The 288,358-nt window shown below is 43.7% G+C and overlaps 2 protein-coding genes across 2 annotated transcripts; both read left to right on the top strand.

Moving 5' to 3' along the window:
- The first annotated feature begins 100,719 nt into the window (after nt 1–100,719).
- On the top strand, nt 100,720–102,489 carry LOC145349309 (uncharacterized). The gene has a single exon (XM_080197809.1). The coding sequence runs from the start codon at nt 100,720–100,722 to the stop codon at nt 102,487–102,489; it is 1,770 nt and encodes a 589-aa protein (XP_080053935.1).
- A 47,731-nt stretch (nt 102,490–150,220) lies between these two features.
- Nucleotides 150,221–263,223, top strand: LOC145349417 (short transient receptor potential channel 4-like). The gene is made up of 11 exons (XM_080197948.1): nt 150,221–150,448; nt 201,344–201,748; nt 206,743–207,261; nt 220,389–220,725; nt 231,246–231,385; nt 233,538–233,860; nt 240,045–240,240; nt 240,799–241,005; nt 241,128–241,169; nt 256,079–256,168; nt 262,442–263,223. The coding sequence occupies exons 2-11, from the start codon at nt 201,371–201,373 to the stop codon at nt 263,198–263,200; spliced, it is 2,991 nt and encodes a 996-aa protein (XP_080054074.1). The 5' UTR covers nt 150,221–150,448; nt 201,344–201,370; the 3' UTR covers nt 263,201–263,223.
- Nucleotides 263,224–288,358: the final 25,135 nt, after the last annotated feature.

Here is a 288,358-nt window from a genome sequence, read left to right as displayed (position 1 = left end):
GGAGGTTTTGGACAAGATTTAGCTTACTGTTGTCAAACCTGGCACGGAGGGTGGAGTCCCAACAAGAGACTCAGAGGAACCATGATTCTGTGAGGACAGAAAGAACATTCAAATCCGGTGACCCAGTCCACGTGAGAACAGAGAAAACAAGGCCCATATTGTATGAAGTCCAAGTACAGGGCAACATTGTCAGGAAGCACCTGGACCATCTGAGGGGTAGGGAGCCCATGCCTGTACCAGCCTCATTAACAGCTATGGGCATGGTTACAGTCAGCATCGAGCCACAAATGGAGATTGACCTAACACAAGCCCCTCCAGGAGATGAAGAAATGGAAGTTGATATAGAAGCAGAAGAGACCAGTGCCCCTACTGAAGGGATATCTCAAGAGGAGCCAGAGCTGGTGATTTTGCGGCGCTGTTTCCAGAAGTGAAGGTCTCTATCTGTTTCACACCCCCTGATCTGACCCTGCATCCAGCTGACCCCAGGTTGATAGCTTAGCAATGGAGGAGGCCTCCACCCGTCCTTGTGGCAGGGGTGTGGGGGAAGAAATGGACTTGAGGGGGAAGGGATGTTATGATGGCCAAGGGGGATCGTCAATATACTTCCACATGGGCTTTATTGAATATGGCTATTAGGGGAGTGGAGGCTTGGCCAATAAGGAAGTAGCAGCAGAGGGGTTGGGGGGAGGAGTTAAAACAACTGGCTCCACTCAGGCCGGCAGTCGATAGACTTGGAACTTAGCTGCGCTCTGTAGCTGCTGAATGACACTCAGCAATCACTGTATATGAAGGATGATTGGTGATGGAAGACTGGCCTCATTTGATTTTGGGATTGTGGGTCAACCCACAGCACACGGACTGCAGCGATTCAAGAAGGCAGCTCACCACCACCTTCTCAGGGCAACTAGAGATGGGCAATAAAGCTGGCTTAGCCAGTGATGCCCATGTCCCATGAATGAATAATAATAAAAAAAACTTTGCAGCTACCTAAACATTTCAGTTGTATCAGATGAGAACTAATAGAAATCTATTTGAGAAGAAATAAGAAATCAATTACTCTAGCGTTCTCACCTCGCAAAAAATGGTGAAATATTTAACTGCAATCCAGTGGTAAACTGATGAAATCAGTACCTAATGGTACAAATGTTGCAGACAATGGAGGCCAAAGAACTTTCTATGTTTTTTGCACTAAAATATCTAGTAACAAATCTGAATGAATGTTTTTTCAGTTATTTCAGTGTTCCCCTGAGGTTTTGCAGAGTGGGGCTTGATTGGGTTGATTGATAGTAAATCAGATGACTGGGCAGGACTAGGCTCACAGACAGAAACCCAGATCAGTTGCTTTTTGTGAGCTGCAGAAAGAAGAAATAATGCTGAGTCTCGCTGGAGTCTGCCAGAGGCTAGAGCTGGAAATTTACTGCCTCGCCCACACCAAAACTGGGGCGGGAGAGGCTCACATAATAGCATTCTTCATTGACCTCGGACGGGATCTTACAAACCTTGGCCAGGCGAGGTGATGAAATTCCAGCAAAGGTTTAGTTCTCTGAAGTTCTGCTGATAAGGATATATCCTTCTCAGAAAACTGCTGTCTGGGAGTCAAAAGGCTTTCTGTATCTAGTCCAGAAGGGTTAAAATGTTGGAAATGTAACATTTAATATGAGCATATCTATTTTTATGCTGATTTAAGAAAGAGATTTATCCATGGTGTACTGTTTACATTGGAACTATAGAGATTACTAGTTGTTAAGGATTTTACCTTGTCTGTTTAAGTACTTCCAATTGGTAAAAGTTATTATTACCTTTCACTTGTGTTATTAAAAATAAAGTTTGTTTTGATAAAAGCTTCCTAGTGGGTCAATCGAATCATACCTGAAGCGAAACACCTTATGTTCACCCTAATGCCAAAACCAAATCAAGCTGAAGCCTAAATTAATCCCACAACATGCCTTGGAGTTTCTGATCTGGCCTCGAACATTACTTATTTCAGTCTTAAAATAATCCTGTTGTTTGGCATTTAAGAAAGGCATTGAAACACCAATATGAATTCATATTGGAAAAAAATATGCATTGTGTGAATGATGGGATATTTATACTACCTAATTAATCAGGTAAGTTAATCAGGTGAAAAATAAGTTAACATATTCTCAAGACCAGAATTGACAAACCATTTTAGCAGCTGTTATTTTCTATTACCTTTGAAAACAATTAGACTGTATCGTATTGAACTTGAGTGGCTCATGCTGAAGTATTTGCCAATACAAACATAACTAGTTACCTATCAAGCTACGTCTGCCTGGATCTTTCAACTTTTTTTCTGAATCTTGTTGCAATTTGACACTTTGAAAATTGATCTGCTTTGTCAAAACAAAAGATTGATTTGAGCAGCTGTAACTTCAGCAGACTGGTACCGTAGTGAGAATTCAGGCAACGGAGAGGCACAGTGTTGCAATGCTTCCCTGATAGATACCCATGATTCACCAGAAAATGTTAAAGTATATCCAATCAACCTTTCACATTCAAATCAACCTTTTGCAAGTGTGGAGCCTAATTCCTCCAAGTTTGATTGCTGGAGACTTTCAAAAATATGAATGCAATTATTTTTCTTTCTGTCCTTTACCCCCCTCTCTCTGACTCTTAATCCCATCTTCCTTTATCACTTTATTTCACTTTCTGTACATCATCTGGCATTGAATTAAATATTTTACTGTAAACTTCCTGGTTCTGTTGCTGTGCATCTCAATCCTTTAGTCATAAAGAACATCTTCAACTGAATTATAGCTGTGTTGCAGCTGCCAGTGCCACCCTCTCAGGCATGCTTTGACTCTTAAATTACAGACTGTCATTAAAGAATTGGCGGGTGAAAATGGTAAGGACAGGCAACAGAAATCCCATTGACATAACTTCATACAGAGGAGCTAAGGCAGGAAGATTTGAAGTTACTCATAGACTGGAGAAGATTGAGTAAATCTTAATTAAATATGCTTTTATTTTGCACTTATGATGCTGAGAGTTCTGTTTTTAATCAATATATCAGCACAATTGTATTTCTTTACATTGTACAGCATCATAAGGTGTATATCAGGTATGCCAAGTAGAATTAGAGTGAGATTGTTCTGTCTTCCTTTTTGAAATGTTTCCAAATCAGCTCATCATTTTCTGAGCTTTATTTCATTCACATCAGTTCTCCTGTCCCTTTATTTTGACAGGTGCGGTGAGGTAGACAGACACGTAGAGAAACTGGTTAAGTTACAATGTCTGATTTCTCCTCACAAATTAAATAGCAACAATATGCCCTGCATGACAATTGTTACATGAAAGGAATAACTCTGAGTTCACATTGAAAGGTGACCACATCTTTCTAGACTTGCATGTCAGGCAAATCTAAGGATTTAGGCTTGTGATTTCCCAAAGTCTATGACCAGTGAGTCAGGTTTCCTGAAAATGAGTTCAAATTTATTTATTAGTATCACAAGTGGGCTTACATTAACAGTGCAATGAAGTTACTGTGAAAATCTCCAAGTTGCCATACTCCAACTCCTGTTCACTGAGGGAGAACTTAGCACGGCCAATGCACAAATCAGTATGTCTTTCAGACTGTGGGAGGAAACCAGAGCACCCGGAGGAAACCCATGTAGACACGGGGAGAATGTGCAGACTCTGCACAGTCAGCGACCCAAGCCGGGTTTCTGGCACTGGGAGACAGCAGTGCTAACCACTGTGCCACGCTGTACTGACCACATGGCATGAATTCAGAAAATTGGGTGGAATGTTCCCAAAAAATGGCCAAGTGTCATTTTTGGTGAGAAAATTAGTGCAACTCCCATTGGCCCTGGCAGTGCGATGTGGATTGCAATCATTAGGCAATTAGAAAAGTATTTCTTCCGCCTCATGAAAAATGCCTGAGGCATAAAATGTCTGATTCGCCACCACGGATATGATCTGAACACTTCAGCCACACTGCATTTAAACAGATCTGCAGCACTCTGTCTTATTCAAGCCAGGAGGATGGCAGCCAAAAGACAAGCTCCCAGATTTTTGGTGGGTGTGGGGGCCTCACTTGATTACTGGATACTGTAGTGGACAAGCAGGCCATAATCTACCCATGGGTTGGCAGCAGCAGCGCCCCCCCTCCCCACCTCACCCACCCACCCCCTCCCAGCAAGTTCATCAATTCTACTTGGGGCATGGTGGCATCATTGGGCAGTGCCAGCGACCTAATCAAGAGGATGGGGGGACAGGTTCAATGCAGGAAAAGAAGCATGACTTGTAACGATATGCAAGGGTAATGCCCCCATCTCCCTTTGGCAATCGATCCTTCCGTCACCTGCGGGAGTGTCATCTTGAATCCAAATGCAGCTGCCTCAAGGGTTCCCAGTACCCGACCCCCTAACATCATCCTTACATACCCACTCCTGGCACATCTCATCAGATCCATTCCATACTTAAATGTAGAGCCCACAAATGCCAGTTGCCCTCGACGTCTGACCCACTGGTTCACATTATCCCCTTTTATTTCCCTGCAGGAGAAGATTGCCCACAACCGATATGAGCGATATCCAAGTATCCAGTAATCAAGTGGGGGCCCCCTCCAAAAATCTGGGAGGTTGTCTTATGGCTGCCATCCTCCTGGCTTTAATGAGACAGGGTGCTGTAGAGCTGTTTAAATGCAGTGTGGTTGAAGTGTTCAGATCATATCCATGGCAGCAAATCAAACATTTTGTGCCTCAGGCATTTTTCATGAGGGGGAAAACATATTTTTCTAAGTGCCTAATGATTGCAATCCACATTGCACAGCCGGAGCCAATGGGAATTGCATTAATTTTCTCACCAAAAATGACACTTGGCCATTTTTGGGAAGATTCCGATGGAATGTCCGAACTAAGGATCTTGATTTCTTTGAAGGGAGGGCCTGGTAAGGGAGGAGCAGGAGCGGGCCTGCAGAGAGAGTGAGGCTGGCCTGTGACAAGCAAGTGAGGAGCCACTGCACCTTCATCCCGATAAACAGTCTCAAGTAAATTACTTCTTATCCAAACCCTTGACCAGGCCTTGCACAAAACCATGACCGGGGCGTTGCAGGAAATCATCCAATGAGCCTCAGTCATCAGCGAGCAGTACCTACCCCCAACTTCCACTCCTGAGCATCTCAGAGGAGACCTCTGAAGGGGACAGTGAAGGTATGTCACAACCATCACCTGCACCATCCACCATCACAGAGACAAGCATCTCAGTGGGCGATCTTTCTGGGTCACTATGGGGTGAGCATCATACCGCCTCTGATGCACATCAGGTAGAGGCTGGAATATCTCAGGAATTGAACAATTGGGTGTCTGTTGGATCCCAGGACTCAGCTGTGCCCCAGTCAGCTGGTGTGTTTCTGGACGCTTTCATCCCTCAACCGCTGGAGATGCAAAGACAGAGCCAGGAATCCCAGGGGAGGGTGTCAATGGAGGGGACACGGTGGATGTGGTGTTTCTCGATTTTCAGAAGGCGCTTGATAAGGTGCCGCACAAAAGGTTGCTTCAGAAGGTTAGGGGGCATGGAGTTGAGGGTAGGGTGTTAGCGTGGATAGAGGATTGGCTGTCTAATAGGAGGCAGAGAGTTGGTATCAATGGGTGCTATTCGGATTGGCAGTTGGTGACTAATGGAGTGCCCCAGGGATCGGCACTGGGGCCTCAGCTATTTACTGTTTATATAGATGATCTGGAGGAGGGGGCTGAGTGTAGGGTGTCGAAATTTGCTGATGATACAAAAATAAGTGGAAAAACAAATTGTGCGGAGGGTGTGGAAAGTCTGCAGAGGGATCTAGATAGGCTGAGCGAGTGGGCGAGGACCTGGCAGATGGAGTACAATGTTAGCAAATGTGAGGTTATCCACTTTGGCAGGAATAATAGTAGGAGGGACTACTATTTAAAGGGTGAAAAGCTGCAGCATGCTACGGTGCAGAGGGACCTGGGGGTCCTTATGCATGAGTCGCAAAAACCCAGCCTGCAGGTGCAGCAGGTGATCAGGAAGGCAAATGGGATGCTGGCCTTTATAGCGAGGGAGATTGAATATAAAAGCAGGGAGGTCTTGCTGCAACTGTACAGGGCACTGGTGAGGCCGCAGCTGGAGTACTGTGTGCAGTTTTGGTCGCCGCACTTGCGCAAGGATATTTTGGTCTTGGAGGGAATGCAGAGGAGGTTCACTAGGCTGATACCGGAGATGAGGGGGTTGAACTATGAAGGGAGGCTGAATAGACTGGGCTTGTACTTGTTGGAATTTAGAAGGATGAGGGGGGATCTTATAGAGACGTATAAGATAATGAAGGGGATGGATAGGGTAGAGGTAGAGAGATTCTTCCTGCTCAGAAAGGACAGCAGGACTAGAGGGTACAGCCTCAAGATAAGGGGGGGGGGGCAGTTTAGAACAGAGTTGAGGAGGAACTTCTTCACTCAAAGGGTGGTGAATCTCTGGAATTCTCTGCCCGTTGAAGTGGTAGAGGCTACCTTGCTAAATATATTTAAGACACGGGTGGATAGGTTTTTGGTAGGCAAGGGAATTAAGGGTTATGGGGAGAAAGCGGGAAAGTGGAACTGAGCCACTTCAGATCAGCCATGATCTTATTGAATGGCGGGGCAGGCTCGAAGGGCTAGATGGCCTACTCCTGCTCCTATTTCTTATGTTCTTATGTTCTTATGTCAATGACATTCTTGCAAGGCCAAAATGGAGGGGCGTTGGAGTCTTCAGTCACAGGAGATAATGCTGCTATTCTGAGGCACCCAGGCCAAGACTGCAAGGGTGGCAACGGCAATGAAAAATCTGGGGGAAGATGTCTGAGCCATGACTGGAGAACTCGGAAGCATGGCTCAGTCCCTGAGGACTATGGCTGAAGGATTCGACACTGTGGTGCTGACACTGGCAGGCCTCTAGGACTGGCAGCACCAAATGACAATGAGGCTTCTGAAGCTCACTCGAGTTGCCCCTCTGCCCCTTAGAGTAACCCGGGGGCCCACGAAGGGAGGAGCAAGTGCTGCAGCACAGCCTGGGGATTCCACCCAGGAGACACTGGGATTGACCAGCCCTGCTGGCATCAACCCCCACTCCCTGATACCAGCACTTCTCAAGGATGGTGGGCAGAATATATCAACACCAGTGCCACCCAGAATGGCAATACCAGTGCCATCCAACAGAGCGACAGGGGAGGATTCTGGGACAAGTCGGTTCAGTCACCTTGACTGAATAGTGGGTAGTGGAGGAATCCCTCCTGTGATAAACAGGAGGAAGAACAACCAACCGAGGTGGCAGAGGTGGCATTCTGGGTTTGCTTTTTGGGCCCCTCATGGAGCAACTGTCTTGCCTGCCACTGGCTGAATACCAACATGGAATGATGCCCTTACTTGGCACTAATTACCCATTTAACGTCTTCAATTGGGCAGCATGGGGCACTTGTGTGTCTGTGTGTGGAGTTTGCACATTCTTCCCGTGTCTGCATGGGTTTCCTCCGGGTGCTCCAGTTTCCTCCCACAGTCCAAGGATGTGCAGGTTAGGTTGATCGGCCATGCTGAATTTCTCTAAGTGCCTAGATTTGGCGGATTATCTATAGTGGATGCGTTGGGTTCCGTGAGCGGGGTGGGGGTTTGGGCGTGGGTGGGATGCTCTTCAGAGGGTCGGTGCAGGCTTGATGGGCTGAATGGTCTCCTTCTGCACCATAGAAATTCCATAATTCTATGATTCTGTAAATTGGCAGAGGGATGGATAGACCATCCATGAACCTTCCTGTCCCTAACTTAATCAGGCTAGATCATCAGTAAAAATGTAGAAGTTGAAAAAGGAATTTGCTAAAATCACCAATGCTGCTCCAAAGTAATATGACTGATTGGTGCAGGATTGAATTCTGTACCTCTGTTCTTATTAATAATTCTTACTTTCTGGAACAGAATCAACAACCTATTCAATTTATTTTGCTGGAGATTTAAATGTGTATGAAGACATGAATGAATTAGCTTGCTCAAAATATAATAGCAAGCGAGCAAAGAAGAATACATGCATAAAATTAAAAGAGTAACATCTCTTGACTATTCACCCAGTGATGACAATTGGAACTATGTTTGGCAAGTGACAAAGGAAATCAATCTCTTCTTCCTGGATATAACCTCCTCCAAAGCCACGAAATAGATTGTGCTCAGTGAGATTGCTTTACTCCATACTGAGTTCTATTCTCATCACAGTTGTGGCTGGGATGTCAGATCTCTACAGTATGGCGATCAGGGTAAATGCCTAATTTTCATTACTTTTGAAATGAATGTCGATGGGAATTGGATGGTTTCAATAATGGACAGCTAATCCACATTGACAGTTAATGCCTAGGCAATAGATTGAAATTTGGAGTGTGTCCATGAGTAATTTCCAACAGCAATCGTCCTCAATTAGAAATCTTACAATGCTGCTTTGAACAAGCCTGCACCGACCCTCTGAAGAGCATCCCACCCTAACCCTAGCCCTAACCTGAACCCCTAACCCTAAATATTACAATGTTGCTTTGAACTTGGTGTCCCGAACATTTGTGACATTTTCAACTCTTTGTAGCTGAGAATCAACTCAGGTTCGGAATTTGAAATAGTTTGGACTTTCTTAAAACAACCCATGAGGGAACAGGGAAAAGTTGCCCTTCAATAGGCCGTGAATTTCTCATAGATGCCTTTCAGTGTGTAGGATTAAGAAAAGCAGATGGATTCCCTGCCTCAGAACTAGTTCCAACCATGCAAGTATTTTCCACTTGTAAGAGAGAGATCGTAAAGTTACAAAGCCAATGCACAGAGTGGACTGGGCAGACACAAAACCATCTCCTTGCTGGCTCCACATCCAGTGCAGTACTGAGAGCGTGCTGCATTGTCAGAGGTGCCATATTTCAGTTGAGCCATTAAGGTCGCATGTACTCTCTCACATGGATGAAAAAGATCCATTGGCATGATCTTGAAGATGAGCAGAGGAGATATCTTCAGTGTCTTGATGAATATTTGCCCCTCAATCAACACCACAAAAAGAGATGATCTGCTCATTATCACATTGCTGTGTGCACATAGACTGTTGCGTTTTCTACATTATAAAAGTGACTGTGGGGGGGAATCTTACCAAAAAATGGCAGAGTGCAGTTTCTGTCATGAAAGTCAGTCTTTCTTCACAGAGAAACCCATCAATTTTCTCTCCAGATCTTACAACACTGCCTAAAAAAAAACCAAGCGGGTGTATTTCACACCATCATACTGGGGGATGGGTGGGGGATGGGGGGTGGGGGTGGAAGACAGTTGGGGAGGGAGAGGGTAGTGGTGGAACAGGGCCTCAACATGCCATCAAAAACCAGCCGAACTGAGATTGGGAAGCCATCTTAGACAACAGCCCGATCATAACAGGAATGAACCTCCTACATGGAGGTCTCAGGAGCTGCCCTCCCCACCCCCAAACAAAATTGGCACTTCTCTCCCCACCCCCCCCCCCCCCCCCCCCCCCGACTTCCTCCTGGTCACGGCCCTTTACCACCATCCCCCAAATCACCGGCGCCTCCCCCCAGTCATCAACACTTTCCCCCCGCGTTCATCCCAGCTCCCCCCACCCAGATGATTGGCCCCTCCTCCTCGGCCTGGCACTTCCTGTTTGGTATGGGCATGGTGTTAACCTGGCAATATCAGCCTGTGCCAAGGGGTAATGCTGGGAGATATTACCAGAACACTGTCCGGCCATATCCATGCCCTCTGGGTGCTATACTCATCTTTATGGCCCACCCCACTCAGGGAGACCCCCATGACAAGTTCACATTGTTGTAAATGGTGCCAGAGTGACATCACACCGGTGTTCACTGAATATCTGGCGAAGGGGTAAATCCCAGCGAGTGTGTTCACTAATGACACGCTAATATATTAAAATAAGCTTTCTGTAGTCCTGCACGTGTTTCACGCCATTCTGCCGGCAAGAGGCTAGTAAGTTCGGAACTTGGAAACTCACAAATTGTGCTTTCTGGATTTTGTGTGCGTACCCGCAGACAGAGAATGCAGGCTCAAACTCACCTCGTACATTTCAAAATGATTTCATTAGCTGTAAAATATTTTGTGACAAATTGTGGTCATGCAGGACGTTATACAAATGGAAGCCTTCCATTTACACCACTCATAGCACCAGTTTCTCAAAGGATCCTGAAACAGAAATTAGTTCCCACATTTACATATGGATGAGACATTGCATTGGCTGCAGATAGCATCACATGGCTTTTAAATATGCTTGTGTTGTGGGAAATTGTGTCCCAAAATTCTACCCATTTTACATCTGCGTGAGCACAACTACAAGACCATCAAAAACAATCCATTAGAGAGAAAACACTCCTTGTCACAACATTAAAAATGTATAGACACAGAGACGTTTCTGAATTTATTTGATGAGTAAATGACCCACACAGATTCCAGTTTGATTCCTGTCTGCAGTCAGTAGATCTCAGCCCAGGCAGCCAGAGGGAAGTACTTAATGTTTATTCATTAGTGTCACAAGTAGGCTTACATTAACACTGCAATGAGGTTACTATGAGAATCCCTTAGTCGCCACACTCCAGTGCCTGTTCAGGTACATTGAGGGAGAATTTAGCATGACCAATGCACCTAACCAGCACATCTTTGGGACTGCGAGAGGAAACCAATAAGAAGTCTCACAATATCAGGTTAAAGTCCAACAGGTTTATTTGGTAGCAAATGCCACTAACTTTGGGACCACTGCTCCTTCGTCAGGTGAATGGAGATCTGTGACGAAAATTTCACCTAACAAAGGAGCAGTGCTTCTTTAGCCCAGTCCAAGGTCGGCATCTCCACATTAGGACTGTGGGAGGAAACCAGAGCACCTGGAGGAAATCCACACAGCCATGGGGAGAACATGTAGACTCCGCACAGACAGTGACCCAAGCCGGGAATCAAATCCGGGTCCCTGGCACTGTGAGGTAGCAGTGCTAACCATTGTGCCACCAATTTCAGTGACCTAACAATATGGAGAACAAAAATCCAGTGGATACTTGCTCCTGATTGCTGGCCCTTGTGATATGTTGAAGTTTTCTGATTCCACAAACATTGACTGGGTGATTAACGATGAGGTTGAGTGTCTTGGGTTATGGGAAGATATGGAAAAGATGGTCAAATAGGTGGATAAGTGACAGATGGAATTTAACCCTGGAAAGTGTGAGGTGATGCACTTAGGAAGGAGTAATTTGACAAGGAAGTATACTATGAAAGGTCTGACATTGGGAAGTTCTGAAGAACAAAGGGACCTTTGCCTGTCTGTCCATAAATCGCTGAAAGCAGAAAGGCCGTTCAATACGACGGTGAAAAAGGCATATCTCACCTTTATCAATCAGGGTATAGATTACAAAAGCAGAGCAGTCATGATGGAGTTGTATAGAACATTGGTGAGGCCACAGCTGGAGTACTGTGTGCAATTCTGATTGCCACATTATAGGAAGGATGTGAATGCACTGAGGGGGTGCAGAGGAGATTCACCAGGATGCTGCCTGGGATGGATCATTTCAGTTATGAAGGGGGCTTGGTTAGGCTTGGATTGTTTTCTCTGGAGCAGAGAAGACTATGGGGTGACCTGATTGAGGTGTTCAAGGTTATGAGGGGCATGGACAGGATGGATAGGGAGCAGCTGTTCCCCTTGGTTGAAGGATCAGTTACAAGGGAGCACAAGTTAAAAGTGAGGAGTGGCAGGTTTAGGGGAAATTTGAGGAATTTTTTTTTACCCAGAGGGTGGTGACATTCTGGAATGTGCTGCCTTGGAGGGTGATGGAGGCAGGATGCCTCACATCCTTTAAAAAGTATCTGGATGAGTACTTGGCATATCATAACATTCAAGGCTATGGGCCAAGTGCTGACAAGTGAGATTAGGGGGTAAATCAGGGCATTTCATGTGTCGGTGCAGATTCAAGGGGCTGAAAGGCCTTTTCTGCACTGTAGTATTCTGTGACCTGTGATTCTGTTTGATGGGGATACATTGAGCTTGGCAATTCATCTCTCCCTACAGTGAAATAGCCTACTGATAGCTACTGCTGAGACTCACAAATTGAATAAATACTACTTGGGTGAGGTGACAGATTTTGCCCAGCTGTCATTGTGCCATCTCTCAGTGAGGTTTTGATATGAGAAAATCGGAAAGCCTGCTCCTTGGCAATTGGTGCCAGCAAAAAATGATCACCACTTTTTTAAAATAGCTGTGCTTAGTTCGCAGCTACAGAGAATCCACTTGTTAGTCTTAATAAATCTGCCATGTAGGATTAAGACGATGTCAGGCTTCTGAGTAATATATATGTAAATCGATTGGATACTGAAATAGAACATTTTGGAAACGGTTCCGCATTTCATGTACAAATCCAAATCCATAAAGGTAAAATTTAAAATGATCCGAGGCTCTTACTTATCAGTAAGTGCCAGAAATGGATAAAATTGAAGGATCCAGCCAACACATCAACCTCATGAAAACAGAGTATAGAAATGTGAGAAAGGTGTAATTAACTTCCAAACATCTATTTAAAAAATTGGTCTCAACAAGAATACTAGCATCTGGGGAAATATAAATTTAATACACATCACCAGCTATGAGTGCATGTTCAGAGTAGTGGAATTTCAAAAGCAAAAATCTAAGCAAAATAGTATGTATGGTAGCGTGATGATACTATCCCTGGGTTAGTAATCCTAGAAGACCCTAGGGTATGTGGGTTCAAATCCCACTATAGCTGCTGGTGGAATTTAAATTAAATTAATTTTTAAACAAATGTGGAATGAAAGCTGGACCAGAATTCTCCGACTTTGCTTGTGGCTTGAATTATCCAACTCTGCTGCTGAGTGCCAAGTTCTCCGTTCTCGCTGGCACCGTAGTGGTGTGTGAGATCGGAGAACTCCGCTCCTAGTCTCAGTAATGGTGACTGTGAAACCATTATTGTTTTTTTTTAAACCTGTCATGTTCACTAATAGCCATCAGGGATCATGGGTGGCACTGCTACCTCAGAGCATCAGGGACCTGGGTTCAATTCCTGGCTTGGGTCACTGTCTGTGTGGAGTTTGCACATTCTCTTCATGTCTGTGTGGGTTTCCTCCGGGCGCTCCAGTTTCCTCCCATAGATGTGTGGGTTAGGCCATTCTAAATTGCCCCTTAGTGTCAGAGGGACTAGCTAGGGTAAATGCATAGTGTTATGGGGATAGGGCCTGGATGGGATTGTGGTCAGTACAGATTCGATGGGCCCACCAGCCTCCTTCTGCACTGCATGATTCTATGATTCCATGATCTGGTTTGGCCTACTTCAGATTCACAGCAATGTGGATAACACTTAACCAGACTGGCCTAACAAGCCACATCTCTTCCAGGATGTTTAAAGATGGGAAACTGATACTGGTCTTGCCAATAATGCACACATCCCTCGAAAAGACGAAAGAAAGAGGGTAATGGAGGGGAGACATTGTAGATTCAAAGTAATGATACCGAGATTTACATTAATACCAATTTATGATTGGTATTAATTCACTTAAACCCTCTTATTTTGTCTTTCAAGTGTGCTCCATCACATGACGGAATAAAGCACAGTAAAAGGCCTATAGTGTCTGTGCTGATTCTATGCATGAGTAATTCATCTCCCTAGCTTTATCCCAATAGTCCTGCAAATGTTTCCTCTTTCAGTAATGCTTCAGTTCTCTTCTGGAAGCCACAGTTGAATCCAGAACACTCAGTACATTTGAGAAATAGGTTTGCCAACAGGATGCATTTCTGCTCTCCCACCTTCCTCCACTCCATCCAGTCAAACAACCCATCTCCAGGATTCTTACAGTGAATAAACAAAGGAACGGGTGAACAAAAAGCACAGAGGGCTAAATCTTACCAAAAAATGGCAGAGAGTTGATTCTGGTGAGAACACCAACATGTTTCTCTCCAGAAACCGGTCAGTTTTCTCTCCAAATCTTTAAATCTCCAAAAAATATCAAGGGGCTGGATTTCATGCTGTCATACAGGGGGGTGGGGCCCAAAATGGTGGGAAATAACATCAACTCAGAGATCAGAGCGCCATCTTTAAAGGGCACCCCAATCACAAAGTGTACTAACCTCCCCCCCACAGCCCACTGCAGAGGTCACAGTCTCCCCCCACAACACTTATTGGATTGACACTTCTTCAACCCCTCCCCTTCTCGCCTGCCTGATCACAGGTGGCAGGGACAGCTGTACAGAGTTCATATTGGAGGATAGAATTCTCTCCAAGCTTTGCTCAGCTGAACACTGATACTGAAGCCTGGGGTCTCAACACTGAGAAGGAGAATGAGAGAGATACATTAATAACTCTGCAAGGTGCTGAATGAGGTTCCACATACAGTCTCCACAATAGCAGAGAAGATAAAGCTCCAACATTACTCAGTTGGTGTCATAAGTAATTGTGAGAACGTCTGTCAGGGAGGGAGCAGCTGTCTCCATGGACATTCAAGAATGGTTCTCAAATGAGCCTATAAGACCATGGCCACAAGGATTCAGAGATACCTGCTTGCCTGGGTTTGAGGGTCCAGTCCCCCATCTTTGTAGAGTTCATTGTTCTCTTGCTCCTCCTCTTCTTCAATGCTCTCATCATCTGACCTTGGCATCTGCCTGAGCAGAATTGTTCAGAACACCACTGGAGAGTGCTGAAGAGGGTAGCCAAACCTACTTAGGCATATGCAGGACATCTTCAACACAATGATGCTTTTCTTGATGACATATTCATAAAATCATAGAATCCCTACAGTTAGAAAAAGGCCATTCAACTCATCGAGTCTATACCAGCAACAATCCCGCCCAGGCCCAAACCCCTAGTATATTCCCTGAAAACAGTGCATCCACTATTGCTAATCCAGCTAAGCTACACATCAGGGATAATTTAGCACAGCCAATCCACCTAACCTACACATCTTTGCACTCTGGTGGTCATGTGGCTCACACTTGTGCCACATTGGTGGAATTCTTAACAGAAATCCTGAACCAAGTTTGAAAAGCTGGTACAAACCAGTCTTTAATAGTGCTTTGTGGAAGGTTAACTTGCCGCATTACAGAAACATAGGACAGCTCTCAGGGAATCTGGCAGGCACCTGCACAAACCAGATTTTAGCGCTTGCACATTACTGAGTGTTGATGGAATGAAATCCCTTGAAGGTGTTGATAACCTCCTGGCTGATCTGGTGGTACCTCAAGAATATAAACATTGGCACTGTGAACCTGTGGGAAATCCAACAGCCCATAGTCTCACTATTATCATCATAGTGGAATCCGACACAGTCCAAGTGTGACCTGTCTTATATGTTTATGTTGATGGTGAACTGGAAAGAGGAAGGGGCAAAGAAATTGAGGGACTTTCAAAATTATTTCCCAATGTGTTACCACAGGTGCGACAGGGAACAGCTCCTGAAAGAGTTGCAACCACCAGCTGTACAACATTCAAATTAGGAGCAGCAGCAGGCCACTTGGCCCTTCGAGCCTGCTCTGCCAGCCAATATGATCATGACAGATCTCATCGTAACCTCAACCTCTCATTCCTGCCTACATCCATAGCCTTCCACTCCCTTCAGGGACAAGCCTACAACTGAAGAATAACCTCCTTATTTTAGTGTTCAATTCTCCCCTCAATAAACAATAACATTCCATTAGCTTTCCCAATTACTTGCTGTACCAGCAACTTTGTATCATGCATTTGGATACCCAGATCTCTCTGCATTTCAGAGCTCTGCTATCTCTCACCGTTTAAATAATATGCTTCCTTTTTATTTCTTCTGCCAAAATGGGCAATTTCAAACTTTCCACATTATTTTTCATCTGCCAGTTCTTTGTGAACTCAGTTAATCTATCATACCCTTTTGAAGCCTCCTTACGTCATCTTCACATCTTACTTTTCTATCTTTGGATCATCAGCAAATTTAATCATAATTTGACAGCTTGAATTTTTGAGATGACTTCCTTTCAGATAAGTTAAGGAAACTAAGCCTCTCTGTGTAGACTACCTTTCATGGTACTTCTTCCTGCAACCTCAGCACCTATGTTGCATCTCTGTGTTTGTCACTCTGTTTTCTTCTCTGCTGTTCTCCTCTCTGCTTTCCAGACGTGCATTGTGTACCTCTTCTTTATTTACTTCTTGTGCACCCTTCTAGATCCCAAAGACATTGCTGCCTTAGAAGATGAGTGGCTTCTTCACTCAGTATCCAATTAAAGGCATCTCCCCCTCACCATCTCCAACTCTGATGTCATTCATTGGATGCTTCCAAAATCCTGAAACATGTTTTTGATCATAGGAACACTCTGCAATACATTACCAGAGGGAACTGAGAAAGCAGCTGTAATCCCTGAGCCTTTATTCATATAGAAAAATCTGAATGGTAATGTACCATACAGTCCCACCTCTGATTCTCTGGTGAAGTTTGTGAGCCCTGAGACACTCATTCAAATCCTGGAATCATAGAATCCCTGCAGAGCAGAAGGAGGCCATTCAGCCCATCGAGCCTGCACCGACAGCAATCCCACCCAGGCCCTATCCCCATAACCCCATGTATTTACCCTGCTAATCCCGCTGACACTAAGGGGCAATTTAGCACGGCCAGTCTACTTAACTCGCACACCTTTGGACTGTCGGAGGAAACTGGAGCACCCAGAGGAAACTAAGCGGCAATTTAGCATGGTCGATTCACCTAGCCTGCACATCTTTGGACTGTGAGAGGAAACCAGAGCACTGGGAGAAAACCCATGCAGACACAGGAACAATGTACAAATTCCACATAGGCGGTCACTGGAACAGGCCAGAATTAAACCCAGAAACCTGGTGCTGTGAGGCAGCAGCGCTAACCACTGCGTCACTATGCCACCCGTCATGAACAGATGCTAGTGAGGCACATTCAAAGAGATTTCAACCAGGGAATTGCTTTAATTAACAAATCCCTGGTTAAAATCTCTTTAAATGTGCCTCTCTAGCATCTGCTCATGATCAACCTACCTGTGAAATTGATTAACCTACCTTCTGCGTCTGGTTCCGCACAACTTACATCTGTTAAGTCTGGAGGTAGGCTGAGTTTGAGAATATTGGAGTATTTATGTTCCCATTATCCACCACACCCCCACCGTCTTCCCCAACCTCTCCACCCCCCTTCACCCCATACCTCAGCAAGATTGTCAGAGATCCTGAAGTTTCTGGGAGTCTTTTCAGTCTCCCGGTGGGAATCTAGCAGGAAACCAAGCATACCGCCCCCCGCCAGGAAAATGGTGTTTCGAAACATTTGCGCCATTTTCCTGTGGAGTTTCCAGACTAACTGATAAATATTTTGCCACAAATGGATAGTCGACCTGAGTAAGTTCTGGATCGAGTGCACTGCAAGAGATTGTAAGGTTCAGTAACTGATCCTGACAAGACAGATCCTCTTTTTAGTCATGTCTTACATTATTCTGTCTCTGAAGACCAAAGCGCTAAAACGGACAGTACAGACAAATCCATAAAGCATTATCAATGGTCACAGCAGTCTTTCTGTGATGGTGCTTTGCCAAAAGGGTTGCTGCATTGCAACAGGGACATCTGGCAGCCTCCGGGGCTCAGAAACCAAGCTCCAGAACACTGATAGCATTAAGTGCTCACAGCAGCTATTAAACAAAAGGATATTTAGATTACTGTGCTTCCGAAAAGGTGACCAGGAGCAGCTGGAAGAAGGAGAGAGAGAGAGAGAAGGGTCACACCAGATGTCAAGATTTTGTCTTATATGTTCATTTTTGGCTTACATTTGTTCCGTGAATCTCAAAACATCTCCACCGCTGACAGATGAATTCTTGAAGTAGAGACTTGGGTGAATCTTAACTCTTAGCCTGCCAGCAGTTTCAGAGAAACACCTGAATTGGCTAAAGTTGACTTGTTTTCAGTTCACACTGTGATGGTGCATTAAGTTGCAAATGCAGCAAACAGTGAGAAGAATAGCTCTGACAAAGAGTCATCCAGATTCAAAGAGATGAGACTCAATTCTCTCTCTCCACAGATGCTGTCAGACCTGCTAAGATTTTCCAGCATTTTCTGTTATTGTTGGAGCACCAAACTTCAGGAGGACTTACCCAGACGGGCAGGATGGGTAAACACATAATCAATTAAATTCAATGCAGGGAGTGCAAAGTGCAGGACCTTGGAAGTAAGAATAAGAAGAAGCAATGGAGTTAAAATGGTCAAACTTTTAAAGGGGTTTGAGAGGAGAGCGTGGGTATCTGACGAGGAGTTATGAACAAGATCAGGTAAAGTGGGAGTCAGGAAGGGAAGGTAGGTGGTCAGCAATTTGGTGAGGATAGGATCATGAGAGTAGTAGGAGGGTTTCGTGGAAAGAAGAGAGACGTCATGAGGGAAATAGGAGAGAAACTAGAGAAAGGCTTGAGTTTAAGGATAGGATAGCTGGGAAGCATACAGTATGCTTCCACCTCCCCCCCACCAGCCATCGCCAATACCCCTTCCCCCCGCCCCTCCACCACAGAAGACAAATGAACCCCATCTCCACTGGGCCCACCCCTTGGTGTAGGTTGGCACTGTCAGATTGGCACTGCTAGGCTAGTGGGCAGATCATCTGGCATCAGCCTAGGCAATGGTGACAAGCCCACCCCTGTCGCCCCTGTGAAGTCCTCCTTATAGAAGGTTAGTGCTAAAATTGGGAGAGCTATCACACACACACACACACACACACACACACACACACACACACACACACACACACACACACACACACACACACACAAAGCAATAACCTGAGCTAGTCATACTCAGGTACTCATACAGGCACCACAATAACCATTCCGTAGCAATGTACAATCGGGAGGGTACAATGTACAATCTGTGAGGCTTCAGCATCAACTCTAGACCCCATGAAGTCTCATGGCATCAAGTCAAACATGGGCAAGGATATTTCCTGCTGATTACTGGCTCCACCCCACCCCTCCCCACCAGTTGATGGATTGGTACTCCTCTATGTTGAGTACCACTTGGAGGAAGCACTGAGGGCAAGGGTGCAGAATGTACTCTGGGTGGGAGATCTTTTATGTTCATTACTAAGAGTGGACCGGTAGCAACATTACAAACCAAGCTGGCTAATTTCTCAAGGACATAGTTGCTAGACTGGGTCTACAACAGGTGGTGAAGAAACTAACAAGAGGGGAAACATATTTGACTAGATCCCACTAACCTCCTGCCTGCCGCAGATGCATTGTCCATGGCAGCATTGGTGAGAGTAACCATCACACAGTGCTTGTGCATATGCAAGAATCTTCACAATGAGGATACCCCCCATCTTGCTGTGTAGCATTACCACATAGATTTTGAACAGAGCTAACAACTCAAGCCTAGGCAACCATGAGGCTCTGTGGGCCATCAGCAGCAGCAGAATTGTACTTAAGCACAATCTGTACCCACAAGGCCTGGCATATCCCCCATTCTATCATTACCACTAAGCCAGGGGACCAACCCTGGTTCAATGAAAAGCCACAAGCTTTCGGAACAGGCTGTCACTTCGTCAGGTGGCTGGGAGTGCTCAGAACTCCCAACCACCTGACAAAGGGACAGCCTGTCCCGAAAACTTGTGTGGCTTTTGCTACAAATAAACCTGTTTGGGCTTTAAGCTGATGTTGTGGGATTTTTTTCTGTTTTACCTCAGTCCAACACCGGCATCACCACATCAATGAAGAGTGCAGGGGGCCATGCTAGGAGTTGGAATAGGCATATCCAAAAATGTGGTGTCAACCTAGTAAAGCTGCAATATAGGACTACTTGCATGGCCAAACAACAGAAAGAACAAGCCATAGACAGAAATGTACTTCTGGATCCAAGGGATAAGATCTTAGTTTTGAAGAACTATCACATCTAGTCGTGAATGGCGATGGGCAATTAAACAACTCACTGGAGGAGGAGGCTCTACAAATATCCCTATCCTCAATGATGGAGGGGCCCAGCACATCAGTGCAAAAGATAAAGCTGAAGCATTTGCAACAATCTTCAGCCAGAGCAGCTCAGTGGATCAGTGGAAATCAGTGAAGATTTCAGCCTTCTCTGGAGATCCCCAGTAACACAGTGTCTTCAACCAATTTGATTTACTTCACAAGATATCAAGAAATGGCTGAAGACGCTGCAAAGGTTATGGGCCCTGACAACATTCAAGCAATAGTGCTGAAGACTTGTGCTCAAGAACTTGCCCCAAGCCAAGCTGTTCTAGTACAGCATCTACCTGACAATGTAGAAAATTCACCAGGTATGCCCAGCATGCAAATATCCAATCCGACCAATTATCCCTCTGTCAGTCCACTCTCAATCATTAATAACATGACGGAAGGATCATCAACAGTGGTATCACAGTGACGGCATGGTGGCACAATGGTTAGCACTGCTACTTCACAGCATCAGAGACCACAGTTCAGTTCCCAGCTTAGGCTACTGTCTGTGTGGAGTCTGCACGTTCCCCCTGTGTCTGTGTGGGTTTCCTCTGAGTCCTCCGGTTTCATCCCATGGTTCGAAAGACGCATTAGTTAGGTGCATTGGCCATGATAAAATTTTTACATTTTTTGCAAGCTAGGCTGGCAACTACAATTAGAATACTCTTTCATTACATCAGTTTACACGTGGCCTAGACTACAGGAATAGAATAATGCAGATGGAAGCGTGATATTGTGTTAGCAGTCTTGCCTTTGTATAGCACAGCCCACTGAGACAGTCCTGTTTCAAGAAAATGACAGAAGGGATAGGTAATTGCTGAGAATGAGCTGTACCTCTGAAACCCTTGCTACTAACACTTAGAGGCATCTAAACATGGATCAGAAGGAAATGCATGTCTGACTGGATTCTGCTGGAACAATTTCCTGTTGAAACTGAGGGTTGGATTTTTAATTGATAATGCCCTGGGAAGAGGGATGCCTGGTATTGTGTCTTTGTATGCCCTGTTTGTGAATAGAACTCCCACTCACCTGATGAAGGGACAGCGCTCTAAAAGCTAGTGGCTTTTACTACCAAATAGACCTGTTGGATTTTAACCTGGTGTTGTGAAAATTCTCACAGTGTGCAGGAAACCCAGAAGAAAGTAAATCATGCCTGTTAGTAGCAGATGCAATAATTCTTATACTGAACCACTGCTTTATAAAAGCATAAGAGCATAAGAACTCAGAGCAGGAGTAGGCTCCACCATTCAATAAGATTATGGCTGATATTTTCATGGTCTCAGCTAACATACTATAACCCTTAATTCCTTTACTGTTCAAAGATGAATCTATCTTGCCTTAAAAACATACAATGAAGTAGCCTCAACTATTTCACTGGGCGGGGAATTCCACGGATTCACAATCCTTTGTGTGAAGAAGTTCCTCCTCAACTCAATCCTACAGCTGCTTCCCCTCATTTTGAGGCTATACCCCTTAATTCTAGTTTCGCCTACCAGTGGAAATAAATTCCCTGCTTCTATCTTATCTATTCCCTTCATAATCTTATATGTTTCTATAAGATCTCCCCTCATTCTTCTGAATTCCAGTGAGTATAGCCCCAATCTGCTCAGTCCCTCCTCATTAGCCAACCCTCTCAACTCCAGAATCAACCTAGTAAATCTCCTCTGCACCCCCTCCAGTGCCAGTATATCCTTTCTCAAGTAAGGAGACCAAAACTGTACACAGGACTCCAGGTGCGGCGTCACCAGCACCTTATACAGATGCAACATAACCTCGCTGTTTTTCAACTCCATCTTTCTAACAATGAAGGACAAAATTCCATTTGCCTTCTTAATTATCTGCTGCACCTGCAAACCGACGCCTTGAGATTCCTGCACGAGGACACCCAGGTCCCTCTGTACAGCAGCATGCTGCAATTTTTTACCATTTAAATAATAGTCCATTTTGCTGTTATTCCTACCAAAATGGATGACCTCACATTTACCAACATTGTACTCCATCTGCCAGACCCTCACCGACTCACTTAGAATATCTATATCCCTTTGCAGACTTTCAGCATCCTCTGCACACTTTGCTCTGCCACTCGTCTTAGTATCATCTGAGAATGTTGACACATTATACTTGGTCCCCAAATCCAAATGATCTATGTAAATCATAAATAATCATTTCCTGGTTTCCTGACCTATTGGCATGAGTGGGTGTGGTGACATTCCGTTCAAAAGCACAACAGAATAGATTTGTAGAATGGAATTCAGATCTTTAAAGATTGATGCTCAATTTAATGATGCCTCCCAAGGTGTTCTCCTAGAGGCTGTAAGGATCTGGAAAAAAAAAATACACTTCCATTCTGAAGGTAAGATGAATCAAGGAAAGGATAGTGAGAGATTGCCCCTGAGGTTAACAGCTGGAATGTGTTGGTATATTCAACGCAAGTAATAGTTTAAATGACCTGAAATTACAGGAAAGATGAGCACAGTGATATATTCAGCTACCTCATGTTATGTATATCACATCAATCTCCTCACTCTGCCTTCTCAAGCAGCACATCATTCCTCATACCAACTTGTCTTGTAGGTGCACCCATCGCTTTCTGTATATGCACTGTCTCACATCCCCAATCATTCATCGACTGCTGACAGTCACCCTCGTCTCTATTCAACGCCACGTCTCTCCCTCATGGTCAGTCTCAACAAATGCTCTCCATTTATCCTCTTTAAGTATGCCATTAATCTCACTTGTAGTTCTCTGCTTTCCCTATTTGCAGGTGAAGAGGAAAGGAAAGAAAAAAAGAAAATTCTGGAGATATAGACGGGTTTGTAAGATGGGTAGATCCGTGACAGGTGGAATTTATCCCTGAAAAGTGTGAGATAATGCACTTTAGGAGGAATAACAAGACAAGGGAGCAGTGAAAGAATGGCAGCACACTAGGAATCTCAGAGGAACAGAGGGATCTAGGGGTGCTTGTCCACAGATCCCTGAAGGCGGCAGGACAGGTTAATAGGATAGTTAAAAAGGCATAAGGGACACTTTATCAGTAGTGGTATAAATTATAAGATCAGGGAAGTTACGTTGGAGCTCTACAAAGCTTTGGTTAGGCAACGGCTCTGGAGTACTGTGTGCAGTCCCGGTCACCTTACCGTGGGAAGGATGTGATTGCACTGGAGTGGGTGCAGAGGAGATTCAGCAGGATGTTGCCTGGGATGGAGCATTTGATCTACAAAGAAAGGCTGGATAGGATCAGGTTGTCTCCTTCAGAGCAGAGGAGGTTGAGGGCGACCAGATTGAGACATATCAGATAGAGGGGCATGGACAACATGAATAAAAAGCTGCTGTTCCCTGTAATTGAAGGGTCAATAATGAGGGGCAATAATTATAGGGTGAGGGGGAAGTGATTTAGAGGGGATCTGAGGAAAATGTTTGCATCCAGAGGGTGATGGGAGTCTGGGATGCATTGGCTGGGAGGGTAGTAGAAGCGAGAAACCTCAAACTTTCAAAAGCACCTGGATGAGCCCTTGAAATGTCATAACATTCAAGGCTATGGGCTAAGTACTGGTAAGTGGGTTAGTGAAGATTTAGTGTAGTTTCATCAGTGCAGATTTAATGTAGTCACATCAGATGGGGCAGCGAGATGCAGGGGCAGGTCAGTGATCAGCCAGGAGTTTGCTGCGATTGGGGTGGTGCCATGATTGGAGGAGATGAGATTGGGGGGGTGGGGTAGATGGAGTGAGATATCTCCCAGTGCATTAGCTGCATATTTTTGTAGACAGATAGTACACTGGGAGGTCGATGTCTTCTAGTAGTCTAGAATAGACTCTGTTCACTCCCCCTACTGGTGTGAATCACACTTTGCCTTATTTTGCACTAAGCAGCATACAATTGTGTCTGGAGCTTGCACAAAAAATGGGTGTGGTTCTCTCCCATTTTCATGCTTGTTTGGCATTTCAAATTTTTTTTGGTAAGATTGCCCCTTTGTCCACAGAAAGAGGGGCTGTTTGCACACAGTGTGAAATGCACCAACCACACAAATGCATATAGGCCTCCATCCATCACTGAGACTGAGATCCTCTGGATCTGCCATGGGGTAATAGATGTGCCCACTAAATGTCTATTGACTTTTGGTGGGATTGGATGATCCCAACAGAGACCAGAACTAGAACCACGTCCCCCCCCCAACCCCCCAATGATTCCTGCCTTGAACAAGATTCATTGCCTCACTAATCTGAAGCAAAATGTTATCTTCCTCTTTGCGAGCAGGAGAGTATTGCTGTTCCATGAGAAGGATAATGGTGAAAGGGGACATGGAAGTGCAGATATGGCTTCCACTTCTTACTTGTTACCCTCCCACCCTTCCTGAGTCACAATCCCACATGCTCTTTGTGTCCTGGTGGCTGCGTTTTCTTCTGCACAGTTCCAGGTGTTACAGTCTTTAGCAGAGTCCTTATAGTCCAGCTCATTCCAGCAATCAGAGCAAGAATCTAAGCTGCCTACTTATAGCTGTGCTGAAATCTCAGCAGTATAAAATGCAAGTGTAAATATTTGTACTTGCATCGGGGCTACACACATGGATATGTAACATGCTGCTAGGTTGATAAATTTCAGTTTACCTTTGATCCAGATAAATGCTATTTCTTTCCACAACTTTCCTGCATTGTTTTTTCATTTGTGATGACGGTAAATCATGAACTGACACTGAGTAATAGGCAAAATACTGCGGATGCTGGAATCTGAAACAAAAACAAAAATTGCTGGAGAAACTTAGCTAGCCTGACAGCATCTGTGGGGAGAGAATAGAGCCAACGTTTTGTGTCTGATGGAGGGTCATTCAGACTCGAAATGTTGGCTCTATTCTCTCTCCATAGATGCTGTCAGACTGACTGGGTTTCTCCAGCATTTCCTGTTTTCATCTGAGTAATAGGAGCTGTAAAAGGGATACATGATCATTTGAAGAACTGCTTTGTGTTAGTATCATTAAGGGGTAGGGCAAGAGGGAAAGTGGCTGTAAGATGGATGGATGGGGTGTGATCTAAGTGACTCTCACAACAATGAGAGCATCCTGACCATCCTGCATAATAACAAGCACCAGCACTGCAACATTGGATACATCCTGCTCCTCCGCCTTAGAATCATATGCTCTGCTCTTGTTTCTCTTACAGGTCCAAACCACAATGCTGTGTAATATGATGCAGAGTGTTATACACCATGACCATTCTGGAGACCCTGACCGGCGTGCAATGAAGGATGCCTTCAGCTCCATGCAGACACCTAAAGCACATCATGTGCATGCCGATAGCCTACTTACTGAATCATCTGGTTGTCTTGTGACTTTCGCTGCATCGCTTCTGGGCTCATTGTCTGTGTTCCTAACGTGTCATCAGTCACATTTTAAATAGGCATTCTTTAAGTCTGAGCAGCCAGTGTCAAGGTGTGAAAGGATCAGGTGAAGTCTCATATAGATGAGAAAATTTGCAGGAAATTTTCAGAGGCAGGAAATTTATGGAGTCATGATAATGGAAGATGTGAATTATTCTTATTTAGATTGCAATAGTAGTCTAAAGGGCAGAGCGAGGCAAGAATTTCTGAAGAATGTTCAAGAGAATGTTTTTGATTATTTCCATGAAGGGAGCACTGCTGGATCTGGTTCCAGGGATTGAGGTGGGCAACTGAAACAAGGAGCATTTAAATATATTACTATAAGATTTAGGTTAGCCATGGAGAAGGACTTGGAACAATCCAGAGTAAACTATTTAATTGCAGGAGGGCCAACTTCAATAGTTAGAGAACAAGTCTGCACCCTGTAAATTGGGATCAAAGATTGGCTGACTCAAAGTGCAATGCAACATCAGGCTACCTTAAAAGAGGAGATGGTTCAGATTTAGTTGAGGTACAGACCCATGAGAGGCAACAATAGACTGAGCTCCCTGGATGGTGAAAGAGATAAAAATAAATCAGAAAAAGGTTGCGTTGACATCAAGTCGATAATACAAATGAGGATCATACTGAATATTGATAATTCAATTGGAAAAGATAAGTAACAAACAGTACAAGAATAGATTGACAGCTACTGTGAAAGGGAATCCAAAAGTCTTCTACAGACATTTAAAAATAAGAAGATAGTACAATACTACAAAACTAGAAATACAAAAGGTCATGAATGTAGCCCAATCCATCACGTAAACCTGCCTCCCATCCATTGACTCCGTCTACACTTCCCACTGCCTCAGCAAAGCACCCAACATAATTAAGGATCCCACGCACGTCCCCCCCCCCCCGCCAACATTCTCTCTTCCACTTTCTTCCATTGGGAAAAACATACAAAAGTCTAAGGTCACATACCAATCGACTCTTCCTTGCTGCATTAGACTTTTCAATGGACTTACTTTGCATGAAGTTGATCTTTCTCTCCACCCTAGCTATGACTGTAACATTAGATTCTGCACTCTCTCATTTCTTTCTCTACGAATGATATTGTTTGTCTGTATAGCACACAAGAAACAATACTATTCACTATGTGCTAATACATGTGACAAAAATAAATCAAAAGTAAGTGGAGGGGTGAGGCCAATTAGGGAGCAAAAAGGGGATCTAGATGTGGAAACTGAGGGCATTGCTGAGATATAAAATGAGCATTTTGCGTATGTCTTCACCAAGAAGAAGATGCTATTAAAGTCACAATGAAAGGTAATAGTTGAGATACTGGATGGGCTAAAAATTGATTAAGAGGAGGTATTAGAAAGGTTGAATGTACTTTAAGTTAATAAGACGTAAGGGCTGAATGGAATATATCTGAGGATACTGAGGGAAATAAGGAGAAATTCTGGGGGTGCTGGCCATGCTCTCTCAGTCCATCTCTGACGAAAGATCATCCAGTCTCATAGAAACATAGAAAGTAGGCCATTCAGCCCTTTGAGCTGCTCCACCATTCATTTTGATCATGGCTGGCCATCAAATTCAATATCCTGATCCCCCTTCCCCTCTTATCCCTTGATCCCTTTAGCCTTCAGAACATTAACTCTGTTCGCAGATGCTGTCAGACCAGCTGAGATTTTCCAGCATTTCCTGTTTTTGTTCTCCCAATCCTCCCTAGATACAGGGTTGGCACCAGAGGACTGAAAAATTGTAAATAGTGCACCCTTGCTCAGAAAAATGTGATGATGTGGAGATGCCGGCGTTGGACTGGAGTGGACACAGTAAGAAACCTCACAACACCAGGTTAAAGTCCAACAGGTTTATTTGGTAGCACAAGCTTTCAGAGCACTGCTCTTTCATCAGTGGAGTGGAGAAAAACATGGAAGGATAATCCCAACATCTGCAGACCAGTCGGTTTAATCTTGGTCTGGAGAAGCTTTAGAGATACTGTTCTCATTAGCTGAATGGTGAAGAGCCAGAAGACTCCCATTTAAAATGTTTGGAAAAAGAACCAAGGGTGACGTGAGGGAAAGCTTTTTTACTCTGTCTGGTTAGAATCTGGAATGCATTGCCTGAGAATGCAATAGCAACAGATTCAATTGTCTTTCAGATGGGAATTGGATAGGTACCCAAAATAGAAAACATACAGGGTTAAAAGGAATAGATGGAGCAGTGGAACAAGCTGACTTACTTTTGCTGAGCACTAGCATAAACAATTAGGGCTGAATAGCTTCCTCCTGCACGGTAAACATTCTATAATCCTATGATTTTGCAATATAAAGAAGTAGCACCCAGCAGCCACAGGATCAGGATTGTTCTCCTCAAGGCTAGCAAGGAGGAGAAGGATAAAGAACAGGTGAAAGACAATATGTACAAAGCTAATGGGCAACCACAAAGGCTATGGTAGCAATTATTGATTCAAAGTGTGTTCTCTCAAGAACTCAACTTGTTACCCAGCATTAATAGTTGCCACTCATATGGAAGCCACATTAACAACATGCTCTGCCTAGTCATTTCTATCTTTATTATCACCCCAGCTTTTACGTACCACCATGCTAAAGAACATTTTAAGGAACCATCTACATTATGGCAAATTCACACAACATTTCATTTTTTGCACTTACAATGGCCATTGAGAGTGATCAGGAGGATCTGCTCAAAGATGTTCTGTTACAGCCATCTTTTATATGGATCTAATCAGACAAGTATATTCAATTCTGTACAGATCTAATCACATTCCTCAATACGATTGATTTCCTACCTTGTTTACCCAAAAGGTCGTTCCAGAATACAATTACACCCATAATGAAATCACTTATGTGGTTTTAGCTTTCTTCCTAGAGCATTCCGTTCTTTTTATGCCTTCATTTTATTTGAGTCATGCTATCCTTTCTAACACCTGTGGAGTCATGCTAAACCACATTCCCCGAGTTAACCTTTTATTTATATTCTACTTTCTCAGTCCCTCCTTTTGTGCTTTACAAGCATAACTTTGCTTACTTAGTCCCTTAGTCTCTTGTCCTACAAGTACCATTTAATATCATTGCTGACTTTACGAGGTGTCAAACTTTCCATCATACGGTTAAGGTAAAAATTAGCAACAATCTAGTCACTATCATCATTACAACAGTAGGATGTACAAGCAAGGATAATACTGCAGAGGTCTTGGGGACAATCCCTTAAAAAATGTCCCACCAGTGATGTACATCAATGAGGATATTTCGTCAGACAAGCATACAAGTTCTGGCTTGTATATTATTATATCTGATTATGGTTCTGGCTTCGCTTAATTGTTTTCCTCTTTGTTGCTAGGCTTTGTTGATCTTTGCATTGTCCTTGAGAAATGTCTGCAGTATTTCTAGGTAACCCATTGGTGGTAACATTTCGATCTGAACTACTTTTTTTTAAGTTTATTTATTAGTCACAAGTAAGGTTACATTAACACTGCAATGAAGTTACTGTGAAATTTCCCTGGTCGCCACATTCTGGTGCCTGTTCAGGTCAATGCGCCTAATCAGCACATCTTTCACACTGTGGGAGGAAACTGGAGCAGTCGGAGGAAACCCACACTGACACAGGGAATGTGCAAACTCACAAGACAGTGACCAAAGCCACGAATCGAACGCTGGTGCTGTGAGGCAGCAGTGCTAACTCACTGTGCCACCGTGCCAATAGAAATAAACATTCTTCCAACCACCAAGCTCGATTACCAAAGGTGTCAAAAAGAGTGTACATTTTGTCACAGCATTCATCTGTAGGCGGTTCTTGTCATTGTCCATCCATGTATACTTCATGTGAGCTGGTGTTGCAGGCTTCATTTTGTCCAATTTCACGGACAGTGGCCTGGCGGTATATTACTCTCGTCCACAAACAATTTCCTTCAGAGTGATTAAGGCTACATGGTTCATATACAAGAGAACTTACAGGACATAACATAGTTAGGTCATTTCATGCAGTCTTTTCCCATGAGAATATTATTTTTCTCATCAATCCAGTTTCCTTTAAACTCAGGAGTCGAAAAGGTTTCTCCAAACAAGTGAAGTAGAACTACAAATACACACCATTTGTGAGCTTTTGTAACACTCACACCTCGCATATTAAAATTACATCTTGAGGTATCACATCTTGTGTATTTTAAGTCTGGTTCAATTTTCAGTTGAGGATTGATAAAGTTAAAAAAAGCAACCCATCCACGGCCAGTATAGGCATGTCTTTCTAGTGTTGCTCTTAAGAGCTCTTGTACAATTTATTTTCTCCAACAGAATGTGTTACTCTGTTCTCAAGTAGAATTTTCATTACCCTTTTCCTGTACTTCACCTACTCCCTTTATTTGTTTCCACTGCATCTTATCTGAGTACCAATCTGTGAGGTGTAGCATGGTACTTACTTCTGTCAGTTTTGATCCAATCCTATATTCTTCTCCTGTCAATGATCCCACCTTTTGTATTTTGTTTTGTAAGGTTCCCAAAACCATTGCATTAATAGCTGTCCATACTCTTCCCAGAGTGTTTCCTGACTCCCTTTTGTTTCTTATCTTTTCCAGTTTCATTTGGACCTTACTGATGTGACAGCACTTAACTGATGTTAAACAAGCTTGGTCATATTTTACAATGATACAATAATTAAAACATGAGGTGGCACAGTTACAGGAGTAATCTTTGCAAGTGTGATGTTTTGGTTACTTTAAGGGTCTGTTTCCTTGATTGACCAAACATTTGCAAAAAATCTTGGTCCTGTTATTTCAGAATTGTTTTTACAGCCAAATCATTGTCTTTCTATTAAGGTGATCTGTTGGGTCAGGTTGGTTTTTCCTTCTACTCCTTCAGTCTTTTTGCTTGCAACATTGTTGGTAATGTACTGCAACAAACCAATTATAGGCGTTTACAGCATGGGAACAGGCCCTTCGGCCCATCTTGTCCATGCCGCCCTTTTTTATTTAAGCCTCTAAGCTAATCCCAAATGCCCGCATTTGGCCCATATCCCTCTATACCCATCTTACCCATGTAACTATCTAAATGCTTTTGAAAAGACAAAATTGCACCCATCTCCACTACTATCTCTGGCAGCTTGTTCCAGACACTCACCACCCTCTGTGCGAAAAAATTGCTCCTCTGGACATTTTTGTATCTCTCTCCCCTCAGTTTAAACCGATGCCGTTTACTTTTAGACTCCCCTACCTTTGGGAAAAGATGTTGACTATTTAGCTGGTTTGTGCCCCTCATTATTTCATAGACTTCTATAAGATCACCCCTCAGTGTCATACGCTCCAAAGAAAATAGTCCCAGTCCATCCAGCCTCTCCTTATAACTCAAACCATCAAGTCCTCGTAGCATCCTAGTAAATCTTTTCTGCACTCTTTCTAGTTTAATAATATTCTTTCTATAATAGAGTGACCAGAACTGCACACAGTATTCCAAATGTGGCCTTACCAATGTCTTGTACAAGTTCAACAAGACGGCCCAACTCCTGTATTCAGTGTTATGACCGATGAAAGCAAGCATGCCAAATGTCTTCTTCACCACTCTGTCCACCTGTGACTCCACTTTCAAGGAGCTATGAACATGTACCCCTAGATCTCTTTGTTCTGTAACTCTCCCTAATGCCCTATCATTAACTGAGTAAGTCCTGCCTTGGTTCAATCTACCAAAATGCATCACCTCACATTTGTCTAAATTAAACTCCATCTGCCATTCAAGAGCCCACTGGCCCAATTGATCAAGATCCTGTTGCAATCAGAGATAGCCTTCTTCACCATCCATTTCCTCCAGAGGCTTTGTTTATCATCCAATGCGGATGGTGTGCAATTGATTTTGTACCTTAGCTGGTAAGCTATCTACCAAGGCTGCTCTGACAGCCTGAGTGATGTTTCTCAGGATTCCCTTACTTGATTTAAACACATTTATCAAGCACTCCATGTAATCAGCTGGGCTTTCTCCTCTTTCTAATTTAGTATTGTTTATTTAGGTCCTATCAGTTTTAGCAAGGCAGATCTGAGTAACTGCATCCAGCAACCGACCTATTTGATCTTCTATTATTTTAGTTCAACCAGGATCGTCACAGGGCCAGAGAGTGCAGCCTCATAAAGTCTTCTTCTTTCTTCTTCTAGTACTACAACTCCCAAGGGTTGGTTGATGTCAAGCCAATTGGGGTGATAGCATTGTTGTATGGTCTGGAGGTCCTGGACAAAAACTTCTGGTTATTCCCTAATGTTAGGGACTTTCTTGGTCATGGTCATTCGATCTCCGGGTGCCCATGGGGTATGCACATCCATCCATTGGTCTGAAACACCTGCAGCAGGTAATTCTCTTAAGGACACAGCTTTTTCCTCTGTAATCTACTTCTTAAGAATAACTTATCAGAGTCCCTCCACTCTTATCTCAGAGGCTGGCCAGGGAGCGGTGGTGTCAGCTGCTGCTGAGACATTAGGGGTGATGGGGGGCATGGGCCATTCGAGTGAATCCTCAGATGGCTCTTCTTCTGGACCTGCAGGTTCCTTTTCTATTTGTAGGTATGGGGTGCAGTAGGGGCAGAGGGGAGTTTTTAAAAGTCTTACCCTTCTTCTCTCATTCCTACATTTCCATTTTTAGCTTTGCGTATGTATTTTGGAGTCCAGAAATATTTGACTGGACCTGTCTTTTTGAAGTTTCTTTATACCAAACAAAGAAAGTTTCCGATTGCGGCTGTTTGATCCTTCCTCTTCTTTTATACAAAAATCCTCTTAAGTACACTATTTTGTCTAGATCAAAGGATCCCATCAAGGGAAACGGCTACTTAGGATCATCTCTTATTCTCCAATTCCATTGATCTAACCACCTGCAAGTTTCTTTCATGAAATATATCAGGGAGTTTGTTGGGGGAGAATCAAAATATCCTTTGAGGATTTCCCTCCCATCTGCAGCTATTTACGCACTATTTCACATTGCAGTTACTGCTTCCTTATGCTAATACTACTTAGTCTAATTTCCTGTAAATAACTCAAAATTCCCTTACCTGGTCTTCCACCTATACTGGTAATATTGTGTGAGCCACAGCACTCAATATTCGGATGATGTTGATCGAGATCAGCAATTGTCCCGTTTGCCTTTGCCGAATGCAGGAGGATTTTTCACCTCTCCTCTTTTCTCCTGGATTTTCCCTTTACTGGTGAACCGTAGTCATTCGAGTCATGGCACTATTAACTGTTAAAGAACATTTTAAAGAACAACCTAAATCACAGCAAATTCACACAATATTACTTCATTTAGTGCTTACAATGGCCATTAGGAGTAATCAGAAGAATCTGATCAAAGTTGTTCCGTTAAAGCCATCCTTTGTGCAGATCATACGAGTATATTCAATTCTGTACAGATCTAATCACATCAACTGTCTTTTATACAGATCTAATCACACAACTGTATTCAGTCCCATACAGATCTAATCACATTCCTCAATACCATGGACTTCCTATCATGTTTACCCAATAGATCAAAACCAGAATCCTCTTTGCCAGCTGCAGGAGAAATTTTCATCTCTCCATTTCTTTTCTCTGGGATTTTCCCTTTACTGGTGAACCATAGTCACCTGTGTCATGGGACTATGAACTGTTAAAGAAAATTTGAAAGGACAGCCTACATCATGGCAAATCCACACAATATTACTTTATTTTGCACTTACAGTGGCAATTGGGAGTGATCAGAAGGATCTGCTCAAAATTATTCTGTTACAGCCATGTTTTATACAGATCATACAAGAATATTCAAATCTGTACACATCTAAATCACATTCCTCAATACAATGGATTTCCTACCTTGTTTACCCAAAAGGTCTTTCCCAGAATGCAATTACACCCATAATTAAATCACTTCTGTGGTTTTAGTTTTCTTCCTAGAGCATTCCATTCATTGTATTCATTTTATTTGAATCATACTCTCCTCTCTAACTCCTGTCAAATCACGCTAACCCACATTTCCTGAGTTAACCCTTTATTTATATTCTACTTTCTCAACTAGTAAGATTTGTATATCCTTTCTGACAATAAACTGACAATGGAAATTCCAAAGAAACAATCCTGGAGGACCACCTGCATTTGAGCCACAGTCGTTGAGGCCTCTGCGAAGACCACCTGAGTCAGGGGCCACCTGTGAATGGCAGCAGCAAGTGCCCACTAAGACTGGGCCATGCTCTGCAGCCCCTCAGCCATGACCCTCTGTGACTGGGCCACATTGTCAAGGGCTACTACCATTGCCCACTGAGTCTCAGTGCTGTCCCGCTGGGTCTCCAGCAAGTTCTTGAGCCTCTCAGCCATGGGCCTCAGAATCACACCGTGCCACTCATGGTAAAGATCTCCTGCCCCAGGTTTTCCACCGTGGATGCCACCCTTGTAGTGTTGGCCTAGGAACCACACAAGACAAGTAATAGCTGGTCCGCCTGAAAGCTTTGTGACTCTTCCCAACAGCCTCACAGTTGGTCCAGTGTTGGTGTCAGCCCCTCTTGCATTCCCTGGCTCTGTTGCTGCATCTCCAGCAGCTCAGGGAGAAGTGAATGCAGTGTCCAGCATTTGGCCTGGGGCCAACTGAGTCCTCGCCTCCAGTAGGCCCCTGCGTGCCAGAGGCCTTGGATGTTCCCTCCTCCACCCAATGTATATCAGCAGATGTATCGTGTGCACCAGGCAGTGACCCAGGTGCTTCATACTAACTTGACCCACTGACCTGAGAGTTTCTGGGATGGTGAATTGCAAGGTGGAAGCTGGCGCAAAACCAATGTGGGCCTTGGAGGTTCCTTCATGCGTTTCCTTTGAGGAGTCTTTTGAGCAGTGAGTGGCAGGATGGGTGAACAGCGGTGGGGACCGTGATGCCAGATGGCCCAGGTGCATTGGGGCATAGCACGGATTCGTTAAAGGGAAGTCGTGTCTGACGAATTTATTGGAATTCTATGAGGATGTGTCTAGTGCGGTGGATAGAGGGGAACCAGTAGATGTGGTGTTTCTTGATTTTCAGAAGGCGTTTGATAAGGTGCCACACAAAAAGTTGTTACAGAAGGTTAGGGGGCATGGAGTTGGGGGTAGGGTGTTAGCGTGAATAGAGGATTGGCTGTCAAATAGGAGGCAGAGAGTGGGGGTCAATGGGTGCTATTCGGATTGGCGGTTGGTGACTAGTGGAGTGCCCCAGGGATCGGTGCTGGGGTCTCAGCTACTTACCATTTATATAGATGATCTGGAGGAAGAGGCTGAGTGTAGGGTGTCAAAATTTGCTGATGACATGAAGATAAGTGGAAAAACAAATTGTGCAGAGGGTGTAGAAAGTCTGCAGAGGGATTTAGATAGGCTGAGCGAGTGGGCAAGGACCTGGCAGATGGAATACAATGTTGGAAAGTGTGAGGTTATCCACTTCGGCAGGAATAATAGTAGGAGGGACAACTACTTAAAGGGCGAAAAACTGCAGCATGCTACGGTGCAGAGGGACCTGGGAGTCCTTGTGCATGAATCACAAAAACCCAGCCTGCAGGTGCAGCAGGTGGTCAGGAAGGCGAATGGGATGCTGGCCTTCATAGCGAGGGGGATTGAATATAAAAGTAGGGAGGTCTTGCTGCAACTGTACAGGGCACTGGTGAGGCCGCAGCTGGAGTACTGTGTGCAGTTTTGGTCACTGTACTTACGCAAGGATATTTTGGCCTTGGAGGGAGTGCAGATGAGGTTCACTAGGCTGATACCGGAGATGAGGGGGTTGAACTATGAAGAGAGGCTGAATAGACTGGGTCTGTACTTGTTGGAGTTTAGAAGGATGAGGGAAGATCTCATTGAGACATATAAGATGATGAAGGGGATGGATAGGGTAGAGGTAGAGAGATTCTTCCCACTCAGAAAGGACAGTAGGACTAGAGGGCACAGCCTCAAGATAAGGGGGAGCAGTTTAGAACAGAGTTGAGGAGGAACTTCTTCACTCAAAGGGTGGTGAATCTCTGGAATTCTCTGCCCGTTGAAGTGGTGGAGGCTACCTCGCTAAATATATTTAAGACGCAGGTAGATAGGTTTTTGGTAGGCGAGGGGATTAAGGGTTATGGGGAGAAAGCGGGAAAGTGGAACTGATCCACTTCAGATCAGCCATGATCTTATTGAATGACGGGGCAGGCTCGAGGGGCTAGATGGCCTACTCCTGCTCCTATTTCTTATGTTCTTATGTCCCTTCCTGCAACACAGGACACAAGGTTAAGTGCATGGGAGGAAGAGGAATCTGGGCTGCATGCAACTTACTTGACATTACTCCAGAAAGAGGTGGGTTGCCAGGTGCTCACTTCTATGCTCCAGCCCAACCATGCCATCACTTATTGTCCTCATCCCCTCCTCTCCTGCAAGCTCCAGTGCCCGCTCCTCAAAGGGAGTGAGGACTCGAATGTCAGGCCTTCTCTCGGTGGTTATTGGGGCATTCTTCTCCTGTAGGGACAGAAGGAGCCATGAAAAATCTGATGGCATGAATCCTGCAGGGCATCAGGAGTTGGCCCTCAGAACTGCTTCCTGGTTTTCCTGGCCAGTAGCCTGGCACTAATGTATGCGCCCACAGTCTCCCAGGTTGCTTTTCCATTGCTGCCCCTGGGATGATGATCTGCCAAGGGGAAGAGGGTGTGCTGCCTTGCCTCCACTGCCTCCAGCAACCTGGCCTCCAGCAACCTGAAAATCTGGGTGCTGACTTCTTGGAGACTATTTCTTCCTGCACTGTCTGTCTGTCTGTTCACCCTTGGGGTTTTTATGAGGCTGTTCCTTCTTAGGGCAGATCAGCTGCAGGCAGTTTGGGCGTGTCCTTTAGAGCATTCCAGCAAGTTTAATGAAACTTGCCTTGTTACCATGGAGGGGAAGCTAAGACAGCACTTACAGGTGTGCTGATGGGGTGGAATATGTGCCTCTGTGATGACTGGGGACAGGGGAGAGAGAGGATTCATTACAGGCAGCCAGTGGGGCCAGGGGTTGATGAGGGGACTATGTGGGTCCGGTGGGGTATAAAGGGGCCAGTAATGTTGGGGGGGGGGAGGGCTCTGTTGTCTGTGGAGAGAGAGGGGGAGGATGTATCTGGCCTGGGAGGGTTCTGCCAGGAGAGATGCTTTAATTTAAGCTTTTTCTGCACAATTTGTGGCTCCAATCTGAGCTGCTGGCTGTCTGGCGAGTTAAGCCCCACCCATTGCCTCTTGTGGCTAGAAACAGTCTAGCCCAAAATTTCAGAGACAGAATGAGTAAGATTGGGAGTAAAAACTCGCTCCAAAAAAATGGATCAGTAACTCGCCTATTTTCACACTAGCTGGACACTTTGAAAAAAACCTCATACAATTCTGCCCTCAGAAACAATCTCATAAAATTTCACCCATCCACTTCAACCTTTGCACTGAAAAGCTTTGGATCAGCAAAGTCTTCAAAATCATTCAGCAGGCTTCTGGAGGGTAATGTTCCTATACTAACTGGTTTCAGTGACTTAATTGCACTTTTACATTTCAGTTAAGTAATATGATAAATGCTCTGACAGACTGACATGTTCTGATTCCTCCTGACTGATATTATTTTTACGCTAATATTTATTGCGCTCGTGTGTTTAGTATGGATTGCAACCCGTAATGAAATATAGCAAGGATTCACCATACTTCAGCAGCCAACATGGGTTCTTTCATAATGTTGGTTCTTTTTCAATACACACTCATCAATTATGATCAAGACATGTTCTGGATGTTCTGTCCCAGGATTTGAAATGAGAACTGTGTACCCTGTCACAGTGTCCACGGTGCTTAACGTAAATCCCTCTGTTGTGAACAAAAGGCTTGCAAGCCCTCTCACATTTATGTCAGAAATGCGGATCTGTTTATTCTCTGGAATTCCATGCAGACAGCTCTGATAATTCTCAAAAGACTGGCTGAGCACTTTGGCTAAGTAACAGATTCAACTTTGTTTGGAGCACTTGTAAAGTTTATAAAGGTTCCTGCAGCAAATGTATTCTGGAGCTAGCCCAATGTTTCCTTGTTTTGTGTTCTCTTTGTGTTTGTGCAAGTCCCTTTCAGAGTTGTTCTGTTACAGGTTTCCCATCCATCTGCTGACATGGGGCTCCCTGCGGCACATAGGAAATGCATAGGGGCACGTTATATTTATATCAGTGCATTGATCTCAATGAACTTCAAAAGGGCTGAGACAAGTTGGGTGAGTGGGCACATAGGTGGCAGGTGAAGTTCAATGCAGAGGAGTGTGAAGTGATACATCTTGGCGAGAAGAACACAGAGGCTTCCAGGGATTCAGAATTGCAGTTATGAAGATAGATTGGGGAAATTGGGACTGTTTTCCTTGGAGATGAGAGGACTGAGAGGAGATTTGATAGATGTGTTCAAAATCATGAGCTGAGTAAATGGGGAGGAACTGTTCCTACTGTTGTCCAGGGTATTTCCGATATCCTGTGGATTCATTCAACCAGCACTGTGTACAATGGATTTTACTCAAAACACTTCTGCATATATCAGGCAGAAGGACTATGCACATGAACCAATAGTACATAACTAATTTGCAACTTTATTCCAAATAGTAAAAGACTTCAGTTTTACAACTTTAACTATTGTCTCTTTCTCTCTCCAGCTATTGATCATTTAGAAATTTGTCTACCACCCCAGATCCTCGAGATTCCGTACTTTGAACTCTCAAGTCTGTCTGTCTCTCTCTCTCTCTGGTCCGGGGACAAGCTTCTCTTGTCACTATCATGTTCTGACGCACTTCTGGGGAAGCTGGAGAGGTAGTTTCTTTCGAACACTGCTAGCATAGGTTTCTTGTATCTGTCTGGCTACCTTCCACAATCTTCTGAGGATTTGGCCTATCAGTACTGAGGTCGGATTAGTTTCATATCACTGTAGATGGGTTTCAATGCGTGTGAATGAGTTTCAATGTCAGACCCTTTGTGTTTGTGCGCTACTTACCTAGATATCTGGTTTCAGCTTCTGATATGCATCGAATCTTTTGTTTTACTCATACATGTCTGTCCCATGTATATCTTGGTGATTTGTTTTTCAGGAAATGTATAACTGTCCTTTCATACATTTAATGTGTCCTGGTGCATCTTTGGTTTTAACTTGTCTAAGCTTGAATCTTGCAGCGGGTCTGTCTCCAGGCAGACTGCTTCGGACTGAGGCAATCCCAGCATACCTTGCTTTTAGGCCAATTTCTATGTCAGTTTTTATGACACCTTGCTGTGCCTGCACCCCTGACCTGATGTTTGTTTGCATTTGGTTTCTTCACAATGGTTCTATTTTACTCCAAGCGGTCAGAGGCTGCTCCACCACACACGAAAGGATCAAGAACAAGAAGAATAGATTAAGAATAGATTTAAAGTAATTGGCAAAAGAAACAAAACTGATAAGAGAAAAAAGTTTGTAATGCAACTGGTGGTTGAGGTCTGGAATTCACTGCCCCAGAGTGTGATGGAATAAGGTTCAACCAAATCATTCAAAAAGGAATAATGGGATTATTTGAAAAGAGACAATGTGCAGGGTTAAGGGGAAAGCTAATGAGAATGGCACTGAGTGAAATGCTCATTCAGAGAGCCCATGCAGACACAATGGCCTCCGTCTGCACTGTAACAATTCTGTAGATGTGATGGGGTCAGTTTGGCACTCTTCAAACATGGGAACACTTACTGTATGATGTAAACTTCCCAGTGCTTGGCAATTTGATCCTGGCACATATCAAAGTGTTTTGTTTTAAGCTACTATCTTACTTGTTGCCACCTTCAATTTATCCATCCAACCAATCATTTCTTGCAACTTGGGGAGGCATAGTGGTACAATGTTTAGCACTGTTGCCTCACAGCATCAGGGACCTGGGTTCGATTCCTGGCTTGGATCACTGTCTGTGTGGTGTTTGCACATTCTTCCCATGTCTAAGTGGGTTTCCTCCTGCAGACTGAAAGACGTGCGGTTTAGGTACATTAGCCATGCTAAATTCTCTCTCAGTGTACTGGAGTGTGATGACTAGGAGATTTTCATAGAATAGAATCTCGTCAGTGCAGAAAGAGGCCATTTGGTCCAAAGAGTATGCACCAACAACAATCCCACCCAGGCCCTTTCCCCATAACGCAAAATATTTATCCCGCTAATGCCTCTAACTTATGCATCCTGGGGTTCTAAGTGGCAATTTAGCATGGCCAATCAATCTAGCCCACACATCTTTGACTGTGGGAGGAAGCTGGAGCACCTGGAGGAAACCCAAGCAGACACAGGGAGAATGTGCAAGCTTCACACAGACAGTGACCCACGCCTAGAATTGAACCCCAGTCCCTGAAGCTGTGAGGCAGGAGTGCTAACTACTGTGCCACCGTGCCGCCCTCAGTAACACTTCATTGCAGTGTTAATGTAAGCCTACTTATGACACTAATAAATAAATGTTTTAAAACTAGAATTATAGAATCAGATAGTGCAGAAGAGACCCTTCAGCCCATCGAGTCCACACCAGCATGTGAGAAACACCTGAACTCCCATCTGCTCCCATCAACCAGCACTTGGCCGATAGCCTTGAATGTTATGATGTGTCAAGAGCTCATCCAGATACTTTTTAAAGAATGTGAGGCAACCGGCCTCTACCACCCTCCCTGGTAACATCGTAACTTCTAGGGTCTTACAGGTTTTGGTACATTTTCCAGCTGCAGGAGTGTGGTCGATAATGTTTCTTTCATGTCCCTCAGTAAAATGTTCTACTTAAGTGAAATAAAACTTGAAAAGGTATTTTTGGAAACAAACAACCGTACAGCTAATAAAACCAACTGTGGCTTGGGATTCCTCTGTGTGATGCATTTCACCCACAGGCAATGTCAAAATGTGTACATAATTTTACTTATTCAATAAATATGAAGCATGGAGGCAATTTGTAATCATGATGCGAATAGATTTTGCTGTTGTTTCTAAATGGATAACCTCCCTGACTTTTACTCAGGAAGGGGAATATTATTTTGTTTCTTCAGACTTGTCACTTGGATTTATTTGTAAAATGAAAACAAACCCTGAACCCTGTGTTCTTTAACTGTATTACACTTGTCTTCCAAACAGTTAACCTCAGCCATAAAACCCAACATAGTCCAATAAAATTTATTGTTATTGTAGATTTACTTTGATTTTGAGTGTGACATTAAATGTTGAAGTGTGGCACTTTAAATTCAAATACAATGAAATATTAAACGGGGATTCATGCCAGCGGGATTGTCTGGTCTTGCTGCAATAAACAGAGCTTTGACTAAGCGCTAAATTCTCCATCCTCGCTGGTCCTGGCTTGGGTCACTGTCGAAGCAGAGTCTGCACATTTTCTCTGTGTCTGTGTGGGTTTTCTCCAGATGCTCCAGTTTTCTCTCACAATCCGAAAGGTGAACTGGTTAGGTGCATTGGCCATGCTAAACTCTCCTGCAGTGTACCTGGACAGGCGCCAGAGTGTGGTGACTCGGGGATTTTCACAGTAACTTCATTGCAGTGTTAATGTAAGTCTACCTCTGACACTAATAAATAAACATTATTTTACTTTTACTTTTAGTGGCAGTGGGTGTGAACAGCCAGAGAATTACGGCCATTATTGAAACATATTTGTGATCGAACATACTTATACGTCCACTGTCTCTGCTATACTGAGATAAAATAAGTAACAGCGACTTGAAAGGCAGATTGTGTTCTTAGTTCTCCCGTGGTTTGACAGTGGGATATGTAATATGCAAAATACATAAACTGCTGCCTGCCAAATATATTTGTTCTTCCAGTAGCTGCTTATTGCCTTTTCCGCAAGATGTTTAAACTGCAATGTGTATTTTAAGTGGCTTGAAACTGCACATACTCTTGATGTCAAGATCTCATATGCATATCATAGAATTATGAGTGTTTACAGCACAGAAAGTGGCCATTGCCCACCAAGTGCACTCCCTGTGTCTACAAAAGCTTCCTCACAGAAGTGTGCAAAAGTCTCACGTCCTCGCCTTTTCCCTATTGCCCTGCAATTTATTTCCTTGTCAGGTAATTAAAGTTTCATTCCTTGACTGGGAATCAAATCTACACCATAGTGAGATCTGTGCCAAATCCTAACCAATACAGCACCAGGGAAACTGATATACTACAAATCATGATAACAGCAAAATCAGTGTCCTTTGTGGCTGATCTCATTTTAAAAACTGCAATATAAAATGTCATAACAATTGGTAATGACACTGTGCTCTTGATATATTTTATATTTCTGTAGTGTTTTAAAGTTTTTTTTTCTACAGGTAGCCGGAATGTCTGGAGGGAATACAGCTCAGATGTTGGAAAAGCAGAATATTATTAATTTTAATCATGCAGTGTTTATTTAAGATGGAGCTAATGGATTTTTGTTTATAAATGGAAAGGTTCCCTGGGGTTTCTTAATTAAAGAAATGAAATGTGGATTTAGGCATGCTGGATCATATGATGATGTAATTAATAGGAGGAGTTAGCTATGTAGTAGGGGCTGAAACAGTTCACTCCCTGATTAGGACTGTTTAAAGAGAAAAAAAATTACAAACTGTTCTCTGTCTCTCCACAAAGTCTTTCTGACAGTGCCAACACCATACTAAATTATAGCAAATATGCTTGGGTTTTCTGACTGTATTTCAAGTGGTATTTGATTCTAAAAGGACTGTTGCTTACTCGGAGCTGAAATAGCGATAAGTTAGAAATGAGAGTTGCTTTTTTATTATGATAACAAGAGAAGGTCAGAGACTGGGAGTTCTGTGCCAAGCAACTCACCTCCTGGCTTCCTAAAGAATCTACATGGTGCAAGTTAGGAGTGTGATGGAATATCTCCACTTCTCTGGATGTGTACAACTCTAATAACACTCAAGAAACTGGACACCATTCAATACAAAGCAACCCATTCATTAGTTTAAATGTTCACTCCCTCCATCACCAGTGCACAGTGACAGCAGTGTGTATATCTGAACGATGCGCTGTAGCAACTCACCACATCTCCTTCAACAGGACCTTCCAAACCTGCAATCTCTGCCATCCAGAGGGACAAGAGCAAAAGATGCATGGGAATACCACCACCCTGCAAGTTACCCTCAAAGCCATCCACCATCTTGACTTGGAACCATGGGTAGAATTTTCCCATTCTGCCTGCTGTAGGAATTGTAGCAGGTGGGACAGAAAGTTTGGTGGACCATGTAAAGGTCCATTCACCTCGGGCGGACATTGTTGCATACATGGCCAGAAAATCCCATCCTATATTACTGTTCCTTTATTGTCGAATTCCTGGAGCTGTCTATCTCATAATACTGTGGGTGTACCTACACCATATGGAACTGCAGCAATTCATCACCACCACCTTCACAAGGACAATTAGGAAAGGGCAATAAATGCTGGCTGAGACAGTGATGTTCACATCCCATGGAAAATAAATAATAAGAATTGAAGGATACAGTGTATTGATTCATTAAAATGGGGTGAGATTGTTGTTCTTTAAAATTCAGTATATGTTGAGGTGATGAGGTGATGAGCCAGGATAATGGTCCAGTGATGAGGTTAATATAGGATTGACTAAAAAATTTAACCTTAACTCATCAAATTGATTTTAATGTAGTTTGCTGTATGGATGATAGGCCTGCCCTGTGTGGTTGATGCCAGCATTAATAATACACAGTGGGATTCAAACATGCAGATGTTTGCATTATTCCTCTGAAACACACCTCCTGTGTTATTTTAGCAAAGGCACAGTCCTACTTAGGTTAATTAAACTTCATTAACATGTTGTTTACTTTCAAGTATCAGCACATAAAAAAAATCTTTAAACTGCAATATTTCACAATGTAAAATTGCATTAATATACTGAGCACTGGGACAAAAGACACAAAAATAGAATATTGTTTATTGAACAACAGACCCTTCCAGTTTTAAAGAAAATGCAATTGTTTCTTGTCATTACTGTTAGTAGCTTGTAGCACAAAGGCAGATGGTAAATGACTCCAGTAAAATGGTAGAAATTCTTCGCAATCCTGTCAACATCCAAAAAAAAGATTTGACATTAACCTTTGAGGATTTTCACTGCTGTCTTCTTTACAATCTGAACAAATAGATAACTAAATTTTAAGTTCTTAATGGAAAGTATGCATAAAATACAGAAGAATAGTGCAGGCAGTTCATTTTGATTCTTTAGGTTCCTGGAGATTGTGCCTCCAGTGACATGTGACAACAATAAGGGCGGACGTTTCCCATCCTGATCTAAACTGTATAGGGTACTGGTGAGGCTTCAGCTGGAGTACTGTGTGCAGTTTTGGTCGCCACACTTGCGCAAGGATATATTGGCCTTGGAGGGAGTGCAGAGAATGTTCACTAGGCTGATACCAGAGATGAGGGGGTTAGCTTATGAAGAGAGGCTAAATAGACTGGGTCTGTACTCGTTGGAGTTTAGAAGGCTGAGGGGGGATCTAATAGAGACGTATAAGATAATGAAGGGGATAGATAGAGTAGAGGTAGAGAGATTCTCCCCACTTAGAAAGGATAGCAGGACTAGAGGGCACAACCTCAAGATAAGCGGGGGGGAGAGTTTAGATCAGAGTTGAGGACAAACTTCTTCACTCAAAGGGTGGTGAATCTCTGGAATTCTCTGCCCGTTGGAGTGGTGGAGGCTACCTTGCTAAATATATTTAAGTCACAGGTGGATAGGTTTCTGATAGACAGGGGAACTAAGGGTTATGAGGAGAAAGCAGGAAAGTGGAATGATCCACTTCAGATCAGCCACGATCTTATAGAATGGCGGGGCAGGCTCAAAGGGCTAGAGGGCCTACTCCTGCTCCTATTTCTTATGTTCTTATGGTCTTATCCTGTCCGCCACAGAATCATAGCTGCCGGGACATGGACCATGCAAAGGTCCATGGACCTCAGGTAGGATTTTCTGACCTTGAGATGAGCACGGCCAGAAAATCCCACCCCACGGTACAAAACTCTTTTTAAAGAGGTGCTTCATTAGCAATGGGCTAAGAAAGTGGTTAAGTTTTTCAATTGCTGTAAACTAAATCCATGCTCCAGTTCAGCATTTCTCCTAATATTTTCAATCAGACCCAACACAAAGGCGAGATTTTATACATTGATAACATTGTGCTTGGGATGACTTCAGCCAGGCAAATGAGGTTGGCCTACTAGATTACGAGCTCCCTGATTAAGTCCTAATTGATGGTCCAGTGAGCCTATGTTCCATATTTGAAGCAGGTGTGTCAGTCTCTCTGCCTGCTGAAGCAGGAAGCATACAGAGACTAATCTGTTACGCTGTTATAAATAAAGACATTTATTGCAGTGCTTTTCCAGGGGTGGAATTTTACAGCCCTATCACGGAACAGCGGGGCTGTAAAATGCGGCGAGCTGCTCAAAAGCCCATTGACTTTGGCAGGAACGGAAAGTCCCAATGGGGCGGGCTGTAGATTTCTGCCCCATAAATCAGGAGCAATTTTTTTTTACAAGCCATGTAGGATAGACGTCCACTCGATAACTAATAATGAATCCTTTTCTCATTAGATATTGTATATTCCTCATGTTTTTAACTGCCAAAGACACAGCAACATCTGCTGCAGATTTTCAAATGGGGGAAGTGGAATTCAGGTAATGCCCGAACACTTCGGAATTTTGTCAGATTATTCTTTTAAGAAGTTCCCTGCCCAGAAGCCAGCCTGCTTGACAGTCTGGGCTCACTGTTTGGTGGAGAACACTTCAAAAGAGGCTACAGCCCAGGAATTGGTAGATTCCTGCTTCTCGAGATGGAAAGTGGTGGGGAGGGGTGGTAGGTGCAATGTGATTTGGAGGACTAAGCTGACCAATGGTGGAGTGGGGTGGTGTTAGAGAATTATTCATGCCAAAAAGTGGGGGGCAATCAGAGGATCGGGTGACAGTGAAGGGGGTGTTGATAATGGGAGGGTGGGAATTATTGGGTGGCAAGAAGGGGTCAGATTGTAAATGATGTCAGTGATTGGGGTGGAGATATCAGCGATCCTTTTGGGGGGATCATGCTGAGGTGTTCAATCACATGTTGATATGGAGATGCTGGCATTGGACTGGTTAAAGTCCAACAGGCTTATTTGGAATCACAAGCTTTCGGGACACTGCTCCTTCACCAAGTGAGTTACCTGATAAAGGAGCAGCCCTCTGAAAGCTCATGATTCCAAATAAACCTGTTGAACTTCAACCTGGTGTTGTGAGACTTCTTACTTAAATCATATGGTTACTGTTCACTGGTGACTGGTGATCATACTGGATTGGCGATAGTGAGGGAAGTGGAGATTGTTGATGAGGGTCGGATCTTGGGAGGTGCAGATCGTGTGCAAGATGTTGGTGAGTGCTGTGGGCCTGTGATCACAGGAGGGTGGTTGGTGAATGTAGAGAGTGGTCTATTTACAGGAAGGACATTCAATGGTCAAAGGTTTTAGCAGGGAGGGGTGTCCAATGATGAAGGGACATAGATCAGCTTGGGATGATTGGAAGGAATCAGTCCTGCTCTGAGCAGTTCTGCAAAGGTACTTGCCTCTTCTACACTGCCAACCTCACCTCCTTCCAGCTGCTGGGTTCCCTGTGGCCTGGGAAATCAGCATTAGAGTCTGTAGAAATGCGAAGTACGTAGCCTCATCAAACTATTTAAAGAAGCCACCCACCTCCTCAGGGCAACAAAACCAGATATGGGTAGCCTGTGTTCAGAATTGAAATGTTTTAAATTTAACATCCCATCTGACCCATATCTACCCACTTCAGGGGATTAAAATTATCCCTCATACTCTGACAGACTTTTGGCTCCGGCTGCAACTATTCAATGACACTGAAGATTTTATGGGAGCAAGAATGTCAACAGATTGGATATATTATTGCGCTGCAATTAACTGGGCCCCTTCTGTTCTAAGTTACAATGCCCAATTTTGACAAGGCTGGATTGCAAAGGCAAGAGGTCAAATTGTGGTCAATCTCAGTGAAAGACTTGGCTTCTAGTCAAGTGGGGTGCCCTCCAGAGAGGATCTCAGCCCCAGATAGTGAATCTGAGATTACAAGTGGAAACCAGAGAAGATGCAATTGCAGCAAAAGTCTGATCTCTGACCCCGAGCAAGCTTTGTCTCGGGAAAGAGTCTGATGGAGCTATCCAATCCAGGCAAGAAAATAAGCCTGGGGGTTGGGGTAATGGGATCATGTACTCCTGCTCCTCCTGACCAACAGATGGTGCTTCTTCTCCCTGAAGTTATTGATGTCTCTCTTCAGCTGCCAGGTTTCCCAAGGCCTGGGGCACATTGTCGGCCATGGTTAAACCTGCAAAACAAATTAAGTACAAGGCTCCCAAACCCATCGTAGTAATTGATGGCCAATCCATTCCTTGGAGCAGGTTTGCTTGCCCCTTACCCATCTCTGTTAAACCAGAATAGGAAGTGGGTTCAGATTAGAGTCATAGAGTCATAGTGGTTTACAGCACGGAAACAGGCCCTTCGGCCCAACTTGTCCATGCTGCCCTTTTTTTTAAACTCCTAAACCAATCCCAATTGCCCACATTTGTCCCATATCCCTCTATACCATCGTACCCATGTAACTATCTAAATGTTTTTTAAAAGATAAAATCATACCTGCATCTACTACCATCCCTGGCAGCTTGTTCCAGAGACTTCCCACCCTCTGTGTGAAAAAATTGCCCCTCTGGACACTTTTGTATCTCTCCCTTCTCACCTTAAACCTTGTTTTAGACTCCCCTGCTTTTGGGAAAAGATTTTGACTATCTATCTTGTCTATGTCCCTCATTATTTTACAGACCTCGATAAGGTCACCCCTCAGCCTCCTACGCTCCAGAGAAAAAAGTTCCAGTCTATTCAGCCACTCCTTATAACTCAATCCATTAAGTCCTGGTAGCATCCTAGTAAATATTTTCTGCACACTTCCTAGTTTGATAATATCCTTTCTATAATAGGATGATCAGAATTGCACACAGTATTCCAAGTATGACCTTACCAATGTCTTGTACAACTTTAACAAGACATCCCAACTCCTGTGTTCAATGTTCTGACCGATGAAACCAAACATGCCGAATGCCTTCTTCACCACTCTGTCCACTTGTGACTCCACTTTCAAGGAGTTATGAACATGTACCCCTAAATCTTTTTGTTCTGTAACTCTCCCCAATGCCCTACCATTAACTGCGTAAACCCTGCCCTGATTCAATCTACCAAAATGCATTACCTCACATTTGTCTAAATTAACCTCTATCTGCCTTTCATCAGCCCACCCGCCCAATTGGTCAAGAACCCGTTGCAATTGGAGATAACTTTCTTCACTGTCCACTATGCCACCAATCTTGGTGTCATCAGCAAACTTACTAATCATGTCCCCTATATTCTCATCCAAATCATTAATATAACTGTTAAATAGTAGTGAGCCCAGCAGTGATCCCTGAGGCACACTGCTGGTCACAGACCTCTAGTTTAAAAAACAACACTTTACAACCACCCTCTGGCTTCTGTTAAGAAGCCAATTTTGTATCCATTTAGATACCTCACCCTGGATCCCATGAGATTTAACTTTATGCAACAACCTATTATGCGGTACCTTGTCAAAGGCCTTGCTAAAGTCCATGTAGACAACATCAACTGCACTGTCCTCATCTACCTTCTTTTTATCCATTCAAAAAACTCAATTAAATTTGTGAGACATGATTTTCCACTCACAAAGCCATGCTGACTGTCCCTAATCTCTAAATGCCTGCAGATCCTGTCCCTCAAAATACCTTCCAACAATTTACCCACCAAGATGTGAAACTCACTGGCCTGTAGTTCCCAGGCTTTTCCCTGCAGCCCTTTTGAAATAAAGGCACAACATTTGCCACTCTCCAATCTTCAGGCACCTCACCCACGACTATCGATGATTCAAATATCTTGGCTAGGGAACACGCAGTTTCTTCCCTAGCCTCCCACAATGTCTTGGGATACACTTCATCAGGTTCCGCAGATTTATCTACCTACCTTGATGTGCTTTAAGACTTCCAGCACCTCCTTCTTTGTAATATGTACAGTCCTTAAGACACCAATATTTATTTCCCCAAGCTCCCTAACATCCCAAGCTTTTCTCAACAGTAAACATTGATGAGAAATATTCATTTAGGATCTCATCCATCTCTTGTGGATCCACGCATAGATTACCTTGTTGATCCTTAAGAGGCCCTACTCTCTCCCTTGTTGCTCTTTTGCCCTTTATGTATTTGTAGAAGCTCTTTGGATTGTCCTTTGCTTTTCTGCCAAAACAATTTTGTTTCCCTTTTTGCCCTCCTGATTTCTCTCTTAACTCTACTTCTACACCCCCATACTCTTCAAGAGATTCACTTGATCCCAGCTGCCTATAACTCTAAGAGGAATGTGTTTACCCTGACCCTTGGTTAACACACTTTTGAAAGCCTGCCACTTATCAGACATCCCTTTTCCTCCCCACACCCTTCCCCTTTTGAAAGTTCCTGACTGAAGCCACCAAATTTGGCCATGTCCCAATTTAGAATGTTAACTTTTGGGACAGACCTATCATTCTCCATAGCTATCTTAAAACTAATAGAGTTATGGTCATTGATCCCAAAGTGATCCCTCTTCTGTCACCTGCCCTTCCTTATTTCCCAAGAGGAGGTCAAGTTTTGACCCCTCTGTATTTGGGCCATCCACATACTGAATGAGAAATTCCTCCTGAATACACTCAACAAATTTCTCTCCATCCAACCCTTGGATTGGGGTTGGGTTTGAGATTTTAAAAGTTTTAAGATCTCACCTGACCTCAGCCTGTCTAGTTAGAGGAGCGGGGAGTTAAAATTCATTCCAAAAAAATTCTTCACAGTGATGTGCCATGTGTCCATTGTGAATAGCATACAGTAAGAGGTGAGCTTTTTGGTGTCTCTGATTTTCTACTGACTTAAATAATTTCACAACAGAATCAGAAAACTGACAACCTTGAGTTAAAATTTATTTACTTGTGTCACATGTAGGCTTATATTAACACTGCAATGCAGTTGCTGTGAAAATCCCCTAGTCGCCACACTCTGGTGCCCGTTCAGGTACACTGAGGGAGAATCTAGTACAGCCAATGTGCCTAACCAGCACGTCTTGTGGACTGTGGGAAGAAACCGGAACTCCTGGAGGAAACCCAAGCAGAAACGGGGGGAATGTGCAGACTCTGCACAGGTGGTGACCCAAGCTAAGAATCAAACGTGGGTCCCTGGGGCTGTGAAGCAGCAGTGCTAACCATTGTGCCACCATGCCACCAGGGAATGCTGAACATTCTCTGCCATTCTCCCTTTCCATCCAACAACCAGCTTGGCCTTATACAAGATTAAAAAGAGTATCCTGTCAGACCTTCTTTATTTGAATCATTTTCAGTGCCAGTCTGTCTCTCAGCTTCCTGAGGTCATTTTCATAGTTCTAGAAAGAAGCAATCCTAATGGTTGAGGGTCCTTCTTCCCGATGCTTGGAACTGATGGCAGAATTATCACAGGTGCTGAATTAGACATTTCCATAGTGACGGCTGGCTTGTCTGTATTTTTCCATTCAGAAGCATTGGGCAGTTGCAAATATAATCAACAGTAAACATGATAGTCTAACAATATGTATTCATTATTTCTACCACCTACGTGAGCTATGATTTCTGACCCTATTTAAAAATATCAACATATTCAGATTGCATCACCGTTTTTGATGGAGCTTTTATTAACTGCACATGGATGCATATTTCTGATCTACCTGCATTACAGAGAAACAAACCAACACAGGAAACAGTCAAAGGAGACATTTAAAGTGTGATAGAACACTGGCATGACTACAATTACCCATAGGAGGAGCATTTAAGTCAAAAGATCTTGGCATATCAATCAAGATGCCACAACTAGTATTATTGGACAGTAAATAAACCAAAGTGCAAAATGTGCTTTTTTTCTGCTGCCACATCTTTCAAATGTTGTGTTCTGCAATTGTCTAGTAGTGTGGGGCGGCATGGTGGCGCAGTGGTTAGCACTGCTGCCTCACAGCACCAGGGACCTGGGTTCAATTCAAGCCTTGGGTCACTGTCTCTGGGTAGTTTGCGCATCCTCCCTTTGCCTGCATGGGTTTCCTTCGGGTGCTCCCGTTTCCTCCCACAGCCTAAAGATGTGCGGATTAGGTGGATTGGCCATGGTAAATTGCCCCTTAGTGCCCCAAGATGTGATGATTCTATATCATCTTGGAAAAGCAGAAACTGTTTTCAGAAAAGCCCAGCAGGTTTGAAGTTCTGAAAAACAGCAAGTAGTTAAAAAAGACAAATGGCATGTTGGTCTTTATTGCAAAAGTGATGATATATGAAATTAGAGAAGTCTTGATAGGACATTGGTGAAAGTATACCTAGAATATTATGTGCAGTTTTGACCACCTTACTTATTGTACTTGCTTTGGAGGTAGTTCAGAGAGGACTCATTCGGTTGACTTCTGGGATGAGGGGATTTTCTTGAGAAGAAAGGTTAAACAGTCAAACTTATACTCTTTGTGAAGTTCAGAAGAATGAGGGGTGACCTTACTGAAGCATGTAAGATTCTGGGGGAGCTTCACATGAAAGATGATAAGAGGTTGTTTCCCTTTGTGGAGGAACTAGAAATGGGAGTGCAATGTACAATTTAACACATGGACTGCACAAAGATTAGAAAAATAAAGTTCCTTTATTCCAACAGCATCAAAACTGTATAAACTGTCAGGAGAAATTGTAACTCCAAGAAACAAACTATTAAAGAGAATATTTACTGCCAATCCTCTAGATCTCTAGGGCTTTGGCTCCTCAGTATTCACCAAATTTACTGTCTTGTCCTGCTGCCTAATTCCTGGCTGCCATCCTGTTCTGTCTCTCTCTCTCTCTCCAAGGCTTCTCGGGCTTCTTTCTCCTCCAGCTCGTTCGTCTGGCTCAGGCCCCACCTCCAGCTATCCTTAGCCCACGCCTCAAGCTTAGGATCTGCCCTCAGCTTCTTCAAGACTGTTCTGAGGAAGACACCAGGCTAGCTGGATCTCTTCATTCTGCACTCTCCTGGCCTGAAGATCTCTGTGGGCAGGAACCTAGTAGGCTGCAGTGGATGGGGCCTGGCCTCTGGCCCCAGTCCGAAGTCATGAACTGGAGGTCAGAGTGCCCCACAGTTCACTCCAGCTGAACTGGAAGCTGGAAGTCAGGATGCCAAAGGCTGGCTCACCCCTTACTCAACAGGAGCACAGCTTCATTATAAAGGATCTCCCATTTAAGGCAGATCCAAGGAGGAATTTCTTCTCTCAAAGAGGTGTTTGTGTTTGAAATTCTCTCTTCCAGAGAGCTGTGGAGGCTAGACCACTGAATATATTCCAGGCAGAGTTAGGCTGACTTTTGACTACTAAAAGAGTGAAGAGTTATGGAGTAAGAATGGGAAAGTGTAGCCATGGCCATACTGAATCAGCTACGGTTTTATAGAATGATGGAGCAGGCTGAAGGGGCCAAATAGCTGACTCCTGTTCCTATTTCCTATGTTCTTAAATTGGAATTTTCAATTTGTCTGACAATGCAATAAAGATCAGATGGAGGCTGGAAGGAATTTCAGAAGGTTTTGAGGAAGAGGGATGAGGAGATGTTTTATTATCCATTATGATGAGTCATTGAGGAAGGAGAAGAGAAAGGAATAGACAAATCTCAGTAATAAACGTGAAACTCTATTGTTTAGGAAGCTATGTTCATGTATTCAGAATGAACAGTAAATAATACCTTGGTCTCAAAAGGGTAAAAAGCAGATTTCAGAAGAGTATTTATTGCTTATTTTGATCTAAAGATGTCCAATTAGATGGTGCAAGGGAAAAACAAATTTGGAGGTAGTATTTAACAATTTATTTTAGAAAATGTGTTTTTTGGATGTGAGTGTCTCTGGTAATTATTTCCTCTTGATCAATGCTCTTGAGAATTTCTCTATGTGGAAAGCTTAATCTTTTGAGCCACTATTGATCCAAATATCGATCATTTCTCTACTTATGGCAAAGAATGTATTTTCCAATCATTAGTTTAATTAGTCAGAAAATCACATGGTCATGTACTCAACCTTCCTTTTGAGAAAGGATAGCTCTTCACTGGAAACATCACTGCAAGATGCTTTTCTGCATCACTTTGCGGCTTTGCTATTTCCTTCATAACCAAAAAGGCGTGTCTCAGAAGTTCCTGGGAACCTGCATGTCATTTTCACTTCCACTTTCTTCCATTGGGAAAAAGATACAAAAGTCTTACATCACATTCCTTGCTGCCTTCAGACTTATGAATTGGACCCACCTTGCATTAAGTTGATCTTTGTCTACACCCTAGCTATGACTGTAACACTATATTCTGCAGCCTCTCCTTTCCTTCTCAAGGTACAGTATGCTTTGCCTGTATAGTGCTCAAGAAACAATACTTTTCACTGTATACCAATACATGTGACAATAATAAATCAAATCAAAGTCACGCTTGCTCATGAAGAGACAATCTCATCAGAATTAAGTGTACCTTTCATTTAAGAAATGAGCGAGCAAGAAACATATCCTTTCAGATACACAAGTGCTTAAATACAGTGTGCAGCAAGAAAACTTGTTTTCCAAGTAAATACTTTTGAGAGCTTTGTTTGGCTACTGGAGAAGAGGCACTGATGATTGAGACCAGCAGTTCAAGGAGAGTGGAGCATAGCTGCCTGAGGAGGGAGGGGGTTGGCACTCAAAAGAGTATTAGGCATGGCTGATAGAGGGAGAAAGGGAGGAAGGGAAGATTGAAGGTGTCAGTAAGGGAGGCACAGGACATGGTTGATTGAGGAAGGAAGGCAGCAGTGAACAGGTAACAAGGTATAGCTGAGAGAGGGAGAGAGTTGGCACTCAAAAGAGTAATGGGCATAGCCAAATGAGGAAGAGAGGGAGGTAGGGAAGCTGGGAGTTTGGAGGAATTGGGAACGTCTGATTGATGGAGAAAGGTGGCAGTGAAAGGCAGACAGGGGTATGGCTGACTGAGAGGAGGAAAGAGTTGCACCCAATAGAGTATTGGACATAGCTGACTGAAGGAGGGATGAAGGAAGGGAAGGAGAGGGGTGAGTGGAAAGGCGAGCAGTGGCAGTAATGGGGGAATGGGGTATGGCTGATTAAGGGAGGGAAGGTGGCAGTGAAATGGGAATTGGGCATGGCCAATTGAGAGAGGCAGCAATTTGGGAACAGTGGTGGGCAGCTCAGAATATAAAAAAAAGCAAAAGTTTTGACAAATATGTAAGATGAAAAAGAGTGGCTAAGGTAAAGATTGGTCATTTAGAGGATGAGAAGGGGGATTTAATAACGGGAAATGAGGAAATGGCTGGGGCATCAAACAGGTATTTTATGATGGTCTTCGCAGTAGAAAACACAAATAACATGCCAAAAATTGATTAATAAATAAGTCAATGTCAGTGAGGACCCAGAAACGATCATTATCACTAAAGTAGTAGTGTTTGGCAAGCTAACAGAGCTGAAGGTAGACAAGGCTCCTGGCCCTGATGGAATGCATCCCAGGGTACTAAAAGAGATGGCGGGGGAAATAGCAAATGCACTTGTGGTAATTTAGCAAAATTCGCTGGACTCTGAGGCGTAGATGGGAAAACAGGAAATGCGACGCCACTGTTTAAAAAAGGAGGTAGACAAAAAGGCGGGTAATTATAGGCCGATTAGTTTAACTTCTGTAATGAGGAAAATACTTGAAATTATCAAGGAAGAAATAGCGACCCATCTGGATAGAAATGGTCCCATTTGGCAGACGCAGCATGGGTTCATGAACGGCAGGTCATGTTTAACTAATTTATTGGAACTCTTTGAGATCATTACATATGCAGTGGACAATGGTGGATGTGGTGTATCTAGATTTCCAGAAGGAATTCAACAAGGTGCCGCAGAAAAGGCTGCTGCATAAGATAACGGTGCCTGGTGTTACAGGTAATGTATTAGCATGGATAGAGGATTAGTTAACTAACAAAAAGCAAAGAGGGGGAATAAATGGGTGTTTTTCTGGTTGGTTATCAATGACTATAGGTGTGCCTCAGGGATCAGTGTTGGGACTGCAATTGTTTTCAATTTATATAGTTGATTTGGAGTTGGGGACCAAGTATAGATTGTCAAAATTCGCAGATGGCACAAAGATGAGTGGTAGAGCAAGGTGTGCAGAGGACATTGAAAATCTTCAAATGAATATGGATAGTTCAACTTGGTGGGCAAGGATCTGCCAGATGGAGTATAATCTGATAAATGTGAGGTCATCCATTTTGGTAGGAATAACAGCAAACTGGACTATTACTTAAATGGTAAAAAATTGCAGCATGCTGCTGTGCAGAGGTACCTGACTGTGCATGAGTTGCAAAACATTGATTTGCAGGCGCAGCAGGTGATTAAGAAGGCAAATAGAATTTTGTCCTTCATTACTGGAGGGATGGAGTTTAAAAGCAAGGAGGTTATGTTGCAGCTGTATAAGGTGCTGGTGAGGCCACACCCAGAGTACTGTGTACAGTTTTGGTCTCCTTACTTGAGAAAGGATATACTGGCACTGGAGGGTTTGAAGAGGAGATTCACTAGGTTGATTCCGGAGTTGAGAGGGTTGGCTTATGAGGAAAGACTGAGTAAACTGAGGTTATACTCATTGGAATTCAGAAGAATAGGACGGATCTTATAGAAACATATAAGATTATGAAAGGAGTAGATAAGATAGCAGAAGGGAGATTGTTTCCACTGGCGGGTGAAACTAGAACTAGGGGGCATAGCCTCAAAATAAGGGGGAACCAGTTTAGGACTGAGTTAAGGAGGGACTTCTTCACACAAAGGGCTGTGAATCTATGAATGCCCTAACCAGTGAAGCAGTTGAGGCTACCTCATTGAATGTTTTTAAGGCAAAGATAGATAGATTTTTGAACCTTATGGAATTAAGGGTTATGGTAAGCGAGTGGTGGGTAAGTGGAGCTGAGTCCACAAAAAGATCAGCCATGATCTTATTGAATGGCGGAACAGGCTTGAGGAGCCAGTTGCCTACTCCTGTTCCTAGTTCTTATGTTCTTATTATCCAGGCGGCATGAAGAGAGAACGGGTGGCAAAAGTTGCAGTTCCCCAAACCCTCTCTGTCAGGTAGAATCTGGTTTGCAGGAATTACTGCTTGTCTAGGCATCCTTTGTAAATAGCATCTGAAGCTATGGCCACGTGAGGTAACAGTGGGGGCAAGATTTTCTGTCCATTCCTGCCACACGTTATGTTGTATTCCTTGCACGTGAATACTTGATTGGCTGGCTGTCACGTTATTGAGTATAGACTGTTGTACGGCCTACGAGTGGAGGTGCCCTGCATTTCCAATCTTGCTGTCAACAGGCTAGACTCTAACTATAGAACTAGAAGAAAATTCAGGCCAACAGAGCAATGCGAGAGCAATCCAAGAGTAATCCCACTGCTTTATACTTTCTCCCTGTATCTTTTTCATGTTGAATTATTTATGCAACTTTCTTTTAAAAAATGCAATAATTTCAGTCCCAACGGCCCTTTCTGGCAATGTTCCAGTGAGTTACTGCATAAAGAAATTTCTCCTAATCCGTCTCCTCGATATAAAGATTTTAAATTGATAATCCCTCATCATTATCTTCCCCAGCAAAGGAAATGGTCTTTTCTTGTCCACTCAATTAAAGCCTTTCATTATTTGAAGATCTCTTAATGTGGCATCAATCTGGTGAATCTACTCTGCATACTCTCACTGGCTCTAATGTCCATTTGTAAAAGCGACTAGCTCCACTGCCTGATGCAACACAAAATAAACTTACCCAGCATGACATTAACAGTAAGCAAAAGAATGCTGCTTCTCAGCACCATGCAGCTTAGTTGCTGCTGTGCCCTGTTAGTCTATTAGTTTTCTTCTGAGCCTTTTATGGGTATTTGTTGCTTTTTATAATTGATTTCTGAATTCATAAAATCATAGAATCCCTAAGGTGCAGAAGGAGGCCATTAGGCCCATTGAGCCTGCACCAACAATCCCACCCAGGAGGCCCCAATCCCATAACCCCACGCATTTACCCTACTAATCCCCCTAACACCAAGGGGCAATTTAGCATGGCCAATCAACCTAACCCGCACATCTTTGGAAACTGAAGCATCTGGAGGAAACCCATGCAGACACGGGGAGAATGTGCAAACTCCACACAGTCACCCAAGACTGAAATTGAACTCGGAACCTTGGTGCTGTGAGGCAGCAGTGCTAACCACTGTGTGATATACTATTGTGTAAGGGAGGTGTCTTGGATCACCATGCAAGAATGAACAGAGAAATCATTTCCCTCTTGAACACAACAAAATCAGTAAGAGCATTAACTTCACTGGCATTGCAAGTTTCGTAAGAAGTCTCACAACACCAGGTTAAAGTCCAACAAATTTATTTGGCAGCACTAGCTTTCGGAGACTGAGACTCTAAAAGCTAGTGCTGCCAAATAAACCTGTTGGACTTTAACCTGGTGTTGTGAGACTTCTTACTGTGCTTACCCCAGTCCAACGCCGGCATCTCCACATCATTGCAGGTTTCCATAGGGTGCAAGGTAACATAGGCTGCATTTATATCACCAAAAGCACTCCTCAGCTAAAGTCTACAATTACAAGGGACTATAATTAAGGAAGAGGTTGGCTGAACACCTTGAACATCTTCAGCTGATCAGAGAGAGCCAGCAAGGTTATGTAAAGGGTAGATCATGCCTGACAAATCTGACTGAATGTTTTGAAGACGTGAGTGAAGTGGCATCACGGCTGATCCTCGGGTGATGCTCCCAGGTTTGTACCCTCCATCCTCTCTTTGGGGTCTGCCTCAGCACGAGCCACAATTTGTTAAATTCCAGATGGCATACCCCCGTCCCCAAATTGTTATGTGCCAGTCCCCCTACCTCCTCCCCTGCCCTGAGTGACGAGGCGTGAACAGGCTCTCATTCAACCCTCTTATTCATAACAAGATTACTTCAAAAAGGAGCCTTTCCCTCGCAGATATCTTTCCCCAATTCAATTGTATTCGTGTTTTAAAAACAGTCAACTTAACCATGTTTTCTTAAGTTAAAGAATGAGTTTATTAGTTACGAACCGCAAGGAAAACAGTAAAACACATGCACGTTCATTCACATGGATTAGAAATGGGAAGTGAGCCCAGAAATAAGTTAGGAAATGATATACGAATCAGTCTTTGCCTTATCGGTGAGGAGGAGATGGTCAAACATTGTGGCAGTTTTGGATTTGTGATTTCTGCAGTGCTGACGTCAGCAGTTGAATAGTTTGTTATGAGATTCCAGTTTAGTTGCTCGAAGTTGCCCCCCTTTCTTTCTCCCTGTAGCTTTGCTAACGTGGCTGCTTTCAAGAATCAGCAAGACAGTGAAACTTTTATTTTACCTCCAGAGCAGGGATGACTGTGGCTGTCCTTGCCTCTGTGTCACACACTTCCATAACCAGCACTAATCCATATACCAAGTGTTGCAGCTGGATTTTCAAAATCTCAGTCTCTAATATATCCCTGGAATGGGAAAACCCACAAAACAGGCCTAGCACCATAACAGAGCATAATTCTTGCTGAGATGATAATCAGCTCCCATTATCACCACAGGAGATTGCAGTTCACTTTTGCATTGGTTCTTCCTTTGAAATGCCTGTCTAAGAAAGGGTATGATGTGGAGATGCCGGCATTGGAGTGGGGTAGGCACAGTAATAATTCTCACAATACCAGGTTAGAGTCCAACAAGTTTATTTGATAGCGCAAGCCACAAAGGATATGTTATTTTATTGTTTTTTTCCTTTGTATTACCTACACAGGAACACTGTGACTGAATTTTATATTCTCAGAACTTACATCCTCAGCTCCCCTACCAAGTCAGAAGTGTGTGAGATTTAGAAAGGATCATGCATATGGGCTTGTTCATGCCAAGTGCTTGCAATGGCTTCCTATCTAAGTTCCAAAAGACACGATCTTGTAAGTTGGTCTTGAGGTAGTGTACTATCTGTTGGTATTTCAACCACAACGTATTTTGAGCTGGAGATCAAGGGACCTTGCTTGGGTCTCCTTCTGACTGAATTCAGGATTCATTGAGTGTGTCATGTGCCTCTTCCACTATTGTTCGCACTGCCACCTGCTGCTAAAGTCCTATTACAGTAAGAAGTCTCACAACACCAGGTTAAAGTCCAGATTTATTTGTTAGCACAAGCCAGTTGCTTTCGGAGCACTGCCTCTTCATTAGGTGAACGGGTGTTATGTTAACAAACAGGGCATATATAGATACAAACTCAATTTACAACATAATGGTTGGAATGTTAGTCTTTACAGGTAATCAAGTCTTAAAGATACAGACAATGTGAGTGGAGAGAGGGTTAAACACAGGTTAAAGATACATGTATTGTCTCCAGCCAGGGGAGTTAGTGAAGTTTGCAAGCCCAGGCAAGTCGTGGAGATTACAGATAGTGTGACATGACCCCAAGATCCCGGTTGAGGCTGTCCTCATGTGTGCGGAACTTGGCTATCAGTTTCTGCTCAGCAATTCTCGTTGTTGTGGGTTGTGAAGGATGCCTTGGAGAACACTTACCCGAAGATCAGAGGCTGAATGCCTGTGACTGCTGAAGTGTTCCCCAACAGGAAGACAACACTCCTGCCTGGTGGGAAGTCCAGCCGGAAAGTCTTATTATCCAGCTGTCAATCATCTCAGTCCCAGGACATAACTGCAGATGTTGCTCAGGGTGGTGTCCTGGGACCAACCATTTTCAGCTGTTTCATCAATGACCATCCCCCGATAAGGTCAGAAGTGAGGATATTCACTGATAATTTCCATAATGTTCAGTATCATTCTTGATTCAGATACAGAAGCAATCAATGTCCATGTGCAGCAAGTCCTGGACAACATTCAGACTTGAGTTGATAAGTGGCAGTAATTTTTATGCCACACAAGTGCCAAACCATGGCCATCTCCAGCAAGAAAGAATCTAAGAATCAGCCCTTGACATTCAAACCTGCTCTGCCATTCAGTACGATCATGGCTGACCAATCTGCCCCTGCTCAACATGGTGTGTTTTGAACTCACTACCTCTAGAACCAAAGAACACTACAGCAGAGAAACAGGCCTTTTGGCCCTTCTTGGCTGTGCCAAACCATTTTTCTGCCTCGTCCCACTGATCTGCACCTGGACCATATCCCTCCACACCCCTCTTGTTCATGTACCTGTCCAAGTTTTTCTTAAATGTTAAAAGTGAGCCCATATTTAGTACTTCATCTGGCAGCTCATTTCACACTCCCACCACTCTCTGTGTGAAAGTAATCCATCTCTCACATCCTTGGAAACACATGTATACCAAAGTAATCCTCCCTGTTATGTACACACTGTACGTACATCATGAGACCCACTGCACCCTGCATCTTGATGTTTCAGTATCACTCGCTAACAATATGACAACAGGAGATTGTTTATTGTGCACTTGCCATAAGAGAAAACAACTCATAACAGAAGGGAAATGACAAGAACTAAAGAAATGTAAGTCTCAACCCCATATTAGGAGATAATTTTGCCAACACCGAATGGAGAATCTAGGAAGAGTTTCAGAAATGAGGGCGTTCGAGGACTATTGCCAGCTATGGGATGCTGTAAATTTTCACCAGCTCAATTTTCTCAGAATAATTTCTCACTTACGAATCTATATCAAAGTACATGCAATCAGAGATGGAAAGTGGGCATTTTCTGTAATAAGTGGCCAATCTGCAGTGCCAAGCTTTACATATTATGATATCGCCACACTTGAAGAATGGTATTATATTGATGCTGATAGCAAGGCTGTTGAATGTCAAGAGGAGAATAAGAACAAAGTAAGGAACAGCCCAGGAACAGGCCCTTTGACCCGCCAAGCCTGTGCTGATCATGATGCCATAACTAAACTAAAAAAACCTCCTTACTTTACTCACCCCACATCCTTCTATTCCCTCCTCATTCATGCACCCATCTAGATGCCTCTTAAATGTTGTTTATGTGCTTGCTTCCACCACCTCCTCTGGCAGCGCATTCCAGGCACCCACCACCCTGTCTGAAAAATTTCCACCACACATCTCCCTTAAGCTTTCTCCCTCTCATCTTGAACCTATGCTTCCTTGTAATTGACACGTCCACCTTGGGAAAAAGTGTCTGGCTATCCACCCTGTCTATGCCTCTCATAATTTTGTAGACCTCTATCAGGTCTCCCCTCAGCTTCCATCTTTCCAGGAAAATAATCCGAGCTTATTCAGCCTCTCCTCATATCCAACACCCTCGAGGCCAGGCAACATCCTGCTGAATCTTCTTCCAAAGCTTCCACGTCTTTCTAGTAGTGTGGTGACCAGAACTGCACATAATACTCTAAATGCGATATAACCAAGGTTTTATATAGCTGCAACATGATTTCTAACTCTTGTACCTAATGCCCCGGCTGGTGAAGTCAAACATGCCATATGCTTTCTTAATCACCTTGGCCACCTGTGTTGCCATTTTTAGGGAACTGTGGACCTGCACACCCAGGTCCCTCTCTGTATATTTACGTTCCAAAGGATTCTGACATTTACAGTATAATTCACACCTAAATTTGATCCTCCAAAATGCATCTCCTTGTACTTGTTTGGATTAGACTCCATCTGCTATTTCTGTGCCAAGTCTCCAGTCTATCTATATCCTGCTGTATCCTCTGACAATCCCCAGCACTATCAGCAACTCTACCAATCTTTGTGTCATCCGCAAAGTTACTAAATAGACCATCTACATTTTCCTCCAGATAATTTATATATACTACAAACAACAGAGGTTCCAGCACTGATCCCTGCGGAATACTATTAGCTACAGATCTCCACTCTGAAAAATACCTTTCTACCGCTGCAGTCTGTCTTCTATAACCAAGCCAGTTCTGTATCCATCTAGCCAGCCCACCCCAAATCTACAAGATCCCTCCAATGTGTCCTTCCTCAACATAGATGTGATGTGTTCCCTAATCAGCAATGCAACTCTCCCAACCCTTTTGTTTCCCCTTCTGTTCCATCTGAAATAACAATATCCCAGAACGTTCTGTCCTGTCCCTCCTTTAACCATGTCTCAGTAATTGCAATAACATCGTAATTCCATGCAATAATCCAGGATCTCAGTTCACCTGTCTTACCTGTTATAATTGCATTGAAGCAAATGTACTCCGGATCTCCAGTCCCACCGAGTCCCACAACTGCTCTCTGTCTGCTCTTACTCTGCGTTATGTTTATCTCAGTCTCACTTCCTTCCCCAGTCCTTACACTTATTGACCTGCTGTTCTGGTTCCCAGCCCCCCCCGCCACTCTAGTTTAAACCCAGATCCAGCCGCTGCTCCAGCCCTTTAAGTAGTTTAAAGTTAAAATTAATTTACTAATCACAAATAGGCTTACCTTAGCACTGCAATGAAGTTACTGGGAAAATCCCCTAGTTGCCACACTCGGGCGCCTGTTCGGGCACACGGAGGGAGAATTTAGCATGGTCAATGCACCTAACCAGCCCACCTTTCACACTGTGGGAGGGAACCAGAGCACCCAGAGGAAACCCATGCAGACATGGAGAGAATGTGCAGACTCTGCACAGACAATAACCCAAGTTGGGAATCGAACCCGTGTCCCTGGCGCTATGAGGTAGCAGTGCTAACCACCTGGTCCAGGCTAGATCTAATTAGTTTTGGAGAAAAGTCACATGGACTCGAAATGATGGCCAGCATTCTCCGACCTCACCTCCGGCTGGGACTTTCCAGTCCCACTGCAATGAATGGAGAACTGGCTGAGTGCCAAATTCTCTGTTCTCATTGGCAGTGATAACAGAGTGTGCAAGACCAGAGAATTCCAGCCAAAAGCTTCATGTTATCTCTCCACAGATGTGGCCAGACCTGCTGAGATTTTCTTGCTTTTTCTGTTTTTGTTAGCTGTAGTGTCAGCCTTGCACAAACATGGGCCCCATGCTGAAGTGTGCAGCCATTCTGCAGCTCATTTAGTGCTGGCTGAATGCAGTAATGATGCAGATTAGCAAGCTGCACTAAGTTGGCGAACTGTCTGCAGTGGAAGCAGCAAGCACAGTCTGATTGTGCATCCTAAACCTTCTTTCCAAGGTTATCACATTCTCCTCCCAGACTGTCAGATCTCCATCCCAATTATATCAGCCACACCTACTAATTGATAAAAATAGGCTTTAGTCTCAAAATAACATAAAAAACAGACAAAATATATCATATGGATAAAGAAATGAAGGTTATCAGTAAAACCTCTCAATATAGTATTGTATACCTTAGCATGGGAAGCCAGTATTGCTGGTGCCAGTTTTTCTGGTATTTCAATATTTAAACCGTGTTTTTTTTCCCTTCTGGGATAGATAGATAGAATCCTACACTGCAGAAAGAGGCCATTCGGTCATTGAGTCTGCACCAACCACGATCCCACCCAGGCTCTATTCCCGTAACCCAATGCATTTATTCATGTCTAGTCTCCCTGGCATTAAGGGGCAATTTAGCATGGCCAAACCACCTAAACGGCACATCTTTGGATTGTGGGAGAAAACCGGGGCGCCCAGAGGTAACCCACGCAGACCCATGGAGAATGTGCAAACTCCTTACAGCCACCCAAGCCGGGCATCAAACCCGGGTCCCTGGCCCTGTGAGGCAGCAGTGTTAACTACTGAGCCACCATGCTGCCCCAAAGATTGGGCTTGTCCAGGGTTTGAACCCAGGACCTCTCGCACACTCATTCAGTGAAGTCCCCGAAGCGAGAATCACACCACTAGACCAATGAGCCACTGGCACATATATTTTATTTATTTAACAGTGTCTTCTTTTATTTCCTTCTTCATTTCGATTTTCTTTATCCCTTTGACTATTTCTGCGCCTCCACTGAAGTGTCTAGTAAAGTTTTATTGGGTAGCAAACCTGTCCTCTAGCTTCTTTGACAATGTCTGTGTAATCTGTCCTTTCCTGGCTCTTTTCTCTTGGTATTCCCATTGCTATTTTCCACTTCCATTATGCTAACCGCCTTCTCTCCGCTTTAGTCCTCTCTCTCTGTCTCTCCAACTACGAGCATTGGGTGAATGTGAAACAACCAATTATTTTTTCACGCAATGGCGGTGTAATTTTAGAGAGAGAGTGTAAAATTCTGTCATGTTTTCCCTCTGAGAATCTCTGGCTATTGAAAATAAGCGGAACAAATAGCAGCAGGAAACTGCCAGAACCAAAGGTTGTTTCCTTACATCTAACTGGCAACTCACTTCAGAGTTAGGCTCCCATTCTGTTACCACTGTGTGTGTCGTTTGAAGGCAACGTTATAGCTGCCCTGGATTTGGAGGTGCTGTGAAACTGCAAAAACTGATTTAAAATTAAAACAATTAACTCACCTACTGTAATGCCAATGTAATTAAAATCTCTCAACTATATAGGCATTCACAGTTGGAGTAAATATTTAATTCTGTGGTTGCAAGAAGCACAGATGTAATAGTGCTGCATTTTTTATTGTAATTGTCTTTTAGTTACAACACTTTGTTGTATAACATTACAGTGTTGTACTGGGGTGCTGTGCAGTTTACAAAGTTCAATGCACAGAAGTGCAGCGTGACAATGATTGATTCTTTTTTGCAATCTGGTTTTGCTTGCAGGTAATGCTGTGGACTGACTCTGTGAAGTGGTAAATGTGTTACCTTGTATTGTTGCTGCCGGTCACAGCAATTACAGTTTTATTATTTATTTGCAAAGATTGTGGTACATCCCTCTTGTGCAATGGCAATTTGTGCTGGGGGCGTTATCAATCTGTCAGCGGCTTGCTGAAGGCTTTCTTTCCCCCCACCCACCCCCTTCTGATTCAGCCTCAATGACTCGATGCTGTTCTCAGATTGCACTACTTCATGGGTGGCAGAGCTCCCCCCACTGTTGTTATCACTGAGGGACCTACCATCTGATTGCAATGAGAAGGAAAATCATAGTCAAAGCACTGATTTTGATGAGATTCCTCATTCTCACAGTTACTGATGGCAGCCCCCCACAGGAGAATTGAGTAAACCTTTATTCACACTTGGTCGAAACTGGGTCAACTGCAAAAATGTCTGGATGAGCGATATTCAGTGATCTTCCTCAGGGATTTGATAATGCTTTTCATAGAGTGGTTACAGATTAGAATGAGTCCATTCAATGTGTCAGGTGTGTGTTGGTTCTCTGTAAGAGCAACTCAGTTAGTCTCTCACTGCCCTGCATTTTCACCGTAACCCTAAAAATGTTTTTACCTCAGATAAATATCCAATTCCAATGAGGATGAAGGCATGGAATTAGGGAGAGAGACTGTGAGGTTCTTGAGCAAATTGATATAGAGAGTGACAAGTTATTGGAGGTGTTGGCAGGTTTAAAAGTGGACAATCTCCAGTTCCGAATTAATTGGGTCCCAGGTTGCAGTGGGAGGCAAGGGAGTAAACTCTGAAGGAGAGAATCTATCTCCATTTGGAGAAGCAAGGTTTGATCAGAAATAGTCAGCATGGCTTTGTCAGAGGGAAGTCATGCTTTACGAATTTGACTAAATTTTTTTGAGTGGGTGACCAGGTGTGTAGATAAGGTTAGTGTTGTTTATGTAGTTTAAATGAATTTCAGCAAAGCTGAGACTTGTAATGAAGGCAAATGCACATGGGATACAGGATAATTTGATAAGGCAAATTCAAGACTTGCTTAGTTGTAGGAGACAGAGGGTGATGACAGAAGGCTGCTTTAGTGACTGGAAGCGAGAGTCCAGTGGCATACAACAGGGATCTGTGCTGGGTCCTGTATTATTCATTATGTATATAAACAACATAGATGATTATATGGGCAATAGGATTAGTAAGTTTGCGAATGACACAAAGATTGGCGGGATTGTTGAGCATCTTAGGCTACAGGAAGATATAGACAGGGTGGTCAAATGGGCAGATAAATGGCAGATATAATGTAACCCTTAAAAGTGTGAGGTGATATGCTTTGGAAGGGATAATTTGGCAAGGAAGTCTTCAATCCTGTGCCTTTTTTGAGTTACCCATGAACTTGAGGAGCCATTCCTTCTTCCATGGCAATGGCTCTGCTAGTCAGAGTTGATTTGTCAACCAATCGGCAACCCTTTCTCCTGCTGTATAATTTGAAATTTGGCATTCCTGCATTTGTCCTGAGCCCAAGACAAAAAGCTTTGGTAATATGCCTCTCTTTTCAGCATTATTCAAGTTTCATTCTACCAAGCAACTGTATGAACTTTAATCATTTCCCATTGTATTCATCTGAATGGAAATGCTATCAGAAGGATGATGAGACACTCTACTTCATTCTCAAATAGGAATAACCGGGCATTCAGTTTCAATTCTAAAAGATCCTAATAATGGTCTTTATCCTTCAGGATACTAGCGGTAACAACTGTTACCTTAGTTGAGCCGGTCATCTATCTTGTCAGTGCTTTGTGACATGGGAATATCTTTTATTCAAAGTTACCAGCTGATCACATTGTTTACCTATCCCACTGTGGTAGCATGATGGCACAGTGGTTAGCACTGTCGCCTCTCAGTGCCAGGGACCCGGAATCAATTCCAGCCTTGGGTGATTGTATGGAGTTTGCACATTATCCTCATTTTGCTCTGGGTGCTCTGGTTTCCTCCCACAGTCCAAAGATGTGCAACTTGGGTGGATTGGCCATTCTAAAATTGCCCCTAAAATTGTGTAGGGTAGGTTGATTAGTAATGATAGGTGTGCTGGATTACATGAATAGGATGGGTTCTGGTTGGACCTGGGTACAATCCTCTTTCGGAGAGTCGGTTCAGACTCAAAGGGCCGAATATCCTCCTTCTGCATTCAAAGAGTCGGCAGTCAGATTGTTTGCTTCAACCGCCTTCTAATAAATTATCTAGTTGCGTTGTAATTCATTTTTAAATGTCACATATTGGTTTCCATCTTTGATGAAAATTAGAATGTAATTGAAACATTACAAAGAGAATATTGCTTTGAAATACACAATGTTGTCTCAGTTTTATCTGTCCTATCAAATGATAAAACAATTCTAATGTCCTTTATTCCGATATTCATATCAAGTTAATTTTAAACTTAACCATTAAAATCTGTCCAGTATTGAAACATTACTCATGTACAAACTGTTGATTGAGCAGTACAGTGACATTAACATCCTTACATCAGCTTATTCAAGCTGTCTAGAAACAGTGCAGTAGGACTGGAGTGAAATGACCACAGGATCAATAAATGAGGACAGATATTGGGCAGCATACCATTTTGAGTGACAAGAGCTAGCTATGGACATGTACTGGACATCCACAAGATGATCATTGCAAAGAGCTTTTTGAATATCAGTCACTATCACTCACAGCACCCTCAGGCGAATGCTTAAACTGAAAGGTAATCAAGGGGAAGGCAAGCGGGAGGGAAGGGAGGGGGAGATTTGCGGAATGGGGTGCAGCTGTTGACAGGAAGGTGATTGACCTTTTGATCTGGTGTGGGTGAGTGGTGATTTTTGCCAGGTGGATTGACACAGGCTGAGGGGGTTGGTTTAGCTCAGCTGGCTGCATGGCTGGTTTGTGATGTGGAGCAATGCCAACAGCAGGGGTTCAGTTCCCATACCAGCTGAGGCTATTCATGAACAGCTGCCTTCTTTGCATTGCCCCTTGCCTGAAGTGTGGTAATCCTCAGGTTAAATCCCCAGCAGTCTGCCCTCTCTCAATGGGGAGAGCAGTCTATGGTCCCCAGGGATTATGATGACATTTACATTGACACAGGCTGGTCAGAACAACTAATTTAAAGATCCACCATAAAATTTTAGGCATGAATGAAAAGTCAAACTCCAAGTTTTAAGTAAATGTGTTTTAGAAAAAGATAGAAAGGTATGTTTCACACCCTACCTAAATATAGAGTATATACTCTTATTTCTAATACAGTTGCCAGAAACCCCTCACCGCAGCTGGAATTATCCGGTGCCGCTGCAGTGAATAGAATTGTTCTAAAGATTTTAAAGAGCGCCATTCACTTTGGTGTCATATTTATTTTTAGTATTTTGCATGTTGTATTTGATATAAAATAAAATCAATTCATCATTGATGCTAAATTGCACAAATGATCTATTGCTTACAAGCTTGCACTTAGTTTTGCATCACAATCAAGAAAATTAATTCTTTATGATCTGTGGGTGAGTAAGAATCTCACAAACATAACTGAAATATGAAATTGTACTTCAAGGGTACTTTAACTGTACATGTTCAACAAATTAGAGAGTGAAGGAAAATCAACTGTTGTCTTATTTTAATTTTGCTTCTATTTATTTAGATGAATTATTGTTTGTGTGTTAATGTGTGCGTGGAACATGCCAAACCTGGCTTGGCAGCAATGACAAAAGTAGGCGTAAACACCGAAACAAAAGCAAAATATGGCAGATGTTGGGCATCTGAAATAAAACCAGAAAATTCTGGAAATACTCAGCAGGTCTGGCAATATCTGTGCAAGGAGGAAAATGGATCTGTTGGCAGATTTTTCTCTCTCTTTCTCTGCCTCCCTGCAATATGTCACCATGGCAACAGGCCATATCTGAGGTATGCTAGATAGAAATTTCAACTAATAAACTTAAATTTCCAAAATGTCCCATTGATCTGAAAAATATATGGATGCTTTCAGCACACCACTTGTTCACCAGCTCTGAGGAAAAGTTATACAGATTTGAAACGTTAATTCTGTTTCTCACTCCACTGATGCTGCCAGGCCTGCTGAATTTTTCCAGCATTTTCTGCTTTCATCTCTTGGTTACTAGTTGCTTTTCAACCCCTCTTTGACCTGGAGAATGTCATGAATAATTCCCATCTCTAACAAAAACAGAGCAATTCTCCTCTTCAGCAATTATACATTGTACTATTGAATCAAGGACAGAAAGTGAACAAAATGAACATAACAAATAAAAATGGAGAAATTAATAGGGCTAAAGAGCGACAAATCCCCAAGATCGGGCAGTCTCAATCCTAGAGAAGCAATCTAAACATTGTTACACCTAAGGCATTTTATAGCATGGTCGTCTTCCAATGCACTTCGCTGCCTTGGTTTACATTCCATTCCACGTAAAATTTGACATTGAAGTTCCAATTGTAACTCAGACTGAGAGTTCAGTCTATGGTGGTCATCGATAGGAACACCTGAAATAAAAACTGAAAGTGTTGGACAAACTCTGCACGTCTATTAAGTGCTTGTGGAGAGAGAAACACTGTTAATATTTTGAATCCATTGATCCTTCTACAGAACTGATAAGGGACAGATATGTGATGAATTATATACAATTATAAAGGCAGTGAGAGGTTGGAGCTAAGGAGAGGTTGACAAAGTTGGCATGGGCATGGTTAAAATTCTGACATGGAGATGCCGGCATTGGACTGCGGTAAACACAGTAAGAAGTCTCACAACACCAGGTTACAGTCCAACAGGTTTATTTGGTAGCAAATGCCATTAGGTTTCGGCAAGCTGTTCCTTCATCAGGTGAGTGGGAGTTCTGTTCACAAACAGGGCATATAAAGACACAAACTCAATTTACAGCATAATGATTGGAGTGCGAGTCTTTACAGCTAATCAAGTCTTAAAAGGTACAGACAATGTGAGTGGAGAGAGCATAAAGCACAGGTATTGTCTCCAGATAGGACTGTTAGTGAGATTTTGCAACTCCAGGCAAGTTGTGGGGGTTACAGATAGTGTGTCATGAACTCAAGATCCCAGATGAGGCTGTCCTCATGTGTGCAGAATTTGGCTATTAGTCTCTGCTCAGCGACTCTGCGCTGTTGTGTGTTGTGAAGGCTGCCTTGGAGAACGCTTACTCAAAGATCAGAGACTGAATGCTCGTGACCGCTGAAGTGTTTCCCAACAGGAAGAGAACACTCTTGCCTGGGGATTGTCCATTGTTCATTTATCCATTGTCGTAACGTCTGCATGGTCTCCCCAGTGTACCATGCCTCGAGACATCCTTTCCTGCAACGTATCTGATAGACAACGTTGGCCGAGTTGCAAGAGTATGTACCGTGTATTTGGTTGATGGCATTCTCACGTGAGATATTGGCAACCGTGTCGATGATCCGGCATGTCTTGCAGAGGTTGCTGTGGCAGAGTTGTGTGGTGTCGTGGTCAATGTTCTCTTGAAGGCTGGGTAGTTTTCTACGGACAATGGTCTGTTTGAGGTTGTGCAGTTAATTGAAGGCAAGAGGTGGGGATTGGGGATGGCATTATCTCATGATCTCATTAAATGACAGAAAAGACTTGAGGTACCAAATGGCCTACTCCTGCTCCTAATTCTCCTGTTCTTGTATTAAGAGACTACTGCTATTGGGTTGTATTTTCCAGCTGCGCTCACCCCCAAGGCCAGAAAATCCCGCCCGAGGACAACGGACCTCAGAACAGTCCATGTCCCACCCACTACAATTCCCGTGTCTATGGGACGGGAAAATTCCACCTATTGTCTTCAAGTGTAAATACCTTCTTTACAGTGAAAGGATAAAAGTCTTCCTTTGAACAACAAAACCTCCTGGGCTTACTGTCAGGCAGACTAGAACAGGCTACATGACACCCCTTTCTTTTAAATTTAAAGCTACAGTTGCAAAACATAATAATCTTATAATTGTAGCTTATGAACCTCACTGCATTATTATTGACCAGACCATGAGGATCATGTCTTTCTATATTATTTGTACAAAGCAATGAGAGCCATGTAGTACAGCCTAGCAAGTGCATTATAGTAACATCATGCACATCATATGGTTTTCCAATTTGGAAGGGGCTAGATCTTGCATCCATTGAACATGAAGAGGGGGATGGCAGAGGCCATCAATGACGTAATCCACAAAAGGGAAGAGTTGGCTGAAGATGGCACATAAGAATTGGCAGGAAATTATAATTAGAAAGGATTGCCCCAATCTTTAGAGCCCTTGGTATAATGCTGTATTGAGGATTGATATATACTTCCCATCATTTCCAAGCACATCTGCTATTGAGGAGAATGAAAGAGAACCAAAGTCCTACATAAAAATAATCCTCCAATCTCCCAAAGATTTCTACATAAACTAATTGGCTTTTTATCGCCTACTTCTTGCATCCAAAACTCTTTTCAATCATGAACGCTAGAGTTACCTAAGTAGCAGAAGCCAAAGCTTCATGGTTGAGAATGTACCAATAGTACCCTTGAGGACTGAAATGGTGTTCACTTCAGTGACAGTGATGCCGTCAAAGGAGTCTGAATCATTGAGTGTTTAAAGGAGGATATATATAGGTTTCTAACAAAAAACATGATATGGAGATGTCAGTGTTGGGCTGGGGTGACAAGATGACAGGTAAACATGACACCAGGTTATAGTCCAACAGTTGCTTCTTCGCCTGGTGAAGCTTTTTATCACCTACTTCTGCTCCTAATTCCTATGTTCTGATGTTCCAATGACCTGCTTCAACATTCATGTATCTTGTTTGTTCAAGGTCCAACCTACACAAACCGTAAGCTCTTCCTTGTGGTGGTGTTTGTGGTGGTGTTTGAGATGGCTGGATTGATGCAGCCTCATTGTCATTATCAGCAATGGACTGATATTCAGCTAGTTCCTTAAATTATTGAATTTAATATCAGCGTGGGTTTGCTCCGGGGTGCTCCGGTTTCCTCCCATAGTCCAAAGATATGCGGGTTAAGTTGATTGGCCATGCTTAAATTGCCCCTTAGTGTACTAGGATGTTTAGGTTAGAGGGATTAGTGGAAAAAGAGTAGGGATATGGGGGTATGGCCTGGGTGGGTTGTGGTCAGTGCAGACGCAATGGGCCGAAGGGCCTCTTTCTGCACTGTACGATTCTATGATTCTCTGAAATTTTTAATTACAATTAGATTTGAATGTTAAACAGCAGTCAATTATAATTTTAACACTTAAACATTTATGGGCAGTGAACATACCATTCATACTCATGGAATAAAAACAGCAATAACTTTCACGCACCCATTTTTAAACAATAACACTTCCGTCTAGTTTTCTCAGTGGAAATCAATTATTTTTTTAATTGCTATCTGATATTTATGAAAAGTCTTAATAGAATCAAAACCAAGTGAACATTATTCAGTACTAGACATTAAAATGCATTATGCATGAGGGAGATACTGTACTGGGATTTGTTACACGGTATAAAATCATATGTCAGACTTCAGCAGTAGCTAAGTGTTGACTCCCTCACCTCTGAATAGGTTCAGTCCTTGCTTCAGAAACTGCAGCACCTCAAATAGGCTGACGTGCCAGTACAGTACTAAATAACTCGTTGTCTTTCAATGGGATAGTAAATCCTTCATTCAGGTGATTGTAAAAGATCCCAGGACATTATTTTGAAGACAAGCAGGGAGTGCTTCCCAGTGTTCTGGCCAGTAATTATCCTTTAACCAACATCAATAAGAACTGATTATATGGTTAATATGTCATTTTGTTTGAGGGATCTTTCAGTATGTTAATCAGCTGCCACAGGTTATTATTTATTTGGTCATGGGATATGGGCATCATTGCCCATGTCTAAATGCCCTCAAGTGCTGGTGAACTGCCTTCTTGAACCCCTGTAATCCATGTGGTGCAGGCATACTCACAGTGCTATTATGAAGGGAGTCCCAGAATTTTGAGACAATAACAATGAAAGAACTGTAATATAGTTCCAAGTCAGGATAGTGTGTTTGTTGGAGGGGAACTTGCAAGTGGTGGTGTTCCCATGTATCTGCTGCTCTTGCCCTTTGAGGTGGTAGAGTTCACAGATTTAGAAGGTGCTGTCAATTTCACTCTAAATATTGCAGTCATTTGTAAAATGGGAAATATACCGCCATTCTTTCACTGTCACTGAGTCAAAATCCTGGAACTCTTTTCCTAATAGCACCTTCTCCTTCTCACTATTACCTTCTTAAATGCAATTAGGGATGGGCAATAAATGCTCACCTAGCCAGTAAAGCCCACATTCTGCAAATAAATACATAAAGTTAGACATCTTAACTACATTAATGATTGATTGGTTTTGCACTATTGTGTTAATGGGGAGGGGAATTTTAATCTGACAAAGTGCATTGGTTTGCAAGCAGGCAACAGATTTGAAAAGCTGAAAATGTCGATGAAGGGAAACTGGCCAACAAATTTTCCTTCAATCTCAGCACCGTATGTGATATGTTGAATCCTTGTGTGACAGACAAGATAGTAATTTAAAGATGCAAAGTGCTTATTATCAGCTGTTTTAACCTTGATTTGTGAACTTAACTGTATGTGCACAGCTGTTCCAGGCTTCATAGAACTTGCTAGGGAAATCAGGGTAAAAAACAGTAGAATTTGAGGGGGCAGAAATGTACTAGATACTGAGATCTCCTTTCCTTGCCTGGGTGAAAGGCTTTGCTCACAGGACATGTTCTGAATCTGCTTTTGTTGTTTTGGTGGTGATTTCAACTACTGCCTTTGATCTACACTGCTCATTGTTAACCGCTGTTCATGACTAGAACTAGATAACAGCTCTATTTTGGACCTCAAATGAGGGAGAAGATGATGGCACCACAGTAATGTGATTGAACTAGTAATCCAAAGGGTCCAAACTAATGCTCTGAGGATACAGGTTCAGATCCCACCATAGGAGCTCATAGAATTTGGTTTGTGTGATGGACTGCATTTTGTTCACTATCCTTCATAGTTTGTTGTGGACTTGGACAGAGCAGAGCCATACGAAGCTGTGATACAACCAGGAAAGATGCTTTCTATGGTGCATCTGTAAAAAGTTGGACAGTTATCGCGGATATGCCAAATTTCCCTAGCCTCCTGAGAAAGTAGAGGTGGGCTTCCTTAACAATAGTTGGTATGGAGGGACCGGGACAGGTTGTTGGTCATCTGGACATCTAGAAACTTGAAGCTGTCGACCATTTCCACCCCATTCCCACTGATGTAGACAGGGACATGTCCTCCACACTGCTTTCTGAGGTTGATGACTATCTCCTTCATTTTGCTGACAAAACAAAGCTAATTGGCCGGGGTATACAGACATAATTTGGTTTAATGTCCTACATTCTGTTCTTAATTTCAGATAGTACTTTGAATTTATGTTATCATTTGCAATTGAACAGCAAAGTTTACATTGGAAGAAAAGAAGCAAAATTGTTGAAGCACTGGTGTTTCTTTAATGTATAGCCTGAGAAGACGGGAGGTACAAAGTCAAGGTGCCACAATTATATCACTGATAGATTGATTTAATTGCATTATTTATATGAATTATTTTCACTAGAAATGTGGACATAGGATTTACAATGTTATAAGCTGACGCCAAGCACAATAAAAATGTGACAATAGAAATTTAGTGTTTTTGCATACAGGAAGCAGTACACAAGAACTTAAGGACATGAAATAAAAGCAGGAATAGGCCACAGTTCTAAAGTTTTCTAACTCAGCCTCTGGCATATTGGGGCCAGAACTTTCCTGCTGTTCACACTGGTGGGATCATCCGGTCCCGCCGACAGTGCACACCTGCCATGGGTTGCCTGGCGGCGAGGGATACATTCAATGGAAACTCCGTTGACAAAGCAGCCTCCACCACTGTGAAACACACAGCAGATTGCGCAGAAAATCCTACCCAGGATCTCTCACTTTCCCACTTCATTAATGCAGTTCTCGAATTGCATTCACTGACAGTCATACCCATCCAAGGTACCACAGAAAGAGTCGTCACTCCTGTAGAACTTCTTGGGCGAGGTTCACAACAGTCTTCATGGCACAGATTCCCCAGAGACTCTGTTACCTGACTCCTTTAATTAATCTTGTAAAACGTCCAGTCGGCTCTGGCAAAACTGAAGCGCATCAGTGGGAATTGTCCAATTCACAATCCCTGCTCTAACCCTGTCTTTAGCTTTCTACTCATAGAACATAGAACATAGAACATTACAGTGCAGTACAGGCCCTTCGGCCCTCGATGTTGCACTGACCAGTGGAACCAATCTAATACCCTCTGACCTAAACTATTCCAGTATTATCCATATGCCTATCCAATGACCATTTGAATGCCCTTAAAGTTGGTGAGTCCACAACTGCTGCAGGCAGGGCATTCCACGCCCTTACTACCCTCTGAGTAAAGAACCTACCTCTGACATCCGTCCTATAATTACCACCCCTTAATTTAAAGCTATGTCCCCTCGTGTTAGCCATCACCATCCGAAGAAAAAGGCTCTCGCTATCCACCCTATCTAACCCTCTGATCCTCTTGTATGCCTCAATTAGGTCACCTCTTAATGTTCTTGTCTCTAACGAAAACAACCTCAAGTCCCTCAGCCTTTCCTCATAAGACCTTCCCACCATACCAGGCAACATCCTGGTAAACTTCCTCTGCACCCTTTCCAATGCTTCCACATCTTTCTTATAATGTGGCAACCAGAACTGTACGCAATACTCCAAGTGCGGCCGCACCAGAGTTTTGTACAGTTGCAACATGATCTCACGGCTCCGAAATTCAATCCCTCTACCAATAAAAGCTGACACACTGTACGCCTTCTTAACAACTTATCAACCTGGGTGCCGACTTTCAGGGATCTATGTGCATGTACACCGATATCTCTCTGCTCGTCGACACTACCAAGAGCCCTTCCATTAACCCAATATTCTGTAATCCTGTTACTCTTTCCAAAGTGAATCGCCTCACACTTTTCCGCATTAAACTCCATTTGCCACCTCTCAGCCCAGCTCTGCAGTTTATCTATGTCCCTCTGCAAACTGTAACATCCATCCTCACTGTCTACAACTCCTCCGACTTTAGTGTCATCTGCAAATGTACTAATCCATCCTTCTACACCCTCATCTAGGTCATTTATAAAAATGGCAAACAGCAGTGGCCCCAAAACAGATCCCTGTGGTACAGCACTAGTAACTGAACTCCAGGTTGAATATTTCCCACCAACCACCACCCTCTGTCTTCTATCAGCTAGCCAATTCCTGATCCAAACTGCTAAATCACCCTCAATCCCATGCATCTGCATATTCTGCAGTAGCTTACCATGCGGAATGTTATCAAAAGCTTTGCTAAAATCCATAAACACCACGTCAACTGCTTTACCCTTATTCACCTCTTTGGTCACTTTCTCAAAGAATTCAATAAGGTTCGTGAGGCATGACCTACCCTTCACAAAACCGTGTTGACTATCCCAAATCAAATTATTTCTCTCTAGATGATTATAAATCCTATCTCTTTTAATCCTTTCCAAAAAACTTTGCCCACACCAGAAGTAAGGCTCACTGGCCTACAATTACCAGGGTTATCTCTACTCCCCTTCTTGAACAAAGGGAGTAGTGCTATCCTCCAGTCTTTCGGCACTATACCTGTAGCCAATGATGACATAAAGATCAAAGCGAAAGGCTCTGCAATCTCCTCCCTAGCCTCCCAGAGAATCCTAGGATAAATCCCATCCGGCCCAGGGGACTTATCTATTTTCATACTTTCAAGAATTGCTAACACCTCCTCCTTATGTACCTCAATCCCGTCCAGTCTAGAAGCCTGTCTCTCAGTATTCTCCTCGACTACATTGACTTTTTCCTGCGTGAATACTGATGAAATATATTCATTTAGTGCCTCTCCTATCTCTTCAGGCTGCCTGCACAGCTTCCCACTACTGTCCCTGACTGGCCCTAATCTTGGCCTAATCATTCTTTTAGTCTTGACATACCTATAGAAAGCTTTAGGGTTCTCCTTGATCCTACCGGCCAAAGTCTTCTCATGTCCCCCTCTAGCTCTCCTTAACTCTCTCTTTAGCTCCTTCCTGGCTAATTTGTAACTCTCCAGTGCCCTAACTGAGCCTTCACATCTCATCTTTACACAAGTCTCCTTCTTTCTCTTCATCAGAGATTCAACTTCCTTAGTAAACCACGGTTCCCTCACTCGACCACTTCCTCCCTGCCTGACAGATACATACTTGTCAAGGACTCGCAGTAGCTGCTCCTTGAACAAGCTCCACATTTCAATTGTTCCCAGCCCCTGCAGTTTCCTACTCCAACCTATGAATCCTAAATCTCGCCTAATCACCTCAATTTCCTTTCCCCTAGCTATAACTTCTGTCCTTCGGCATATACCTATCCCTTTCCATCACTAAGGTAAACGTAACCGAATTGTGGTCACTATCACCAAAGTGCTCACCTACCTCCAAGTCTAACTCCTTTAACTGCATTACACACACCCATTATAGAAAGGATATTATTAATCTAGTGTAGAAAAGATTTACTAGAATGCTACCAGGACTTGATGGGTTGAGTTACAAGGAGAGGCTGGATAGACTGGGATTTGTTTCTCTGGAGCATAGAAGACTGAGAAGTGATCTTATAGGGATATACAAAATAATGAGGAGCATAAATCAACTAGATAGTCAATATCTTTTCCCAAAGGTAGGGGAGTCTAAAACTAGAGGACATAGGTTTAAGGTGAGAGGGGAGAGATACAGAAGTGTTCAGAGGGGCAATTTTTTTCCACATAGAGGGTGATGAGTGTCTGGAGCAAGCTGCCAGAGGTAGTAGTAGAGGCAGGTACAATTTTGTCTTTTAAAAAGCAATTAGACAGTTACATGGGTAAGATGGGTACAGAGGGATATGGGCCAAATGCAGGCAATTGGGACTAGCTTTAGAGTTTAAAGGAAAACGGCAGCATGGACAAGTTGGGCCGAAGGGCCTGTTTCCATGCCATAAACATCTATGACTCTATGACCTCCTCGTAAATATGCCTTCTGTGTTCTTCCCTTCCTACAATTTCTTTACCTCTGGCCACACAGCATCAATATCTTAACTTTCTTCCTGCTGGTAGTCCTTCCGCGACCAGTATCTCTTACTATTCAAGAAAATTACAACTGATCACTTTCCAATCAATCCAAACTCTTGAAAGTCCCTTTCAAACATTCCTAAAAGAAATTACAGGCTGCCTAGACATGTTCAAGAAATTACAGGTTTTCTTTATTTCTGGGTCAAAGGTGATCATAGTAAATAATGTAAGCTTTTACCAACTGGGTAAATCATGCGCATACAATGTAAATGCATCTAGAAATAAAAGAGAAAATCTTTTTAATCTCTTGTCTGCACCTGTTTTCAATACAGCCTTATCCAAGAAGTACAAGGATAGATGGAACTTGGTTCTTGCACATAGTTGGCATAAGCTACTGGCACTCTCAGTGCCTCCACTGATAGCTCCCCTGAGTGAAGAAAACAGTCATGATGTGGAGATGCCGGTGTTGAACTGGGGTAAACACAATAAGAAGTCTCACAACACCAGGTTAAAGTCCAACAGGTTACCTGTTGGACTTCAACCTGGTGTTGTGAGATTTCTTACTGAAGAAAACAGTGGCAGGCTTGTCAGGTCACCCTTGGAATGAGTTCACTGGGATTGGCTACATGGAGAGATGTGTTTGGGAAAAGTCATGATGACCCCTGTGGAGTTAGAAGAGATATCCCTCACCTCCCAGCTGAACAAAAGTTTTTTTTTAAAAAGTTTATTACTTTTCATTGATTACTCTCGGCAGATGCACCTGCCCCCCCCCCCCCCCACTGGTGCTTAATTGCAACAAGGGATTGTTCAGTTGGCATTAATTCTCTACTATACCTCCCGCATTCCTAATAGAATTCCACACCAAGAATGTTTGATTATAATCCTCATTTCTAAATTTTTATTATTTAACGGAGAATAAATTCAAGGACGTGTCTCGTTATATATCCAAGTTATTAAGGCATATAGTACAAAAGCAACCCTAAAACATGTAACTACAAGACACTACCGCACTTCCACCAAGCACAGAAGCCATTCAAGGGTGGAATTAATTGTGAGGGAGAGAAATTCATTTGTGCTATGTGGACTATGTGACTCTCCAGAGGAAGGCAGCACTGCGATCAGTGCAAGTAGTGGTCCATATGGGTTTTATCAATGAAACCACCAATGAATGTCGTATTTCCTCCCTTTTAACTGTTTTCTTTCATTCAGCCTGGTAGCTGCTTTAATTGTGGCAATGCTTAATTTATTCTTTCTTGGAATGTAAGCGTTGTTGGCAAGGTCCATTCTCAATGGTTGTCGTACCAATTGGCTTTCCAGACCATTTTAGACAGCAGTTAAGAGTAACCACATTGCTCTGGGTTCGGAGTCACATGTAGAGCAGACCAAGTAAAGATGGCAAATTTCCTTTGCTAAGGGCCACAAGTTAATTAGATGGGTTTTTAAAACCATGGTTTCATGGTCACCATTACTGAGACAAGTAAGTACAACTTCAGATTATGAACAAAATTTAAATTTCACTAGCCGACATGATGGGATTTGAACTCTTGTCCTTTGGGCCTCTCGATTACTCACCCTGGGTTTTTGAGTTACTAGTCCTGGACCTCGGGATTACTCATCCTGGGTCTCTGGATTACTAGCCCAGTTATGCCACAACTAAATTTGCCTCGGTGCATCACATATTGTTATCTTGAACGAAATAAACCTGCAATTAATTAGAAATTTTTGTAACATCTGTCAATTTAAATAAATCCTTGACACATTTTTCAATATCTCAAGCTCTAAAATGTTTTGCGAGCAATAAATTTGTTGGCTGTTCAAATCCATTCATGAAGTAAATTCTCTAAAGCAGTATTAAAAAAAGAATTGACATCAGAATAGCAATTTGGTACTTAAAAGGTTTCGACGAAACTCATTAATTCTTTAGCTGGTTATATGTATGGAACTGTTGTATTTTCAAGTACTGAGGCAAACATAATGTAGGCTGGAGCTTCCAGTGGGAAGTGATCCCATGGCCCGTCATTGAAAATACAAAAACTAAAAATGGTCAGAGGACAAGTGTATGCAAATTAACAATTGAGAGAGACAGGAATCAATTGCAGCAAATTACTCATTGTAAATCAAGCTTAGCTCACACTCTTGCTTTGTCATTTGCTGCGCTTAAGTGGAACTGTCATGTTTTAGATAATGAATAAGTGTGTCCCTGAATTTTCATTCTGTTTTCAATTGATTTTGCTTACATCTGCTGGAAAAACCACTTAGATGTTCTCAAATGGTTTTAGCTGTGAACTGTGTGAAAAATACTTAAAGCCTACTGGTGGTCAATGCAGAATCCCTTCAGCGATGCTTAAATATGCAGTGTTATTTGAACAAAATACTGCTTCACTTCTGTTTCAAATTGATAGGTATTCTTATGAGCAATATGTGAAACATTCATTTTCTTGCGGGAAACAGGACACAAAGAAATCAATAAATGTTTTTTTTTAAATTTATTCATCCATAGGATGTGGGCATTGCTGGCTGGCCCAGCATTTATTGACCATCCCTGAGGGCATTTTCGAGTAACTATATTGTTGTGAGCCTGGAGTCATATGTAGGCCAGACCAGGTAAGGATGGCAGATTTACTTCCCTAAAGGTCATTAAGTTTTAAAGTTTATTTATTAGTGTTACAAATAGGCTTACATTAACACTATAATGAAGTTACTGTGAAAATTAGCAAACTAGATGGGTTTTTCTGACAATGGTCATCATTAGACTTTTAATTCCACATTTTCAATGAATTCTAGTTTTACAGTCTACTGCAGTGGGATTTGAACACAGGTCTACCAGAGCATTACCCTGGTTCTCTAGATGATTAGTCCAGTGACAATACCACCATGCCCCCACCTCCCCATCGATCTCTCTAACTGAGCTATAACAAATAGAGGAATCAGCTCTCTTCTCTTTGCATGCAAGGCCTGTAAGCAGGAGGCAGGAAAGAATGGGCTTGACTTTACCATGGGCTTTGGGAGGGACCCCAACGTAAGGACTAAATGCCCACATTTTCAGACAGCACACCCAGTGATGCAATCTCCTTCCGGATGACTCCCTAATTGGACATCCCCAGGTTTGCATCCATTTAAGGACAGTGGGTGGGCAATCCTCAGCCCAGTCAGAGGATAGGCAGCTCTGGAGCTGAGGCAGCCTCACCAAGAGCATTGCTGAGGGAGGTTGAGGACCGTGAAGGTCTCAACATCGAAATGCCCAAAAATGTGGAAACAGCTCATGGATTAAAGCCATGCACCTCAGACAGGAAAGAAAACCCTTCTGTAGATATTGCTTGAGCCAGAAGCAAGGCCTTACCTGCCTGCAGCCTTCTTATTAGAACATTGAGCTTTCAACTCAAAAGTTCCCCCCTCCTCCACCACCCTGGCCCATTGCAGGAATCAAAATAACAATATAAGAACATAAGAAATAGGAACATGAGTGGGCCATTCAGTTGTTTCAGCCTGCTGTGCCAGTCAAGAAGATCATTGCTGATCCAATATGGCCTTTACGCCACTCTCCTCCATAACTCTTGACTTGCTCGTCAATAAAGAAAATCTATCTAATTCAGCCTTGAATCTGTTCAATGAACAACATCCACTGCTTGGTTGGGGAAAGAAGTCCGAACACTAACAAATCTTTGAGTGAAGAAATCCCTCCTCATCTCCATCTTAATTGGGAGACCCCAATTATGCCCCTTAGCTCTAGATTCCCCTATGAGAAGAAACAATCCCTCAGCACAGATCATTCTGTCAAGCCCCCTCAGGATCCTATATGTTTCATCTCTCATTCTTCTGAACTCTGAGGAAAATGAGCAGAACCTAGTCAAGCTTTCCTCCAAGACAACCCCTTCATTGCAGGAATCAAAGCAAGTTTAATAATTGACATTTTAAAAGAAGAAATTAATTTTATGATTACACTAAAGGCTACATTTAGATGACTATTGAAAGTGAACTTGAAGTGAGCAATGACTAAGAAATTCCTTTGTGACGAAATTCTGAAACAATTCTTGTGTCCACAAGAGAAATCAGTTTCAAATTTGCACAGGGACACCTTTCTTGCCAACTTCCCATATTCCAGTTTGGAGATATGAACCACACATGGATCAGAAGACTAATCTTCACTAATGTGTACAAATTATGTGAACAATTGTCAGCTCTTGGGGTCTGAAATTCTGTGGGCTCCAACAATTTCCAACAGGAAAGCAATGGGACCCCCGGAGAAGTGTCAGCAACAATTGATTTTACAATTACCCCGATAGTTCCACTCATCTCCAGCTAAAGTAAAGGCAGAACATCCTTCTTGGACTTTCAACATTGTGAATTTTATTGGCCCAAATTGGAACCTATTTCCAATACTGATCAGACAGCAACAACAAAAAAAAATGACCTACCTGCCTTTCTCTAACTTTTATGGCCAAATATCTGAAGCAGGATCCTGCAAAACTCACTCAGGAAACTTCAAAGACATTAGTGAAATCCATACAGAAGGCATCCTCTCCGTTTACAACACTAAGCTGGCATATTCTCGTAAGTAAAGAATTTAAAATGTCATAAAACTTGTTCTGTTAATTGTATTATTTCTAGCTCCATTTCACAGCAGAAAATGTGATATTCAGTAATAGTATCTAGAATTATTAATTAAACCAAATTATTTGCAATTCTTTGTTCAGTAATCTTTGAATGAACACACTGAGACTGAGAGACAAAGTTATGGGTTTAGAATTGCCTGGGGTTCCCAGTCTCCAAAACTGTGTAGCCTTACTCCCATAACAGTGCTAATCCCCACCTAGCCTCTTACTCTCACCTCAACAGTATCCTCCTTTCTCCCCTATGTTCCCACCTGCAATGGTGGTTCACAACTTCTGCCAGAGGCCAGCATGAAACCGATTTGCGTCTCACCGTTGGGATGAAGGCTCAGCTGGAATCACTCCCCACTCCTGAACATCTGCGCCACCAGCAGGAACTTGTGCTGGTCCAGAAAATGTTTGGGCCAAAGTGGCATGTATATGTCAGCACTTGCCTGAAAAAGGTCTGGGGCAGCTCATGGAGAGGAAGAGAAGGTGGAGATCTCCAGTGAACAGATCCTGGATACATTTGCAACAATAGCTGGGTGGAGCATCAACCATGTGGATCTTCTGTCCACAGAAACATCCAGGTGATGTGCTTCTCAGTGGTGGGGAGGCTGGGAATTGAGTGGGGTACCCTCATGCATGCATGGTGTGGGGGGGTGACCCATTGTTCTAGTGGCAGGGTGGAGGATGCTCCTGAGGGGTTGATGGTGTTCTCCTTGAGGAGGGAGTGGGGGAGGTCACCATTTCTGTGATGGGGGGGGGCATCTCCCTTTGAAAAGAGTGTCCCGATCTCATTGAAGGAAGGCTGGTTGGCGAGCCTGCCATTGTGCATATTTTTGCATACTAAAGGTGAATGAATCCTACCTGAGAGGAGCTGCAAACACTAGCAGGAAACACTCCCATTTTTCCACTGGTGGGAGCACTTTGAGTGCAAATGGGTGAATCTTGCCCATAATGTTTTGACTTAACTGCTTTCTGAGGTAAAGAATTCCACAGATTCACCAATTCCTGGATAAATAAATTTCTCTTAATCTCAGTCCTATTTGGTTTACCCCATATCCTCAGGCTCTGCCTCCTGGTTTTGGACTCCCCACTATCAGGAACGTCCTTCCTGCATCTATCCTATCTAGTCCTGTTAGAATTTTATAGGTTTCTATGAGATTTTTTCCCCCAACCCTCCCCCCCTCCCATTCTGCTGAACTCTAATGAATATAACCCTAACTGACTCAATCTCTCCTCAGCCAGCCAGCACGACAACTGTCCATTGTTTGACCCTCTGTACACCTTAAAGCCAATGCTGAGGTGAATTTACTGCAATAACAAATCCTCACACAAGGAATGATCATCTTCTGTCACAGTGGACATTGCTGCGACTCACACGGTGAAGAAAGAAGAGGAAAAAAGACATGGAGACCAGCACAGTGTTTGTCTATCTCCCAATAAATGGGGTGGAACAACCACTTAACATAACAAGTGCCAAAGCAATTAAGAGCGGTTCAATACTCAGGGATGGAAAATGAAGATATTGTTGAAGTGGAAATTTTTCCTGCTCCTTGACTGTGGTAGAGAGACTCAACAAAATTCAGTCCAACAAAACAACTTATCTCAATTTCCGAAAGACTGCATGCAGTATTGGCAAGAACTTGAGTTCAGAAAGTCGTCGTTACAACTTGCTAATTCTGTTCTCAAGTCCGCGCTAACTCCAAGAATCAATTCAATAGTTATACCTTTTTCTTATCAGTTTACATGACTTCAGGAATTTGATTAGTAATACAAACAGTAGCAACATCATTAATTGTGTAGTAACCCGGTGTCTCATCATTCATACTTTTATGTTGTCTTTTTGATAGAACAGAAGAAGGCCGATGACTTCGTCATTTCTGGCCTTATCTCACCTCAGTCATCCAGCCCTAAGTTATGTAGAGTCAGCCTTATCAGGTCTTGACCTTCTCTGGTCTTATTCATGTCTTAGGTTATGTGGAGTCAGTTTTACAGGGGTCTGGCCTTTTGGAACAGCTTGATCAGCTTTCCTTATTTCATACCAAATACTTGACTATTTTTCCCATCATGCCACTACTTCATTCGTATAACTTCACATTCCCTCCTTTTGTCATATCGTGACAACTAACTAAATAGGTGTATCCATGACTCAATTAATAATACATTTACACAAGAACCAAGCAATCCTATCCCCAGTAGCAATAATAGTAGTAGCATAAAGGCCTTAAATAATCAATCAAATAATCCATGACCCAGCCATCCTAACCAACCTGGTGGGTCATAGTCATGAAATTCAAAAATCTTTTGAATTTGAGCAGCCTGTCTCTTAAGATGTTCGGCCAGGTTGGTGATATTTTCAGAGGCATCTGGGATATAAGTACAGCATTCCTGACCTACAATGGCACATGTTCCTTCCTGCAACATTAACAGATAATCCAAAGCCAGTCGATTTTGTAATGCTCAGCCGAGACCTCAGCCAGTGCCTGCCCAGTTGTCCTGGCTTCTGCCACTGTTATGCTTGCCAGTTTTTCCATTAATAACTGTAAAATCATCAGCCAATATCATCCAGGGTGTTGGGGATGTGCCCATGAGCTATTGGAGGTTATATTCCATACTTTGGACCAATCAAGAACAAACATACCCTTGCTAGATAGATTTGCTACTGGTCCTTGCCACTCAGCTGCAAGATTGCATCTACTTTGCCCCATCAACTTTCCTTTCCCTGATTTACTAAAACATAGGGAACTTCGCACATCATTCGAGGGGATAATAAGGGAGGTTGGAAGCGAGGCATGATTATAAGCAGGCTGGTACCAAGCTGAAAACCTAGTCATTTCATAGCAGCCAATTTCCATTTTATCATATCTCCCCAGATCCCTGTTCGGTTTTGACGTAGAATCCATTCAGCTGTTTCTGCTATATGGAATGGGAGGGATTGGAGATACATTCCTTCCTTCGAATGGTCGGGGATGTGGGTACAAACCCAGCATTTATTTACATTCTTTCTTTTGGCATAAATATGTAACATATGTAAATAGGTATTAGCATGCAGTCTTTGGGTAACTCGTTTTTTTACTATGTGTCCATTAATTCCAAATAGTCCACAAAGTCCGAAAAATATAATGAAGATCATCCTGTGTTCGTATCTGGGTTGGAGACAATCTTCTTGTAATTGGATGAATGTATCCAACTTGAAAGTCCTTCAAGCTTGACGGAAGTCGGTGTGGTCAGTAGTAGTTGAAAAGCTCCGCTCCAGCATTGTCCTAGTTTCTTTCTATCCCAGTTCTTCACCAATATGTAATTTCCTGGTTCGATCACTGGATATCGGGAGGTGGCTGTCCCTGCTGTCTCTGGGAGATGTGCCTGTTTTATCTGTGAGTGGAGAAACGTCAGAAAAAGTGTTAGTTGCTTCAAATAATTCTGCATCTGTTCCCCATCACATGGAGGTTTACTCCCTCCAGGTGTTTTCTGTGGGCATCCCAGGGAGTCCTCATTGGCCGACCGTAGACTATCTCTGCAGCTGACAGTCCGGTCTGCGAACGTGAAACAATGCCAAGGGCAATACCTTTAGCCAATTTAATCCAGTTTCTTCAGTCAATTTAGATAATTTTTCTTTTAAAGTTCCATTAGCCCTTTCCACAATTCCTGCTGCCTACGGATGATACGCACAATGCAGTTGTTCTTTAATTACAAGTACTTCGCATAATTCAGTGTTAATCTGAGCCACAAAATGTGGTCCATTATCTGAACTCACCATTTTGGGTACCCCGAAACGAGGAATAACTTCTGTCAACAATAATTTCACCACCGTATGTGCAGTACAATTCCTGGTGGGGAAGGCTTCAATCCATTTACTAAACACATCGATTATTACTAAACAATGTTTATAGCAATGTACTTTCAGTAATTCAATAAAATCAAGCTGTATACAGGCAAAAGGACCATCTGGCAAGGGAGTGGTTCTGGGAGGACATTTAATGCCTTTACCCTTAGTATTTCTCATGCAAATGAGGCATCGATCCAGCTGCATTTGCACTGCTGTATTCAACTCTGGGTGCCACCAAGTCTTTAGAAGTAACTGTCCCATTCCCTCCCTGCCAAGATGGGTACAAGAATGCAAATAGTCAATAAGTACTGGTAATAAAGAATTCAGAATACAAACCTGACCAACTGGAGTAAGCCAGAGGTCCCTTGCCAAGGAGTACGAACACCCCATTGACTTCCATAGTGTGCGCTCAGAATCAGAGGTGTCCCTCTGTAAATGTGAAACCTCAGTTATCTCTGGCATGCTCTTTGTCCCTAATGCAGTGATCTGGCATGTTGGAATAGCTTGATCAGCTTTCCTTATTTCATACCAAATACTTGACCATTTTTCCCATCATGCCACTACTTCATTCGAACAACTTCACAATATAAAGATACCTAGATGCCAGAACAACCTCTAAACCAGAGTTTATCTGCAATGACAGAGACTACCACTCCTCTGACAGGACTGCAAATGAGATATGGAAGGGTCATAAGGCCTCCAGACTGTCCAAACATCTGTAGTCAGGGTAGTAAAACGATGTAAATGCATTGGGCAAACGAATTAACTTGAAATACATTGTGGGTTCAGTAGTATAAGGTCTGACACATATGAGTTGACGTGCAACAGAGTATAATGCAGTTCATACAGTGAATGTAACAGAAACATGACCCATACCTAGGGGTCAATCTAGTGTTGGATGAAGCTGTGTGTAGAAAGCATGGAGACAGGTCCTAGCTTGAACTCTTCATAGTTTATGTGTACATTGTTCTTGTAGTTAATAAATACATACAGTTAACAAAATTAAGGCCATAAAGACTTCATTAAGACCCACTAAATAGTGTCCCGGCAAAAGGCCCAAATATAATTTTTGTTGTCGAAAAGAATGGGGTCATCTTATACACCGGGTTGATATATATGCTGCAATATGAAGTAATTTGTTTAACTTGCTGATAATGAGAGATTCTGGTATTCTAATTTAGAATTTATCTAATAGTTAAACAGTAACACTAAAACAAGATTTTAAAATCTATAATAAAGTACTCAAGTAGCATAAATCATGAATAAGAAAATATATAAAGAAGATTGTGTTCCCTGGGCTTTGAGGGCTGGTTAGACAAAGCTTAGGTGTCATGTGGCCCCAGGGCTACAGCTTTAGAAAAGCTGCTTTGCCTGTTATTTTCCTTGAAACCCTTTACTGTCAAATACTCAGTCATCTCATTTGTGTTTCTAGCACTTATGCATTTTTTTCATTCATTCAGGCTTCCAACATTTTTTTATTTGCTGCTCAGTCATAGAATCCCTACAGTATAAAAGGAGGCCATCAAGTCTGCTCTGACAACCCCACCTAGGCCCTACCCCTGTAATCCCACATATTTACCCTGCTAATCCCCTTGACACTGAGGGAGAATTTAGAATGGCCAATCAACCTAACCAGCATGTTTTTTGGACTGTGGGAGGAAACCAGATCACCCAGAGGAAACCCACACAGACACTGGAAGAACGTAAAGACTTGGCAGACAGTCACCCAAGGCTGGAATTGAACCCAGGTCCCTGGTGCTGTGAGGCAGCAGTGCTAACTACTGTGCCATTTAACAATAGCAAATCAATATTTGAGCTGAAAACTCCTAATGTTCTTGACTTTGAGAAATTTTTAAACAACCAAATCTCAGAAAACAAGTCAATACAGAGCATCTTTCAAATGTGCATTTCTACTTCAAGATTAATTCATTTTGTGATTGCAATTTGAGGTTTGCAGCTCCAAATTGTCTGCCTATGCAAAGGGTTAGTGAGAAATTGGACAATAAACTTTTCATGACATTTAAAAAATTTATTGCACACGACCTATAGAGGAGTACAACGGAGTTTTACCAGGTTGATTCCTGGGATGGCAGGTATGTCATGAGGAGAGACTAAATCAGTTTGGATTATATTCATTAGACTTCAGAGGAATGAAAGGTGAGCTCATAGAAACTTATAAAATTCTGACGGGATTAGACAGGGTAGATTCAGAGAGAATGTTTCCAGTGGTGGGTGAAGTGCAGAACTATGAATCATAGTTAGAGGATAAGGAGTAAACTTTATAGAATTTAGGTGAGGAGAAATTTCTTCACTCCAAGGGTGTTGAATGTGTGGAATTCATTACCACAGAATGTAGTTGAGGCCAAAACCTTGTCTGATTTCCAAGAATAAATTAGATATAGCTCCAGGGACTAAAAGGATCCCTTGGGATGGAAGGGGGTATCAGGATATTGAATTTGATGATCCGCCATGGTCAAAATGAATGGCTGAGCAGGCTCAGCAGCCGAATGGCGCATTCCTGCTTCTAGTTTTCATGTTTCTGTGAACTCTCATTATCCAGAGAGGGACAAGGGAACGTGTGTGAGTGTTTGGGCTTAGGTGCAAGTGAGTGGAAACATGCAAGCACATCAGGAAGCCAGTGCCAAACCATTGGCTTCCACATTTCACTCCAGCAAAGATGGGCTGCGTGTATGTGTGCCTGCAACCCCCTTGACAGTGATTGGTTGTATACTTCAATACATTCATGTAGGTGTGTAGAAGATTCTGGGACCATTGCCATAACACTTTGTCCTGCAGGGGTCCCAATCTCTTCAAACCAGAATGCAGAATTATTGGCTGGCTACTTGGAGATCCGCATTTTAAACATAGCTAATAACATCTCTAAAAAACTGATAACATCTCTAAGAAGCACAAGACATATAATAACCGTAGATCTATAATTCAACAAGCTATCGGTATGCTGAAGATGTGCTTCAGGTCCCTGAAGCTGATGGTGCTCTTCAGTGTGTCCCAGCCCTGATCTCCAGTCATGGTGTGCTGCACTTTATGATGCAGGATAAGGTTTGGAATTTTTTTTTTACAAACAAAGTTTTGGAACCCTGCTTCTAATTTAAGGTAAAATGAAAGAATGTGACCTGTTCTGGATTCTGCCTGAGAAGAAATCTGGGTGGTTTGGTTATTTAAGTTTAAAGGGAGGGGAGGGGAGGGGAGGTGGGGGGGTGGGGGGGGGGGGGCGCGTGTGCAGGGGAAGTCTAGGTTATTTTGTTCGGAAGAAGGAGCAAGATAGTCACACCTTTAAACAATGGCAAGAGCAGCTGTGCTTCCAGTGAATAGACTATTAGTCTCCAAGCCACAAAAAATTATCAGGAATATCAGGTCATGAATGGTTATATTTTAAACTGTCCATTTAATTCCAAGAAAGAATGGAATTCAGGAGTGGCATCTTAAGGATTGCTAATTAGCATTTCTACTTGAATACGAGGCCTGTGTGATTCATATTGACATGCAGATGTCTTTTGTGAATGGGAAGAATCAATAGGAGGCCATTGTAGGATCACGTTGCTGATTTTCCTTAATGTCACTGAGTCACATTGATAGGGTTAGATTGCAAGAATCTATGAGACAGAGAGAGCTAACGATATAAAGGCAACATGTCTCCATTGTTCAGCACAGAGAATATGGGTGGGAGTTCATACTCAGATTGAAGAGACCAAGCTGGAAGATATGTTCAGCTTTGCCCAGAAAGAGGGTAATCCATAACATGAGTGTCAGTTTGGGAATCATAATTTATCTCACTGGAAAAGGAAAAGGGAGATAAGAATCAATTTGGATCAGCTCCAGAAGAGTGGAGTGTTGATCTAAGGAAAATAATAAAGTATAACCATGGAAGAAGATTTTCATTCGTTGTAAAATTTAAATGAGATCTTTTCTGTGATATAGAGGATAGGTTCCTACTAAAGTAGTTTTAGTCAATGTTGCTTTTAGTTCACTTATTACAGTAAAAGACTGAAAACTGAAATCTTGTCATGTGATCCTTTCAGCCATTCACTGGAATTTCAAGTTTCTTTTTCAAATTTACCAGTCTCTACAAGAATTATAACAAACTGGGAGACTGTGTGGGATCTTGAATCAGTAGGCTGAGGTGATTCACTGGGATTTTCCAGAGTTTAAACAAACCAGATTTCACAGTGACTTTTGCTGTGTTCACAATAAGGTTAACATGACTTTGTCTAATGCTGAAAAGTCCCTCAAAAGAGAGGACCAGTCTTTCAGTGCCTTGCGACAGTTATGCTTGCAGATGATAGGAGAAACATTGGAAAGAGATTTAAACGTTAGTGTTAAGAAGGCAAAATTTATTGGCTCAACATCAGAACTTTGGGGAAAGAAAGACTAATCCACATCCAATGTATGTTGCGTTAGCCAAGAGTCAGTTATGAATGAAACAACTCAAACTGGACCGAGATGTGGGGGGTAGGATTACTACGTGGGGGGTAGGGTTAGTAAATTTGCAGATGACACAAAGATTGGACAATTGGTTAATAGTGAGGTAGAGTGTCTTGGGTTACAAAAAGATATATACAGCAAGGTCAAATGGGCAGATAAGTGGCAGATGGAATTTAACCCTGAAAAGTGTGAGGTGATACACGTTGGAAGTAGTAATTTGACAAGAAAGTTCTCAGTGATTGGCAGGATACTAGGAAGTTCTGTGGAACAAGGGACCTCGGCATGTTTGTCCACAGATCTATGAAGGTGGAAGGGTATGTTAGTAAGGTGGTGAAAAAAGCATATACGACACTTGTCTTTATCAATCGAGGCATAGATTGCAAAAGCAGGGATGTCTTTTTGAAGATGTATAGAACTTTGGTGAGGCCACAGCTGGAGTACTGTGCAAAGTCCTGGTGGCCATATTATTGGAAGGATGTGATTGCATTGGAGGGGGTGCAGAGGAGATTGACCAGGATGCTGCCTGGAATGGAAAAACTAAGTTACAAAGAGAGGTTGTATAAGATTGGGTTGTTTTGGTTGGAGCAGAGAAGACTGACGGGCAAGATTATGAGGGACATGGACAGAGTGGATAAGGACCAGCTACTTCTCTTAGTTGAAGGTTCAGTCAAGAGGTGCCATAGGTTCAAGGTGAGGGGTAGGATGTTTAGAGGCGATGTGAGGAAAAACCTTTTTTATCCAAAGGATGGTGATATTCTGGAATGCGCTTCCTGGGAGGATGGTAGAGGCGGAATGCCTCACATCCTTTAAAAAAATAACTGGATGAGAACTTGGCCTGTAACATCATTCAGGGTTATGGGTCAAGTGTTGGCAGATGGGATTAAGTAGGATTTCAGATGATTCTAATGTGTCAGTGTGGACTAGATGGCCCAAAAGGTCTCTTCTGCACTGTATGTTGTAGGAGTTTACAGCAGGGAAACAGGCCCTTCGGCCCAACTTGTCCATGCCACCCCTTTTCTTAACCCCTAAGTCAGTCCCAAATGCCCACGTTTGGTCCATATCCGTCATACCCATCTTACCCACCAGCCTCTACAACTATCTCTGGCAGCTTGTTCCAGACCTCTGAAAAGTTGCCCCTCTGGACAATTTTGTATCTCTCCCCTCTTGCCTTTAACCAATGCTGTCTAGTTTTAGACTCCCCTATCTTTGGGAAAAGATATTGACTATCTAATTGATTTATGCCCCTCATTATTTTATAGACCGCTATAAGATCACCCCTAAGCCTCCAACACTCCAGCAAAAAAAATGCAATCAAATTTGAGAGACATGGGGCCCGATTTTACCATTGTGTTGCGCCTGTTTTCAGGCGCAAAGTTTGGTAAAGTCAGGCGTGGTGCCATTAACGCTATTTGCACCCATGTCTGCACAGATGGCCACTTTACCAAGGCCCAAAAATGGCTGCGATCTGATTCGCACTGAAAACGGGTACAATGGTCATTTAAATACATTTGCATGCATTTAAATTGAATGAATGAACTGCCCGCCCAACTTTATCAGCATTTTCCCCTTTACCATCGCATTCGCCATCCAGATTCAGTGCAAAACAGGCCTGCTCGGCAAAGGGCGCTCCAGCTGCTGAAGAGGTAAGTTCAGCGCTTTCAACGGTTCTTTGACCCAGATCGGTGGTGGTGGGGGGTGGAGGGAGGGGGGAGAAGGAGGATGGAGGCCAGTCAGATCATTCTCTGGTTTGGGGGGTGATTGCGGGAGAAGGGACGCCCGATCATGTTCTGGTGGGAGGGTGGAGGAGGAGGTGGGTCAGGTATATCTCTGATGGATGGGGGGGCGGGGGGAGGTGGAGGGGCAGGGGGAGGCCAGGTCATTGTCTGGTTGGTGGGGGAGGGGTAGACAGGCCAGATCGTTGTCTGGCGGGGGTGGTGCCGGGGGAAGGGTGGAGGGAGGCTGGATCGCTGTCTGGTGAGAGGAGGGGTTGGTGGGGAGGGGGGAGGCCTGATCATTGTCTGGTTGTTGTGGGGGGGGGGGGGGGGGGGGGGGGGGGGCGTTGGGTGTGGGTGTGGGGGGAGAGGAGGGAGATGGGTCAGATCATCTCTAGTGGGTGGGGTGGGGGGAGGAGACAGGTCAGATGTATCTCTGGTGGTGGTGGAGGGGGAAGCTGAGGGAAGACAGATCATTGTTTGGTGGGGGTGGGTGGGGGAGGCCAGATCGTCCTCTGGTTGGGGGGCAGGGAGTTAATTCTATCTCATCACATTTCTAATTCTGACCATTCCTGTTATAAATGCTGCTTAGATTATATTTCATTTTCCGTGAATGCTTTTTTCTTTCCCCTACACCAGCAAGTTCAGAAGAAGTTGAAATTATCTCATTACCATTTCCCAAATTATCTTCTAATCTTGGAAATGCAGCTCTTAGAATTTACTGCAAGTTGGCTGTTGCTAAACACAATTGCAAAGATTGTTGAATCAAGCAACGGTTATTTGTACACGCATCTATATGTTTCATTACACAACTTCAGTCAAGGTCTGGATAGGTACCTCAATGGATTTTGCAAGTACAGACAGCAGAGAGAAAGGATTCACTGCTATAATAGTGCACGTGCACTTAATTAGTGGAGCTGTCAAAGTACTCAGCTGTGAGTGTGTGAAATGTACTGAGGCAGAGGCTAGGTGGATCTCTGGTGGGGGTGACGGGGGTGTGCAGGGGCACCCGCTGCCACTCTACAGGCGATCAGTTGGGGGGGGGGAGCGAAGAGGGCAGAGTGTCACGATCGGTCTGCGTAGTGGGGTGGTGGGTGGATAAGGGGAAACGTTATGTTGTAGGGGTGGGGGTGATGTCTGTGGGATCATCACTCCTGGGCCGCTTTATTCGCTTTTTGCAGCCCGGGAACAATGTGACAGTCGCGCAATTTTCACATTTTTTTCTAACTGCACGTGCGCAGTTCAGAGCTCCAATCATTTCAGGTGTGCTAAGCCTTGTCCACAGCACGATTGGGACTCAAGTTTTTTTTCAGGCTGAGTGCATATGGGGGCACCAAAAAGCAGATTACCAAGTTGGATCTGAATTGCGCCCAGATTCAGCACTTAGAATGAAAATGGTAAAATCAGGCCCAAGATTTTCCACTCACAAAGCCATGCTGACTGTCCCTAATCAGTCCTTGCATCTCTAAATGCTGTTGATCCTGTCTCTCAAAAAACCTTTCAACAATTTACCCACCACAGATGTGAGGCTCACTGGCCTGTAGTTCCCAGGCTTTTCCCTGGAGCCCTTCTTAAACAAAGGCAAAACATTTGCTGCTCCCTAATCTACAGGCACCTCACCCGTGACTATCGATGATTCAAATATCTCTGCAAGGGAACCTGCAATTTTCTTCCTAGCCTCCCACAGTGCCCTAGGATGCATTTCATCATGTCCTGGGGATTTACCTACCTTGATGTGCTTTAAGACTTCCAGCACCTCCTTCTCTGTAATAGGTACACTCCTCAAGACATCACTATTTATTTCCCCAAGTTCCCTAACATCCATGCTTTTCTCAACAGTAAGTACTGATGAAAAATATTCATTTAGGATCTCACCAGTCTCTCGTGGATCTGCACATTGATAACCTTGTTAATCCTTAAGAGGTCCTATTCCTTCCCTTGTTACTCTTTTACCTTTTACGTATTTGTAGAAGCTCTTTGGATTCTCCTTTGCCCTCCTTTTTGCCCTCCTGACTTCTCTCTTAACTCTACTCCTGCATCCTTTATACTCTTCAAGGGATCCACTTGATCCCAAATGCCTATGCATATCATGTACTTCCTTCTTCTTCTTGACCAGGGCCTCAATATCCTGAATCTTCCATGGTTCCCTACTTCTACCAGCCTTGTCTTCACTCAAAGAGGAACGTGCTTATGCTGAACTCTGGATAACACACTTTTGAAAGCCTCCCACTTGCCTGACGTCCCTTTGCCCTCCCACAGACTGCCCCAACTAACTGTTGGAAGTTCCTACCTGATACCAAAATTAGCCTTGCCCCAATTTAGAATTTTAACTTTTGGGCCAGACCTATCATTCTCCATAGCTATCTTAAATGGAATTATGGTCACTGGTCCCAAAGTGATCCCCCACTAACACTTCTGTCACCTGTCCTTCCTTATTTTCCAAGAGCAGGTCAAGTTTTACCCCCTCTCTAGTCAGGCCATTCACATACTGAATGAGAAATTCTTCCTGAATATACTCAACAAATTTCTCTCCATCCAATCCTCTCATACTTTGGCTGTCCCAGTCAAGGCTGGGAAAGTTAAAATCCCCAACTATTACTACCCTATTTTTCTTGGCGCTATCTGTGATCTCCTTACATATTTGCTTCTCAATTTCCTGCTGTGAGAAGTAGTGTAATTTTTAAGGCTGCAAGAGCTAACAGTACAATCAACAGTGATGGACGAGTTCAGCAGCATACAGAAAGGGGGAGGCACATGAAAGACAGTTAACTAGGTTACACGAAACAGATAACCGCAGTGATGAGATTAAGCGCAAAATGGGAGTTGAGAGAGTGTTAATTGAAGGAATGACACAATACAAGCCATTTACAGTGTTTAAAGTTAACAAGGTTAACAGCCAAATAAGGGGGAATAACACAATACAAGCCATTACAGTGTTTAAAGTTAACAAGGTTAACAGCCAAATAAGGGGGAATAACACAATACAAGCCATCACAATGTTTGAAAAACAGTATAAAATGTGTTGTCCACGCGTGTAAGGTGTGCGCACCAGCTCACCCGATCTTGCAAGATTGTATAATAAACTGTGATCGAACGAGACAGCCCGTGGTCGTCTAAGTCTATAATCGGGAGAAAAGGGGAATATATCGGGAGGGCTACCGGCTGGGGAATTTGCCCCTGGCGCTCCGAACTCGACTGGTGGAGACCTAACGGTGTCAACGAAACCGGGAGTTGTCTGGTGGCTGCCACGCTAGCGGGTATCTGGCGGATACGGCCGGTTACAAAGCTAACAATTTGGGGGCTCGTCCGGGATCGCTTATATACCCGGCCCTCTCGTTTGGACTAGGGAATTGATCTCAGTAATAACCAGACGCGTCACCGTGTATAGTTACACAGACTTACTGAGTTCAGAACCCGACCACGAGCGAGACAAAGAAAAACTTCTAATTGGGCTTAAATTAAAGATAAAGTAAGAACCACTGGCTGCTCTCGGGGTCTGATTCACTGCCTCGGGTTTTTCAGCTCAAATTGTGTTTAGGTTTAACGGACGAAGGGACGTACAGGAATAAAGGTCAGACAACTCCGTGCACGGGGCAAGGTAAGAGAATTACTCTCCAAGAACAAAATTACGGTTAGAAGTTGAGAGTGGTCTCTTCCTTGTTTGACCACATAATAGGACAGTTCTGTTTGAGGGTTTGGAAGCAACCCAAGAGGACGAGGTGACCTATTATGGGAGGAAAACCGTCTAAGACGAGGGACGGAAGGAGAAGTAAGGCAAAGGGGTCAAACGGCATACCGCCGGATAGTCCGTTGGGAATGAAATTAAGTAATTGGGAAGATTCTGAGAAAACCCGGGGCCTCAATCGGAAAGTAATGATTAAGTATTGTTGTTTTATTTGGACTAAGGAACCAATCCGACCACCGACCGTGTTCTGGCCAAAATACGGTTCGGACGAAGATTGGGTATGTCAACTGTTAAACTTGTGTGTAAATGGAAGGTCAAAGCCAAACCTTGAAGAGATAAAATATGCAGCTTGTTGGGAGGGATCCGGTCCCCTGAATACCTCTCCGCCGTTAAACGTGTTTGCCATGTCCCCCCATCAGGGTAGTCAGTCCCGTCGTGGTCAGTCCCGTCCGTGGGAAGTATTGGACGTTTTGCCACCCCCGCCGGCCCCTAGACCCCACTCGCCCCCACCCTATGACGGGTTTCGCGACAAACCCGAGGGAGACACCACAGATGGACAAAGAGACGCCTCTGGCCCTTCCAGGGAAGACCCCGAGCCATCAGCATCTAAGACTTCCTCACTGTCAGAGTCAGAGTCCTCGGGACCTAGTACTAGAAGTAAAACTAGGGAACAAAAAGAGGCCAGGCAGCAAGTTGAGAACAAAAAACCCCAAGAAGTGGTTAAAATGAAACCCCTTCGAGAGGTCCCCTTTGCGGGGGGAGATACGGGATATGTGATAGTCCCTTTAAATACCGGGGATATTAGGCAATTCAGGAAGGAGCTGCCACCTTTATTAGAAGACCCCGAGGCGGTGGCAGCTCAACTTGACCAATTCCTGGGCCCTAACTTGTATTCGTGGCAGGAGTTGGAGGCCATGATGAGAGTATTATTTAATTATGATGAGAGGGGTATGATCAGGAAGAAGGCTATGGAAATTTGGGACCGCGAACACCAACAGGGGGTCCAGGGCGAGGAGAAATATCCCCTCCAAGACCCAAATTGGGACCATAATACCCAGATTGGGAGAACTCATATGTCCGATCTCCGGAATTTGATAATTAGGGGAATACAGACCTGTGTCCCCAAACAACAGAATCTAAGTAAAGCTTTCGAGGTTTCCCAAGGTAAAGATGAGTCACCCAGTGCGTTCCTGGATAGACTTAGGGAATCGGTCCGGAAATACTCCAGCCTCGATCCAGATGGGGAAATAGGGCGAGGAATGTTGAAAGTCCACTTTGTCACCAAATCCTGGCCAGACATACAAAAGAAACTGCAGAAAATTGAGGACTGGAGTGGGAAAGATATTGGGGATCTGTTGCATGAAGCGCAGAAAGTGTTTGTTCAGAGGGACGCGGTAAGGGAGAAACAAAAAGCCAAGATGATGGTAGCCGCTGTAAGGGAAGTTTGCAAATCCACAGGAATGGTAGAAGAAGGACGAACGGAAGGTAGAGGACGGTCTAGAGGAGGTTGGCATAACGGAGGGAGGGAAAACCGCGGCCGGGGCCGTGGACGACCCTATGGAAACGAACGACCGCGACCGGCCGGGTGTTACCATTGCGGCCGATTGGGACATTTTAAAAGGGAATGCCCAGACTTAAGGAAGGAGCGAGAGGGGATCTATGAGATGGAGTACTCGGTAGACTAGGGAGACCGGGGGGCACTCGAAATAAGGGCCTACCAAGAACCCCTGGTAAACTTGAGGGTGGGCCAGAAAAGGGAGGAGGTGACGTTTTTAGTAGATACAGGCGCCGGGAGGTCTGCAATTCCCATTCATCCCAAAGGGAGTAATTACCAAACTCGTACGCTTAACATTTCAGGGGTAAAAGGGGGGGTTTTCCGGGCTCGGCTTTTCACTCCTTTAGAAATTGAATGGGAGGGCGAGAGGGTCACGGCAGAACTCCTTCACCTGCCCCATCTATCTTACGGACTGATGGGCCGAGACTTAATAGTAAAATTTGGGATTCAAATTAGTGTGGGAGAGAATGAAGAATTGCTGATCTCTATGGCTTACCTAGATGAACAGCAAATGGAACAAATAAACCCCAAAGTGTGGACGGCCAAGGGTAATCGTGGAAGACTATCGGTGACCCCCATAAAAGTTACCCTAAAGGCAGGAAGCCTGGAGGTACGAGTCCGACAGTACCCGATCTCCTGGGAGGGGCGCCGGGGACTTAGCGGGGTGGTACGGGAGTTAATTTCAGATGGGTTGATAGAGCCCTGTATGTCCCAGTATAATTCCCCCATTTTGCCTGTCCGGAAACCTGATGGTAACTACAGGATGGTCCAGGACTTAAGAGAAATAAATAAAATTGTACAAGTCCGTCACCCGGTAGTCCCTAACCCCTACACCATCCTAGGGCGGATTCCGCCAGACCACAGCTGGTTCAGTGTGGTGGACTTAAAGGACGCCTTCTGGGCATGTCCCCTTGACCCAGATAGCCGAGACCTGTTCGCCTTTGAATGGGAAGACCCGGACACGGGAAGAAAACAACAATACCGGTGGACAGTTCTTCCACAAGGCTTTACGGAATCTCCGAACCTATTCGGGCAAATTTTGGAACAGGTCCTAGAGAGCCTAGTTTTACCCCCAGACTTAAAATTGATACAGTATGTAGATGATCTTTTACTTTCGGGGCCCTCCGACCGGCTAGTTCAAACTGGGACCAATGCCCTGCTTAAGTTTCTCGCGGAACAGAGGCTAAGAGTGAGTCAGAAAAAGTTACAGTATGCAGAACGGGAAGTTCGATATCTGGGGCATCTAATTAGCTGTGGCCAGCGTAAAATAAGTCCTGAAAGAATCAGGGGAATTGTAGGATTAGGACTCCCTAGAACGAAACGAGAACTCAGGAAATTTCTGGGTCTACTCGGATATTGCAGACTCTGGATAGATAATTATGCCCCCCTGACGAAGGATCTGTATTTACGCCTGGTTGAAGGGGCCCCGGATAAAATCTGGTGGGATAGGGAGGGGGAAGATTTGATTACCAGCCTGAAACAAAAACTAGTGACTGCCCCAGTCCTGAGTTTACCGGATTATGATAAGACTTTTTTATTGTTCACCAATGCAAAACAGGGCACAGCCTTCGGGGTACTGACCCAGGAATGGGGAGGACACAGGAAACCGGTGGCCTTCCTGTCAAAGATTCTGGATCCTGTATCCCGAGGGTGGCCCGAATGTGTCCAAGCGGTAGCAGCCACGGCAAAATTGGTAGAGGAGAGTAGAAAGCTGACCTTTGGGGTGCCACTCACGGTGGTTACCCCACACCAGGTGAGGACAATTTTAAACCAAAAAGCGGGCCGCTGGTTAACAGACTCGAGGATCTTGAAATATGAAGCGATATTACTAGATCGAGATGACCTGAAACTAGAACTTAGTACGTGTCAGAATCCAGCGGAATTCCTGGGAGGGGAGGCGGAGGGGACCCTTGAACATCTGTGTGTGGACATAGTAGAATTACAAAGTAAGGTGCGGGAGGATCTACGAGATCAACCCTTGCACACGGGACAGAGGTGGTACATTGATGGGTCCTCTAGGATGGTGGAGGGCAAGAGGCATAACGGGTATGCCATAATTAACGAAGAGGGCTGGAAGGTAGAGGATCGGGGGCGGTTGCCCCCTTCGTGGTCGGCACAGACTTGCGAGTTGTATGCCCTCCACCGCGCCCTGACCAGCCTGGAAGGATCAGTAGGGACTATATACACAGATTCAAAATACGCTTATGGGGTGGTACATACCTTTGGAAAGATCTGGAAAGAGCGAGGCATGATTAACAGCCGCGGCAAGGAGTTGGTACATGAGGAACTAGTTGTTAAGATTTTGGAAGATCTGTTAAAACCACGGGAGATAGCAGTAGTCCACATTAGAGGGCATCAAAAAGGGGTTGGCCCAGAAGCCACAGGGAATCGCTTAGCAGATGAACAGGCTAGAATAGCAGGGATGGAGGGGGACCAGGTCGACTGTTTGGCGTGGATACCACAGGTATCGGAGATACAAGAAGTGCCAGTGTTCACAGAAAAAGAGGAGGAAGAGCTCAGGATGATCGGAGGGGAAAAGGGAGAGGAAGGGAGGTGGCTGCTACCAGATGGACATCAGTTATTGAACCGATCCCTAACCAGGGAAGTTCTGACCCAGCTACACCAGGGGAGCCATTGGGGAACCCAGGCGTTGTGCGATGCCTTCCTGCGGCAATATGCCCACCCAGGGGTCCATACGGTGGCCCAACAGGTCACGCAGGACTGCCTGATATGCCGGAAGGTGAACAAAAGGGGGTTACGACAGACTAGGGGAGGGGGCCGGGCCCCTGCATACCGGCCCTTCGAGTATATCCAGATTGACTATACTGAACTTCCCCCGATCGGACGACTGAAATATCTCCTGGTAATGGTGGACCACTTAACGGGATGGGTAGAAGCCTTCCCCACCGCCACTGCGGTCGCGAGTCAGGTATCCAAGATCCTACTAGAACAGATTGTTCCGAGGTTTGGGGTCCCCCGAGCGGTAGATTCCGACCAGGGAAGCCACTTTACTTCGACAGTGCTGCAGGGTGTAATGCGTGCGGTGGGGACAGACTGGGACTTCCACACTCCTTGGCATCCCCCTTCCTCAGGGAGAGTAGAGAGAATGAACCAGACCCTCAAAACACAACTCACAAAATTGACAGTGGAAACCGGCTTACCCTGGACAAAATGCTTGCCCCTTGCCCTACTCCGAATACGAACGCAACCACGTAGAGATTTAGGGATTTCCCCATATGAGATGATGTTCGGTCTTCCCTTTGTGGGACCTCGAGGTGAGCTGCCTATTTTTGAAACCAGGGATGTCTTTGTAAAAAAAATATGTTGAAGCATTGGTATCTGCTCTTTCTCATTTGCGCCAACAGGGACTCATAGCCCAGACACCGCCCTTGGCTTTCGCGGTTCACTCGATCAAGCCCGGACACTGGGTTCTCATCAAGACCTGGAAACCGAAGACCCTAGACCCAGTCTGGGACGGCCCTTTCCTGGTGTTACTAACAACTGAAACAGCTGTCCGAACAGCAGAACGAGGCTGGACTCACTACACCCGAGCAAAGGGGCCCGTACCGGCACCGGACAAGAACATCCTCTCAACCCCGGACAGAAGCAATCCAGCAGAAGACAACTGAACGGACACTTTGGTCAGGGCACGAGAATTCAAAAATGTGGCTTGTACTCTTGCTGGTGTACACTGTAACTTTGGTGGGAGGGGGATGGAAAGGGGACGCGGTAGATAGGTGGTATGCTGAGGAAGGGAAAAATGCTGGTCAGCAATACAGTCTTACTGTACAAAAAGCAAACCAGACACAGGTATTAGAGATAGATTTATGCCGGATGGTACCATGTGGGACAGCGGGGGAACTAAATGACCCTAAAAACAGCCTGGCGAGACAAAAGAAATATCAGGGAAAATCGATGGAGCTACTATTTCTGGGGACGGGATTGGGAGAGGATCAAGCTCTTGGGGTACGGGAAAGAATAACATTGGTGCCGAAAGCGATCTACCCGAGGGACTGTGGAATAGATCAGTGCAACCCCCTTTATCTGACCATAAAACAAACCAACTGGGTGGTCAAGAAAAATCTGCACACTGGGCTAGAGGGTCAGGTACTTGGAGTACGGGTTCAGGAGGAGCGGCTGTGCTGTGTAAGAATTACCCTCCAAGAGGCAACAGCCACAAACTCGTCCATACCCCGTGTAACTGCCCTGACTCCTGGAAACTCCGAAAAGGTTAAAGTGATACAGATAAAAGATTTAAGGGAGACCGTAGAGATAGAGACAGGGTTCAGGGAAATTAACGCATGGTTGGAGTGGGTTCAGTATACTGTCCAGAGTCTTGGAAAAGACAACTGTTATGCGTGCGCGGGTAGTAGACCGAGTCCGCAGGTGGTTTCGCTCCCTACACTAAAAGAAGGTGGAATTGAGTGTTTGGTGAAACTGTACCAACACCGAACCGCCTGGGAAGATCCCACATGTCAGTCTCTGGGCTTAACGTTCCCACCGGTCCAGCACAACCGATATTCCCAGGCGCCCTCCTTTTCCGGGGCATCGGGTGTCCATCAAACCTGCATACAGAGGATGGGGAAAGAGTGGGATCAGAACGTTGGGAGCCTGACTCTGTGTCAGCGGGTCATCCAAGTAAACACTACTAAGGATGGTGGGAATTATTCCCAGATACAGGTCCCCCGGGCCGACCTTTGGTGGTACTGCGGGGGTGCAGAACTACGAGCCACCTTACCCCGGAAATGGTCTGGGACGTGTGCCATAGTACAACTAGCCATACCATTCACCCTAGCCTTTGAACGAAAGGGAACAAAGGTTACCCCCCGGACAACCCGGAAGCGCCGCAGTATCCCCTCGTCGTTTGATGACAGGATTTACCTGGATTCCATCGGGGTACCCAGAGGGGTCCCGGATAAACATAAAGCCAGGAATCAAATAGCGGCAGGGTTCGAATCTCTGTTCTGGTGGGTCACTATCAACAAAAATGTAGATTGGATAAACTACATATATTATAACCAACAGAGGTTCATAAACTATACCCGGGATGCTATAAAAGGGATAGCGGAACAGTTAGATGCTACGTCCCGAATGGCCTGGGAGAACCGACTAGCTCTGGATATGATTCTGGCCGAGAAAGGGGGAGTCTGCGTTATGATCGGGACTCAATGCTGTACTTTCATCCCCAACAATACCGCTCCCGACGGATCAATCACCCGGGCTCTGAGGGGCTTGACAACTCTAGCCGACGAGTTGGCAGAGCATTCGGGGACAAACACCGACTGGGCCGGGTGGCTGGACGAATGGTTCGGGAGATGGAAAGGGGTGGTAGTATCAATGTTAGTATCCTTCATGGTGGTATCAGGGGTCCTGGCGGCCTTAGGATGCTGCGTTATTCCCTGCATTCGGGGATTAACGCAGAGACTGATAGAGACGGCTCTTATGAAACGGGATGTCACTGATGGAGGGGTGGTGGGAATCCACTTGGAAAGGGAGGAAAGGGAGACCCTCCTAGATAGGTCTCCCGATGATGAAGATTGGGACGAGCAAGTGGATAGTATGTTAGCCGAACTGGAACAACTTACTCGCGCATATCTGAACTAGATCTGGAAAAAGGGATGCTAGTAAAAAAAAAATTACAGACAGTAAAAAGAAAAGGGGGGATTGTGAGAAGTAGTGTAATTTTTAAGGCTGCAAGAGCTAACAGTACAATCAACAGTGATGGACGAGTTCAGCAGCATACAGAAAGGGGGAGGCACATGACAGACAGTTAACTAGGTTACACGAAACAGATAACCGCAGTGATGAGATTAAGCGCAAAATGGGAGTTGAGAGAGTGTTAATTGAAGGAATGACACAATACAAGCCATTTACAGTGTTTAAAGTTAACAAGGTTAACAGCCAAATAAGGGGGAATAACACAATACAAGCCATCACAATGTTTGAAAAACAGTATAAAATGTGTTGTCCACGCGTGTAAGGTGTGCGCACCAGCTCACCCGATCTTGCAAGATTGTATAATAAACTGTGATCGAACGAGACAGCCCGTGGTTGTCTAAGTCTATAATCGGGAGAAAAGGGGAATATATCGGGAGGGCTACCGGCTGGGGAATTTGCCCCTGGCGCTCCGAACTCGACCGGTGGAGACCTAACGGTGTCAACGAAACCGGGAGTTGTCTGGTGGCTGCCACGCTAGCGGGTATCTGGCGGATACGGCCGGTTACAAAACTAACACTGCTGACTATTTGGGGGCCTATAGTACAACCCTATCAAAGTGATTTCCCCCTTCTTATTTTTCAGTTCAACCGATACAGACTCAGTGGGCGAACCCTCAGATATATCTCCTCTCAGTACTGCCGTGATGTTTTCCCTAATCAAAAGTGCAACTCCCCCTCCTCTCTTACCTCCGGTTCTATCTTTCCTATAGCATCTGTACCCTGGAACATTGAGCTGCCAGTCCTGCACTTCCCTTAGCCATGTTTCAGGAATAGCTATAATATCCTAGTCCAACGTATCAACCATAACCTGCGTTCATCTGCCTTGCCATTCAGGCCAATTGCATTGAAGTAAACACAGTAAGAAGTCTCACAACACCAGGTTAAAGTCCAACAGATTTATTTGGTAGCAAAAGCCACTAGCTTTCAGGGTGTTGCTCCGTCATCAAGTTACCTGACAAAGGAGCAGCAAGTGCTCCAAAAACTAAAATTAAACCTGTTGGACTTTAACCTGGTGTTGTGAGACTTTTTACTGTGTTCAACTGCATGAACAGGGAATAGCAGGGAGACTTAGCAATGAGTCAGCTTTAATTGCTGGTTTTAAATTGACAAGGAATACTTACTTAATGCTAAAATTCATTGAGAAGCTGACATGTATTCTGACTTTGAGAAAATTGCTATGAAACTAGAATGTTCCAGAGAAATTTCAACAATTTTATTTTGGAGTATTTTGGTTGGGAAAATTTGAGAACGATTCCACTCTTCAGGACAAACAGTCTGCAAATTATGGACAAAATCTTACCAAAAAAATGGCAGAGTGTTGGTTCCTGCGCAAAAAATGGGCTGTTTCCCACTGACAGCGCTGAAATGTTTTTGGGGCAAGCCAAATTATCAGTGATAATTTTTATGTCCACGGTTATTATGCCACACTTGCAGTGTGTTCCGTCTGAGTCACCTGCCCTGCAATGACTTGCCTGCTGCAAGCGCTGGGGAGATCCGTATAAAGGGCTCCCCAGCATTTGTTCCACAATGACTGCAGGAGATGGCAACCAAGAAACCCGCACTGTGCTTTTTAGAGGGGGCGCTCGCCAGGATGCTGGATGGAGTGGAACAGAGGTGGGGCACACTCTACCCCACCCCCGCTCCAGGAGACGGCCTTCCAGTGGCAGGGTCACCACACTCGGTCTGGGATGCAGTGGCAGCCCTGGTTCGTGCAAACGCAGAAGAGGACAAAGCTGCAGTGTCGGAAAAAGGTGAGTGATCTTCTTCTCTTAGCCAGGGTAAGTGAACACTCTCAGTCTCCCACTGGACCCCCTCCCACACACCTTGCACTCCCAACCATTTCTCTCTCTCAGCCATCTTGGTCTTTGCTAACACCAGGCACCAGTCGTTCCCCACCCCCACCCCCCCAACAATCACCATGTTCGCCCTGTAGCTGCTATGCTCCTCATACTCCAGCTCCCACCAAGCCCTAGGCCTACTACGCCTCATCACCATCCTAAATGCCAACACTCCCTCCTACACTCTCCCTATCTGTATCATTGCACGTCAAACTTAACCACAACAGGCGTGAGCAGGCACAGCCAACTCCCCGAGCTGCGAGCCTCATATGTTTCGAGGAGTGACTCCTCGGCCTGACTGGGGAGGACGGACAGTGTGCCTGCACCGCTGGTGAAGGGGGAGCAGCAGAGAAATGTGAGAATCCTCAAGTCATCTGCCATTTCCCTCCTCTTGTCCATCAGCCAGCTGAAGAGGCCAAACCATCCTCGTACTCTCTGGACCCAGCAGAACCCTGCAGCTCTGACAGGACTTCTCCAACACCACCATGGAAGATGCATCATGGCTGCCACCCGCACCCAGCTCCACCACAAACACTCCATCTTGGTTGGCTGACTAAGCAGTCAGGCTTCTGGGTTACTAACTGGCGAGCACCTCACAGCTGAAGATCCACAGCAGATGGAAGCAGGGTCGTCGTGTGGAACCGACATTTGGAGGGATGTCACAGCCCATGACTTCATTGAGCCCTTTGTCGATGATATGCCCCAGGGTCCAGTTCAGCCGCAGCTGCTGGAGATGCAAAGACAGAGTCGCGAGTATCAGAAAGGGATGACAACATCCCTCCTTGGAAGTCAAGGCTGACTGGAAGAGTTCCATCATCTTCTATCTGAGGAGATAGCGCTATCACTACAGCGCAAGGAAGCCAACACTGAGATGTGTGTCCGCACTTTGGTGCGGGACATGCATTCTATGGCAGACGATGTTCACCCATGGTTTAGCTCATGACCTTCATGGTGCCTGCCTTTGACTGCATGATGCGGGCACTGGTGGGAATCCGGTGCCTCTGGACCTCACTCCAGCAGGAGGAGCACAGAACCCCCAAGAGCCCGAAGGAAAGCAGACTGACAGGGCGCAGCCAGGACTCTTCAGCCAGGAAGCCCTGGACATCTCAGCCCACTTGACACTCCACTCTCTATGAGCTACACACCTCCAGATCCTAACACTGAGGAGAGCAGCAACAGTCAAACATCTATTTGAAAGCAGGCCTGGACCCTCTAGGGCCCAGCCCTAAGGGGAACACCTGCCAAGGTGATCTCAGGCAAAATGGGGTAGAAGTCTGTGTCACCTCAGCTATAGATCCTGGGGATATATGTAGATGTAGTGTGGGGGTGAAGAAGATTAAGAAATTGTAGGCACTTGGTGGATATGGGTGAATACAGGCACCAGGGTAGATAGGTCACCATCTTGTATTGAACATTTGGCAATAAATTTAATTTTTTACTTTCCCAAAGTTATGGGAGTCTAAAACTAGAGGGTATAGGTTTAAAGTGAGGGGGGGGAGAAATAAAAAAGGGTTCAGAGGGGCAATTTTTTCACACACATGGTGGTGAATGGCAGGAACAAGCTGCCATAGGTAGTAACAGAGGCTGGTACAATTTTGTCTTTAAAAGTATTTAGACAGTTACATGGGTAAGATGGGTATAGAGGGATGTGGGCGAAATGCGGACAATTGGGACTAGCTTAGTGGTTAAAAAAAAGGGCGATATGGACGAGTAGGACCGAAGGGCCGGTTTCCATGCTGTAAACCTCTATGACTCTATGACTTTGTTCACCCACAGAGTCTCCACTGAGCTTGGGGGAACCACTGCACTCACCCAGAGCCTCATCCCTGTGGAGTGAGAGAATGTCAGTGCTATATACCTCCCGCACCAATGATGCAGTAAGGAGAATTATAATGAGTCTCAGCAGGTATTTGTGTCCTCCACACTGACAACATCAGCCACTGCCTAGGTGAGTACCCTTTCATCTGGGGACCCTTCCCTCCAAGTGCCGCTCTCCCTCAAAGAGGGCTAAGATCTGCGATCACCCCATGAGGCAACTATTGTGGATTTTCCACAGGAAATGGGCACATACTTGCATGAAGCGCACTGTGTGGTCACAGATGAGTTGCACATTGAGGGAGGTTTATCCATTGTGGCTCATGAATGGTGCTATGTGGCACTATGAGGTGCGCAGGGCCACGTGGGTGCAGTCAATCAAACCCTGTACTTGAGGCAAGCCTGCTACAAGGGCAAAGCTCATGGCCCTGACACCTTGGCTCGCCTGGTCCCGGTCCAAGTTAATATACAAGTGAGCCCTTGCATAAAGGGCATCTGTGATCTCCCAGATGCATTTGTGTGTGCCCAACTGGGAGATGCCACATAAGTCACCCGTGCTGCCCTGGAATGAGCCACTTAAATAGAAATTCAGAGTGGCTGTGTGTTTAAGGATCACAGGCAGTGGATGTCCTCCCATTCCATGTGGTGCCAGCTCTTACAGGGTCTGCCAGAGGAGGTCCAGCAACCTCCAGAACAGACATAGCCTTCTATAGCACTGAAAATATAATGACCGATGTCAGAATACCCTCAGCCGGTACCTATGCATCTGTGGTGCTGCTCCCAGAACAGCAACAGGTCCAACCTCTTCCTCCTCCACAGCGTGTTAGTCTTGACCAAGTGTCACGGTACATCAGTATCTCTGCCGCTTCTCTATGCCAATAGGGTAGGAGAGTCAACTCAACAGGCTCCATGATCCTCCAGACCATGCACTGTAAAGAAAAAAATCCCCTCCCCCCAAAAAAAGAAACCTGGTGTCACATTAACAGGTAATTGAGTGGCTGCATGTGACCAGTGTTTGCGTCCTGAAGGAGAACCTCTCCAATGCCCCCAGTCATGACCTCAGTTGGGCTGCCTGGTGGTAGATGAATGTCAACTCAATGCTTGGAATATAGGCTAGCAAAGGGTTAAAAGCTGCTTTAGGTTTTGTTGCCAAATTCGAGATCACTATATATCAAAGGAGAAGACTGGGGATAGGAAGGAGGGAAAAGTTCATGGCATTTTTCAAAATTTGGTGCTAATCAGAAATGGGCTGTGATATTGTTTATCTGATACATTCCTATTTTATGTCTCTTGGCTGTGCCTTTTGGCTGCACAGCATTTAATGGCATAATCATGAGTGAGGGGAGGCTGTGGTGCCTCCTCAGCCAAGTGTCTTCCTCTTGTGGCAGACGAGGCAACGACAACTCATGAGGCCAGCAACTAGCATGTCTGGCTCATTCCCAGAGGAAACCCTGTTTTTCCCAGATCACAAGAGGTACAGAGTTCAGCAGCCCATTGAGATCTACAGTTGCACATAAGCACCCTTGACATTGGTTTTTGCCTTCTGGGCAGCTTCTCCCCTTTGTCCTCACACTGCTGCCCAAGTGTGGGTTCCAATCACACTGCAGTCATTCTCCCCTGAGAGTGAGGCCCTACAGGCCACATGAGGAGATACAACCCATTGCTGATTCCCCTACTGTGCCTTGACAGCCCAGCCTCTCATGAGAACACCCTGGGTAATTCAGTCACCCACAGCGCTGACACTCTTGTCTTCAAGCCCTCCTACCCTCTTGACAGCCCCCACCATGGAAGGTCTCTCCCTCAGCTGCAATATGGGCAGGAACCCAGGATGGTGGACACAGGAAGTGCTGCCTGCATACCAGCCTTCACAAGCCCTTTAAAGCAAGAGGCATCCCGATATGAAGGGAAGGCAAGGCCTGCAAGTGGCCCTTGTGGGCTCCTCTGCCTGATAAGGCAATTGTGGGGCCCCCAACCCTGGCCCCAGTTTGGTTATCCATGTCCCCCTTCTCCAGTGCCCTGAGCAGCGAACACCCAGAAAGTGATGACTGCCTCGGCGCTCACCTCCAAATTCCCCCTTGGAGGTGGAGGTGCCAGGTTCACACTTAGAGTTGTTGCACATGGTGGCAGTGTGACATCATGCTGGCACCCGCTGACTATCTGGTGAGGTGTGGGGGGTGGAGTCCCAGAGAGACTAATCACATGCTAATGAATCAAAATGAGCTTTTTTGCACTCCTGTGGCTTGTTTCAGGCTACTCTGGGATCGGGAAGATCTGAACTCGGAAGCCTGCTGGCACAAAACGCACTTTCTGGATGTTGAGCTTATTCTGCTATTCCCATAGATGGCTCAAAATCACCCCTATGACACAGTTAAGATTGCTGTGCTTAATGCATTTGAGTTGGAGCCTGAGGTCTTCAAGTAAAAGCTTAGAAATCTGAGGAAAAGTCTTGTGGAATCTGTTACAGAAAATGAAATGGTATTTGATAGATGGACTCATGAAGCGTGGGCCAGATTTTGAAAACCTCGGAAATACAGAACCATAGCACCATAGAACACTACAGCACAGAAACAGGCCTTTTGGCCCTTCTTGGCTGTGCTGAACCATTTTTCTGCCTATTCCCATTGATGTGCACCTGAACCGTATCCCTCCACACCCCTCTCATCCATGTACCTGTCCAAGATATTCTTAAATGTTAAAAGTGAGCCCGCATTTATCACTTCATCTGGCAGCTCATTCCACGCTCCCAACACTGTGTGAAGAAGCCTCCCCTAATATTCCCTTTAAACTTTTCCACCTTCACCCTTAACCCATGTCCTCTAGTTTTTTTTCTCCCCTAGCCTCAGTGGAAAAAGCCTGCTTGCATTCATTCTATCTATACCCATCATAATTTTATAAACCTCTATCAAATCTCCCCTCAATTTTCTACATTCCAGGGAATAAAGTCCTAACCTATTCAACCTTTCTCTGTAACTCAGTTTCTCAAGTCCCAGTAACATCCTTGTAAACCTTCTCTGCACTCTTTCAACCTTATTAATATCCTTCCTGTAATTAGGTGACCAAAACTGCACACAATACTCTCATAAGAACATAAGAACATAAGAAATAGGAGCAGGAGTAGGCCATCCAGCCCTTCGAGCCTGCCCCACCATTCAATAAGATCATGGCTGATCTGTCGTGTCTCAGTTCCACATTCCCGCCCTCTCCCCATAACCCTTAATCCCCTCGCTTATCAAAAACCCATCAATCCGTGTCTTAAAAATATTTAGCGAGGCAGCCTCCACCACTTCAACGGGCAGAGAATTCCAGAGATTCACCACCCTTTGAGTGAAGAAGTTCCTCCTCAACTCCGTTCTAAACCGCCCCCACTTTATCTTGAGGCTGTGCCCCCTAGTCCTACTGTCCTTTGAGTGGGAAGAGCCTCTCCACCTCTATCCTATCCATCCCATTCATCATCTTATACGTTTCAATGAGATCTCCCCTCATTCTTCCAAACTCTAACGAGTACAAGCCTAGTTTATTCAGCCTCTCCTCATAGTTCAACCCCCTCAACTCCGGTATCAGCCTAGTAAACCTCCTCTGCACTCCCTCCAAGGCCAAAGTATCCTTGCGTAAGTACGGCGACCAAAACTGCACACAGTACTCCAGCTGCGGCCTCACCAATGCCCTATACAGCTGCAGCAAGACCTCCCTACTTTTATATTCAATCCCCCTCGCTATGAAGGCCAGCATCCCATTTGCCTTCCTGACCACCTGCTGCACCTCAGGCTGGGTTTTTGCGACTCATGCACAAGGACCCCGAGGTCCCTCTGCACCGTCGCCTGCTGCAGTTTTTCGCCCCGTAAGTAATAGTCCTTCCTACCATTCTTCCTACCAAAGTGGACCACCTTGCACTTGCCAACATTAAATTCCATTTGCCATTTCCTGGCCCTTTCGCCCAGCCTATCTAGATCCTTCTGCAGACTCTCCACACCCTCCGCGCAATTTGCCGTTCCACCAATCTTGGTGTCATCAGCAAATTTCGACACCATACGCTCGGTTCCCTCCTCCAGATCATCTATATAAATGGTAAATAGCTCTCACCAATGTCTTATACAACCTCACCATAACATTCCAACTCTTATACTCAATACTTTATTTAATGGAATAATCTGAAAACCCTTAGGAATCAAGGTCCACCAAGGAGATTGTAAAATTTCTAAAATGCACTATCCCACAAACAAATAACTGGCAGCAAACACATGTCTGCAAATAGTTACAACAGAAATGCTATATGCCGAATAATGATTTTTAATCCATTAGCTGGAAAACTGAACTGAACTTTTAAAAACAGAGACTTTATAAAACAAAGCTTAAAAGTGCGACTTGAGCTTGCAACAAAGATGGCTACCTAATTTGCATATATTTATTCGCCAAATTGAAACCCAATGAGATGGAGACCAACACATCTACAAAGATCCATAAAGGGCAATGGCAACCAGAACAATGTGAGACAGACGAATATCTTTTCCCATTACAAAAGCATCACAGCGATCATCTGGAATATTCAACAGAGGAATATTAGACACGAACTTATCAAGCTACCAATGAGAATATGCTAACTCCAATCACTTGAACAATGGGATACTGGGTGAGAGAGAGGAACCCCAGACATGAACTGATTAAATTGCAAAGGGGAATGCACTGTTCACAGCCATGTTTGAATTGTATGGGGGGGGATGGTCATGTGAGAAGTTCACCCTTTGCGTGTTTAAACATTTGCTTTCTCTGCAGTAAGAGGACAAGCAGCTGAGACTCAGCAAAGACTGGAGTAAAGACTTGAATGAGGTCTGAACTTCAATTTGATTTGATTTATTATTGTCACATACATTGGAGTACAGTGAGAAAAATTGTTTCTTGTGCACTATACAAACAAAATATACCATTCATAGAGTATATAAAGGAAAGAAGGTACAGAATATAGTGTTACAGTCATAGCTAGGGTAAGATGAACTTAGAATCATAGAATCCCTGCAGTGCAGAAGGAGGCCTTTTGGCCCATCAAGTCTGCACCGATCACAATCCCACCCAGGTCCTCTCTCCATACACCCATGCATTTACCCTAGCTAGACTCCCTGACGCTTAGGGGCAATTTAGCGTGGCCAATCCATTTAACCTGCACATCAACTTAATGCATAACAGGCCTGTTATTCGGCTTTTAATTTAAGCACCTTCCAAGCTTTCTAGTTTAATGAGACAACCAAGGACAGTAATCGACTCTTTAATTCATTCAACAATTTCTCCCTTTAGTTAACACTTCAGGTACCAACTCAAACATAAACAATTGCAACTCATTAACACTTTTACTGAACATCAACTCTCAACTGAACTTTAACTCTCAACTGCACATTAACGAAACTGATCATATGGCTAGAACAACCAACGAGATTACTTGCAAACAACGCCATTACACTTACTTCACATGATATGTATCACACATAACGGCAATAAAAGCCAAGGCCATGACATGTGAGTCAATTTAACAACTTCCCTTATTTGACCAACACAGGAACCTTCAGATCACAATTCCCAAACTGGAACAACTTTATGACCCGAATCTGGTTTTAGTTATAAGTTGACCAAAAATCCTAGCATGCTTAACTTTCAGCCAGGATGGCCATTCAAAAGCAATTATTGCCATTATTGTTGTTAAATCATTGTTGTAGCCATTCTCTCTCTGTCTACAGGTCATTCAAAAGTCTGATAGCAGCAGGTAAAAAGCTGTTCTTGAGTTGGTTGATACATGCTCTCAGACTTACGTGTCTTTTTCTCAATGGAAGATGGTGGGAGTATGTCCGGGGTGCATGGGATCCTTGATTATGCTGGATACTTTTCCAAGTCAGTGGGTTGTGTAGGCGGAATCAATGAATGGGAGGCTGGTTTGCATGATGGACTGGTCTATGTTCACGACCTTTTGTAGTTTCTTGCGATCTTGGTCAGTGCAGGAGCCATACCAGGCTGTGGTACATCTGTAAAGGATGCTTTCCATACTGCATCTGCAAAAATTGGTGAGAGTTGTAGCTGACATGTTGAATTTCCTTAGCCTCCTGAGAAATTAGAGGCATTGGTGGGCTTTCTGAACCATAGCGCTAGCATGGAGGGATCAAGAGAGGTTGTTGGTGATCTGGACCCCTAGAAACTTGAACCTCTTGGCCATTTCCACGTTGATGTAGACAGGGGAATGTTCTCCACTATGCTTGCTGAAGTCGATGGCTATCTCCTTTGTTTTACTGAGATTGAGGGAGAGATTGCCATTGCACCACTATCTTTTCTCTGCGCTCTGTCCCGTCATCATATCAGACCCAACCTACTACAGTGGTATCATCACAAACTTGAAGATGGAATTGCGCGGAATTTGCTCCCAGTCATAAGTGTATAAGGAGTATAGTAAGGGATTGAGGACACAGCCTTGCGGGGCACAGGTGTTGAGAATAATTATGGAGGAGGTGTTATTGCCTATCCTTGCTGACTACGGTCTGGGACTTAGGAGGTCTAGGATCCAATCGCAGAGGGAGGGGGCGAGCCCTAGGCCACAGTTTGGAGATGAGTTTTCTTGGGATAATTGTGTTGAAGCTGAGCTGTAGTCAATAATAGGAGTCTGACATAAGTGTCCTTGTTACCCAGGTGTTCCAGGTTGAGAGAAAGACCAGGGCAATGGCATCTGCAATCGACCTGTTGAGGTGATGGGCAAACTATAATGGATCCAGGCAAACCGCGAGGCTGGATTTGATGCGTGCAATGACTACCCTTTTAAAGCACTTCATGTTGAAGGATGTCAGAACTACTGGTTGGTAATCATTAAGGCAGGCTAGGGCTTCCTCCCTCCTCCTTCAACCAACCATGAAATATTTGAACTCTATTTGCTGACTACAACCATTTAGCAATGCCCGTGCCACAGACAGAGACTTCTTAATATAATTTAACCCAGCACTACTGTCTCCAGGAACCAAGTTAGCTGTCTATATCTTTAAATGGGAAGCATCGAAGGAAAGTGACAAGACAATCAAATTTAGCCTGCAGGCAGCGAAGTCAACAACCAACAGACTGTATATCCCTTTTATTTCACTGGAATCTCAATTGACAAATTTATCCTTTCCCTGTCTGTAATCTGTCAGTGTGCACAAGTGAACTTCACGTGTGTGTGTGAAAGTCAGAGTATATATTATTATTTTACTTAGATCTGTTTGAGCATGAAGAGCTAATTTCGTACTTGATTAAACTCAAGAAAACATGCCTGATTGGTTTTTTTATGATCACAGTGCGTAAATGTTCACTGATTGGCCAGTATATACTTTTTTAAAAAATGCTGTGGAGAGGGAAAAAGAGCCTTTCAACCCCTGTTCACCCAATCATAACAAAACCCAAACAGAAACAGAGTGATAGAATGTGATAATAAGCAGGACATTAATTACCACGGGTGGGGGAATGGCAGAGATGAAAAGACAGATAAAAAGAACAGAATAGTAAAGAAAAGACAGCCTGCAGGATTAATATGATTCGATGGAGCAACTGTGTTATTTTTGCCATAAGACAGGTCATATAAAAGCTGATTGCTGAAATTAAAAGCCAACTTGGTGGCATTTGTAAATGCATCTGATGATTTTCTAGAAAATGCTGTACTAGTTTAAAAGTTTATTTATTAGTGTCACAAGTAGGCTTACATTAACATTGCAATGAAGTTACTGTGAAAATCCCCTAATTACCACACTCCAGCGCCTGTTTGGGTACACAGAGGGAGAATTTAGCATGGACAATGCACCTAACCAGCAGGTCTTTTGGACTGTGGGAGAACATAATAAGAACATAAGAACATAAGAAATAGGAACAGGAGTAACCAGAGCATCTGGAGGAAACCCACACAGACACAGACATGCAGACTCCACACAGACAGTGACCCAAGCCAGAAATCGAACCCAGGTCCTTTGCACTGTGAGACAGCAGTGCTAACCACTGTGCCATCATGTCGCCCCTGGGGACAGTAGCTCATGATAAACCGATTTAATCTAATGTATTTCTTACATTGGGTGAAGAATTATGGGAGTTTAATATTTGAGGGTGAAATAACTCCAATTTTGTCTAATAAAGGGACCAAAAAGACTGTTACAGTTAAAGAAACTGGATTGTTAGCAAAGGTCAGCTGATATTAGCAAAAGGCATGAACCTTTCGCCTGAAGGTTTGCAAGACAGAAGTGTATTGATACGGGACATTGATGGAAATTGTAGTTAAAATCTAAACAAGGTAGTTCAAAACTTTTACTTAAAAAGTCAACCTGACAATATAATAGCGAATTCTACCGGATATATTGAAGCCACAGGAGAAAATGAGTTGTAACAGAGGATTTTTCTCAATTTACAGCTTACGCTTAATGGAATTTGAAAATCATAGGAATTGTCAGCAAGTAACACAATGTTTCCTGATAAATATACCCAGACAGAAAAAATCGTGCCATCTTTTAACCCCAGGCATAAAAAGAATGTGAAACTTACTCAGCAATTTCTGAAATTGTTTGAAGCATATCATAACAACTGACTGGAATCAGTCTGCTATGATCCTGACTTTGTCCCAGTCCCAGCTCGAAAGGGAAATGGGCACATTACAGCCCGCCTTGTCTACTTAAAAACAAAATTGCAAAAATACACAGCAGTGTTCCTGATGGAGTGGCACATTTACAGAATCTTGTTACAGTGATTTAGCTTCCTTCAAAGTCAATATAACAGTAACTGCATTTGCTGCAAACATTTCTAAAACACAAGGTGAAATTTACAAACTAGCATGTTTCTTCAGTATAAGAACAAGCTCCAGGTATACAAGGTATATAAAGGTGGATCATTTTAGCTTTGTCGTGTCAGCTTGTATGAGCTTTTTTTCCAATCTGTAGGTGGCAGCTGTAGGATGGTATATCACTTTCTACCAAACGTTGCACAGAATATCATATAGCAGTACTTCTTTCTGTACATTTTCTTTTAAGGAAAGGACGTATTTCCTAAAAGCAATAATACCAAAATGTCACATAGCAACATAAGAACATAAGAACATAAGAAATAGGAGCAGGAGTAGGCCATCTAGCCCTTCGAGCCTGCCCCGCCATTCAATAAGATCATGGCTGATCTGTCGTGGCTCAGTTCCACTTTCCCGCCCTCTCCCCATAACCCTTAATCCCCTCTCTTATCAAGAACCCATCAACCCGCTTCTTAAAAATATTTAGCGAGGCAGCCTCCACCACTTCAACGGGCAGAGAATTCCAGAGATTCACCACCCTTTGAGTGAAGAAGTTCCTCCTCAACTCCGTTCTAAACCGCCTCCCCTTTATCTTGAGGCTGTGCCCCCTAGTCCTACTGTCTTTTTTGAGCGGGAAGAGTCTCTCCACCTCTATCCTATCCATCCCATTCATCATCTTATACGTCTCAATGAGATCTCCCCTCATTCTTCTAAACTCTAACGAGTACAAGCCTAGTTTATTCAGCCTCTCCTCATAGCTCAATCCCCTCAACTCCGGTATCAGCCTAGTAAACCTCCTCTGCACTCCCTCCAGGGCCAAAATATCCTTGCGCAGGTGCGGCACCCAAAACTGCACACAGTACTCCAGCTGCGGCCTCACCAATGCCCTATACAGCTGCAGCAAGACCTCCCTACTTTTACATATTGTCTACTTCCAGAGAATCCAAAGTTTCTTTAATACTTGGCAAAATATCCTCTGGTCCTGAAATTGTATTGGTTTTAACCCCATCAAATTTGTCATGGGGACTCCAATTTACATGTCAGGCACCTCTGCCAGTACTGATATATCATTGGTACTTACTTCCTGGGCGATCAAGTGCTCACCCGCTATTGAAGCAGTGACTTCCAAGATACCCCTCCCCAAAACATTATTTTGTTACCTCACATCCCCTTTTGAACATAAACATAAGAACTAAGAGCAGGCGTAGGCCATCTGGCCCCTCAAGCGTGCTCCGCCATTCAATAAAATCATGGCTGATCTTTTTGTGGACTCAGATCCATTTACCCAACCACTCACCATAATCCTTAATTCCTGTCCAAAAATTTATCTATCTTTGCCTTAAAAACATTCAATGAAGTAGCCTCAATTGCTTCACTGGGCAGGGACTTCCACTGATTCACAATCCTTTGGGTGAAGAAGTTCCTCCTGAACTCAGACCTAAATCTGCTGCTCCTTATTTTGCATGAACTCATTTTGCAAGAGTTTTTTTTCCCTAAAATCTTTTGCTCCGGACTCCAGCAGCTCTTTTGATCTGAACCATGTCCTCCTCAGTTAATCCCCATTTGTGCCCATGTGGAGTTGGGTATGCCCATTATTTCCACTATCTGTAATAGAATGCATATATTAAAATCAGTAGGTGGTTTGTGAACTCCATTTTGCAGATAATTAAATATTGCCTATGGACCTTTGCCATGTTAAGATGTCAGCACTTGCCTATTATCATTCCATATCTCCAATGTATTCCCCAGGTAAATTCTCCAAATTGGGATAGAATTTTTTCTGCACTATTTTATTCATATTTCATTCTTACGTTATTTGTCCCTTGTCTAATAAAATAACTAGCAACTAAAACTAAAAAAAAAATACATTGCAAATGTGACATCAGATCTCCAAATCCACCCTATTTCCAACAGCTTCCTCTCTCAATGATCCTCTGGATCAGATTTACAAGCTTTGATTACATGGTCCTCCTGTTTCTTACTCTTAAATCATGAATTTTTTAAGTATTTGTTTTTCAATTTTTATCTAAATTTAATAACAAGGCTAAAAAACTTAAATATTTCTCTAAATCAGATGCCAAAATTCTTATGCTAAGATATTACATTTTAATATTAAACATAACTTTTACTATTTAGTTCAGTGGCAAGCAGAGGGATATATTGCCAGCAGCAAGATAGTATGTCATCACTGTTATTTGGCAGACCACACAGCAGGCAGACAGCAATAGTTGACTTGGGCATCATAGCTCTGGAATGGTGCACTGGTGAGAAAGGACAGTCGCAGCAGATGGTACAGACAACACAGAAGCAGTGTGGATGTTTCTAACAGTAGTGTATGAATTACACGCTATTTCCTCTGACTCACCAAGGGCTAAGCCACAGGAAATTGACTTGTCATGGATGAAAATCCTTGAAACTGCATGCATATGCTGTTGTCACACTTTCTTGCTTCTTGTAATCACAGTTTTCCTATTCCTTGTTGAATCTGGTCATGCCTGCTCCCATTACTTTGAATAGGTAATTTTACTGCACTTGTCAAAATAACTCACATTCATTCCAATTTCCATGTCTCTATTTTAGTTTTAAATGGCAAAATTCTGCTCAATTATGGATCATGCAGAGCTAAGTCCTTTGTTGTACTTCTCCCCCAAGGCTCTCTGAGGACAACAAACCCCAGATTCCTTGGCATATGGAGGCAAAGTCACTGTGCACCTGTGCAAAAAATAAAAATACAAAAACAGTGCAAGAGCCCTGAAGAAATGAGGGAGACAAGGAGGAGTAAAGAAAAACATGTTACCAGTTAGGGAAGAAGACAGAACTAAGGAACAGGAACCAATGAAGTTAGAAAAAGAGAAACAGGCTCCAATTAGAAAAAGAGTAACATGGAGCAGATCTTAAGTGAGGTGGGCTTGGAAAAGCCCTAGTGGTTGAAGAGACCCCATTAGAAATGCCAAATATTGAGAGGGCAACTGAAGGTTGGTAACTCTGTGTAGTGGGGTGCTCAGGCAAGAATACACCTTTAGAGGCACTGGGCGGGATTTTACAACCTCTCATTCTGAAACCGTAAAATCCTGCCTGAGGTCAATGGACCTTTCCATGGTCCACCCCTCACCTGCTCTGATTCCTGTGGCGGGTGGGACAGTAAAATTCCAGAAAGAGTGTTTATCTTGAAACAGCCAAGGAGCTGAAATTGAGTTTGGAAGTTGATGCTTAAGGCATTTATTGTGTAGTATGATGTGTTTGACCACAATTTGCCATAGCTAAGGTCTTGAAGAGAAATGAAGAATCCTGCTTTGATTCACATGTGGCCGAAGGAAAAGAACCCCAGGAGAGAAAAAAAAACAAGGTTTCTACACAGACAGTACAACAATCATTACTTGGCCTTTGGATTTTCATGGACTGGTGAGATCTCTCGCCCAGTCCCAGAAAATCTAATTTGGAGGAATAAACTCTCAAATGCTGCAATGGTATGAAGAAAGTTAAAGCTTCATTTTGATGCAAAGCACTATTCATGCCCCAGTACTTCAAGTACCTGAGATAACAAAACGTAAAGCACAATCAAAGAGTGGTAGAACGTGTATGGGTTTCAGACTGTGCAGGTGGCAAGTTACCTGGTGGCTGAGCTCATTGTAAAATCGAAGAAGCCACATAGCATATCCAAAACCCTTATTTTGTTGGCATGCAAAAGGATTGTAAGATTAATGTTGGGAGCTTATGCTGCCAAAGAAATCAACAAAGTTAAAAGCAAAATACTGCAGATGCTGGAATCTCAAACAAAAACAGAAAATGCTGGAAAATCTCATCAGATCTGACAGCATCGGTGCAAAGAGAATAGAGCCAATGTTTCGAGTCAGAATGTCCCTTCATCAGAGTGTTCCTCTTTCTGATATACTCAAATGGCATGTTGATGAAATGTCAGTTTATATTGAACAGGTGCTTCAAGAGAAATTAGACGAAAATTTACCTTGCAGATTGATGACTCCACAGCTATTAGCAGACTCCGCCAACTCTCAGCCGATGTCAGCTTTGTTGACAGGTTTTCTATTGAACAGGATTTTTCCTTCTGCAAAAATTTGCCTGGTCATGCAACTGGAGAGGAAATCTTTCACATCACAACTGCTTATCTGCAGGAAAACAGTTTTAACTGGACCAAGTTGCAATAGCATCTGCACTGACTGAGCAGCTTCCATGGTGGGAAAAGTCCAAGAATTCATGAGTAAAGTGAAAGAATAGAATCCTGGCATTCAAGTCAGCCTCTGTATCCTGCATCATGAAACCCTTGCTACCAAACAATGCCATCTGACCAGTCCACTGACTCCAAACAGCCCGTAGGCAATCTTCCGATTTCTCAAACCAACATCTCACAATTTTTTTTGATACATTCTCCCACTTCAATTTTTGCTTGTAAGCCGGGAGCAGGAACACAGCTTTGTGGTCTGATTTGTCCAAAGTGTGGGTGGGTGATAAAGCAGTAGGCACATTTGATATTTGTGTAGCAGTGGTCTAGGATCTAGCCAGTACTTAATACTCACTGCAGAGGGCGGTTGAACTTTGATGAAATGGATAGCCACCGTCAGGCAGATTGTAAAGTGATTGCGAGCAAAGAGCCTGCTTGACACCAATCCAGACTTTGAAGGCTTCCGTTTCAGATCTCCCACTCAAGACAGCTGCCGTCATATCCTCATGACGCAGTTGCAGGATTGCAATGAAGTTTCTCGTACATCCAAATTTTCGGAACACAATCCACAGATCCTCACAAAAGAAAATATAAAAATTGAATAAAAAGAAAAACTTGCACTTACAAAGCACTTTGCACAACCTCCGGATGTCTCAATGTCTCAAAGTATTTTACAGCCAGTGCCTTCATTTGAAGTGTAGTCACTGTTGTAACATAGGAAACACAGCAGCCAAATTGCGCTCAGCAAACTTCCAAAAACAATAATGTGATAATTGGCCAGATAATCTGCTTTTTGTATCAAAGCAAAATATTGTGGGTACTGGAGATCCGAAATAATAAAATGTGTTGGAAAAACTCAGCAGGTCTGGCAGCATCTGTGGAAAAAGAAAAATCACATCGGATTCAAAATGATTAATCTGCTTTTTGTGATGCTGTTTGAGGAATAAATGTTGGCCAGGACACCAGGGATAAGTTCCCTGCTCTTCTATGGAATGTGGCAAATGGGGGATTTTCACAGTAACTTCGTTACAGGGTTAATGTAAGCCTCCTTGTGACACTAATAAATACCTATGAAGTTGTGCTCTGGGATCTTTCACATGAATCCAAAAAGATAAATGTAGCATTGTTTTAACAATGACCCGACTGTGCATTGTTTCATTCCCAGACTGGGGTGTCAACCTTGATTTTTGTGTTTAAGCCCTAGAATGGATGTTGAACCCAGAACTGTATGATTCAGAGGAGAGAGCGCGACAAACTGTGCCATACCTCACACACAAATCTCTTTGAGATCTCCTTCAAAATTGACTTTTCTTCTGTCTGCTTTTGCTTGTCAGTAGCTAAATATTCAAGGTTCTAGACTTCTTCTCAGCCACAATGTGATGATTCCTTCAGTTTTTTTTTTAAATCCTCTGACCCAGTCCACTTTCTGAGATTAGAATATTTACATATTTAGAATGTGAAACATGTGCCATTTAAGATGTAATCGAGGGACTGCCTCAAGGCTGAAACTTGGGACAGTGCCTTACTGCAGCGTCACTGATCACCTGTGTATGCCAAAAATGACAAACACGAGTGACTCATTTTTAAATTTGGCTAGCTTCTGCCGTGCAAGTCAATTGAGCTCCTCAGTCTTTCTGCATTAGGGATTCCCCCAGCCACTAGCAACAGTAAGAATAGGGACATGCATCTATCCCATCATTCTGAGATTACAAATGTAAGGAATCACATTGTCAGATTATCTATGACTAATTTCAATTGGACCAAAAGATGCTATCTTCCAGGTTTCTCTAACTGCGCATTTAATGGGGCAATCATCCATGCAAAGTGATCAATATATGAACAGCTGGAAACACTGCACTTTTCCGTAATGTCTGTTGTTTCAATAGTCAAAAGGATCATGTGAGCATGGACATGACTATCACAATTTAGCACTTTAATAAGTTGGAAATGGGTTCCCTCACTTCTTACATTGACTGCCAATCTGATGTGAAATTTCATGCAATTGTTCAAACATCATTGTGAAGCATTTCTTTCAGAAATATTGACATCTCTGACTGTCAGAGCTACTGAGTAGCTACTGCAAGTTTGTGTTTCAGGGAAGGCAACTGAAATAGCTACTCAGAGAATGGCAATATTTTATTTCAATTGTCTTCCCTGAATCACAAACTTGGATACAAGTTCGGCAAATCACTAGTGATACTAGTCCAATATCTCACCCATTGATTCTGGTAGGATGTCAGGAAACGTTACCACAGTTTCAAAAAAACAATAAAATCAGAAACAGGCATTTAAATAAAAAGGCAAGTTGTACTGTGGGTGAGGAACGTCAGATACACGAACTTCACAGGCAGAAATTGAGGTAAAGTTCTTTAGCTTGGAATTTGGAATGAATGATTCCACCTGACATTGCTTTTTTTGTATATGGGATGAAAGTGAGCAATAACAGAGAAGTGGATGCAATCAATCTCTGTAATGGAATAAGATGTAGAGTTGATTAATGAATATGTAGATAATTTCTAGGTGAAACTAGATGCCAAGGTTTCCACAGCCAGAATCAATATCAGCAAGTGTCTTGGCAAAGTAATGGGATTAATGGAGATCAAATACAATGGATTAGATTTTCCAGCCCTTCCTGCCAGGGTGATCTTCCAGTCCTGCCGAACATGACCCTGGTAGCGTAACTGGTGAGTATCACAAATGGCCATTAACTTTGACGGGACCAGAACATCCTGCCAGTGACCAATGGCGAGCCTCCTTTGCCATGGGAAAACTTCCCATGGGGGTGGGGGAGGGGCTGGAAAATCCATGCCAATAAGTTTAGTCTCTCCTAGTCTTCAGAAGAAAGAAAACATTTATACACAGTCTTGCGTGGCGTCAAGGCAAAATTAACAAAACATCTTTGAATTGTCGTCACTGTTGTAATATGGAGAATACAAATGTGGGCTCAGGAGGATCACACAAACAGCAATGAGATAAATAACCAGGTATTTGGTTACACTAATGTTGGCCAGGACATCAGGAAGAATTTCTTTGCTCTGCTATGTATAGTATTGGGAGATCTTGAATATCCATCTAAGAAGGCAGATGGACCTTAGTTTAATGGCTCTTCCAAAAAAAAAACTTATTTCAGTGCAGCAGTGCCTATACACTGACACTGGCTGAGTCAGCCTAGATTATTTGCTCTTGTCTCTGGAATGTGATGTGAACTTACAACATTCTGACTCAACAACAATGACATTTATAAAATGACAGAGTAAAATAGTCCAAGATGCTTCACAATCACATTGTCGAACACTGAGCCTTGTAAGGGAATATTAGGGCAGATCACCAAAAACGTGGACAAAACAGTAGGCTATAATACTGCTCAAAAAAAGGAAGGGGATGTAGAGGGTGAAGAGATTCACAGCTGGAATTCCAGTGTAAAGGTTCAGGCAACTAAGGATGGAGCAATTAAAATTGGGCATGTGAGAGGTCAGATGTGGAGGATGTCAGAGATAAGGGAGGGGAAAGTCCAAAGGGGGATTTGAAAACAAGGATGAGGACTTTAAAACTCCAAAGTGACATTTCTACCACTGAGTCACTGAGGAAATGTATTCTTTGAGACTTAATGTCAGACAGCTTGACAGCACAGTAATGTGATTATAGAGCTGAAGGGATTGGCAGAAAGCTGGGTCTTATCATTACACACTTGAAAATTATCATATTGTGAAAAATGTCACAGAGGAGCAGTACGTTGATGAGAAGGTTGGTATATCCCTAGGAACTCCAGAGGTGACTGTGTGGGACTTTTGAAAAATGATCGAACCTGTATCTGACACTATCAGAATTTGTCCCAAATACTAACCATGTTCTGCACATAAAACTCTCTCAGGTTACTCATGACTGTGGAGAGATGCCATGGCTGCAGTTCTACTGCATTTCAACAGGTTGGAATGGAACTAAACTGTCAAGTTGGACAATAGGAGAAAGAATGTACCATCATTATGGAAGGAGCTATATCCTCCACACTTGATAAGGATCCTGATCCACTAGCTTGTGCTTCAGATTCTTTGCAGGTACATGGTTCAGCAGTGTTGGGTAAGTGATAGTCCTAATCTGATTTTTCTTCTTGGAGTTTCCCACAACAGGATATTAAAAACTCAACACAGTGGTATTTACATCAACAGACCATTATATTTTCCTTAAGAGTAAGTTTTAAATCAACAGAATGAGATAGTCAGAGCATATAGCATACCCTTGATAGAACCTGCCTGACTTTTCATTTATTTATTCAAATGGTTCTACAGAATCCACACAATTGACCCCTGAGGATTACTGCTCAAGCAGTGAAGATGAAAATCTATCCCATGTGTATACTGTTCAGTCTAAATAAAAGGACATATTGGGGTCGATTCTCCCATCCTGCTGCACAGCTTTTGTAGCACAGCAGGCCGTAACACTCTAGTGGAGGCCATTTCGCAGATTCCCTGCAGAGCACCACAGTCTCTATATGACTCCCAGCACTGGATTTCGGGCACTGTCAGCTACGCGCCAGAGTTAGGCGCAGAGGTGCCTAATGTACGCAGACCTTCATTTCCATATATTTTAAATCTCATATGCGGGCCTGGGACTGAAACCTCCGGACCCACTAGCCTCTCTCCCCCAGCTAGGACTTGTTCACTCCAGCAGGGTTTACTATAGCTCCCTGCTTGCAGGGAGCTGGTGACCTGACCCCACTGGAGTAAAGTTGGGGGGGGGGGGGGGGCAGTGCAATCAAGGCCCCCCAGAGGCTCAGGTGCAAGGGTGGTGCCCTAGGCATTGCCACCTTGGCAGTGCCAGGCTGGACCCCCAACACTGCCCATGGGGCAAAGTGCCAATATCCAAGGGACATCTTGGCACTGCCCACTGGGTATAGGGCAATGTCCAATGGGAGGGTGTTAGCGGAGGGCGGGGGGGGGGGTGGGGAGGGCGGGGAGGGCCTGGGCCTGATGAGGAGCCTCAGAGTGGGTGATCAGTGGAGGTGGGGGGGTCCTGCTACCACTCTGCACTTTGGGCTGCGTGACAGAGGGATGGAGGCCAGCGATCAGGGCTTGCCATTGGGTTGGGCGGGGAGAATCTGCCTGCTTCGGAGGCAAGAGTGGGGGTGGGGGGCAGATCCAGAGATTGGGACTGTGGTGGGGAGGTGGGTTGAGGCTGGCCTGGGCATGTTTGGGGTTGCATGGCTGGCTTTTGTGGGTTCACCGCTATGGCCAGCAACTGGGAAGCCGGCATACTGGGGCAATCGCGCATGCACCGATCTTGGAACTGACAGATCGACGCATGTGCAGTGGCCTGCTCAGCACTACGCTGCCAGCCTTTCAGCTGGAATAGGCCGCTGGTTTCTGGAGTGAATCCCGCTCTGCAGTGCACAGAGTGTAGGAGATGCACTTCGAAACTTCCACTGAAAAAACCAGCGTGGTTTACTCCCATTTTTATGTGAATTCGACTCTGGTTTTTTTGGGGAGAATCACCTCAATTATGTGATAGGAAGGATAGGTGATATTACAGCTAGCATTTTAACACATATGTTAAAAAAGTGTTGACAGCGGACAACCCAAAAATGTACTTGGTGCTCAGAAAATACATTTTTATTAATAAATAATTGATGACTTGACTATAAATGCAAAGAAAGGAATTGTACGAGCAATTCACAGACAGGAGGGGGGGGTCATGTTAAACTTCCCAATTTTCCCAATCTATCCATTATAAACAGAAAGGAGTTTATTTTTATTAACCTGATTTCCCCCTTTATAAATGGTGGTGGATTTTCCCCATTTAGAATTTGGAAATGTTCCAATTCTGTATCAATAACTTGTACAGCAACTCAAGATAAGATAAAAATAAAAAAGGTTGGTTTTACAGAATCTCCACAGTGCAAAAGAGGCCATTCGGTCCATCGAGTTGGTACTGACTCTTTAACAGAGTACCTTACCCAAGCCTCTCCCCTACCTTATCCCCATAACCCCATTTACCATGGCCAATCCATCTAGCCTACATATCTTGGGACATTAAGAGGCAATTTAGCATGGCCAATCCACCTAACTAGCACATCTTTGGCCTGTGGAAGGAAGCCAGACACGTGGAGAAAACCCATGCAGACACGGGGTCAACGTGCATCTCCACACAGACGGTCACCCAAGGCCAGAGTTGAACCCAAGTCCCTGAAACTGTGAGACAACAGTGCCAACCACTGGTTTATTTTTCATACATACACAAGAGAGGTTTTACAATGTCCACACCCCTTTTTACACTTACATAATAAATAGGAGCTTAGGAAAAAGAAGCGGGGTTCAGGGCATGGCCAGAATAAAATACAACTATCGGTTTTATATTGCCCCAAGTCCAGAATCAGAAGTCAACTGGAAAGTTCCTTCAGAGTCTCAAAGGTTTTATCTTTCAGGAGTGAGACTGGAATGACAGGAGATAGCACATAGAACGAGGTAGTTTGGAGGTAAGAGTTCTGAGGTTATGGCACTTGATAGCTTTGACGAAGGTCCAGGTGCTTTGTGCTGCCACCGGCTTGAGGGTTGACAGTGCAGGCTCTTGCCAGGGGTTCTGTTCGTGACAACAACTGCTGGAATTAAGTTGCAATAGACATTATCATTATGCCACTTCCGGTGGGAGGAGGGGAGATGGGACGGGGGGTCATGTGACACCTCCTCACTGTTGGACTCAGGGTGTATATTCCCAAGGCTGGTATCTAGATGTTTAATTGGAGTCAGCACTCATTCTTTGGAGATAGCTGTGCCAGGTTAACTAACTGCTTCTCCTTTCATTGAACCCGGGTGTTAGGTTTCATAATGTTTTAACCATTTACTCTATTATGGGAGATTTGTCTTGTGAAAGTTTTCCTTTGTGCTGACCCAGACCCTTATTGCCATGGCCATTGTTACCTCGAAATTGCTTCAAGGCATCAGGTGACCGGCTGCACTATTAGCTCAGTATTTCTCAATTTTTTTAACAGCACGGGGGGAAAAAAAAGACTTCATAAAATGCTCCAGTTGATGAATAAACATTTTTTTTTGTCACATTTTGACCATGACAACAATAATCATTGTTAATTTTACAGTATCATCAAAAATAATTGAGAAACATATTTTATTTAAGTAATGTTAGATACTTGTTACCCAGTCTGATAGTGAATTACTAAATTGAGAAAACCAGGAGCTAATAATTTGTACATTAAGTTTTGAAACAGTTAGGTAGGCTTAAATAAATTTGCTTGTTAGACCACTATATTTGACAAAGGACATGTTTGTTGTCCATAGCATTACTGCATTGCCGGTTAGAGATCCTTAAAAAGAATGTGAAATATTAGCTGTCTCAAAAAAATATTCTGATGAAAGCACTTAATCTAATGTGTAAGCAAGTGGCTAAGCAGTAATTAAATTACTATGGTTACGTTTCCCAATAATTGTTTTAATTTAATCTAAGAGGAGAAATCAGTTCCATCAGCTATAAGTGGATTTGAGTAATCAATCTTAAAATTGACTTAAATGTAAAACCATAGGTCACAAGGTTGAGCTGTATTGTGCCCAGTTTTTTTTTCGGCACTACAAGGGTTGTTTTGCCTCCAAAATAGAATCAGCATACACACACACAAATTCTGGTAATGCTTTTACTGTGTCTACAGGAAATACTCACCAAAGTATATAGTCAGTTGATGACACCTATCAGCGTGCAGCTCTGATTTGGTGTGAGTGCTGCCATTTTGGTGCTCAGTGCTCCAACTAACCCCATTCCTAACTGATCATGTGTTCAGCAGCAAAAATGTGCCCCCAACAGCACTATTTAAATGGTTCATCAACTATTTTCAGGTTACATAGATAATAGAACTAGAACAGTATGGCACAGGAGCAGCTCTTTCAGCCCACGACATTGTGTTGAACATGACGTCAATTAAACAAATCTCTTCTGCCTGCCCTTGGCCCATATCCCTCTATTCCTTGCATATTCATGTGCTTATCTAAAAGCCCCTTAAATGCCTCTGCCTGGACAACCACCCCTGGCAGCACGTTCCAAATGCCTACCATTCTGTGTAAAATACTTGCCCCTCACATCTCCTTTGAACTTTCCTCCTCTCACCATAAGGGCTGATTGATTTCTATTGGCTCTTGCTGCAATTATAGAAGGGTTTAGTGTTTCCTGGGGTTGCTTAAAGTCATTGAGGTCTTTAAAGGCAGTGAAGTATGTGCTGTAGAATTTGGTGCTGACTTGAAGAATTCTGCGCAAACCATGTGTTGTCATGGACACAGTTGCTTGCATCTTCCTATGAACTGCAATCATAACTCCCCATTCACCAACAGTCCTGCATCTTACCTTCCCTGTTGCTGTTACATCAGTGTCTGTGTGGCTACAATGCATAAATATGAACCACCTGAAAGTGAACATTCCAAGCCAATTTTATAAATCACACCATGCTATACTGCCCACAAATGTTAATTAATTATGCTTATGCAATCCTATGGAATCTGTCTTCCATGTGGGTTTGCCTGTTCTAGAAATCCATCCAGTGTCATTCCACTGACTGCAGCATTGCTGGTGGGTTTCTGCTGATCTTTATTGGAGAAGGTTGCAGGATTCACAAGCAGTTCTGGGCCCAGAGAGTTCAGCTTAGGACTTCACCATCAGTCTGATTATTGGGAAGGGGAATGTTGTCATTCTATGTTGAATGTTGTCTACTGTTTAAATGGAGAGGGATTGCAGAACTTGGTGGTACAGAGGGATCTGGATGTTCTAGTATATGAATTTACAGTAGCATAGTGGTTAGCACTGCTGCCTCACATTGCAAGGGACCCAGGTTCAATTCTCAGCTTTGGTCAATGTATGTGTGGAGTCTGCACTTTTTTCCTGTGTCTGCACTGGTTTCCTCCTAGTGCTCCAGTTTTCTCTCTCAGTCTGAAAGACATGCAGGTTACGTGCCTTGGCCATGCTAAGTTCTCCCTCAGTGTACCAGAATAGGTGCTGGAGTGTGGCAACTAGGGGATTTTCACAGCCACTTCATTGCAAAGTTAATGTAAGCCTACTTGTGACACTAATGAATAAACTTTAATGCTTTAATTACAAAATGTGAATATGTAGGTACAGCAAATGATTAGGAAGGCAAATGGAACATTGGCATTTATTGCAAGGGGAATGGAATATAAAAAGTAGGGATGTCTTATTGTCACAGTACAGGGTCTTGTTGAGTCCATGGGCAGAATTTTCCAAACAAATCGCAAAGTGTCCGGTAGCATTACGCCACGGTGAGGAGTAATAAACGGGGCCAGATGCAATGGTGTAAGATCTTTTAATACATAATATTTAAAATGCATTTAAATTTTTGGAAATGAGGTTCACACCTTTTCTGAACACAAACCTGATCACAACACCTGCAGGGAGGATCTCAAACAGAAATCTCCCACGAAATTTAGCAGTCATAACGGGATTTGCGCTCACGGCAAAAATGCCCACTAAATCTTGCCGCACGCTTTTGTCCACATTACAGTTTGGACCTCCTTATTTGAAAAAGATCTAATTGTGTTAGAAGCAGTTCAGAGAAGATTCACTCAACTCATTCCTGGGAAGAATGCTTTATCTTATGAAGAAAATTTGAACAGGTTGGGCCTATACCCATTGGAATTTGGAAGAATGGGACATGATCTCATTGAAACATGCAAAATCCTGAGGGGAATTGATATGGTGGACAATGGGATGATGTTTCCACTTGTAGGGAAAACTAGAACTCAGGGATGTGGACTGGAATTCTCTGGCTGTTCATGCCAGCAGGAATCTTAGGTCCTGCTGCTGGAACACCTCTGCCAGCGAACGGCGCGTCACCTCCCAAGGAAAACGCTTAGAGGTCATAGAATCACACCCATTGTTTAAGAATGAGAGATGAGGAGAATTTGTTTTTGTCTCTCAGAGGGTCTATAGAATCTGGAATTCTGTTCCCCAGAAGGTGGTGATGTCATTGAATTCATTCACGGCAGAGTTAGACAGATTTTTGTCAAAAGGTTATTGGGGGTCTACAGGACATTGGAACTGAGTCCACAACCAGATCAGCCACTATTTTATTGAATGGTGGAGCAGGAATGGCCTACTCCAGCTCCTAAAACCTATGTTCCTGTATACTCTGACAGAGAACAGCATGTTTATGCTCCATGCAACCACTGCCAACCCCCCAGGGTGGTGTCTCTGCAAACCTAGTAATTTGTTGAAGACAGATTGTTGGACTGCTATGAGAAATTTCACGCTCTTTTGAAGAGTAACACCTGCATCTATTTTGACAGCATGATGATGATGTGTATCAGCAAGCTGAGCATGCAAACAGATGTCTAAGCTTGCATGGCACCATGCTAGGACTTCAGTCTAAGCTTTCACTTCAGCACACAGACATTTAAGTGGCTTACACTAATGCTACAAATGCAAGCTCAGACATCACCTATCAGAAGCTGCAATATGGTTGGCTCTACAAGTGTGCTAATGGTGTTGACCGCCACCTCTTCACTGTCAAGTATGTGCTGCATTCTCTGTGAAAAGCCCTGTGCTTTGGTGCTGGACTCCTCCAGGTTCCTTGATATTGACAGCAGGCTTTCTGTTAGGCCCATTGTGCAGACCCATCAACCTTCTTCGATAGTCAAAGTCTTCATTTGAGTCCTCTGCAGCAGTCCTTTTATGTAACTTGGCACCTGTACTACCTTTGTCCCCTGCCCTGACTGCAGACCACCTTTGTTTCAGCATGTGCCAATCCTGCCACTAAGCTAACTTCTAAAATATGGGTGATGTCAGTGTCTGAGTTGGCGGCTGCAAGTTTGAGAGTTTCTCCTTTATTACTGTCTCCCTCATCTTCCACCTCTTGCTGTGCCACTGCTGCCTGGCTAGTAGCAGTTCCTGGGTATTCGAGAATAAAAAGGCTGAAGGCTGGCATTGTGGTGGGGGGAGATACACATCTATTTCTCTCCAAAATATCCTCCAGTGTGTTTTAATTCTTGGAGCATACACTCTGCCATATTGCCTTATCCTCGTGTTCTCAAGTCAGAAGCAGTCGTAGAAAAAAGACAGTAGGACTAGGGGGCACAGCCTCAAGATAAAGGGGGGGGGGGCGGTTTAGAACGGAGTTGAGGAGGAACTTCTTCACTCAAAGGGTGGTGAATCTCTGGAATTCTCTGCCCGTTGAAGTGGTGGAGGCTGCCTCGCTAAATATTTTTAAGACGCGCGTTGGTGGGTTTTTGATAAGAGAGGGGATTAAGGGTTATGGGGAGAGGGCGGGAAAGTGGAACTGAGCCACGACAGATCAGCCATGATCTTATTGAATGGCGGGGCAGGCTCGAGGGGCTGGATGGCCTACTCCTGCTCCTATTTCTTATGTTCTTATGTTCTTATGTTGAATAAGTTCTGGTACTTGTTCCAGCCAAAATGCCCCCACCTTTAAGATGTGCAGGCTGACAGGTAGTGTAGACTAGCTTGAACTCATATAAGGCTCCAATTTTTTGGTCCACTGTTCAAATGTGCACTCACTCAATGGTGCGTTTAGGGTCATCAAACCATTTAGTAAAACTATAAAGTATTCTTCTGTTAGCCAAGAGGGAAAGATAGAAGTCAATTTTTCATTGAATGTCATTGATTCTGCTTTGCGTTCTGCAAACCTGACTGTTAATGTAAGACAGGACAGTCAATATTGTCTTGCATTCACTGAGAAAGAATTCATTAATTCTGCACAATGTCCAATCTACTAATGCAGAAATAACCGATGAAGTATACCCCACTGAAAGACGCAAATTCAAGAGGCAGGCATCTCACAATATATGGATTGTTCTAGGTGATACACTAAGACTATTGCAGTACTGTTAATAAAGTACATTTTAGGAACATGCTTGGCTAATCCTAACATAGCGACTTACATATTGTAGCACAAGAAGGTAGTGTTCTAGTCATAGCCATCAAATATTCCAATGTAATCAAGATGTTTCAACTTGAAATGGTCCTGCTGAGTGAAGTCACGCAGCACTCAAGAATTTCAGCCTGACAAACTTGTTGATTTACCAGTTCTACAGAAAACTGTGTTCATTCCTCCAATGCTAATCGGAGTTCTAGCCCATCACCACTCTGCAGGTTGAGAATGATGCTCTTAACTGTCTCTAGCCAATGTGTAAAGCATGAAAAGATACTTTCAGTAACTCTGAACTTTCAGCTTCTCCTGTTAACTCCAAGTGTAATGCAAGGAGAGATGATGAATCAGCTGCTGAATTAATGGTGCTTAAAAACATCAATGAAGGTTTATTTTATGCTTTAACAATGTAACTCAAGAGAAGAATCTGCAAGCTTGGTTCCACCTCTGCTAGCTATGTATTTTTCCAAATTAGATACTGATACTGCTCCCTTTTCTGTCTTTCCCTATGTTACATTACCCTCTTTACTCACACAATAATCAGCCATAGTTTTGAACAAGGACTTCTGTGCAACATTGAACCAGGGAGCAAATTTTCCCATCCTGCCCACCAATGGAAGCGTAACGTGCGTGGGGGGACAGGGTGGACAGTGCAAAGGTCCATTGACCTCGGACAGGATTTTCCAGTTTTTGGGGCAAGCGCAGCCGGAAAGTCTAGTCAAATTTGTATGCTATCAAAACCTTACCAAATATACACGTCGGGGGTGATTCTCCAATCCCGCTGCACTAATTTTTTAGTGCGGAGGGCCGGGAGATGTGCCCAATCCATCGGATCCGTGTTGAGCATCCGGCCCCAAGCGCGTCTCCAATGCATGTTTTTTCCAGTGCCGTTAGCTCCGCACCAGAAATCGGCGTGGAACCTTTCCCTTGACCCCTGCCAACAGCATTTCACTCTAGCAGGGTTTACAGTAGCTCCCCATTGTTGGTGCCCTGACCCAGTTGGAGTGAAAGGGGCACTGGGGATGCCTCTTGGGCATTGCCACTTTGGCAGTGCCAGCCTGGGCCCCCTGGTACTGCACTAGGGACAAAGTGCCAATACCCAGGAGGGGTATTGGCAGGGGCAGGGGCAGGGCCTCTGTGGGGGGAGGCAATTGATTGGGGTGGTGATCGGTTGGGGTGGAAGGTCCCACTGCCACTCTGTAGTCGGGCTGAGTGACAGAGGGAGGGAAGCCGGAGAAGGGGCTGGTCATCGGTGGTGGTGGTGGTGGTGGAAGCAGCCTGGTGGGGAGAGTTGGGGCTGCAGTGGGGAGTTGGCACTTTGGGGAGGGTTGAGGATTGGGGCTGACAGTGATGCGGGGGGGAGGGGCAAGAGCTCAGGGCTAGGTGGGGAAGGGGGGTTTGAGGCTGGGCCAGGCATGCTTGGGAGGCCAACGATCAGGCCATGGAGGAGCAGAGGGCCAGCGATGAGATGATCGCAGGGTCGGTCAGCGATTGAGCTCACCAGCAATCGGGAGGCCGGCAGTGCGGGTCCACTGTGTATGCGCTGATCTCAGCCTTGACTGATCAGCGCATCTGTAGTGACCCCCTCAGGCCTGCTATGCTGATGGCCTCTCCAACAAGAATAGGCCCCAGCCACTGAATGTTTATGTGATTTATACTGAGGCACTCTGAAGTGTACAGAGTGTAGGAGGTTCTTTTCTGAACTCCCACTAAAAAAAAATACATGATTTACTGCAGTTTTCAGGCAAACTCAATACTGTGAATGTTTTGGGGAGAATCTCCCCACCCACCTCCCCCTGTATCTGTCTACATTTTTACACTGTTGCTATTTTTAAGACAGTGAGTGACGATACGCTAATATGTTTAGAATTTCAGGACCCAGCAAGGATCATTCTAATTTTCAGATCAGATGAGATGCCAAGCAGTTGCCTGTTTGATGCCTTGTCTAATTTTGCATTCCAACGGGTTTCAAAAATCAGGTAGGCCGATCCGTAACTGGCAGTTTACTGCCCAGCAGAAAGTGAAAATTACCCCATTAACTTTAATAAAACTGAAAAATCAGACAGGACACATCATCGACAAGTGATCCACAAGTATCAGTTTACTGTCTGCACCAGGAATAAAATTCAACACCTATGCATTTTGCCTCCTCTTAGCTCCTGTGACACGCAAAAGAGGGCTTTACCCATGATTTCCATGCTTTGACGTTATTACTGTTATCACGTGGCTAATGACCTGAAAAAGAAATCAAGGGAACTCTAATTTAGCATGTTATACCATTTACATGCTGTTAGTGTGCTGGATGCAAGTGTCACCTTTCATGATTTGTCTGACTGAGTCCTACACATCTCATTCATACAGAAGCACCAGTCACCTGGCTTTGTTGTGCCTGGAAATTTCTTTCTTTTGTGTCACAACTGCACTCTGCATATGCTAGATCCATATAAAGCAAATAAAGGTATTCCTTCAGTCACTGACTCAGCCAAAGCTTAGATGTTCGAGAGCTTTGACGAGTCCCCATACTTGCCTTGCTGATTCTGACTTCACAGATCTTTTCTTCCCCATTCTGTTTTTCTAAGCTTTGCTCTCTGTGACCTGTAGTCTACTTTGTCATTGTACGACAGTCTTCCCCAACTTCTGTATATTTTTTGACATCCCTCAAGCAGTTGGCCTCCCACACATCTTTATAGTAGATATAAAATTCCCCTTGGGTACATCACTTTCTATCATCATAATAGATGAAAAAGCATGGCAACATTTAGAAAGGGGAATAAGACAAAATGGCAGAAAACCAGCAGTCCACTTAAGTTCTACCCTCCATAGCCTGTCTACATGGAACATAGAAAAGTTCCATTTGATTGAGGCTTTTGCCCAAATGCAATGACTCCTCAGAGGCTGGTGTTTCTTCACCAGATTCTCTTTATTTACAAACTCTATTCCACATCCAGCACACCTCTGCTACAAAATCAGAATCTAGAGTGCCAAAAGACCCATTTTTATATACAGGTGAGGCTCCCTGATTGGGCAGGCCATTATGACTAATCTTTTTGGCCAACCAAGTAAACTAATTCAAATTAACAAGGGGACAAATTAAAAGGGGCAGCTCCTAAAAGGAGGGGAACTGCCTGAAATAAAAGACAAAGTGGAAAGGAAACTTAAAACATCAAATCAAAATGTGATTAAAGGGGTCAATAGCAGGCAATTACGATTTCAATCAGGGACATCTTTTTGTGTGACCTCAATCAGGGACATCTTTTGTTGACAGGGAGAATGTGCAAACTCCATACAGATAGTGACCCAAGGCCAGAATTGAACTTGGGACTGTGAGGCAGCAGTACGAACCATTATGCCACAATGTCACTCCCTCAATTAGGGATATCTCTTTCTGACACCAACCAAATAAACCAACTCAAATTAACTTAGGGACAAACTAAAAGGGGCAACTCCCCAAAAGGAAGAGGACAGCCCAAACAAAAAACAAAGTTGAAAGGAAACTTAAAACATTAAATCAAAATGTGGTTGTTGGGGTCTATAAGACACCCCAGCCCCTGCGGTACCCAGCGGGCATGGAAACCCCCTCAATTAGGGAGTTCATACTCCAAGAGGCCAACCTCATGTGCCTCGTTGAAGTCATTACACCAAGTTTGCATCTGTGTGAGATCTTCATTGTGAGGAGTTTCAGTATAGCACTGTTTGTAACTATTTAATTGGCTACTGCAGGGCTAAGACCTCACATTATATACCCTCCTATCTAATTTCTAAAAAAAAACATGGATAAGATCTTTTAAAATGACTGAAGCCATGTCTGACAGTGATCTTTGAATGATAGGAGGTGCTCTTGTGTAAAAAAAGAATTGCACCTCGTTGTCTCTGAACGGATACTAATGATCTCTATGGCCTGCAGAGGCCAAATTCAAAGGGCCTCCATACAAAGGCATCTCCACCTTATATCTACATTTCATAAGCCTGGCCAACAGTGGTCTACCAGTTTGCTATGGCAAATAGCCCTGCGACCTTTAATTCAAATACTTAATTGTTGGAACATTAACAATCTTAAGAATGCAGACGAATAAATATGCACCTTTTGTCAAAGCCAAAGTGAAGATGTGTCAGTCACCTGACATGCCCCGACCTTCCCCCCACCTCCCCACACACATAGTGGGGGGAACCAGTTACACTGTTTTGCTGCATTGTAAATCAGTCTGCCACCTTCCATCTAGCATGAGGCAGCAGCTCAAAAGGAGGTCTGTCTGGATTTAAATGTCTTGTATATATTGTTCCTACTGGAACTTCTGAACTTCCGTTCCTTCATCTACAAGACTAATTCAACTTGCTAATGGAAAGGTGGGGAGAGGAGGAATTGAGACTGTTTAAATTAATCACCCTCCTCTCCTCCAATCTGCACCATCTGAATTGATCATTGGTTCCTTTCAAGATGGCACAAGGGATTTCTGCAGTACTACCCATGATTCAATCCCAAATATCTTCCACTCTTCCAGGGGCATGAGGGTCTTCCTGTGAAAAATTAACAACTGTTTGGCAAAGTACTGCCCACGACTTGCCTTTGATTGTTCACGGTTCTGGCAAGAGGTACTTCAGATGTAGATGGGAGATGGCTTGAGTGGACAGAATTCAGTAGGGTTTGAGGAGAGAATTTCTGCAAACTCACCTTGCTGTCCATAAATGATCTAACGACGACAGAATTCTTCACTGATACCACACCATCTCCTCACTGACGTTTCCTGGGACCTAAGCTCTTCACAGCACTGTTAAAAGATAATTGCAGTAGAACTTGCACCACTGCATCTACAAATTAACTTGCCCAGAAAATTTATGTCTAACTCCTCCTACTGATGAACACTGTAAATCTCCAGTGTAACAGTGGTGCATCAAAAGATTAGGAGATTGAAGGCTTTTGTTGTTTTTGAAGTATTTTCACTGAAACAATATTAAAAGGAAATACTATATTTTTTCAGCACCAGGGCCAAAATAAAGATAGTTTGTGATGATGATATTGATGAAAACTTTGGTATAATTTCTTTTTAATCAGAATGTTAGTCACTTTCATCCAGGCCCAGATCTTCCATTCCTTAATTATTGTAACTCAGAGTTGCACTGGAACATGTGTTAGGAACCCATCGGAAGTCTTATAATACCCAGGAAATGTTAGCAGAATTAAAACCAGTTCTAACTACTGACCCCAGCAATATCCCCACTGGACCTCCTTACTACTATCCTCGAGTCGCTACTGACCACCCAACTACTCCTCACTTCCTGACTACCTCCTGACCTTCCCACTTCTGACCAACCCCCATGCTCCGATTATGCTCCATGAACTCCCTAACTGCTTGATTCCCCATGCACCACCCAACTCCCTCCTTCCAACCACCCACCACACCCTCACCCCCTCCAACTGCTCTGGGTCATCTGAATAACCCCTGTGAGCCCCCCTTGTCCATCCAACCCCTCCAACAACTCTAACCCCAACCCCCTGATTCCCTCAACCCACCCCATTCCTTCAGTCACTTGCACACATATGTACTCTCCTAGCTTGTCAATGTGGCATTTAAATAGAGGGACATATAAGTGTACTGAAGTATGGCAGCTAATGCCATAAAAAGGGGGTTTCACTTGCCACTACGCCTTACACTGCTCTGAAGGCCACATTTTCAGCATGCCCTGGTTAGAAGGCCGGATGTTAAATGTAGCACTCCGGTGAATGGGAAGAAGATAGGAGTGAACTGGCAATCCAACAGTGACTGCCATTCCATGGAAGATTTAGTCCATAAAAGATTACCACGATGTTGGGATGCTTAATAGGAACATAACTAGTTTTGATGTGACAAAAGACACTTCGTACAAAGTCGCGATCATTTGGCTTGCTAAAATGACATTCCCTTTGTCCCTCCCTAATCTGTGCCCATACTTGAGTAGCAATTGGGATTGCAAAAAGGATTACAATTATTTTGGTTATTACTTCATTAGCCTTTGTCTTTTGTTTGCCTGTTAAGCGCTTTTGTGGCCCACATTTCAAAGGTTACAGGCTGCTCCAAGACACAAAATCTGATAATGCGCACTTTGGTTGGACGATCGCATCGTGCAAGTTATTTTTCTTTAAAAGGTCAGTTCACATGCTTCATATTTCAAGTTACTCATCGAGTGAGTTGGATAAATAAACAAATGTCTGAAGCATTTGGATTATCACTCAGATGAATTCCTCCACAATTTTTAGTGTTACGCTTTGTTGGCATTTAAACTGTTATGAATAGGGGTGGAACATTTTCTATGCTGAAGATAACTGTGCAATCAATATTTCCTTCTCAGCAGCTCTCGCACTTCAGCTGTTCTGTGGATGCGGTAGTGCAAGCAAGCTTGAAGTTATTGCCCATCCCTCACTGCCCTGAGAAGGTGCTGGTGGGCAGCTTTTTCTCTTCTCTCTTCTCCCAGACAGTCCCTTGGACAGGATTCCCTTCAGAGTCCCACTCACCCTAACCCAGATGCGATTTCCTAGTGGGGTGGACAGAGTTTTGGATGGGAAGGGAAGCCCATTCACGTCCCTATTAAGGCCCTTAAGTAGTCACATAGCGGCCATTTCCCACTCAATATTTAGGCAGGCTGGAGCAGGGGACAAAAAGGAAAAGTTAACAATCTCAAGCTTGGGTGGAAATGTTGCAGGGGGGGGAGGTGGTTTCCATCTCAAGGCCTCTTCAGATTTGGGTCACTCTCCCTTCAGGAACCTGGAAGCTCCAGCTTTCCCTCCCCCACTAGCCTATTCCCCAACACTGAGGTGGCCCACTGCTGATTTCCCAGGGCACCCCTCCCTTTCTGCAAGCCGGGATTCCTGGTTCTTACCTGAAGTGTGGTCCTGGGACATTGGGTCAGACATGGCACTGCACTGTCATGCCGCTGCTGTGAGGGGGTGGAAGAGCTGTCAGCCAATCTGATCTGATTTAAGGCAGGGCTTCTATCAAGGGTGAACAGAAGCACTGCTTGCTGCAAATGTGAGGTTATCCACTTTGGTAGAAATAATAATAGGAGGGATTATTATAGAACATAGAACATAGAACATAGAACACTACAGCACAAACAGGTCCTTCGGCCCACAAGTTGCACCGATCACATCTATACCTACCAAGCCATAGAACTATTTAATTCCCAATCCCATTAGATCCCATGTACTCATCCAGAAGCCTTTTAAAAGACCCCAGCGAGTTCGCCTCTACCACCACCGACGGCAGCCGATTCCACTCACTCACCACCTTCTGAGCGAAAAACTTACCCCTAACATCTCCTCTGTACCTGCTCCCCAGCACCTTAAACCTGTGTCCTCTCATAGCGACCTTTTCCGCCCTGGGAAATAGCCTCTGAGAATCCACCCTATCTATTCCTCTCAACATTTTATAAACCTCTATCAGGTCGCCTCTCATCCTTCGTCTCTCCAGGGAGAAGAGACCTAGATCCTTCAACCTATCTTCATAAGGCATGTCTCCCAATCCAGGCAACATCCTTGTAAATCTCCTCTGCACCCTCTCAATAGCTTCCACATCCTTCCTGTAGTGAGGCAACCAGAACTGCGCACAGTACTCCAAGTGGGGTCTGACAAGGGTCTTATTTAAAGGGTGAAAAGCTGCAGCATGCTACAGTGCAGAGGGACCTGGGCGTCCTTGTGCACGAATCACAAAAACCCAGTCTGCAGGTGCAGCAGGTGATCAAGAAGGCGAATGGAATGTTGGCCTTTATAGCGAAGGGGATAGAATATAAAAGCAGGGAGGTCTTGCTGCAACTGCACAGGGCACTGGTAAGGCCACAGCTGGAGTACTGTGTGCAGTTTTGATCCCCGTATTTGCGAAAGGATGTATTGGTCTTGGAGGGAGTACAGAGAAGGTTCACCAGGCTGATACTGGAGATGAGGGGGTTAGCTTATGAAAAGAGATTGAATAGATTGGGTCTGTACTCATTAGAGTTTAGAAGGTTGAGGGGGGATCTTATAGAGACTTACAAGATAATGAAGGGGCTAGATAGGGTAGAGGTAGGGAGATTCCTCCTGCTTAGAAAGGATAGCAGAACTAGAGGGCACAGCCTCAAAATAAGGGGGGGGGGGGGGGGGCGCAGTTTAGAACGGAGTTGGAGTTGAGGAGGAACTTCTTCACTCAAAGTGTGGTGAATCTCTGAAATTCTCTGCCCATTGAAGTGGTGGAGGCTACCTCATTGAATATATTTAAGTCACGGGTAGATAGATTTCTGATAGACAAGGGAATTAAGGGTTATGGGGAGAGAGCGGGTAAGTGGAACTGATTCACTCCAGATCAGCCATGATCTTATTGAATGGCGGGACAGGCTCAAAGGGCTAGATGGCCTACTCCTGCTCCTATTTTTTATGTTCTTATGTTCTTATGCCAATCAATACTCAAATAAGCATAAAGTGGCACAGAGCCCATCACAGTTGGTTGGGACGCATTGCATCCAGCTTTCAGGTTGGCGGGCGCTATATACTTGCCATTCTGGAAGTTTAGACCCATATCAATCCCTCCAGCACTATGGCTGTGCATTGTGACATCTACAGCATGTAATGCAACAATTTGCCAAACTTACACTGGCACTATTTCCCCCCTGTATGACTTTACCATTACTGTAAGCTCCCCTCAAAATCACTCAACATTCTGACTTGGACATTTATCAATTCTTACTTTACTACCCAGTCAATGTAGTGTTGTAGAGCCATTATGGTGCAGAAGGAGACCATTTGATCCATCAAGTCCATATTGATCCTCCATAGGTTAATCATGTTAGTCCCATTCTTCCACTCTACCCCTGTAACTTTGCACATTTACTTCCCTCAAGTGGCTACCCGATATCTTGATATTCCCTACCAAATACCATTACAGAAGTTCTATTGCTACAAAGACTGCAGTGGCCCAAGGGAATATTCCTCCAGCAGGTGTTTCTCCTTTTCCTTCTGAACTGACCAGAGTGCAAATATCAAAAGGATCGACATGAAGAACAATTTTCAGGAGCAATTTCAGATTTGAGACCACACAAAAACGGAAGGTGATGGAAAAACTCAGCAGGGCTGGCTGCATCTGTGTAGACAGAAAAAAGTTAACTTTTCAAATCTAATGAAATTCAGTCTTCCTCAGAACATAACAGCCAGTTCAAGAATAATTAAGTTGCAAAGAAATCTGATCAATGTAAGCAGAATATCTCTCAGACATGCATTGACATCTTCAATAAAGGTTTCTGTTTGCAAATAGTGTTTCAAATCACTAAAATAATTACCATTGCCATGAAACACTATTGCCACAATTCTGCTGCCCTGTCCGCCATGGAATCAGAGTGGGCGAGGGGCGGACAACAAAAATATCCATTGACCTTGGGTGGGAGTTTACGGTCATCTTGAACGAGGCTATTGAATCCCATCCTATTTGTAATTAAGCTACTTTTCTCTAGATCTAGAGAGATAAAAGGAGCAGTAGGTTCAACAGGGACCTAAAAGGGAATGTATACGTGGAGGCTGGGGGCATGGCTGAAGTATTAAATGAATACTTTGCATCTGTCTTTACCAAGGACGTAGATTCTATCCAGGACATGGTGACAAATGATGAAACTCTGTCCCCAGAAGGGTTCAAAATTGATAAGGAGGAATCAACCATTGATACTGAAAGTTGGCAAGGCACACGATCGAATGAGATGCATCCAAGGATATTGGAATATTCCAATGGAAATTGCAGGGGTGCTGGCCATAATTTCCCAATCTTCTCTATGCCCATGGGAAGATGCCAGCAGATTGGAGAATTGCAAATGTTACACCCTTGTTCAAAAAAGGTTGTCAGGATAGTCCCAGCAAATACAGACCAATCAGTTTAACATCAGTGACAGACAAGCTTCTAGAAATAATTATTCAGAATAGAATTAGAAGTCACTTGCGAAAAATATGGGTTGATTAGGAAGAGCCAACTCAGATTCCTAAAGGGGAAATTGTATTTACCTAAATTGTTGGAAGTATTTTGAGGAGGTAGCAGGAAGGATTGATGAGGGTGAGGCTGTTGATGTGATGTACATTGACTTTCAAAAGGCATTTGATACAGTGTCACATAACAAACCTATGAGAAAAGTTATAGCTCATGGAATAAAATGCACAGTAGCAATGTTGATACAAAATTGGCTGCAGAAAGTAATGGTTCATAGATAGCTTTCAGGCTGGAGAAAGATTTGTAATGGTGTTCTCCAGGGGATTGTATTGAGACCCTTGCTTTTCCTGATATTAAAGAGGACAGTGTAGAACTTCAAAAGGAGATACACAAGTTGATGGAGGGGGCAGGTAGATGTCAGATGAAGTTCAATGCGGAGAAGTGTGAGGTGATGTTTTGGAGAAACAATATAAAGTAAGGGGTAAAATTTTTCAAGGGCAGCAGGAGCAGAGGGTGTACATGTGCATAAGTTATAGAGGGTGACTGGACAGAGGAGCGAGCAATTAAAGAAGCCCACTGTGGGTGCACCATGTTACATGCCTTAGGTTCTGACTTTGCTAATAGGAGAATGGAATGCAAGAGCGAGGAGGAGATGCTGAGCTACTACAAGACCTCAGCTGGAATATTGTGTACAGTTTTGGGTGCCACATTATAGGAAGAATGTGAACATATTAGAGAGAGTGCAGAAGAGGTCAGGACTGTTCTTCTTGGAGGGAAGAAGGCTAAGAGGAGATTTGATAGAGATGTTCAAAAGCATTAAGGGGCTGGAGAAAGTATATAGGGAGAAACCATTCCACTCACAAAAGGATCAAGAGCAAGAGGGAATAGATTTGAAGTGATTTGCAAAAGAAGCAAGTGTGATGTGAGAAAAACCTTTTTCATATAATGAATGGTTCAGGTCTGGACTGCGCTACCTGGAAGTGTGGTGGAGGCAAGTTCAATCGAGGCATTCAAGAGGGCATTTGATGATAATTTAAATAGAAACAATATGCAGGGTTACGGTGAAAAGGCAGGGGAATGGCACTAAGTCATGATGTTCGTTTGGAGAGTCACTGCAAACACAACAGGCCAAATAGCCTCCCTTCACAAGGTAACAATTCTGTGACACTGTGAAGTTCCTGTTGGAATAGTTTAAAATGTTTAAATTTAGTTTAACCTTTTTAGAGGATAATTGCTGTTATTTAATAAAATTTTCTTTTAAAGGTTACTAATTAAATGAGATGCCTTTGTTTTAAAAATATGTTCAAATTAAAGAGAGGTGTGTCTGACCCTTTTGGTTACAATGTCTGCAACAGCCTGCCTCTCAAAGTGACACCCACTGGGGGAGCACCACATTACACGCCTTAGGTTTCTGCAGTCTGGCATCTTCTGCTTCTATTGTCTACTCCCCTGGTATGTCAAAGTCCAATCCTTCCATCCTGGCATAGCTTGGACAGCACATCTCACATGGACTAACTTCTCTTACCCTCTCTGCAGAGTATTGAAGAAGACTCTCAAAAGAGTCCTAGTAGCTGAAATGGTTCTCTAAAACATCAATGGACTCTCAACCGCCTATCTGCCAGGCTCGTTCATTTAATTGTTTCTCCATTCATCAACCATGATAGCAAGGGACAAGTCTATTCTTCCACTCACCCCGAGTTTTCGGGCAAACATACAAGGTTTGACTGTGTGCCTCAACTGCATAATTTCAGTCCCACGTGCTTCCTGTTTTCACATATGGGATGTACAGTCCAGCATTGTAAACCATTTGTTTAAACAGCTTTGTGAGATCTGATGGGGATATTAATGCAATATGTGTTGAATTAATCGCTCTGGCTCGGTGGAAACCAGGGGTGCTATAGCGACGTCATCAAGCACTGCTTTAATTTGCTCCACCACAAATTTGCAAAATCTAATAAATTCTTTAACCCTCAGAGAAAGGTGATAGTTACTGGCCAATCTAAGCTTCCAATGCCCCTGGATTAATCCTGCTGTGACTGATGGGAAGGATTCAGAAAATGCTGAGAGCCATGGTAACCTTAATTTCTACAGCCAAATCTGCTGCATATGGTGGCTTTAAGCCATTGCATAATAAGTCACAGAATCGGCCAGTGGCATATTTTGGAAAGTGCAGTTTATTCTTCCATGGAGATGAAAGGCCAAAAAAAACCACCATATGGTTCCTGACCACTTATTTCTTTGAGATCTTCAGCAGATTTCAATGCAGTTGCCACTTATTGCATCAGTAACTGCGAGGAAGACAAAACTCCCATGAATTTGCTACAAAGCAGCCAGTGATTTGGAAGGGTTTGAGCAAAGATAGAATAGTCAGATTGAGTCAAGTGAATGTGCAATTTGGGCAGGTTTCCTGCCTTCTCATTATTTCTATAAATGATGAATAATCTTGCAAATTTCAACTCCTTTGTCTCACCATTATATTTATTCAGCTGAGCTCCCTTTTGCTGTGTTGGTTCGGCAGGTAACAATGGCAAAAAATATGGATAAACACAAAACTCCTAGGGATGAAGAAAGCTTAGAAAGGAATTGCAAGTCTGTATGCCCAAGGCATTACTTTGGAGACTATGATATGAACATTGCACCAGTAAATGTCAATGATTTCAAAGCCAACCATAGCAAAAGCTGCATGTGTGTTTATGAGCTCTGTTATTCAAAAACATCTTTGAATTTGAAGAGACACCATAGAATATTTAAGCCAACCTCTCCTGTAAAGGAATAAGTGAAAAAGCATTCAGCTAGCAGCTAAATAGTGTGTAGAAAATACAGTGCAAGAGGCAAAGGAAAAGATGTGAAGGTGTGAATGTCTTGCAGTGGGTTTGTGCAAAGCAGTTGCTATGTATTAGAAAAGCTGTGTAGCTGTCGTGAAGGATAGTTAGATAGAGGGGCTGAAAGGCCTCCTCATGCTCATATTTTCTAAGCGTACAAGTCAGTTAAATTTGGTTGAATTGTTGAATTTCTTTTGGACTACTCAGTAGTCCTGGGAGTGAAGGAGTTGGCAGTATTCAGGTCATATAATTGACATTCCTGGTTAGCTTGATGGCTTAAAGACCCAGGAGCCTGTTCCTCTTGCTGCAATTTCAAACAAGCAAACTTGGCTGTCTTTCGAGAAGTTCTGGATCATTCTCCATTATGTAGCTAAGCTTTGCTGCTTACTGGCACAGGTGGTACTTGGTAATTCATAATAGTGCTAAAATGTTACCAAGATATTGATAAGAAATGCTTTAATGTAAATCGAAAGAGAAATTAAAGGGAAACTTCCTATTTGTGATCAGTAATGCTGATCAATGGATTTTTGAGAGATTCAGTGGAGTTTCAACTGATTACACCCATTTTGCACAGGTTTTACACAAATACAAAAATGGAAGGCATGCAAATAATCATTCCAGGGAGGCATCCATGTATCTCCTTCTAGAGTAAGAAGTCTCACAACACCAGGTTAAAGCTAGTTGGACTTTAACCTGGTGTTGTGAGACTTCTTACTGTGTTTACCCCAGTCCAACGCTGGCTTCGCCACATCATGTCTCCCTCTAGAGGCCAGAAGTAGTTATACAGTGAAATTCGTTAATTAGGGATGCCTATGGTACTTACATCAGTTGCTTTTTGTTTGTGGGTGTCCTTATTTTCAAAAAGATCTTTTAAGGAACACGATTTTAAATCAGAAAAATGTGTTGAAGAATCCCATAGTCTAATAGGTCTCTGGTTCAGATCTTTTCTGCTTGCTTCTCCCTTGGTTCTTCCATTTATTGGTTCATTTCTCAGTTCTGCTCCCTCTCTGTGATGTTGCTGCTGCTTCTGGCTCTGCAAATAATGATGGTGTCCCCGCTTGATCCCCGGTCTCCAAACTCCTAATTCACTTCCCTTCCCATTCCACTTTATAAAAATACTGAGCCCCAAGCCGGCCCATCCCTCCCCACACCCCCTTCCCCAAAATCTCGATTTCAGTGACAACCTCAGACCTTAGAAGCCTCCTGCTATTCAGATAAGAACAAAGAATGAAAAACAAAGAACATTACAGCACAGGAACAGGCCTTTCAGCCCTCTAAGCCTGCGCCGCTCATGCACCCAACTAGACCATTCGTTTGTGTCGCTCTATTCCCATGTGGCTGTCTAGATAAGTCTTAAATAATCCCAGCGTGTCTGCCTCAACCAGCTTGCTTGGCAGTGCATTCCAGCCCCCCACCACCCTCCGTGTAAAATATGTCCCCCTGACATCTGTGTTGAACCTTGCCCCCCTCACCTTGAACTTGTGACCCCTTGTGTTCGTCACCTCTGACCTGGGAAAAAGCTTTCCACTGTTCACCCTATCTATGCCCTTCATAATTTTATACACCTCTATTAGGTCACCCCTTATCCTCTGTCTTTCCAGAGAGAACAATCCCAGTTTGTCCAATCTCTCCTCATAGCTAAGACCCTCCATACCAGGCAACATCCTGGTAAACCTTTTCCGTACTCTCTCCAAAGCCTCCACATCTTTCTGGTAGTGTGGCGACCAGAACTGGACGCAGTATTCCAAATGTGGCCTAACCAACGTTCTATATAGCTGTAACATCATATGCCAACTTTTATATTCTATGCCCCGTCCTTTAAGGCAAGCATGCCATATGTCTTCTTCACCACCCTCTTCACCTGTGCTGCCACTTTTAGGGATCTGTGGACTTGCACCCCCAGGTCCCTCTGTGTGTCTATACTCCTAATGGTTCTGTCATTTATTGTAAAGCTCCCCCCTACATTAGTTCTACCAAAATGCATCACTTTGCATTTATTTGGATTAAATTCCATCTGCCATTTCTCCGCCCAATTTTCCAGTCTATCCTGCTGTATTCTCTGACAATGTTCATCACTATCCACAAATCCAGCAATCTTTGTGTCGTCTGCAAACCTACTGATCACATCAGCTACATCTTCTTCCAAATCATTTATATATATCACAAACAGCAGAGGTCCCAATACAGAGCCCTGCGGAACACCACTAGTCACAGATCTCCAACCAGAAAAAGACCCCTCCACTGCTACCCTCTGCCTTCTATGGCCAAGACAGTTCTCTACCCATCTAGCTAGCTCCCCTTTTATCCCGTGAAATTTAATCTTTCGCACCGGCCTGCCATGAGGGGCCTTGTCAAACGCTTTACTAAAATCCATATAGATGACATCCACGGCCCTTCCCTCGTCAATCGTTTTTGTCACCTCCTCAAAAAAAGTTTGTGAGGCATGACCTCCCTCGTACAAAACCATGCTGTCTATAGCTAATAAGATTATTCCGTATTAAATGTGCATATATCCTATCTCTAAGAGTCTTCTCCAACAATTTCCCTACCATGAACGTCAAGCTCACCAGCCTATAATTACCCAGGTTATCCTTGCTACCCTTCTTAAATAATGGGACCACATTTGCTATCCTCCAATCCTCTGGGACCTCACCTGTGTCCAGTGAAGAGACAAAGATTTCTGTTAGAGGCCCAGCAATTTCATCTCTTGTCTCCCTGAGCAGTCTAGGATAGATGCCATCAGGCCCTGGGGATTTGTCTGTCTTAACGTTTCCTAAAAAACCTAACACTTCCTCCCTTGTAACTGAGATTTTTTCTAATGGATCAACACATCTCTCTGAGACACTACCAGTTAACATGTCCCTCTCCTTTGTGAATACTGATGCAAAGTATTCATTTAGGACCTCACCTACTTCTTTGGGTTCTAAGCATAATTCCCCTCCTTTGTCCCTGAGAGGTCCGATCCTTTCCCTGACAACCCTCTTGCTCCTAACGTGTGTATAAAATGCCTTAGGATTCTCCTTAATCCTGTCTGCCAAGGACTTTTCATGACCCCTTTTTGCCCTTCTAATTCCATGTTTGAGCTCTTTTCTACTTTCGCTGTATTCCCCCAGTGCTCCATCCGTTTTTAGCTGCCTGGACCTTACGTATGTCTCTTTTTTCTTTTTGATTAGAACCACAATTTCCCTAGTTATGCACGGCTCTCAAATCTTACCTTTCCTATCCTTCCCTTTTATAGGCACATTCCTGTCCTGCAGCCTTATCAACTGTTCCTTAAAAGACTCCCACATGCCAGATGTGAATTTACCCTCGAACAGCCTCTCCCAATCAACAGCCACCAAATTCTGCCTAATCCGGCTGTAGTTAGCCTTCCCCCAATTCAGTACCTTACCCAATAACTGAAATCTGCCACAGGATGCAGGAACACCTCAGAAACATCTCAACCCCCACCAAAGGCTGAAAGAAGAGCTGGTGACTCTTGACTGTGTGGTCCATTTCAAGCTGTGTTCAACAAGGCCCTCTTCTGTGATGTCAGGTAATGTCGCTGAGCAGCTGCACTGTAGCTGATAATCAAATCCAATAATCACCACCTGAATAAATTTGAGGCAGGACAAGACAGACCCAAAACTTACTTTACAACAGTGCCAGTCATTTCAGAGGAGTTCTCAAGTCTTTGAGAAATTATGAGCTTTTTTTCAAATCCAGCATCCATAACATGAAAGAAACTCCTCAGTCCTTAGCATTTGGACGTACAATCATTCAATCTTGGAGAAATAAGTACTGAAACACTATTAAAAAACTCTTATTCCATAATTTATAAAATACTCTGTTCTGTCCTTTTTGTGTGGATAACCTCACATTTTCTCATATTGAAATCCTGTAAGAAACACTGAATCATCAAACAGTAACCAGTCTTGTCCATTTGCCACAGTATCACGCATTCATTTTATCGCTAACATCTCCAGTGTCTTCATATCTCTTTGTAGTGTTATGTTTTCATCCACACTGCTTAAAATGCCAGTTATCTTTGTGTCATGGGCAAAGTTGTGCATTTCTGTTCCATCATCTATATCAGTGGCACAGTGGTTAGCACTGCTATCTCACAGCGCCAGGGATCCAGGTTCGATTCCTGGCTTGGGTCTCTGTCTGCGCAGAGTCGGCACGTTCTCCCTGTATCTGTATGAGTTTCCTCTGGGTGTTCTGATTTCCTCCCACAGTCCGAAGATTTGCTAGTTAGGTGCACTGGCCATGCTAAATTCTCCCTCAGTGTAACCAAACAGGTGCCGGAGTGTGACGACTGGGGGATTTTCACAGTAATATTTCAGTGTGGATGTAAGCCTACTTGTGACTAATAAATAAATTTAACTCAGCTCATTAATACATGCCATGGAGAGTTGAACCCCCAATATAGATTCTTGTGGGACACCAGCAGTCGCATACTGCCAAATAATATGCTTGTCCAATTTCCCTCCTTATTGTCTCCCTGCCTCCTGCCAAGAAGCCAATTTCTTAACCAGGTTACTATTTTGTTGATAATGTTATCATTTTAAAGCCTTTTACTGCCACGTTACTGATTGTGATATGAACAAGGTTATTATTTGTTAAAAGCGGTGATAACAGCTGTGTAGAAAGCACTGTTATAAAGACCAGACTCACTGCATAATCCAGATGACGAATCTTGTACTGATTAATTTTAGATGGTAAAGTCAAAAAATGCATGGACTTATTGTACAGCTCTTGTCTATAGACAAGGAACAATCAGCCTTACTTTGGTAACTTTGGTTACTTTGACAACCCATCTCATTTCATGTCCATATGGTCTGGTATTGTTCATCCTGCTTTGTGAAAGTCATGATGAAGAACCCCATACCAAACCATAGTGAGTCGCCTTCTTCAGAAGAGTGGGATATGTATTGTTCTGTTCATAGTATAATCCGTTGTATCATACACCACTGAAGGAAGCCATTTGGCCCATTGCGCCTGTGCTTTCTCTTTGTTAGGGCTGTGCAATTAGCTCCATTCTCTTGTGCCTTCCACAGAGACCCATAACCTGTTTTCCTTCAAAGATTTATCTAATTCCCTTCCAAATGTTACCATCGGATCTGCTTTGAGCATTCTTTCAGGCAAGTCCAGGTTAATAATATGTATCAAAAACAGTTGTGGTTCTAATGCTGATCCCTGGTGAACACCATTGTATACCTCTGTCAGGACTGAAAATTTACTTTCTATTCCTTAGGAGTGTTGTAGTCATGCTATCCCTGTTCTTTTAGTCCAGTGGGCTATATGTTTGCTAACAAATGTATGGTTTGCTACTTTTGTCAAACACTTTCTGAAAGTTCTCATACACCACATCAGCCACACTGACCGGATCAAGCCTCTCTGTAATAAAAGCAGTAAATGCTGGAAACCTCAGCAGGTCTGACAGCATTAGTGGAGAGAGAATAGAGCCAACGTTTTGAATCAAGGTGACCCCGCTTCAGAACTGAAGCCTCTCTGTAACTTAATTTAAAAGAAACAAGTAAGATCCCTCACAACACCAGGTTAAAGTCCAACAGGTTTATTTGGAATCAAGAGCTCCTTCATCAGGTGAGTGGACCTCCCCCCTCAACTGAGCATTCTGAAAGCTCGTAATTCCAAATAAACCTGTTGGACTTTAACCTGGTGTTGTGAGACTTCTTACCGGTCCAACGTTGGCATCTCCATATAAAGGAAACAAGTTAGCTGCTGACATTCACTTACTAGTCCCAAATTTTCCAACGAATACTGTCCCTCTAGAAATATCACCGAGATTTTTGCTGGATAATCCCTTTGGAGTGGAATGGCACACTTTAGAAGGCAAGCTGTTGGACCTGATGTCCTCCAAGCCAAAGCAGGCAGCGCGCGGGGGGGACTCGCCTCTGGGCACGCTCTGGCGCTGGCTTGCTCCAGCGGGCGAGAGGAGGAGCTGGGCTGGGCTGGAGGGAGTCCCCCTGGCAGCCGGCGGCAGTGTGGGGCACACGTGCGCAGTGCCGCGGCTTGGAGGGAGCAGCTGGAAGGCGGGAAGAGGAGAGGGAGAGAGCGAGGGAGAGCTGTCAGCGGGCAAGCCACCAAGAGGGAGACAACTGCTGATTCACCTCAACAATCTTCACCACACACACACACACCCTAGCGCCGAATGAACCGCCGAGAAAGCAGCAGGAGGCTTCGGGGAGGGTATTTAACGCCTAAATTGTGGCTTTTTTTAAAAAATCGAATTTAATTCTCTTCAATCTCATTTTGTGTGTCTTACCCCCATCCCCTCCCATCCTCCTTGTTTGGCTAAAGTGCAGATGAAGAAATTCTCACTTTGGGATTCCAAAAAGGCTACATTCATCAGTGTGGAAAACTGAACTCTGCGACGAACGATGAAAATGTGGTCACGCCGTCGGCGGGGGAACTGTTTGAGCGGCTGAAGCTCCCCGTTTATGTCAATAATGAGTTCCTGGGGGGAGGGGGGAGAGAGAGACAGAGATGTTCTTCCAAGGCAAGAGAAAAAAGAACCGCTCTCTAAAGTGTAGTTTACCCTTCCTGAAGCAGACATTCCATGATCAAGGATGTGAATAGTGGAGAGAGAGAAAAATAATTCTTTGGACCCAAAATAACACGACGCGGCTGTAGAATACCAAGTAAGTGGCTATCCTCAGGTTGTGTGTGTGTATGTGTGTGTGCATTCTGCAAAGTAGCACAGGGCTGGCTGTAAACACCGAGAGAGAAATCAACGATTTTTTTTTTGGATTTGTTTTTTATTGTATCTGTCAATGCCACCTTTCATTTAGTACATGTATGGACAGACACCAGCGGAGAGTGTGTGGGATGATGGTGGGGAGAGGGGGGATTATTTCCATTGCATCGTATTGGGATTCTGAATCCTGTCCACTAGTTAAATGCTGGCCTGACTTCTGTCACCTCTCCAAGGAAGCACCCGCCCATTCAGCCGGTGGCACAGTTTTACCGGGATAATCCACCTCCGGATTATTGTTGACTTTTATGTCGACGTCTCACAGACGGTTTTAAACTATTAAATCAGTTGGTGCGTCAGTGGTTGGGTACAGCTTTATTCTTAGTGAAGGGCGCCACTGGTGGACATTCCCACATCTCTGTTCACGTTTGTTTCTCCCCCCTCGCCCCAGTCTGTGCAAATAATGGCTTTTAATTTGGGGATTCCATCAGCATGTCCAGTGGTCTAATCAAACAAGTGAGGAGTGCATTCACCTTTTCTCACTCAATCCATCTAAAAAAAAAATGGATTTTTCAAAACCTTAGGAATCAGTTTAAAAAGTTAAAAATCAGCAGGTACATCAGGGTTGATTGAGTTGTGAACTATTTGGTTCTTTTATAGGTACCCACTCGGGGCAGACATGAATTTTAAAAGGCCAGGGAGGTCAGTCAATTAACACAAATGTGAGGGGTGGGTGGTGAGTAACACTTTTAAATGTGGGTGCTGACTGCGTCAGTCTACGGTACATCAGATTTTACAGCGAGCCAGGATATGCAAAAAAAAGATTTGGGCGAAGCTGTATCCAAGTCAACTTTGTTAGGAGCAAGGTGTCTTGTTAATTCATCGTTGTGTATCTATCTGTTCCCCTAAACAACATCTGCTGCCACGGGTCTGCAGGTACAACATTATGCAGAGCCACGACGCAGTCCCAATGCCATAACTCCCTTGGACCGAGGGAAATTCATTATCTGCTCAAAAGCAGAACAAGGTTTGCCCACGAACTGTGAAGGAGTGTCATCCTCCCAAAAAGAAAGTACAGCAAATGGTTATTTTCTCTTGTTGTTGTTGCTAAAGTACACAATGCAATAAATGGTGTCATTTGCACATGAGAACGGGGTGGGGGTGGAGAGAGGGACGAAATGCACCGCTCATTTGTGGATCATTTTCTCTTCGGCAAACACCGGTAGGAGACGGTGCCCATTGACAGCTAACACATCACTTAATCTGGTTGGGTTAAATAACAATCAGGCACAGGACATTGAAGAGTTGACAGTGTTTTAACGCAACATTTTACCTGAATTTTGGAGGATTTTTAATACTTGGCAGGGTAGCTCACCCAGAGGGAATTGCATTTTGCAACCTCCAGTCTCAAAACTCCCTGATGCTGCCCGGTGGGAAACAGGTTTTATTTGCAGCCACGAATGCTACATCACTGCTGCAACATAATAACGGATGGACAATTAGATTTTTCGAGGGACGGGCACAGTCCACCGATTTTAACTTTTTTAATTGTGGCGATCAGAGTTCGCTCTTCGAATATGTGCAGCAACATTTGAATTCCCACGATAAACCTTAAACGTTCGCTTACCAACATCGCTTCGTAATTTCTAGGTTACCCTCTGCGCTGCTGCAGCAGCAGAGAGACTTTTACGAACCATTTTTTATTGGCTCCTCAATAAAATGGGTGGATTTAGCGCTGAATTTTACGAATGTCTGCACGGAGATTATTCGCCTGTTTCCAAGTGCATTAAGAAATCGGGCATGGATCCGGTAATTTCTCCATTAATAACTCTGGTTTCTGCCTGAACTGCCCGGACTTCTGTTAAAATAGGTGCAACAGCTTTCCAAACCCCGCAAACTCCAAGCATTCATAATTAATTGCCTTCGAGGCTGTAAATATCTAGATTCTGATAAGCATGCTGCCCCCTTTAACTTCTCCTTTTAGTTAACTCATCATGGGAATGGCTCAAATTTGGTATGTGAAACGTGCTTAATTGAAAATTAATTTTGAGTAACTACGGTTATGACCTTAAGCAGCACTGTAATAGATACAGTGACACACGGAACGACGGACACTATTAATACTTTCCTGGGGTGTGTGCGCCAGTGGCAAAACCAGCATTTGCTGTCCATCCCTAATTGTCCCTTGACCACTTTGCTGTCCATCCCTGTTTGTCCCTTGTCTTTTATTGATGTTTTGTTGGCACTTCAATCCCACGCTCCTGATCTACGGACACCTGGTGCGGAGGGAGTGCGGGGAAGGGGGAGGACCTCCTCGCGAACCTGCTCCTGGGCCTGAAAAGTGATGCTGTCTACAGGTTTCGGTAGCAGGCGATCAAAGGGGTCACCCAACCTGACTGCCCCTCTACCTCCAGCAGGTGTCACTGAAAAGGGGTCACCCAACCTGACTGCCCCTCTACCTCCAGCAGGTGTCACTGAAAAGGGAGCATGCGGTGTCCGAGGGCACAGTTGATACCTTCCATGCTCACCAGGCACCAGAGGGACTGGAGTGTATTATTGACCCCATTAATTACATTTTAATTTGATATTTTAAATTTCCTTTCCGCTTTGATTTTTGTTTCGGGTGGTTCCCCTCCTTTTAGGAGATTGCCCCTTTTGAGTTGTCCCTAAGTTAATTTGATTTTGTTTATTTGGTTAGATGCTAAAAGATGTCCCTAATTTCCCTTATTGAGTTACATGTGGGTCTGGAGTCACATGTAGACAGGACAGGTAAAGATGACAAATTCCTTCCCTAAACAACATGAGTGAACCAGGTGGGTTTTAAATAACACTAGATGACAGTTTCACAACTAACAAACTAGCTTTATATTCCAGATTTAATAATCTGAATGCTAATGTCACCAAACTTCTGCAGTAAGATTCAAAGCCATATTCCCAGATCATGGGCCTCTGGATTACTAATCCACCATGCCACCATCTTCATGTATATTGCATACCCTCCTAGAATAAGTGCAGTCTAACCACTCCATTTCCATAAATCATTCAAAATGCTTTCTGATTTTTTTCAATCACTTCTGTCCCCAAAAACTGACATTTCTAACATGTCAAAAAATTCTAAAGAATAAAAATGTCAGACAATACATATTTCACGATAATATTTATTATGTTCAATGAAATGTCTTTTGTGTCATTTAGTATCTTCACAAATACTTCAAAAATCTTTAGCCTCGCCCATAAAACTGCAGCGTGGACTTGGTAGTTGTGCCCAGTGTTGACTCTGAAGTGAATTTGGATTGTGCAATCTGATTATGTGCTATGTAACCACTTGGCAAAAATATATCAATACCATTTACTTACTTCTTCCTCTCTCATCTTTTCCCTTTTTACTTGGGGATTACCACAATGCTGGTTGATCACCCTTCTCCATCTCCTCCTGTCAGTTACTTCCTATCTCTTGACTTTAGCCCTCTCCACAAAATCCTAATTTAATCAAAGCGGAGTCAGCATGGCTTCATGAAAGGGAATTCATGTCTCACTAATTTATTAGAATTTTTCAAGGAAGTCTCAACCAAAGTGAATAGAGATGAGCCATAGATGTGTTGTATTTGAACTTCCAGAAGGCGTTCAATATAGTACCACACAGAAGGGTAAGTCATAAGATAAGATAGGAGGTTATATATTGGCATGGATAGAGAATTGGCTAATGAGCAGGAAATAGTGAGTGGGGATAAAAGGTTCTTTTTCAGGATGGCAACCTGTAACCAGTGGGGTTCCATAGGAATTAGTGCTGGGACTGCAACTGTTTACAAGATATATTAATAAAACTTGGAAGAAGGAAGCAAATGTACGGTAGCCAAATTTGCAAATGATACAAAAATTAGATGGAAAGGCAATTTGCAAGAGGGATACAAGCAGTTTATCAAGCGATATTGATAGGTTAAGTAAATGGGCAAAAAGTTGGCAAATAGAGCATAATGTGGGAAAATGTGAAGTTGTTCATTTTGGAAGGGAGAACAAAATAAAGTATTATTTAAATGGAGAAAAACTGCGGAAAGCTGCAACACAATGGGACTTGGGGTACTTGTGCACAAAACATAGAAAGCTAGCACGCAGGTGCAGCAGGTAATCAGGAAGGCTAATGGAATATTGGCCCTTATTTCAAGGGGGTTGGAGTATAAGAGTAGGGAAGTCTTCTTGCAACTGTACAAAGTACTGGGGAGACCACATCTGGAGTAGTGTAAGCAGTTTTAATCTCCTTGTTTAAAGAAAGATATTTCATTGGAGGCAGTTCAGAAAAGGTCACTAGGATGATCCCTGGTATGGAGGGAGTGTCTAATAAGGAAAGACTAGACAGGTTGGGGCTGTACAGAATTTAGAAGAATAAGAGGTGATCTCATTAAAATATTTGCAATTCTTAAAGGGCTTGACTGGGTAAATGCTGAGAGGATGTTTCCCTTCATGGAGGAATCTAGGACCAGAGGGCATAGTCTCAGGATAAAGGGGTGCTAATTTAAGCATGAGATGAGGAGGAATTTCTTTTTTAAATGGGTTCTGAGTCTTAGGAACATTTTGCCAGAGAGCAATGGAGGCTGAGTCCTTGGACGGGATTATCCAACCACGCTCACCCCAAAACTGGAAAATCCCACTCATGGTCATTGGACCTTTGCATGGTCCATCCCCCTACTTGCTACGATTCCTGTGGTGGGCAGGATTGGAAAATTTCAGCCTGTGTACATTTAAGGCTAAGATAGAAAGATTCTTGACCAGTAAGGGAATCAAGGGTTATGAGGAAATGGCAGGAAAGTGAATGTGAAGAATGTCGTCAGATCAGCCATGATCCTATTGAATAGTGGAGCTGGCTTGCTGGGCCGAATGGCCTACTTCTGTTCCCATTTCTTATCATCTTATAAGCTTACCACATCTCTCCATCTAATCACTGACCTTCCTCTTTTTCTTATCCTTGACAGCCCCCTCTCCGTTACTCGCCTCACCACATTTCTCCTCTCTCTGCAACAGGTTCCCATAACATTTCAATCTCTTCTTGGCTACTTTGTTCAATGCTGCCACAATCTTCATTGGTTCCAGATATTTCCTTTTCTCATTATTCCACATCCATCATAACATTCACATCACATTAGTCTAAAGTCATTGTTCCTCTCTACTTAAAGTAGACCAATATCATTAATTTATCTATTCTGATGGGATATTTTTGTTTTATGCCAAGCTATTTTTACTCAGTGTATATATGTTGCTACACATAAATACACATTTTAAAAGCCTTATGACAATAATATTTATGTTGAGTATTCCTTTTAATAAAATGTTTTTGTGTGTGAGAGAAATCTAAGAAAATAATTCTGATTATACAATTGCCATGGCATTTGTGTTGTATAAACTTTAGAAAGTGTATTAAGCTGAAACTGAGAGTGACTGGAGTCAGGGAGAATGGGAGAGCAGGAGACAAAAACATCAAGAAAATATTAATTTAATTTTGAAGCTGTGTAACTACCTGTGTTTGGTGACTGAAAAGGTAATTGCTAATTACTCCTTACACTTCTGAGACATGATGCTAATTGTTAATGCTCGTGAGACGGAGAGAAAATGAGATAGCAAAATGGCTGACGGTGTCTATGCCTATTTTTTGCAATGAGTAAGGGTATAATGGCAGTGCCAGGAATTACTGGTCAGTTAGTTTGACACCAGTGATGGGAAAGGTTTTAGAGAGAATAATTAGAGAAAAATCAGCAGGCACTTGGAGAGGTTTGAGTTATTAATGCACAGCTACCATGGATTAGTAAATGGCAGATCAAACTTGACTAATTGTAATTTTTGATGAACAGAGGAGGTTGATGAATGAAATGCATTGGGCATTGAATCTATGGATTTTAAGAAAATGGCAAAGTACCTCATTAAAGGCTAGTTAATGAAATTGAGGCATATGGAATAGGAGGGTCAATATTAAAGTGAACAATAAATTGACTTAAGGATAGAAAATGGTGAGTCATGGGTAAATGATTATTTTTCAGACTGGACGATGTTAGACAATGGTATTCCCCAAGCGTCAGGGGCAGGATTCTTTTTTTTGCAATATGCAATGACTTGACAGAATAAGATCCAAAAATTTATGATGGCACCAAGCTTGAAGGATTGGAAGACAGTGAGAATGATACTGATTGACTGAAGCAGGACCCAGATAGGTTAGTAGAATGGCAGGCAAGTGGCAGATTGAATTTAACACAAAAAGATGTGCTTGAGGTAGGGAGAGACATTATAGTCTTTAGTAGTACAGTTTTAAAAGTGTGCAGGAACCAAGGGACCTGGGATGCAAATACAAAGATCTTTGAAGGGAGCAGGACAAATTGAGATTGTGGTTAGCAAAGCATATGGGACCTTGGGTTTCATAAATATAGGTATGGAGCACAAAGGAAGGAAGTTATGCTACACCTTTATAAAGCTCTGATTAGGCCAAAATGAGATTATTTCTTTCAGTTCCAGTCTCCACACTTTAGTAAAGATGTTGGATGAGATTTTCTGATCTTGTCCACTCCAAGACTGGAAATTCCTACTCGAGGTCAACGGACCTGTAAATCATCCATCAAATTGTCCATCCTGCCTGTGACGATTCCCATGGTGGGCAGGATTGGAAAATCTACCCCCATGAATGGGAGCAGAGGGGATTTAGCAGAATGGTTCCAGGGGTGAGGGATTTTAGCTACAAGGTTAGGTTGGCGATGCTAGGGTTGTTCACCTTGGAGCAAGGTGATTGAGGAGAGATTTGATAACGCTGTGCAAAATGATGACAGGTTTGCTTAAGGGAGGCAAGGAAAATGCTTCCCACTAGCTGATGACACAAGGGGCAGGATTTTCTGGTTCACGCTGTCCCCAAAACCAAAAAATCCCACCCGAGGTCAATGGACCTTTGCATGGTTTGTGTCCCACCCACTGCGATTCCCGTGACAAGTGGGATGGGAAAATTCCACTCAAGGACTCAGCAGCACAGACTGAAGATCTTGGGCAAATGATACAGGAGAAATGTGAGGAAGACATTTTTTATGCAGTGAGTAATAATGACCTGGAACCCACTGCATATGAAGGTGGCAGTAGCAGAAATGCTCAATGATTTCAGAAGGGAATAGAACAGACATTTGAAGGAAATAAATTTGCATTACTACTGGGATAGAGCAGAGGTGTGGGAGTGACTGGATTGCTCCACTGGCAACCCTCATGACCTCAATGGGCATTATGGTAGCACAGTGTTCAGCAGGACTGCCTCACAGCACCAGGGACCTGGGTTTGATTCTGGCTATGTGGAGTTTACGCGTTCTCCCCATGTCTATGTGGATTTCTTCCAGGTGCTCCAGTTTCCTTCCGCAGTTCAAAGATGCGCAAGTTAGATGGATCAGCCAGGTTCAATGGCCCCTTGGTATGCAGGGATGTATAGGTTCGGTGGATTAGCCATGGTAAATGCACAGAGTTACAGGGATGGGGTGGAGGCAAGGGTTGAGTGGAATGCTCTTTCAGAGATTCGATGGGCTGGATGGCCTCTTTCTGCACTGCTGGGATTCTACGGGCCAAATACATGCATGCATATGAATTAGAAAGAGGCCATTCACCCACTCGACCCGGCTTGTTCTATGATTCGATAAATTCATGGCTGACTTAATTGTGAACTCAACTCTACTTTCCAGTCTATCCCCCAAATCCTTTGACTGGATTGTCAATGAAGAATCGATCTAACTCAGCCTTAAAAAATTCAGTGATTCTGTCTCCACTTTTCATCGGCCAAGAGAATTCCACAGACCACTGACTTTCTGAGAGTAAAACTACTCTCCTCATCTCCATCTTAAATTGGAGGCCTATGAGTTTAAAACTATGCCCCCTATTTCTAGGCTCCTCCACAAGGGGAAACATCATTTCAGCATCCACTCTGTCAAGTCCCTTTGTTCTCCTGTGTGTTTTAATAAAATCACCCTCTTATTCTTCTGCACCCCATGAGATACAGGCCCAACCAATCTAACCTTTCCACATCCCAGGAATCAGTCGAATGAACCTTTTCTGAACTGCTTCTAATTCTATTATATCCTTTCTCAAGTATGGGGACTAAAACTATACACAGTATTCCAGATGTGGTCTCACCAATGCCCTGCACAACTTCAGCAACACACCTATATTTTTATGTTCCATTCCCCTTGCAATAAACAACAAAATTCTATTTGTCTTCTGGATCACTCGCTGTAGCTGCATACCAACCTTTTGTGCACCAAGGCATCCAAGGCCCTCTGCACTGGTGAGATCCACAGTCTCTACATTTAAATATTGGACTGCTTTTCTACTTTCCTGCCAAGGTGTACAAGTTCAAATTTGCCCATTTTATATTCCACCTGCCAATTTTTTACTCATTCACTTAACCTATCTAAACCAGTTTGTAACTTATTTATGGCCACAAAAGGCAATTTCCTAATGATATTTGTGTAAACCACAAATTTTGCAATCATACTTTTGGTCTCTTCATCCAAGTAATTTATTTAGATTGGAAATAGTCGAGGCCCCAGCATTAATCCTTGTGGCACTCTTTTTTTTAACTTGCCAATCTGAAATTGACCGATTTCATTTATTAGTGTTACATGTACTGGAGTCATGATGTGGAGATGCCGGCGTTGGACTGGGGTAAACACAGTAAGAAGTCTGGCAACACCAGGTTTAAGTCCAACCGATTCTGTACAATGAAAGGTATTGTTTCTTCCACAGGCAAAACATACCATTCTTAAATACATAGGGGGAAAGGAAAAGGATAAGATGCAGAACATAGTGTTGCAGTTACACGGTGAAGAGAAAGGTCAACTAATATATGATAAGGCCATTCAAAAGTCTGATGACAGAGGGAAGAAGCTGTTCTTGAATCTGTTGGTATGTGTTTTTAGACTTTTGTTTCTTTTTCCCAATGGAAGAAGATGAAAGAGAATATATCCAGGGTGCGTGGAGTCCTTGATTTTGTTGGCAATTTCACGAGGCAGCAGGAAGTGTGGACAAAGTCAGTGGATGGCTGGCTGATTTGCGTGATGGACCTGGCTGCATTCACAGCCCTTTATAGTTTCTTGTGGCCTTGATCAGAACAAGAGCCATACCAAGCTGTGATACTTCTGGATAGTATCTTTCTATGTTTTATCCCTACTCACTTCTTCTTATCCAACCAATTCTTTATGCATGCCAATATATTACTCTCTACACCATGTACCTTTTGGAAATCCAAGTACAGCACATCTACAAATTCCCCTTTATCCACAATGCTCTAATATGTTAGTCAAACATCATTTCCCTTCCACAAATCATATTGACAGCCTGATTGCATTAAGATTTTCTAAGTGCACTGCTATAACCCCTTTAATAATAGCTTGGAATGTTTCCCTCTGAGAGATGTTAGACTAACTGGCTGTAATCACCTGCTGCCTGACCCTGTTCTTTCTTGAATAGAGGAGGTACATTCTCTATTTTCCAGAATGATGGGACTTTTCCAGAATCAAGGGAATTTTGGAAAATTAAAATCAATGCATCGACTATTTCCACAGCCACTTCTTTTAGGACCTTAACATGAAGTTCATCATGTCCTGGTGACCTGTCAGCCTTTCGTTCTAGCAGTTTTCTCAGTCCACTTGCCCTGGTGACTTTTAATTGTTTTAAGCTCCTCCCTCCCTTTTATGCTTTGATTTACGGATCTCTTCTGCAGTTAATTATGCCAAGAGTGGAATTTAATGCCCTCCCCCATGGTGAGTTTGGCAGCAGGAGGCATTTATCAGGTGGGAAGCTGGCATGTGGGGATTTTGTAGCCTTCTCGATTAAGTCCATGGTCCATCCAGCCCCTAATTGGGGCCCTTAAAATGGCAAGTAATGCCCATTTAAGTGCCTCAATCCACCACTACTGGTATCAATCCAGCGACAGACACTGAGTTTGTCATGCAGGAAGGCAACAAGCAAACTCTTGCTGGGTTACTTGTGAACTCTCAGGAAAGGGAGGAGGGGTCCCTTGTTCAAATGCACTCAGTGCTTGATAAGGGACCCAGCATTGGGCAGGGGAAGCCCAATGTGAGACACTTCCCTGACTTGCTGCTAGCTCCCTTTCCTACTCCCCAGCAACTCACACTCCTCGATTCCCCCCTCCACCTGTGACCTGGGCTCCAGTGATGATACTTGGCCTTAGGTTGGTGTTGTACTGGCAGCAACCTCACCTCCCCAGTGGTGCTGCATTTCAGAGCCACTGGCCTCTCATTAGTTGGCAGCTCTCAGCGGATGGGACTACTAACCCACCCCACCTCCCAGCAAGGACCCTGTGGCCTCCATTAAATACTTTCCTACGACTTAACTTGAGTTTTGAAAATAAAGGAAGACTATGAGAAAAAAGACAGGGTTAATAGGAAGGATGAAAAAATGGAAGGAAGAGGAGGGTGATGTGATCTCACCCTGGAGCAAGGGAGTGAAGGACACAATATTTAAGGATATACAAGTTATCCCATATTGACGATGCTTTCCAAATAATGCATTTTTGATTTAGAGCAGAATTATACAAGGGAACATCTTTATGTAATGCTATTAGCTATGACCTCAATGTTAGGTTTTGCACGATTGATAAGTTATTACTGTTAAGATGTGCTCCAAAATTCACTTTTGCTATTAATCCAGCCTGCAGAATTATTTTCACTGTGTTCAGCTTTCACAACCACCTGAATATTTACAATCTGAAATTTTATGCTCAATTTTAAAAGAAAAGTTCCTTGTGATCTTTATCAGGCAAAATTTACAGTGCATTGGAGATTGTGTCAAAACGCGCATTGAAAAAACCTTACAGTTTCCAATTTGCAACACAATAATAAAGTCTAAACAGGACTGCTGGTTTGTTTACCCTCTTGCGGTGGAAGATGGATTTGCCTTGGATTTCTCCAGAAGTAATAGTGACCTCTTTGGGAAATTCTGCCATGGTAACATCATCGCTGCTTCACTCGGAGCCTATAATCTTTGGGAGGCAGCAAGGGAGGTGGCAGACACACTGCCCTTGGGTGGGAGGCCACTCTGAAAGTATGGCATTTTTAAATTTCATTTTATATATTAATATACTTTTAGGGATCATTTCTATAGTTTCTTACCTGAGAAATGTTTACTAAATTGTCTGGTCTCACTTAGTGTCAGGCTCCGATCTTTGATTTTGTTGGGTTGGTGAATGGCAGACCTCAAACCCGCTATTTATTTTGTTGATTCAACCAGTTTTCTGGTCAAAAGGTATATTTGTAATAATCTTCTGTTTGGGTTCTTTTCAGGTAGCTCACCCATTTAAAAAAATGTTTTATTCTTTCTCAGGATATGGGTTGTTAGGGTTAATATTTATCGCTATTCCTAATTGCCCTTGTGCAGGTGCTGGTGAGGTCCCACCTTGAAACGCTACAGTCTGTGTGGCAGGACTGCTGTTTGGGAGGGTGTTCCAGGGTATTAACCCACCGACAGTGAAAAAATGATGATATAGTTCCACTTCAAGTCAGGATGATGTATGGCTTGGAGGGGAACTTGCAGGTGGTGGTGTCCCTGTTCCAATGTATCTTCTGCCCTTAATTATCCATCCAGCTGTTAGAAAACATGGGTTTGGAATGTGCTGTCAAAAGAGCCTTCATGACTGCTACACAGCACCTTGTAGATGATACACAATGCTGCCACTGTACATCATTGATGGAGGGAATGAATATTTGAGTGGCGGGTGGCGTGTCAATCAAGTGGCTGCTTTGTTCTCGATGGTACCAACCTTTTTAAGTGTAATTGGAGCCACACTTATCCAGACAAGTGGAGAGTATACCATCAAACTCTTGACTTGTGCCTTGTAGATGGTGGACAGGCTTTGGGTAATCAGAAGGTGATTTACCCACCATAGAATTCTCAGTTTCTGACCTGCTCTTGTAGCCGTGATATTGATATGGCTGGTCCAGTTCAGTTTCTGGTCAATGGTAATTCCCTGGATGTTGACAGTGGGGGATTCAGTAATGCCATTGAATGCCAAGAGGAAATGGTTCAATTCTCTCTTGTTACAGATGGATGTTGCCTCAGTCTCTTCAGTTTAGTTAGGGCCCCCTGATGTTACATTCATTCAAATAGTGCCTTGATATCAAGGGCAGTCGCCCTCGCCACACTCCTGAGTTCAAGCCATTTATCCATGTTTGAAACAAGGCTGTAATGTGGTCAGGACCTGATTGGCCCTGGTGCAACCCAAACTGAGTGTCACTGAGCAGGAGTGACGCTTGATAGCAGTGTTGATGACCGCTTCCAACACTTTACTAATAATCGTGAGTCGACAGATGGAGTGGTAATTGGCCAGGTTGGATTCATCCTGCTTATTCTGTACAGGATTAATCTGAGCAATTTTCCGCATTGCCGAGTAGCTGCCAGTGTTGTAGCTACACTGGACATTGCAGCTGCATAGAGCAGGGTTGAAGGCTGTGGCCAGTGTTTTTGCCCAGGCAGATAGTTTATATAATTACCACTTAAACAAAAAGCTTTTAAACTAATAATTACAGGTCATGAACGTAACCCAGTCTTATTACATATTTTCTTATGGGAAATTATTACTATTTAGTGTGTTTTCGTTTAGCGCACTTTTTTTTAGGAGCACATTAGGCGTGTTGAACAAGGGTCAGCTAAATGGAAAACTAAGGGTAATTATGGAATGGTAAATGGAAAAATTAATGCGTGAAAGATTTGATGGAAGGGAGGAAACATGTTGAGTTTGGAAAGATGGAAACGGAGGTCTTAAGAGCCCATCAGCAGTATCCAAGCAGAAAGAAGGCAATACAATATGAGAAATGAAAAAGCAGTGGCCGCAATTCTACGAGGGAAAAAAACAAGGGCAGCCGCCCATGAGAAAGCGGGAGTGTTTTCTCCCAGCGCTGGCAGTCTCTCCCAGGTGGGAATTACCCACCTTTAGAATGTAAAAACATGCATAATGAGAGGTATGCCAACCAGCAAGCCTTCACTGAGATCAGCGCGCCCCTCCACCCGTGACAAAAAGAGCATCAATCGCTCAAAAAATGGGAATCATTCTCCCCCCACTACCAAAATAATAGGTCACTATCCCCCATACAATGTAGGCTTGAGGATGACACCCAGCTGCCCACACTCCTGCCCCCTCCCACCCCGGCAGTGTCACTGGTGCACTGACACCCTGGCCTAGCATGTTGGATCCTGAGAGAGGTCAAGGTGGTAAGTAGAACTCCACGTCTCCTCTACTGCTGCCATGCTTTGTCCCCCAAAGGTCCTGGGGGCTTGGGTGGGCTCAAACTGGGGGCAAGGGGTTGACCTTTGCACTCTTCCCAGACTGGGATTCTAGAGGCTAGACTGCCCCTTCTAGTCCTGGGAAACCTGAAGATCACTCCTGGCATGGTGATTTCAGGCCTCTCTGATCAAAGATCCCATGATGGGGAAGTTGATGGATATGGTTTAAAAGGAGCGATAGCTGAAATGCATTGTATGTATCCTGATTTGAAACCAGAAGTGTCAAGAAAGTTTGAGTTGACTGACCAAGGTAGGTATCGATTATGAGGAATTTAAGTGGTTATTCCTCCTAGCCTGTGTGGAGTAATTCTTGAACAATTCATGAATTCATGAAGGACATTCTGGTATAGTCCAGATGAAGGAATTAGCATGTAGTTATTGTTGGTGGCCAGGTCTGGTTGCCCAGATTGAAGAAAAAGTGAGATAGTATCAATCCTTTGCACCCTTGGGAGTGGCCTAAAATGTCATGGCAATGATTGTATACGGAGTTTCCTGGTCTGTTTGAGGGTTAGATTTTCTTAGTCACAATTGATGCATGCACAAAGTGGCCAGAAGTTGTTATCAAGAGATCTACGTCAACTGAACAAATCATTGAAAAATTTGATGAATTATATGCAAAGCTTGGTAAACCAGAAAAGATTGTTAGCAATAATGATTCACAGTTTACTTCGCAGAAGTAATTAGTTTTCAGCAGATAAAATCTGCACTTTATCAACCATCAACCAATGGATTAACTGAAAGATCTGTACAATCCTTGGAACATTCTTCAAAAGCTCCAAAAAAGCAAGATTCATTATCATGTCGTGTGGATAGCTTTCTGGCAACTTATGGAAACACAACTTGTGTGACCAACCGAAGTTCATTGCATTAGTACCCTTAAAGTGTAAGTTGAGAACTACATTTGATTTCTTATTTTCTCCAGAAACTTCAGCAATAGTAGAACATCAACAGTAATCTCAAGTTGCTAGACAAGAGATGAGGACAAAACAACCCTCATTTCAACAAGGAAATCAAGTGCGAGTGGATAATTAGGGCACAGGTGAGAAATGGGTACCACCTATAGCTTTATCAAAAACAAGTCCTATTTCTTACACAGTTCAAACTGAAGGTGAAACTAGTCTGGCGTCACCATGCTGACCAATTATTGTCATCTCAAAATGATTTCTCAGAATCATCCCCAGAAATACCAAATTTTTTAGTGAACTGTGCTGTGAATACTACTACGAAAGACTTAGTTGAATCTGATTTGCCTGATGATTGTATCTATGCTTCTATACCATGCAAGAATGATGCAGAATTAATTCCAAGAGAAGAACATAAGAACAAAAGAAATAGGAGCAGGAGTAGGCCATCTAGCCCTTCGAGCCTGCCCCACCATTCAATAAGATCATGGCTGATCTGTCGTGGCTCAGTTCCACTTTCCCGCCCTCTCCCCATAACCCTTAATCCCCTCTCTTATCAAGAACCCATCAACCCGCTTCTTAAAAATATTTAGCGAGGCAGCCTCCACCACTTCAACGGGCAGAGAATTCCAGAGATTCACCACCCTTTGAGTGAAGAAGTTCCTCCTCAACTCCGTTCTAAACCGCCTCCCCTTTATCTTGAGGCTGTGCCCCCTAGTCCTACTGTCTTTTTTGAGCGGGAAGAGTCTCTCCACCTCTGTCCTATCCATCCCATTCATCATCTTATACGTCTCAATGAGATCTCCCCTCATTCTTCTAAACTCTAACGAGTACAAGCCCAGTTTATTCAGCCTCTCCTCATAGCTCAATCCCCTCAACTCCGGTATCAGCCTAGTAAACCTCCTCTGCACTCCCTCCAGGGCTAAAATATCCTTGCGCAGGTGCGGCGCCCAAAACTGCACACAGTACTCCAGCGTCCAGTACTCCAGAAGCGTCTACTGAAGTTCCAAAATATTATTCTAGGGTCAAGGACAGCCAAATTCCAGAATATTGTATGCAAACAATGAGGAATAGATATCCTCCTGATTGACTTTCTTATTTACTGTGTATAATTACTTGTGCATAGTACTATGTCTAGAATATTGTTGATCCTATGTATAACATCGTAGTAATTTGTTGACATGACCACAGAAGTAAAAGGGGAGGGATGTTATATATTTATGTGGTTATATAATTGCTTTAAGAGCTGGTCATATGATTTTATGGTGATATCATCAGGATGTTTCACAGGCTCCTATAATAAATCTGTTATTGTTACTTTGAATCTACACGTGCAAACCACAGGCAGGATTTTCAGGCCGTGCTCATCCAGAAAATCATGACCAGAAAATCCTACCTGAAGTCAACGGAGCTTTGCATGGTCCACTACAATTCCCACTGGGGGGGATGGGTGGGACGGGAAAATTCCATCCCACATCTTTTCCTTTTTGTATAAAATCCACAACCCCTATCAGTTAGGAAATTACATTCCTATTATATTTCCATGGATTTCTGGCATGTTGATCTCTTTTGGGTAAATACTGCCATTACATAATTATTCAGTATATCTGCCTTTTAAAATTTTTTTTTATTGCTCTTAATCAATCTTTTTTCCTAATATATTTGTATATTTTTTGTTGGTTGATTTTTCAAATTTCTCACTTGAAGTTCTGATTTGCTTTGTCACCTTTTGTTGTTCTTTGATTCTTTCCTGATTGCAAGGATCTGTGCTTTTTATTTGCATTTCGGTACCTTTGCCTTTTAATTTTTATGTTGTCTCTTATCTCTTCAGTTGTTCATAACCTTTTTTTGGGAACCAATTACAAAATGTGTTATTATTATGTTACATTATTCTTTAATGGATCCCACTGATTTTCTGTCTTTTTACCCAATAAAAAATGTTCAATTTTCTTGGACATTCTCAGTCTCATGGCATTGAAGTCAGCCATAAATCTGGAATGTTCTATTTTGTTTCATGTTCCTCCCTTTCAGACACTACTGCTGGAATTCTCTGGCTTCCCACAACCTTTTTCTCGGTGATGGAAGGTGGCACTTCACGGACCAGTGGCAGGACCTTCTGGTCCCTCTGCTGTCAATGGATTTCCCATTGATTGCACCCCACACTGCCAGGAAACACGTGGCAGGGGTGCACCATTACTGGGAACAGAAGATCCTGCCAGTGTGAAAAGCAGGAAGATCACACCCAATATTAAGTTCCATCATATTATGGTCACTATGAAATAAATGTTCACAAACTATTAGGCTATTATCTAAATCTGGCAACAAGGCCTGCCCCTTGTTGACTCTAGGATGTAATATTACAGAAACCAACCAGAACATACTCAAAAAATCCAATACCTTCATAAAATTCTGACTTTTAAGAAGACTAAGACAGTAGACAATAATAAAAACAAAACAAAGAGAGCACAGGCAGAGGGCATTTTGCTAATTTACAATGCATAATCATGTTTAACTTGCTGGAGTTTATTGAGAAGGTATTAGAGAAGGCTGATATGGGCAACACTGTTGATGTGGCGTATTTGGATTCCAGAAGGCAGTTGATACAGTGCCACATAACAGACTTGTAAGCAAAATTCTATCTCATGGAATAAAAGGGAAAGTAGAAACTTGGATAAGAAATTGGTTGAGTGACATCAAGCATCTGGCTGGGATTTTCCCCGCTACCAGGATAAGCTAATGTTGGGCAGAAAAAGCAGTGTTGAAGCAGTTGACGGCAGTGTTGGCTTTCTCTGCTAAATGGTTTATCAATGGTGGCTTTCTCTGCTATATGGTGCAGCACTTTGAAAACAAAAATGCAAGTCATGGGTTCCATGATGTACCACTGGTGGGGTGGCTTCTGATTCCTGCCAGTAAACGTCGGAACTTGAGGATTGCAGCACCATTTTAAAAAGGCTGCTCTGGTGCAGAGTGAGCAAACCAATTCACCCTGCAACCCCTGACACTAGCTGGGCAATGACAGGGACAGTACCTGGACAGTGTCACAGGGCAGGTAGTGCCAGGGAGTACTCTGGTATGACCCTCTCCTCTCTGAGTACAGCACTAACCTGAACTCCCTTGGGGCCAGTCATGATTCATGGCATTCTGCTGTCACGCTGCTGTGTATGGATTTTTTGACGGAAGGAGGATCAGTCCGGTGTAGGGGCCTGATAATGATATGAAAATTTATTATAATGATGTTTCTAATGTTGAACATAGGGAAACTTGCCCCGTCATTGATGGTGGGAGGGAACAATCACGTCACACATTTGCGCCAATGTAAAACTCGACTTTGCAGTTCTCATGATATTTTCTATTCTTGTTGCCAAACCATGCCAAAAAGAGCAGAAAATCCCAATCAGAGAACAGTGATCAGGTTTTGTTTTTCAGATTACAGGAACATTTGGAATACAGTTTCTCAGGGGTCACTGCTGGGACCTTTGCTCTACCTGGGATATATTAATGACATAAACCACGGTGTTTAGGGCACAATTTCAAAATTTGCAAATGATATGATATGAAGATTGGAAATGTTGGGTCTGATTTTAACATTTTCATTCTATGTGCTGAATCTGGACATGATCCAACTTAGAAATCTGTTTTCAGGAGCCCCCATACGCGCTCAGCCTGAAAAAAAATCACGGGTCCCATTCGCGCAGTGGGCCAGGCTTAGCTTGGCTGAAATGATCGGGGCTCTGAACTGCACATGCACAGTTAGAAAAAGCTTTGAAAAGCGCGCCCATGTCACATTGCTCCCGGGCCACAAAAAGTGGAGAAAGCGGCTCGAGAACGAAAAACGGGAGCGATGGTGCACACAGACATCACTGTCGCCCTTATCCACCCCTCCCCCACCACCCATATACATCACTGTCCCCCTTATCCACCCACCCCTTCCCCACCCACACGTATCACTGACCCCTTATCCACGCCTCCCACTACGCGCACACATCACTGTCCCACTCATCCACCCCCCCCCCCAAACTACGAGACCGATCATCACCTCTGCTGCCCCCCCCCCCATCAATCACCCGCAGGTTGGCAGCGGACCCCACTGCCCCCCATTTGACCCCTCCCCTACACCAGTGAGCGATTGGGCCTCCCTCCGCCCCCCCACCCCATCAGATACATCTTACCCATCTCACTCCCCCACCAGAGAATGGTCTGGCCTCACTCACTCCCCTCCCTCCCAGAGGAACATCTGACCCGCCTCCTCCTTGCTCCCCAGACAACGATCAGCCCTCCCCCCTACCACCAGACAACAATCGGCCCTCCCCCCCCACCCCCACCACCTGACAACGATTACCAACTCCTCCCCCACCAGACATATATCTGACCCACCTCCTCCCCCCCCCCCCCCACCCCCACCACCACTGATCTGAGTCAGAGAGCTGTTGGAAACACTGAACGCTCTCTTCAGCAGCTGGAGTGCACGTTCCACACTTTTATTTAGCAGGTCCATTACGGCGCGGTTCCGGATTGGCAAACGTGCTGGAAAAGAGGAACTGCTGATAAAGTTGGGCGGGCCATTCATTAATTCAATTTAAATACAAGCAAATACATTTAAATTGCCGTTGCGCCCATTTTGGGCATGAAGCGGATCGCCGCCAATCCTGGGTTTCAGTAAAGTGGCAATCTGCGTGGACATGGGCGTGGATCGCGTTAATGGCCTCTCACCCGACTTTACCAATGATAAATGATAAAATCGGGCCTGTTGTCAACTGTGATGAGAATGGTCCTGAACTTTAAAGTAACATTGACATGTTGGTGGATTGAGTGGACAAGCGATAGATGAAGCTCAATGCAGAGAAGTGTGCACTAATTCATTTTGGCAGGAAGAATCATAGATAGACACTCTACAGTGCAGATAGAGGCCATTTGGCCCATCGAGTCTGCACTGACCACAATCCCACCCAGGCCCTACTCCCATATCCCTATATATTTATCCACTAATCCCTCTAATTTACACATCTCAGGACACTAAGGGACAATTTTTAGCATGGCCAATCAACCTAACACGCACATCTTTGGACTATGGGAGGAAACCGGAGCACCCAGAGGAAACCCACCCAGACACAAGGAGAATGTGCAAACTCCACACAGACAGTGACCCAAGCCGGGAATCGAACCCAGGTTCATGGAGCTGTGTAGCAGCAGTGCTAAGCACTGTGCTACCGTGCCACCTTAAGAATGTGGAGAGACAGTACAAAAGAAGATGCAGGAACAGAGGGATCTTTACATATATGCACATAAATCATTGAAGATATCAGGGTATGTTGAGAGAGCAGTAAAAAAAGCATAAGAACATAAGAAATAGGAGCAGGAGTAGGCCAACCAGCCCCTCGAGCCTGCCCCACCATTCAATAAGATCATGGCTGATCTGTCGTGGCTCAGTTCCACATTCCCGCCCTCTCCCCATAACCCTTAATCCCCTCTCTTATCAAACACCCATCAACCCGCGTCTTAAAAATATTTAGCGAGGTAGCCTCCACCACTTCAATGGGCAGAGAATTCCAGAGATTCACCACCCTTTGAGTGAAGAAGTTCCTCCTCAACTCCATTCTAAACCGCCCCCCCTTTATCTTGAGGCTGTGCCCCCTAGTCCTACTATCCTTTCTGAGCGGGAAGAGTCTCTCCACCTCTATCCTATCCATCCCATTCATCATCTTATACGTCTCAATGAGATCTCCCCTCATTCTTCTAAACTCTAACGAGTACAAGCCTAGTTTATTCAGCCTCTCCTCATAGCTCAACCCCCTCAACTCTGGCATCATCCTAGTAAACCTCCTCTGCACTCCCTCCAAGGCCAAAATATCCTTGCGTAAGTGCGGCGCCCAAAACTGCACACAGTACTCCAGCTGCGGCCTCACCAATGCCCTATACAGCCGCAGCAAGACCTCCCTACTTTTATATTCAATCCCCCTCGCGATGAAGGCCAGCATCCCATTCACCTTCCTGACCACCTGCTGCACCTGCAAGCTGGGTTTTTGCGACTCATGCACAAGGATCCCGAGGTCCCTCTGCACCGTCGCCTGCTGCAGTTTTTCTCCACGCAAGTAATAATCCTTCCTGCCATTATTCCTACCAAAGTGGACCACCTCCCACTTGCCAACATTAAATTCCATTTGCCATTTCCTGGCCCATTCGCCCAGCCTATCTAGATCCTTCTGTAGACTCTCCACACCCTCGAGCCCACCGCGTCCAACATGGGTCAACCAATCAATATGCAGATTGAAATCCCCCATAATTACGGCCGTCCCATTCCTGCACGCCGCACTTATTTGCGCGTTAACAGCCCGTCGCACCTCCAGATCATTATTCGGGGGCCTATAGACGACACCCACCAGCGTCTTCCTCCCTTTGCTGTTCCTAATCTCCACCCACAACGATTCCACGTTCTGCTCCTTGGCTCCAATATCATCCCTTGCTACCACCCTGATGCTATCCTTAATCAGCAGAGCTACGCCCCCCTCTTTTCCCTCCTGCCTATCCTTCCTAAACACTTGATACCCCTGGACATTCAGCTCCCAGTCCCTGTCACCTTGCAGCCATGTCTCTGTAATGGCCACTAGATCATATCCATTTGTGTCGATCTGCGCCACCAACTCATCCACTTTATTCCTAATGCTTCGCGCATTCAGATAAAGTGCCTTCATCCCAGCCTTCACCTGGACCCTATGTGCCGGAACGCCACCAACCATACTCACGCCCCCTACTCCCTCTATTATTGGGACATCCTCGTCCTCTTCCCTTACCTGTATCGTCTCCTTAACTTTAGACCCCGTAATGTCACCTACCCTCCCCCCCCCCCCAATTAGTTTAAAGCCCTGTCTACAGTCCTCTTTACTCGATTCGCCAGCACTCTGGTCCCAGCACGGTTCAGACCCACCCCATCCCACCCGAACAGGTCCCACCTACCCCAATACTGATGCCAATGCCCCATAAATTCAAACCCATTCCTCCCACACCAATCCCTGAGCCACCCATTCACTTCCTTAATCCTATCAACCCTACGCCCGTCTGCACTTGGTTCAGGCAGTAGCCCAGAGATGACCACCTTGTCGGTTCTACTTTTTAATTCCATTCCCAGCTTTTCATACTCCCTCCCCAGATCCTCAGTTCGCATTTTGCCTACGTTGTCGGCACCCACATGTACCACAACGACCGGATTCTCACCCTCCCACTCCTGGTTCCTCTGCAGCCCAGATGCGACATCCCGGACCCGAGCACCAGGCAGACAGCACACCCTTTTGTGCACTTTGTCATTGTGACAAAGGACAGTGTCAATACCCTTCACCCCACTATCCCCAATTACTACTACGTTCCTTTTCACCTTCTCTCTGCCTATGTCCTGCTGCATCACTGTACCGTGTGCAGTTTGCTCACCAACCTCACCTCCCTCGTCCTCGTCCACACTGGAAGCAAGAACCTCAAACCTGTTATGCAGCTTGAGAGGCTGAGGCCTCCTCTCCCCACCCTCCTTCCTCCTCTCAGCAGCCCCCTCTTGTTCCTGACCCTTAGATTTAGCCAGTCCAGGGGGGGTGGATGTCACTTGCACCCCATTGACAATGGTACCCTCTCTCCCCCTGATGAACCTCAGTGTCTGTAGCTCAGAGGCCAGCTCATCTACCTTGAGCTGGAGCTCCTCCAGCAACCTGCACTTACTGCAGACATGGTCACTGGGGAGGACCCTGGGGTCCACCAGTTCCCACATCATACAGAAACCACACATCACATGCCCCTCCATTATTCACTGTAGTAATATTGAAAATTTCCACACGAACTTACCTGGCCCTTTTTGATATTAAGCCCTAATTGCTCACTCTACTTCCCTCTCACTCCACTGCCTGCTCCGACGCTGCCCGCTGTCTACCCCAGGCCTCCTTTTAAACCTGGTGCTGATTTAAAGCTTGCTGGGCCACAACTCCCTTCTAACCACTCCCTCAGAACTCTTAAAGCAGTAAATACAATAAATGCTTTAAACAGTTCTACAAAGAACAAAGTGCTTTAAACTTATTTAAACAGGTTTTTAACGGGGAGGTCAAGTTGAACTTGTATAAGACAGAAGTTAGGCTTCACTTGGAGCACTGATCCAGTTCTGAGTGCCACACTTCAGGAAGGATGTGAAGGGATTCAAGACAGTATAGAAGAGATTTGCAAGAAATAAGGATAAAGAACTGTAGCTACGGGGATAGAGTGGAGAGTTTGGAATTATTTCTCCTGGACAAAAGAAGATTGAGAGGAGACTTAATAGAGGTATTCAAGACCTTGAGGGGTATGGACAGGGTAAATAATAAGAAACAGTTCCCACTCAAAAAAGAATCAGAGGGCACAGATTCAAAATAATTGGCAAAAGGAGTATCAGTGATGTGAGGAAAAAAATTTTCTCCCAGAGGGTGGTTGGAGTCTGGAACGAGCTTCCTGATAGGAGGGTGGAGGCAGGTTCAACCGAGGCGTTCAAAAGGGAATTGGATTGCTATCTGAACAGAAAGTGTGCAAGATTATAGGGTAAGGCAGGGGAGCCATCTGGGTAGAATGCTTATTCAGGGAACCAATGCAGACTTGATGGGCTGAATGGCTTCCTTCTGCACTGTAAAGATTCTGATTCTGTGATAATTCCAAGGAAGTTCAGCTAGTACTAATTATTTATTGGTTAACTATGTTAAATTGTATCTGTGACTCATCAACCCAGTTAATTATAAAATGGAGACCCTTTTGATTCTAATTGCACTGTTCCTCAATGTTATCTGCCTCCTACTTTTGTATCACCTACACATGCATGCTCTGGTTTTTGTTTCATCTGTAGTGCTTTCTGTCGCCAATTGTTTTGTTTTGACATGTTTACTTAGTTGGGAGATGTTTGAGCAGGTGTAAATACAGATTGAATGCAGAAAAATTAAGTGTGCATTATTAGCAAGCTTTCTGTTATTTGTTATCCATTATTCACTTGACAAAAACTAATCACAACAAAGTCCTACAAAATCATATCTTGTTAAACAGAGAATATGTTAGTACCATATAGACTTAAAGATTCAATGCGTGGCCGATAATTGCAAGCAGAATGATACCATCTGTGCAGCAGTATTTTAAGTGTTGTTGGTGTATCTTCACACCCATACTAGTTTCTTTTATCCTTTGAGGAACAGTGGGGGAAGCAGTGGAAAAATTTTCTGAGCTATTAATTAGCCTGTTGAGCAGCGTTGAATGCTCCTTCTGCAGTCAACAAGTCCTGGTGTTGGACTTAAACCTGGAGCTTCTGGTCGAGAGGTAGGCGTGCTACCATTGTGTTACGAGGCTCCCGCAACATTCTCATTTGAGATCAAAATTCCAAACACATAAAAGAAAGCATAACTTTTAATGGAAAGCTTGCTTACTTTTATATTCTTCAATGGCTAACTAGTTATTTTTTGAAATGATTTTTTTGAAAGGATTAATTTGCCTTACTTGCTATGTTCAGGAGAAAATTCCACATATTCACTTCTGTGTAAAGGGAGAGGGGTGTTGGAGAGGGACGGCCCTCTGTTTTCTTGCCTCGGTGATGCTTGCTTATCTCAGAACCTGCTCTTTCCAATCCTGCAATCAATTCATAGAATTTGATAATCTGTGCATCATCTGTTCTTGTCAGCATTTTAAAGAGTTGAATCTCTTCCCTCTTATTCTTCACGTCTCCAGTGAAAACAAATTCACTGGGCATCACGGTGGCACAGTGGTTGGCACTGCTACCTCGCAGCACCAGAGATCTGGTTTACATCACTGTCTGTGCAGATTCTGCATGTTCTTCCTGTGTCTGCATGGGTTCCCTCCAAGTGCTCCGGTTTCCTCCCACAGTCCAAAAGACATGCTGGTTAGGTGCATTGGCCGTGCTAAATTCTCCCTTAGTGTACCGAACAGGTGTCAGGGTATGGCGACTAGGGGGTAACTTCATTGCAATGTTAATGTAAGCCTACTTGTGACAATAAATAAATAAATAAAATTCAGTTCTGAACGTTTGTTCTCATAACTTTGAGTTGGCCCGAATAGTTTTCTTTGAACAATTTCCAAAAATATCAATTTCCTCCAGGCAGTATAAATTGTTTGAAATTAGATGAAATATTCCAGCCAGGGTCGCACTGCTGGTGAAACAAACTTGGAATAATTCATTTCACCTTATTAAAAATGTCCTTAATATATCATGGAGTCATGCATGACAGCTTAGACACAGACTCAGCAATCAAGTCTCTTCTTGATCCTTTCCCACTTACGCCATCTGCTCTAATTTCACCTTCCTACCCACATATATTCCTCTTTTTTCATGAAACCGTCTGTTTTCCTTTTGCTATAATTTATTGATGCTTCTTCAATATTTATGGTGCAGAATTGCACATTCTGATCGTTCTGGAGTATAAAAATATATCCCAGTAATTAATTAGCTTTCTTGACAAGAATGTCACATTGACTTGGAAATTACAGTGAAGTACCATCATAAATGAATATCCCTCAGCATGTAACTAAGAGACATCCTTTTGTGTATGTGTTGTTCCTATATTCATTATTAAACTGTAATAAGCCTACATAGGCAAAAGTCTCGTTACCAAAAGCTCCTCTATTTACAAGATCTCACCACAGTGTTGAAGTGGAAATTTTCCTGATTCTTGACTGTGGTAGAAAGGCTCAACAAAGTTCGTTCCAACAAAATAACTTGTCTTTATTTCCGAAAGGCTGCATACAGTATTGGCAAAAACTTGAGTTCAGAGAACTGTCGTTATGACTTGCTAATTCTTCCTCAAGTCCGCCCTTACAGTATTTATACATAATCATTATAAGTTTGCATGACCAGAGCTTATTTAGAAATTCAATCAGTAATAGCATCATAAGCAATGTCATAAATCATGGTACAACCCGCAGACCTCCTAGAACTCTTTGTCTCATCAGTCATACCTTTGTCTTGTCCTTTGATAGAACACAGAAAGGTTGATGACTCCTTCATCCCTGACCTTACCTTGTCATACTCATACAGCCCTAGGTTATGCAGAGTCAGCCTTATCAGGTCTTGACCTTCTCCAGTCTTATTCATGTCTTAGGTTATGCGGAGTCAGTTTTCCTTATTTTGTACGAAATACTTGACCAATTTTCCCATCGTACCGCTACTTCATACATACAACTTCACAACAGCATATAGAGTGCTCACAGAGTGCTATCTGCATCAGGAGTGCAAAGAGACTGACATTCTTGTTTAAATACAGGACATGGGGTGCCCTGATTGGACTATCAATTAGGAGAACTTATACTCAAGCAGACCAACCTCAATTGCCTGATTGAAGTCATCACATAAACACGTACATTAAAATCATCTCTCATTCTTCAGTGCGGCATGGATGTTGGGCTTAACTTAATTTGCAGGATCACTTATTTTCTAAACCCTGGATAAGAATGACCATTCTTCATTCATCATTTGTGGCTGCATTGTTTCTTTGAGAATTCTAGCTTGTAGCCCATCTGAGCCTTTTTGGCATTTTTGGGTTGATTGTCTGCCAGGCAAAAATGTTGACAACGATCCGCATGTGAGAAATACCTGTAGTTTACTGGTTATCATTTTCTATTCTGGGTCTAAAATTGGAGTATTGGGCGTAATGATTCTCTACCAGTGGGTAGAAAAAGGGCTTTACAACTGAGGGGCAGATTTTCCCCAAGACTGAAAATCCCGCCCAAGGTCAATGGATCTTTGCATGGTCTGCGACCCACCTGCTGTGATTCCCATGGAAGGGGGGAATGGGAGAATTGCATCCCAGGTTTTTTTAGTAAAAATATTCCTGTCTCAATGAATTCAGCTGGTTTCTTAATTGGATCTTAAACCCAGTCATTTAGAAGCTGTAACTTTTCTATAATTTGATATTGCAGATGTACACATTTAAATAAAATTAAATACATGGATTAACAATTACCCTTTTTGCTGTAATCTTGGGCATAATTTAATATCCTCCCTTGGGAGGAAAGGGAATTTGGATGGTATGGATTATTTACACCAGATTAAGATCCAACAGGTTTATTTGGTAGCACAAGCTTTCAGAGTGTCACTCCTTCTTCAGGTGAGTGAAGAGTTGTGTTCACAAACAGGGCATACATAGACACAAACTCAATTTACAAGATCAAGATTGGAATGTGAGTCTTTATAGGTAATCAAGTCTTTACAGGTACATACAATGTGAGTGGAGAGAGGGTTAAGCACAGGTTAAAGAGGTATGAATTGTCTCCAGCTAGAACAGTTAGTAAGATTTTGCAAGCCCAGGCAAACCGTGGGGGTTACAGATAGTGTGGCATGAATCCAAGATCCTGGTTGAGGCTGTCCTCATGTGTGCGGAACTTGGCTATCAGTTTTTACTCGGCAATTCTGTATTGTTGTGCGTCATGAAGGCCACGTTGGAGAACGCTTATCCGAAGATCAAAGGCTGAATGCCCATGACTGCTGACGTGTTCCCCAACAGAAAAAGAACACTTCTGCCCGGTGATTGCCGAGTGGTGTTCATTGTTGTTGTAGTGTCTGCATGGTCTCCCCAATGTACCATGGCTCAGGACATCCTTTCCTGCAGCATATCAGGTAGACACCGTTGGCCGAGTCACAAGAGTATGTACCATATATCTGGTATGTACCTTATATCTGGTGGATGATGTTCTCAAGTGAGATGATGGCATCCATGTCAATGATCCAGCATGTCTTGCAGAGGTTGCTGTGGCAGGGTGGTGTGGTGTCATGGTCACTGTTCTCCTGAAGACTGGATAGTTTTCAATCACTGTTATGGGGTCTTTTCAGAGACTAAGTAATGCCGAAACTTCAGCTAATATTAAGACTCACGACGCCAGTGTCCCAGTTAAAGACGGATATTTATTTGACCAACGATTGATGGGAGAATGAGCATTGGGCAGTCCAAAGCCTTAATAAGAGAGAAGGCCTTGAGCATTTCAGTACCACTCTGAGGTTACAATACATCCGTCAAAAGAATGACACATTTCTCAAATTTGCTTTTCCCGTTCATCTGATAGTTATGAACCAGTTATTATTAGTACAAGTCAATCACTGTTAATAATTGTCATGTACATTGTCTAATTGCATTCTGTCTTCTGACATCATGGGATTTCATTGATCCATAGAATCCAGATGCTTCTTCCCCTTGTCTCTTAGCAACCCCAGGCGCTTAGCTACAAAGATCAAAGTTACTGTTCCCACCAATTCTTATTTGCGTCAGTGTCTGAACTAGACAGCCGAAATTCTCACGTCTAAGAAGAACTGTCTTATCAGGATAGTTGAGCAGCCCAATTTATGAAGTGGCTTTGGGAACCATACTGTTCATAACTTTTGCTGATAAAACTGTGTACGTTCTGTGGTTTTATTATTCCAAAGAATGTGGTTTGTCTGCTAAGTCTTCATTCCTTGATGCCTCTTTGCAATCTGCCTTTGGCTAAAGTGTACAATTACTTTAAAAATGCATGTTTCAATCAAAATACTGGCCGTGATTCTCCCATTGTGATGTGCAATTTTTCTGGCGGGGGGTCGAGGTGGGAGATGCACATCTCCGGCCTTGAACAGGGATTTGCGCATGAGCCGGGAATGCATGCCCCTTTCCCACAGCCGGTAAACAGTCACCAGTCAGATCACGCTGGAAACTGGCGGGAAGTCATTTAAACCTGTTTTTAATCTGTTTTAATTATGTATATTAGTTAATTATCTTGACTGAATCTCCCACCCCACCAGGAGTACTTCATTCCGGCGGGGTTCAGACTAGTTCCCCATGTTCGGGGAACCAGCGGGAAACCCCACTGGAATGAAAGGGGGGGAAGCAATCGGGGTGCCCCAGGGAGGTGGCGGCAAAGTGTCCATGCCCAGGTGGCATCTTGGCAGTGCCTATTGTGGGCGAGGCCTGGGGTGGGGGTGGGGGGTCCCGCTGCCACTGTGCATTGGGAACGGTCTGGGATGGAGGGAGGGCAGCAATTTGGGGGGAGAGGGGAAAAGATCTGCTGGGGGTTGGGGGGGGTGGCGACCTGCCTCCGGTGGCATCTGATTCCAGGGGACCGTCTGCTGGCTGAGGGTGTGGCGGGACTGCTGTGAGGCCTGGACATCAGGGCGCTCCGGAACTGCTATGGGAGCCACAATTGGACCATGGGGGGTGCTAGAGGGACAGCACTGCGGAGGTGGTGGGGGTGGTGCCAGGCTGGCCAACAAACGGAAGGTTAACAGTTTGGGGCCACTGTGCCTGTGCAGAGTTCCAGAACTGTCAAACTCCAGTGTGAATAGCCGCCCCACTGCACCACCACCCCCCCACCCCCCCAATTCCTTATTGATGAGATTCCCGACTGGGACCTCTTCAATGCACAGAGTGCGGAAATTCAGGTGAGAAGCTGAACTGACAGAACAGTCGAGATTTAGAACAGTTCTCCCACCAATTCAGCACTTTTGGGAGAATTGCGGCCACTTGTTCAAATCTCATATTTATTTAAGTCCCTTACTGCGTTCATACTGTTTTCCTGATAGACATTTGCAGGATTATGAGGGACATGGACAGAGTGGATGATCAGAAGCTTTTTCCCAGGATGGAAGTGTCAGTTATGAAACAGTGGGGGTTGGGTCACAGATTTAAGGTGTGAGGGCCAGACGTTTAAAGGAGATGTACAAGGTAAGTTGTTTTACACAGGGGGTGGTGAGTGCCTCGAACCAGCTGCCGGGGGAGATAGTAGAAGCGGACATAATAGTGACTTTTAAAGGGCGCCTGGACAAATACATGAATAGGATGAGAATAGAGGGGTATGGTCCCTGGAGGGGTAGGGGTTTTTAGTTCAGATGGGCAGCATAGTTGGTGCAGGCTTGAAAGGTCAATGGGCCTGTTTCTGTGCTGTAATTTTCTTTGGTCTAAATAGTTCCCCTGCTAGACTGTGAATCTAATCTGAGGTCACTTCACTCAGTGCTGGTAGTTTTATTAGTGTCGCTGATTATTTGAAATTTTCTAACCTACTGTGAATTCCTCCAACACAGACCTTCCCTTAAAGAGATGACACAGAGTTCTTGTTGGTTCACAAGCAGTTGGACAAGACCCCCATTGCCCCATTAAATTCAGCCCCTGAAAACTGGATCAACTATCTCACCAATATAGTATTTCAATTGACAAAATACCATTTACAGATGAGAGGGCATTTTTTACAAGATAAGGCCATTAAAATATTTACTTACTAATACATTAAATTATGATGTTGCATTATTATGCAGCTATCAAGTAAAGATGATTAATAAAAATGTATTCTCATTGCTGTGTTTTAATGCATAATGATTCCAACTGATTGCAATACGATAGCAAAAACATTAAAGCATTCTTTTAAAATACTTCAATTTTATTGGAACCAGTAAATGTAGGAAACTGTTGCACCAATTTTTGTGAGTGTACTAATAATTAATGGGCAGAGGACACCCACCTTATACAGAGCTAGATTTGTAACAGACTAATTTATCCCTTTCGATGAGTTAACCTGTAACATCTTTCTCAATTATTCATAGAGTCTATATCACAGAAGTATCTTATTTAGCTCATCCTGCCTGTACCAGCATATTGCTATTCAGTGTTCATAATAATGTACAAAAATAGCAGCTCCTTTCTTTCTCTGCATCACATGAATTTCACAACCAACCACCAACTTTTGCAATCTTTTTCGTATTTATTCTTTTGCCTTATTTGCTCCATATGAATTTGATAATCAGACAAAACTTTTTAAGATTACATTCACAAATACAATTTTGATTTGATTTGATTTGGCTCAGTATTGTCACATGTATTGAGGTACAATAAAAAGTATTGTTTCTTGCACGCTATACAACAAAACATACCATTCGTAGAGTACATAGGGGAGAAGGAATGGAGAGGGTGTAGAATGTAGTGTTACAGTCATAGCTAGGATGTAGAGAAAGATCGGCTGAATGTAAGGTAGGTCCATTCAAAAGTTTGATGCAAGCAGGGAAGAAGCTCTTCTTGAGTTGGTTGGTATGTGATCTCAGACTTTTGTATCTTTTTCCCAACGGAAGAAGGTGGAAGAGAGTATATGTCTGAACTGCATGGGCCCTTGATTATGCTGGCTGCTTTTCTGAGGCAGTGAGAAGCATAGAAAGAGTCAATGGATGGGAGGCTGGTTTATGTGATGGACTGGGCTGTGTTCATAACCTTTCATAGTTTATTGTGGTCTTGGTCAAAGGAAGAGTCATATCAAGCTGAGATACATCCGAAAAAGATGCTTTCACAATGCTTATATATATATATGTTTGAATAAATCTATATTTGAGTGGAGTTTTATATGATTCAGTTATCATACTCATCTGCAGAATATCATGTTCTGCAAACCCATCTCTAGAAGTACCAAATCTTAATCATTCCCCAAAATGGAAATTAACTACTTTGATTTTTTTTTCAAGCTGTTGGTTGGAAGTGATTTCCTAACTTTTTAATCAAAAATGATATGCACATCTTCATATTTGTGATAAATGGGTAGATTCAGTTATGCTGTAACATTGGAATAAGTCATTCTCAGAAGTACTACAGTCTGTCTCAGATGATCTGTTCATTAGTCATGCTAAAGAAATGAAATTATCTAGTAAGTTAAATGAAAAAATGAAACAGATTTTTTTGAACAATTTGAACTCGTGCCAGAATTTTACTGGCACTCCTGCCCTGGAATCGGGCCAGGCGAGGCTTGCAGAACGGCATTCTCGAATGGCCTCGGGCGGGATCTTGTGAGTCTTGGGCGGGCGGAGTGGTGAAATTGCGGCATTGTCATCTGGTAATTTGAGTTTAAAAAAAAACAAGATTACCAGATGTAGGCTGCAGATGAGTGAACAAGACACAAAATCCAACAAGAGAGGTATTTCTTCCACATGTGACTGCCTATAAGAGGGAGAATAGAGTTTATAGTACCTCGATGCCCAAGAGAACAGCACGGTTTGAAGATTTCAACATGTTAAGGAACTGCTCGCACAAATTTGTTAAGATAGGTGACTGAAGAGTGTCTTTTGAGATTCAAGCTATTCTTTGCATGGCTGCACACTGTTACAGCTATTCTTCAAATGTTTAACTGCTGGGCCATTCAGGTCACCTGGCTGAGATTTCTCACATTTAATCAAGGCAGTATACTCACCTGCAGCCAAGAAGTATGCCATCCTTGCAGAGTCACCAATTCATCTATTTCTGTACAGATTGAGCAAATCATTTGAAGACAACATAATTTCACGCTTTCAGTGACTTCCGTCATGTCCTTGGTATGATTGACTGCACTCACGTGGAAATGATCGCGTGGACATCACATCTGCTGGATTGGCTACATTACAGCTGAATTCATGGTTTCTTGCTAGCTTTTGTTGTGGCAACAGCTGCAAATGTGTGCCTGCATGTATATATATATGTGCATATATATGTACATATATATATAAAATATAATATACATTTCAATACTATATATACATACAAGTCAACAGTCAATGTCTAGGCATGTCCATAGATGGGCAATGTAGTTAATGCAGCAACCTACATTATTTCCCTGTCTTTTTCATATAGTACTCAATGAGATAAAAAGGGCTCTAGTTTACCATTGTGAGTACGAAAATGTGGTAAAGTCAGGTGTGAGGCCATTAACGTGATCCACACCCACGCTGATTGCCACTTTACCGAAACCTGGGAGTGGCAGTGATCCACTTCACGCCCAAAACAGGCGCAACGGCAATTTAAATGCATTTGCGTGCATTTAAATTAATTCAATGAACTGCCTGCCCAACTTTATCAGCATTTTCCCCTTTACCACCGCGTTTGCCAATCCAGAACCACGCCGTAATGGACCTGCTGAATAAAAGTCTGAATCGGGTGCTCCAGCTGCTGAAGAGCGCGTTCAGTGTTTCGACGGCTCTCTGACTCAGATCAGCGGTGGGGGGGAGGAGGGAAGCGGGTCAGATGTATCTCTGGAGGGGCAGAATGAGGGGGCAGAGGGCCAATCATTGTCTGATGGGGAGGGAAGAGAAGGCAGGTCAGATGTATCTCTGGGGGAGGGAGAGAGGGCCGATTGTTGTCTGGTGGGGAGGGAGGAGGAGGCGGGTCAGATGTTCCTCTGGAGGTGGGGGAGTTAGTGAGGCCAGACCATTCTCGGGAAGGAAGGGAAGAGAGTCTGGATCATTGTCAGGGGTGGGGTGAGTGAGGCCAGACCATTCTCGGGAAGGAAGGGAAGAGAGGCTGGATCATTGTCGGGGGTGGGGTGAGTGAGGCCAGACCATTCTCTGGGGGTGGGGGGGAGTGAGGCTAGATCGTTGTCGGGGGAGTGGAGGCCCGATCACTCATTGGGGCGGGGGTGAGCAGGGAGGGGTCCACTGCCATTCTGCGGGTGATCCATGGGGAGGGGGGTCAGAGGTGGCAATCAGTCTGGGTTGGTGGGGGGGGGGGAGGTGGGATAAGGGGGACAGTGATGTGTGTGGGTAGTGGGGGATCGAGAAGGGGTCAGTGATCTATGTGGGTAGTGGGGGGGAGTGGCATAAGGGGGACAGTGATGTGTGTGGGTAGTGGGACGGTAGATAAGAGGGACAGTGATGTGTGTGGATAGTGGGGGGGGGGTGGCATAAGGGGGACAGTGATGTGTGTGGGCAGTGGGGGGTGGATAAGAGGGACAGTGATGTGTTTAGGTAGTGAGAGTGGTGGATAAGGGAGACAGCGATGTGTATAGGTAGTGGGTTGGTTGGATAAGCAGGACAGTGATGTGTGTGGGCAGTGCGGGGAGGATAAGGGGGTCAGTGATGTGTTTAGGTAGTGGGGGTGGTGAATAAGGGAGTCAGTGATGGGTGTGGGTAGTGGGGGTGTGAATAAGGGGGACAGTGATGTGTATAAATAGTGGGGGGTTGGATAAAGGGGGACAGTGATGTGTGTGTGCACCATCGTTCCCGCTTTTCACTCCCGGGCCACTTTCTCCGCTTTCTGTGGCTCGGGAGCGATCTGACACGGGCATGCTTTTTCAAATTTTTTTCCAATTGTGCATGCGTTGTTCAGAGCTCTGATCATTTCGGCTGTGCTAAGCCCCGCCCACAGGACTGGAGATGGCTGAGAGCTAATGGGGGTGCCTGAAAGCAGATTTCTAAATCGGATCTGCATTTCGCCCAGATTTGGCACTCAGAATGAAAATGGTAAAATCAGGCCCAAAGTGAATTGTTGATGTTTGCTTAGAAACTGCAGTGGCAGCTCTGCCCTGGCTTCACAGACTGATGGAGTCCTGAATTTCGCTCTGTTGCACTTCAGCTTCTCACCTCTGTGCAACTGTTCCCTGCTGCTTTTGATCCCCAGAACCGGGATTTTATGACCCCGCTTGGATGAGGCTCATAAAATTCCACACCGTTCTCCAAGCCTTGGTAAAATTCCAGCCATATGTCTGTGATTGCTAATGTAGGACTGCCACAGGACACTAGCCTGAGGCTAATAGTTTGGACAAATTAAACCACCACCTTCCAACACTATAAGAACATAAGAAATAGGAGCAGGAGTAGGCCAACTAGCCCTTCGAGCCTGCCCCGCCATTCAATAAGATCATGGCTGATCTGTCTTGGCTCAGTTCCACATTCCCGCCCTCTCCCCATAACCCTTAATCCCCCTCTTATCAAAAACCCATCAACCCGCGTCTTAAAAATATTTAGCGAGGTAGCCTCCACCACTTCAACGGGCAGAGAATTCCAGAGATTCACCACCCTTTGAGTGAAGAAGTTCCTCCTCAACTCCGTTCTAAACCGCCCCCCCCCCTCCTTTATCTTGAGGCTGTGCCCCCTAGTCCTACTATCCTTTCTGAGCGGGAAGAGTCTCTCCACCTCTATCCTATCCATCCCATTCATCATCTTATACGTTTCAATGAGATCTCCCCTCATTCTTCTAAACTCTAACGAGTACAAGCCTAATTTATTCAGCCTCTCCTCATAGCTCAACCCCCTCAACTCCGGCATCAGTCTAGTAAACCTCCTCTGCACTCCCTCCAAGGCCAAAATATCCTTGCGTAAGTACGGCGACCAAAACTGCACACAGTACTCCAGCTGCGGCCTCACCAATGCCCTATACAGCCGCAGCAAGACCTCCCTACTTTTATATTCAATCCCCCTCGCGATGAAGGCCAGCATCCCATTCGCCTTCCTGACCACCTGCTGCACCTGCAAGCTGGGTTTTTGCGACTCATGCACAAGGACCCCGAGGTCCCTCTGCACCGTCGCCTGCTGCAGTTTTTCTCCACGTAAGTAATAATCCTTCCTACCATTATTCCTACCAAAGTGGACCACCTCGCACTTGCTAACATTAAATTCCATTTGCCATTTCCTGGCCCATTCGCCCAGCCTATCTAGATCCTTCTGTAGACTCTCACCACCCTCTGCACAATTTGCCTTTCCACCAATTTTGGTGTCATCAGCAAATTTCGACACCCTACACTCGGTTCCCTCCTCCAGATCATCTATATAAATGGTAAATAGCTGAGGCCCCAGCACCGACCCCTGGGGCACTCCACTAGTCACCATCCGCCAATCCGAATAGCACCCATTGACCCCCACTCTCTGCCTCCTATTTGACAACCAGTCCTCTATCCACGCTAACACCCTACCCCCAACTCCATGCCCCCTTACCTTCTGCAATAACCTCTTGTGAGGTACCTTGTCAAACGCCTTCCGAAAATCAAGAAAGACCACATCCACTGGCTCTCCTCTATCCACCGCCCTAGACACAGCCTCATAGAACTCCAGTAAATTTGTCAGACACGACTCCCCTTTAACGAAACCATGCTGCGTCTGCTCTATCAAGCAGTTCCCCTCAAGATGCCTCGCTATTTCCTCCTTGATGACGGATTCTAACATTTTACCTACAACAGACGTTAAACTAACAGGCCTATAATTCCCCGCCTTTTGCCTGGCACCCTTCCTAAACAACGGCGTAACATTAGCCATTTTCCAATCTTCTGGCACTTTCCCGGAATCCAGCGACGTCTGGAAAATAACCACCAAGGCATCCACTATCACCTCCGCCATTTCTTTCAGGACCCTCGGATGCATTCCATCCGGTCCTGGGGACTTGTCCACAATCAGCCCCTCCAGTCTGTCGAGCTCCACCTCTCTAGTAACAGTAATGTCATCGAGACCGTCCAGTCCTACCACCTTTCCATCTCTAACATCCGGCAAATTATTCACGTCCTCCTCCGTGAAGACCGAAACAAAAAAGTTATTCAAGACCTCAGCCATTTCCCCATCCCCTACCACTAAGTCCCCCTTCTCATCCTCTAAGGGTCCAACGTTCACCCTAGCCAGCCTCTTCCTTTTTATATATTTATAAAAACTCTTGCTATCCTTTTTTATATTAAGCGCTAGCCCAGCTTCATAGTTTCTCCTACCCTTCTTTATCAACTTCTTTGTCAATCTTTGTTGACATTTAAACCTCTCCCAATCCTCTTCTCGCCCACTACTCTTAGCTACTCTAAACGCCTCCGCTTTTAATTTAACACTTTCCTTCACCTCCTTCGTTATCCACGGCTTATTACCTCTCCTCCTACGGACCTCCAACACCTTGAGCAAGCAAAAGAGGATAAGTTGGGATGCTGGCAATAAAACGGGCTTGAAGCAGAGCCTTGCATAGGTACAATTTGTCGTGTGTATAAATGTAAGTTGTTGAAGGATGGAATGAGTGACGGACTAAAAAGAAATGAATGAAAAGGAAAAGATTATACTAATCAATAGCTTGTAGAGATCAGCCGCCTTCCCCACCCTCTGTTCCTCAATTACTTCCACCTTGAAAATTTCAAAGGCCTTCTCCTTGCAGTGTTGGACTAACCCTTCTATCTGCAGATATTGGTGCCAGTTGCATGTGACCTTCTATGGCGAGTACATGAAACAGGATCATTATGAGGAATATGTGAAAAGATGTGATAAAGCTGAGTGCTTTGGCCAGCGTGCACTCTATGTGACTGTGTGAACATGCATTATCCAGGAGCTGGTTTAGATAGTGTGATTGTCAAATGGTACTTGCTAAGAGAAAAAACACATCTATATAACACTTTCATGGCCTCAGCGCATCCCAAAGTGCTGCTTAGCCAACAAAGTACTTGAAGCCACTCTTAGCAAAAGCAGGCAAAAGCTTTGTCCTATTAGTAATGCAGAATGTCCTGGAAGAGATAGGCATTTGAAAAATGTGTGAGCATTGGTTAGAGTGTTGGATTTGTTCATCTGTGCTACAATAAGGATCTGTCACAAGTGCTATTAAGATGCATTGGACGGCAGCACTTTGAAAGAAAGTAAAGGAAAGTAGGCACTTTACAAAAGTATATTCTTTCATAGAATCAGGATGCTCCAAAATACTTCATGGACAATGAAGTACTTCTGAAGTGCAGTTACTGTTGTAATGTAGATTGTCATGACAATTAATGCACAACAAATTTCCATTATCAGCAATTAAGTAAATGGCCAGGTAATTTGTCTTTTGAAACCACTTTGATTCAGAAATATGTTGGCCAGGGTACTAAGAAAACTCACTTGCTGTACTTCAAAAGGTTCATTAGGATGTTTTACTTTTGAGGGGTGAATCTGGTTCACATTTAATCCGCAAAATAGCATCTCTGAAAGTGAAGTATTCCTTCAGTTTTCATTAAGCATCAGTCTAGATTTATGCTGAGGTCTCTGGATTGGCAATGCATTCACCCATCCAGCCATTTTCCTCTAAGCTGCTATGGCTCTGCTCGTCACTGAAAGTTGGCCAAAAGCCATAGAAAAGGACTCAGTCACCTTTGCGGGACTGCCTGCAAAACCACTTCAAAAATAACTATCAGCTCCATAACCTGCTTCACTTTCCTTCATAGAATTTCATGTAGAACAGCAAAGAAAAGCAATGCTTCTGTCCAATTGTTGGTGTCTCATTATTTGTGCTGAAGTCTGTAGCTGTGGCTACTTACTGTTGTAGAGAATTTCAAAACAAGTGTGCTTCACTGCTTATCCATATCCTGAAATAATACAACTTTTTTCATCCGAGGTGTATGAGATACATGATATTGCATTAACACTCCTCCCTTTTCTCCTCTGCCAAACATACTCAGTTTATGGGTTCAATGCTTTTCACTATTACCTCCCTCCCAATAGGAAAAAAGATGCTCCAGGCTAGTATTCTTATTTCCCAGTTTTTACTGGCATTCCATTTTAAGGTTTACAAGACCAGTTTGGAATAGTAATACTTCCCCATTTTTACTGTCTTTTGCTTCTAGGATTCTTCAAATTTAATATGCTGTGCTATTAAAATCGTAAAGTGGTAAGAGGACTCGAGGATTCATGATATTCTCTTTGATGTATTTTGAATAATTTTCCTTAGTGATAACTAGTTTCTGTAACATGAATTTTCTAATCTACATGATCTTAATGTTGCTGTCACCCCTTTCATTTTAGGTGTTCAGTTGAATAATCTAGGCTTGTCCTTTAATGTGGTTGCTAATGTACAGTGACCGTACAGTATTATTACAAGGGAAACATGATTGGCTTAGCTGCTGAGCATCTGTTGTATCACATCCCATGTTAAAATAACTGCTCTACCAAAAAGCACATGTTCCCCATAGAATTTTCAAGGGCAATCAGGCATAGGCGATAGCTAACTAGTGGTGCCCACATTCCCTGAATTAATACATTAAAATATTGTTAACTATACTCAGAGCTAGCCCTCATTTAAGCCATTTTTTGGAGTGAAGAGAGCAACTGACCCCTGGTCTGCTGATCTTTTGCAAATTAAATCATTCATTGATCGATCTTTGACCAATTGTGGGCACAGTACTTTTGACATTTATATTCTGGCATAGTGAATTAATTTTCATTCACCTTTATTCTACTTCAATGTTTATGAATGTATGAAAAAAGTTTTTTTAATTACAGAATAATAATACATACTTTAAACATTTTGGCTGTGAGTGTTGGTGCTTGTGTTGGTGATGGTGAAGCCCCAAGGGAAGAAAATACAATACAATATGCAGATCAGGTGCTTTCAGCCTGCGAATTACAGCAGTTGTATCAGGAGTGGTCAGATTCTGGTCCGTCCCAGGACTAGGAATGGTTGGATTGTTGCCCCTTTTGCTACACATATCTATTGATAATAGAACGTATTAGTGTACATCTATTTATAGATGTGCATTTTTTCAAATTTAACAGTCCCTGTAAAAGACTTTGAGATGTTGGGCCCAATTTTATCATTTTGATTCGAATTGCTGGGCAGACTTGAAACTGGGAGCGTTTCAGATCTGATTTTAAGTCCTGTTCTCAGGCGCTCCCATACGCAAAACTATCAGCAATTCCAAAGGGCACTGCAGAAGCCTATGGGTGGGGCTTAACACACCCAAAATCCTGCAGCTCCGATCGGCGCCTCCAACTGCACATGCGCAGAAAAAGAATGATAGAATGCTGCTCCACTGCCACATCCCTCCTGGGCCAGATAGTGCCACCTCCTTATCCCCCCAACACCCTTGCCACCCAGACCAATCACAGCCCTCCTCCCCCCCCCATCAATCTCAGACAGAGTGGTAGTGGACCCCCCCCCCACCCCCCCCAACTGACCTCAGGCAAAGTTGCATCACCTCCCCCTCCCCCACTGATTTCAGGCAGAGTGGCAGCGGACCCACACCCCCATTCCACCAATCTCAAGTAGGGATGCTAGGTACCTACCTCCTCACTAACTGAATCGGACTACAATGGAGCATGGGCGTGCAGCCCGTTAGGTCAGTTTAAATGCGTGCAAATGCATTTAAATGGCCATCATGCCTATTTTGGGCGCAGTCCCGATCGTGGCCATTTTCAGACCTAAGGGGGAACCGGCGTAGGGGCGCGTGCGGAGCGCACCACTCGCCTCACGCCCAACTTTACCAAATCATCGCGCCCGAAAACGGGCACAATGCAATGGTAAAATCAGGCCCATTATGTGTATAAATGCAAGTAGTACTTATTTTATGTTGACATTATTTTTCTTATGTACCAAAAGGTTACTAAGACCCAAGACTGGTGCAAAAATTATACAGTAGGAAACCATAAGGAAGGCAGTATTCCTGATGAAGAAACTGCAGATTTGACAGGATTATATAATTACTAGATGCAGTGCATTGTATGTAAAGAAGAGGCAACATGAACATTAAATGGCTGGTGGGTGTTAAAAGAAGCTGCTATTGATGATAGAACGAAGAGGTTATGAGAGAGGTTAATGCTGCTGTCAGGTATTACACAGGCAAGTCAAAGAGGTCAGGATAGATGTCACGGTGTGTGGAGGCAGAAGACATGATATATGAGCACTGGGAAATTAAGTGGATTAAAGGCATTTGAAAAGTGTCATCATACTTTAAAACCTGTTATTGTGGCCATTAACAGCCTGGATTTCATTACAATTCCAGATTTTGTTTGTCTTGTTAGCTGCAATATTTTGGAGTTTACTGTCATTAACAGGGAAATTTAAGATTTTTCTACATTTGATTGCACTTTGCCCTAACTGTGACATGCCTGATTGGCCCCATGTCTCACACTGACACTCCATCAATGTAATGCTACATTGGCACAATCTGCAACACATTCACACAGACAACATAGCAGTGCCAACCTGTGCCAAGAGGCAAAGCCAACCCGGCAGTGCCAAACTATGCCCCAATGAAAGCCTCATGGCGGGGAGATTCATTTAGATGTGGTAGTGACTAGCAATGATGGAGGAGCTGGGGATGCTGTCGATGGCCATTGTGGGGTTGGGGAGGCGGGGGGAGGTGGGTGCAGGCTCAAACTGTGGGGGAGGAGAAGGGACCAATGATCAGGGAGGGGTGGGATCAAAAAGTGAGGGGGGAGCAATATTCAGGAGAGCAATCAGGGAGAGGGAGCAATGCCTGGGGGCCAATATCCAGGAGAAGGGGTTAATGGGCGGGGGGGGGGGAGGCGAGGGGTATGTGGCAGCAGATATACAGTGCACTGAGAGATCGGGATGCCTGCGCAATGGCACTCTTAAGGCTCAGCAGCCAGCTTCCTGGTGTGAATAGGCTGTGTCCATTCCCCTACTGGTGAGAATCACATCATGACTTCATTTTTTATGTGCCGTTCGATTCTGTCTGGGAATTTGCCCAAAAAAACAGTGTAATTCCTCCCATTTTCCTACTCATTCAGCACTTAGAATTTCTTTGATAAGATCACCCCCTGTTTCTCTGGAGAGAAATATGGTGATTTTCTTGCTGGAAGCAACACTGTGGAATTTAACCCATAGCAACTGAACACTTTGACTGGAATTGTCTGGGCTCTTTAACGGTTGGCTGGGAGGTGGAAGAGCTTGTAAAGTGACATGAGAAATCATGGGAATTCTCTGAAACCTTCCATCCCATGTTGTTTTGCCAGTGACAGGAAAGTTAACTGTCAGCCCCTATTAATTGGCCAATTAGGAGCCACTTTCTACCTCTGGGGGGTCATTTTTCCCATTTGAAGGGACCCTGCAGCATGTGGAGAGACCACCCAGTGAAATCTGGCATCCTCACAGAGGGGACTGCAGGGATAGTGGCGGTGGTGATCTGATGTGCATATAACTTTAAAGGAGCGTATCGTAAACGAGAGTCAATCAATACCCACTTCAACATGATAGGATGTGGTGGTCCAATGACTTGTTAGTCAGCCTGTGAACAGCAGTGGTCGAGACCAGCCATGTACCTTATGGCCTTCCAGTCAACATTGTCTGTGCCCAGACTTATCTTCAAATAAAGAATGCACGTTATTTCATATTATTCACCAGTCTGTGTATGATTGGTACGTTCATGCAGAAGTATTCCATGGTCCACAAAGGAGCACCAAGGCAACAATGGCCAACCCTGCTACTCAGCAACCCCTGCCCCCCGCTCCCCCTACTCACAACTGATCACTTCTGTCCTCAACGCAAGTTACCCCTGGCCCCAGCTATCCCTACAGTTACAGCCTTATCACTAACCACTCCACCCAGTGATGTGGCTCAGCTGCTAGCCCTCTGAATAGATTGGCAAGTCTTAGGGGTAGACCACTGTTCTAATTGGACAGCAGCCCCAACACCAGTCACCTAAATGGCTGCTGTCAGCAAGATGCAACGTATGGTCTTGCCTCCCACTTTCAGCTCACTGTCATCGCCAGAAAATTCAGCCCAGTATTTCAGAGACTAAAATAATTGTGGGCTGCATGAAAAACAAACTCCATCCATGAACATAGCTCAGAGAAAATTAAATAGGATGAGTTACGTGGTAATCCTTGACATCTATCCTGCAGGAGGTCACAAGAGATATTTTTGGGAAATGTTTCTCACCTTTTTCAGTTATACTGAGAATTTAGATCATATAAATAAAGAAAGACATGAAAGAAGAAACAATGTTAAAAAAAAGCTATGACAGGAGAAGATGATAGTGGATGTTACAAGTTCATAGAATCATACAGTGCAGAAAGAGGCCATTCAGCCCATCGATTCTGCACCAACCACAATCCCATCCAGGCCCTATCCCCATATCCCTACATATTTACCCACTAATCCCTCTAACCTATGCATCCTGGGACACTAATGGGCAATTTAAAATGGCCAATCAACCTAGCCTGCACATCTTTGGACTGTGGGAGAAAACTGGAGCACCCGGAGAAAACCCATGCAGACACAGGGAGAATGTGAAAACTTTACACAGATAGTGACCTGAGCGAGGATTCGAACCCAGGTCCCTGGAGCTGTGAAGCAGCAGTGCTAACCACTGTGCTACTGTGCCACCCAAGTTATAGTGTAGTTGCTGGTATAAAAATATAAAAAGATTTTAAATTTTCTGAAAGTGAGTATTTTATGACTTTAATTCTAATTTTGGTATTTTTCATTTCTTCATGGGGTGTGGTCATCACTGGCGAGACCAATATTAACTCCCCATCACTAATTGTCCTTGAGAAGGTGGTAGTAAGCAGCCTTATTGAACCACTGCAGCCCATGGGCCAGATTTTCTTACTGCGCTCACCCCAAAACTGGAAAATCCCGCTTGAGGTCAACAGATCTTTGCATAGTCCGCCCCCCTCCTGCTACGATTCTCGTGGTGGGCAGGATGGGAAAATTTCCGCCCCCCTCCCCCAGCGCCCCCATGTTTTGCAGCAAAACTCACAGTGCTGATAGAAAGGGAGTTCCAGGATTCTGACCAAGCCACAGTGAAGGAATGACAATATAGTTCCAAGCCTGGATGGTGGATGGCTTGGAGGGGAATTTGCAGATGATAGTATTCCCATTACATCTGCTGCCCTTGCCCTTATTTTAGAGGGCTTGGAAGGTATTGTCGAAGGAGCCTTGGTGAATTGCCAAGGCCCATCTTGTGGATTTTACACAATGTGAGCACAGAGAATCCATGATGCAGGGTGAATGTTCTTGTAGTGAATGGAATGCCAATTAAATGAACTGCTTTCTTGTGGATTGTGTACAGTTTCTTCAGTGTTGTTGGACATGCATTCATTGAGGCAAGTGGACAGTGTTTTCTCATGCTTCTGATTTGTGCCTTGTAGATGGTGGACAGGCTTTGGTGAGTTAGGAGATGAGTGATATCCATAGGATGACCTGCTCTCATGACCACAGTAATTATCTGGCGAGTCCGATTCAGTTTCAAACCAATGGTAACCCCCCACCCCCCACCAGGATGTTGAGAGTGTTATAATTCAGGTCAGAAACTCTAAGGTGTTTTATGAAGCATACCTGGATGATAAGTTTTGCACTTTGAATTTGGCTAGGAAATGCATCGTATGTCTCACATCAGGTATGATTCAAATGACTCACCAGGGAGCTTTAACCAAAATTTATTTAAGAATATATTTAATATATAAAAGAAAATTCGCAATAACTTTTTATCAATTACAAACAAAAAAACCAAACAACCAAGATAATGTATAACCCCAAATAAATATATCTAAAATGTTCCAATCAAACAAAATTTTGCTTCACAAAACCTTTTCCACAGCAAAGACTAATGTTCACGTGATACTGGAACTGAGTCCTTTGGATGAATGTTGCAGCTCTCTTGAGGCACACACAAACAAGTTAGAGTTGGAGTTAGAACAGCTTCCCAGAACACCAGGGAGAAACTCTGGTCAAGCCATCAACAGCAGATTCTCAATTCTAAGAAGCAAGAAGCCTTGCTGTCAGAACATAAGAACATAAGAAATAGGAGCAGGAGTAGGCCAACTAGCCCTTCGAGCCTGCCCCGCCATTCAATAAGATCATGGCTGATCTGTCGTGGCTCAGTTCCACATTCCCGCCCTCTCCCCATAACCCTTAATCCCCTCTCTTATCAAAAACCCATCAACCCGCGTCTTAAAAATATTTAGCGAGGTAGCCTCCACCACTTCAACGGGCAGAGAATTCCAGAGATTCACCACCCTTTGAGTGAAGAAGTTCCTCCTCAACTCCGTTCTAAACTGTCCCCCCTTTATCTTGAGGCTATGCCCCCTAGTCCTACTGTCTTTTTTGAGCGGGAAGAGTCTCTCCACCTCTATCCTATCCATCCCATTCATCATCTTATATGTCTCAATGAGATGCCCCTCATTCTTCTAAACTCTAACGAGTACAAGCCTAGTTTATTCAGCCTGTCCTCATAGCTCAACCCCCTCAACTCCGGCATCAGCCTAGTAAACCTCCTCTGCACTCCCTCCAAGGCCAAAATATCCTTGCGTAAGTACGGCGCCCAAAACTGCACACAGTACTCCAGCTGCGGCCTCACCAATGCCCTATATAGCCGCAGCAAGACCTCCCTACTTTTATATTCAATCCCCCTCGCTATGAAGGCCAGCATCCCATTCGCCTCCCTGACCACCTGCTGCACTTGCAAGCTGGGTTTTTGCGACTCATGCACAAGGACCCCGAGGTCCCTCTGCACCGTCACCTGCTGCAGTTTTTCGCCACGTAAGTAATAATCCTTCCTACCATTATTCCTACCAAAGTGAACCACCTCGCACTTGCCAACATTAAATTCCATTTGCCATTTCCTGGCCCATTCACCCAGCCTATCTAGATCCTTCTGCAGACTCTCCACACCCTCTGCGCAATTTGCCGTTCCACCAATCTTGGTGTCATCAGCAAATTTCGACACCATACACTCGGTTCCCTCCTCCAGATCATCTATATAAATGGTAAATAGCTGAGGCCCCAGAACCGACCCCTGGGGCACTCCACTAGTCACCAACCGCCAATCCGAATAGCACCCATTGACCCCCACTCTCTGCCTCCTATTTGACAACCAATCCTCTATCCACGCTAACACCCTACCCCCAACTCCATGCCCCCTTACCTTCTGCAATAACCTCTTGTGAGGTACCTTGTCAAACGCCTTCTGAAAATCAAGAAAGACCACATCCTCCGGCTCTCCTCTATCGACCGCCCTAGACACATCCTCATAGAACTCCAGTAAATTTGTCAGACACGACTTCCCCTTAACGAAACCGTGCTGCGTCTGCTCTATCAAGCAATTCCCCTCAAGATGCCTCGCTATTTCCTCCTTGATGACAGATTCTAACATTTTACCTACAACAGACGTTAAACTAACCGGCCTATAATTCCCTGCCTTTTGCCTGGCACCCTTCTTAAACAACGGCGTAACATTACCGCTTTCCAATCTTCCGGCACTTCCCTGGAATCCAGCGACATTTGGAAAATAACCACCAAGGCATCCACTATCACCTCCGCCATTTCTTTCAGAACCCTCAGATGCATTCCATCCGGTCCTGGGGACTTGTCCACAATCAGCCCCTCCAGTCTGTTGAGCACCGCCTCTCTAGTAACAATAATGTAATTGAGACCCTCCAGTCCTACCGCCTTTCCATCTCTAACACCCGGCAAATTATTCACGTCCTCCTCCGTGAAGACCGAAACAAAAAAGTTATTCAAGACCTCAGCCATTTCCCCATCCCCTACCACTAAGTCCCCCTTCTCATCCTCTAAGGGTCCAACGTTCACCCTAGCCAGCCTCTTCCTTTTTATATATTTATAAAAACTCTTGCTATCCCTTTTTATATTAAGCGCTAGCCCAGCTTCATAGTTTCTCCTACCTTTCTTTGTCAAATTCTTTGTCAATCTTTGTTGACATTTAAACCTCTCCCAATCCTCTTCTCGCCCACTACTCTTAGCTACTCTAAACACCTCCGCTTTTAATTTAACACTTTCCTTCACCTCCTTCGTTATCCACGGCTTATTACCTCTCCTCCTACGGTCCTTTTTGACCATCGGAATAAATTTCTGCTGAGCACCAAGAAAGATCTCCTTAAAGATCCTCCACTGCTCCTCAGTAGATCTACCTTCCAATGCGCTCCCCCAGTCCACATTCACCAATTCTTCTGTCATCCTACCGTACTCCCCTCTGTTCAAACAAAGGACGCGTGTCCAGAAACCCACTTTCTCCTCCTCCATCTGCACCAGAAACTCCACCATACAATGATCACTCTCCCCAAGAGGATCCTTCACTGCAAGGTCCCTCATTACATAATAACACTGCAATTAAGTTACTGTGAAAACCCCCTAGTTGCCACACTCTGATGCCTATTCAGCTACACTGAAGGAGAATTTAAGATGGCCAATCTATCTAACCAGCATGTCTTTCGGACTGTGGGAGGAAACCGGAGCACCCAGAAGAAACCCATGTAGACACGGAGAGAATGTGTAGTCTCCACACACTCAGTAGTCCAAGCCCGGAATCAAACCTGGATCCCTGGTGCTGTGAGGACTAACCACTGTGCCACCATGTCACCATTATTAAATATCAACTGATAAATACCTATAGCCGACTTTCATCAGATGAGCAGCATTGTCCCGAAGAGTTGAAAATCCACTGCCATTAGTTTCTTTGCAGTTGCATATTTCTGTAGTAATGTTGAGTGACCCTACCAGAGTAGTGAAACAGCAGCTTCCCACGGCATCAAGATGTTGACTGTTTCTATAGCTGCATTGTTCATAGCTTCCCAGTGGAACCAGAGAGTTTTCTTTTCTAAGACTGCAAAGAGCAATTGATTGAACAATTTGTCACTCAAAGCCTCACATGACAACCCATTACATTTTGTGAACAGGAAAGGCTTTCATTCTGGTGATCTGCAGCTAGTGGGTAATGTCAATCATCTGATACTTTATGTCAATGCCTGACATTCAGGAATCTGTCATTAAACTGCCATCATGCAACAATCTACTGTATCAGCTCACATGACACTGTGTATTAGGATGGCTGATTGGTGATCAGAATAGTCATGGCACAATTAAAGTTCCCACAAACAGAGGATGAAAACACATTAGCCTCTTTATAAGAAATGCTGCAGAATTTATTATTAGTGTTCTGAAGCCTGGATAAATCTATTGAAGTCTGTATAACAGCCCAGTAATAGTCTTGAGGATAATTTTAGTTACAATATGAGAGGCACTGAGGGTGGGGAATTCATGTACTATATCTAGGATTTCTTTTAAACAGTACGTGACAAGCCTAAAGAGTGTAGATGCAATTCTGAATCTAGTCTTTAGGAATTGTTATGGGTCAGGGCAGAAACTCCAAAGTTCTTTATGGAGACTGCCCGAGCCATAAGATTTTTTGGGTTGAATTTGGTTAGGCTGAGCATGATGTGTTCCACTTCAGGTATGATTCAACAGCCCACTAGGAAGCTTTTATCAAACAAAGTTTACTTTAGAATATAATAACCATGTGTAGTAAGAAATTAGTAAGAACTCTTATCAATTACAAACAAAAAGAAAACAACCACAATGATGTATTAACCCTTAATTGAATATTAAAGATATTCCAACAAACCAAAACCTTTCATGGACAAAACCATTTTCACAGGCTTAACACAGCATAGATTAAATCTCACTTGATTGGAATTGAGTCTTTTCGAAGGCTGTGCTTTCCTTCCGGAAGGCAAAACGTTGCCTTGAGACAAGAAGCAGAATTTCTAGATAGAATAGGGAGACAGAGACTTCAGCTTCTTTCTTGCTTGATGCCTCTGCTAAAACGAGATAACTAAGCTGCCAGGCTTAGAACTCTCAAAACTGAAACCTTAAACTCACTGGAAAGGAAAAGAAACTATCCAAAAACACATGACCTTTTCTCCTAACAATGCAGAATGGTAAAACTAATCCCAGAGTAAACACAGCCCCGACTTAAGCTATTGATGTAGCAATAAAAAGGACTCATTGCAGTCAGACCAACAACAACAATGAAATCACTGAAGCTGTGAGCTGCAGAAATTATGCTTGAAAAAAAAACAACTTTCTTAAAGGTACACCAACATCACAAAATGAAGGTGGGATAAGTGAGAGTGAGTAACCATATTGGGAATTGTGATCACAGTTCTGTTAGATTTAGTATTGTTATGGAAAAGGATAGAGATAATTTGGGAATAAAAGTTTTAAACTGGGGAAGACAACTTTTACAAAACTAAGAAGTGATGTGGACTGGACAAGTATGCTAATGGATAAATCATTGGTAAACAATGGAAAACGCTAATGAATGAGGTCCTTCGGGAACAAAGCAGACATGTTCTCTCCCAAAATATGAATAGTACTGCCAAATCTAGACCCGTATGATTGTCTAGAAAAATACAGGGGAAGATTAAACAGGAAAAAAAACTTACTATATTCACAAAAACTCATCACTGCAGATAGCCTAGAGGAATATAGAAGGTACAGGGATCAAGTAAAAAAATGAAAAAATATTAGCAAACAAGATTAATGAAAGCTGGAAGATGTTTGCCAGTATATAAAGAGCAAAAGAATAATTAAGGAAAAAGTAGGACCTATCAGAGATGAAAAAGGAAACTTGTGTGAAGATGCAGAGTATATGGGAAGAGTTTCAAATTAATATTTTGTCCCCGAATTCACAAAGGAAAGGGATGATGTGGATATCATAATCCAAGAGTGTGAAATATTGGATAAAATAATCATTACGAGAAAGGAAGTCTGAGAGGAGTTAGAATCTTTGAAAGTGAAAATGTCACCAGGGCCAGATGGATTGTTCCCTCAGATGTTGAAGGAAGTCAGGGAGGAAATAGCAGATGCCCTGAGGATTATTTTCTAATCTTCAGTAGACATAGAGGAAATGCTGGAGGAATGCAAATGGGGTTCAGTTGTTTTAAAAAGGGTACAAAGGAAACGTCAAACAATTATATGCCAGTTAATCTTACTTCAGTGATTGGCAAATTATTAGAATCAATCTGAGAGATAGGATAAGCTGTTATTTTGAAAGGCATGAACTACTCAGGGATAGTCAGCATGACTTGGTTAAGGGAAGATTATGCCTTACGACTTTGACTGAATTCTTTGAGGAAGTGACAAGGAGGATCAATGAAGGTAGTGCGGTGGATGTTGTCTACATGGATTTTACAAATTTGACAAGGTCCCACATGGCAGACTGGTTGAAAAAGTAAAAGCCCATGAGATATAGAGCTGTGTAGCAAATTAGATCCAATGTTGGCTTAGTAACAGGAAACAAAGGATAATGGTTGATAGTTGGCCTTGTGAATGGAAAGTTGTTTCAGGTGGTGTTCTGCAGAGTTCGGTCTTGGAACCCCTGTTGTTTGTTTTATATATTAATGATTTGGACTTGAACATGAGGGGGCACGATTGGGAAATTTGCAGACTACACCAAAATTGACCTTGTAGTGGATAGTGTAGAGGATAGCTGTAAGTTCCAAAATGACATCCATAGGTTAGTGGAATGGGTAGGAAAGTGGCAGATGGAGTTCAACTCTGATAAGCGTGAGGTAATGCATTTAGGGAGATCAAACAGCAAAAAAGAGCATACAATAAATGGGAATATACTGAGAAGGGTAGATGAAGTGAGAGATCTTGGCATGCAAGTGCACAGGATCCTGAAGGAGCAGTATAGGTCGATAAGGTTGTAAATAAGGCATATGGAATGTTCTCCTTCAGTGGCAAAGGGATAGAATACAAAAGTAGGGATATAATGATGGAACTACGTAAGACACTCTTGAACATTGTGTGCTGTTCTGGTTACCATATTACATGCGTAATTATTCTGGGGAGTGCAGAGACTTACTAGAAGTCGCCAGGGCTGGATAATTGTAGCTACGAGGAGAAATTGAAGAGATTGGGCTTGTTTTCCTTGAAACAGAGAAGGCTGAAGGGTGATGTGAATGAGGTATACAAAATTATGAGGGGTAGAGACGGAGTAGACAGGAGCAACCAGATTCCCTTGGCAGAGTGTTCAAAAACCAGGGGCCTTGGATTCAAACTAAATGACAGCATGATTAGAGGGGACTTGATGAAAAACTTTTTTATGCAGAGGAATTCACTACACAAGTTGGTGGTGGAGGCAGGGACCCTAAACTCATTTAAGAAGTACCTGGATCTGCACCTTGAAAGCTGTAAGCTTCAGGAATATGGACCGTGTGCAGGAAGATGAGATTAGAAAGGACACCTGTTTGGGGTGGGTGGGGGGGCGGGAGGTGGTGGTGTCTTGGGGTGGGCATGAATAAGATGGGCTGAATGGCTGCCTGCTATGCTGTATGATTTCCATGACTTTAGAAGCGGTGTTTAAACTGGAAATGATTCAAATGTTGAAATAATTTGTTTTCAGCAAATAATAATGTTTTATTATTGTACTGGTACAAAGGAAATAAATATCCAGTTTAATTTTAATGATAAAAAATAGGGGCCCTGAAATCCACAGCAGAAACATGTTGCCTTAACTGACAAGAGCCACATCCCTTAAACCTCTAATGTTCACCTAACCAAGGCCAGGAGCCTTAACGTTTACCCCAGCCCCCCACTCCACTTTCCCCTGAGAAGCAAAGTGCAAATGTCCTCTGTAGTCCCCGTTGATTTTAAATGTTTAAAGAAATACTTATTTACGAGTTTCCAGAGATCCACATCATGATTATCAGGGAACCCACACATCTGTAACTGTCACACTCTATCTGCTGTCAGCAGCTACCATGGCACCAGCCATCCTAAGATGCAAACTCTAACTTTTGGCATTGCAAATATAGTTCATGTTGTTTTATGAGATTTCATACAACTTTATAGCCTCCAGAGGCATATTTCATCTGTTTAATACTCCTTATCTGCAAAGTATAACGTTCGTGCATATTTATTTATGAATATCATACTTGGAGAAAAATGACTAATTGAAAATACTATAAATGGTCTTTTATTTTGCTGCTGTGTGCATCTTGTTGGAGAAATAAGGAAATATGAGAATATTAGTATGTTTTATTGCAAGAATGTTAGATTTCTCAGTTTCTTCACTGCCACTGGCTTAAAATCCTGGAACTTCTTCATTCGCAGCAATGTGGGTGTTCCCACGACATGTGGACTGCAACGGTTCAAGAAGGCAACACACCACCATCTTCTTAAAGGCAATTTGAGACGAGAAATGAATGTTAAATGCTAGTGATGCCGACATCCCATGAACAAATATTTTGAAAAAGCTGATATTTGTGTAATATTCCATGCGAAGAGAATTTAAGAACTATTTTTGAATTATGATTGTTTAAAAAACATGAGGATTAATTTCCTTTGGCCGCTAAAATTAATTTCCACTGTTGTGGCAAAGATTGCCCAATCAGATAATCTTATTAAAATTATTTTTATGCTTTCTGTTTCTTTAAGAGACAAGACTCTGACATGGCATGAACAATGGCTCAGCTGTACTACAAAAGAACTGACAATGCACCGTACAGAGACCGAATTTCTCTTCGAATTGTGAGAGCAGAATCTGAACTCTCTCCTGCAGAGAAGGCTTACTTGAGTGCTGTTGAGAAAGGTGATTACGCAAGTGTCAAACAAGCCCTTGAAGAAGCTGAGATTTATTTCAAAATCAACATCAATTGTATTGACCCTCTGGGACGGACTGCGCTTCTCATAGGCATTGAGAATGAGAACTTGGAAATCATTGAACTTCTCCTGAGTTTCAACGTGTATGTAGGAGATGCTCTTCTCCATGCCATCAGGAAGGAAGTTGTTGGAGCTGTTGAACTACTATTAATTCATAAGAAACCTAGTGGAGAAAAGCAAGTAAGTTGTCAAAAAATGAAATGCATGTATGGCATATCTGAATTGAATCTTAATAATTCACCATTTATCCAACAGCAATTAATCCACATAAAGTACAGTTAAGATATTAAGAATTTTGAACCTATGCCAGAAAATGCTTTGGTAAATTTGTCTTGGTGTATGATGCAATGGGGTTGAACAGATAATACAACATATTTGAGATCTGACCCAATACAGACCAATGGAGCAATTAGTCAGCCAAAGGAAAAATAAAATTTTGATAACTACACGTGATATATTTTGAACAACATTAAAATTTTAATAAAGGAGTAATTGATTTGTAATTAGTTATTTTAATAGGTAGTACTTAGGACCATTGCTTTAATGACAATTCTTCTAAGTTTGCATGCATAGCTGCAGTGTATTTGGAGGACATAAAAATGGAGAGGGCAGGCAAGCAATTTGGAAAGAATTAATTGCTGGCATCGGGTAAACTGATCATAGAATCCCTACAGTGCAGAAAGAGGCCATTTGGCACATCAAGTCTGCACCAACCACAATCCCACCCAGGCCCTACCCCCAAATCCCTACATATTTTACTCACTACTCCTTCTAACCGACACATCTCAGAACACTAAGGGGCAATTTTAGCATGGCCAATCAACCTAACCTGCACATGTTTGGACTGTGGAGGAAGCGAGAGCACCCAGAGGAAGCCCATGCAGACATGAAGAGAATGTGCAAACTCCACACAGACCCAAGCTGGGAATTGAACCCAGGTCCCTGGAGCTGTGAAGCAGCAGTGTTAACCACTGTGCTACTGTGCCACCCATGTATGGCTGGTCTTCTTTTCACTTATCTCTGTGAAATGAAACTGCTGAATATCTTCAAACTTATTATTTTGTCCATTTATCATCTTAGGAAGATAGGAGTTGCTGAACAACGAAAGAACTTCCATTGAGTTTGCCATCTACCAATCTGATAGTCACATGACAGGCAATAATAGAATAATCACGGAAATCAATCTTTAGCAATTAGTCTGCAACACAGCCAATGATGAGTTGAGGAAAGCCCCCAGTTCTAGAAATTTTGGGGAACCTATAAATCCAAAGGCCTGCTACTTACCCCCCCAACTTCCAAGCATGCTACACTTAACATATATCATATCAACTCTTCATGTAATGTCCCCAAAAATAGAATTGTTTGAATTAAACCTAGCTAATGTGCTTTTGAATGAATCAATACTATTTGGTTCCCTTGTCTCCCGATGGAGTTTCTTCCATAGATTTGCCACTTGTTCACTGAAATAATGGCCCAGGATTAGCTGGAACAGGAATCTCGTGGTGAGTGTCGTAAGTTAGATATTTTCCCTCACCTTTTAATTCTAATTCACTTTGTGCTGCAAACTGTTGGACATGTGAGTTGATAATGGTGTGGCAACATCAATGAGATATCTGAAACTTCGGCAAATGATAACATTAACAAGCTATTTTGATCAATTAAATATAAAGATGCAGCGAATAAAACCAAATGAACAATGGAGATGGAAATAGGATGGATTTGAGTCAAGTTTGATGTAGGTGGAAATGTCAAGAGAGAGGAAGAAAGATTGAGTTAAGAGAAGACAAAGAAGCAGAAAGGAACATTTGAAATGAAACCTTTAAGAAGAGTATGCTTCATGCAGGAGTGAGACTCCACATTTTCAGTTGTTCCCTTTCTCAGTCTCCAAGGTTGAGCAGTTAACGCAGAATAAATGTTGTCTTGGAAGGATTCTTAAACCATGAAAAAGTAGCACTAACTTTCTGCAGTGAGTTTACTTCACATTTGAGGCACAAATGCAACAATTCCGAGAAACTCATGGGGGAGGTTAGTGATGAGCTTCAGTGTCTGTGAGGCCAAGTGTGGAACAGCACAAATTGTCCAGCAATTTGTGGTGATTCTTAATTCATGGCAATCTCATCCTTGCCAAGTATGCATTAATAGTGTTGTGAACTTTTTAACCCACTGTTATTTTGCTAGCCAAATCTAGCCCATTGTTTCCAAAGACTCATTTTGAATTTAGTTCTAAAGCTGTGGGTAAACTGAAATAGCTTATCATGATGAACATTATCTTGTTCCTTTAGGATCTTAAAAATAGCAATCAGATCACCACACAATTATTTCTTTTCCGGTAAGAATTTGCCCAATGTATATAACCACTCATTGTAACCAATCCCTTCACCTCCTCAATCATCCTGGTGGCTCATTTCTTTTCCTTCCCTTCGCTGCTGTTTTCTTTTTACACTGCCGCAACCAGCACCATACAATTTGTTCTGAGTGCTATCATATCAGTAAATTATAAAGTGAAAGGAATAACTCAATATTTCAGCGCCATACTGACCTTTAAAGCACCCAACGTCTAATTTGCTTTATTTCACTGTCACCAAACTTTATTGTGAAATCTTCAATTTATTGTCAAGTGGGCATCAAATCAGGCAACATTTGTGAAAAGAAAACAGAATTAACAGGGGGAATATAGACCCAAAACAGGTGGATTTGGATTGCATGGGAAGAAGAAGTGAAAAGAATCTCAAATCTGAACCCAACCTGTCTTGAAACTGCCGATATCCAGTTTTAATGGGGTCTGGTGGCAGGTGACCAACTTTCTCCCAGTAGGCAAGTCACTCCTCTAAATATTTAAATGAAATTGCATGCCTCATATTTAATCTACTCCAGGTTTAATGCTGACTGACTAGGCTTTCTGAACTTTAGGAAACCCAGCAGTTCAAGGGGGGTAAGGAATGTTGCATTAAACAGGGTAAGTGCTTTTCTAGCACTGCTTTTGGGTCAGGGAAAAGCAGGGGTCCTTCTCTTTGGGCCCCTCTCAAGCAAACTTATTAACTACTCCAGTATTTGAAATTGCTTACTCAGTGCCCAATACCAATCCGATGTCCTTCATTGTTTGCAGTGTACTCTAGTGGTTTCCCTTGATCCTCACCACTCTTCCACTGATTAATACGGTTTCCTCATTGTAGTCCCCCTGATCTCTCTGGGCGTCCTTTGATGACATCTACCCTTCCCAATGTCTGATATAAGGCCCTGGCACTAGCATCCTCACTAATTTCTATAGCCTCATGTAGATATCCCATAAAGCATCACAATCTCTCCCTCCCCTCACTCTGTTCTCCAGCTATGGCTGGCTGTTACAGACCTAGCAGCCTGGCCTACCTGCAACTGGGAAATGGATTTCCAAGTGCTGATCAGATTCTGCTGTTAAATCCAGCAGGGGCTGAGAGGAACCTGTTTTTTTTTCCTTCATTCTAGGTTGCTATCCCTGTTGATCGGTACCAATATTTCAAGTTTCTGACCTTTGTCTAATGGAAGATCGCTTGCCTGAATTGCTAACTTAGTTTCTCAGCGTGCAAATGCTGACTGGTCTGCTGAGTATTTCAAGCATGTTCTGTTTTATTTCTAATAAGACTGGGGCTTTCTTTGCTGGAATGGAGAAAGTAAAACTGAGATCTGACCAAGAGGTGGAAAGTGATGAAGGTTTGTGATGAGGTAGATATGCCATAATCTGACTGGTAAACTGGTGTCCAAAAGGCATAGGATTACCAGAAAAAAAAGGAAGAACGATGTAAAGAGATTTTTGAACAGTGTATAGCTATGATATGGATATAATATTGGAAACAGAATCCATTGTAGATTTTATAAGGAAAATGAATAAGTGCAAATTTTATGGGATATAGTGGGCAAAGGAAAGGGGAATGGCAATAAATTCTTTGGAGTAGCAACACAGACACGAAGGATCAGATGGGCACTTACTGCCATTTAAGCTGCAATGTTGAGATTGGTATTTCAAGGCATATGAAGATTGAAATCTTCATGGGATTTCATAGCTGCCAAGCATTATGACGAGTTTAAATTTGCGTTCTGCCTCATTCAAGAGGATATCAAAATGATCTCACTGGGACTACCATCTTAAGTAGTTGATAACGATGTGAACAGAAAGTCTTTTTGTGTGTGACGTAATTACATTTAATTTGATAGAATCAGTAGGAATGGCAGTGAGGTGAAATAGAGAGGAAACGTCAATGCAGTAGCGAGAGAAGATTTACTGAATAGGCATTCTTTAAAGTTAATTCTTCAAGGAGCACTTATTCACATAATAGCAGCAGAATTTTTCTCCCAAAAAGACTGTGGAAGCTGAATCCATTGAAATTTACAACACTATGATTGACAGATTTTTATTAGCTAAGAGTATCAAGGGATATAGGTCAAGAGCATGCAAATGGAGTTAAGATACAGATCAGACATGATCTAATTGAATGTTGGAACAGGCTTGCAATCTGGAAACTGCACCAGTTAGGTTGCAGTTCAAGTTTCCGCTGAAGCTCTTATGTAAAATCATTATCCATAAAATTTTATACCGATCAGTGCAGTCAGGCAGGACAGTAGAACATATTTGTTTCTTATTATTTCTTTCCATTATCTCAATGTGCTTAAGAGTGTCAACCTGGCATAATTTTATTAATATAACTGAAAATGAGTTTGTCACCCATAAATATGCACTTAAATAAGAATCTCCTGTCCACCCTGTGAATAACTTGACTTTAAATCATTAGTTACTTAATCAGGCGAAACGGAAACATTTTTAATGTCACTAGTACACAGTAGTCAGTTTTTTAGTAAATGAACAAGTCTTTGATCAGAAAAAGCATTTGAAACTTGTGTACCAGTCGCTGTGCTCCTGAGAAACGAGTGCAGTTTGAAGAGTGTGCCCAAACCAGTGCACTGACCAGAATCTTAGAATTTTGGCCCTCTTTCAATCTGTGGGGCAATTGAACCTTGAGCCAGTAAAAAAATTGTACAAAAGATGAAGCAAGTGCCTGTAAGAGTAACCAGCTTGCTTTTGTAAATCCCTGATCTTATGCATTGGTTTGGCCAATTTTTGCACAGATTTCACTGTTATTACAAGTGGTAACTCAACCCCCAGTGTTTTCTGCTGATGGTGCATTTCCTGTTTTGTTCCATAGGTTCCACCAATACTGCTGGATAAACAGTTTTCGGAATTTACACCAGATATTACACCAATAATTCTCGCTGCCCACACAAACAATTATGAAATAATAAAGCTCCTTGTGCAGCGAGGGGTTTCTATACCACAGCCTCATGAAGTTCGTTGTAACTGTGTTGAGTGCGTTTCCAGCTCCGATGTTGATAGTCTGCGCCATTCACGATCAAGGTTGAACATATACAAAGCCTTAGCAAGCCCATCTTTAATCGCCTTGTCCAGTGAAGACCCCTTTCTGACTGCATTTCACTTGAGCTGGGAGCTTCAGGAACTAAGTAAAGTGGAAAATGAATTTAAATCGGAATATGAGGAGTTATCACATCAGTGCGAATCTTTCGCAAAAGATTTATTGGACCAGACAAGGAGCTCCCGGGAATTAGAAATTATTCTTAATTATAGGGACGATAATAGCATTCTGGAAGTGCAGACCGCTAATGATCTTTCCAGGTTAAAGTTGGCAATTAAGTATCACCAGAAAGAGGTAAGACTTCTGGAAATCATCTGCTGTTAATCTTTGATGTTTGGTGCCAAGGTCAGAAAACTGAGTGTACTAGAAGTAAGTGAGTAGTTGGGTCCGCATCTTTCAAGATTTAATAAAGTGTGGATTCATATAAAATATATTGCAGATATCTATTTTCCAACTTCATGAATAATGATTATTAAATTGATAGCATTCGGAGAGAAAAGCAAAATGGAGGCAAACATTGTATATTAAATTAAAATATTACTTTTTCACAGAGTAATTAATGTAAAATTGAGTACTACTTGAAAAATAGAGACATGTCGAAGTTTTGCATCTTGCAATCATCCAGACATTTTGCAACAATACCTGTGTAAGGGTTAAGCAACAACTTATACTGTGTGAAAAGAGAGTGCTGATTGGTTAGTAATGGAGTCTGATTGGTAGAGACATTGCTGTGGAGAATTCACCAGGTGATGATGACAGACAGTTAACTGCCAAGCATTGTTTAAAATTTAAAGCAGGCAGCTTGACACTGATTTGTCAAAGCGGTGCCCTGGGGAATGAATCAGTGAATGGGTGTCTCTTATTTTGTTTAGCTGAAAGAAGCACAATGTATGTTCATGTTCTTTTTGTCTGCAAAAAACAGTGTCCTGTTTTTTAATACATGTAGCTTCCAGTACATGCCACTCTGTGATCCCAGCTGACAATCTTAAATTGGTTGTCAGTATAATTGTTAGTACGTTGAGGATTATTTAGCAAATATTGTCCAATTGTGGATTCACATCTGATAATGTATTTTAAGTTTTGGAAGCATAGGCTGTTTGAATATAATCTGTACTTTGCCTGTTGCAAACAGCAGAATGGATATGCTGTTTGATGCACTTCACCAGTTTGAGAAGTATGACCTACATACCAAGTTCACACTGGCACTGAAATTCACATACCACATCATTCATTTGTGTGATAGTCAGAACATCTTTTTGGCTTTACGACAGCACCCTGTTATTGAATAATGCAGATAGTTATGATCCCAGTTGACGTTACTACTGGACGGGAAGGTGCCAGAATAGAATTCTGGACCAAAAGACTGTGAGGACAATCTTACCAGCTTGTTCCACTGATCGATCGGGAGTGGCAAGCCAGCAAGATCATGCAAGAGGCGAAAATCTGCATTTGCACCCAATTTCTCATCTCTAGCAAGATTACTGGCCTCTATCTGACAGCATAATCAGCCTCATGTCCGGGTAGAGCAAAAGGCTGATTTAAATATTCAGTAGGTTATTTAAATATTATTTGTGATCCCAGAATGCAATCATCTGGGCTCACTTGCCTTAAAAGCCTTGCCGGTGAAGATCATCGCTGGCAACAATCGCATATGATCCTCCACCAGTGAGGGACCAGATGGGATGGCCTTGCATTTGTAACTGGGGGCAATTGAAGCCCCCTGGTTGATTGGGGGCAGGAATGTGCAGTGCCCCATGGGCAGTCTTAACCTGGCACTGCCCAACCAGGCTCATAACAGTGCCCACCAGCCACCCTGGTACTGCCCACTGGGCAGCACAAAGAAGCAGCACCTAAGGAGAGGTGCGGGGCCTAAGGGAGAGGTGGGGTCTGCATCGGAGTTGCATACTCTGTCTTGGGGATCACCAGGGCAGTGATTGGCAGGGAGGAGGAATCGCGGGTGGTGACTGCCTTAGGGAGTCGTGACCAAGAGTGGCGATTTGTGGGGGTCATGATCAGAGGAGGTGGGGGTGTAATGTCTGAGTGAGTCGGGTGAGTGCCAGATTCCCGATGCACTGTCTACTCTTTGCATACTGCACTGGAAGATCAGGGTGCATGTGCAATAGCGCCATCTAGCAGTCTGCAGCTGGCTTCCTGGCATGAATAGACTCCATTCACTCCCCCTACTGGGAAGGATCACACTTTGCCTAATTTCTTTCTGTTCAGTACCATACAATTGCAGCTGGAATTTCACCCAAAAAATGGATGCGATTCTCTCCTGTTTTTACGTTTGTTCAGTACTTGAATTATTCGGTAATTTTTACTTTGTTTTAGAAAATGTGGATGATCAGAGCCACAGGATTGCCAGTTAACTTTTACCTACATTTATTAAACATTTATTAAACATGTTTGTCTGTAATACATTACTACTTCAATCCCACTTATCTTCACAAACGTACACATATTTTAAGAATAACATGGGTTACATAATATATTTAATACCAAAATGCTCTTAGTAACAGAAAGTCCCTGTAACCCAACAGGCTAATTGATCAAACAATACCCCATTCTGAAACCAAGTGGTGAATGACACAAAATCCTCCCCCAGAACTCTCCACAAGAGTTTCTAAACTCCAATTTCAAAAACTACATTTCGGAATCTTATTACAAACAATGCTTTCCCTCAACTGCTTTCAGCAAGAATCCACCTCCAAGAATTCCAACTCTTCTTTCAGTATTACTTTGTCTTCAATAGTCATGAGCTTTCGGACTTTCCCGCACAATTTCTTAGATCTCCAGCCATCATACTTTTCATAATTGCTTCACAGGCTATAGGAGGGTATCACCTTCCATATGATGACTTATGGTCTACTGCTTCTCACTAATCAACCTCACCAGGTCTGTCTTTTTTGGCTCTGTCTCTAACTTTAGTGAATTGTACCCTTTTCCAATTCCAGTTCCTCTTTGTTCCTTTGACTCCAAAATTCCTGGAACTTCTCTTTTCATCCCTTGTTTTTTAGAATTAACTGTCCTTTAAATTCTCTGGGACTTTCTTGTCCGTTATTCCATTGTTTTAGAACATAAGAACATAAGAACATAAGAAATAGGAGCAGGAGTAGGCCATCTAGCCCTTCGAGCCTGCCCAGCCATTCAATAAGATCATGGCTGATCTGTTGTGGCTCAGTTCCACTTTCCCGCCCTCTCCCCATAACCCTTAATCCCCTCTCTTATCAAAAACCCATCAACCCGCTTCTTAAAAATATTTAGCGAGGCAGCCTCCACCACTTCAACGGGCAGAGAATTCCAGAGATTCACCACCCTTTGAGTGAAGAAGTTCCTCCTCAACTCCGTTCTAAACCGCCTCCCCTTTATCTTGAGGCTGTGCCCCCTAGTCCTACTGTCTTTTTTGAGCGGGAAGAGTCTCTCCACCTCTATCCTATCCATCCCATTCATCATCTTATACGTCTCAATGAGATCTCCCCTCATTCTTCTAAACTCTAGCGAGTACAAGCCTAGTTTATTCAGTTTGTTTCTACTCTGGCAGAGCTGAGAGAACGGTTTTCTCTCTCTAGGTTCTAAGCTCCTGCTACTATCAGGCTCAGTTAAACTAAAATTTGCAAGATCATTTCCCTAAAAGAGACCCCATGGTTGCTAAGCAACAGCTCATTTTTTCTCCAAGCTTTTGTTTATCTTTTATGCCGTAAACTCTCCAAGCACAATAGAGACAAAAGGGGTGATCTTATTATTGTGTCTCACTGGCCAATGGGCGGAATGAGCCAGAAGATCACGAGAGAGCCGAGAAATCAAGTTTGCACCCGATTTCTCACCAGCACCAAATACCTACTGCAATCAGCTCACGCCCATTTCCAGCACAAGGCTTAATAAGTAATTTAAATATAATTTAAATGGAAGTAGCAAGCCCAGGGCAGTATTGCCTGGGCTCACTTGCCTGTGTGACCTCACAGAGGGAGGTTCTGAAGGATTGTTTATGGTCCTCCATTAATGGAGACCAGACACAATGGCCTTGCCGGTGGGACCGGAGGCCATTGAAGCTCTAGAGGAGGGGTGCCCTTAAGGCAGTGCTAATCTGGCACCCATGGCAGTGACAGCCTGGCATACTGGCAGGCTGGCACTGCCCAGGGCCTGTGGGGGCAACTGGGGAGGCAAACCAGGGCGGGCTGACTGGTGGAGGGATAACTGTTCACTCTACATTGCAATCAGTGGGGCAGGGAGGGTGGTAGGAGCAATCATTCCAGTAGAGGCGACCTGGGGCAATCGTTCCAGGCAGGGTGAATGGGAGCAATTGTTCTGGGTGTGAAGGATGGCTCACGATTATTCCAGGCGGTGGGCCTTCATGAACAACCACAGTAGCGCAGATGGTGGGTGGAGTTGACAAGTTTAGGCCACAGAGACCGATCTGATAGCAACAGAAGCAGTGACAGCTTATGCCAGAATAGAGATATGCATATACGCAATGGCGCACTCTGCTGCTATCGGCTGGATTTCACGCAATGTAGGCTTCGCACATCTCCCTGCAGGTGGAAAACAGAATTAGGAATCAATTTTTGCTCAGAGTACATACGAATTGACGTTTAGACTCACCAAAAAACAGATCTGAAGCTCTTCTGTTTTCACGCTCTTTCTGGACTTAGAAATAAGGTACATATAAATTATTCCTATCATCCAACAAAACCATGGGGATGATTTAAAGCCCGAGGTCAACCAACATTTCCGTGGCCTCCCCCTGCCCCCTTGCCCACTCCGATTCCATGGCGGGTGATGCGGTAGAATTCCAAAGCTTGTTTCCTGATTTTCCCCACCCCTTGCCGGTAATATAACGAGGTTTCAGCATCATGTCAACAAAGTTCACAACAGCTATTTAAGAATGTGAAACAGTTGACAGGAACCAGTCAACGATACCAGGTAAGTATAGCCCTTGAGGGGAGAAGGACATGTCTGGGCAATGTCCACTGACACAGATCGGCACTGTACAGGAAGAAGCCATTTGGCCTAATAAGTCTGCACTGGCTGTCTGAAAGAGAATATTACACAAGTCCACAGCCTGCCCATAACCCCATGCCCTTACCATGGCTGATCCACTACCTCTGCTTCCTGACACAGTGTGCTATAAATTGCTATTTTCCTCTGATACTGGTATTGTTGCAAAGTGTGCTGATAAGAGGAAAAGCTCTGTCATGTCTCTTTTTTCAGAAATACTCAAGTTCTGTATTATCAAACAACTGTTGATACAACATTATCAAAATAGCCACAGTACAAATAGGATTTTTCACCAAGTCTATATACATTGCATTGTTATAAACCTCTGTGCATCTGAATTATGATATTTAGATAATATTATAGTTAAAATCTTGGATGCCTTACTCCTCCAGACGCAGATCAGTCGTGAGAATACAGAGGAGAAAGGAACACTTGGTTCATTGAACTAGCACCATTCATTTGGAATTGTTATCACAATATTTCATTTAATCACAGTTGATATGAATCTATATCTCTTAAAAGCAAATACAGTTGTGACCAGTGATATCTTGGCTGGACAAAAACACTGGTGCATACACATTCTTGTACCCAACTGAATTGGTTTCTTCCAGTTTTGGTCTTTAACAACCTCCATTTCTGAAAAAAAATTCTGATTGGCATCCACTCTATTGCCTAAGCTTGGGAATAGTAACAAGCCTTGTAACTCGCCCACCTCTGCATGCGCCCACCTCAGACTCTGCCTCAGGTCTGCTTCTGGTGGCAGTGGCCCCAATTCCAGATCATGCTCACCCCCCACAATGAAAATGCTGTAAGTAGGCAATGCCAGGCAAGAGGCAAGATCACCATGCTGGGAACAGGCTTGATCCACAATTCCTGCCATGGGATGAAAAATCTGGGTCCCAATATTCAAAATGATTATGATTGGGGATTAATTGATGAACGTTTATTTCTGATTGGGATGTATTGTTCTGATGTGAAGGCATAGAAAGAGCTTCCATGCCTGTAGTTGAGATGATGGAGAAATAGGAGGTCCACAGTGTAAATTTTAGAAAGTGCCATCATGTATGGAAGACATTGGAGAGAGTAGGAGTTCACGAGGTTTCAGGAACAGTAAAGTGCCAGCAGTAGATAGTGAGGATATTGGTGGCTTCCGAAGTGTTAGCTATCACCTGTTTAGTAGTCATCTTGAGAGTCAGCCTGAAAGCCTGTAAATCCCTGATTGCAACTAATCAACCTGTAATGGCACCAACTAGTCCCTCTGTCCAGTGCCAATGATCTGCAAATAATAAACACATATGGTGTTATCTCTGTAAAGACTGGCAATGGACCCACTTCCGTAAAGCCTCCTCTACTGCCATAAGAAAGAATTTTAAACATAGATCCACCATTCCTTGACACTGCAAGAGAAAACTATCAGAAGCTGATCTGTCTCAAATAAGCTGCTTCATTGAGATGAGTCATTTCAGGGAGCCATCCCAGCCATTCACTGCTCAATTTTGTTTTACCACTGCATCTCATAAGCGAGATGGTAATTCAAATAAATTACCTAGCATACAGGGTGAACACAGGATGTAGGAGCAGTGGTATGTGGGTTTTGTGGATTATTTAACAACTTTGTGAATATTCTCTGTTACATAACTTGATTACATAGAGTTCTAGCTTGCAACTTTTCACAGTCTAGTTGTGGAGTCCAGTTCTACTTTATGATGGAAATTGGCAGAAGACTTTAACAGTGAAGAACTTTGGCGGGTTTGGGGATAGACAACAAATGTGCGAATTGACTTTATTTGGTGTAATTTGCTTTCTCTGACTGCACTAACTATCCTGTTCCAAGTTCTTTTCTTCTTGTACTTATCCTCCCCCTCAGTGAAAGATAATGCAGATAAGCATAGTATGATTTTCTTCATTGCAGTTGTTTGTAAAACACAGCTAGTTACAATGAATGTGGAGACGTTTGCTGAATTATATTTTTGGACAATCATCACCCTTCTTTATGAAATGGTGAACTGCTGCCTGGCTGATGTAACAAAGGCACCTGGGATAAAATTATAACTTACAATTTCATGATAGAGATGGCTGTTAGTAGTGTAGATAATACCTTTATTCTGGTTGAAGTAAGTTGTAAGTCTGCAGGCAGAATTTAGCACATCTCTCTAAAACCCTCCAGAAAGAAATGCAACTGTATGGACTTAAGAACTAGAAGCAGAGGTAGATCATTTAGCTTTCTGAGCCTGTTCTGTCATTCTGAGCAGGTCTGATTTTCTATGGAATGTGATCACGCACTTTCCCTGTATCCCCTGATTTCTTTTTCCTAAACTCTACTGATCTGCGTCTTGAATGTGCTCAATAACTGCCAATCCACTCCAAAGATTCATAATGAAGACTACTCATCACTTCAATCTCTTAATTCTCTTACTTTGAGTCTTTAAACCCAAGCTCAATACATCGCAGCCACAGAAACTTCTTCCCCGCACCGACTCTGACAACCTCCTTAGAAATGCTATATGTTTCAATCATGTTTCATTTTTCTAAATTCTAAGGGAACATGGGCTTATTGTGCTCAACCTCTCCTTATAGGACAATATTCTCATCCTAGAAAACTTTTGATGCACCCCATATAAGGCCATATCCTATGTTAGATAAAGATCTGCAGCTAAATCCAATTACCTTCTTAGTTTACAAACCTTAATGAGTATCTAGTGGTAGGGACCGACACTTTCTGTGATGCTTCAATTTAAGAGAGAGATTTCAATTGATCTTGATCCATTTCGTCATTCGACTTCTTTTAGTAACATTATGCAAACTAATCCCCAATCCAGACATATACTTTCTGAAGAGGTAACTCAACTGGGACAAATACCTAATAGACACTCCTCAGCACCAGTTAAAAGTTATATGCCAGCAAAAGTAGAAGCAACTTTTATATATTGAAGTCTAAATGGTGACTTTAATTTAATATCAGGCAGACTGCCCTACAGTTTATAAGATTGCAACATCCATGAGAGTAAACCTTGGATTTATTTTTACTCATTAGCAAGATGTAGGCATTGCTGGCAAGGCCAGTATTTATTTCCTGTCCCTAGTTGTCGTTGAGAAGTTGGTGGTGAGCTTCTTACTTGAACTGTAGCAGTCCATGTATTATTGGAACACCCAGAGTGCTGGTAGGAAGAGAGTTACAGGATTTTGACCCAGCGACAGGGAAAGAACAGTAATGCAGCTCCGAGTCAGGATGTTGTGTGGCTTGGAGGGGAACTTGCAGTGGTGGTGTTCCCATGAAACTGCTGCCCTTGTCTTTCTAGATGATAGAGATCATGGGTTTGGGATATGGTTCCAAAGGCACTTTGGTGAGTTGCTGCAGTGCAACTTGTAGATGGTACACTGTGCATTGGTGATGGAGAGAGTGAATGTTGAAGGTAGTAGATGGTGTACCAATCAAGCAGGCTGATTTTTCTTGGATGGTATTGACCTTCTTGAATTTTGTTGGAGCTCATCCAGGCAAGGGAAGAGTATTCCATCACACTCCTAACTTGTGCCTACTAGATGGCAGAGGTTGGATTTGGGGTAAGGGCAGGAGTTTGGTTATGTCCAGTTAGCTGTTTTAAAAACAGTGAAATGGTTTAACAATTAATGTTAAAGGGAAATAGTGTCATTTTTATAGGTTCATTAAGGTTCAAGTTTCTAATGCCTTGTACGAAAAGTGGCCACCAGCACCCTATTTTACTGAGTTTTACACCCAAAAAAAAGCCAAAAGTTGATGGTAAACCATTCAAACATTGCTTCTCTATCGCAGGCAAATTTCACCCAGTTAATAAACAAATTGGGATCTTTAGTGAGCTGTGCATATAGTCAGATATCTGTGTTTCCTGATTTTCCCTGCCCCTTGCCGGTGAAGTCAGAGGTTTAAAAGGACAGTAAAAGTTTTTACAAATATATAAAGAAAAGGAGGCTGGCTAGAGTGAATGTTGGACCCTTAGAGGATGAGAGGGGGGATTTAGCGGTGGGAGATGAGGAAATGGCTGAGGCCTTAAATAAGTTTTTTGCCTCGGTCTTCACGGAGGAGGACACGAATAGTTTGCCGGATCTTAAAGATAGAAGGATGGTAGGAGTTGAGGGCCTGAATGCGATTACTGTCACTAGGGAGGTAGTGCTTGATAGACTCATGGGACTGAAGGTGGACAAGTCCCCAGGACCGGATGGAATGCATCCCAGGGTTCTGAAAGAAATGGCAGAGGTGATAGTGGATGCCTTAGTAATTATTTACCAAAATTTGCTGGATTCTGGGAAAGTGCCGGAAGATTGGAAAACGGCTAATGTTACGCTGCTGTTTAAAAAAGGTAGCAGACAAAAGGCAGGGAATTATAGGCTGGTTAGTTTAACATCTGTAATTGGAAAAATGCTTGAATCCGTCATCAAAGGAGAAATAGCGAGGCACCTAGTAAAGAATGGTTTGATAGAGCAGATGCAGCGCGGATTCGTTAAGGGGAAGTCGTGATTGACAAATTTATTGGATTTCTTTGAGGATGTGACTAGTGTGGTAGACAGGGGGGAACCGGTGGATGTGGTGTTTTTAAATTTTCAGAAGGCATTTGATAAGGTGCCTCATAAAAGGTTCTGCAGAAGGTTAGGGTGCACGGAGTTGGGGGTAAGGTGTTAGCGTGGATAGAGGATTGGTTGTCTAATAGGAAGCAGAGAGTTGGTATCAATGGGTGCTATTCTGATTGGCGGTTGGTGACTAGTGGAGTGCCGCAGGGATCGGTGTTGGGGCCTCAGCTATTTACCATTAATATAGATGATCTGGAGGAGGGGGCTAAGTGTAGGGTGACGAAATTTGCTGATGACACGAAGATGAGTTGTCAAGCAAATTGCGTGGAGGGTGTGGAAAGTCTGCAGAGGGATCTGGATAGGCTGAGCGAGTGGGCAAGGACCTGGCAGATGGAGTATAATGTTAGCAAGTGTAAGGTTATCCACTTTGGCAGAAAGAATAGTAGGAGGGATTACTGTTTAAAGGGCGAAAAGCTGCAGCATGCTACGGTGCAGAGGGACCTGGGGGTCCTTGTGCATGAGTCGCAAAAACCCAGTCTGCAGGTGCAGCAGGTGATCAAGAAGGCGAATGGGATGTTGGCCTTTATAGCGAGGGGGATAGAATATAAAAGCAGGGAGGTCTTGCTGCAGCTATATAGGGCATTGGTGAGGCCGCAGCTGGAGTACTGTGTGCAGTATTGGTCGCCGCACTTGCGCAAGGATATTTTGGCCTTGGAGGGAGTGCAGAGGAGGTTCACTAGGCTGATACCGGAGATGAGGGGGTTGGACTATGAAGAGAGACTAAATAGACTGGGTCTGTACTTGTTAGAGTTTAGAAGGATGAGGGGGGATCTTATAGAGATGTATAAGATAATGAAAGGGATGGATAGGGTCAAGGTAGAGAGATTCTTCCCGCTTAGAAAGGATAGCAGGACTAGAGGGCACAGCCTCAAGGTAAGGGGGGGGCAGTTTAGATCGGAGTTGAGGAGGAACGTCTTCACTCAAAGGGTGGTGAATCTCTGGAATTCTCTGCCCGTTGAAGTGGCAGAGGTTGCCTCGCTAAATATATTTAAGTCACGCGTTGATAGGTTTTTGGTAGACAAGGGAATTAAGGGTTATGGGGAGAAAGCGGGAAAGTTGAACTGATCCACTTCAGATCAGCCATGATCTTATTGAATGGCGGGGCAGGCTCAAAGGGCTGGATGGCCTACTCCTGTCCTATTTCTATGTTCTTATGTTTATAGCATGGAAACAGGCCCTTCGGCCCAACTTGTCCATGCCACCCTTTTTTTAAACGCCTAAGCTAATCTCAGTTGCCTGCATCTGGCCCATATCCCTCTATACCCATCATAATAGAGTCAGAGGTTTACAGCAAGTAATGAGAGAACCTCACTGAAGGCTTTGAAGGAGGGACTTGGCAGTAGTAGCAGGCAATGAGAGGTGCACCTGGCATTGAGGGGATCACTTGGCATGGGGGAGGGATGCATGTATTGCAGTACAAGGACCTGGCAGTGAATGGAGGCAAGGGGGCATTTTGCATTGAGGGTGGGGAAGTAAGGGCGGGGGCACCTGATATTGTGTGGGGGAGCACTGGTGATACTCCTGCTGAGGTTGTTAGCCTAAGATGAGTGGGGGGTGGAGGTGAGGGAATGCGGGGGATGGAGGAGAGCCCTGTTGATTGTGCCATTTGGGGACCAAAGAATTGTATGTGTTTCAATAGAACCATTTCTCATTTCTCAAGTTCAGGGAAGATGACTACCATGCACATGACAGTGATTGACAACCTTTTTTTGGTTAAGGAATCCTATAATATCTTGTCCCCTCCTCCAGCTCACCACCCCAGCACATAAAGCAAAAAAAGAAACTAAATTGAAACACTATTGAATGAATGAATTATTACTGATTATTTCTCATTGAATGCATTTTGCTCCCCAGATATTTCAGGTTTCATTTGTTATGCCGGTGCCTTGAATGGGGCTTTGTGTTAGCTGACACAAAGCAGACTAGCTGGAAGTTGCATTATGACAGCCAAGGTGGAGCCCAGAAAATTGGTAGAGTTTGAGAAGTATCAAATTTGGTGTAGAATTGTGGAGGTTTGATTATTTTGAAGTGGTGAAAGGTTTAGATTGTCCAGCGATGTGTCATATTAACTGGTGATTTTTATCCCCTTGGGGAAAATGCAGAAAACTAAACCCTGCTGAGACGACGGAATTTTCCATTTTGGGGATTAAAGGGAGTGATTCACCTGAATCAGGACTAAGTGCCCACTAATGCAGAATGGAGTGCTGCTGTGATTAACAAGCCTGCCAGGTGACAAGGGGGCATGGAGATTAAAGTGACCAGTTAATTTCAGTTTTCACAAATGACAGGCAGGAATAAAGATATTGACTGGAGAGCTATCTGAAATTACCATGCCAGGAGTGATATTCAGGTCTGCCAGAGAAGGAGCAGTAACAGCTATGGGTGGTGCCTCATCCCAGGGGAAAGTACAGAGATCAACTCCTTGCCCCCCTAGGAGCCTTGCGGGACCCAGCCTCTGCAGCTAGGCATCAGCAGAGGACCACTGGACCTACCTCCTTGGCACACCCTCAGGATCCAAATGTCAGATACCTGCTGGTCACTACCAGCACCAAAGCTCACTGGGGGTTTCCCACTAGGAAGGAAGGTGCATAGTGAGAGGCTGCTGAATGAGCCATCCAGTCCCCTAATAGTATTACAGTTAGCGGATTTGCATAATTTTTGAGTTCCCGCCCAGTCCCCCAATGGGGGCTGGTGGGGCGGGTCGGGTGAATCACAATTGCCTTCACACCTGGTAGGAATCCCCATTTTTGGCTGACACCCCATTCAGCGGGATTCCTGTGGGATGCCTAACAGAGCTGGAGAATTCCCCTCATAAATTCCTGTTCCTTTCCTTATGTTCTTATGTGATTCTCTTGAACAATCCAGCAATTATTGTTCTAGGTGTTAGTTCACACATTGCCATTCAGTTTCACAGTTTAACTTGGTGAGATGTGACATCTGCACCACACCAATACACTCAATGTCACTTCTTATTTAAACCCCCATATGCCATATATCTTGTCCCATCAAGACAGAAATTCTTTTGGTCACAATGTGTGACAATATTGCAAATGTACATTTGGAGATTTGTTCTATTTAGTATTTACATCTAGATTAAATTTTGAGAAAAATACCAGATGGAAAACGTTTATTTATACATTTGCAATGTTGTACATATTGACCAATGGAGTTCTTACTCCACCCTGTAAAAAGTCTGGTTCATTGTACATCACCTAATGCACCAGTGGATATATACACTTCAGAGTGTGGTAGGCAGCCACACTATATTGCTATTTAGTCTCTGCTGATCTGAGCTTAACCAGACTGTTCTCCATCAAGAATGCTTAAAGTGGCCATGCTCCAGGTAAGGAAGGGAAATAAACACTTCATAGTCAAACGTAATCCAATGCTGAACTATGTTTGGGTGGATGTGCAATGAAGACAGAATTTTTCTGCAATCCCTCCGTGATTGAATAGAGTGCTTGTACTCACTAGCTGGAATCTCATGTCAAGAAAAGTCACTGTTGCTGGTGCCAGTGAATCTGCCCTCACTATCAAACACTGCTTACAATAAAAGGAAAATATTGGGCAGCAGGGTGGGGATGGGAACGTGGTGGTTGAAATGGATTCAACATAAAGCCTATATCTCAATTGTAGACATAAAGTACACACTTTAAACTGTGAAAACATGGATCATAAATAAAGAAGTATGCTGGCTTACACATTACTGACCTATGCTTTGTCTTTTTTTAATTAATTTATCCTTCTAATATTTTTTCTTGTGCATTAGTTTCCTCTGTAATTTTTGTTTTAAAACAATGTATAATTCTTGTCTTGGTTTCCAGTTTGTCGCCCAACCAAACTGTCAGCAGCTCCTTGCTTCCCGCTGGTACGACGAGTTTCCTGGCTGGAGACGACGTCACTGGATCGTTAAGTTCTTGACCTGCATCGGCATCGGACTACTATTTCCAGTCTTTTCTGTGTGCTACTTGATAGCACCAAAAAGCACATTCGGCCTTTTCATTAGAAAACCATTCATTAAGTTTATCTGTCATACCGCTTCCTACTTGACTTTCCTTTTCCTGCTGTTGTTGGCATCTCAGCACATTGATCGAACAGACTTAAACATGCAAGGTCCTCCACCAACCATCGTCGAATGGATGATACTTCCCTGGGTGCTAGGTAATTTATTCGCGTGTGACAACTAATATGTAAACTGGTGGGCTAGACCACATTATATCACAAAGTGTGAATCTCAGATGAGTCTGGTGAAGCTGATTTGATTTGATTTATTATTGTCACATGTATTAGTATACAGTGAAAAGCATTGTTTCTTGCGCTCTATACTAACAAAACATACCATTTATAGAGAAGGTAACAAGAGAGTACAAAATGCAGTATTACAGTCATAGCTAGGGTATAGAGAAAGATCAACTTAACGTGAGGTAGGTCCATACAAAAGTCTGATGGCAGCAGGGGAGAAGCTGCTCTTGAGTCGGTTGGTATGTGACCTCAGATTTTTGTACCTTTTCCCAACGGAAGAAGGTGGAAGAGAGAATGTCCAGGGTGCCTGAGGTCCTTAATTATGGTAAGATATGTACTACCGTTGAATTCTATTTTAAAGCTAGCGCTGCATTTACAGAGGAAGAATGGTCTCTTAGTTGAATTACAAGTAGGCATTGAACACTTGTGGATCTATGACTCTGCGGAATGTATTGAGTTTATATCCTACCTTCCACTTCGGTCGGTGGTTGTTTCTCACCTCCCAAACAAGGCTAATAGCTTGGAAGAGACATGTCTCACGTCCCTGGCATGGTAGAACATTGATCAACAGCACATTAAATGAATGTTTGACCACTGATAGAAATGGACACCAGGTGGCAACCCAGAAGTGAATTTGACCCTGAATAGGTTCAAATGGATTACTTCACTCTTTATAAAGCACATTCACAGGACGTTTTAACAACCTGCAGCAACCAGCTTATGCCAAGATTCCTAGACTCTCTCTCCTCTTGGGACGGGGGACAGGGAGTGTGCCCAAGATATACTGCAATTGGGATGGGTGTTAATCCATTAAATTCTATGATTTGTCCCCAGCCCACCAGCTTTGGCAATGCCAGACCTCAAGGATAGGCACTTCTCAGCATCTCGTCTGAGGTGACCGGCTCATGGGCTTCTGGCCCTGACTGACCTTTGGTGAGTTAGTGAATTGCAGTCAAGCAGAAATTGGGAAAAAATACAGTTTAGAGGTTATTTATTAGTGTCACAAGTATGCTTACATTAACACTGCAATGAAGTTACTGTGAAAATCTAGTCACCACACTCTGGCACCTGTTCAGGTACACTGAGGGTGAACTTAGCATGGCCAATGCACGTCTTTTGAACTGCGGAAGGAAACCAGAGCACCCGGAGGAAAACCACTCCGACACAGGGAGGACATGCAGAGTCCATAAGACAATGACCCAAGCCAGGAATCGAACCTGGGTACCTGGTGCTGTGAGGCAGCAGTGTTAACCGCTGTGCCACTGTGTCACCCATCTGTGTCAGTAACCTGGGTTAAGGAGAAGACAAGTTACTTGGGGTTCTTGCTACTGATCACTACTCCTTCAGCTGTGAATTCCCTCCCATGTGGAACAAGTAGGCTTACATTAACATTGCAATGAAGTTACCGTGAAAATCCCATCGTTGTCACATTCCAGCACCTGTTCGGGTACACTGAGGGAGAATTTAGCATGGCCAATGCACCTAACTCACACATCTTTGGACAGTGGGAGGAAACTGGAACGCCCAGAGGAAACCCATGCAGACACGGGGAGAACATGCAGACTCCACACAGACAGTGATCCAAGCCGGGAATCGAACCCGGGTCTCTGGCGCTGTGAGGCAGCAGTGCTAACCATTGTGCCACCGTGTCGACCATCAGTGCCAGTAACCTGGGTTAAGGAGAAGACAAGTTACTTGGGGTTCTTGCTACTGATCACTACTCCTTCAGCTGTGAATTCCCTCCTACGTGGAATAGTCTATACAGGTGGACAAGGACAACCATTCTCATTCATAGCGAATACCCACATTGGAAAATTGCCAATTCCAGGAAAGGAAAGGACAAAATCGGAATTTTGAAAAACATATAAAATGGGACCAAACGAAAAGTTAATTTAGTTAGGTTAGCCATGTTGTAGAAGGAAAAGAGGTAAAGTGATAGGGAAGGAGGATGAGAACCAAGGAGTCGGACTGTTGATGTGTGTGGAGGGTAAACAGCAACATAGTCTCCTTCAACTTCTGTTGCAATTCAATGGAAAAAGAATGAAGCAGTTGAATAAAAGGCTCTGAAAGGTTAAGTTTTAGCTGTCCTTACATTTTGCGCAGAGCATTTTTCCAGAATGTTTCATTATATTGAGTAGACTAATGTGGCTTAGTTCACATAACAGAGCACTGCAAGTTGCAAACATTAAGGAGGATAGATTTTAATGTACTATCAATCACACAGTGGGCTCAGCGTTGATAACATCGACCTGCATCTTGATTATAATGAAGGATATTAGCATCAAAGGCCACAATGAAATTAAGGTAAATTATCTGAGATGATGGCTGCAAACCGTGATAAATTTCATGAACTTAATTTCCTAGCATGGTTCATCACCTACCAGGAGCACACATTTACTTTTTACCCTTTAAATGTCAATTCACTAAAGCTGAACCATGAGTGTCTTTGTTGATAGTTTTTTTAAAATTTCATTTCTATAATTCATTGTTATGCACAGTATAAACTGACCTCACTGTTTCAAAACTTGGGCCGAGAAATTAAGGGAGGTATTGGGTATTATTGAGTATCCTGCCAGAATGATAAGGCCTGAGGTGCACCTGATATTGGGCTTTGCGCCTCCTTACGGTGTAGCTGGCATGGCGAGAACAGCCGGCCAACAAAAAGAAGACCAAGAATGCATTGCAGCAGCCTTCAGGTAAGTAAAGCGAGGAATGGGGGTGAAGAAGATTAATGACCAAAGGCCTGGGGAGAGGACTCATAGTCCAGGGAGTTGGAATAGTTGAGAGTCCGAGTTGGAAAAGGAGAATTGTGAGGTGGGATCAGAGGCCAAGAGGGGGTCAGAATCAGAGGCCGGAAGATGCGTGAGGTGGTCAGATGTAACGTCGCGTACGCTCCTCGGGAATCCACATTCAGGCAAGTAAATGTAGAACACTTACCATGTCAGTTGTAGACATTCCCAAAGTCTGAGTTAACCCAGTGGGAGCTGGCACCATCATGGGCTACTTCAGAGAAGCCAAACTTGAAGTAGGGGCCTCAGGCAGAATTGTTCGTATATACCCGGCAGAAACCCGGGCATTTAAATTTCAAGGGTAGATCCTGGATGCATTAGTGCTGCCATTAAATAACAGACAAAATTTTATATGAACACATTACATGCTCTCACAGCATTACCACTGTGCAATTTCTAAGCCTTTAATATAAATCATATTTAACTACTAAGTTTAGAACAAGATAAGCAATACTAATTGTCTGTTATAGATGCTCCATATTTTTGCCCTATCGCTTTGTCTGTCTGTGTCCCTTTGTAGCTTCCTCATCTGAACTACGTAACTTACCTTAGTTAGTGTCAGTCACAAATTTGCATATACTATGCTTTATTCCTTAATCTGAGTAATTGTATATGCCACAAAAAGCTAATGCCCAGGTGCAAATCCCTAAGGAATATCACTTGCCACACACTATCCATCAGCATTCATTCCCTTTTTCCCTCCTCTCTGTCCCCTGCCTTCCAACCAATTATCAACTCATGTCACAAAGTTACCTCCAGCTCTCTGTGCTTTCATCTTGCTAATAATCTCTTTGCTTACTCAAAACCTCTGGTATTTTATGTAAGCAACATCTGCTGGCAATCACTTATGTGAGTGAACTTCATAAGAAATGTGACCTACTCTTCATAAATTCATGCTGATTCTTTTTGTTCAGTCCAAGCTTGTCCAAGTGTACAGCCACTCAGGGCAGAATTTATTGTTCTCCCCATGGCAAATTTGATGGCAGTTGGAAATTCTGCTGCCTTCCCAAGGCAGGGAAGGCCCATAGACGACTTTCCTGTACTCGCGCAAATGAAGTCCTTAATGGGCAGTTACTGCTCACTTAAGGACCTTATCCCACTGTGACAGGTATTAACAAGTGGACAACGTGCCATGTGGGGTGCACAACAAGGAGACGTGTGCAGGCTTGCTTAAGGGACCTGCATCGAGGGTAGGGGGGGCATTGTGCTGTAAGTCACCCCTGGCCCTTGCTGCCAGTACTGCTCTTTCCATGCTCCCCGCCCCGTGACCAACCCCCCACCACCCCCCCTTTCCCACCGCCCCCCACCATCTCTCACCTGTGGCCTGGGATCCAGTGACAATACCAGGCCTCAGGTGGCTGTCAAACTGGCAGAAGCTGTCTCTTCACCTCTGATTGGCTGGCACCTCCTTGGCAGGTGTGACATCTGCCTCCGGGATCTTTGATCCCAGAGAAGACGTGCGGAATGGCATTTAATGTGACAGACCTTCTCTAGAAGAGGCGATTCAGAACTTTCGTCAGCTCTCTAGCCAACGGGCAAGATCACTGTCACCTCAATTAAATGCCGCCCTCCATCTCTGATGATAGATTCTAGTAACCCAGCCATAGCTGATGAAAAATAGCCATTACCTTTTTTTTCATATATGGATTGATATTTGCAATTTTCCAATCTAAAGGCACAATTCCTCACCTAGAAATCTTTTGAAAATTAAGATTACCGCTTCTGCAAATTCCTCATTTATTTCTTTTAAAATTCTGGGGTGGGAACCATCAGGTCCCAGAGAGTTCTCTGCTTTACACCTATTATTTTCTACATTGCAGTTTTTTTGCCTATAGTAAATCTACTAAATTCCTCCTCTTGAATTATTCTTAGATTCCCTTGTACTGGTGGTATTTTGTTCTCTTCCTTCACTGTGAAAGGGGATACAAGGTATTCATTTAACAAATCTGCCATTTCCATACTGTCCTTTACAGTTTTGCCTACATTTGCCTTCAATAGGCTCACATTCTCCTTTATCACTCTCGTTATATATTTATAACATTTTTATGCTGTCAATATAATGTCCCTTGTAGTTTTTAAAAATATTTTCTCCTTGCATCATACACTCCTTCACTGTTTTCAAAAGCTGTTCCAGACGGGAAAATATTGACTACTCTTTGCATCTGTGTAAGCCTCTTCTTTTAACTTTACACTTATTTACCATTGTTGCTGAAGGACACAAGTGGAATCTTTGCCTTATAGGGTTATGCTTTTTTTTATCGTGTTGAAAATATCATTGAATACTGTTCTCTGTTTCTATGTAAGTTTACACGTTAAGAGTTTAACTCAAATTACTGTTGCCAGTTAATTTCCCATGCCTCTAACATTTACCTGACCTAAACCTGAAATTTCGGTTTGTGGTTCTCCCATCTCTCCCTGGTCGATTCTGAAACATATCTTACTGTAAAGCTGTCCCCTTTATTATGAAAACTCACTGCCAATTATAAACATTGTTGTTGCTCCTTGCTTCCCTGATGTCTGTAATTATATACTGCCCCCTTCCAATCCCGTTACGTCAATACTATCAGGAGGTCTGTAGTTATTCAAAGCTCTTTTTATTTTTGTTATACATAATGAATTTTTTTAGACCCATTTCCTTTCCAACATGCATCAAGAAAATCATGTTTTCCAACCATTGACTTCAATGCATGTTTACTGTTGATGTGCGCTTGGAAAAATTGCATCAAGACCATTATACAGATATGCCGGAAATATCTCAGGACAAAGGATAAAGGAGACTAGTCACATATTATACCTCACTCCCTCTCCTGTCCCAAACACATGATTGACATTAATTTGGATACCTTGATTTAAATGCAATGTATAACTTCAAACATATATATGTGAACTGAAGATATGTTGATAATTTAATGGATGCTCTATATTCTCATGTCAGCTGTGGCTCAATGGGCCTCTGAGTTGAAAGATAATGGGCCCTATTTAACCATTTTGATTCTAAGTGCTGGGCGGTCTTGAAACTGGGAGTGTCTCAGATCCGACTTTTAGACCCATTCTCAGGTTCCCCCATACACACTCTGCCTGAAAAGAATATCAGCAATTACAAATCAAACAACAGAAGCCCGTGGACAAGGCTTAACACGGCCTAAATCCTGCAGCTCCGATTGGAGCCCACAACTGCACATGCACATAAAAAAAATAGAATGCAGCTCTCCTGCCACATGGCTCCAAGGCCGGATAATGCCTCCCTCTGACCCCCAGAGAAATTATCCCACCCTCACAACATTACTGACCCCTTAACCCCCGCACCACCTCCACCACCCAGACCGATTGCAGGCCCCTCCTTTTCTTTCCCCCGACTGATCTCAAGCAGAGTGGCCCCTCCTCACCGATCTGAGGCACAGTGGCAGCACCTCCCCCCCCGCCCCACCCCCACCACCCCCCTAATCTCAAGCAGAGAGCCATCTGACAAAAATGCTTACATTGAAAAGGTACTTACCTCCTCACTAACTGGAGCACCCTAATCGGATTTTTGTGAAGCATGTCTGTTTCGAGCCGATTCTGGATGGGCAAACACGGTGGTAAAGGGGGAAATTCTGGTAAGGTTGGGCTTGCAGCCCATTAAGTCAATTTAAATGCATGCAAATGCATTTAAATGGCCGTCACATCCATTTCGATTGTGGTCCTGATTGGGCCATTTTTGGATTTTTGGGCCTTGGTAAAGGGGGAACTGGTGCAGAGGAGGACGCAGATCATGCTACTCGCCTCATGCCCAACTTTACCAAGTTTTCGCACCTAAAAATAGGCACAACTTGATGGTAAAATCAAGTCCAGTGAGTTCAATTCTGCCTCCGGACACACCCAAAACTCAGCTGACACTCCAGTGCAGTATTGCTGGGAATGCTAGCTGTCAGAGGTTATAAACTGAAGACCCAGTCTTCTCTCTTAGGTGAATGCAAACAATTTCATGGCAGTATTTAAAGAAAAAGAGAGAAGTTCTCCATGGTGTCCTGGACAATATTAATGCCTCAATATGGAGGGGTATGTTTAAAGAAGCAGATGTACACTTTCTTCAATATGCAAGTTAGACTATGGCTGTGAACCTCTCATAGTTATGGGTGTACCTTTCCATTCTAACACTGGAGCCTATTCATAAAGCAATTGTGCTTTATTGGCATGGCTACAACAATGTTCAGAAAACACTGAAAAACAGTTGCTCAGGAAGCCAGTTATAAAGTCATAAAGGTTTACAGCATGGAAGCAGGTCCTTTGGCCCAACTTGTCCACGACACCCTATTTTGTAAACCCCTAAGCTAATCCCAATTGCCCGCATTTGACCCATATCCCTCTATACCCATCATACCCATGTAACTATCTAAATGCTTTCTAAAAGACAAAATTGTACCCGCCTCTACTACCACCTCAGGCAACTTGTTCCAGATACCTACCACCCTCTGCATGAAAAAATTGCCCCTCTGAGCACTTTCGTATCTCTCCCCTCTCACCTTAAATCTATGCCTTCTAGTTTTAGACTCCCTTGCCTTTGGGAAGAGATATTGACTTTCTAGCTGATCTGTGCCCTTCATTACAGCACAGGAAACAGGCCTTTCGGCCCTCCAATTATTTTATAGACCTTTATAAGATCACCTCTTAGTCTCCTACCCTCCAGAGAAAAATGTCCCAGTCTTTCTTGATTTTCTTGATTTTGTGGTCTTTCTTGATTTTCAGAAGGCGTTTGACAAGGTACCTCACAAGAGGTTATTGCAGAAGGTCAGGGGACATGGAGTTGGGGGTAGGGTGTTAGCGTGGATTGAGGACTGGTTGTCAAATAGGAGGCAGAGAGTGGGGGTCAATGGGTGCTATTCGGATTGGCGGTTGGTGACTAGTGGAGTGCCTCAGGGGTCGGTGCTGGGGCCTCAGCTATTTACCACTTATATAGATGATCTGGAGGAGGGAACCGAGTGTATGGTGTCGAAATTTGCTGATGACACCAAGATTGGTGGAACGGCAAATTGCGCGGAGGGTGTGGAGAGTCTGCAGAAGGATCTAGATAGGCTGGGCGAATGGGCCAGTAACTGGCAAATGGAATTTAATGTTGGCAAGTGCGAGGTGGTCCACTTTGGTAGGAATAATGGTAGGAAGGATTATTACTTACGTGGAGAAAAACTGCAGCAGGTGACGGTGCAGAGGGACCTCGGGGTCCTTGTGCATGAGTCGCAAAAACCCAGCTTGCAGGTGCAGCAGGTGGTCAGGAAGGCTGGCCTTCATAGCAAGGGGGATTGAATATAAAAGTAGGGAGGTCTTGCTGCGGCTGTATAGGGCATTGGTGAGGCCGCAGCTGGAGTACTGTGTGCAGTTTTGCCGTACTTACGCAAGGATATTTTGGCCTTGGAGGGAGTGCAGAGGAGGTATACTAGGCTGATGCCGGAGTTGAGGGGGTTGAGCCAAGAGGAGGGGCTTAATCAACTAGGCTTGTACTCGTTAGAGTTTAGAAGAATGAGGGGAGATCTCATTGAGACGTATAAGATGATGAATGGGATGGATAGGATAGAGGCGGAGAGACTCTTCCCGCTCAGAAAGGACAGTAGGACGAGGGGGCACAGCCTCAAGATAAAGGGGGGGCGGTTTAGAACGGAGTTGAGGAAGAACTTCTTCACTCAAAGGGTGGTGAATCTCTGGAATTCTCTGCCCGTTGAAGTGGTGGAGGCTACCTCGCTGAATATTTTTAAGACGCGGGTTGATGGGTTTTTGATAAGAGAGGGGATTAAGGGTTATGGGGAGAGGGCGGGAATGTGGAACTGAGCCACGACAGATCAGCCATGATCTTATTGAATGGCGGGGCAGGCTCAAAGGGCCAGATGGCCTACTCCTGCTCCTATTTCTTAAGTTCTTAAGTTCTATCCAGCCTCTTCTTTTAACTCAATCTATCAAGTGCCGCTAGTGTCCTAGTAAATCTTTTCTGCACTCTTTCTAGTTTAATAATATCCTTTCTATAATAGGGTGACCAGAATTGCACACAGTTTTCCAAGTGTGGCCTTACCAATGTCTTGTACAACTTCAACAAGACATTCCAACTCCTGTATTCAATGGTCTGACCGATGAAAGCAAGCATACCAAATGCTTTCAGCACTCTGTCTACCTGTGACTCCACTTTCAAGGAGCAATGAACATGTACCCCTAGATCTCTTTGTTCTATAACTCTCCCCAGTGCCCTACCATTAACTGAGTAAGTCCTGCCCTGGATCAATCTATCAAAATGCATCAACTCACATTTGTCTAAATTAAACTCCATCTGCCATTCATCAGCCCACTGGCCCAATTGATCAAGATCCTGTGGCAATTGGAGATAACTTTCTTCACTGTCCCTCCACTGTGCTACCAATTTTAGTGTCATCTGCAAACTTATTAACCATGCCCCCTATATTCTCATTCAAATCATTAATATAAATGACAAATAACAGTGGACCCAACACTGATCCCTGAGGCACACTGCTGGTCACAGGCCTCCAGTTTGAAAAACAACTCTCTATAACCACTCTAATTTTGTACCCAGTTCAATACCTCACCCTGGATCCTGTGAGATTTAACCCTATGCAACAAACTGCCATGCAGTACCTTGTCAAAGGCCTCGCTAAAGTCCAAAATTAATTTCAAAATTATTTTATTGTATTCTTGCAAGAAAAACATTTAACTAAAAATCCAAATAACATGGGGTAGCATGGTAGCACAGTGGTTAGCACTGCTACTTCACAGCTCCAGGGACCCGAGTTCGATTCCCAGCTTGGGTCACTGTCTGTGTGGAGTTTACACATTCTCCTCATGTCTGCGTGGGTTTCCTCCAGGTGCTCCGGTTTCCTCCCACAGTCCAAAGATGTGCAGGTTAGGTTGATTGGCCGTGCTAAAATTGCTCCATAATGTCCTGAGATGCGTAGGTTAGAGGGATTAGCAGGTAAATGTGTAGGGATATGGGTTTTGGACCTGGGTAGGATTGTGGTCGGTGCAGACTCAATGGGCTGAAGGGCCTCTTTCTGCACTGTAGGGTTCTATGATCTGTGATCTATAACTTAAAGTGTTATCATGATATGTTGAAAACAAAATTTGGGTAGATTTTTGTTTTCACCATCTGGATGGCAATCTGTAGGAATGGACGAATGATCCATTCAAAGAACCTATCCAATTTTTACAACCAGTATGAGTGAAATGAAAACCAGGCAAGTTTTATAATGGGCAGGAAGTCTCCCCGGCCAGAATACCAATGAATGTTGGACAAACGTCTACTCACTGTTCTTAATAACAGGAAGTCATTTGTTATATCCAATAGGTTCATGTGTGTTTATTTTTTTCTAACCGGTCCACAATTTTGGATTTATCACTCATAGTATTGCTCTGACAAAAAAAAACTGCTTCTGAAATCTACTGCTGTGAATAGGATTCGACTGCATTTTCTTATCATTTGAGAAATTGCACACGATAGAAAGATAAGGAGAGATGAGTTTGAGCCGATCAAAAAAATGACTATTTGCAGGGTCTTTCCAATCTCTGAATTTCCTTAATTTCTGATATAAATATTAGCATGCTACTCATTGTATTTTGAGTTTTTTTCAAGAATATTGAGAGTACATTTTCAGATGCCTTTCTTTTCTTTGACAACAGGTTTCATTTGGGGTGAAGTAAAGCAAATGTGGGATGGTGGACTTCAGGACTACATACATGACTGGTGGAACCTTATGGATTTTGTAATGAATTCTTTATACCTAGCAACAATTTCTCTTAAAATTGTTGCTTATGTTAAGGTAATTTCTTTCTCACTCTTCCCATCCTTCCCAGAAACTGAACTCTCCAACTGAACAAGCACCTCAGTAGAGAAATAACTTCTTACATTAAAAAGCTACAATTGAAAAACATTAGTGATTCTAACAAAGTTACAACCGCGAAAAACTTATCTAAAAAAATTCAAGGCAACAAACTTTTGCTTCAGTATGATTTTTGGTTTGCTCCAGGAGAGTTAGATGATAGGTGACAGAAAGAAATGATATGAAGAAACTGAAAAAAGAAAGCAAAATAAAGTAAGCGGAAAGGTACAGAGAGATGAATGACAAATATTAAGTAGAGGATTAACCAAAACAGAAATGAAAGGAAGAGGGAGAGCACCAGGAATGCACAAGATGAAAGAAATTGAAGTGAAAGTAAAGGAAATAGCTGAATAGTTAGAAAGAACTGAAAATAACAAATGAAGAAGAAAGTAAAAGCAAGATGCAAAGAATGGCAAGAGGAGAGAAAAGAGAACCAAGTGAACAGGAGATGTGTTAGTGATGGAAACAGGATCATATGAATGCAGAAATAGGAAGCAAAACAATTAAAAAATTGCCAGAATGTCAACTTTGAAGACCTTCAAAAACGTTTCGGTAGCAAGATTAATAATTTGTGGCTCAGTCGGCTATGAAAAGTTTTTAGCGAGTTTCAGGCACAAGAAAACGCAATTTCATCATCTAGTTTTCTAACCACGTATCAAGATTTGAGGATAGACTTAGTATCTGCCCGGAACTAAACCCACAATTTTTGAATGCATGCCTGCAATATCGCATTCCTCACCACACGCATGTACTAACAGGACAGAGTTTATGCTCCCCCTAAGGTTGGTTCTGAGGCTGGGTGAAGGGGAGGGAGGTGTAAAATTGAATGATGGGATTTCTCCCTCCAACCCCAGGACAGCCCTTACCCTCCCATCCCCAGGACTTACCTTTCCACCAGTCCTGGGACTTATTCCCAGACAGATCACTGCCTCTGGCCAATGCAGCAGAATTCCTGACTGGGATGGAGAGTTGTCAGCCAATTTTATTGGCCAACATGGTTGAGACTTCCTTCTCAGGGTGAATGTGAATGTTAAATGGCAGTGAGCTGTCAGGAGTTGACAGTGGTGCGTTACCTGCCAACTCTTGGGCTTGCCATCCTTAAAATTCTACCCACAAAATCTTGCCTTTAGTGTATAACTGAGATTGTTTAGACAGTTTTAATAAGGAATTAGATCACATTTCATGGCTAAGGAAATTATTAAAGCATATTTGTTTTCCACATAATGAAAAATAATCATGTCTTATATGTAGGATGTTTACAATTATAATTTAATATTTTCTGTGTGAATAATTTTGAGAGGTTTTTCAATTCCTGTCTGATGATGATTTTGAAATGTTTGTATTTTTGTTACTGACTATTTTTATTTCTTTAAAAAAATCTTAAGTTTAACTGTCTTTGATGAATGTAGTCTTACAGATCCAAAGTATTAAAAGTAACCAGATTAAGTAGTCCTGCTCAAAACTGTCTAGTAAAATATAGAATTATACTTCTGAAAAGTCAAATACACCATCATTTATCAAATGCTTTATTTTGAATTCTATTTTCCATCTTTAATTTAACAATATCCTATAATTAGACCGGAGTTTGAAGAAAAGATTACCCTGTGCTTCATTTCCAGATCAATTAAAAACACTGTGATTTTCACAGCAGTAATCATTATGCTCTCAAAGAAATAAGATATCTCTTTGGATGTAAAAACCTCTAAAAATACAATCTATATAACGCACAGTACCTGTAAGTAAGCAGATACAATGCTCAACAGCTGCTCCAATAAATCATTAAAACAGTACGAGAAGGCAGACATTGGGAATGTCAGGTGGGGTTTGATGACAATAATTAAACTGCAAATCATCATGTTCTTACATTTTGAAATTGATATATGATGTATGCTAATAATTGCAGACTTTATATTTAGACTGCATAGGTCAGTAAAACAAAACAAACGTTACTTTAAACATAGATCATCACAATTATTTTCTGATTTACACAATAGAATGTTTTATTTTCAGGACAAATGCTTTGCCATTGACCTATATCAAGCTCGTTGAAGTTGAGACATGTTTTATACTAACACTGTTATTTTATTTAAAGTATAGTGGTTCACGCCAACGGGAAGACTGGGAAATGTGGCACCCCACCTTGGTTGCTGAGGCATTATTTGCGATTGCAAACATCTTCAGTTCCCTTCGCCTAATCTCACTATTCACTGCTAACTCTCATCTGGGACCTCTGCAAATATCTCTTGGACGTATGCTCTTGGACATTCTGAAGTTCTTATTCATATACTGTCTGGTGCTACTCGCTTTTGCAAATGGTTTGAATCAATTATACTTTTATTATGAGACAAATGCATCAGAGGAACCAAATAACTGCAAAGGAATAAGGTGTGAAAAGCAGAACAATGCCTTTTCAACGTAAGCATTTTTGTTTTCATTCAAATTGCAATGTGTAGTTAAGTTCGTGGGAGCAACTTGCCGAGTTTGTACCAATATTTCTACTGCGCATTGTTAGCTCACCAGGGAGCATGCACTTAGTAAATTAACTCCACATCTCCACATACCCTGTATTGAAACCATAAGGGAAAGTCTCAGGTGTTCTATTCCTAAAATTGAACTAACAGTGGGGTGGCAGGAGGAGAACTATTTTTACACAGCAAATTGGTATGGAAATTAGCTTAAATTAATTAGCTTAAAGATGGTGGAAACAGACCTGTGAATAACCGCCGAAGAGAAAAGGATATATATTTGAAATGGAAACATTTGCAATATTATCGAAAAAAACAGGAGCTTTTGAATCATTCAATAGCTGGCACCAGCACAATGGGCTGAATGGCCTCCTTCTGTGCTATACAATTCTGTGAATAGAAATTTTCGAACAACATGAGTTTGACATTAAACCATCATAATTGAATGTATAAACAGAATTAGCAGGTTTTGTTCTGGTTCAAACTGTATGAGTAAAGAAACAATCTGTTTTATCATCAGCCTTATCACAGCTTCAGTACATTCAAGTTACTTGGTTATTTGATGAACTGATAAAACAAATGAAGTGTGCAGGACTTTTTTATGAAAAAGATAATGTGCACTGATCAGATGATCAACTCTTTAAATAAATTTTGCAGAGAATCAAATGGTTTCTTGTCCCATTCTGGCACTTTTAACTCTGGTGTCCTCCAATGATCTATTCTGGGAAATCACATTCCTCATCTTCTGCTGCCCCTTATCAACATTGTCTGGAACAGAGATCAGATTCAATTTCCACACGGGTACTAATAACACCCAGTTCTACCTCAGCACTATCTCTCTCGACCCTCTCCATTATTTCTAAATTGTCAAATGGCTTGTCCAACATCCAGTACCAGATTTTTTTTTAGTCATTCATGGGATGTGGGCATCACTGACTAGACCAGTGTTTCTGGTGATGGTGAGTCACCTTCTTGAATTGCTGCAGTCCATATGGTATAAGTACACCCACTGTGCTGTTAGGGAGAGTTACAGAATTTTGACCTGGTGATAGTGAAGGAATGGTAATACAGTTCTAAGTCAGAATGGTATGTGATATGGAGAGGAATTTTAAGTTGGTAGCGTTCCCATTCATCTGTTGACCTTGCCCTTCTAAGTAGTAAAGATAGTGGGCGTTGAAGTTGATATTGAAGGAACCTTGGTGAATTGCTGCAATACCTCTTGTAGATGGCACACAATGCTCCAGAATGCATTGGGATTGGGAGGAGTGAATGTTGTAGGTGGTGTATGGGATGCCAATCAAGCAGGCTGTGTTGTCCTGGATGATACGCAGTTTCTTCAAGAGGAGCTCCACTCATACAAGAAAGTAGAAAATATTCCATCACACTCCTGAGCTGTGCAGTGTAGATGACCGGCAAGATTTTTTGGGTCACAAATTATTTGCCATAGAACTCTCAGCCACGGACCTACTTTTGTAGCCACAGTATTTATATGGCTGGAAAATCTCAGCAGGCCTGAATCCAGACTCGAAATGTTAGCTCTATTCTCTCTCCACAGGTGATGTCAGACCTGTTAAGATTTTTCCAGCATTTTCTGTTTTGTTTCAGATTCCAGCATCCGCAGTAATTTGCTTTTATCTTAATAGTTGTACGGCTGTTCAGTTTCTCATCAATGGGAACCCCCAACCTCCCCCCTTCCCCACACTGTTGACAGTGGGTGAATAAGTGGTGGTCACACCATTGAATATCAAAGACCTTAGCGATAGATAAATTCCCTATTTTTGGAGACGGTCATTACCTGGAACTTGTGTGATGCAAATGTTACTTGCCACTTGCTAGCTCAAGCCTGAGTATTGCCCAGAACTTGCTGCATATGGATACAGACTGCTTCAGTATCTGAGGAGTTGTGAATGATGCTGAACATTGTGCAATTATCAACAAACATCCCCATTGCTGATTTTATGATGGGGGAAAGGTCATTGATGAAACAGCTAAAGATGCTTGCACCTAGGACATCGTGCCAGGAACTTCTGCAGTGAAGTCAGGGATCTGAAATGATTGACCTCCAACAATCACCACCATCTTCCTTTGTGTTGGGTCTGACTCCAATCCAATGGAGGTTTTCTCCCTGATTCCCATTGACTTCAATTTTGCTAGCGCTCCTTAATGCCACACTAGGTCAAGTGCGGCCACAATGCCAAGGTCAGTCACTCTCATCTCACCTCAAGTTTAGCTGTTTTGTTCATGTTTGGACCAAGGCTGAAATGAGGTCTTGAACCGAGTAACTCGAGCGGAACCAAACTGTGTGTCCATGAACAGGTTATTGCTGTGTAGGCGCTGCTCAGTAGCACTTACTATTTCTATCACTTTGCTGATAGTGGAGAGCAATCTGATGGGGTGGTAACTGGTGAGTTTGGATTTGTCCTGCCTTTTGTGTACAAGGCATACCAGGGCAGTTTTGCACAGTGCCAGCAAGATGCCAGTTTTGCAGCTGTACTGGAACAGTTTGTCTTGGAGTGTGACTAATCCTGGAGCACAAGTCATCAGTAGTATTGCTGGAATATTGTCAGCTGCAAATCCTTTTGTGGTATCCAGTGCTTTCACCTCTTCCTTGATATCACGCAGAATAAATTGAATTGACTGAAGATTGGCATCTGTGATGCTGGGGATCTCAGGAGGAGATGAATCATCATTCAGCACTTTTGGCTGAAGGTTATTGGAAATGGTCCACCTCTAATGTGCTTGGCTCCCCCATTTAAGGATGATAATATTTGTGGAACTTTCTTCTCCAGTGAGTCGTTTAATTGCCCACCACCAATCACGACTGGATGTAGCAGTATTTTAGAGCTAATAGTTGTGGAATCTCTTGGCTCTATCACATGCTGCTTCTGCTATTTGGTGTGCAAGTAGTGTGTGTTGTAGCTTCACCAGTTGACATCTTATTTTTAGGTATGCTGGTGCTACTTCTGGCACGTCTACCTGCACTCTTTATTGAACTAGGATTGATTGGTGTGCTTGATGGGAACGATGGAGTGGGGAAATGCCAAGCTCTGAGGCTAAAGATTGTGGTCAAGTACAAGTCTGCTGCTGCTCGACAGAATTGCTGGATCTGTTCAAAATGTAAATGATTGAGCATGGCGACAGTGCCACACAACACAATGGAGGGTATCCTCAATGTGAAGGCGGGTTCATGGGGCGGCTCTAGGTGCCATGGAGGATGATTCTACTCTTAGGCCTGATGAAGAAATCAGGCAGGCACATGGGGTGAGAATGTGCACAGAGACGTCAAGAGACAGAGACACCAGGGAGGCCTTAATAATGCTCGCCTTCAGCTCAACAGTCATAGCACCAATTCCAGTTCATGTCAAGGACATTGTCATGCACAGACTCAGGACAACAAATTCCAAATGCAGCCTATGCAACAAAGTTCAATGCCCCCCCTCCCCCACCGTCTGAAGTCACTGCATGTTTGAGGGCTTGCAGGTTCAAGCACAACCCTAGAGCCCTTGATTCTGTCCTTGGAGCTACCTCTCCCTGAAAGTCAACACTCCTCAATGGAGGAGGTTATGTACTCAATGTTCTGGGTTAACACAGTGCTTATGCTCTGGACTCCTCCATAACAGAGACCATATGACACATAGATTTTCCATCAGATCTTCCCCACACATCCCACTGACATCCCACTTCTGTCGCCTGATGGATGACTCTAGAGGCTCAACATGCACCTTGGACTCAGCATGGTCATGATCTCCAGCAATCCTCCGGCTGGAGTGTGGTGACTAAGGGATTTTCATTGTAACTTCATTGCAGTGTTAATGTAAGCCTACTTGTGACGATAATAAATTAAAAGCAAAGTTTGGCAGTGCCCTGGGCACTCTATGCCTCCATCAGCTCCTCGAGCAAATGTGCCATGTTTTCTCATCACAATGCACAACCATTCGAACCAACAAACTAATGTCTATCAACGTGTTTGTATCTGAGCCAGCGCCTGGCTCTGAGAGAGGGTGTGACAAGGGTACATTTGTTTGTGTCCTTTCCAGGAGTTAAAGGTGGGGAAAGTAGATCCTCGGGATCTCTGGAGCATTTTGAGGATCCCACACCTGAGGGAGGAATACAATACATCAGCATATTCAATCTTTACAAAGTCAGTACTCACGCGAGGCAATCTGGTGAGACAATGGAGAACTGCATCATGGTGCCATCAGGATTGGGCAATCAATAGGCACTTCTGCTTTGACAATTCTATTTCTGATGACATGACTGTTTGGGCTCTCTGCCAGTCTCACATCTGTGCACGGCACTCTAACTTTCCACAACAGAACAGTATTCGATTCTTTCCAGACAACTCCCTCCACTTTCCACACAATTCCTGATGGTCTTCGGGGAGCTACATCTGCAGATTTCAATTTACCTGTCAGGTCCCCATTTACCTGACACCCGGCTAACTCCCGTCCCCACCCAGGCCATCAGCCCAACCAGGAGACACACTTCACACTGGGTGGACCTTGCTTGGCCACCCAGCATCAATTTGCAGTTGTACTGCACTGTTACTTGGGAGTGATTCCACATCCCCTTCTGGGCTTGTTGAATGCGCACGGCGACAAGCGTGAAATTCAGGCGATGAACTTTGCTGTCGTAGGTTAGCATCTGAAATCATCAGTATGGATTACGCTACATTGTTGAATGTTTACAATGGTGGTTATTAGAATCTTTGAGAAGCTGTGATGTTGCTGTTGCCACACAAGCAAATGGGGGCCTCTGATTTTCTGCACCACTCTATTAAAAATCATTCTGTCGTGGCTCAATTTTCAACTTTGCTCCCTTTATTTTTTTTTCTCTGGATGCTTTTTTTATGCCTTACAAGAAGCATAAGTTTTAAAATATTGCCCTGCAACTCCAATAACTATTTGATAAGCAACTCTGCTCCTGGCCACAGCCTACTCTATCACTCACAATAACGTAAAGGAATAAAACAACAGAAATAAACAAGAATGGCGTAGGCAACAAACAGCCATAAATAGCAGTTGATGCAAGATCAGATGTTAATTTTAAATGAAGTTGAAAGATTTGTTAAGCAAATTTTGGTGTGCAAGGGGTCCTCAAATTGATTTGATGGTGAGGGTGTGGTTAGAACATTGCCAACAGCCGAGTTCTGTCCCTGTTTTGGCTGAGTAAGTCTGAGGCCTGCCTCCTTGTTCTGCCCCATAGTAAAATCACAGCATCATGATTCATGTAATGACTTCAGTCAGGCCATTGAGGTTGGGCTATTGGAGTATGAACTCCCTGATTAAGGATCCAATTAATGGGCCAATCAGGGAGTCTTTGCCTTGTACTTAACTGGGCATGTCAGTTCCTCTGACACCCCTGGAGGTAGACTGCTAACTGCTAGCACTCTGTGTACTGCAGTTAGAGTTTGTAAATAAAGGGATTTTGGTGAAAGGACTTTTGTCTCTGAAGACTTATTACAGTTCACTGACCCTCAAATAGCCAGTGATGCTACTTGATGAAGGAGTAAGGTCAATCAAAAGTATTAAAGGATTTGGGACAGAAGTGGGTATATGAAGTTAGATTGCAGACCAGCCACAGTCTTGGAATGGATTTTACAGCTCTTCGCCAATATATTTGAAGGCAGGGAACTCATAAAATAAAGAAGGTGGCCACCTTCCTGCTCACCTCAACATGTCTCCCAGATTATGGTGGGCACGGAAGGCATCAGGCAGCCGGCTCACCTGAGGCCTCACTCTACCTCTATTGTTTCTTAAGTGTGGCAGGGGAAAATGGTGAAAGGACGGATAGTCCAGAGATGGTGGAAGGCCAGATAGTCCAGATTGCTGTCAGACAGGATAGGGATATGCCTCTTCTTTTGAGGGGGGGAGGCCTCTGTGCCTTTGAGCGTCACCCCCCAAATTCATGTATCCCCATTAACATTACCTCCCTTCTCTGATCCCCCAGGCTGAGTCTGCCAGCCAGGCCCATTGATCAGACTTACATTTAAGTCTGGATTCCACTTCTCCTTCTCAGGTACTGCTTGTAGTCCCATCAGTGACTACATTGAAAGTCAGAACAGACTCAACGATTAAGTGACTGAACTCCTACTGCTCCTGTATCTATAAATTCTGATTGTTGTCATTTTGCAGGTTATTTGAAACTCTCCAATCACTATTCTGGTCAATATTTGGTCTCATTAACCTCTATGTGACAAATGTGAAGGCTCGTCATGAGTTCACAGAGTTTGTAGGTGCCACCATGTTTGGAACATACAATGTGATCTCTCTTGTGGTTTTGCTCAACATGCTGATAGCTATGATGAACAATTCTTACCAACTTATTGCGGTGAGTTCTTCCTGAATATTTTTTACTGTTATAAAGAAAGAATTATTTAAAATATGATGACATATATTTAATTCAAGAAACAAAGTATATATCAAGGAATAAAAATCCAATACTAGAAGTCTAAAATAAAAACAGAAAGGGCAGATTGGCATTTAAAAGAGAAATGTGCATTTCAAATGTGACCCAATTGATCATTTCTGATTGTAACCAAAATATTCACGAGTCTTCATACATTGAATATGCTCCATACTTTTCAAGTATTTTCCAATTTTTTTAAAGCTTAACCTTGGCTAATTTGGATTTGCTATTGTGGAGATATCAAAATTGAATTTCTATATGGGTTTAAAACATGGTTGCTGCAGATTAAATTTAACACAAAAAGATATGGAAATGATAAATCACTAACATGAAAGGATTATCAGCCTCTTGTGGTGGAAGTTCCAACACCCGTTTATATTTAAGCAGTAAAACAGATATTTGAGTGGGAAGCTGCAATTCATGCATAGTCCAACAGACCATTTACAAATGTCACCGTTCTAATTTGATTGATTTATGTAGGACCATGCAGATATCGAATGGAAGTTTGCAAGGACAAAGCTTTGGATGAGCTATTTCGAAGAAGGTGGAACTCTTCCAACTCCTTTCAACATTATTCCAAGTCCAAAATCGGTCTGGTACTTAATAACATGGATTCGAAGAAATTTATGCCTCAAAATTTTCTGCAAGCAAAAACGAAAGAAACCTGAAAGTCTTGGCTCTCTCGGGGTAGGAAGTTTATTTTCTTCCTGCATATTTTACCACTTGTTAACTGTAAATGCTAAAATGCTCAATTTGCCAATATGTGTTTCTCTATTTATTTACTCAATTGTATGTTTTATCTTTTGAAGAGGCGCGCAGCTAACAATCTGAGACGAAATCACCAGTACCAGGTAAGGGAAGTATTTCGAGAATGCCTTGGTTTTCTGTAACAATCAAATTAATAAAGCATTGTGAGTCAGTGAAATACTCAACTTCCTTCCTTATCTGTCATTTTATTTTTACGAAGTGCTACCACAGATCCCATACTTGTGTAAATCTTTAATTGTTTTATTAATAGAAACAGAAATTAGAAGCAGGAGTAGGCCCTTCGAGCCATTCATTTTGACCATAGCTGATCGATGAATTCATTGATCCTCGTCCCCCCTCCCCCCCATATCCCTTGATCCCTTTAGCCCCAAGAGCTATATCTAATTTCTTCTTGAAATCAGACAATGTTCTGGCCTCAACTACTTCCTGTGGTAGTGAATTCCACATGTTCAGCACTCTCTTGGTGAAGAAATTTTCCTCACCTCAGTTCTAATCTTTATCCTCAAACTATGACCCCTAATTCTGGACTCTCCCACCATCAGGAACATTCTTTCTGAATCTACCCTGTCTAACTCTGTTAGAATTTTATAGGTTTCTATGAGAAACTGGCCATCTTAGACAAAAAGTCTAAGTGGTGTATCTAAAATTACCAACTATACAAAGCCATTACCCCAGGAATGCAAGTTCAGAGGAGGACACAAAGAGGCTACAAAGAGATATAGACAGGCTAAATGAATGGGCGACAAAATGCTAGATAGAAAATGTGAGGTTATTCACTTTACTCATGATATTAAAGATGCAGAATATTTTTTAAAAGGCTTCTAACTAGTGAATTGATCTTCAGAGGGCTTCAGGAGTACTCATACAAGGAATCCAAAATGTTGGCACTCAGATACAACAAAGAGTTATCAAAACAAATAGCATGTTGGCCACTGTTGCAAAAAATTGGAGCACAAGAATAAAGAAATCTTGCTACAACAGAGTTGGTTAGACCACACCTGGAAAACTGTCCAATTTTGATCTCACTATTTAATGAAGGATTTACTTGCATTGGAGGCAGGACAGAAAAGATTCACCGTCTGGTTCTTGGGACCGTAAGACCATAAGATATAAGAGCAGAAGTGGGCCATTCAGCCATTCGTTGAGATCATGGCTGATCTGATGTAATATTCAACTCCACTTTTCTGCCTTATCCCAATAAGCCTTGTGCCCCGACTGATTAAAAATCTGCCTATCTCAGCCTTGAACATTTTCAATGACCCAATCCCTACAGCTGCCTGCATTGAAAAATTCAACAGATTCGTTGCCCTCCAAGAGAAAAAAATCCCTCCTCATCTCTAACTTAAATGAGTGACCTATCACTCTGAGATTATACCCTCTGGTCCTAGACTCTTCCACGAGGGGAAACAACCTCTCAGCATCTACCCTGTCAAGCTCCCTGAGAATCCTATATGCCTCAATAAGGTCGCCTCTTATTCTTCTAAATTCCAGTGATTACAGGCCCAAATTACTCAACCTCTTCATAAGAAATTCCCTTCATACCCGGTTTCAACTTAGTGAAACTTCTCTGGACTGCCTCCAGTGTCAATGATGTGGAGGTGCCAGCATGGGGAGATGCCCCTCTCACGTGATGAAGGAGCAGCCTTCTGAAAGCTTGTGATACCAAATAAACCTTTTGGACTTTAACCTGGTGTTGTGAGACTTCTTCCAGTGCCAATATATATTTCTTTAGAAAAGGGACCAAAACCGTTCACATTATTCCATTGCATTGTACTTTTTAGCAAGACTTCCCTATTTTTATATTCTAGTCCCTTTGAAAACATGCAGGTGCAGCAGATGGTGAAGAAGGCAAATGCTGTGGTAGCCTTCATAGCGAGGAGAGAGGTGCAGAGATAGTGTGCTAGTTATACATGGCCTTGGTGAGGCCACTCTTGGAATATTATGTGCAATTTTAGTCTCCTTATCAAAGGAAAGACATTCTTGCTATGGAGGGAGTGCAGCAAAGGTTTACCACACTGATTTCTGGAACGGCAGGACTGTTGTATGAGGGGAGGTTGAGCCGGTCAGGATTATATTTACTGGAGTTTAGAAAAATGAGGGTGAGATCACATAGTAACTTATAAAATGCCAACAGGACCAGGCAGGGTAGCTGCAGGAAGGATGTTCCCAATGGCAGGGAATTCCAGAACCAAGGATCACAGCTTAACAATTTGGAGTAAACCATTTAGGCCTGAGGTGTGAAGAAATTTAGTCACCCAGCAAGTGGTGAGCCTATGGAATCCTCTTCCACAGAAAGCAGTTGAAGCCAAAACATTGTGTGTTTTCAAGAAGGAGTTAGACATAGCACTTGGGGCTAAGTGGGTCAAAGGATATGAGGGGAAAGCTCATAGGTTACTGAGTTGGATGATCAGCCATTATCCTAATGAATGGTGTTGGATCAAATTCAAAGAGCCATATAGAACCATAGAAAATTACAGCTCAGAAACAGGCCTTTTGACCTTTCTTGTCTGTGCCGAACCATTTTTTGCCTCGTCCCACTGACCTGCACTTGAACCATATCCCTCCACACCCCTCGCATCCATGAACCCGTCCAAGCTTTTCTTAAATGTTGAAAGTGACCTCACATTTACCACTTTATCCGACAGCTCATTCCACACTCCCACCACTCTCTGCGTGAAGAAGCCCGCCCCTCCCATATTCCCTTTAAACTTTTCTCCTTTCACCCTTAACCCATGCCCTCTGGTTTTTTTCTCCCCTAGCCTCAATGGAAAAAGCCTGCTTGCATTCACTCTATCTATACCCATCAAAATCTTATACACCTCTATGAAATCTCCCCTCATAATTCTACGCTCCAGGGGATACAGTCCTAACCTATTCAATCTATCTCTGAACTCAGCTTCTCAAGTCCCAGCAACATCCTTGTGAACCTTCTCTGCACTCATTCAACCTTATTTATATCCTTCCTGTAACTAGGTGACCAAAACTGTACACAATACTCTAAATTCGGCCACACCAATATCCAACTGTGATGTCACTTTTAGGGAATTCTGTACCTGTATCCCCAGATCCTTCTGTTCAACTGCACTTTTCAGAGTCCTACCATTTAGCCTGTACGTTCTACTTTGGTTTGTCCTTCCAAAGTGCAATACCTCACACTTGTCTGTGTTAAATTCCATTTGCCATTTTTCAGCCCATTTTTCTAGTTGGTCCAAATCCCTCTGCAAGCTTTGAAAACCTTCTTCACTGTCCACTACACCTCCAATCTTTATATCTGATTTTGCTGATCCAATTTACCACATTATCATCCAGATCATTGATATAGATGACAAACAACAATGGACCCAACACTGATCCCTGCGGCACTCCACTTGCACAGGCCTCCACTCAGAGAAACAATCCTCCACAACCACTCTCTGGCTTCTTCCATTGAGCCAGTGTCTAATCCAATTTACAACCTCCCCATCTATACCTAGCAACTGAACCTTCCTAACTAACCTCCCATGAGAGACCTTGTCAAAGGCCTTACTGAAATCCAGGTAGACAACATCCACCGCCTTCCCTTCATCCACTTTCCTGGTGGCCTATTCCTGCTCTTATTTTCTATGTTTCAATGAAATAAAGGTCAACATTCCATTTGCCTTCCCTATTACCTGCTGAACCTGGGATTTATGCATGGGACTCCCAAATCTCTGTGCTGCAGTTTTCTGCAGTGTTCCTCCATTTAAGTAATGTTCAGTTCCTTTATTCTTCCTAGCAAAGTGCACAACTTCACATTTTCTTACATTACATTCCATCTGCCAAGCTTTTCCCCACTCACTTTACCTGTCTGTATCCCTTATGGAATCTGTGTATCATCTTCGCCATTTGCCTTCCCATCAATTTTTGTGTCATCTTCAGAATTTCTCTCTCTCTTTTATATATACATACATACACACACATGTAATTGTGGGCCCAGCACTGATCCATTTATCACTCCACCAGTTAAAGGTTGCCATTCTGAAAATACCCTCTTATCTCAATTGGCTGCTTCTATTGGTTAGCCAATCCTCTATCCATACTAATATACTACACCCAACACCATTGGCTCTTATCTGTATAGTACCTTATCAAGTGGGTGAGAGAGTATTGGGTAGCTAAGTAAATTGGATCTATGCTCTCTGGAGCTTAAAAGAAAGTGAGGTAACGTCATTGAACCATTCACGATTATGAAGGGGATTGACAGGGTAGATACTGAGATGTTCATGCTTCCCCTGGTTGCAGAATTGAGAAAAGGGGGGATAAAAGCAAATTACTATGGATGCTGGAATCTGAAACCAAAAAACAAATGCTGGAAAATCTCAGCAGGTCTGGCAGCATCTGTAAGGAGAGAAAAGAGCTGATGTTTCAAGTCCAGATGACTCTTTGTCAAAGCAGAGAAAAAAGGGGCACAAGTTCAGGATAAGGGACCAGGTATTTAGGACTGAGTTGAGGAGAAATGTCTTCACTCAGAGATTTGTGAGTCTTTGGAATTTTCTATCATTGACGGTTGTGGTCATCATTGAATGTATTTAAGGCTGAAAGAGAGAGATTGTTAGCCTCTGAGGATCAAAAATTATGGAGTGTGACCCAAAAAGTGGAGCTCTAGCCCCAGGTCAATGTGAACAGGCTCAATGGACCATGCAGTCCTCTGGTTTACTTTCTTATGTTCTGTCTTTTTGAGGTTTAAATACTGACCATTTCCTGAGATCTGTTTTCACTTGGATACAAGTGTAAATTAACTTCTCATTAAATTCCCTGGAAAGCGATGTGGCAAATTGGCAGTAGCTCCAAAAATGTTTCAGATTGATGAAGCTTTGAGAGTTTGCTTGTTGTTTATTTTGTACTGAATTCGAGTTGATTGGATAATTCACCTGCATTTCTGATAGGAGGATTTTAAAACTCTGGACATAGAGTTCCTCTGTGCAGTCCTGAATTTTTTTTTTCAGCAGTGCACAAACAGGACCGAAGGAAGGAGAGAAAAGAAACATATTTATCCCAAAACTGGAATGCCTGTTCTACCCTTCCTCTTGCAGTGCTCTCTGTGTAGACCCAGGGGGTGATCTTATCAAAAGCATTCTAAGTGCTGAACAAGCATGAAAAAATTGAATGGATGGAATTTTATGACCCCGTTGTACCCATTTTGCAGCGGGAAAATGTAAAATCCGGCGCGATGCGACGAGTGGGAATGGTGCCCGTTTTCGTGCCCATTCCCATTTTACCAAGGAAAATAAAGTCAGCATGATCCGAAGCCCGCTCAAAATGAGCGAAACGTCAATTTTCATTTTTTTTGCATTCATCACAATGTAATTAGCGAGCTTCACTGTCAATCGCCCCAATTCACCTCCCTTACCGACCTCGTTTGCTGCAGCCCTCTTGGAAAGGAAAACACATCTTCTGTGTGTTTCTGGGGGGTCTGTAGGGGGGTATGGGGAGTGTGTGTTTCTGGGAGGTCTGTAGGGGGGTACGGGGAGTGTGTGTTTCTGGGGGGTCTGTAGGGGGGTACGGTGAGTGTGTGTTTCTGGGAAGTCTGTAGGGGGGTACGGGGAGTGTGTGTTTCTGGGAGGTCTGTAGGGGGGTATGGTGAGTGTGTGTTTCTGGGGGGTCTGTAGGGGGGTATGGGGAGTGTGTGTTTCTGGGAGGTCTGTAGGGGGGTATGGTGAGTGTGTGTTTCTGGGAGGTCTGTAGGGGGGTACGGTGAGTGTGTGTTTCTGGGAGGTCTGTAGGTGGGGTATGGGGAGTGTGTGTTTCTGGGAGGTCTGTAGGGGGGTACGGGGAGTGTGTGTTTCTGGGAGGTCTGTAGGGGGGTACGGGGAGTGTGTGTTTCTGGGAGGTCTGTAGGTGGGGTATGGGGAGTGTGTGTTTCTGGGAGGTCTGTAGGGGGGTACGGGGAGTGTGTGTTTCTGGGAGGTCTGTAGGGGGGTACGGGGAGTGTGTTTTTCTGGGAGGTCTGTAGGGGGGTACGGGGAGTGTGTGTTTCTGGGAGGTCTGTAGGGGGGTACGGTGAGTGTGTGTTTCTGGGAGGTCTGTAGGTGGGGTATGGGGAGTGTGTGTTTCTGGGAGGTCTGTAGGTGGGGTATGGTGAGTGTGTGTTTCTGGGAGGTCTGTAGGGGGGTATGGGGAGTGTGTGTTTCTGGGGGGTCTGTAGGTGGGGTATGGGGAGTGTGTGTTTCTGGGAGGTCTGTAGTGGGGTATGGTGAGTGTGTGTTTCTGGGGGGTCTGTAGGGGGGTATGGGGAGTGTGTGTTTCTGGGAGGTCTGTAGGGGGGTATGGTGAGTGTGTGTTTCTGGGAGGTCTGTAGGGGGGTATGGGGAGTGTGTGTTTCTGGGGGGTCTGTCGGTGGGGTATGGGGAGTGTGTGTTTCTGGGGGGTCTGTCGGTGGGGTATGGGGAGTGTGTGTTTCTGGGAGGTCTGTAGGGGGGTACGGGGAGTGTGTGTTTCTGGGGGGTCTGTCGGTGGGGTATGGGGAGTGTGTGTTTCTGGGGGGTCTGTCGGTGGGGTATGGGGAGTGTGTGTTTCTGGGAGGTCTGTAGGGGGGTACGGGGAGTGTGTGTTTCTGGGAGGCCTGTAGGGGGGTACGGGGAGTGTGTGTTTCTGGGAGGTCTGTAGGGGGGTACGGGGAGTGTGTGTTTCTGGGAGGTCTGTAGGGGGGTACGGGGAGTGTGTGTTTCTGGGAGGTCTGTAGGGGGGTACGGGGAGTGTGTGTTTCTGGGAGGTCTGTAGGGGGGTACGGGGAGTGTGTGTTTCTGGGAGGTCTGTAGGGGGGTACGGGGAGTGTGTGTTTCTGGGAGGTCTGTAGGGGGGTACGGGGAGTGTGTGTTTCTGGGAGGTCTGTAGGGGGGTATGGGGAGTGTGTGTTTCTGGGAGGTCTGTAGGGGGGTACGGGGAGTGTGTTTTTCTGGGAGGTCTGTAGGGGAATATGGGTGAGTATGTGGTGCTGGCAATCTGTGGGGGGCGGTGTATGGGGAGGGTGTATTGCTGGGCTGGGGGTGAGCAGAGTTCTTTAAACTCTCCATCTGCCTCTCCCCTTACCCAAATTTCCACCCCGCACCCCCGCCTAACATTGCTTTTGCAATGCAACCTATCAATCTTGTTGTCCTTTTGGCTGTTGCTGGAGCAGAGGAGGAGGAGCAAGGGGATGAATTCCTTGCAGAGGACACCCAGGCATTATCACCCATAGGAGTAGAGGGAGACAGCCACTGGAGGCAGGATATGGCTGCCATTTGCCCTGAGGAGAAGGAGGGAGTGGAGACCCTGGCAGTTCTGCACGCAAGTGTCCTTTGAGCAACTGTTGGCCATCACATGTCGCCAATAGCTCCGGCTCCAAAAGGAGACAACGCGGCACCTGTGACATCTGTTGCATGACCTGGCACCTCAGGGCATAGGTGGGCTTCCACTCCCTGTGGCTGTGAAGGTGACAGTCGCCTTAAACATTTACACCACAGGGTCCTTCCAAACCCTCAGCAGAGACCTTTGAGGCATTTCCCAACCATCCCTCCACAAGTGTGTGAAGGAGGCCAAGGGTGTCCTGTTTGCCCAGACTGGCCAGTATATTAAATTTAACCTGGACTAGGCCCAGCAGGAAGTCCGGGCTGCAGGATTCATGACCATCATGGGGATGCCAAATGTGCAGGGGGCTATGGACTGCACCCACATGGCCATCAGGGTCCTGGTGAAGAGTCCAGGAAGATTCATAAACAAAAAAGGTTTCCGCTCAATAAATGTACAATTGCTGTGTGACCATCAGCTGAATATCATTCACGTCTGCACCAGACATGCCAGCAGCACGCATGGCAGCTTTATATTGAGGAGTTCTAATGTCCTGGAAGTTTTTGAGGAGGAACCCAGGGTGCAGGGATGGCTCATGGAAGACATGGAGTACCCGCTTTAGACTTGGCCGGTGATGCTTGTGTGGAGGTTTGAGATTTATATGGAGTCTTGATAGGCCCACATTGCCACTGTTCGATAGTGGAGTGGTGCATAGGGCTCCTCAAAATGCGGTTCAGGTGTCTGGATGCTATGGCAAGGCCCTCCAATATACCCCCTGATATTGTCCCGCATTGTGGTGGCGTGCTATGTCGACACAACCTGGTACAGAAATAAGGAGATCTTTCTTGAGGAGGAAGAGGATGTAGAGGCAGCCCATCCAGGCATTAAGGGGTCGGAGGCTACCCACCAGGAGGAGAAAGAGGGAGAGGAAGAGGAGGATAACAACGAGCAACACCGCTCAGGCGCTGGAGGGCTGGCGGCATCAAGGTTCAGGCATGCAAGTGTAGCAAGGGAGCTCCTGATCACCATGCGCTTTGGTAACAAGGGGGCCTGTGTTGCCTCACATGGGTTCCATTCCGCCTCCACTCTCCTTTACAGTCCTACAATCAACATTGTAACACCAGATTGGTGAGCCTGGATACGCTGTTTTAGTGAGTTTCTGTGGCAGACAGGAGGATGATGATACATGCCATTGTATCATCACCTTCCTAAACTAGTCTGACATCTACCTGAGCTCCGTGTGCACACTGGCATCTGGGCCATTGTCTGGGTGGTGGGAGAGGGAGAACTAAACTCCCATGTGGGGCCCAGCCCCCGGGGTGGGTGAGTTGGGGAGAATATCTCATCAGTTGTGGGGTGCCATGGCAGATGCTGTAAGTCACTGCCAATGCATTGCCACCTGCTGTAGCCAGTGAATTATTTGAGTGCCTTGATTTTCTCAGTAGCAGTGCGCTGAGGGGCCACACCCCACTGACTTCAGTGTGCAGGGTTCCTCCGGTGACTTTTGGGGTAAGTACATCCCTGTTAGAGGCTAATGCAAGACAATTTAGTCATGTGTGGGGTGAAATAACATTTATTGTTGCCAGTAATAGTGCTTTCAAAATAAATGCGAATATAAAAATATGTGAACGTGAGACTTTAAAGTGCCTAAATATTCTATCTACCTAGTGCTGCCTTCGCCCATGCCATCTTAGTGCTGCTATAGCCTCTTAACTTTATGTAAGCTATGACGATGTCTCACCATTTCCCCATGGTGTACATCGGAGGTGGAATTGACCAACCGCCTACTGCACCCCCCAGACCTGTGATGACCTTGGCAATCGCCCATTAGAGGGCCTGGATGTTGAGGGCCCTGGCCGGCTTCCAGGTGTCAGGGACATATCCATGACATTCTCATCATCACACTGCCTCTGAGTTGCCCCGGTGTCAGGAAGGGGAGAGGCAAAATGTGTAGCCACAGCCACTGTCCCCTGGGTGGAAGGCCTTGGCACAGGCTTAAGCCCTTCCTCCTGGCTCGGGGTTCCTGTAGGCCTCTGGGTCATTCCATTGGTCAGCAGTGCTTCTGCAGTGAGCTCCAGAAGCTGCAGCGTCACCTGGTCCTACCAGTCCTGGAGGACCACTTGCGTCCTACCCATGGTGGTCGAGCCCTCTGAGACGGCCCTCTGAGCGGTAGGCCACCTGTCAATGGCAGCAGCAAGTGCGCTCTGAGACTGGGCTACGCTCTCCAACCCCTCAGCCATGACCCTCTGTGAGTGGGCCACGTTCTCAAGGGCTACAGGCATAGTTCACTATGTCTCAGCACTGTCCAGCGGGGTGTCCTGCAAGCTCTTGAGTCTCTCAGCCATGGGCCATCGAATCTTAAGAAGCCTCTTGAGGCCCTCAGCTGTGGCCTGCTGTGACTCGGCCATGGCCCTCTGGGACTCTGCCGTGACCTGCTATACTCGCTTGGAGCCTGGCAATCATGGTGAGGATTTCCTGCCCCATGCTTTCCACCATGGACGCCACCCTTGCAGTGCTGCCCTGGGAACCATACAAGACAGACAATAGTCAGTCCACCTGAAAGCTTCGGGATTCTTCCCAACAGCCTTCCAGTCAGTCCAGTGTTGCAGTCAGCCCCTCCTGCATTCCCTGGCTCTGTTGCTGTACCTTCAGCAGCTGAGGCAGAATTGATTGCAGAGGCCCAGCATGTAGCCTGGGGCCAGCTGAGTCCTTGTCCCCCACGTGCCAGAAGCCTTGGACATTCCCTCCTTCTCCTGACATAAATCAGCAGATGTGTCATGCGCACCAAAGAGTGATCCAGATGGCTCACCACTAACTGGACCCACCGATGTGAGATGGTGAGTTGCAAGGTGGAAGCGAACGCAGAAGTGGTGCTGACTTTGTAGGGAACTTCATCCGCTTCCTCCAAGGAATCCTCTTACCTGCTGGGGCGAGATGGGTGAAACAGCAGTGGGGGCTGTGATGTCAGATGGTCCAGGCACGTCAGAGTCACACCCTGCAACACACAATGTGTTAACTGCAAGGGAGGGAGAGGAATCTGGGCTGCATGTAACATTTTTGAGATTTCTCCAACAAGTGGAGGACTGGCAGGTGCTCACTTCTGTGCTCCAGTCTGATCTTGCTGTTACTGATGGTTTACATGCCCTCCTCTCCCATGTGCCTGCTCCTCAGGGTGGGTGAGGACATGGATTTCTGGCATACCGCCTCCTGTCTTTTCCCTCTCCCAGTGATTATGGGTATTCTTCTCCTGTGAGGACAGAAGGAACCATGTGAAATCTGATGGCACAAGAGTTGCAGGTTTCAGGGGATGGCCCTCAGAGGGCAAGGGTTGTGATCGTCTTGAATGGGAGAAGAGAAGTGCTTGGGGGGATCACGGGCTGAAAGCATGCAGGGTGCTGGGAGTGGGAAGATCTGGGGGGTCATTTAGGGGGAAGTTGCTAGATGAGGTAAAACACTCACCCTTGCTGCCCAGATGAAATCATTCAGTTTCTTGTGGCACTAATCCCCAGTTCTCCTGGCCAGTGCCCTGGCACCAATGCATGCTGCCACCACCTCCCATGCTGCATTTCCATTGCTTCCTCTGAGATGGCATCCTACTGAGGGGAAGAGGGTATCTGCTTTGTCTCCACTGCCTCCAGCAGCCTGGCAGCTCAGCATCGGAAAATTGAGGGGCTGTCTTCCCCAAGGGCATTGTCCTGTTTCGATGTGCCAAAATGCATCATCTTTCATTTATCTAAATTAAACTCCATCTGCCATTCATCGGCCTACTGGCCCAATTGATCAAGATCCCATTACAATTCTAGATAATCTTCTTTACTGTCCATTATGCCAACAATCTTGGCGTTATTTGCAAGCTTACTAACCATGCCTCCTAAATTCTCATTCAAGTATAAATATAAATGACATATAACAGTGGGCCCAGCACTGATCCTTGAGGTACACCACTGGTAACAGGCCTCCAGTTTGAAAAACGACCCTCCCTCACAGGAGAGAATCATGCCCTTTTTTGGCAAGAGATAAAATCAAATCTTATCACACTTAGAAAAGTAAATGAGGTAAGTTGTGATTCACACCAGTAGTAGGAGTGGACAGAGTCTATTCACGCCAGGAAGCTGGCTGCTGACTGTTGGAGGGTGCTATTGCACATGCACTATGGTCTCCCACTGTAAACAAGAGTACATCGTGCAGTGGAAGATTGTCACTTACCTACTCCTGCAGATATCGCCTCCCCAACCCCACCAATCGCCTCCCGATTATAGCCACTCCTCCTCCTCCTGATTTCAGGCTTTTTACCACCTTGGCAGTGCTACCCTGGTCCCCGGCACTGTCCATTGGGCAAAATGCCAATGCCCAGGGGCACTGCCCATTAGACATAGGGCAGTGCCAAGGGGATGGGGCCTGGGGGGGCCTCTGGGGAATGATCGATTGGGGGGGACTCCTGCTGCTACTCTGCAGTTGGACAAGTGACTGAACGTTGGAGACTAGCAGTCGGGGGGAGGGGGGGAAACTGAGTGTTGGAGTCTAGCAATCGGTCGGGAGGGGGGGTTGTTGGTCAACCTACCCAGGGTTGTGGGGGGGTGTCAGAAATGCAAGGTGTGGGAGTCTGGGCTGCTGGTTGGGCTAGTTGGAGGGGGGCGGATTGGAAGATCGGGGCTGGTAACGGTGCAGGAGATCAAGGCGGGTTGGGCGGTTTGGCGTTTGTTCAAGGCTGGCCCGTACATGGTTTGGTTGGGGGGATCAGCGATCGGGAAGCCGGCAGTGCGGGGCCACTAAGCATGTGCTGATCTTGGCACTGATGGATCAGTGCATTCGCAGTAGTTCCGCTCAGCGCTATGCTGCCAGCTTCTCCAGTGGGAAAAAACTTGGCCCATATTCCATACTCAACGGGATTCACACTAGGGCTGTCTGCAATGGGAGATGCATTTTGAAAAAGTCAGCATGATTTACTCCAGTTTTCATGCATATTTGTCACTTAGATTTTTGTTGAGAGAATTGCCCACTATGTTTCAAACCCTCTATCCTTGTCTCCTTTTACCTGTCCTTCTGAAAACTTACATCTGTCTACACTTCAGTCATCTCACCATTCTTTCTCAGATACTCCTGCTCAGTATCTAATCCTCTTTCTAATACAACCTGGAAGTTTTGCTAAATTTAAGAACTCTATAGATGCGGTGTTGTTTTAGCTTAAGGATGTGATATAAAATGAATACTAGCAGCAATATGACTTTCTATCACTAGGACATATGGCAAAGCAATTTAGAAGCTAATATAATAATGGGATACAAATCTAGTACAATAAGATCTAAAGAAATGATGCATAGGTTTACAATCTGTTCATCAACCTGGAAACTGAGTGTTAGTACAAAAGCAAAATACTGAAAATGCTAGAATTCTGAAATATAAAAAGAAAGTGTTGGAAATACCCAGCAGAACAGACAGCATCAGTCGAGAAAAACAAGTTAACAAGTTGAATTTAGTGAAGCCCACTGGAATGAGATGATGCTGGGGGGAGAGCGTGGGATTGCATTTGTGGCCTTGGGTGGTGAAAGCCACCCCTTGCCCTTGCCACCATGTCCCATACGTCCCACTTTCCAGCAAGCGCCCTTCCATGTGACCCCTATCCCACCCACCTGACTCACCCGCATCCAGGGGCTGGGCCTCAGTGCATTGCTGGCAGCAGCTCCACTCTCAGTAGCTCTACTCCTTGGGGCAGGAGTTCCACCCCACTGTTGGCCTGATCGCAAGGGAGGCCCGACACTGGCCACTGAAGTGCCAGATGGGCACTTAATCACATCAAGTCTCCTCCTCAGAAGCAAAGAGAGGTTCCCTTCAGTTCTCCAACCAGTGAAATGAAGGGAACTGCATCACTGGAACAATATCATAAGATCCCTACAATGCAGAAGGAAGTCATTCAGCCCATAAAACCTGCCAACCACAATCCACCCACACAACTCTACATATTTACCCTGCTAATCCCCCTGACACTAAGAGGCAATTCAGCCAATCAGCCTAACTCACACACCTTTGGATTGTGGGGAGGAAACCAGAGCACCCTGAGAAAACCCAAGCAGACACAGGGAGAATGTGCAAACTCCACATAGACAGTGACCTGAGGCCGTAATTGAACCCAGGTCCCTGACATTGTGAGGCAGCAGTGCTAACCACTGTGCCACAGTGCTGGCAGCCCAACATTTCAGGTTAATTATGACCCTTCATTCTGATGGCATTGAAGACTCTTTAAAGTAGCACGGGAGATGAAAGCTGGCACTATGTCTCCCTTTTCCTGAGATTGATGGGTATGCAGCCATCAGCTGTGCTCCAGCCTTACCTGGAGAACATCCTGCTTGTACTAATCACAGGGAACAGAAAATTGTTGTGCCCTTCCAGATGTAACTGATGAATATACTTTATGTGTGCATCCTTTGCATTAGTGGGTTGAGTTTTACGGGGAAACCAGCATACTGCTCAACCCCTAGGAAGGGAGGTCCACTTTGAATAAGGCCACCCTGTAGCAATAGCACACTGCTGGCGCCTAATCAAGCTGAAGGTTGGATATTTGCCCCTCAGTGGGAGGAACTCCAATCCTTAAGAGGGCTGCCGGCAAATCTGATTGGTGGGCAGAACTCACAATTCCAACAGCCAGAACTCAATCATGGTTGCTGCTGGGATTGGAGAGAGGCCATGGGATGAGGAGGACAAAGCCAAGAAGGCAAGTGTTAGACTTTGGACAAGGTGGGATCAGGGAGCCTGGGGAGAGTGTGGGTTCTGGAGGCCAGGTGGAGAACAACAAAGGGGAGATAACATCTTGTAGGGGAGGGGTGCACCGAATAGGCACAGAGCACCCCTCACCTCAAATGATGTGCACTTTCCCTACTTTCCCCACCTTATCAACAAGGTTGTTTAAAGAGCCTTCCCACTGTTGCCCACAAGCTACTGTTTATTTTTTTTTGAAAGTGTAAGTTTATTTATTAGTCACAAGTAGGCTTACATTCACACCGCAATGAAGTCACTGTGAAAATCCCTGAGTCACCACACTCCGAGAATTTAGCATGGCCAACTCACCTAATCTGCAAACCAGAGCACCCGAAGGGAACTCACACAGACACAGGGAGAACGTGCGAACTCCACATAGACAGTAACCCAAGCTACGAGTTGAAGCCGAGCCTCTGGAGCTCTGAGACAGCAGTGCTAACCACTGTGCCACCATGTGGCCCAGGTGAAAGCAAAATGAGTGTCTTAAGTGGGCCCTTAGGTCCCTCAGAAGGTCTTTGGGCAGGCAAGCTAGTGAATGCCTTAACCACTCCCATATTAAGGAGACCAGTTCAGGGTTGGGGAAGGCAGTTGGCCAGCCACCCAACATATTTTACGCGCCCTCTCCATCCCTGCCTTGCTGAAAGCATGCCTCAGTGGGTGGGGGGGTGGTGGCGGAGGGAGGCATAGGGGTGGTTCAGGTAAAATCCTTATTCAATAAGCCCATAATTTCTCGCAATCTCTTATTCTAAATGGCATGATAACCATCTGTTTGCAGCAAATCAGTAACTTTTGTTATAATGAAAACATTTTATTAATGTTTTTAAAATGATAATTTTATACAAAGACAACAGTACATCAGTGTAAACATTTATTCATAAATGAGAACATATTAGGCTTATTTTGATGTATGCTGTAAAATGAATTAATTCCTATTTTGTTTACTGCTGCCTTTCAGGAAGTTATAAGAAATTTGGTGAAAAGATATGTTGCTGCAATGATCAGAGATGCCAAGACTGAGGAAGGGTTGACTGAAGAGAATTTCAAGGTAATTTTCTGATTGTGGTTTTCCAAATTCTGTGCCTAGGAAGAGGACTACAGTGACAGTTGCAATAACTTAAAAGTTAGCAATGATCATGGTAGCACAGTAGTTACTTCTGCTGCCTCACAGCGTCAGGGACCCGGGTTCAATTCTGACCTTGGCTGAGTGTCTGTGTGGAGTTTGCACATTCTCCCCGGGCGGAATTATGGAAGATTTTATTCTAAATGTTCAGCTAGCCTGCAAAGGGGAGAGTTCCAGATCCGTTTTTCGGGCGAGTTTTCATACCCAATTTTATGCACTCAGTCTTTGAAAATATGGGTTAGATGGTTTCTAGCCGCTCAAGGCAGTGGGTGGGGCCTAATTTGCCAGACATAAAGCAGCTCAGGTCGGAGTCACAAACTGACCGAGAGCAGGAAAGCTGGGAAAAAAAGCTCCGCTCACAAAACCCCTACCCTAGGGCAGATACAGCTTCTTCTCCACTCTTCCCACGAACATCGGAGACACTGCGCACCCCTCCCCCTCAGAACATTACTGACCCCCTTACAAATCCTCCCCCCGCCCCCCGCAGACTTCCATACCCAGGACCCTCTTTCACATGGCCCCCTCATCACCACTAACCTCCCCACCTCGCGCTGCCCCCTCGCGGCTCCAATGGCTAACTGGAACGACCATATCTCTCCCCTGACCCTGACTATAACACGGGCACAAATTCTCCTCTCCCCCTACCTCCTCATCCATCAGCACACTTGCAAGTGCTGATTTGGCTTCTCCCTCCATGGTGAGAAGACAAACTGCATTAAACTCATTGGAATGCTTTAATGGGTGCCTGACTTGCCCAAACTGCCTGCAGCTGATCTGCCCTAATAATGGAGAGCTCCATAAAAACCCCAAGGATGGACAGACAGGCCAGGCAGTGCAAGAAGAGATAACTTCCAGGAAGACAGCTCCCCGTATTTCCGGTGCTGATCTTGCCAGGTTGCTGGAGGCAGTGGTGGCAAGGCGGAACACCCTCTTACTCCCCAGCAGGATGGTATCCCAGAGGAAAGGATGGAAACACAGCCTGGGAGACAGTGACAGCATGCGTTAGTGCCAGAGCACTGGCCAGGAGATCCAGGAAGCAGTCCCTCAAGAAGATGAATGACCTCATCTGGGCAGCAAGGGTGAGTATTTTACCTTGTCTACCATCTTCCCCCTAAATGATCCTCAGATTCCTCCCACCCCGAGCATCCTGCATGCTTTCAGCCTGTGACACCCCCCCTCAAGCACCTCCCGTCTCCCACCCAAGAGTATCTTGCCCTCAGAGGGCCACCCCCTGAAACCCTGCAGGACTCATGCATCAGATTTGACATGACTCCTTCGGTCCCCACAGGAAAAGAATACCCATATTCACTGGGAGAGGGCGACGACAAGGGGTGGTGTGCCCGAGGTCCAGGTCCTCACCCTCTTTGCGGAGCGGGCATTGGAGCTTGTGGGAGAAGAGGACAGGGGGACCATTTGCAACAGCAATATCAGGCTGGAGCACAGGAGTGAGTACCTGCCAAACCTCCAATTAGAGAACTCACATGTAAGTTGCATGCAGCCCAGATTCCTCTTCCTCCCTCGCACTTAACCTTGTGTCTTGTGTTGCAGGAAGGGACCCAGATGCGCCTGGGCCATTTGGCTTCGCGGCTTCACTGCTGTTCCCATCCATCCTGCCACTCACTCTTTGGAAAAATTTTCATTGGAAACGGATTAAGGGACCACCGAGGCCGGCACTAGTTTTGCATCAGCTTCCACCTCACAACACACTATTCCAAAAACTTCACATCGGTGGGTCAAATTATTGGCAAGGCATCTGGGTCACTCTGATGCACACACTACAAGATGTACATCGGATGGAGGAGTGAACGTCCGAGGCCTTTGGCACACGAAGCCTGCGTGAACTCAGCTGGCCACAAGCTACATGCTGAGTCTCTGTGATCAGTTCTCCTCAGTTTCTGGACATGCAGCAACAGAGCCAGGGGATGCAGGAAGGGCTGACAGCAACACCGGACCGACTGTGAGGCTGATGGAAGGAGTCCCAAAGCTTTCAGGCGGAACAGCTATTGCCTGTCTTGTGTGGTTCCCAGGCCAACACTGCATCTGCAGTGGAAAGCTTGGGGCGGGGAATCCTCACCATGAGTATCAGGCTCCAAGCAATGGCCGAGTCACAACAGGTCACAGCAGTGTCCCAGAGGGCCATGGCCCAGTCGCAGCGGGCCATTGCTGAGGGTCTCAACAGGCTTTGTGAGATTCTTCAACCCATGGCTGAGAGGCTCGAGAGCTTGCAGGGAATCCAGCGGGACAGCGCTGAGGCACAGCAGGCTATGGCTGTAGCCTTTGAGAACGCAGGCCACTCAGAGAGGGTCATGGCTGAGAGGTTGCAGAGCTTGTAGGTGGCTCAGCAGGACAGCGGCGAAACACAGCAGGCTACAGCAGCAAACCTTGAGAACAAGGGTCGTGGCTGAGGGGCTGCAGAGGTTGGCTCCGTTTCAGAGGGCACTTGCTGCTGCCATTGACAGTTGACCCCCGACTCAGGGGGCCATCGCAGAGAGCTCAACCACCATGGCAGGAATGCAGGTGGTCCTCCAGGACTGGCAGGGCCAGGTGACGCTGGAGCTTTTGGATCTCGCTACAAAAGCACCAACATCCAATGGAGTGACCCAGAGGCCCCCAGGAACCCTGAGGGAGGTTGGAGGGCATGAGCCTGTGCCAGGGCTTTCCACCCAGGAGATTACGATTGTGCCTGCACCTTCTGACTCCCCCCTCCCTGACTCTGGGGCATCTTGGGGCAGCAGGATAAAGAGAGTACCGTGGATACGTCCCTGACACCTGGAAGCCAGCCAGGGTCTGCAAGGTCCAGGCCCTCCAAAGGACACTTGCCAAGGCATCACAGGCCACAGGGCACAGTAGGCAGCTGGGCACTTCCACCTCTGATGTACACCCTGGGGAGACACTGAGTCATAATGGCAGGCCACATAAGGTTAAGAAGTTGTAGCGGCACTAAGATGGCATGGGTGAGGGGCAGCACGAGGCAGAAAGAAAATTTAGGCACTTTAAAGTCTCGCGTTCACACGTTTTTATGTTCTCATTTATTTTGAAAGCACTATTATCAGCAACAATAAATGTTATTTCACCTCACATCTGTGACTAACTTGTCTCTAATTAGCCTCTAACGGATGTATTTACTCCGACGGTCACTGGGCGGCCTCTCAACACACTGCTGCTGAGAAGATCAAGGCACTCAAATAGTTCACTGGCTAGAGAGGGTGGCATGCATTAGCAGCGATTTACAGCACCTGCCATGGCATCTCCAGAATCCCTTGCTGTCTCCGCATGCCTGATCCTTGTTGCTGCCAGCCCTCCAGCACCTGGGTGGTGTTGCTTATTGTCTTCCTCCTCCTCCTCAACCTTCTGTTGGTTGCTCCCCTCCCCCCCCAAAGCCCCCTCCCTCCCAGCGACGCCCGGCTGGTTAACCTCCATGTTCTCTTCCTTCTCCAACATGTTTCTTTGTAGTTGTAACAGGTTGTGTAGGACACAGCGCACCACCACAATATGGGACATTATCAGGGGGCTATATTGGAGGCCCGGCCATAGTGTCCAGGCACCTGAACTGCATTTTGAGGAGCCCTATGCACTATTCCGTTATCGAGCAGGTGGCAATGTGGGCCTATCAGGTCTCCGCATCAGTCTCAGGCCTCGGTACAGGCATCATCAGCCAAGTCTAGACTGGGTACCCATGTCCACTACGAGCCATCCCTGCAACCTGGGCTCCTCCTCAAAGACCTCGGGACATCGGAACTCCTCAATATGAAGCTGTCACGTACACTGCCGGGGTTTCTGCCGCAAACATGCGTGATAATCACCTGATGGTCACACAGCAATTGCATATTTATTGAATGGAAGCCCTTTCTGTTCATGAACCTTCCTGGACCTTCACTGGGACCCTCATGGCGACGTGGGTGCAATCTATAGCATATGGCATCCCCATGATGGCTGTGAATCCTGCAGCCTGGGCTTCCTGCTGGACCTGGTCAAACCCATATATAGCATTTAATATACTGGCCAGCAAAGGCACACAGGGCACCCATGACCTCCTTGATGCATTTGTCAACGAATGGTAGGGAAATGCCACAAAGGTCTCCACTGGTGGTCTAAAAGGACCTGGTGGCATAAAAGTTTAAGGCATGTCCCACAGCAAATGTCTCACTTTTGGAGCTGGACCCATCAGTGGCATGCAATGTCTTACTATTGTTCAAATGACACTCGCTTGCAGAACTGCCGGGGTCTCTGTTTCCTCCTTCTCCTACCATCCCACCTCAGGGCGAACAGCGGCCACATCCTGCTTCTGGTGGATGTCTCCCTCTACTCCTGCGAGTGGTAAGGCCTGGGGTTTCCTCTGCTCACAATTCATCCCCCCCGCTCCTTCTCCTCAGCTCCAGCAGCAACCAAAAGAGCAGCAAGATCAATAGGTTGCATTGCAAAAGCCATCTTGTCAATCTGAATGGGCGGGAGCTGAATTTGGGGAAGAGGAGAGACAGATGGAGAGATAAAGAACTTTGCTTGCCCCCTACGCCAGCAACACACACTCCCCGTATCTCTCCCCCCAGCAACGCATACTCTCCATACCCCCCCCAGACCTCCAGTAACTCACACTCCCCATACCCACCACCCCAGACCTCCAGTAACTCACACTCCCCATACCCCCCGAGAACCACACATTCTCCGTACACCCCCCCCAAGAGGCTCCCCCCCCACCAACACACACTTCCCATTTCCCCCCCCCCACTCCCCGCCACAGATCTCAGCTTGGCAACAAAGTTCCTCCCATTCCGCCACTCTCCCCACTCACAAACACTCAGAACCTATGCAGTAGTGGCCACAGACAGTGCTGCTTCACACGTCCTCAGGCTGCAGCACTGCCACTTCAGAGAGTTTCCAGCCTGTCCCCCACCTGCAACAGTGTTTGCTGCTGCCTGCATGAGGACCCAGAGTCAGCGCTAAGACTCGAGGTCAGCACTCTGAGCCAGGCCCGTGCTGGGAGTCCAAGGTTGGACCCCATGAACAACAACAGCCCCCCACCCACCTCTACACACACACTCACAGCCCCCCACCCGACCTGGCCACCATGAAACAAGCCCCCTCCCCTGAGCAGCACGAAACAGTTTGAATGCAGAGACTTACCTCCTCACTGATTAAGTGCCGGAATGCGACATTTATAGAGGAAGTGTTTCCTTGGCCGATCCCATTGCAGTGAACGAGGTGAGCTGGGATTTTTGGGAGTAAAGCTTGCTGATGACATTGTGATGAATGCAAAAAAATGAAAATTGACATTTTGACCATTTTGGCAGGGTCCCAATCGTGCCAATTTTTTTTGGTAAAAGGGCATGGGCATGAAAATGGGCACCTTTCCTGCTCATCGCATCATGCCCAATTTTACGACATTTTCCCTCCGCAAAGCGGGCATGATGAGATCATAAAATTCCACTCCCCACATCTACGTGAGTTTCCTCCAGGTGCTCCAGTTTCCTCCCACACTCCAAAAGATGTGTGGGTTAGGTTGATTGGCCATGCTAAACTGCCCCTTAGTGTAGGATAAATATGTGGAGTTACAGGGATAGGACCTGGTTGGGATTGTTGTTGGTGCAGGCTCGATGAGCCAAATGGCTTCCTTGTGCACTGTAGCAATTCTAGGATTCTATGATCATTTTCAGTTGAATGGAAATTATTATATGACAGCAACAGTAAAACTTCAAATATGAATTGAAATGCGTTAGTGTCAGTTCACAAAATGTCCAATGTTACAACTTGTTCTGCTTCTAACTTACTGCTAAGGCTGGGAAGAAGTCTCAATTGTCCTTAATTCTAAAGTAGGGGGCCCGCAGTGCATTGCCGATTTATAATTATTAAAAATATCATGAGTCAGCTGGGGTGGTTGTAGATAGATTAGACCAGCATTGCAATACTTATTGCGGTGCAATAGGTTAGGTTAAAGAAACTAGCGCTGTTCCACTACTAAAGTGGAACCTTATATCATTTATTTTATCGATGGCTGGGTTTCATGCTGACTGCATAGCATAGTTGAGCAACTTGAAGTCTCCCTGATTATTATTGATTCTAGCAGCCGAGTGTTAATGGAGAAGTATTAATATTATTGGCAAATGGATATTTCCTGATTGTTTTGTGAAAATAGTTGTTTACTGACAGTGTTTTGATATCATTAAATACATTAAAGTAAATTACCTTTTGCTGTGGTTATAGGAACTGAAACAAGATATTTCCAGCTTCCGCTACGAGGTTTTGGGTCTTCTGAAAGGAAACAAGTTACCTGGTAAACAGGCTGCTACATTTAGCACAGCGTCCAGAATATCAGATCCTAGTGACGTTTTTAAGAATGAAGATCGGGCAACTGACCACGTGACTGTTTCAACAAAGAAAGTAATAAGTGCAAATGAGCAGAAGAACAAGCTAAGCTTTTATGATTTAACCTCTTTGGTTTGCCCAAAACCAATGTCTAAAATATCAGACACTCCAGCAGCATGTAACACCTTAAGCAATGGGTCCACGCCCAAAGCAACTGATATATCCAAGGAAATGCAAATCAATAAAAGTATTGTTAAAGACTCTATTAAAAATTTAGGATTCTTTCGAAAAAGAACAAAACCATGCAATGCAGAGCAGAGTAGCAATAGGATTTACACAGTTTCTGAGGAAATTACTCAAGAGGAATGTCTACTGAGAAACAAAGGAAGCTCTGACTGTGAGGGCAGGAGAGACTTGGACCCAATGGCAGTCAACAAGACTGACTCAGATATAAAAGACCTAAACATGAGTAACACATGGAAGCCAGATACGGATGAAAAGATATATGTACTTTCACATAGACAGTCTCCAGATGGCAACACCAGTGCTCACTCATCAGAAACAACAGAGGATACTCTGGCAAAGGATTCAGGGAATGAAGATAGTGCAAATCAGTGGTCTGTGACACAGGGTGATTATGTGACAACAAGATTATAATAGTATTTATTTTGCAAATTGCTTTTGAGAATAATAATAAAAGAATTATATTAAGAAGATATGGTAAACCTTCATATTAGCAATGCTTGTTTCTTTAAGTTATTGATTATTCTATCAGTGCTCATATATGTAGTCTTTGCACATAACTTGTGTTCCTGAGAGTGTCTGTGGAACTCTGGAAAAATGTAATTGACAATCTCTAATTTATATGGGTAGAAATCAGGGAGAAAAAGTTGATATTTCCGAAGAAATATTGCAGCCATTGAAAATGGAGGTCTAACTGCTATCGGTAGTACCCTATTTTTCAGTCTTTTTTCCATTATTAAGTTTGATATAAAAAATTAAATATAAAACTATCACTTATTTTTCAGGTGATGCACATGTACCATTTGTAAGTATGGAGATGGAAACAGTGTGAGGAATGTCAAAGTCTTCTAATTTTCTGGATATATTTTGGCCCAAGTACCAAGCACATTATGAGCATGCAGTATAGGTTTTGTTAAAAATCATTAGCCTCCATGTCTGTTTAACTAAATCTCATTGTATAAATCTAAGCACAAACATTCACTTAAACATACAAAATAGTATGATACTTTAATAGGAATATTAGCAATAGAAGAAGGCCATTCAGGTTACATCAAGGCTGATTTGCACCTCAGCTTTGTTTTCCCACCTAGCTCCATATCCGTTAGCTAACAAAAATCTAACTCAGTCTTGAAAGCTCCCAGTTGTCCCAACATCCACAACCTTTTGGGGGAAGAGAGTTCAAAATTTCTCCCTTGTGATTTACTTTATTGTTGTCACATGTATTGTTTCTTGCACGCTGTTCAGACAAAACATACTGTTCATAGAGTATATAGGGGAGAAGGAAAGGAGAGGGTGCAGAATCAAGTGTTACAATCATAGCAAGGGTGTAGAGAAAGATTAGCTTAATATCTGGTAGATCCATTCAAAAGTCTGATGGCAGCAGCGAAGAAGCTGTTCTTGAGTCGGTTGGTACATTATCTCAGACTCTTATGTCTTTTTCATGATGGAAAAAGGTGGAAGAGACTATGTTCGGGGTGCATGGGGTCTTTGATTAGGCTGGATGCTTTTCCGAGGCAGCGGTAAGTATAGACAAAGTCAATGGATGGGAGGCTGGACTGGACTACTTTCACAACCCTTTTAGTTTTTTGTGGTCCTGGTCAGAGCAGGAACCATACCAAGCTAAGAAACACTGTATGATGCATCTGTAAAAATTGGTAAGAGTCATTGAGGACACGCCAAATTTCCTTAGCCTTCTGAGAAAGTAGAGGCATTGCTGGCTTTTTTAACTAGAGCATCAGTGCAGACACACAGAAACTTGAAACTCTCAACCATTTCCACTTCATCACTGTTGACGTAGAGAGGGGCATATCCTCCACCAAGCTTCCTGAAGTCGATGACTATCTCCTTTCTTTTGGTGACAATGAGGGAGTGATTATTGTCGTTGCACCATTTCACCAGATTCTCTATATCTTTCCTGTACTCCGTCTTGCCGTTGTTTGAAATCCGACCCATTACAATGGTGTCATCAACAAACTTGAAAATGGAGTTGGAATGGAATTTGGCCACGCAATCATAAGTATATAAAGAGTATAGTAAGGGACTGAGGACACAGCCTTACAGAGCACCAGTGTTGAGGATAATCATGGAGGAGGTGTCAATGCTTATCCTTACTGATTGCAGTCTATGGGTTAGGAAGTCATGGAGTCATGGAGGGAGGAGCTGAGCCCTAGGCCATGGAGTTTGGCGGTGTGTTTTCTTGGGATAATGGTGTTGAAGGCTGAACTGTAGTCAATAAATAGGACTTCCTGACATAAGTGTCCTTGTTATCCAGGTGTTCCCAAGGTTGAGTGTAGGGCCCGGGAGATGGCATTTGCTGTGAACCTGTTGAGGCGATAGGCGAGCTGTAATAGATCCAGGCAATCTGAGAAATGGAGTTAATGGGTGCCATTACTAATCTTTGAGTGAAAAAGTGCTCCTTGATTTCCCTCCTAGCTGGCCCAACTCTTATGTCCCCTTGTTCTAGATTTCCCCCACTAGAGGAAATGGGTTGTGTATATCTAGCCTATCAAATTACCTTAACATTTTCAACACACCAGCCAAAGCATCCCTTAATCTCCTCTACTCAACAGCACAAAAGACAAGATTATGCAACCTTTCCTCAAAATTTAAACTTCATTTTTTCTTCCCTCCAAACTCCAAATGTCCGATCTGACATTGTGTTCCACAGCTTCAGTAAAAATATAAAGGAGATAATTATTCATTCATTTCCAGTCAAAAACATGAGCAGTTACACATAAACCATCTCTAAAATAAGTATTGAGTCATACAGTGGTGTCCTGTACATTCAGATCCCTACTCTAATAAGCTCCTGGCCTCAGCTTTATTGCAGACTGTAAAGTCAAGAAGATGACAAGTGTCTTCTCAAAAGCACCAAAGCAGATTCCAAGTGACATTCAACTCTGGTATGTTCTCACATTCAACCTTGGAGTAACATTGGCAAGGTCTATCCCGAGGCCACACTGGGCCACACTTTGTGCATAACCAAGGGAACGTTTGGTGAAAATAGTATAATTTCAAACCTTCATTAAAAAGTACCTTGATAATGTATTGTGGTCAGGGTTATAAGCAAAAATCATGGTAGAAATATTGGTGGAGGGAGGGTAAGTTGAGTCCGAAGCATGGGATTCCTGAGCTGTTTTGAAGAAAATTCCTGCTCCTTTTTGGCCCGAATGATGATTTCTGTTCTCAATGAGGCCAGCGCTGCTTCTCCAAATTCACCCTCTCGCCTGCCCCAACTCACTCTCCCATCATATCAGCAATGTTGAAGGGTAGCAGGCCATGTTTACTGGATTGGGTCCTACAGTGTCATATTCAATTAGCAATTAATGCAAGATAAATTGTTGTACGTTCAGATCAGCAAGGGAGAAGCATCACTCCGAAATCCTACTGGCTCTGTGGAGTGAGTGTTCCAGGCGTATAGGTATTGGTGGGAGTGCCATCCCCCATCCACAACATGCCCCTCTCTCCCAGAAATTTAGAATGGCATTAATGCAAGTACAAACAACCAGGAAGATCAATCCTGTCACAGCCACTGCATTTCATGGAATCCCTACAGTGCAGAAGGAGGCCATTCCACCCATCGTGCCTACGTCAACAACAATCCCACCGAGCCCAAATCCCCTGACACTAGGGGTCAATTTAGCATGGCCAATCGACCTAACCCACACATCTTTTCTAGCTATAATACTGAAGTAAGTAAAAACTTTGTATCTATTGCTTGATTCCTAATTCAAACTATAGCATTGATTTCCTGGATTCAGTACAAAACTTTCAACACTAAGGTATCAGGTGCACATGAAATGCTTCTACAATGCAGTCTTGCACCAATTTTCATTGTTATCATAATTGTTTAGTTCGGCTGGAAGCGTGATCCTGAACTCAAAGCTTTAAAATGTATTTATTTTCTCAATTGCCGGTTGCATTATCCCCACTTGCTGCTTCCGTTTAGTTATTCCATCAACTTATTGGGCAACACAACTTGAGTCTCAATTACAACTGTTTCATTAGGAGATGCATTTTACTGGACAGGATATATGTTGCTGCTGACTTCGCCTGAAATTGAGATAGCATATCCTGCCACTTTGAAGATCTTCAATCAACAAAATAACCAAGAACTATGAGGACTCAGATATATAGAGATAGTCAAGTCTAAATGACAGTCAACACTGGAGTGAAACTCCCAAATTGAACATCTCAACATAAAGCCAGTGCGTGAATGCTGGAGTTGCTGGAATAGCTAATATCTTTTGTTTTATAGCAAATAACACCGTCAAGTACTGAAATACTCAGAGAGATTAAAATACTAGTACAAGTTAGCTGATTATCCATGTACACGTATATGAGGATATATACAATAATTTTGTAACATGCAATAGCTTCAGTGTAATTTTTAAATGATGTCCAAATTATAGAAATTAATAATTTTGAATAGTATCTAATAAAGCAGTTTGAGAAATTCTAATACATCATGCCAAAGTACTGCTTGTAACCATTAAACCACTAAGCTCTCAACTGCAACATGTTAGCCCTGATCATAGGCATCAACCTGGAATTCCCATGGGAATTTTCCCAATGACCCAAAATTATGGCAAGAGTATAAGCAACCCCTGCATATATGTCACTGAACATAGAGACGTGACCATCAGTAAAACAGCTGGTGAGTTCAAGCTTTATAAATATAGATCCTATGAATGAACGAAAGCGTTGTCCTGTAATTGACATAGCTTTGGCAGTTTTAGTTCTGAGAGGCCTTAACTAGTATTGAAACAACAAAACAGGAGTTAGGATCTAGTATTGGGAGTCTTATTTATTTTGTTGATTTAACTGGGTAAGGAGATACAATACGAAAGCTAATACTCTTGGATATTTCAGTTTTTCACCTTTTGTGTAATTTGCAAAAACTATGTTTCCAGTTCTTGCATTCCTCACCTTGATTAAGTTTGAACCACTGTTCAGGTCCTTCAGAAGGTGCTGGCGTTTAAAGAGAAACCCAAACCTTCAAACTGAACCTTGAACTGAACTTCCTAAGTTTTATTTTGGAACTGTTGTATCTAATTACTGCAGTACTTCTGGCCAAAATCCTATTTTCTAATTTCTATCTCAGTACTATAATTATTATAATGTAGAATCAGCAGCTTAGCAGCATGGTTGTTTACTGTGCCAATGTTGTATTGACTTGATGATTTAATATTTTATTCTTAAATCTAGCAAATTGAAGCATAAGAACATAAGAACATAAGAAATAGGAGCAGGAGTAGGCCATCTGGCCCTTCGAGCCTGCCCCGCCATTCAATAAGATCATGGCTGATCTGTCGTGGCTCAGTTCCACATTCCCGCCCTCTCGCCATAACCCTTAATCCCCTCGCTTATCAAAAACCCATCAACCCGCGTCTTAAAAATATTTAGCGAGATCAAGAGTTACGCTAGAGAAATCATGAATAGTGCAGAACTCTATGCATTGAAGTATCGTGGCTCTGAAGTTAAGCAAATGGATAAATAGTGGATAAATGCTAATGCATTCTTCTAAGGTCCTTATCTCCAGAATCTGATTAGATACATTAAAGACTTTAAAATAAATGGATTAACATCTTTAATAAAATAGCATCGAGAATGTTCTCAAATGAATATATTAGAGGCTCACCCACAAGTATTCCATGGTTCAATTTTAAGTCCCTATCTTTTACCTTTTTAATTTTATCAGCCTCCTTTATACTTCTTTATAGTAAAACCACCAAAATGCATGCTTGCATTTGGCTAAGATTAGGTATGCATTGCACCTTTAGCGACAGGTCATTGATTTATTGAGATGTGGTAATTAAGTGCATGTTCTTCTGAAATTAAAATGCATTCTGCGCACTGCAAGCCAATCAATGGGTTCATCTTTCAAAACAGTAAATGATAACAACTATAGGCCCTTTGGCATTTTCCACAAGAAGGTCTGCATCCTCTCTTTATCAACATGTATAAGTGCCTTAAATTCTACCCTCTGTTATGCACCTTGCTGTAAGATTCCAATTGACATTTGCTGTAAACTTTGAAGTATTTTCAAAATGTAGTATGTAATGATAATGTTGGCTTACTGATTGATTCCAGAGATTAGATTTTCTTATTTCCTATGTCATTTGTGCTAATGTTGCCTGTCTGCCACCTCCCCATGTGCATTAAGTTGTCAGTTCGATGATAGACAACATTTTTTATTAGATTTTAGCCAAATTACATTCATGACTTTTAATCATCACACCGGTTTCTAATAAAAATGGGCATGTTGTGAACTTTCTGTATATATTATTGAAAAAATATTTGCATTTATATAGCACCTTCTGACATCTTTCAGAATTATCCCAAAGTGCTTCATATCCAATAAATTATTTTGAAGTGCAGTGACTCCTGTTATGTGCAAAAACACAAATGCTTCCTGATCATTATTGTGTTACATCAGCAATTTAAAAAGCACCAAGCTTAATTTGGGTCTTTTCAAGTGTTTGGCTGAAGCTCTGATTATTAACTTGATGTGTAAATCACAGAAACAACATGATAGCAGCAGTCAAAATTTCAGGTTGGGAGCACAGGGGCCAATTGGCATCAAAAATGGTGTTATTGGTGCATGCCCACACTTTAGTTTATGTCATGCCAGGGACCATATCGTTGAGGGCGTTAGCAGGGAACAGTTGGAAGAATGTAGGACAGGCAGATTATGACATCAATCAGCATGCAATGTTGATTTGACATCAGCTCAAGACCTTTCTTCACTTCACGCAGCTGCCCACATGTTCAGCAACAGAAAGGACCCTCCACCACCATTATTTAAAAGAATTGTCAGCTGGTTACAGGCCAATTGCTTGTTGACTTCCTCTATCTGTTATTCAAATTCAACAAGTGTTTGGCCCTTTCCCTAGTTAATACATTGCCGAAGTCTGCTGAGAGGGGTGTGACTGGTGCACATAGTGTTTTTGGCTGGCTTCAAGGCTTCTGCATAAATTAAATATTTTCACACATAGACGCACTCTTAACCATTCCCTTTACAATACAGCATAACTTGGAGAATGAACAAGAGGACACAAAAAACAGCACCAGGTGCTTGGAAAGTGAGGAAGAAATGGGGAGAAGGGCTCTCAGCAAGAGGTCATATCATCCCAAAATGTTCAGGGAACAATCTCTTACCTGAGTGAAGCAATTTGTTCAGCTCTGTGCTTCAGTAAGGACATTCTCACTGAAATCTGCCACCTGTAGCAATCATCATTGCATATGGGAGGCCACCGAGTCTCAATTCATGAAAGCTAACTCCATCTCATTCTTTCTTGCCGACGAGAAGCAGGAAGAGCAAGCCAACTGCTTTAATTACAAACTTTCCCATGGTCATGGTAATGTTGATGGCACACACATTGCTTTGTGTACATTTGTCAATGTTAATTGTATGTAGATATTCAACGTTAACTGGGGGTTCATTAAATTCCCTGTAAATAGACACAGACAAACTATGGTTGTTGGGTTAGGAGGTATATGCTTATAATATGTAATTCTGTAAATAAATATAAGTTTGTAAAGATTGGTTCCAGATCTATCCTTCACCAACTTAACATTCTGGGACACAATGTGGTAGTAGACAATGGTTGCCTAATTGTGAAGTTGGAAGCTCAGAAAAAAAATCAGACAGAAAGCTACCATCCCAGTAGCCAATGTGGAAAATGGAAGAAAACAAATGTAAATTGTCAGGGCATGATTAGCCTCCACTGATGTCAGAGTCTGGACGATAGGATTAATGGAAGAATATGGACATTGGTAACATCCCTACCAAAGAGGAAACACAGTGTGGCAACTTATTAACAGATGTAAAGTTATAAATGAAGTATTTTGTGACCTGGATGCCAATCAGTTGGAAATTGATGAGGTGTAGATCTTTTATTACAATTGAAAGCTAGAAAGAAAGGTGAAAGATGAAAGCTAGAAGAAAGGTGATCTGTTAAGTGAATCATAGTCAGACTTCGATAGATTTGAAAAACAAATGTTCATTCCAAGGTACAAAATACCATGGACTTTAACATACCATATATAAAATTCAGTAAACTCTACTTTAAGTCCTGGATTGGGTGTAGCATTTATATTGCTGGATTGTGCTAAGGTGTCTCCTTTGGAGAGGCTCCTGACTTTAATTGCTGTTCAGTTCCTGCAGAGGAAGACCATGTTGGATCAGATGCCTTGAAAAAGCTCCCAGGAGAACTATAATTTCTTTCAGTCTTTGTGGAATGAATGGGACATTATATACAAAGAATAGATGACTCAGTAATTGCCAGATTTTGGAATAATCAATGGAGGATTATAATGGCAGAATGAGGATGAAAACACTGTTAGCAAACATGCCAATTACAGAAAAAAACAGAATTCAAATGGCAAAATATAGACAAATTAAAGCCAGGCATGCCCAAGGAACAGTTAAAAGGTCTCAGGTTTCATTATATGATGAACTGCCATCATGAAGAGGCAAAATGCTCAAATGACATATGATTGCAAAATCTGAGGAATAGAATGAAAGTTATGAATTTGAAGAAATGATACTAATCACAAGGAGCTTTAGTCCAGTGATATATGTGTTAGTTCCAGACTCATGTAACTGTGCAGTGCTAGAGAGTACTTGTACTTCAAAAGCACGTGGAACAAATGGATTGAAATGTTATTTTGATTCACTAAGTATTGAGAATCAATGCAAGGTTTAAAAATGTAAATCTACTTCTGATTTATTGATGACCAAACCTGGAAGTAATTACAGTCCCATGTATGACTTTTTATCAGAATTGATGGAGCCCCCATTGAGACATCAATTCTACTGAATAAACCTTCTTGGAAAAAGTACAAATAATGCCTGAGAAGTGCACGTCAAGAAGTAATTGGTATTGCTGAAATACATTTTGCCAAAGCTTATCACTTTACACTCATCAGTAGAATTGCAAGAATACAAAATAGGGTGCATCAAAGACATTCTGTGGGATAATGGCTACCCTGGTTGGATCATTTTGTCATGTAAGCTCATGAATGGCCCTAAGTCATCTCTTTCAGCCTTGAAAAGTGCCCAGTCTACCTCAGATTATCCTGAAAGGGCAAGATATCTCAAAATCTGAACTGATGAAGCTAGCTGTTTCAAGTTGCTACAATGCAGTAACAACAAGAATGGAATTCACCACGACAGGATGCTGGCATCAAGCCAAAATAACCTGTGCTGATTACATAAATGGATTAAGTGATATATGAATTTCAGTGCCTACATGATGCTAGGTATGTAGATCATACATCCCCAAAGACTGGTGGATTGTATTAAAAGGCATGTCTCTTCTACAGGTACAAGGTACAGAATATATGCAACTGGTCTGTGCTTGCAGAACGACAATTCACAGTGTCCAACATTAGACATAATTCTGTAATTGGACAACATCTGCTAAATAATGCGCACTTTTACAATAATTAGGCAAAATGTCAGTTCCAATGTGAAAAACGGAATGTTTCCTTCTGACGTAATTTGTGACTGAATCTTATGCCACATCAGTAAAACTTTATATGCCCACAAGAATCATGCAATGCTTGTGGCATGCTCCCTCTGACTCACCCATCCTGCCACAGCTAATCACAGGACTTGTTCCAGATCTATTCCAGCCAAGAAGTCTGCACCTCACATTTCAGGGAAACCCTGATCAGACTGCTAGATGGTGTGAAGCAGAAGCAGGATACACTCTGCCACTGCTTCAGAAGAAGGCCTTCCAGCAGGATCACACCCTCACTTGGGATGCAGCAGCTGCCCTTCAATGCCAGCTCACTGCAAAAGAGGACGGGGCAGCAGTGTCAGAAAAAGATGCATGATCTTCTTTCCTCAGCCAGGAACCAACTCCAGTCTCCCTCTGGACCCTTTCACACACCCCTCACTCTCCCAGCTCCATCTCTCACTCAGCCACCTCGGGCGTTGTCAATGCTAGGCATGAGGCCCACTTCCCCCTTCCCCCATTCAACCTTGTTCCCCCATTAGCTGCTATGGCTCTCACACTCAAACTCTCACCCAAGTCCCATGTGTATCACACCCCATCATCATCTTCAATCTCACAAAACCCGTGTATGCTCTCCTTATCTGTGTCATTGCAAACTCAACCACAACAAGTGTGAGCAAACATGCCCAGCCAGAGTCATGCTGGAGCTCTGAACTTGTTCTCTGAATGGCAGTTTCTATATGTGAAAACTGTTAATTAAAGCACCAGACTCTTCCTACATGATTTCGCTTTCTCCTTATCAATGTTTGCCTTCTTGAGAACTGTTAATAAAATGTCAATGTAATTCATTGGCACTCTGGGACATTGTGAGAACATGATAAGGTTGATGCAAGAATGCCAGCCTTGTTATGATGGTTCAACTATTTTACTTCATAGCCTCTGCCTGCTCTATTTTAATTTGCTTTTTCAGCTGATTTGGTTTTTGTTTTTTTCTTCTTTATTCCTCCCCTTTTCATCTGAACACATGTTATCCAGCCATTCACACCTCATCCAAACATTTTGTTTCATTACTTTGGCCGTGGTTCTCCTGAATTAAGTTGAAATGCTCCTGCCAGTGGGAAAATCAATATCCCTCCTGCTGGTACTGGCAGCCATACTGAGGTGGGATTCAACCAGGATAAAGCTCAAGAAAATGTCCCCAAGTGAACCATGACAGGCCAAATGTGCCAGGCACATGAGGCTCCTAATTGGTGATCAGCCATTCAGTTGGTACTCAGATATATTTCCTGCTTTTCCTTCTTTCGAGTAAGCGAAGGGTGAATGACCCTGTCTCACATTAATGCAAGAAGCATGTCATGTTTGATCTTTTAGAGGACCAATCTTTTTGAGTCGGCTCTGTGGATTTACCTCTGCAGTCTTTACTGCAGCGAAAACCCTGAAAAAAAATCACTGAAGCCTGTAACTGAACTCCTAAGATCATTATGGGCAGCACAGTGGCACAGTGGTTAGCACTGCTGCCTCACATTGCCAGGGACTAGGGTTCAATTCTGGCCTTGGGTCACTGTCTGTGTGGAGTTTGCACATTCTCCTGTGTCTGCGTGAGTTTCCTTAGGGTGCTCTGGCTCCTTGTCACTGTCCCAAAGATGTGCGATTGGTTGACTGGCCATGCTAAATTACTCCTGAGTGTCAGGGGCTTGATTAGCCATGCTATATTGCCCCTTAGTAGACTAGCTAGGGTAAATGCATGGGGTTAGAGGGTAGCGTCTGGGTGAGACTGTGCTCAGTGCAGACCTGAATGGCCAAATGGCCTCCTTACGCACTGTAGAATTCTATGATTCTATGATTATAAGTCTAATTAGATGTTCTACATAATGCACATTTAAATTATATGATATAACTGATTCAAACCTGTAGTTTTCCCCACTGACAATTGCATCTCACTGATTCTGTCTTTCACACGTATCAATGATAATAGAATGAGCTGTGGTTCTGAAATTGTACCCAGCACAGGAGCATCAGGGTGGAACATTAATCTAGAGGTTTGAGCTTATTTGCAGCAAAACAGCGAGATTCAGATTAGCACATATAAAGCCTCACAAGAGTCCAATCTTATCTAATCATTGGAAGGTGAACATTCACCACACAGGGAGAGATAGTTACCCCAATACCAGCCCTTGCGTACCTCCTAGTCACTAGCAGACCACCATCTCATTTGCAGATGCAGGAAATGACAAGAAAAACCATCATAAAAAGGCTGGCATTCTTGCATCAACCTTATCATGTCTTCACAATGTCCCAGAGTGCCAATGAATAATGTTGACATTTTATTATCAGTTCACAAGAAGGCAAACATTGATAAGGAGAAAGCAAAATCATGTAGGAAGAGTCTGATGCTTTAATTAACAGTTTTCACTTACAGAAACTGGCATGGAAATGTGATATTGTCATAACTCTGTACGGTCAATTTCAAATCCAAGGTAGCCACGACATAAGTCAGCCTTGTGAGACTTCTATTAACCAATGTTCAAATGGACAAGATTCTGCATCCTCATCTCATATGTCAATGACAGAATTATTTGGATGTCTTATTTAACTAATATGGACAGTCCTTCTGAGCGAGTCAATGGAGGAACTGAGGAGATTGGCTATAGAGTTATAGAAAATAATAGCAAAGGAGGCAGCAATTCAGCCCATTAAATATCCACCAGCTGAAAGAAATTAATTATTCAATCCACCTTTTAGAAGCTTTCTACCTCTATGCATCACCCACCTCTGCCCAAGGGGCAAAATGCCCAGGGGACACCTTGGCATTGGCCACTGGGCACAGGGCAGTGACAAGGATGTATTCTAATGATGTGGGGCCCAGGAGGTAAGGTCTGATGGGTGGGGCCAGATGGGGGAGGGCCTAGGAGGCAATCAGTGGAGTGGGGGGGGGGGGTCCTGCTGCCATTCTGCCTCAGGATTGGTGGGGGAAAGAGGGAGACAGCGATTGGAGTGGGCTGGGGGATTGGTGGGGTCAGCCTACGGGGAGGGGATCGGAACTGCAGGGAGTTGGGACTGCAGTGGGGAGGGGTTAACTGTCCTATACTGCAGAAGGAGGCCATTTGGCCGTTTTGAGGGAGGGGCTGGAGAGATTGGATGGGCCAGGAAGGAAGAGTTGGGGCTGGGCCTGGGGATGGCCATGGGGCCAGCGATGGGGTCAGGTGGAGTGCAGAGGGCCAGTGTTGCAAGGGTTGAGTGGCCAGCAAAGTGGGAGGCTGTCAATGTGGAGCCACTGTGTATGCACCAATCTCAGCACTGACAGTTCAGCACATGTGCAGAGGTCCGCTCAGCGCTATGCTGCTTGTCTCTCCAGCTAGAATAGACCCTTCCTCCTAAATGTAATGATATTCATGCTGGTGGCCTTTGCAGTGCACAGAGTGAGGGAGATTCTTGTCTGAACTCCCACTGAAAAAAAAAAGCAATGTGAATTACTCCAGTTTTCCCACGAATTTGACACTTCAAATTTTTCTGGCAGGATTCAGCCCGGGCAGAATCCTCCCACCACCCACCCACCCACAACCCCACCACCATCCCCATTACATGTTTCCTGACAATGGTGGCACAATTGACCGTCAATGAGATCTTCTGGACCACCTTTAATCTACAGGAATTTACATGCCCCGCACCATCCATCATAGGGAACGCGTTGCAGATTGTGGGGTAACCATCAGTGAGACTGGAACATGCCATTCGGCAGAAAGGGCCGGAAAATTTTGGCCGTTAACTCTGTACCTCTCCACAGAAGTTGCCTGACCTGCTGAGTATTTCCAGCATTTCTGTTTATATTGTTGGTGTTCACCGAGCATTCTGTGGGAATTAAAAACAACTTTGGATCTGAATTATGGCAGAAGATGTATTTATAATAAGTACAATTTATCCTGCTGAATTTCAAATTAATAAGTATCCCTAGTCCAATGTGTAATAGATGTTAATATACACTGGATGGCAGTAGATAAGCATTACAATAAGGAGCAATTTCCCTGGAATGTTGGAGAAAGTAGGTTGTGTGGTGCTCACAATGTGCAGTGGGTGTAGCTTGCTTGAGAGGCTCTTAGCCAGTTACAAAAATACACTGCTGCTCTTAGGAGGATAAATCCTCTTTGTGCTGTGCTTAGTGAATGGTAAACACATTAAAATGGTATTTATCTGTTCACAGTTTCAACAAAGATTTAAATCCATTTAAACTAGTTCATCACTAAAATAGCAAATGCAAGAATTTTATTCACCCCATTGACCAAGCCATTAAAAATAATGCACAGAGAAATATAAATTTCAACCCACAATATTAATCAATATTGGAGCATTTCTGAGTAACACTTCAGCTCAGAGGCTTTTACTAAAAAGTTACCATGACGTTAATTATCTTTACCTTCATCAACAACAACTAATATCGTGCACAACTAACATAGCATTGTTGCTAACCGTTGTTCATTAAAGTAATATATACTAGGCTTGCAATATGATTATTTATTTAGTGAATGCAAAGCTCCTAAGCCAAGCAATTTATTCCAGTCCTGCTGTGTTGAGTGCAGATAGGGCTCCGCTGAGTCTGTGGACTGAACACTCTGCTATGATGTTAGCACTGCTGCCTCACAGCGCCAGGGACCTAAGTTCAATTCTGCGTTACTGCTTTGTAGGAAGATTCAGAGACTTGAAAGAAAACAGCATTGTTAAAAAATGATGTGGTGAAAAGAGGATGCACTTCAAGCTTAATGGAATGTGAACTGATTAGATCAACAATGAACTCTTTGATCAGCCTTGGAGCTGTCAGTCAAAAAAGCTTTTAGCAGTAATGTACCATCAAGTCTGTGTGCAAACAAACCTCAGCAATTCAGCCCATCAAATGCCTGCTAACTTAAAGCTCTGCTCTCTCCCACAGGCCACAGGAGGGGTTGGCACTAATGTCCCATTGACAGAAGTTGGCCAAACAGGTGCGTGGCGATCCTGAATCTGTTGAGGGTGAACCACTCTTTCCTTGAAAGGTTGAAACCAGGCAGTAAACCGATCACTTACTCTCCAGATTCCAGCATACTCTGCAAAAAAAAATCAAGGGGGTGTGTCAAATTATGGCAGGGGGAATGGGTTAATAATATGGAAATCCATGCTAATGCATGCAAAGCAGGTTCATGAGATGACATCACTGGCGACGGACAGGAAAGGTCCCAAATCGTGTTTCTGCCCGCAAGAGCTGCAACTTCTGGCCCTCACAGGCAGGAAACACAGGCTCAAAATTTTGCCCACTATGACTGAAACTCTCACAATATGACTAAACCAAATGTATATTCAAATTGCATCTTTCCTGCTTATTAATTTAGCAGTATGATCAATTACTCAATCAGTATTGAGCAAATGGAATGTTGGCCTTTATTTCAAAGGGGAATGGAATAGAAAAATAGGGAATTCTTCTTAAAACTATACAAAGCATTAGTTAGGTTGCATCTGGAATACAATGAACAGTTTTGGTCCCCTTATCTAAGGAAACATATAATGACATTGGAATGGCCGAGAGAAGGTTCATAAGGTCAACCCCAGGTAGAGAGGACTATTACTTGTAGATTGAATAGGTTGGGCCTGTACTCATTGGAGTTTAGAAGAACGTGAGGTAATCCTATTGAGACATATAGGATCCCCAAGGGTCTTGACAGGATTGAGGCTGAGCGGTTGTTTCCCCTTGTGGTAGAGTTCAGGACCAGAGGAGGTAACCTCAGAGTATAGGGTCACAGATTTAAGACAGAGATGAAGGAGAATTTTTTTTCTCTCAAAGAAAAGTGAATCTGTGGAATTATGTACCACAAAGGGCTGTAGAGGCTGGGTCATTAAATATGTTCAACGCTGAGATAGACAGATTTTTAATCAGTAAGGGAATCAGGGGTTATGGGGATAAGATGGGAAAGTGGAGTTGAGGATTATCATATCAGATCAGTCATGATCTCATTGAATGGTGGAGTAGACACATTGGGTCAGATGGCCTACTTCTGCTCCTGTGCCTTATGGTCTTATGATGATGTTGGTAGGCATATGTGACTGAAGCATTCTATACCATTCCAGATTCTTCCTGAAGGTTACCATGAACAATGTTTTGGATGAGGTGCTAGTTAAAGATATTTTCAGCATCACATCCACAGTTCAAACTGCAAATGTCCAACTGTTGCAAGTAGACTGAAGTCATGCCTGATTGATACATCAAAGTTGTCATATTTCCACATATAACCTACCATAATATCTCAGCTGTGAGACATTAGTCGGCAATGTAGAAAAATAACAGAAGATAAATCATCAGGCTCACTCTGCCTAGTTATAATCATGCACACCAAATGAAATGGAGCAAACATTTGGCTAAATGATGATATTCCCATATCTGAGGCAAAGGTGGCAAAGTTGAAACCCACATCCAAACAGTCTTGAGGAGTGAAAACAGGAGCAGCAGCTCTGAATTCTGAGTTGACATCCAGTGGGGATATTGGTAACTGATGGGTTCAAATGGCCCTCACACTCATCAGTGGGTTGTGGAAATCCATACAACCCTATTAACTTGGAGCATCTACATCATATGAATTAATAATTACTCTGTGGTGTCTGCTTTCTTTGTCCATCACTGTTAGCGGGAGGGACACCTGCATGCTATAAAGATGCATGGAGCTTTCCAATCTCGTGCATGGCAGTGTCTCTCTTAGAGGATAACTGTGTGTCCACATGTAAACTGTGGGTCCCATGTGATCAGGTATCTTTGTTTGTGGCTTTGTGAATATTTCTAAGAACTGGGAAAACAGCTGGAAAGGGGGGAAAGCTCAAGAGAGGGAGTATTTGGCAGAAGGAACATCTCAGTTAGCAGAAACTTTGAATTCACCGGTAATTATTATTAATTTACCAGAATTAATTGATACTAATACAGTTAGCACTAAGATTCTCCTATAAACAACAGTAACATAATTGTCCACTGAAAGGCTATATGTAAGTGACAGTTGTAGCAGCAGGAGTAGAGGACAACTAGTTCAGTTGATGAGATGGCTAGCAGCTGGAACAAGACAACAATATTCATGGGTTCAACTGTTGGTCTGGCTGAGGTGAACTTGGGCCTACCTCCTCGTTCTACCCTTTATTAAAATCAAGTTGTAGTTCAGTGACCCTCAAATAATCAAGGATGCTACCTGAAGATAAAGAAGAAAGGTATTAGTGGGTTAGATATGAGTTAGCTTATAGACCAATCATGATCTAGCAGAATAGACTTGAGAGGCTGAATGACCTCCTCATATTCCTCCTGTGTTTATAAATCTTTATTTTGCAAATTTATTTTGTAATTTCAAACTCTCCAGTCACTGTTCTGGTCAATATTTGGTCTCATTAACCTCCATGTGACAAATGTGAAGGCTTGTCATGAATTCAGTTTGTAGGTACCACCATGTTTAGAACATACAATGTGGTCTCTCTTGTGGTTTTGCTCAGCGTGCTAATAGCCGTGATGGATAATTCTTACCAACTTATTGTGGAGAGTTCTTTCTGGATATTTTCTACTGTTAAGAATAATTATTTGAGCATTATTATGGTAAAATTTTGCCTCATGTTTCCTGAATCCATGCAAAAAATCCCAAAAGCAGTAGAGGTTTCCAAATGTTCAGGAACCACCTCCTGTGAAATGACTCTGAATAGTTTTTCAATAACCAGTGTAAAATTCACTGATCTATGATCCCCTAGTTCTAATTTATTTTTTACTTGAACATTAGGCAGGAAACTCAACGTGATGCCGCATGCTGATACATGCTGTGAAGTTTGATAGGGCCTTACAGCATTACGACTATCCTGATTAGATCACGTTAATGGTGGCGCAGTGGTTAGCATTGCTGCCTCACAGCACCAGGGACCTGGGTTCGATTCCCAGCTTGGGTCACTGTCTGTGTGGAGTCTACACAATCTCCACATATCTGCATAAGTTTCCTCTGGGTGCTCTGGTTTCCTCCCACAGTTTGAAGGACACAGAAACATAGAAAATAGGTGCAGGAGTTGGCCCTTTGTGTCAGATTAGTGAGTTAAGTACATTGGCCATGTTACATTCTCCTTCAGTGTGCCCGAACAGGTGTTGGAGTGTGGCGACTAGGAGACATTCACAGTCACTTTATTGGATTGCTAACGTAAGCCTACTTGTGACACTAATAAATAAACTTAAACCTAAACTGTGTCCATCGCTCCCCTGTGTTTGGCGGCATATCAGTCAATAATTAACTGCAATAGCTTGACTAGTTTTCTCCTTGTATGCTTTCTGCACAGCTGGAATCACAGAATTACGGAATACTACAGTGCAGAAGAGGCCTTTCGGCCCATTGAGTCTGCACCGATGCATGAACTGCCCTGATCTGCCCACCTAACCCAACTTGCCAGCAATAGAATTACAGCCAAAAGAATAGAAGTCATTTTCCCAGCATGCAGTTACAGAAACCATTTTAACTTTTGATACCTTTCTTCAAAGAATCTATTCTAAGTCGAAAACACGCAGTACAGAGTGTGCAAGGCTTAAAGAGCAGATAAATCACTCTTTTCTTTCATCAAAGGGTGTTTCCATAATCCTCCGTCTAGCAGGATTTGGATGACTCTTATTGGAATTAGTGTTGGGTCTTTGGATTGACAATCATGAATACCAGAACTTTCCTCTCCACTCAAAGCAAAGAGAAATCCCAGGTTAAAAAGGAAATATTCACCCCTATTAAAAACATATGCAATTTTGCAGTTTACTGCTGGAAATATTTTCCAAAGAATGTGAGATCATGTTTTTATTTTTCACATAAAATGAAGACGTGCCTCATAAAATACAACTACGTAACCACTAAAAAAACTAAAAAGGGAATTTATTACTCCTCCTTCCAGTGTTAAATTATTTGATTTTGTACCAGACTGTGGGGTCGATAACAATTAAGAATGGGATAATTTTCTGACCAGCAAAATTTCTACATTAGTTTACCACTGGACAAAAATTTTATAATGTCTGATTAGCGTGCCAATTTTCCAATTCTGACTTGGGTTTAAATATCAGGAAACATTAACTTATCCAGTTATTGAGAATGGATACAATTAACATTTGTCCTGCTGTAGATTTTGGGCTGAGTTGTAATCCACATACCAGATCAAAGTCACCATGATGCAGGGTCTTTGATTAAAGTCGGAGGACGTGACCTTACGAAAAATTCTAAGTCCAAATGAGCGAGAAAATGGGATAGAATGGTGCCAGTCTTTTTTGGTGAGCGATCTTTTGGCAGTTAGTGCAAAAATAAAGCCCAGATGTGATTCTTGCCAGGAGTGGGGCAGCAGAGGCTTAGCTCCCCAGTGAAGCCAGCTGCAGAGCACTTGTGGTGCCATTGTATGGCACCCCAATCTCCCAGTACACTGGAAGATCTCCTGTCAACCACCACCCCCCACCCGCCCCACGGACTTTGGACCCCCTACGTGCAACCCCGACAACTTCCCATCACTGCCTGTGCTGGCCTGTCCCTCCCCTCCAAGCTCCCCCCACTGATTGCTCCCGTGTCGACCGCTCCGTCTCCGATTTCACCGACGGAACTTGATTTTTCACCTCTTACGCAACCTTACCACCTCACCTCACCGATTGATGAGGTCGCAAGATCACGCCCGGAGTCTGTTTAAATGAGATGCATGTAATGTTAGTGGGTCTAGGGACAAGAACTAAAACTGATGAATCACATCCAAGTTATTCTGAATTGCAACAAATCACAAATTTGTATTTGAGCACAATTAGGAATGTAAACATTGGAAATTACTGCAAGTCCATTCTCTCAGATGAAACCATTCTCTGTGTTATCGGGAATGTGGTCCTAATTTCCCATTCATGTGGCACACCTACGTATCCCTGGAAGTCTCATTGACCTGAAATCAGCCTGCAATCAATTACTCAGAGTGTTCAAGGCCCTTTGATTTCTAAATTTCCCCTTTCACTGCAAAGAAATGAATGAAGTACAAGCAACAAACGTATTTCTGGCATTATTGGCTTGTGTGATCTTTTCACTTGCAGCAAGGAAGGTTTGCAGCCAAACAAGAAAACTCACAGGTTACTGTTTATATTCCAGATTTTTATACAATTAAGTTATTTTTTTTTTAAATTTCAGTTTTAAAAATTGATTCTTGGCCTGTGGGTCTCATTGGGAAAGCTGTACTTATTGCTAGTGCTTAGTTGCCATGAAAGGTGGTGGTGTCCATTTCATTGAATGGTGCATTGTTTGGCACAATGATATTAGTTGTAGGATTCCAGGGTAGTGATCCTGTGACATGAAGGAAGATGATGGGGCGAATCTCCCATCCCCTGACTGGGGCACTCTAGCGGAGACTGTTTCCCAGGGCTCCCCGCTGGGCGCCATAGCAACTGTGCATCTCCCAGTGCCAGAATTCCCAGTGCAATTAGCGCCATGCCAGGAATCAGTGCAGAGCTGCATAATTTATTTAAAATAGTATTTTAATGTCTTTGAATTTCATTAGCGGGCCCGGGACTGAAATCTCTGGACCTGTTAGCTACCACCAACCCTCCCCCCGCCTCACCCATCCCCTTGCCAGGAGTATTTCACTCCAGCAGGGTTAAGTACAGCTCCCCACTTATGGGGACCTGGAAGCCTGACCCCGTTAGAGGGAAGGAGTGCCATCGTGGCCCCCTCCCCCCAGAGGGTCAGTCATGGGAGGGGGGCCCTGAGCATTGCCATCTTGGCAGTGCCAGCCTGGGCCCCCAATATTACCCTCCGGAAATAGGGCAATGTCAAAGGAGGTGATAATGGGGAGATCAGTGATTGAGCAGTGGCCTCGCACTGCCATCCTGCCGATTGTCGGCCAGCCCCGTGGAGCCTGCAGCACCGACCCTCCAAGCAGGCTGATTGCTAGCTCCCCATGCTTGCCTGGGCCCCAGCCTCGACCTCCTCCTCCCTGCACAATCCCGATCTCCCGCCCACCCCCCCAACAGTGCAGAACCCCCTCCTGCAATCCCAACCACCCCTGCAGACCTGGCCCCCGCCTGCAGGCTGCACCACCCCCCCCCCTTCTCTGTTCCCCCCCCCCACCCTGAAACACCGCCCCCCCCCACCACCAGGCTGATGGCCAGCCCCAATCTCCCTCCCTCTGTTACTCAGCTCAAATGCAGAGTGGAAGCCCATCACACCAATCACCCTCCAGAGGCCCTGCCGCCATCAGACCCCATGCTCATTAGGCCCTGCCCCTTGGCCCTGCCCTATGACCCGGTGGGCCTCAATTGCCCCCCTTTCACTCCAGTGGGGTTGGGCTGACAGTTCCCTGAAAGTGGGGAGCAAGAGGAAACCCGGCTGGACTGAAACATTCCTGGCAGGGGCGAGATTCTAGCGGTACCTTGGTGGTGGTTGGGGGAGGGGGAGGGGGAGTGGTTATTTGGTGGGGGGGGGGGGGAACGTTTCACCTCAGTGCTGATCGGGATGCCCTAACTCTAACCCCACTATCCGCTGGTGACATAATCAGGTTCCCACGATCGAAAGCGTGGACCTGATTCCATAGATTGTAATAAACTTTTGATAACGTTAATGGGCTTGAGGTTGGAGCATCCGTCCTCGACATATCCTCCCCTCCAGGCGCCATCACACTGAGGGTATGGAGGTACCTGCACTGGTGTCCCCGGGGTTGAGGGACAAAGGTGAACATTGCCCCCAGCACCCTGGCAGTGCCCTCTACCAAGGAGACAGTGCAAAGGGGGGTCTAGCAGGGGGTAACCCTCTTCCATTGGAGGGGTTCCCCTTACATGTGGTGGAGGATTTGAGAGCCCCAAAGCCTGTGAGTGCTCCAATATTGCCATTGTGGTGGGGGATGGGATGCTCCGATATCTGTTGGTGGCGGGTTCCTGATCTCCCTGGGGGAAAGGGGAGTGTTGAATGTAACTTGGAGGTCAGGGCACCCTTTAAAGATGGTGCCCCTATCTCTGTGGAGATGGTCTTTCTGGCTCTGTCAGGCCCTTTCCCACCAGAATGATGGCACAAACCACCCACCCAGATTCTCTGTGCACTGAGTGCCAGAACATCTGGAGTCAAAACTCAGATGTGTATCTGGAGAGGTACACATGGTTTTCAGTCTGAACCTGATGCTCTGTCAGATTTTGGGAAAGTTCTGCCTTTAGCGTTCAGTTGTTCAATTATTTGGCTGTTTGATTATGCGTGTCTGTTGATTCTTCCCTGCACAATGTGTAAGTACTTAACTAACTGTAGGCAAGCAGCTGTAAGCACGATAGCAGACATTTCTAAAGCACTGGATAAAACCACTGCACACCTAGAACCCAATGTGTCATCTCTGTGAATCACCAAGGCATTCAGCACAACAGTATGCAGTCAGTAGCTAAGAAATTGAAACAAAAACAGAAAATGTGGTAAAACGCAGCCAGTCTGACAGCCTCTGTGGAGAGACAATAGAACCAATGTTTCAAGTCTGGATGACCCTTTGACATAGCCCTCAGAAACTGAGTTTGTAGAGGACCAAAGGCAATGGCTTTGTTCTTCTCAATGGTTAGCTGGTGTAAATTTCTGCTCATCCAGAACTGGATGTTGGACTGTCTGATAACATAGCAGCCGTGGAGTGCATGAAAGGGATGCTGAGGAAATGGAGCTGGGTGTTAGATAGAAACATAGAAGATAGGAGCAAGGGGAGGCTATTTGGCCCTTCGAAACTGCTCTGCCATTCATTATGATCAAATCATCCAATCCAATAGCTTAATTCTGCTTTCACACCATAACTTTTGTTCTCATTCACCCCAAGTGCTATATCCAGCCGTCTCTTAAATACATTCAATATTTTGGCATCAACTATTTCCTGTAGCAATGAATTCTACAGGCTCACCACTCTTTGGGTGAAGAAACGTCTCCTCACCTCCTTCCTAAATAGTCCACCCTGAATCCTCAGACTGTGACACCAGGTTCTGGACTCTCCCACCGTTGGGAACATCCTCCCTACATCTATCCTATCTAGTCCTGTTAGAATTTTATAAGTCTCTATGAGATCCCTCCTCATTTGTCTGAACTCCGGTGAAAATAACCCTAGTCAATCTTGCCTCGTGCATCAGTTCCGCCATCCCCGGTATCCCCTGGTAAACATTCGCTGCACTCCCTCAACAGCAAGAATATCCTGTCTCAGAAAAGGAGACCAAAACCGCACACAATACTTTAGGTGTGGCCTGACCAGGATCCTGTATAATTGCAATAACACATCCCTGCTCCTGTACTCAAAACCTTCCGCAATGAAGGCCAACATGCCATTTGAATTCTTTACCACCTGCTGCACCTACATACTTACCTTCAGTGACAGGTGCATAAGGACACCCAAGTCCCACTGCATACTCCCCTCTCCCAATTTACAGCCATTCAGATAGTAATCTGCCTTCTTATTTTTGCTTCCAAAGTGAATAACCTCACACTTATCCAAATTATACTGCATCTGGCATTGATTAACCCACTCACCCAACCTGTCCAGATCATTCTGAAGGATCTCTGCATCCTCTTCACAGTTCATCCACCTTGGGATCATCTGAAAACTTTGAGATGTTACATTTTGTTCACTCATCCAAATCATACATACATATTGTGAATAGCTGGGGTCCCAGCACCGATCCCTGTGGCACCTCACTTATTACTGTCTGCTAATTTGAAAAGCACCCATTCATTCCTACTCTTTGTTTCCTCTCTGCCAACCAGTTTTCTATTCATCTCAATATACTTCCCCCAATCCCATGAGCTTTAACTTTGCATGATAATTTCTTCTGCGGGACTTTGTCAAACGCTTTCTAAAAGACCAAATATACCACAACAACTGGTTCCCCTTTGTCAACTCTACTAGTTACATCTTCAAAGAATTCCAACTGATTTGTCTTGAATGATTTCCCCTTCGCAAATCCATGCTGACTCTGTCTGACCCTGCCATTGCTTTCTGTGTTAACAGCATACATGTGAAAAGTAATGTGTGTTTTTAGAATGACATCACCAGAGGCAGCATGCAGATGAGAATTAAGAGGGGGCAACTTTAGATCATTGTGGGGCACCAGTGGGAGTGGGCAGAAAAACCATTGCATGCAATAATAAGAATGGAACCAGATGAACACAATCCCGCCCAGCTGGATGAGAGTGGAGAAGCACAGGCAGCAGATGCTGGGCTCAACCATGTCAAAGACTGCAGTCAGGTTGAAGAAGACAGGAAGATATAGCTTATGACTTCATTTAGACTCTGTTCCTCTGAAAATGAGCAACAAGTGCTGAACTATATCTAAGTGCCACGTGCTATTATGGAATGGAAAAGGAACATGATACCATATCTCATAATAAATGTACTTCTGCCTTTTATAATTCCTTTCTACCTGTTTCAGATGGGAACTCTTGCCACCAAGTATTTTATCCAGAATATTAAGGCATTTGCAAAATTGGCAATAAATGATCAGGTGGAATGTAACATTTTCCCTGCGCAGTTGGTCCATTTATGAGTGGGATTGGACTGATAAGGACAGCAAAATGGCATTATGTGTTTCTTTATCTTTTTTACTCTCTATCTATTTCAGTCTGGCTCCTTGTTAGTTTTTCTCTGGCTCTACCCTCCCTGACAATCGCTCTATCTGTTTCCATCTCGTCATTTCCCTCTGTCAGTTAATAAAGAACTTGTAAAACATAGTATCTCTTTCAAAACTTGACTCAGATGATTCCACTGTTTGTTTTGGCCGGTTTTGGATATTTTGAGAAAAAGCAAACTCAAATACTCTTTATTGAGCACAGTGGCTCATGCGTTGACGTATATTGTTTCACACGCTAAATCTTTGCTCCACAAGGCACACACTCAGGCTTCGGTATAATTGGTGTTGTAAACACAGTTCCTAGCTTGTAATTGTATTGTTTAATCTCCTGAGCTTCTGAAGATATTTCTGACAAGCCCATGATCTAAGGGCGTATCAGTCATGCTGTACTGGGGTGCAGAGGGCAATGGTAATGTCACCTCAGCAGAGGGGTTATTTTAAGCAGGCACGATCACCCAAACCCTTGCAGTAACTGCCCAATGGTCAGTCTGACACTGATCCATTCAGGAAGAGAAGCAAAAGCCAGTGTTTCTACTCTGTCATCCAGAAGGATGAGACTGCATTCACTTGTCTCCACCCTCAGGATTACACACAATGATTTCCCTTCCCACTCTTGCATCCTCTGATGTCCCCTAAAGACTTGCTTAAACCTCTGCTGAAATCATTGATTAACTGCAGAGAAGAAACTATAGAACAAGTAAGTTTGATTTTTTTTAATGTATGTAATTATTATATTACAAACACTCCCAGTCATGTATACTAAGATCCTCAGTTAGGAGTCCAAGTGAATGAACAGATTTTCAAAAATATATATTGAGTGCTTTGGATTGCCTTCTTCTTTTATTGACATTTGTGTTTCAAAACTTATGATTGGTTGCTTCTGTTCTAGGGCTATAGAGTGGCATGGTGGTTAACACTGTTGCCTCACAGTGCCAGGGACTAGGGTTTGATTCCAGCCTGGGGTGATTGTGTGGAGTTTGTGTGGTCTCTCCTTGTCTGTGTGGGTTTCTTCCAATTTCCTCCCACAGTCCAAATATGTGCAGATTATGTTGATTGGCCGTGCTAAATTGCCCCTTAGTGTTCCAGGATGTGCAAGTTGGGGGGATTAGCATAGTAAATACATGGGGCTGCAGGGATAGGGCCTGTGTGGGATGTTCTGTCAGAGCATCGGTGCAGACTCGATGGACCGAATGGTCTCGTTCTGCAGTGTCAGGATTCTGTGACTGTTTTTGGCCACTTACTGATTGGTAGGTTTTCTACCTCTTCAGTTGTGACTTGTTGTGACCTGTGAATATAATATTTGAGCCAATGAGTTTGTACAACTAAAATAAAGATTTTAATCTATTAATGTGTGGCAGCCACAGCATAAGACTATAAGACACAGGAGGCCACTCGACCCATCGAGTCTGTTCTGCCATTCAATCATGGCTGATATTTTTCTCATCCCCATTCTCCTGCCTTTTCCCCATAATGCCTGATCCCCTTATTAATCAAGAACCTATCTATCTCAAGGTT

The sequence above is a fragment of the Carcharhinus amblyrhynchos genome, chromosome 10, assembly GCF_965287045.1.
Source record: "Carcharhinus amblyrhynchos chromosome 10, sCarAmb.v2.hapA, whole genome shotgun sequence".
Lineage (NCBI taxonomy): Eukaryota > Metazoa > Chordata > Chondrichthyes > Carcharhiniformes > Carcharhinidae > Carcharhinus > Carcharhinus amblyrhynchos.
The sequence above is the reverse complement of the archived record's forward strand: the minus strand, read 5'-3'. Positions and strand labels throughout refer to the sequence as shown.

Excerpts from the sequence above, each read along its gene's own strand:
- LOC145349417 (XM_080197948.1), top strand. The coding sequence starts at position 201,371 with ATGGCTCAGCTGTACTACAAAAGAACTGACAATGCACCGTACAGAGAC. Across the intron at positions 233,861-240,044 it reads CAGAACAATGCCTTTTCAAC|GTTATTTGAAACTCTCCAAT; the intron begins GTAAGCATTTTT and ends GTCATTTTGCAG. Across the intron at positions 241,170-256,078 it reads GACGAAATCACCAGTACCAG|GAAGTTATAAGAAATTTGGT; the intron begins GTAAGGGAAGTA and ends GCTGCCTTTCAG.
- LOC145349309 (XM_080197809.1), top strand. The coding sequence starts at position 100,720 with ATGGTACCATGTGGGACAGCGGGGGAACTAAATGACCCTAAAAACAGC.